General features: G+C 41.7%; 16 protein-coding genes across 20 annotated transcripts; 10 read left to right on the forward strand and 6 right to left on the reverse strand.

The window, feature by feature from the left end:
- Window positions 1-28,446: 28,446 nt before the first annotated feature.
- Window positions 28,447-72,455, reverse strand: tbc1d32 (TBC1 domain family, member 32). Of its 2 annotated transcripts, none has more exons than XM_079572014.1 (33): window positions 72,297-72,455; window positions 72,055-72,219; window positions 71,636-71,810; window positions 71,398-71,469; window positions 71,201-71,320; window positions 70,830-70,908; window positions 70,644-70,741; window positions 70,494-70,555; window positions 70,200-70,353; window positions 70,018-70,077; window positions 69,223-69,322; window positions 68,448-68,579; window positions 67,820-67,909; window positions 67,086-67,228; window positions 66,809-66,936; window positions 66,438-66,639; window positions 66,149-66,213; window positions 65,382-65,520; window positions 64,175-64,262; window positions 63,694-63,812; window positions 62,326-62,445; window positions 61,992-62,080; window positions 55,116-55,238; window positions 52,583-52,691; window positions 50,315-50,411; window positions 50,096-50,221; window positions 45,731-45,814; window positions 40,836-40,902; window positions 39,811-39,926; window positions 38,939-39,093; window positions 35,476-35,616; window positions 31,813-32,001; window positions 28,447-28,880 (listed from the first exon to the last, which is right to left on the reverse strand). In XM_079572014.1, the coding sequence occupies exons 1-33, from the start codon at window positions 72,449-72,451 to the stop codon at window positions 28,761-28,763; spliced, it is 3,882 nt and encodes a 1,293-aa protein (XP_079428140.1). In that variant the 5' UTR covers window positions 72,452-72,455; the 3' UTR covers window positions 28,447-28,760. The 2 variants fall into 2 exon arrangements, with proteins under 2 accessions (XP_079428140.1, XP_079428139.1); XM_079572013.1 differs by having other exon boundaries at window positions 40,836-40,905.
- Window positions 72,456-74,031: 1,576 nt separating this feature from the next.
- Window positions 74,032-75,596, forward strand: hsdl1 (hydroxysteroid dehydrogenase like 1). Its single transcript, XM_079572201.1, has 5 exons — window positions 74,032-74,440; window positions 74,565-75,010; window positions 75,092-75,175; window positions 75,251-75,379; window positions 75,467-75,596. The coding sequence occupies exons 1-5, from the start codon at window positions 74,221-74,223 to the stop codon at window positions 75,545-75,547; spliced, it is 960 nt and encodes a 319-aa protein (XP_079428327.1). The 5' UTR covers window positions 74,032-74,220; the 3' UTR covers window positions 75,548-75,596.
- A 228-nt stretch (window positions 75,597-75,824) lies between these two features.
- Window positions 75,825-86,948, forward strand: gja11 (gap junction protein, alpha 11). The gene is made up of 5 exons (XM_079571995.1): window positions 75,825-76,002; window positions 83,559-83,714; window positions 84,337-84,483; window positions 84,570-84,755; window positions 86,104-86,948. Exons 3-5 carry the CDS (start codon window positions 84,355-84,357, stop codon window positions 86,659-86,661), a joined length of 873 nt encoding a protein of 290 aa, XP_079428121.1. The 5' UTR covers window positions 75,825-76,002; window positions 83,559-83,714; window positions 84,337-84,354; the 3' UTR covers window positions 86,662-86,948.
- A 339-nt stretch (window positions 86,949-87,287) lies between these two features.
- gja13.1 (gap junction protein alpha 13.1) lies at window positions 87,288-89,183 on the forward strand. Its single transcript, XM_079571997.1, has 2 exons — window positions 87,288-87,320; window positions 88,216-89,183. The coding sequence occupies exon 2, from the start codon at window positions 88,243-88,245 to the stop codon at window positions 89,107-89,109; it is 867 nt and encodes a 288-aa protein (XP_079428123.1). The 5' UTR covers window positions 87,288-87,320; window positions 88,216-88,242; the 3' UTR covers window positions 89,110-89,183.
- A 1,962-nt stretch (window positions 89,184-91,145) lies between these two features.
- LOC306974642 (gap junction Cx32.2 protein-like) lies at window positions 91,146-92,312 on the forward strand (the record flags this gene model as incomplete). Its single annotated transcript, XM_079571998.1, has 2 exons — window positions 91,146-91,274; window positions 91,627-92,312. 2 exons carry the CDS (start codon window positions 91,146-91,148, stop codon window positions 92,281-92,283), a joined length of 786 nt encoding a protein of 261 aa, XP_079428124.1. The 3' UTR covers window positions 92,284-92,312.
- A 2,621-nt stretch (window positions 92,313-94,933) lies between these two features.
- On the forward strand, window positions 94,934-98,059 carry cUnh1orf198 (chromosome Un C1orf198 homolog). The gene is made up of 6 exons (XM_079572024.1): window positions 94,934-95,280; window positions 95,550-95,600; window positions 95,691-95,801; window positions 95,920-96,087; window positions 96,339-96,701; window positions 96,788-98,059. Exons 1-6 carry the CDS (start codon window positions 94,975-94,977, stop codon window positions 96,842-96,844), a joined length of 1,056 nt encoding a protein of 351 aa, XP_079428150.1. The 5' UTR covers window positions 94,934-94,974; the 3' UTR covers window positions 96,845-98,059.
- A 1,616-nt stretch (window positions 98,060-99,675) lies between these two features.
- clec11a (C-type lectin domain containing 11A) lies at window positions 99,676-102,438 on the forward strand. The gene is made up of 5 exons (XM_079571896.1): window positions 99,676-99,998; window positions 100,392-100,500; window positions 100,599-100,706; window positions 100,779-100,862; window positions 101,829-102,438. The coding sequence occupies exons 1-5, from the start codon at window positions 99,897-99,899 to the stop codon at window positions 102,239-102,241; spliced, it is 816 nt and encodes a 271-aa protein (XP_079428022.1). The 5' UTR covers window positions 99,676-99,896; the 3' UTR covers window positions 102,242-102,438.
- Window positions 102,439-103,212: 774 nt separating this feature from the next.
- Window positions 103,213-120,816, reverse strand: selenol (selenoprotein L; the record flags this gene model as incomplete). Its single annotated transcript, XM_079572566.1, has 10 exons — window positions 103,213-103,634; window positions 104,209-104,346; window positions 104,423-104,545; window positions 104,618-104,732; window positions 105,217-105,335; window positions 106,865-106,910; window positions 107,209-107,262; window positions 107,348-107,420; window positions 107,981-108,048; window positions 120,743-120,816. The coding sequence occupies 10 exons, from the start codon at window positions 120,814-120,816 to the stop codon at window positions 103,509-103,511; spliced, it is 936 nt and encodes a 311-aa protein (XP_079428692.1). The 3' UTR covers window positions 103,213-103,508.
- Window positions 120,817-121,885: 1,069 nt separating this feature from the next.
- ttc13 (tetratricopeptide repeat domain 13) lies at window positions 121,886-132,173 on the reverse strand. The gene is made up of 23 exons (XM_079572610.1): window positions 131,968-132,173; window positions 131,087-131,181; window positions 130,782-130,857; window positions 130,634-130,704; window positions 130,489-130,554; window positions 130,263-130,355; window positions 128,992-129,108; window positions 128,758-128,868; window positions 128,119-128,201; window positions 127,898-128,039; window positions 127,575-127,749; window positions 127,160-127,316; window positions 126,919-127,049; window positions 126,716-126,848; window positions 126,369-126,461; window positions 125,976-126,059; window positions 125,816-125,900; window positions 125,620-125,726; window positions 125,380-125,515; window positions 124,019-124,098; window positions 123,653-123,731; window positions 123,167-123,246; window positions 121,886-123,080 (listed from the first exon to the last, which is right to left on the reverse strand). Exons 1-23 carry the CDS (start codon window positions 132,146-132,148, stop codon window positions 122,966-122,968), a joined length of 2,490 nt encoding a protein of 829 aa, XP_079428736.1. The 5' UTR covers window positions 132,149-132,173; the 3' UTR covers window positions 121,886-122,965.
- A 4,434-nt stretch (window positions 132,174-136,607) lies between these two features.
- arv1 (ARV1 homolog, fatty acid homeostasis modulator) lies at window positions 136,608-138,943 on the forward strand. The gene is made up of 5 exons (XM_079572611.1): window positions 136,608-136,759; window positions 137,201-137,320; window positions 137,466-137,619; window positions 137,784-138,008; window positions 138,569-138,943. Exons 1-5 carry the CDS (start codon window positions 136,661-136,663, stop codon window positions 138,691-138,693), a joined length of 723 nt encoding a protein of 240 aa, XP_079428737.1. The 5' UTR covers window positions 136,608-136,660; the 3' UTR covers window positions 138,694-138,943.
- Window positions 138,944-146,487: 7,544 nt separating this feature from the next.
- Window positions 146,488-149,642, reverse strand: fam89a (family with sequence similarity 89 member A). The gene is made up of 2 exons (XM_079572343.1): window positions 149,219-149,642; window positions 146,488-146,810 (listed from the first exon to the last, which is right to left on the reverse strand). The coding sequence occupies exons 1-2, from the start codon at window positions 149,462-149,464 to the stop codon at window positions 146,529-146,531; spliced, it is 528 nt and encodes a 175-aa protein (XP_079428469.1). The 5' UTR covers window positions 149,465-149,642; the 3' UTR covers window positions 146,488-146,528.
- Window positions 149,643-154,736: 5,094 nt separating this feature from the next.
- sprtn (SprT-like N-terminal domain) lies at window positions 154,737-157,290 on the reverse strand. The gene is made up of 5 exons (XM_079572305.1): window positions 156,721-157,290; window positions 156,536-156,635; window positions 156,306-156,434; window positions 155,868-156,165; window positions 154,737-155,602 (listed from the first exon to the last, which is right to left on the reverse strand). The coding sequence occupies exons 1-5, from the start codon at window positions 157,050-157,052 to the stop codon at window positions 154,743-154,745; spliced, it is 1,719 nt and encodes a 572-aa protein (XP_079428431.1). The 5' UTR covers window positions 157,053-157,290; the 3' UTR covers window positions 154,737-154,742.
- Window positions 157,291-157,724: 434 nt separating this feature from the next.
- On the forward strand, window positions 157,725-161,703 carry exoc8 (exocyst complex component 8). The gene is made up of 4 exons (XM_079571669.1): window positions 157,725-158,984; window positions 159,329-159,582; window positions 159,730-159,978; window positions 161,046-161,703. Exons 1-4 carry the CDS (start codon window positions 157,835-157,837, stop codon window positions 161,451-161,453), a joined length of 2,061 nt encoding a protein of 686 aa, XP_079427795.1. The 5' UTR covers window positions 157,725-157,834; the 3' UTR covers window positions 161,454-161,703.
- A 2,715-nt stretch (window positions 161,704-164,418) lies between these two features.
- Window positions 164,419-196,705, forward strand: trim67 (tripartite motif containing 67). Its single transcript, XM_079572020.1, has 11 exons — window positions 164,419-165,392; window positions 180,247-180,342; window positions 183,091-183,213; window positions 186,357-186,467; window positions 188,027-188,180; window positions 191,203-191,366; window positions 192,101-192,239; window positions 192,987-193,111; window positions 193,280-193,458; window positions 195,041-195,203; window positions 196,262-196,705. Exons 1-11 carry the CDS (start codon window positions 164,520-164,522, stop codon window positions 196,307-196,309), a joined length of 2,175 nt encoding a protein of 724 aa, XP_079428146.1. The 5' UTR covers window positions 164,419-164,519; the 3' UTR covers window positions 196,310-196,705.
- A 575-nt stretch (window positions 196,706-197,280) lies between these two features.
- On the reverse strand, window positions 197,281-202,843 carry fsaf1 (40S small subunit processome assembly factor 1). The gene is made up of 9 exons (XM_079571720.1): window positions 202,679-202,843; window positions 202,435-202,554; window positions 202,142-202,239; window positions 202,004-202,063; window positions 201,837-201,932; window positions 201,659-201,745; window positions 201,539-201,576; window positions 201,317-201,458; window positions 197,281-200,186 (listed from the first exon to the last, which is right to left on the reverse strand). The coding sequence occupies exons 1-8, from the start codon at window positions 202,743-202,745 to the stop codon at window positions 201,317-201,319; spliced, it is 708 nt and encodes a 235-aa protein (XP_079427846.1). The 5' UTR covers window positions 202,746-202,843; the 3' UTR covers window positions 197,281-200,186.
- Window positions 202,844-202,890: 47 nt separating this feature from the next.
- gnpat (glyceronephosphate O-acyltransferase) lies at window positions 202,891-208,085 on the forward strand. 4 transcript variants are annotated; one of them, XM_079572267.1, is made up of 18 exons: window positions 202,891-202,946; window positions 203,028-203,062; window positions 203,560-203,751; window positions 203,861-204,037; window positions 204,121-204,250; window positions 204,326-204,453; window positions 204,532-204,607; window positions 204,690-204,841; window positions 204,903-205,033; window positions 205,177-205,409; window positions 205,487-205,585; window positions 205,659-205,817; window positions 205,936-206,015; window positions 206,096-206,236; window positions 206,507-206,606; window positions 206,683-206,776; window positions 206,880-206,941; window positions 207,020-208,085. In XM_079572267.1, the coding sequence occupies exons 2-18, from the start codon at window positions 203,039-203,041 to the stop codon at window positions 207,061-207,063; spliced, it is 2,022 nt and encodes a 673-aa protein (XP_079428393.1). In that variant the 5' UTR covers window positions 202,891-202,946; window positions 203,028-203,038; the 3' UTR covers window positions 207,064-208,085. The 4 variants fall into 4 exon arrangements, with proteins under 4 accessions (XP_079428393.1, XP_079428394.1, XP_079428395.1 ...); XM_079572266.1 differs by having other exon boundaries at window positions 202,923-202,946; window positions 203,028-203,070; window positions 203,565-203,751; XM_079572268.1 differs by having other exon boundaries at window positions 202,897-203,070; window positions 203,565-203,751; window positions 205,662-205,817.
- The last annotated feature ends 20,335 nt before the right edge of the window (window positions 208,086-228,420 follow it).

Raw genomic sequence — 228,420 nt, forward strand, 5'->3', positions numbered from 1 at the left:
TCGATCACCTGAAGTTGCCAAGCGCCTACAAGCTAGCCCAAGCCTACATGCACGATCCTAGACCCTACACTTCAGCCCTTCAGGCTCTCCAAGATAAATATGGGCAACCGCGTCAGCTTGTGCAGAGCGAGCTGGGTACCATCTTGAATTCACCTCCCGTAAGATCTGGAGATCCTGAGGCATTCGACAACTTTGCCCTATCAGTACAGGGTCTAGTGGGCATGCTCCGCTCCCTTGAAGGTGAGAATGGCTACGAACTGCGATGCGGCTCCCACGTCGACAGGCTACTCAGCAAACTGCCCACCAACTATCGAGACGGGTTTGTGGAGTACAGCATAAACCGAGGCATCCTGAGGACCGGCACTGATCAGACCTACACACTTGAAGACTTCTCTGTTTGGCTTCAGTTAAAGTCACAAGCAAAGCGCATTTCATCCCGAGCATCTCTGATGTTCCAAGACCAGCCTAAGCCAGTTAAGGGCCAGAGGAAACCCCAGGGTCCTTCATCCAACGTGTTCTACAACACAGAAAGCCAAGCTAAAGTAACCTCTCCAGATCCTACTCACAGCCCAAAGTCACCCAAAGCTAAACCCAGTGTGAAGCCTTACTGCCCGTACTGTGACACCCGAGAGCATTACCTCAGCTTGTGCCCCAAATTGAAAGTGCTCACTCCATCAGAGATTTCCACTTGGATTAAAGACAGAGGTTGTTGGAGATGTGGCAGGAACCATAAACCTGAGGCATGTACTCTCAAAAAGCCTTGCCAAGTGTGCAAGCAGCAACACCTGACTGTGCTCCACGAAGTGTGTCCGCAAGAGGCCAAGAAGGTGCTAATGGTCAGTGCTGCTCCCAACACCATCTATGTTGACCGCCCGAGTCGTCCGCAGAGAGTAATGCTGAAGCTAGTAAAGGTGCGCCTGTACAATGCCGAGCACTCCCTGGAAGGTTTTGCCATCCTGGATGACGGATCAGAGCGAACCCTCATCCTTCCCTCAGCAGTCCGGCATCTCCATTTAACCAAAGAGCCTGAAAGCTTGCCTTTGCGCACTGTCCGCCATGAGGTGATTCATCTACAAGGAGCTGCTGTCTCGTTCGACATCTCCCCAGCTCATGCTCCCAAACAAAGGTACAACATCTTACATGCTTTCACCGCTGATGAGCTGAGCCTGTCTGAGCATAGCTATCCTGTCAAGTCACTCATGCGCAGATACTCCCATCTGCAAGATCTTCCTCTGCCGAAGGTTGACAAGGTCCAACCGCTTCTGCTCATAGGTTCTGACTTTCCACATCTGCTGCTTCCCAAACAACCGGTTCGAGCAGGTCCTCCTGGGAGTCCAGTAGCTGTACGTACTGCTCTTGGTTGGACATTGCAAGGCCCAGCCAACCTCAACCTCACTGGTGAACACTCTCACTGTTACTTCACCATGTCTCCCAACACAGAGCTGCAGCGGCATGTTGAACGACTGTGGCAAGTCGACATAACTCCGTATGCCAACGTGAAGACTGCGACCCGCTCTAAGGAAGATCAGCAGGCCCTAGAGCTGCTGGAACAGCGCACAGTCAAAGAAGAAGTGGATGGAGTGACAAGGTATGCCACTCCACTACTTAGACGCAAAGCGAGCCCCACACTCTGGGGTCCAAAGCACACATTGCTCCCACAGCTACGGAGCACAGAACGCCGTCTAGCCAAAGACAGTGCTCTAGCTAACACCTACTGTCAAGAAATACAGAAGCTTGAACAGTTGGGCTACGCCAAACCTCTACCATCCGACACAGTAGACAGCTCCCCAGAATCCTGGTATCTGCCGCACCATGTTGTCCACCACAATGGAAAGGCTAGGATTGTCTACAACTGTTCCTACCAACACAACGGTCAAAGCCTCAACAGCCAACTGTTGCCCGGTCCGACCTTAGGCCCTACCCTCCTCGGTGTACTTCTTCGGTTCCGAGAACACAGTGTGGCTGTCAGTGGTGACATCAAAGCGATGTTTCATCAAGTTCGCCTGCTGCCAGATGACAAGCCCCTTCTCCGTTTTCTCTGGAGAGGTATGAAGAGGGAGGAGGAACCAACGGTGTACGAGTGGCAGGTTTTGCCGTTCGGAACAACATGCAGTCCCTGCTGCGCCACCTACGCCCTCCAGCGGCATGTGAAGGACAACAGCAGCGGCCATGAGGACATCCTACACCTTGTGGAGACTGCCTTCTATGTCGACAACTGCTTGACCAGTGTCACGAACGCTGATGAAGCCAAAACCATCATCAACCGGATGCGCAAACTGCTATCAGCTGGAGGCTTCGACATCAGGCAGTGGGCCAGCAACACCCCCACAGTTGTTGAGCATCTTCCAGTGGAAGCGAAAGCAGCGAGCACCGAGTTGTGGCTCTCTCAGCCCCGCCAAGATCCAGAAGAGCCAGCCTTAGGCCTTCGCTGGAACTGCCTTACCGATCGCCTTGGGTACCGCCACAGACCCGTAGAGTATTCACAGCCAACTCTGAGGAATGTCTACAAGGTGATGGCAACACAATACGATCCCCTCGGATGCCTCATTCCATTCACCACCCGAGCGAAGATCCTGATTCAAGACCTGTGGGGAGTGGGAGTTGGCTGGGATGAACCGATCCGACCAGAACCTCTGCTGGATGTCTGGACCCAGTGGGAGAGTGAATTGGTCCATCTTCCACGAGTGGAAATCCCCCGATGCTATGTCCCATCTGTAGCAGACACTGGGGAACCCAGACGAGAGGCACACATCTTCTGCGATGCCTCTGAAAGAGCCTACGGGGCAGTCGCTTATCTTCGCACCCAAGACAACCAAGGTGAAGTTCACGTAGCATTTGTGATGGCCCGATCACGAGTGAGCCCCCGCAAACAACTTTCCATGCCACGCCTCGAACTGTGTGCGGCTTTAGCCGGAGCCCAGCTAGCTAAGGTCATTATGACAGAAATGTCACTCTCTCCCCAGCAAGTCACTCTCTGGACTGATTCGACGACAGTTTTGACGTGGCTCACGTCCGACTCGTGTCGCTACAAGGTCTTTGTGGGAACAAGAGTTTCAGAAATTCAAGACCTCACTGAAAGCTCGACCTGGCGGTACGTCAGCACCACTGATAATCCCGCCGATGACCTTACTCGCGGCAAATCCTTGCTCGAGCTCAGCCAACCGAACCGATGGATCCAAGGTCCACCATTCCTCCGACAACATCCAGACTCTTGGCCAGTGCTTCAGTTTACAGAAGCCCAAGAAGCAGACGAGGATGAACTTCGAAAGACAGTGTTCTGTGGAGCCACCACCTGCTCTCCAACCACGACACCCATGTCTGATATAGACAATTGGGACAGTCTTCTCAAGGCTACCCATGAGAGCCTTCACGGGGCGGCCAATGACCAGAGCAGGCCCACCATGACAGCAGCTGACGTCCAAGCAGCAGAGCTACATGTCCTCAGACAGGCCCAGAGTGAGTCCTTCCCTGAAGAGGTGGAAACTCTTGCTGCTGGTAAGCCCATCTTGAAACAGAGCCACCTGATCATGCTTGCTCCAGAGTATGATGAAGCTGTTGGTCTGGTGAGAGTGGGAGGCAGACTACGCAGAGCAGAAGATCTTGACCCAGATGCGATACATCCCATCATCCTCGATCCCAAACATCATGTCACGAAGCTGCTCATTAAGAAATATGACAGTGAACTGCTACATCCTGGTCCCGAGCGAGTTTTCGCAGAGATGAGGAGAAGATATTGGATCCTCCGAGGAAGAGAGTCCATCAAACGACATCAGCACGGCTGTGTTGAATGTCAGAAATGGCGCGCTTCTCCAGTGGTCCCTCAGATGGCAGATCTACCCCCCGCCAGACTCCGTTTATACAAACCACCTTTCTGGTCGACCGGAGTCGACTGCTTCGGCCCATACAACGTCAAGGTGGGACGGCGCACAGAGAAGCGGTGGGGTCTGATTTTCAAGTGCATGACGACAAGCTGTGTGCACCTCGACCTACTGGAGAGCATAGACACTGATGCTTTCCTGATGGCTCTCCGCCGCTTCATCGCCCGCCGCGGCAAGCCATTTGAGATCCTGTCCGACAGAGGAACCAACTTCCGAGGTGGAGCTGCAGAGCTGCAGGCCAGTTTTGCCGCTTTAGAACTTCCTCTTCAAGAACAGCTGGCCGGACAGAAGATTGAGTTCCGTTTCAATCCCCCTGGTTCTCCACACTTTGGGGGAACATGGGAACGAGAGATCAAGTCGATTAAGTCAGCTCTCCAAGTCATCCTCCAGGACCACACCGTCGCCGAACCTGTGCTGCAGACTGTGCTGATTGAAGTGGAGGGAATTCTCAACGCTAAACCACTTGGATACATCTCCGCCGACGCAGCTGATCCGGATCCCGTCACACCGAATCTACTGTTGATGGGACGCCGCGACGCATCACTCCCGCAGGCAGTCTACGCGGCCAGTGATCTTCTCAGCAGAAGAAGATGGCGCCACAGCCAGATCCTGGCAGACCATTTCTGGTCCAACTTCGTCCGTCGCCACCTCCCAGACCTGCAGAAGCGGTCGAAGTGGCACAAGGACACAGACAATCTGACTGCTGGCCAGGTGGTGATGGTGGTTGATTCGCAGCTACCCAGAGCCCAGTGGCCCATTGGGAGAGTGGTGAAGACCTGTCCCGGCTCGGATGGACGAGTCAGGGCAGCTGAAGTCAAGATCAAGGGACAGACCTACCTACGGCCAGTCGTGCGCCTTGTGAGGCTGCCAGCCTGGGAGGATGAAGACGACTCCAACTAAGTAGACTTTCCCTTTGAGTTCAAATTTATTGCTAAATTTGGGGGCGGCTATGTCAGAAAGTCTTGTATATTTCCTGATGTTTATTCTGAAACTGCCCGTAGTTTACGTCATTTCCTTTCTGAGCCCATCCCATCCTCATTCCCGACTCTGCGCTCGATGGGATGGTGCCTCGTGTGCGTAACTAATCAAAAGTAAGTGTTGTCCTGCCCTAATCTGTAAATACGGCTATCAAACCTGTTAAGTATTGTTTGCATTCACCTGTGTACCTGTTCAGTGTCTTACGTGCATGTTTTTGCCCCTTCGTGGGTATTTCTGTAGTGCGTAGTTTAGCTCTCTTTGAGCCATGCGCCCCTCACGTGAAGGCCGCATGGGGTGCAGTTGCGCCCGCTTCCACTAGAGGGAGGCAGAGACCACCGTAGCTATTAAGAACCTACTTTGCCTCATTAGCCCCTGTACATTCGTTGTTATAGTGTTTTTGGGCTATTTGACTAGATTAGCATAATTTTAGTATTCTAATTAGATGTTTCACATTGGTTTGAATATTGTTTGATACCTTTGTACATTGTAATTAATATTATTTTATTCTTTGTTTCTTTTATAGACCACACACACATATGCACACCCATCTACATCCATAAATATTTGTACCCAACTTCATAATAAAGTTCGGCTGCTATAACTTCTCCGCGCCCATCTCTCTGACCGGAGCCCTGTCAAAAGGAAACTGTCGGACCACTACAATTCCCCTCAGAGTGTCCCACTCTATCACAGACAGTTTAGAGACAGTCTTCTAGATCTCAAGATGGTGCATTTGCCATTTGTTATTTCACTTTTATGATTGCTATTTTAACAACACACCTTCAAGGAGTAGCTTAAATGTAGACACTGGAAACAAAATCCTGCTTAATACTGTCATCTTTTAGTGCATTTTGCGAGCACTCTATCATTTTAAAAGCCTTTATGTAATGAAACCCCCTCCTTGTCTCGCTGCTTTGGTGTTCTCTTATACGTTTCCTTGGCGTCGTATCAACAAGATGGATCTGGCTGCGGCCGCAGTAAAATGTGTCTTAAAAGTGCGCGCGGCCCTGGCTCTGTACACAGCAGCTCCTCCATCAGCGTGAGGGAACGAGGCCTTATCTCCCCAAGTTCACACAGGCATCCCGCATCCCGGAGAGGAGCGGCAACACAGATAGCGCTGAAATATGTGACAACAGCTGCCGATAAATCGCGCTCGGTCGCCGCATCTATTCACTTAAAAGACGCGGCGCGGGAGGTTTTTACCTAGAGATTTCCAGGTGACATAATGCTCCTGGCAACAAGCTTTGGAGGTCATCGGCTTTTTGGCAACAACAAGCGATATCTGTGATGAAACTAGCATGCAGGCGAAATCACAAAGCGGAGCAATACCTCAGCCTGGTGTTTTATCAGCTTCAGACAGTGCAATTTATGCCACGTGTTTTCTGAGATTAAGTACGTGCAGATTCGAGGCAGCAAAGAAAAAAAACAAATGTTAACTATTCTGGTGATGCATTTTAAGTGGAGTTAAACATGAATAAGGAAATGTCCATATGTCTGGTTACATTATGCTCGAGTTAGGCTTTTAAAACTACTCCAGACACACTTGATTGTTTTGTAGCATAACTACATTACTGAAAATAATGTTTGTGTCTTGAATGTTACCTCTGTGATCTAAACTGCCAAGACTGATGTTGTGGTGAAACTATATTCTTTGGGGATGAGGGTTTGATCATGAATAGGATCAGATCAAGCTCGTGAGGTTCATGGATTGGTCTATTCCTGATCTACAATAGAGCCTGTTTAAGTTGTATAGTGCATATTTGCGGACACGCTGATGATGCAGGATGACTGCAAAACAAAACTTATATATATATGTAAGCCTTCTAACAGTGAAAAGACCAGTTGGGGTGTTGAGTTGGGTTAGGAGGAAGTTGTTAAAAGAGTGACAAAAATGGACAAATGGACAAATTCATATTGATCTAAAAAAATATGACATATAACTTAATGTGAAATTTGGCGCCCCCTCCTGCAGATGGCACATGCACAAAGCCAGATGAGGAATTGTGAAAGTATTAGTGACATGTTTAGATGAGTTAAAGGGACTATACAGAGTTTAGGGGTCACCAACGTGGTGCCCGTGTGCCCTTTGGGGCATGCCCAGTAGCCCTTGAGACTTTTTCTAAGGTGTAAAATACTTCATTTTCTTGAATCTGATTCTTTGAAAAAACAATTATTTCTGTTCTTGTGACCCTGTACGAGTTTAAAATAAAGCTATTGATATAATAAGGGGTCATATCCTATAAGTAAACAGTGTACGTTTAAGTCTTTAGGATTTGTTTTAACCTGGTAGCTCTCAAACAACTCAATGCTCTAGAAGTAGCTTTCGGCTCCAGCCATGACCTAAAGTGTAGAATGAGCCCAGACCTATTCACCACAACTGCCACTAAAATCCTGCACTGTCACTGAAAAATGTGCCTCTTCGGTCCGAAGTGCTGTCATGCACGAGCTTAATAAAGTGCAGTTACGCATAAGAACTGAGGTGGCAGTAGTGAGCATAAAATGCTTGCATCTAGTCTTTAAATATAAGAAAAGAAAAATGTGGCCTCTGCATTTGACACAAAATGTTGATCAACTTGTCAGGAGCAGAGTCAGGGCGACCACAGAGTTGTCAGAGAGGACCCCTCCTCCTCCAGCGTTTGAGCTTGTTCCGATTTACACAGAACTTTGAGGACCAAGTGATTGTTTTGTCTCTCAGGATAACTAAGGAACTTTCCATTGTTCTTTCACTCGGTGATGGTCGTTGAAAATGGTTTATGCGTCGTCAAACTGCCCCTGCATTGTGGTTGACTGACAGATGTCTAACAATCTGTGCTAATAACTGTCCGGCACTCACCACTTTGTTTCGTCAGTGTCAGGCGTCTTGCCCAAGGACACAACAATAATATGCAGTGGTTTGTGGATAAACCACAGAGCCACTTGTTTTGTGTGTGTTTTAGACAGATGGAGGCAAACTGAAGAATACATGTCAATACTGCCGGCATGGCCCCAGTCTCATTATACAAATAGATTAACTGATACAATGCAAGACATTAATAGGACAAATACATGTTTCAGGACAAACTCACATGGAATATTCATGATTAGGATCCCTGAAGATAACATCGCCTGCTAAACCAGAACATTCTTCCATGTTTTGTTGCCAGATTTGTATCATTAACTTTCGTTGCCAAAAGGCATGTGGAGAATTTTGCTCTTAAGATTTCTGAACTGGAATAAATAATTTGATGACCGTGACATAGCCGGGCTTTGACAACCATTGCAGGCTGTTGGGTTTGGCTGAGACCGTGTTTGCTTAGGGGCTTGTTCATTACGATCAGTTAAATGAGTGAGGGATGCCAGTATGTGAAGCAGAAATCCTTTTTTTCATTTGAGCAATGATGATGATACAGAAATGATTTTGAGAAATATTGTGGCCTGACGATGATTCTCTAATATACTTCTACATCCAAGAAAAACGGCTGGGTACTCTGATCCATTTTTACAACTGATTAACTTGTTTGTGTGACAACATTGCAAACAACACTTGTCGATTGCCTTTCCACAATCCACACATTGTAGCGTGGCTGCATTCCAGCTTTACACTGACACCACCGAGTGTGGAGTGAATGTAAAATTGTCCCGTGTAAAGCGCTTTGTGACTACTGTCTGTGAATGGTGCTATATAAATAAAGTTCTTCTTCTTCATCTAAAGTGAACTTGCAATATTTGTCAGTGTAAAGTTGAGTGAAAGGAAATTACTCCACTTGATCCTACGACTCTGATCACCATTCTGATTGGAACTAGTGGGTTTCATTTAAAGGGAGATGCAAGTTAGTCATTTTGTACTCACTACTGCCACCTCAGGTCTTACTCGTTACTGCAGATTCTATATATATTAAGCTTGTGCATGACGGTTGCCTAGCTCTGCCATCGTCTTCTCTGTCCATTCCACGCAGGGAATTAGTCTGGTCACGGAGCAATTGGAGCAGTGTGAACGCGCACAGATTGTCAGGGAAATAAACCAATTAGCAACTAGCCGACGTGACGACAGCTGTTGTCCAATTCACAAAATATGAAGTGAATATAAACTCACGCGGAGAACGCAAGGCAAAACCCTCGACTACTTCATCCGTGATTAGTTTTGGCCAATGGGCGCTCGCTGATCTGCTTTATGACCACAACACTGGGGGCCGCCATTGCTCCGCCATTGCTCCGCCATTGCTCCGCCATTGCTCCGCCATTGCTGTAGTACCTCCATATCGCCACTAGGCCCCCATTGAAAAGCATTGGAGTTTAGATACCTTAAAAACAACTTTAACGCCTGGTTTCAATTTTTTCAACACTAGACTAGGCTAGATATTCCTCCTGAGATAACGCTGGGTTAATCACAATATATGAAACCAGGCTGGTTTTCGTAAAAAGAATTTTTGAAATCTCGTACTTAATGAGGCTCGGACTGTTAGCATTGGAGCAGTGCAAGCTACACGTCACGCAAGGGCCGAGTCTATGGTGAAGATTCCGCCCTTATGCCTTTTTAGGAACATGCTTCGTCAGAGCTGGGGAGGGGAGTCTGTAAATCCGCCATGAATTCCCCCACGACCGTGGTCATTACGGTAAACGGGGAGGAGTGAGCATAAGACAGTCTATGGTTTGGGCTAATGTTAATGTTAATTGAACTAACAACATAGTGGTGCAGCGAGTGACGTCACCTTGTCATTTCTTTGTGACAGTCGTGATTTGTTCGGCCTTGGCCACCAATCAGAGACTTGTTTACCGTGTGTGGCCAGACCCACCTTCTTTCGCACAGAAAGAAGTGGGTGTGGTTAATCAGGCTAGCATGACGGCACTTCGGACCCAAATTAACAACTTTTTGAGTGACAGTGCCGGCTTTTAGCAGCAGTTGTGGTGAATAGGTCATTCTACACATTCGGACTTTGCTGAAGAAAGTAGGGGGAGGAAGACACATCATTTTAACATTTTTAAACTCCGTCTAGTCCCTTTTAAAGATGGGTTATTGCCATCTTACACTGGGTTGGTTAGAAAATGCGACATTGATCTAAAAACGACTTCTTCAAAGTTTCCGTCTGACTTGGTTTTGGTACGACATGAGCACCGCCTGCTCCGTGGATGTAGCTACTATCAGGCATCACTGCTAGATCAGAATGTATTGTCTTGTAGTAACTAAGCTTCGGAACATGTTTTGGAGCAGGAGGAGCTCAGGGAAACTTGTGTGAGCCGGCCCTTCAGGTGGCGACTGCAGAAGATTCAAAGAGTGCTCAAACATGCATGAACATAATCTTTGCTTATAGCTGACACTCAGACACTTTGGATCAATGAAAAACCCATGTTTGGATCCTCGTCTTTAAGCGTCCCTTCCCCTTGCTGTCATAACTCATTCACTGCAGGTGGCTGATGCCTGTTAGCCGCTCTGTAAACTGAGATAATAATGATTTCTCTGGCTGTTTATCATGCCGCGCGTTTTCTGGTCTCCGTCAACCTGCTCCCCGTCTCCTGTCGTAGTCTGTCATTATTAGCAGCTGAAGACTCCAAAGCATGTCAGAGGCAGGAGCTTGTTTGCATGTTGCCTTGGAGTGCGCACGTCTGGTCCTACGGTGATTAGACGCCGGCGGTTTAAAGCGCGGCGAATGGTGAACATGAAAGTGGTCTCTGTTGAGTAACCGACGTGAGTTCTTTTAGATCTGAGAGTTACAGCGCGATCGATAAAGAAGAGACTTGCAGCATAACAAAACACGGAATTGTTATAGCACAGATTGCCTAAACGCAAACAGAATGAATCATCCCTGGGGATTCTGGCAACACTTGTCTCAGATTTAACGGGCGACACTGTGCACAGACTTTGCTATAACATTGTTTTGAATGTGTGTGAAGAAGTGTTTATTGAAGTGTGTGACCGAGAGGAGCAGACAGGGGCTACGTGACAAAGCACACCACTCACTCACTCGCTAATAACGCCATATAATGATTCATCTTATTAGCAAATCCACAAACATTAAAATAGTCACTTTAATGGAACCAGCAGCAACAGGGGTGGCTAACAAAATGTAGGTACCATTTATTTATAGCAATACATTTATTGAATACTATGTTTTTAATGCCATCCATCCATCCATCCATTTTCTTGCCGAGTCGTGGGGGCAGCTGTTGGAGCTGCCCAAATCACATTGCATTGTGAGACCCACCTCCTGCAGGTGGTGGGTCTCACAATTCAAACCGGGCCTGTTGGTCTCTCATAAGGGGCATCTGAACCGCTCTTTGTCTGACCCGTCACCTTGGACCTGTTTGCCATGGGAGACCCTACCAGGGGCACAAAGTCCCCGACAACAGAGCTCCAGGATCATTCGGGTGCTCAAACCCCTCCACCATGTTAAGGTGGCGGTAACAGGAGGGGTGTTTTTTATGCCACATATGCAAAAACAACATTCAATTAAATGGGGGAAATTTTGATATTCAAAACCAAATTGGACAATGGGCAACTTTCGAACAAACACTTCTGCCAAAATAGCAGTCATTGTGGGAAAATTATATTTTTAGATATAAAGCAGCACTAAGTAACTTGTTTACCTTAATAAATCCTTTCTGTAGTCCCTCTGGGGGTCTTTCATCTCCCCGGGTGTCTCTGTCCAGAAAACCAAAATTGCAATTTCCCTGCCTCCGGGTCGGAGGCCCCAATACACACTAGTGGAATCACGAAGAAGAAGCTAACAGGCTAACGGGCAAAGCTAACTGCGGGCTAGCACCACTTAAACAGTATTTACAGCCAAGTTTGAGTGAAAATAAATCTCTCCATTGTGTAATTGGATGTACAACATACTTCTCTCCCTTCGCCTTTTGGGTCAGCGTAGTATTTACTCTCACAGACAATTAATAAGTAAAAAATCGCAACATGCTACGACACCTGCAGTGGCGCTTATGGCCTCTAGGGGCACGAGTTATTTAGTACTGCTTTGAAAGCGACTGGTAAAGCCCAGACTTATTCACCACAACTGCTTAAAGCCTGCACTGTCACTCAAAATGGTCTTACTTTGGGGCGAAATTCCAACTTTCACTTAGGTGTAAGACCTGACCATCTAGTCCCTTTTAAAGCCTGTTTGAATCCGATTTATCGCTTTTTCATTTGTTTTCTCGTAATCAGAGGTGGTTAGAGAATATGTTCAGTAAGTATCTGAGTGAAAAAGTCTGATTTATTTTCAGTGACGCCATGAATTATGTGAAGCAAAGCATAAAATCATGTGGAAATCTGATCCAACAAAATGGCAGAAAAATTAAATACTTTTACCGATCAAAATGAGTACCCAGGGCCCAGAGCAGGGTAGGGGCCTATGGAGGACCGTGGCTGCCAAAGCAAAAAATATATCTATAAATAAATATATAAATATATAAATAAATAAATAAAATAAATATCAAATGTGCAAAGACATGCATGCATTTATTATATTAAGTGCATTTATTTATTTATATATTTCTGTATTTATTTATCTAGTTATTTTTGTATCTATTTTTATATTTATTTTTTTCTGTATTTATTTATTTTGTATTCATTTATTTATTTCTGTATTTATTTCTGTATTTCTCTTAATGTATGCAAATCATTTCAGAGGCCTTATCCAGGATAGACACTGCCAAACATGACAGTGGCACAGATGGTAGAGCGGGTGTTGTGACCGGAGGATCGGCGGGTCGAATCCTGTCGTTATTACACACTGACGTTGTGTCCTTGGGCCAGACACTTCACCTGCCTCATGAACTCTGCTGGGGGCAAGGCAGGTGAAGTGTCTTGCCCAAGGACACAACGACAGTGTGCCCCTGCAGGATTCGAACCGCTGGTCACAAGATGACCCGCTCTACTATCTGTGCCACTGAAGCAGAGCTCATGTTTGGCAGTGTCTATGCTGGATAAGGCGTCTGAAATCAGTCTGTGTGCATGAAGAAAGATTGACCAATGAGCTTACAGCAGCGGCCTCAAGACCCACCCCATGATTTGCATAACTTAAGAGAAATATAGAAATAAATACAGAAATACAGAAATAAATAATTTAATACAGAAATAAATAAATACAAAAATAAATATATAAATACAGAAATACAGAAATAAATACATACAAAAAGAAATATATAAATACAGAAATAAATAAATGCACTTATTATAATAAATGCATGCATTTCTTTGCAAATTTGATCTTTATTTTATTTATTTATTTATATATTTATTTATAGATATATTTATTGTTTTGGCAGCCACGGTCCTCCATAAGGGCCCTCAAAAGTGCTGGAAAAAGCATTCTGTATTGTACTTTCTAAGTTTCCTCAATTAACTATGAGAACTGAACACAACTAGGCAAAAATACAATGGTTGCTACTAGGGATGCACCGATACCACTTTTTCTAAAACCGATACAAGTACGAGTACTTTGATTTAAGTACTTGCCGATACCGAATACCGATATGAGTACAAGGCATTTATAGCAGCTATATTAGAATTGTGCTGATGTAATTTATTCATATTATTTTACTTCATTATTTTATTTATTCATTTATTTCATTCAAATATAATTAATATATATATTTTTTTATTGCACTGTCCATCATAGACAGAAAAGCCCATGTCCAAGAGCTCCCCAATGCCTGTGCTTTATTCATTTATGTATTTTTATTTAAATGGTCTCTTTTCGTCTTTACTTCAGCTCCTGTAGATTTTCTCGTGTGTTTTGTAGCAACTTAGCGAGTAGCTACAGCGTTTTCATTGTTCTGCTGCAGCTCATTTTCGCTCAATATGGACATGCTGTATCTCTTTATTTGGGATTTTCTGAGGACTTTCTAGTCGCTGGGTTAGTTTTTCAGAAGAATAAACCCCTGGGCATAAAACGGCGTCAGAATGGCCCAAACTGCTAGCCGCGAGTTAGCAACGTTAGCCTGTATCTTGTAAACACTGCAGAAGCTGCAGCACTAACAACATTTAGCTCTGGTTAAATCCAGCACAGACTCTGATTAGAGAGTGCAGTCTGTAATAAAGTCAGCTCTATGTGGAATATTGTATTTCCACTAAAGAATTCTCCAGTTTGTTGCTGTCGTCTCTCCTCAGCTGAGAGGTGCGCCTCATAGGTGCCCTGGCCGCACGTCAAATGGTATCACTTTCTGATATCGGGACTTCATGAATGAGTACGAGTATGAGTACAAGCATGTGGTATCGGCCCGATACCCGATACTGGTATCGCTATCGGTGCATCCCTAGTTGCTACACAGAACTTTGCTCAACAAATAATGATTGATAATATCTCAGGGCCCTGACACCCCTTTATAATATTTTGTAAATGGACTGTAAGCCACAATCATCACAATTATAACAAATAAAGTAATGAGTCTATATCATGTATTAGTTTCACTTTTTAATTTGAATTACAGAAATAAATGAACTTTTGAATGATATTCTTACTTTCTGAGTTTCACCTGTATAGGCCAACTTTCTTTTAATGAACACACATTTGGTAATGTTGGGACATATTGTTTTTTACCATGTTTAAAATTGCAGATTTGTAGTTCAAATGTTTTGGATAATATTTTTTGATTTGATTTTCAGAGATCTGTCTTCATTGGATCAATAGTTGGTTCAATAAAGCACTGATCCTGGAATTGCATTTGAAGTCTTATTTTGAAAAGTCCAGTTACTTTTATCAGTATAATACCGTAGGTAATTAATATTGTAGTTTACCGTTGAATATGATTACAGTAGTTCACCATCAAATTATGCCAGAACATCTTACAGTAACCCCCCGTTAAAATAGAAGTATGTATGGCTGAATACTGTAATATTGATACGGTTCCAAGCTGTTATTTTAATTTACGGTAAAGAGCAGGCAAATTTTGTTGCCAGTTCTTTACCGTAAATTTACAGTTATTTTTCTTACAGTGTACCTAATACTCCACCATTTCCAACTCCAAGCCAACACAACTGGTTAAAACATTTTACTGTCTTAAGATAAGATAAGATAAGATAAGATGATACTTTATTGATCTCACAGATGGAGAAATTGCATTCGATGAGAGAGCATCCGGCAGCAGCACCCATTCAGTGCGCACCACTCAACACGTTGTCAGCCAAAACCGTCCCCTCCACCAGATAATTCATGGTTACCACAACTGACCATGAATTACCTAATACTCCACCATTTCCAACCCCAAGCCAACACAACTGGTTAAAACCTTTCATTGTCTTAACACGTTGCCAGCAAAAACCCTCCCCTCCACCAGATAATTCATGATCACCACAACTGACCATGAATTACCTAATACTCCACCATTTCCAACTCCAAGCCAACACAACTGGTTAAAACATTTTACTGTCTTAACACGTTGCCAGCAAAAACCCTCCACTCCACTAGATAATTCATGGTCACCACAACTGACCATGAATTACCTAATAACCATTTCCAACTCCAAGCCAACACAACTGGTTAAAACATTTTATTGTCTTAACACGTTGCCAGCAAAAACCCTCCACTCCACTAGATAATTCATGATCACCACAACTGACCATGACTTACCTAATAACCATTTCCAACTCCAAGCCAACACAACTGGTTAAAACATTTTATTGTCTTAACACGTTGCCAGCAAAAACCCTCCACTCCACTAGATAATTCATGGTCACCACAACTGACCATGAATTACCTTATAACCATTTCCAACTCCAAGCCAACACAACTGGTTAAAACATGTTACTGTCTTAACACGTTGTCAGCAAAAACCCTCCCCTCCACCAGATAATTCATGGTCACCACAACTGACCATGAATTACCTAATAACCATTTCCAACTCCAAGCCAACACAACTGGTTAAAACATTTTACTGTCTTAACACGCTGTCAGCAAAAACCCTCCCCTCCACCAGATAATTCATGGTCACCACAACTGACCATGAGTTACCTAATAACCATTTCCAACTCCAAGCCAACACAACCAACGCCAAGTCCAAGAACCACCAAACCCCTCTGCAGCCTTTTCAACAGACTAGCTTTACTTTCTGAACCATTTGCCCTTCTCCTTTTTAGCAGGCGTTGATGAAGTGGCTTTGTCATCCCTGTTTTCCATTTCTTCTCTGTTTACAAACTCTCCCTCCATTGTTTGAGTCTCAACTTCACACTTCTCTGCAACTGAGGCTCCAGCCTCTTCCACCACAGCTTTGGCCAAATCAGGCACTTCCAAATTGACCAAAGTTGTCTGAGTCCCAACCTCAGATCTTAGACCTCTCTGCAGTTTCAGGACTTCACCAAGGCACAGCTCTGAGTTGAAGGTGAGCTCCATGAAGCCCCCTTTCTGCAGAGAGCCTTGTATATTGTCCACCAGTTGCTGCAGCTCAGTATTTTTATTCATCACGATGTCCACACATGCTCTTTCCTGGAGGATCCCGAATTCTACTTTCTGTTGTTTCATTTTTTTGCGTAACAACTCTTCCTGTACCGTCTTTAGATCCTTGTTGCATTCCTTGTAAGCCTTTTGCTCTAGTTGTAGCAGTTTCTTCTCAATGTCACCCTTCTTGTCATACACATTCCTCTGGATCTTATTTGAGTTCTTTAGATCATTGATGACAGCCACAGTCTTCTCCTTCAGCTCGGCGACATGGCCGGAGATGGCGTTCATCACTTGTAGATCTTCCGTTTTTCTTCGGACGTTCTTGATCTTTTCTAAAAGACTCTCATTTTTTGTAATTTCTTCCTGTGCCCCGGTCTCCCTCCACTTATTTCCGAAAGCTATTAAGAGCTCCTTGTCATACTCTTTGCACACTTTTAGCTTCTCCTTGTTAAGCGCTTTGCTTTTAGCGGCCAACAACTGCACTGATTTGCTCAAAGTGCTCTGCAATTTCTTTTGAGTCTTTTTTTCACTGATGCTCTTATTCATTTTGAGAATTTCCTTCTCCATTGCCTCGTTTTTGCTAACAAGGTCTTGCACTTCCTGTTGTAGTTTTTCGCAGGCATCCTGAACTTTCAACACTTTTTCATGATCTGGTTGGAGATTTTCCCACTCTTCTCTGAGCTGAATCTGGATTTTGTTTTGCTTATCCAGTTCATCTCGCAGAGCCTGCAGTGAATCACTGCTTTTGAAAAGTCGTATATTTGCATCGACTTGACCTGAGCTCTGGTTCTGTGCCAGTTGTTTCAATAACTGGATAAACTTGCAGTCCTCACTTCCATCAAACGTAATTGTTATCGGGTCTTTCATTTTTCCAACTTTGAATGGTACTTTATCGCAAGGAAACAAAACAGCTAACCTCAACACACAAATACACACACTTCAGGGACCCCGAAGTGAATAACACCAAACTCCGTTGCTTTACAAAGCCGCGTTTCACAACAGATTATCTCTCACACTAGTTTCCGAATTAACAGACCCTCCTTCCCAGCAACAACTCCAGACAGGCAGACCGGCTTCACGGCGGCCTCTCACAACAGGTTCTGCGTCCCACTCGCCTCCGAATAAACTGACCCTCACAACAGGTTGTGCCTCCAATGAGCCTCCGAGTGAACTGACCTCCAAAGCTACAGCTCATCGAGAGCTGAGAGCGACGTCGATGACATCACCACATACTGACACGAAAACATTCTGTTGTCACGGCAACAGTTCTATTCTTGAATTCCATATAAGTATAAAACAGGGGCTTGCTCAAGGGCCCTTATGTACGTCTGGTTGCACGGCAACAGGTATGGAATCTTCGAATGTGACGCCCTGAATCAGGAAGTAAAATGATAAATGACTGAAAATGATCAATCAATCAATCAATCAATCAATCAATCAATCAATCAATCAATCAATCAATCAATCAATCAATATTTATAGAGCGCTTTTCATTGACATTTAAAAAGACATTAAAAGCTTTATCGCCCGTCAAACCCTCCCACCCTCCCTATATATACAGTTATCACAATACACACACACCTACACACCCAACCCTTTACTCTACACTCACACACAGAATCAAAATCATGTACATAAGGCTGGCTACAGATGACCAAGGTGAGGAAACACCATCAGAGGAGCCGTCCTCCAGGGAGCAGCAGACCGGCTGCAGCTGCCCGGGCGTCGACACAAGGTTCCCCATAGGAGGTGCGGCAGAGACACCACACCTCCACCTGGGCACCCACAGGACAGCACCCACACAGCCACAGCCAGTCACCGCTCCTGAGGCAGAGGGCTCCTTCAGAGGAAACACTGGAGATTCTAAAAATGTAAAAAACAGTATAAAAACATTGATAAAAAGTTTAAAAACAAAGTGAAAACCAGTAAGAAACTAAAAATAACTATCGACATTTTTAAAACATTTAAACAACATTAAAAGAACTTTAAAATCGATCCTGAAACACACGGGGGGCTCTTCTAAAAACGGTGTTATGTGGTCTCGCCTCCTGGTCTTGGTCAGGACACAAGCTGCTGAATTTTGTAAAAGTTTCTGGTCTTCTTTTTGGGAAGACCAGAAAGCAGGGCATTACAGTAGTCCCTACGACTGGTGATAAAAGCATGCATTAGCGTCTCCGTGTTGGCCCGAGAGAGAATGGGGCGGACTCTGGCTATGTTCTTTAGATGGTAAAAACCTATCTTTGTGATGTTCTTAATGTTTTATTTGTATTTTTTTTATTTATTATAGGGACAGTGCATATTAATATACATTATACATGTAAAGATGCCAGAATTAGCCTAAGGGCTATTTTTCATCTGTAGTCCCTGGACAGTTGTTGTGTGTCCTCCTGAAGGGAGTAACAGTACAATTATACACATTAAAATGCAATACAATAAAATATTTAATAATACAACAGAAAGCAACACTCTCAATATCGCAAACCAATCATGACAGACATTACAACAAGACTACTACAAACTCAACAATTACAGAGACAACAGACGAGGACAAGAGGCCAGCAGGGGGCAGCGAGAGATGATCCTGTCAGTGCTGACAGCTCTGATTGTCAATGAGCCATTTTTTAAATTGTGTTTTAAAAGAGTTATATGTATTGATATTTCTAATTGTTGTGGGGTGAGGTTCCATTCATGGGCAGCTTGGACAGAAAAGGTGGTTTGACCAAAGAGGCTTTTTCTCAGAGGGATGAGGCAGTCGCCCCTTGCTGCTGCTCTGGTTCCCCTGAGTTCCCCCCCGGTGTGAATGAACTGTCTGAGTGGAGGTGATGACAAACCATGTATTATTTTAAAGATGAGGCAATCCATCAGTTCACTGATGTGTGGAATAAAAGTCAGCTCAGAGTCAAAAATCCCACCCAGGTTCTTCACCTGTGAGGAAGGATTAAAAGACATTGACTGTAGTTTGGGTAAAGCATATATAGGCTAAAAAGCACTGGGCCTGAAATTTAACCCTGGGGCACTCCACATGTAATTTTATGGACCATAGAGGAGCAGGTATCCACATGAATGTCCTGTCTGTGAGGTAGGAAGTAAACCATTTGTGTACAGCACCGGTCAAACCAGAGAAAAATAGATACATTTTAAAGTTGCATTTTGAGTATGTGTCACAGGTTTGAATTCACTGGAGGATGTTGTGGTGTAGCCAATGATAAAACCAGGTTAAAGAGGATCAAATACAATTTAATGTACAGTAGTTAAGTTAAAAGCACAGTAAAACATACTTTAAAAAGGCATAAATAAGGGGATAAAAGGGCTAGAAGTAGTGGGTAGTGATGGCAAGATGAAGCCCCATGAAGCATTGAAGCCTCACAGCCAATTGCATCACACACGGTTCGAAGCATCAAGGTGCTTTGCTCCACTACGCCATCACGTGGACAAGAAATGTATCAATCAATCAATAAAAGTTTATTTGTAGCACTTTACAACAACACCAGGAGGACCAAAGTGCTTCACAGAAAGATAAAAACAATAAAAAGAAAAAAACACCAAATGATTGCAACCTGGACATAATTCAGTGTGCTCTAAGTATTAAAAGCAAGTTTGAAAATATGAGTCTTTAATCTGAATTTAAAAAGGGACATGTCCGTGAGAATGTATAACAAAATAAATAAATGGTGGGGGCTGAAAGAGTTGTGATGTAAAATGTGCTTGTGTTACTTTGTTTATGTCTAACCCAAATACACAAAATGTGAGGGGGAATCCATTTCATTTCATTTCACTGTCTCTTTTGTTTTGAATCGCGCTCCAAACCCGCGAATCATTTCCTGAATCAGTCATGTGGTACGGCCACTTCCCGAGGCTTCGAACGTCACCACACCATGCACCACACACGTGATCAACACACGCATCGATACGCGCTTCAATAAACACCCCTCTAGATTACTCGGCACACGCTTCGAAGCCTCGACACGATCGGCACATCACTAGTAGTGGGTACGTTAAGGTGCTTCGTCAGTCTCCGGGAAGGGGGGTCTGGTCGGGTACGGGAGACTCCCAAGGAGGCGCTGAAGGGGTCCACCTCGGGGAGCGCACACTCGACCCCGCCGCTCCTGTCCGGGGGACATCGCTTGCCTCGACGCGCTGCTCACTCGCCGCCTTCTTGCAGCCCCTGCCGGTGCGTCGGGTCCGTCCGTACAGTTCTCTAAAGGCAGGCACCAACATCGATCCATGCGCCCTGGCCGTCTCGTGCTGCGCCCTCCTCCCGCGCCTCCATCACGCTGGGCCTCCACCTGACGTCCACCTCCAGCTTGTCGTCCTGTGCGTCCTCCACGTACACGTGCGTGGATGCCTCGTCTAGTCTTCACGTTAGAGGTCATTTACTAAACATTTGCTCATGTGCAGAAGGAAAAGCACGTGCAAAGGTGGATCAGTAGCACATTTTTTGGTTACATAGCATTTTCTTATTTATATATAGATTGTTGGCCCTGTCGCTTTAACACACATCAAATCAAATGTCAAATCAGGTGCGGCACACCCACAAAACTTTATATGTATCTGTCTGCATTCACTATTTTGCACCTCTCTTGATAAATGACAATACCCTAGTGACCCTATAAATGACCCTAAACAACACTTCTTTGGAAACAGTAATACATTACACTTCCCTTCGTTCGCACTGCGGCCCACCTGTTGAGAACCCGTTCCCTCTCCCTTGAACACTTATATCAACATTAGCTGGTCTTTTAAACTAATCATCGCTGCCGCGCTATAATCTCCAGTCTGTGGCAATACTTTACATGAGAAATAAATGTCTAAATCGGTGCTTGGATCATAACCGTCATTTCAAAGCCCACTGGAGCCTGATACATCGATAAATAGACATGGCATGGATTGTCATTTAAAGTGATGATTTTATTCAATTCCCGGGATAAATGACCAAATCTTATCATCATCTCTAAATAAAATCCATATTGGCGCATTAATGAGCCCTGGCATGTGAGGCGCGTGGTGTTATTAAGATGACTGGGTTTTGATTGGAAAAGCCAACAAGACGGCAAATCACACGGACCACACGCTTGAATCTGCGGCGTAGTCGATCTGTGAGCTGCGATACACTACGCTGATCAGATCCATTCTCTCCCCCCAACAAGTCCTCTAAATCCATACGACACAAGTGGTCGTTTGTCTTATCCCTGAATAACGACCACATAAGACGTTTACTAAAACAGCGCCCCCAAGCTCCCATTGAGGGTATGTACATTACATTTAACCCAATTCAGAAACGAAAACAAATCACAAACTTGCAAAATTCGCCCCAGTTGCAATAAGTGAGGGCAAATAGCAGTCCCAGGTCTTCAGCCCTGCCACACCTGTGGAGGAACTGAACGTCCAGCTGTGCCAAAGGCTCTCCAAGCGCGCTTTGCGCTATTACGCATCACACCTCCCCAACCGCAGCAGCGTCACAGTTCACCACTCTCATATTATGTTATATTATATTATATTATATTATATTATATTATATTATATTATATTATATTATATTATATTATATTATATTATATTATATTATATTATATTATATTATATGGGTAAGCTATAGGTTATCACCATTTTACTCACAACAACAGCGACACCAAAGCATTACTTACCATTGATGTCTTCGTGAGTCCTTCTTCTCCTCCATATGCGCAGTTTATTTATGATATAATGATGATAAGACATACTACTGGATATGACATTATGACGTAGCTGACCCTTCAGCCAATCAGAGTGCAGGCTCACCTGCCCAAACGCCCTCAAGAGGAACTCTGAAAAAGACGCAGGACTTAGTGGAGAACAGCAGCGGAGCCGAGGCCCGGCGCAGGATCCGAGGTTCGCCGCGGTCACTGGCAACCGGACGTACGGGTGACACGGAGTCTGACAACACTAGGACGTTTGAGGACAGAGATGGAAGTGACAGGAGAGCTTATGTTGAGTTGGCAGTGGCGCATATGGAGGAGAAGGACTCACGAAGACATCAATGGTAAGTAGTGCTTTGGTGTCGCTGTTGTTGTGAGTAAAATGGCGATAACCTATAGCTTACCCATATAATAATATGAGAGTGATGAACTGTGACGCTGCTGCGGTTGGGGAGGTGTGATGCGTAATAGCGCAGAGCGCGCTTGGAGAGCCTTTGGCACAGCTGGACGTTCAGTTCCTCCACAGGTGTGGCAGGGCTGAAGATCTGGGACTGCTATTTGCCCTCACTTATTGCATGTGGGGCTAATTTTGCAAGTTTGTGATTCATTTCTTTGCGTTTAACTATTGGAATCGTTGTCAAAGTTGTTCAGATACACTACGTAAAATAAAGTCGTTTCTGAATTGGGTTAAATGTAATGTACATACCCTCAATGGGAGCTTGGGGGCGCTGTTTTAGCAGACGCCTTATATGGTCGTAATTCAGGGCTAAGACAAACGACCACGTGTCGTTTTCTATTGTTCTGCCCGGAGTGGGTATTGGCTTCACCTTCGGTTATAATGATCTGGTACCTGCCCACCACTTCTCTCGCGTTGCTATACTGCAGTCAAGAGAAAATCTGTTACTACATGAACACAAAGCAGAGAAACAGCGCCGTGCTGACTTGTTGGTGCAAATGAACATTGGACATTTTACACAGATCAATCTACTGTGCATCATATTTTAGCAGCAAACATTTTCCCTCGTTCTCCACTTTGTGATCGGACTTCGTGCTCTACCGCAAGTGTCAGGAAGACAAAGGAAGTGCCGATCTGTGGCAAAAATAAGGTGAATATACGGGAGCTATGAGCTACCTTTCCTGGTAGCTCACCAAAGGTTTTCTACATTTCTAAACACGCACGATGAGTCACATTTTTGATGCGTTTTCGTTTTGTTCTGAACATGCTGAACATATTTGTATTGTTAAAAAAAAAGTCTTGTCCGAGCCAAATTCAAACCGTCGATTTTGAGGCCGAAACAGTGTTGTGTTTACACGGCAGCAGCTAAAACTATTATTATTTAAGGATCTGTTGGTGCTACTCCAGTGCTACTAATGAAGGAATCTCCTCATCTACATTTGAGACAATAGGTAAATGTAGTTCATCCTCAAATGGAACCTCCAGAGTGTCATCTCCATCGCCAGAAACCGATTCCTGCTTAATTTCATTGTATTACAAAAGTAGCGGCTCGCCCTCCCAAGGCATATTGGGGCTTATAATGACACCCTCGCATTTTCTTTTCCGATTTGGCTTTTTTGACAAAATGACTATCCTTATAGAGACAATCAATCAAAGTCTTGGCCTGTCCTTTCACAATAGAGCTCTGCTAATGTCACACCTGGGTTATTATGTCCTCATCTGCCTCCATCCATTACACCGGCCCTATTCAAACGTCACTCGGTCTGCTCTCTCGCTCACTCTGAAGCGGGGGCAAAGTCGATGTTCGGATAATGATGCTTTTCCTCGCTCTGACCTTACCATTCAACGGCCAACATATGAGGCGCGCTGAAATGACACACCAAGACAGCGGGGAATCTGCCATGTAAGGGTAGCAAGAACAACGCTACCGACTGGACACTCATGCTACTGCTATCTTTACGACTGTTATCAAGTAGAGACAGGAAGTAGCAATATTTAGCTGGAAAACCTCCGCCTCTACAGAGATCACAGCAGTCAGAGTCGTTTATTCTCTCATTGAGCGTCTTCATGAGATTATCATCACATTTTAAAAGAGACAGCGATAATGTTAATCTGGTTAATAAGAGAGACAACACTGGGCTCTGACAGAGGCTCTTTAGTATGTGTATGTAAACTGCAGCAAATCCATAAAGAGGATTAACACAGATTAGTCATAATTCTGTGACAGCAGAGCATGGCCAATGAAAGGTGAAAAAAGCTATAGACTGTAATTGTTTTTGATGCTTTTACTGCTGCGAGGAAAGCAAACATGAGAAGAAGAAGGTAGAAGAAGAAGCAATAAGGAAGAAGAAGAAAAAGTAGAAGAAGAAAGAAGGAAGGAAGGCAGAAGAAGAAAGAAGTAACTAAGTATTTAACCAATAAATGTTGAGTTTCAGTGATGCAGTTCTTCAGTAAAGTGCCAGTGAAACAGCTCCTCTTCTTGTCCCATGAAGACAGTTTTTTCTGAAAGGGAATTGTCATTCTCCTTGTGATGTTGACAAAAGGCTGGAGTAATAGGAGAGGGTTTGTGAGAGGACACTCTGTGCATTCAAAATCAGATGTGGACCTTTTGTTTATAACAAAGCCACTTGCAGAAAGAGGACACAATCCAAGTTTCGCAATAAAGTTATCAGATCAATATTTTTGCACAAAAATAAACAGCTTTGTGCATAGTTGCCAATAAACCGACATTGTGTTTTGTTGATAGCCAAAGTCCCCAATGTGGCTGAATAACAATGAACAATGCTGTCTGTTCACGTCAATATTGACCTTCGCAAATGGAAATGCAAATACATGAAGTCCCCAAAGTACTAAAACACGACACAGGGAACATATGAGGAGAATATGACCTGCCAGTGCCTACCTTCTAAATTAGCTTGCTGAGAAGGTGGTTCACAAAGGCAGTTTTTCAGTCATATTTTCACACTAAGTATTGCCTAGGCCTGTAAAGTTTGATATAGGAAACTATCGCGATAAACAATATTATGAAGACTGTATAATGCCAGAGAAACTTTAAAGCTTCATCTTAAAAAAACATTTATACAAAATGTGTGTGCGTGCGTGTTCTTGTACATTGTGAGGACCAGTGTTAGGATTAAGGTTAGGGTTAGGGGGTAGGGTTCAGGGTTAGGGTCTGGGTTATACATTATGTCTATGAGTGTCCTCACTAACACAGCTGTACAAGAGTGTGTACTGCTATGTTAGTGACGATGTTTATGTGTGTTCTTGTGTGTGTTTGTGACGACAGACATTGAACCCAAAAATGCATTGTTTATATGTCATTTATTGGACGTCGATGTAGTGATATAGTAATTATTGTGACAGCCTAGATCAATATTAGGACAGTAGATCAATATTAGGACAGTAGATCAATATTAGGACTACCCCCGGGTCTTGAAAGGGCCTTTAAAAATATATATTAGTTAATTTAGTTTAAAATCTCTAAGTTAATAAGTTATAGGTACATATACATACATATATTTGTACAATGGAAAATAAAGGCAAAAACGTTCCAAAATGTATTTGCAATGTCAAAATTAAAGCTGCATAAGAATTAGAGCCAGACAGAATCTATGCCTGACAATGTCACATCCACCAACCCATGATGCACGCATAGCCATCCTATTTTTCTAAAATGACGTGATGTGATGAAGCCAATGCATTTAAAACAGGACAACACTCAAGACCACGACTGGAACCAAGCCAGGGCAATACTATCATGTAAGATTTGAGGTGATGTAAGGCAGCTTTTACAACAAGAGGCACAACAGGCCAGAACACAACAGTCGCCTCATCTGACCAGCCTGGTACAACTCTCATCAACGCACCGCAGGAGACTTACATTTCCAATCAGAGCTAAACCGCTGCATTAAAGAGGGGGTATTATGCTTTTTTCAATCACATAGCACCAGTCTATAGCACACTACAATGATGATGAAACCTTCTGTTGGTCTGTAAATGCAGTAAATTAAAATCTGCCATGTATAAAATTGCTCTCTCAAAATGGCTGTAGCGAATGTCTTGAAATAGGCCTCTGTCTCTTTAAGAACCTCTGACCCTTTCCGACACGCCCGCTCCACACCCTGTCTGTGGCATCAGTGGGGAGGGGGCTCTGCTGAGGGGCAGTGGTTGGTTACTCGGCTGGTGACGAAAGCTCGGAGGCGTCTCCAGGAGGTGGGGGCGTTCCTAGGAGGACTCAGGCAAACCTATCCCTAAAATGGCCGCCATCAGAGTTTTTACAGATTACTCCAAAATCAAGAATGTGCCATGGCAACACTTCAGGCATGTTTTTAATGAGGGAATGACATAATAATATGATGTAGAGCTTGAAAAAGTCGAGTTTGCATAATACCCCCCCTTTAAGCAAACATTAAACCAACACTTTCTACATTTAGTCACTCTTCTTTCATCTGCCAAAGATTTGGGATCAGACGATCGGTTACATTTGAAAATATAATCCATCCACAAGGCGGGGCCAACTTCATCATCTCTAGCAGCGTTCATTTTTTTGGCTTTTCATTATTGAGAAGTTTCACGAGCCAAAGCCCCCCCCCCCCCCCCCCCCCCCACAGCAGAAATGAGGTCAGCAATTTGGGGATATATTTATTTATTCTGTATTATTGATTGGTGGTCAAAATGATCGTACAAATACAGTAGCTATCAAGAGGATTGACCTTTCCAGATTTATTCCTGTTCTAACCTATCCGGTTAATAGACAAACAAGCGCACAGTCTTGTTAAATGTCTATATAAAACAACGCAAATCAATTTTACACTTGGGTAATTGCATTGGACAATAGAAAACAGTTGACCTTTAGTTTCTTTATAAACAAAAGACCCCCTAAAAAGGTCACCTGTCTCTCGACACAAGCACAGTGCACCTGCCTGGTCCCGCTCAGGCCTGTTGAAGCCCTATAAACTTCCACTCGATAAGTTTTAGTTGAGTTCACGACCTGCACAAGGAGGCTCTCTCCGCCTCCGACTGCCATCCATCCAACTGATTAGAACATTCATTTCTCTTCATCGCATTGTCCTCCAGGAAAGAAAAAAAAACCTCAGGGATCCTTCTCCAGCTCTGACAGATGAGGGCCCACCTCTGTCCGTCTCCACTAAATCAATGAGCGCTGCGGTCTGATGAGAGTGGTCCGTGGAGCAGACAGACACGTCCCGCCACGGAGGATTTATCTCCATCCCCGAGTCCAATACTGCAATATTCACCAACCAAGAGGGGCAGCGATTGTATTTTGTCTGACCTCAATAACATTTTGTCTTTGGAGCCACCCCATTATTAAAGCTTTTGCACCCGATTTCACCCGATTTGGTCATCGTGTTCACCGTCTTACCCAAAACAGCTTAAAGGTTTAGGTTTCTTGTACTTTTGAGAGCCTCTTCCCCTGGCTCCCCATCAAAACACGCCTCCACTGCCTCTACGGCTCCATGGATGTAGCTACTGTCGGACATCGGCGCTCAGAAATGTCTTTCCAGTAGACAGAGCTGCGATCAAACTGTTATATCATTTCTGCTTTAGACAAGTCTTAATTATCGTAATACAAAGATGATCTTCAGGGATCGCTGCGACTTCGCCCATTATTATAAGCGATTAGACCGCCGTTCAACGATTTCCATTTATGATTTTTTTTTTTAAAGTTCCACGTTCGCCTAATTGCCTCGTGAAGTTTACCCGCCCTCATTACCCCGGACACCTAATCTGTGGACGTGTCGTATCCGTAAACCTGGAGATGGATGAAGGCGTTTGTTATTCAGCGCAGGTTTTGCTTGTGAAGGAGCGCATGCAGGACGACAGGCGAGGGGCAGCCGGGGCCGGGGCGCGGTTACTAATGAGCCTTTATAGCCATCGCGCGGCCCGCTCTCTCTCATGCATGTTTCATGGTGGAACCCGCCCAGGTACAGCAGCACAAACAAGGCGGTATGATGCATGATCGCCGCGTGTCCCCCCCGTCCTTAATGTGGGTCGCTGCCCTGAGAAAACGCACACAAAAGCATGACAAAGTGGTGAAGGTTGTTTGTCAGAGAATGGAGGGGGAGAGGAATACGAACGCATGACTGGGAAGGAAATGTTTAATATAAATTTACATATTTACACAGTGAGGGATAACTGTGTGTGTAGGCAACATATGTTTGGATACAGTCGCATAATAAGGGGCTTGTTGGTGCATTCACATGGAAAATGCTGGTTGTCCCTTCAGAGGATGAAGTATAGCAAAAAGACGGAGGCAACGGGCTGCAAAGTGTATACTCTGTGTCATCTTTTAGCTGTTTTTGAGATACATGAAAACCACAGAATTCAAGACTTGATGCTGATGAGACTGGGCGCATTGAGTACAACCACTTTTATGTTGATGTTTGAAGAATAGATCATGTATTATAAATAGGTTTTGAAACGCCACATAATAACTGTTAAGGAATACTTTAGACTCCTTAACCAGCAGAGGGCACACTTTAGTACACCAGTGTTTACGGCAGAAGGACAAAACTTACAAAAAGATATGTGCTAATCAGCTTAAGGAAGAGAGTTTGGCCATGCAGATGTCTAGACAGTAAAATATTTGTTGTTGTTTTGGATTCTCAGTCCTTTATTATTCTGTTAGCATGTAGCAGACGCGTTTCGTATGTTTCCCATTTTGTATCATTTTGCATTTTTCAATCACCGTAACGCTGGATGGAGCCGTCTTTACGGTGACGACAGGCTTTCTCTCATCTGTAAGTCTTCCCATCTGCCGTTTCATCACCATAAAACACCCGGCGCATACATATTCAGCACACAGCGGTCGGCAGCCGCGGCTCGTGGAAGTCCTGACGTTGACGAGCAGAGAGCAGCAGGAGCAGGTAAAACTTGGCGCCAATAGAAGTGGTGCATGTAGTTCTCACTTCTACTCGACGGGATTACGGACAGACTTCATGTCAGTGAGGACCATGTTTCTGTATCTGCGCTCCAGGCCTTCCATGAAGTCCAAGTAGTCGCAAACCCTGAAGCCCCGAATTGGTTCCTCCTGTGGGAGCAAGAGAAGAAGTCAGTCATCTTTGAACCCTCGCTGCCGTCAAATACCTACCGCACCGTTTGTTATAATAGAGAACACAAATGGGCTAAGGAAAAATACGCTACAGGGGTTCTCAAGTGGCACTGATTGATGCACCTATTTGTCCAACACTCAAACAATATGCACAATCACAATAAATCAAGCCACTGTCTTCAAACAATGACAACTCCATCAGCAAAACAAGAAAATAACAACGACAATATCACTGTCAGAAAGGAAACATTGGCTGGAGAAGTGGTTCTCTGCTTTTGGGTTGGCAACCTTTATCAGTGGTTCAGGTACTATTTTCTGGTCTTAAGGCTTTTTTTTTTTTAATGAACTCAATGCAGCACTAGTGGTTAGGGCTGCTGCACATATGGCGGTGGGTTTGAGTCTCTGCTCCGACAATTCCCTGGATGAGTCACTTTTCCACACATGGAGTGGTTTGCATATTGCAGATGAAACAAAAGAATGTGCAGACAAAGATATTTTTTTCCATCTGAAATCTGAGATTGTCATCCCCACATTGAGACCGGTGTGAATAATTTGAAGCAAACCTTTTCATTAAAATGCTTTACATTCAATCTATTTCCAAGTCACAAGAAATCAAATTAAATCCGGGAATCGAATGCAGCGCGGCGTCGGTAAACAACATCCCGGCTTAGCGCCGAGGTAATGAGGTTCTGACGTGGCGTGGTTATCGACGAGCATCTCCAACACACAGGAGCGACAAGTAGGACACTTGAATTAGTCATGTGCACACTTTTAATTTTACAAGGTGAGATTGGACAAAACAAATGATCCGACACAGCAAATGTAACCGCTATGGCGTACGAGGTGGGAGTAAGCAGGGAAGTCGATGCTTAACCTGAAATGACAGAAAATAAGGTCCGCTTTCATAATTTCATTTTGTCCATTTTAACATGTATTAAGCTCATGTACATGTTAATCTCCTCTGAATTTGGTTCTGATTCATATCAAGTTCTTGTTGTTTGCCTTCACTTCGATTCACATTTTACTCATATAGGGGGTTGAAAACACTACTGTAAAAGCTGTAAGGAGACAACTCAACCCCAAAACCTGGTAAATGTATTGTAAACAATGTGTTTTATTATTTAACAAGGGCCGTAGGAGGCAGTAAAAACTGTTGAAATTGTGATTATATGAGGGAAATAAAGCCATTTGACAAACCATGGTATTACTATCCCCAATACAAGATGTGCTTTGTTCATAAACTGGCCTTGCCCTTAGCAGGATTATTAAAGTCATATTGTGCTAATGGAAACTACCCCATGAACTGGAGTTTCAGTGCTTTTATGAGACCAACAAATCAGAGACAAAAGTGCCCTTAACAATCGGACCAACTTCTCAAAGTTGCAGGATGACTTACTTTGGCTGTTTTTTTCTGAAATAGCCCCATAATGCCCTCTGTATTTCTCACACCATATCAGCTCTGAGAAGATCATTAACTTCAGTAATGAATGCACTAATTACAAAGATTTCTCCTTTTCGCAGGCCTGTCTTCACTTGACAAATGAGTGGCATTACTAAGTGCTGTGACTGAGAAGAACATACTCGAGACTTCTGCGCCAATAGCAACAACTGTGTTTACCGACGACCTTGTTGGTGGTGAGATTCATAGTTGAAAGAATTGAAATGTGCGATAAGCAACCGGGATGAAAAAAAACAACAAAAAACAATACAATTACAATGTGATTTCAGTTTGTCAAGCGATGACTTTGTTTCTGCGACGCTCCAACCCACACGCTGTCGGTTTATCAGCAAGTCATTCTCCTTTTCAAAATTTAATTGATATGAAACATAGATACCCCATGCTGTGATGGCGGGGGGGGGGGGGGGGGGGGGGGATTGAGCCTGGGAGCGAGCTTGAAATGTTTTGAAAATCCAAGAACCAACATCTGTGAACATCTGCGAGCGCAACACTGCCGCCTCGCTCTTTTCCACGCAAACTTCTGCTCGGTTCAAACGGGGACGAGGGAGGAGTGAGAGCTTGTATCGGCGGTGCGACTCATTAGAAGAGCTTCCATGGATAAAACCTTCATAACTGATCTTTTATTCAGAAAACTGTCCGAGCCATCAGAGACAAGACAAGCCGCTTGATGAGTAATGAAGAGAGAGGGGGGGGGGTCACTACAATATCGCTTTGATGTCGCTGTAAGTCGCTAAAAGACCTGGGAACTCTTAGCTTGTGACTCAAAGGTGATTCATTGACGAGAAAGCAGATTCCAATACAATAAACCTGGAACATGGAGTATCTTTAATCATTTACGTCGCAGCCCATAATCCACGGCATCATTGTAGTACAGCAAACCAAAGCCACAGTTTGGTGTTAACATGGAGTGACAATGTGTTAGAGTGACACTGAAGCTGGCATACATCGGGAATTGTAACACGAAACGGAGTAACGGTTGATGCAAAATCCAAAGAGTATTGGAACGACTCCAGTATTTACATTTTATCCTGTGAAATATCCGATTTGACCATGTTCTCGGCGAAAAATAAGCTCTTAGATACTGTTTGGACAATCAATAATACAATCATATTTACATAATTGTATTCCATTGTGTATTGTTTAACACATTTCCCAAACACAAGCTAAACACAAGGCGGTAACAAACTGTAACTCCGCTGTAATTTTTCCGAGTGTTCATTTACTTTTACTATTGACCTGAGCTGCACCAACGCTGAATATCCCCACTGTGGGAGAAATAAAGGATTAGGTAGTTTTATATTGCTTTGTAAATCAAGCCCTAAGAGCCGAACTGTTCTGCTTCTTATCCTCTGTTGCTCCATTAAAGAGTCAATGTAAATACTTTATACAATATTACCAGTTTTCGCCCGGTCGATCCATCTTAGTTTTTTTTATGGCTAGGTCTTCTCGTACCTTAAGAAAGACCTGCAGCTGCTGGGACTGGGCCTGCTGCAGGATGTCCGGTTGGAGGTGCTTGAAGAGGGCCACGCACGTGTAGACCTGGTAGTCGGCTCCCAGCAGCACGCAGGCGCAGAGGTAGTGGCAGATCTCCGGCCAGTCCAGGTAGTTCCAGAAACACTGAGTCAGCCAGTGGACGCACATCTGACGAGAGACGCGGGGGCAGGAAAAGCCATCAGCAAAGAAACCAATGTGCAAATGTAGGTGTAATTTCAAACATTGAGCCATGTGTCGTGGAGATGAATCGTTTCGCTTTTCACACCAATCCGCGTAGATACTAATTTCATATTTAATTACAGAGATACCACACAAGCCCGGATTTTTTTTACTTCTGGCATCACATTCCTCTTACACAGTGCAAGCTCCTAAAGGAATATAATTACTCTACGGCTGAGCAATTGCTACAGAAACCCATTTAAACCCCGACAGAAATGCAGAGAACGAGAGTGTTGTTAGGGACATATTCAATACTGAGAGCCTGAGTCCCAGCAGGAAATGTTTTCAGAGACTGTATATTACTGCACAAAGGTCTCTATTTGTTAGCCATAATGAGGTCCTGATTGGTTCTTTACTTTGGAGTCTATCGTATATTTACTTCAATTGCCTCATCGGCCCTTCGCAAATGACAGTGTTTTTTGGAAACAAGATAAAAAGTGATAAAGCTCTCTGGTGTTTGATATTGAGGTGGGACTTTGGGACGCGGGCTGGAGCAGATGCATACTAATGTTTATTTGTGCAGCGGATGATGTGTTGATGTGCGATATTAATGAGGCAGCTGCTTCCCAATAGTTTCCAGCAAAAAAGAAAAAGAAAAATGAGGCTATAAAAAAGATTTCACAGTCAAAGGCTCAGATACGAATTACATTTTAGTGAAGGGATTCTTGTAAAATGGCCCCACATCTTTGGATCCAGTTGTAAGGAGCACAGTTATTCATGTCTCTATTCAGCGTGTAGCTTTTCATAATATGATTAAAAATCGACTAAACCTGGTAAACAATGTTCATGATCATTTTGACACCAGGACTTCCTTTGAAATAAAAAAAAAAATCTATAAAGGGAGATAAGAAAATAGATTAACACTGGCCTTGTCGCTGGCAGAATGCTGTAAGAATGACACCAAAACTGAATTGACCACACACTGGGCCTGATCTTCCACCTGGCGCAAGGACAGCTTTGCTCCAAACAAGATGGTCATCTTGCATGTGCGCAGCAGTTGCACTATGTGACTGCGCCACTAGCTAGAGGACGAGGTCGACTATTGCATGGATTATTGCAAGCATCGCTGAGAGGGCTGCTCTCCTTTTACAGCCTCACATCTTTTCCTCGTGTACATCGTGCTGCCTCATGTTCTTCCATTAGCATTATAGGCTTTTATAAGTTCTCACAAGTCAAACTAAAAACATATTCATCTCACTGTGACTTAAACACTGTCTGTGTCCAGTGTCCCGAGAGAAAGAGAATATTCTACCATACCACCTTCGCACTTATGCCCGATCCCGTCAGATCTCGGAAGCTAAGTAGGGAAGGGCCTGGTTGGTGCTTGGAGACCATTTGGGAAACACCAGGAAGCCTGGGTGAGTGTAGTGGGTGAGTGAGTGGTTGGTAGTGGTCGGAGGGGCTGACTGGTAGCCTTGCTTCCGTCAGTCTACCCCAGGACAGCTGTGGCTACATACATAGCTTAACATCACCGAGCATGGTGTGAATGAATAATACTTAAAATTGTAAAGCGACTTTAAGCGTCTGGAAAAGCGCTAAGACTAATGCATTATTATTATTATTATTATACTGCCGGTCCTGCTTTGGCACAGGAGTGATGAAACATGATCTAAACAGTAGCACATATTCCCCCCCTCTCCCCCAAAACCCCTCTCCTTTGCCCTCGCCCCTTCCTAGCTGCGGAGAGAGTCTGGTTGTTCTACATAACATTGCCATTGGCCATGGGTGTCTGTCCAGCCCAAGTTGTTCTCACTAAATGGGCCAGGTCTGAAGCTGGAAGTCTCACAATGTGCCCCTAGTAAGCAAAATCCAGCCCACTATGCCTCACTACCTATTCATGGTTTCGGTTACAGGACTTTATCAAGTTATGGATGCCATTTTGAGGATGTATGAATACATCAACATTATATGAAATACTTTATTGTTATTTCTTCCTCACATTGTCAGATATGGATAATGCATCATTCTACATCATAGTTTTGTCATTCTTTCATCAAGTTCAATCGACCATTTACAACCACACATTTAAAAACAGAAAATTCACCAGAGAGATTTTAGCTTCACAGCGTCTGATGCAAAAGCAATCTTTTACAGAGCTCTCCTGTCACTGTGCATTATGGGAGATCCCAAATGTCAACATCAAAAAGGCAGGATCAAATAATGGAAGTTTCAAGTTTTTTTTCTTGTTTCTTTCTTGACGTTTTATTTTTACTGTTGATAATGGAATGACAGAAGTGAAGTCAAAGTTCAAATGTTCAAGAGTAAACTTTTTACAGGAGAATGAATTGATAACTTTGAAAAGACAAACGATATCCTTGAAAGACCATGTTACAAATAGAGCAGATAGAGTTCACGCGGCTGCACATCAGCCAGAAATAGCAAGTTGAATGGTTAAGCACATCACAAAGACTGCAATTAAATATCCTGTTCCGAAGGGGTAGTGCTTTGGAGATCTGCTAACCTTGTACTTAAACTTCTACAAACAGAAATTAAATGGATTTCATTCATGTAGTAGTTTGGCAGTTCGTACGCCAGTCTTTTCTCAAATGAAAATGATCCTGAATGCGTTTAAAATGTGCACACTTAAAGGGGCTGGATGCAAGTTGGACATTTTATACTCAATACTGCCACCTCAGGCCATATGTGTAGCTGCACCTTCTATATTAAGCTCGTGCATGACGGCACTTCGGACCCGAAGTGACACCTTTTTAAGTGACAGTGCAGGATTTTAGAGGCAGTTGTGGTGAACAGGTCTGGGCTCATTCTACACATTAGGACATGGCTGGAACATGTAGGGGGAGGAAAATACTTAATTTTAAATTTTTTAGACTCCCTATAGTCCCTTTAACTAAGCACACTATTGTTAAGGAGTAAGCAGTAAGTACCACTGGCAATAGATATACTCAATAATTCAAAATGACCAAAAACATGTAACAATGAATACATCAGTAATAACAAAACTAGTTAAATATTTAAAATGCAAAAAACACTGTTATTAAAGCAGATTTTTAAAACTATAAACTTACCTAATATCCGCTTCTTTCTCTTGAATCTATCGGAAGGAGCTAATTTTGTCTGTCTGACATTTAGCCATCTGACAAATCGACTAAACACTTGATTAAGATTCTTGCTACGATGCCAGCAAAATGTTATAGACTGAGAAATGTCACAGCCAAACCCAAACACAGCCCTGTGGCCGTCCCTGTCTGCCATTCTAATTCCTCCAAGTAACAGCTACTTTTAGGTGATGGTTCTTGCATTTTCTATTAAATCTAGTATCTTAAATTGACTATTCCTGTTGTGAATTCCCTTCTGTCTAACTACTTGTGTAAAAAAGCACATTCTCCAATTCAAGCAGTGAGTACAAGTTCTGAGAGTTGTGGGCTGTTTTTCCCACTGTACCTGAGACGGAGTGAATCCCGATATCCTGAAGGCTGAGTGAACCAGAGGGACCTCCGGTTTCAGCAGCATCTCGACGTAGTGAGCGGTGCACCAGTAAACCGGACCAATCCCTGACTCAGCCACAGCCAAAGGAACATGGACCTGCCGAAAAAACAGTGTGTGTGAATGGCACTGCCGCTGGGAAAGGTAAAGCTACCGTCGGGTCCGAAAATTTGGGCAAAAATTCTCTTCATGGAAACTTTTTGTCTCCAAAATGCTTGTAAAATTGTCCTGCCTAAACCTTTTCATGCCACTGTAGAACTTTATGGGCATGAAAAGCACATTCTGTCCAACTGCTTAGCCTGAGGATCCATCATCCTTAGGGGCTGTATTGCAGCCAGTGGCACAGGGAACATTTCATGGGTAGAATGAAGAATGGATTCAATTAAATTCTAACAAGTTCTGGAGGAAAATGCAACAACACCATCTGTGAAAAAGCAGAAGTTAAAAAATGTGTAACGGGTAGTGATCCTAAACACTTCTGGGAGACTTTTGTAAGGAAGAAAGGGCACTAATCCCTCAAACTAGAATTCAAAGTGTTTAAACTTGCCGTATTGAGGGCCACAAGGTATTAACTCTGCAGGGACCAAACTCTTGCTTTGGCTTTTTTTACTTGATGAAAAAAAAGATGAAAATAACAGCTCATTTCTTTATGTTAAGGGAATGTCTCATCATGTCTTACGAAGATCATTTTTCATTTATGCAAATCTTGTTCATCCCTTTCCCTCGCAGATGCTGAAAAGTTGGTCCACGGCTTTCTCTCCTCCAGGTTAGACTACTGCAACGCACTCCTCATCGGGATCCCTGGCAGTACATCCAGAACAGCACTGCCAGGGTCCTGATGAGGGTGCAGTAGTATGAGCACATCACCTCCATCCTCCGCTCACCGCACTGGCTCCCCATCCAGCAGAGAGTACAGTTCAAAAGCTGTCTCTTTACCCACCAGTGCCTCCACGGAACTGCACCATCATATCTCACCGAACTTCTGACCCCCCACACCCCCACCAGAAGACTCCGCAGCACAGGCAGTCACCGCCTCCGCCCACCTAAAACCAACCTCCGCACCATGGGAGACAGGGCCTTTCAGGCTACAGCCCTGCAGCTGTGGAAGGCCCTTCCAGAACATCTCAGGGCACCACAGTCTATAGACTCTTTTAAAAAACGACTTAAAAAGTTTTTATTTAGTCAATGTTATTGCTGACTTTTTAACTATAGGCTGCTTTTATTCCTTTTAATACGCACTGCCATTTTACTGTAGCACTTTGAGATTTGTTTACCAAATGTAAAGTGCATTATAAATAAAACCATCATCATTTCATCTTTCATGTTTCGTTTGATACAATATAAAGTAAAGGTTTTTCCTCTGGCCAATTCCAGAGCTGTTTATTTTCAAAGCAATCTTTGTTTTTGATTTGGCTTTGCACTTGAATATTTCATATCTTTGCACAGAAACTTTATAATAGCAGTGCTTGCAGATATCCCCATAAGCTTTAGCAGTGGTGTGCACAGACATTTTGAGGGGCAGGTGCTCAACCAAGACAAATGAAGGAATGAAGCGCGATTTGTTGTTGCTGAACATTAAAACTGTGTTTTCCTCACATGTTGGCTTAGTAGGGCAAAAATCTAGGAACAAGAAAAGAAATAATACTTAATATTATGGAGAAAAAAAACAGGTCTTGAGAAGGGCACTTAAAGGGCACAGGGCAAAGGGGCAGGTGCTTGAGCACCACCTGTGCACGGCCCTGAGCTTTAGTGATTTTTCACAAACATTAGTGATCCTAGACAAAAGGTAAGCATGTTTAATAACACCGATAAGGTAAAGGTTACGTTTTACTTCATTGTCCCCGTAGGAAATGTGTCCTTTGCATTTGACCCATCCTTTGATGCTGCTGGAGCGACCCGTAAGGAGCAGTGGGTGACTGCTCCAGATGTGGAGCCAGACTGATGGTCAGTATCACCTGGCTGGAGGATTCACGTATTGTACAGGTTTTTAGAGGTAGGGGAAACTGGAGAACCCACCGCCGCACCACCCCATATTGTGTGCTTTGTGTGTGATTTTGCAAATGAAAACAGTCTAAGCTTCCTAATGAGGCATAACATGTCTGGTTGAATATCAGTCACATCAGGAAACTTTTGGCCAATAGTAGATGTTTCTCTAAGAGCCCATATTAGCCCATGATATTAACCCGCATACTGATTGGGCCCTAGTTTGTATGAATTACATGTGGCTTCTTTTGTGCCTCACCTCCGCTCTAAATTTGTGTTTTAATCTCTAATGTCCTATTTTCTGTGATATTGACAAAGTTGTCTTTGTTGCTGAAAATTGACAGGAAACCCATTCATCTGGATCAAACACACAGCAGGCTCCGAACACACAAGTCCAATTGAGTTGTAATTGGCTGTGATGAAAGACTGCGAGATGATGGGGGGCTGGCGCGGTGAAAGCAAAAGTTAATCTGGGCGCCTTACAACGTGCCTGCAATTTAGATCAATTGAAACTAGACTTCATTTTGCACTCCTTCCCCTCGGATGAACTGCTTTTATATTGTGTTGTCTCGCCTGTTAATCTCTAACTTCCTCAAAACAACCGGATATCTCAAGGTTTTACCAGCTCCGCTGAACAGCTTTGTAATGACTAAGTGAGGATGAAATAAATACAATTATGCAAATGTCCACTGCATTTGGTGCAGATTTGACTGTTGCGATTTCAAAGAAAAAAAAGAATAACAGACATCAAAGAGCAACAAATACTCGGTCAAAATAAGATAAGCCCACAGCCTCACCAGAGGACAGGAGGCTATTGACAAAGGATTAAGAAGGATTTAGATTGTTACTAAGAAGTAATACAAAGTAGAAAAGTGGTGAGTTAAAGTTGAGCCTAAAAATTGGAGGCTTTTACCTAAAGGATATTTTTTAAAGTGAGGAATATTAAAATACAGTAAACACTACATCAGTGGTTCCCAATCTTTTTTCCTTGAAGCCCTGCCTGCACATGCTGTAGCTGGGCCACGCCCCTCCAGTCCAAAACTGTGGCCCCCACAAAAGTATCAAAACATTAAAATAATTGCTAATATCACTCATGATCTGACCCTCTGACCAGGCAAAGTTTTGCAATCCCAGGTTTACCCCCTGGGAGGCCCGCCCCCAAAATTTGGAACCACTACAACTATATGACAGTTTTATTGTACAAAAATGGTGCAAATGAGTCAATTAGTTGCTCCAAGGGCCCAGGTTGAATTTTCTCACTGTGTGGGATCTTTCAGTGTGGAGTAATTAGAAACATTAGCCTACTTAAACCTATCATCCACTGATTGAACCCCTTTACAAAAGCTCAAACCCACAATGATATGACGCAGTTGGAGACTTTTGAAGTTTAGAAATAAAACCCAGAATGGTTTTCCTCATAATTGAGTGTTGCACTCACTGAAGCGTGTATCCTGGCAGGCCAAACAAACGCAGAGACCAGCAGAGATGAGAGACCCAGTAAGAGGCGCAGTGCACGGTCCACGTCGCCCTTCATCACGAGGAAGACTGTGGAGGTCAACCAGTCGTGTCCTGGGTAACCTTCTTGTAAACAGACTGCGAGAGGTGCTAAGGAGACAAGCTATCAAACAAGGCAACAGACAAAGTGATGAACGTTTATTTACTTTCTGGGGGCACCGTGTGAAATACTGCATATCTTAAATACAGCTTTTTCTTACTCCCTTCTTCTACATATACTCATCCTGCCAAAGCCTGCAGCAGCGCTTTCATTTTAATTTATACAGTTTTATAATTCAAGATCTGCTGTCAGCACATAACAGCACTAATATGCAGGTGTCAGGAGGACTGAAGAGCAATTAACTCAAAGTGAAAGACAATTTGGCCCGATTTCAGAAAACAACCTCAGGCTATCGACACTTTACAGATCCGTCAGAGAGGACGTCTTTATAATTATATTTCCTTTTGTTTAAATAAATATAAGGAGATTATTTTACCCTAAACTGACACTTCGGGGGGAGTTTGATGCCAAGTAGCAAAGCACAACATGAACTCAACCAACTCAGAATCAGATAGAAATGATGAACTCAGTGTTGCCCCCATCAACATGTCAAAGTAATACGAACAATATAATGTGAGTGTAGACCTTAGGATAGTCATAGTGTGAGGACATAAAACAGTTAATGCCTTTTCTTCCAGTTTTATAACAGGCTTCTCGTCTCTCACTTGACTCAGGAGGCCTTGTCAGAAGTGATGCAGGAGTGATTACATTCTACCTGTGTTTCCCGAGAGCGCCAGAGTGCTCTGAAAGGATACCGAGGCGTGAAGTGGTTTCAACTCTCTGAGACCACAAAAAGACCTTTAAGTGCTTCATCAGCAGCGTCAGATTGCTCGCCGCGCCGTCTCGGAGCAGCTTCAGGTAACAGCCGTATCTGTGACGCCAAGAGAGGTGTTAGGGAAATGGAGACAATCGGCAAACTCATCGCGAGGACCTGTGCGCATACAGTCATGGCACATTAATGCAAGTTTGGATCTGAATGGCCAGCAAAAAGGTGAGTACAAAGTTGAAAAGTTTGAACTGTTGGTACTACGGCACTCATATCAGGCCAAAAAGCAACTTACAAAACCTTAAATACACAAAGCAATTCCCACGAACACTACCTCCCAATGACTCCCTAGTCGGTGCAAGCTTTTTGAAAATCCCTGGATTATTAATGTCTACTCCACAAGAAAACACACTACATAAACATTTCTACAAACATGAGTCCATTACCGACTAAAAGCTGTGATATAACTCATTTGAAGTTAGAACGCAACATGCCTGACAGACATAGATTAATTATGAATTCATATCCAACAACTTTTAATCCTATAAGGCACACACGGTTTGTGTACATAGCACTTTTTCCACTTCTGATGACTTCAGAAATGCAAACCTGACACTCTGCAGAAGCTTGGTCAGCAGAAAAAACGGTTTTAGGAGGACACTTACATTTACTTACTGTGATGTAGAGGACAGCTCTGAATTGCGCAATAATCAAATTGTGCATTTCTGTGATCAATTTCTACGCGTTGACAGACGTGGCTTTGTTGGGACCACGCAACTATTTGATCAGGTGCTGTCTGAATAAGCCATGGGTGTCCCAGGTTGATAGCCTTGGCAAACACTGTGCATTTAGGTTCATAAATGTTTTTTCGAACCAACTCTGAATGATTAGCTGCATCACTCGAAGGTCGGCGGAAGGTAGATTAGGTCCCCAACTGTTTGGTAAATGTCTCTAAAGGCCAGAGCTGTAATCGAGTGAAGTTTATGATCCATCGTCAAACATGGCGTTGATTACCTGAGACAGATGTCGATGCCCAGCTCCTCCACTGACGACAGAGCGGCACTCTTCGCCGTCTTCTCCTCTGCTGTAAAACAAAGCATTACCGCGTTTTTAACACGTAATGGGCCAATAACCTGGCACATGCTACGGCTTTCAGGTGTTGGAAAAATGTTTTATAGTCTTTAAAGGTCCATTGCAGAGGCCTCAATCGAATACGTGACATGCTGGCACGATCGTTGAGCGTTTGGGTTTAATTGTGACTTTGGCGAGAGAGCGGGATGTGAAGGTGACGGGAAACTTCATTAACACATTCATGTGCGTTTATTATACATGAGCAAATGGGGCGTTACGTTACAGAACAAATATTTAGACCTATAGAGTCAAGGGAACTGAGAATACACTACATGCTGCAATACTGATTCACCATTATAACCAACACAAAGATTGTTTTCCATCTCGCAAGTCGTTCCTTTAGGCCCATTTTAGATTTGCATCCCTGACTGAACAAACTCATTTAGCCAATCTTAGTATAACAGTGTGAAAGTCAGAACAAATCAGGAAAATGTAATGGTATTAAAAAAGGAGAGAGAAAATATCATAGTTCCAAATATGAGAGGTATTATTGTGGTAGCATCAGCTGAAAGAAAAAAAAAATCCAATCTAATTTGCAAACCGCTGAAATATTTGATGGCGCATTAAAGTCACCCATTATCTACACACGACAGTGATTAGTCAGCATTGTTAACGTGGACAACCGTTTTCTGTGCAGTGTGTATTAATCGCCGGTCATTAAACTTTCTGCCTTTTTGGGTAAAATAGCCTTAGACGAGGTCACAAAGCCACTTCCAGGCAACACCGCATTTTCCCCTGCCCTTATTTCCAACATATTAACATCCATAAAAACCTCTCGCCGATAGTAATTACTGTCTAATGGAGATAAATGTTCCCTCGTTATTTCCTTTCCCTCCCAATACCTTTCATTTTTGTCCCCGCTGCACTGTTTTTGCATCACAGCTATGAACAAGTTTATTAAAGATGACACGTGCAATGCATCTCGGAGGTTATTTGTGACAATGTGCGCTCATTTGCTTTGAAAAACAACCTTAGAAGTTTTAATGAACAATGATGCTGCAATCCACCACATTGCTTTAGTCTGGATATTATGAGGAGTCAATTAAAACTTTTGATAGAGTAAACTAGCTTTGGACCTCTTTTCAATGTTGTAATGTTGAAGCCTGGCCAGCCAGAATATACCCCATCTCCTATTCTTTACAAAGACTTTTGAGCAGATACAAAAAGCAGAAGTGGATGGCTGGCCAGGCAGGTAATGATGAAGAATTGAATGGAAAAATTCAGAAGGAACAATACAATAATAATGGATCAAGAGAAGATAGGTGGAAAGAGAGAGTGACTTATTCATAGTTTTCCTCCACCTGTATTCATTGTATAATGCATTGTATATGCTTGTCATTATTTTACAACTTAAAGGTGCACTATGCAACTTTTTATGTATACTTTATAAAAACAATCATATTAATGCATATTTGACCTCAGTGATACGTACTAACTCTCTCGAACTCTTTTATTTTGCATAAAAAGTTGTAGCGCATCTTTAAAATAACACATACATTACAATTAACAATGACTGTAGTCTATAGGCTACACACAGTCATAAATTTAGGATATTTAAAGCAGTACTAAGTAACTCATGCCCTATAGAGACCATAAGCGCCACTGCAGGTGTTGCAGCATGTTGCGTTTTTTGTTTTAACTCATTGATTGTCCGTGAGAAAGAAAAGACAGAGGGAGAGAGGGATATTGTACATCCAATTACACCAGGAGATAGTTTTTTTTACTCAAACTTGGTTGTAAATACTGTTTAAGTGGCGCTAGCCCGCGGGTAGCTTTGGCCGTTAGCATGTTAGCTTCTTCTTTGTGATTCTATTAGTGTGTATTGCGCCTCTGACCCGGAGACAGGGAAGTTGCAAGTTTGTGTATTACCCCCAGAGGGACAACGAAAAGGATTTATTAAGGTAAACAAGTTACTTATTTTGCTACCAAGCTTTAGGGTCTCTGAAGGCCTCTGAAGCCCCCCAGGGGCCCCGCCCAGACCCCACTTTGGGAATCACTGATCTATAGTATTTAAACTAATAGTGTTTCCACAATATTCAAGCCTTATTATAATATTCAGCCCTATTAACATACTGCTCCAGATCTCAGGTCAGGATATTATCAGGATTACCAACTGGAGGTTTTAGCCTTCTGCGTAATGTGCATGTTTTGTTTTGATGGAAACCCATCCAGAAACAGAGAGAAATACAGACTCCACATAGAAAAATGTAACCCGGAACCTCCTTGCTGTGAGACAAGACTGTGCTGCGCCACCATTCCAGAAACATATCTGTGCCACTTGAGTTTAGAATTGGAAAGTGATATAGTATATGTACTGAACTATTTGCCAAACCAACTTTAAAAAGTCTCCGTGATGCGAGTGAGAGCGACGCAGTGAGAGAGAGAGCAAATCTTGACGTGACCTATTAAGATGTAAAAGTGTCTCTCCCTTTCTCTGGCCACCCAATTTCACAGAGCAGGAGAGGAATAAATGAAACGGTTGGATGTGTGCCTCGGGGACTGGGGGCCCAAGGACCGCAGAGATACAAGTCTGAACAGCGGACTGACAGAGGTTAATACTTGGCAAATGAGTCTCGCTCTTTGCTTACAATAGGAGCACTCAAGTAGGGCAGAGTGGCTGAGACTGTAGCCCCTGTCAATCACGGGCTCCCACGGCCCTCCTCTGCCTCCCCCCGTCTCCCCCGCGTGCTCCCCGGACGGCACATCGTGGGATCCGACAAGAGTCCTGACAGCTGCCTCGTCGCCTCTCCAACTCTTCAGTGGGAGGAATATTGAAAAGAAGGGGGACAGACGGCGAGCAGCGAAAGTGAATAGGAAGAAGAAAAAGTCTACAGTTGCAAGATATAGCTTTACAAGTGAGATCTTATTCCAAACTATACAGATGGTGCCGAGAATTTCGTATAAGGTGGTTTTAGACAACAGCTGCTGTGTTGAACTAAAATATTGAAGGAAGAAATAGTCAAGGGTATCTGGGGGACTAAGTGAAATCTTCAAGGAGGGAAATAAAAGAGCATTAGCCTGGTTAAGATCTTGGATCACGAGCTCTATCAACGTCTTCCCATAATAATCCCTGTTCAACAGTAGCTCTTACGCTGCTGCAGCAATCAGTAGACTAGAACAGAATAAAATATATAGCAATAATTACATTTAATCAAACAATGTAAATAGTCCACTAAGACCTACAACACTGATCTAATATATTCTTTGCGTCATATCTTTTTCGTCATATTTTTGGTACATTTTGCTGTTTAATCGCTTTTTCATCACTTTCTTGACGCCGGTTTTGCTGCGTTTTTGTCGCTTGTTGTGTTTCTGTTGCTTTTTCATAATTTACTTGTTGCCTGTTTTGTTTTGTCTTTTAATGTTTTGTCTTTTTTTCACTGCCTTTTCATCCTCACTCACGTCTCGTTTTTGTCGCTCTTTTGTCGCTTTTTTTCAAGAAACCTTTAGATTTGGGTAAAGTCGAGCTGGTTAAGGCGGGGTTAAGAGGTTAAGTTGTCTCCCATGATATAAAACAAGCAATGAATTGGTATAGATAATATAATATATAAGACAGTTTTCTTTCAAGCTTTTAATTTCTATGCTCGACGTCCTCATTTTACATCACTATGAATTATTTTAACGCCTTGTGTATAATTCTAAAATATACTCATCCAAAAGAAATGTCTATAAATTCAAAGAGCCAATAAGTCACATTTCCAATCCCAAAAGCATATTAGACAAAATGAAACAAATGATTATAGCCTAATGCAACTTTATAGTCTCAGAAGAAATCTGTGGAGAACACTGTAGTCTATTAAAAACAATATTCAATTGATTGCTTCTGCATATTTTAAATTTAATTTAACAAAGCTACAAAATTAACAAAAAATTAACAAAAGCTATGAATCAGACTCAACGATGCGAGGACTGAATACAGTAACATTCAAAAGCCATAACTACGCTCGGTAAATAGATAGAATTACACTTGACTTTATCATCCGGGCACACATGCTGTTACAAACCTTAATTAGGAAAATACTCATCACAATCAAACGCCTGCGGCAGGAGATGTAAAGAAATGTCAGCTCATTTAAGATGCTCTTCTCACTCAGCCCATTGTGATTGTGACACACATTTTTTAGGTTGAATATTAACGCGGGGATTTCTATTAGCATTAAGAGAGGAAATGTTTACTTGGCGTTTACTAATTAGCAGATTTTCTTTTCTGTCGCCCATCGGTCTGACTCAGATGTTTATCCCACAGGCAAATAAACAAACAGCCAGAAATCATGGAGTCATACGGGACGGGAAGCAGGATAAACACTCATCTGGAAGACAGAACTTTTGAGGCACTTCTGAATTTGACTTAAATAAGCCTAAAGCTACTTCGCATTTACTTTGGTATACATATCTTAAATAACAACTGATTTCTTTGGATGTTGGAAGTATTGGTTGAGTAAAAGGAAGGCATTGGAACTGCAATATATAAGGACTTGTTAAATCGCACAACTTTTGCAGAGTCAGAACTAATTAGCCCCCAATTAGAAAGACACAGCAAATTAATGTCAACTTCTCTCCAGTGGCCCATATGTGGATAAAACTATTTATCATTACGGTTTTATTTTGAGAACTTTCTAATGAGACCTGGGAATGGTGTTGACTCAAATCTGAATGTAACGTTGATGTTGTGTTAGCATGTATAAGCATGTATAAGCATGTATAAGCATGTATAAGCATGTATAAGCATGTATAAGCATGTATAAGCATGTATAAGCATGCTTCGTTTCTCTACCCACCTTTGTGCAAAGCCTGAGGGAAGAAGCGCTCGCAGTCTGCCTTGCACATACGGGTTACGGCCTTTTCCAGAAGCTCTGCCAACACTGAGTAGACAAAACACGCAAGGAGAATGAAACCATCCACAGTGAATTCAAATGTTGTACGCTTCGAAAACCAATTACTTTTAGCTGCTTTTCTAACATTCCTCTTTGTAACGGAAGAGTAACACATACACCTGTTCAGATGAGTCAGACACATGTACGTCTTTTGGCTGTAACTTGCTGAATACAAGTATTTACAAATTGAGCATGATGGATGGAGGCAGTAGAGCGTCGCTTGTGTCTCAGCTGTAAAGTTGAAAAGCTGAGCCACAACATAAGCAGAACTGTCTCCATCTGTGAAGAATGCCCTCATGCATTTATGACTTGACTGACCCCAAGTAGACCTCGATGGTGCCGTATCACACTGGATCCCAACCTTTTTAGTCTTATGGACTCCTTCGACCTTTCAGCTCATGAACCTCCTACTACACAGTTTATTTAGAAGGCAATCATTATCATCTCTTTTTTTGTCAACCTTTATCTATATTATCTATTATGTATATTAATGGATTTTTTTTTTGTCTTGATGGATTTATTATTATTTTTATTTTTTATTTTTTCTGTCATTGTTAGTTCTGATTGTTTACTACTTTTGGAATTATTTTATGTTGGTATGGCTATGGATGCGCGCCTGTGAATGCGTGTGGGTGTGTATGTGTGTGTGTATGTGTGTATGGCATTTGTGTTACTCTTTTCTCCCCCCCCCCCTCCTTTTGTTTTTTGGAAACCCTTTCTGAAAAGAAAAATAATGTAAAAGAAAGAAAGTTAAATAAAATTTAAGTCGCAAAGAAGGCAATCATTAAAGGCGCTTTTTGTAAGAAAAAAGACAATGTTGTATTCAAAATAAACCTAAAATTCTCCCAAAACTACACAGTCTTTTCCTTTCAAAATAATGTTCAGTTACCCAACCTCTTTTTTTCAATAGATATAGTTCCAAGTCCCCCCTGCTAGGTCCTCGAGTACCCGTGATTGGAAAAGCAAACCCTCCAAGTCTAGCCACTGGAAGCATCATATGGATAAATAAAAGCCAAATGAAGTCAATAGAAAAGCAGTCCCTGTGCGTCTCATAATTATTCAACAGCACAATCTGCAATCTTTGATTGTAATTAATGTAAAACACAGATGCAACGTTCAAAGTGAAAGTAGTTAATAGCAGAAGTGAGCATATTGTTTATTTTCTTTGTTCAATCACAGTTATGAGAGCTTTTCTCATTTCAAACATACAGTACATGACACATGAGGAGCCAGAACAGTTTAACATTCAATATCTTGCCTAAATTTGATGTGATATGGCTGTCTGTGAGCCATGAGGGAAAGCAAGCACTACTTCCAATCACTGGAAGCAAGGCAATCACCTTTGTAAATTACCTTTTCACAGAATGTTTCAATTCTATGTAGCACCAGTCAATGGCCATCACACCCCTCTCTTTTACACGTGTTTACATCAAGGGGGCACTCAGGTAAATCACCTAGCATACACATAGGGCATGCGAATAATAACACATAACACTATGCGAATGTGAATAGTTCTGAGCTCATTCTACACATTAGAACATGGCTGGAACATGTAGGGGGAGGAGAATACATAATTTAAACATTTTTATACTCCGTATTAACCTGGCTAACACCAGGCTGCTGTGTGCGCTCGAATTATTTCGAACTGCACAACAGCCTGGGGACCATGGCCAAATCTCCGGTGGATTTGGGAACCAATCACAGAGCGAGGAGGGACGGCAAGACGATGACGCACTATTCGATATATGGAAGCTTGTAGTTTATTTACGGATAATTAAAAAAAAAGTTTATTTATGGATCCAACATGACAGCAGCAGACACAATGGTATTTTTTGATCAAGCTTTAGACCTTGTTCTAAATAATTTAGCTCAAAAGTTTACAGCGGGTACGTCATACGTCATCTCATACGATGATATGATTGGCTGGGGCTACGTGCAGACGCATGAGACTTTTTTCTTTTTTTTTTTCGTATCGCCCAATAAACGACTATGGACGCTCGTAAACCACACCTCTCCTACGAGAAAATGAATTGGTGGTCCCCAGACTAAATATCACTTGTGATTTTAGTCTGGCGTTAGCCAGGCTAACTCCGTGTAGTCCCTTTAAAGCATAACTAAGTAACTCATGCCCCTAGAGGCCATAAGCGTCACTACAGGTGTCATAGCATGTTATGGTTTTTTACTCATTTTTTTTTCACTCAAACTTGGCTGTTAATACTGTTTAAGTGGTGCTAGCCCGCAGTTAGCTTTGCACGTTAGCCTGTTCTTCCATTAGTGTGTATTGGTGACTCCTACCAGAGAGGAGAGAGGCACCAGGAGGAGATGAAAGACCCCCCAATCATTCCATTAACACTTGTATTACCCCAGAGGGACTATGAAAAGGATTTATTAAGGTAAACGAGTTACCTAGTACTGCTTTAACACTATAGCGAGCTAGATGTATTCACTAGTGACTTATTTGTATTATTTTGGGATGTAAATGGCACTCTATAGGACTCTCATTAAATATTTGATCTCCCAAGTATCACCTTGCCTAGGTCAAGCGACTTAACGGGGTCTAAAAAGTCAATTCTGTCCAACTGAGTGTAGATCAGAAAAACAGCAAACGTAAACACCCAAGTAAGACCAGTGGCACGCACACCGCATTTTGAGAACCACAGCAATAGGGATAAACTAGCAGCGGTGGCTCATTTGACTTGATAACATTTTCCGATATTGCGAGCTCTTCTTGTGACTATTCATTCTTAATGGGATTTGATCTGGCCGCTGACAAGACTCGCACAGAACGAATCTCATTGGTATTCTGTTAAGGCGAACCAATTAAGCCATCATTACTGACAAGACGGTATTGAACACGCGAGCACTCCTAATCACGAGTGTTTTTGAACGCGAGATGCTATAGTTAATCATTTTCATTTTGCTGCCGAATGGAGGCCTGCCAGAGATACAAGTGGAAATCACAGCTAAAGCAATAAAGCCCTTAGGAAATGGCTTGCTTGGGGCACAAAAAACATTTCCTATGCTCGGTCTTAACAAATGACTCCACAGCAGTTATTTTTATTGGGACAAATTAAAAACAAAACTTTGTGTAATGCCTAAAAAAATGATCCTTTACTGAAAGCCTTTAAACGAGCATAGGGCTTGCTTTTGAGTCCATAGAAGAGGCAATCACCGTACAGAATGCGTTAATGGTGTTATTGCCCACGCGCGCTAATCGAGATGCATTCTGAATAGGAATCATTAGAAAAGTAGGAGGACGTATAATACCACTGATGATGAGCTCTTCAAAAATTCATGAATATAGAATACATGTCATCTGTGCAGCTGTTATACAATGTAAACGCGGCAGGTGCCTTTATTTAGAGCGATAGAATAAAATACGTGTTGCTCTTTGCTCTCTGATGTTCAGGCCGCTATCTGATACCGAGCGAGCATCAATCCCTCAATAGGAAAGTAATTACATAGAAATCTTCACATGGCTTCAACGGATTCTTGAATGGATTTGATTGGATTCTTTTTGGGAGCTACAGTATAAGCGGAGGTTAAATTATGTTGACAGACGAACAAGCTAATGTTAAATGTTTTGGAAAATAAAGTTATAAGATCAGACCGAGAGAGGGTTTGGATGTGTGGAGAGGAGGGAGAATAGATTTACTGGCTAAAATTCGATTGAATTTGATTTGAAACATTTTTTGCAAGTGCAAAATTTGGCATAATTGTTGCCTAGGGCCTTGTGTTTCAGAAAGTCCATTAGCTGTCTAAAAAAGAAGGAGAACAACGACAATATTTTCCAAAAGGGTTTCCAACTATGCCTATAATATAACTAGATAACTTTGTTGGGAGCAGGGCTAATCTCCCTGAAGATGCTTCTGCTTTGCTTTAACAACAGGTAGCTCTTGCTTGGTAAAAAGTTGTTGTATTTCTCTTCTCCTTTTATAATAATTTGTACGATTATAACCGATAAAATAGACGGTATTATGGACCCATCAAAGGACCGAGAAAATACTCCCTAAATGTTTTGCAGTTCTTTCACTTTGCTAGGCATCTATTGCTATGCTATATGCATCACTGAGCTAATAACTAAAACCTTCACAAAAACATTTAGTAGACAAAAGAAAGTGTCCAATTTACAATTTTTTAGGATTGATTTTTGACACTATGTTTTCTTAGTCTTACCTAAAGAAACTACAACATTGTTGTGATTTATTTTGATATCTACCAAAAGTGAACCCATGCATGAAGTGTAAACATGAAGCAGTAGTTTCTTACCATCTCCTGATAGCAGAGTGGGTGTGTTCGCCATGATTCTACGATAGTGACATCTGCACGTCTCTATCCAACCCTCAGCACTGCAGTCATCCTCAGACGATGCCAGGAACTTATTTAGTTCGGGATCTATTACAAGACAAATAGCCGATAGCCAAAACATGATTGGAAAAAAAAAGAAGCAGGAGAAAGTACTGACCCGATCTCAGGCATGCATTGTACCTGGAGACATTTGCTTGGTTTCTTGCAACTCCAAAGTGTAGCACCGGGGAACAGGGAAGCAGCTGAACATGGGCCATGGATAAGGATCCTCTTGGTGCTAGAAAGATTAGATTTAAGAGTTTATTTTTTAGAACTCTTGCTGTGTGCTTCTAAAGAGCTGGGATGTTTACTGAGAAATGTTAATATTGGATTGTAGCTTTTCTTTGAAGTAAAACCATCCAAAACTGCAAAACACATTTTTCATAAATCTTGTCAATAAACAGTGAGTTAGCAGTGTTTGTGGATACAATGTATTAGAAATACAAGTGTTTGCCAAAATCTATTTTTGTGTGTAACCTCATCAGACCTCATCTTCTGTTTTCCCAGCAGTGCAATTTATCAACAATCATTGCGCAAAACTCAAAACTTGTCAGCAGAGCGTAAGCATAACGATAACATAACACTTTGAGAGCAAAGATGTTTTGTTTTGTCTTTGAATCACAAAGTTCAAGGCACACCTGACACCTTCTCATGCTACTGTTTGAAAACTTAATCAAAAGCAATTTTCACACTGCAGATTTCAATCCTTTTCCAATCCTTTACTTGACCTCGTCTTAAATTAGTTTCAGAGGAGAGTCTGTAAACAACACCTACATAATTGATAACTTTGCCCAAAACAAGCTGCTTCAAACAACATCCTAACAGCTGCTGGAAATCATCAGGACAACATCGAACTCGCCAGAAGGCAAAAAATAACACATTCAGAGTTTGGTCCACAAGACACAAGAAGAAGAAAAAAAAAAAAAAAAAAACAGAATCTGTATTGTTATTAGATGTACAGATGTAGTATCTTAAAAGAGTTCTTAACTACAGGGTGAGCAGCTTTTATACATAACAAAATCATTTTGTGGACGCTCTTTTTTGAGGATGATAATGTAGCAGTGATGAGCAAAAAATAGCCCTTTGGTGACTAATACATGATGAGGCGTTTATGAGTTTTCGTTGGTGAGATGAAAATGTTAGAAAGTGGTTCCTCAGCCGTTTCAAATGAGTGCTTGAGCGCGGAGCCGGAGAACACACTCGCTACACGTGACAGAGGCGCTGTCTGAATGTCACATGGACTCGCAGGCAACGCAATTTAATACAGTAGCAGTATGAGCGCAGAAAGCATGTTGATGAACGAATGTGCAGACAACTCTGTTAATAAGCAACCTCAAAGAGATGATCAAAGGAAGAGCCGCTATAAGGAACAGCCCTTTTCACAATATTAATACTGCCTGTTGTGGTGTAAACTTCATCCCAATTTCCAATACTAATCAACCTAAATTCATTTGTTGAAATACTAATAGCTGCATTTTTAACTGAACTAAAGACTGTGGCTAAGACTAAAAAGTATTTTCATCCAAAACACTAAGACTAAAACTCTGAGGGCTGCAAACAACAACACTGTTTTCAATATAAAATAACGTTGGAAACTTCATGATAATATCCAATTTTCCCATCACATGACGTTTTAGGTGATCATTTTTATATGACGGGCGGAAATAGAAACCATATTGACACTGTTCGGAAAATCAAAACAAACATCACAAACCGGGCACAGGCAGAAACTAAGATTTATTAACTTATTAAAGTTAAAGAAAAATTACAAATCTTCACTTGCAGATGGAAGACACAAATGTCAATAAGCTATCTACTCTCCAAGGCTGTCTCCCATCAGAGCCATCTACAGAGTTTTTAAATCCCCTTCCGACATACCCTGAGGCCACTTCTGCTCCCTGACCCCCACCTCACCTGTCAAATGACAAGTGGCTTGTAGGTAATGGATTGTAATCTATTAAGTGCTCATGTACTCTCATGTATGCGACTTCCTCCCTTGTGCCCTCTCATGCACGTAAAATGCATGTGTTGACTCCAATGTTTATATAACATAGTTGGAGGAGCCTCCACTTGCTATTCTTCCTCCGTGGCTGCGCATGGCCCCCCAGCATACCTTCTTACCATACTCACTTTCCTTCACAACCAACATCGATTGACCATGGTAAGTATTACAACTACTATGGTAAGTATTCTATCAACACTACACTTTTACCACACCTGAGGTTTAATGTTTATATTCCTATGGTTCATCGTTATGCATTTTCCTTTTAATAAGCTAAATATGTATTTCAGACCCCACCTTAAAGAAATAGAATATTTTCACAACAATAAATACACCTTTCCCATCTGAATACTATGTCTCATTTTAATTTCTCTCACAATTCCTCTATTTCGTCCAAGAGAACTGACCTCCTGCAGGGACCGAGGGGGAAGGATCCGTTCTGAGGGACCTCCAACGACACTCGCACACACCAGCACGTAGTTCCTCTCCACTGATAAGCTGTCCAGGATGATCGCCCTGTGAATAAATCATAAAACAAAGATTGACGTTACTTCCTCAAAGAAAAGACTGAGGAATTCATATGCAACACGAACAACTGTATTATCCTTTCATTATGGTTGAAAGGCATTCCCGGATGAAAGTTAAAGGTAGTGGCTTTTATGTGGGATGCGTCATTACAACTGAATTTGGGTTGCCTTAAGCTGTAGATGAAGACACAAGCACCAGTTTAACTATATGTGAACATACCTTTCCACATTTGAAAGCTAAGAACCTTCAGAATTCAGTCACTTAAACGACGGGAGGCCTGTCTGACACGAACTGGGACTTGATTGGGGGACAAGTGCTGGGATTGTTGACATAAGCGAGAGTCCAAATATATTTTTCCGAGCTGATTTCAGACATTGGATCTGGCTCATTCTGCTTTCTGGTTGCTTATAGAGTCAAATGTTTTAAAGAGGAGCGGTGACACAATACTGGTGAGCAGACTATGACAACCCCAAACAGCAAAGAGAAGTTTAGAGGACTTTGAACGTCAGAATGATGAGGTGAGGGTAAAGGGATGCCGATGCCAGTGGCCATTACGGGGACGAGAGCGGGAGAGGGGGCCAGCTGAAAGAAATAGAGGCATAAATCATCGCCATCTCGCCCCGACTCTCCACAGTCCAGCCAACACTCAGACATGTGACGTGGGCTGGCATTTCGCAGCCTCTTTTCTATTCTGCACCAATCTCCAAACTTCTGCCAGACATTTACCAGGAGACAGGCCTCTTTAGCACCCTCGCTCGCAAACAGCCTTTTCAATTTGTTTCTGCTTTATTTTATTACAGCCAAACAAACAGTATTCTTTCAACCGAGCAGTAAATGCATCTAGAAAGTGTTGTGTCAAGGCTATGCAGCGGGTATTGAGTGAATGGGTAAGGAGAAAAATAGAGATGCGAGGCTGCAATGTGCCAAAAAACACTGATTATCTTTTTAAAAGGCCGGATACGACGCAGGGAAAGCTTTCAGTGTGTGTACATGCGGCAGTGGCCTTTTCAAACAATTGAATGGATATGTAAGTGCAAAATGTAATGTAGCTTTGAATAAGAGAGAAAAAATATATATTATGTTGTAATGGCTGCAGGTACTGAGTGTGATATGGTACCATTTTTAGTGCTTTTAGGTAGACTACTGTGATACTTTGACACATCTAAATGGACAAAACCAATTTCGTTCCACTACTAGAAGAAAATAAGGTGTTTAAACTTAACACATTGAGTGCCAAAAACTGAAAAACGTGTTTGTTTAGACACTCTATTACACCTTACGTGTGCTTTTGGTAGCTCTGTGATGAACAGCAGTGAAATAAATCACGAAAAGTAACAATCTGGACATTTGCATATCTATTATTGCGTATCTTTTCTTTTCTTTGGCGGACAGAACTAACAGGTGTAAAGTCGACACTTCTCTGAAGCTCTCTGGAGCGAGCTTGACAAAGCAGAGAGGCCTAACATGGAAAGATCGAAACTGTTGAGATTTAACATTTCTCTGAGTTTTTAAATGGTTAAAATCGGTTCAAGGACGGCTGAGAAGCATCCTGTCTAAGTTTTTAATCCGAGAACCAGGCTGTATAAGTGCACACGAGATTAGCGGCAACATGCAGTGCTTCAAAACGTGTCAACAACGTTGTCCTTGAAAACTGACTTGAAATGGAGATATTTAGGCATTTGCCTCTTCCCATAATGTTAGTGCCTGTCCAGAGAGGATAGAGGAGAGATTAGGAGAGAGGAGGAGAGAGGAGTTAATCAGAAAGGAGAGTGTTTCATAAAACATGCAATATATCCATTTCTAAAAAAAATATCTGTGATTTAAACGGTTTTCACCTGTTGAGAGCTTAGAGTCTCACCTTTCAAAGGAGCCATAGCATGTGTCCATAGCTATAACATAGAATATGCTGTGGTGCAACAAATATCATGAAGAATGGTCTGGATTGTTGGCACTAAATCCCCAAAACAGTGCAGTACAATGTGTTAATGTGTTAACTTAAAATGCTACGCTGAAATAATGCCTATTGTAACTTGTCCTTTTCCGATTTTAGATGTACTCATATTAATTAAGTCTTGCATATTCTTTCTAAGTTTCTCACTAGCTTGTACATTTTTGTATAATGATTAGCCTATTTGAAGAGGTAATGTCTGCAGTAGTTAAAGTAGCTGTATATATCCAGGACCAGGAAGGCCATTAAAACTATGTTATGCTTGTGAGTTTTTTCTGTCCACTTATAATTTGGACTTGGTAGAAAGTAGTGGTGTAGTCTCATGCGAATAAAAAAAGAGGATGCAGCAGTAGTTGATCATTAGGAGTTGTATCTACCGTTTTTGAATAGAGAACATAAATAGCTCATGTACTTTTGATATGAATTTTTACGGTTTGTCAAGTGCGTTGTTGGTGAACCTGTACCCTTCGCCGTTGCCCAGCTCGGCCACGTTTTCCTTTTGATTCTGCAGCAGCATGGAGCAGATGCTGAAGCGACTCTCCAGCAGCAGGAAAGTGTCCAGATTACAGCAAAGCACACTGAGCAGCCTGCACAAAAACCACACAAACAAACACATAAAAATACAAAGCAATGCAAATACGGCGGCGGCGTCTGGCTGATGGTGATACTGTAGCCGAGCTTTAAAACTGGAAAATGTCTCCTAAGAACAAAGACAACATAACTTCATTTGCTTTCGCGATTTCCCCGGGCCTTTTGTTTGTGTCTGGACTCAAGCGCTGGATCAGTCAACACGTTTTTTTTTTTTTCTCCAAATGCCAGCCGTGGCCAATTGGAGGCTTTGTTAAGGAGGAGCCCTTGGGAGAAGCTTCATGGTTCATTTTCTGGTGCTGGTAATGACACTGAACTTAAGCAGCCTGTTAATCTGCCACAGCCTTTTGAGACACAAGAGAACATGGTGGAAAAACATACTCTCTTTTATTTTTTCCTACAAAGATTTTTTTTTTTCACTTTCAGTACTAAAATGCTCAACGGACACATCTGATTAAAAGACAATGCATGTAAATGGACACATTGGAATTTTGCATTTGCGCCTCTCCCTGGATAACAAGTCATGACAGAGCCTGGTTTAAACTTGTGATGAGAAAGCTAACTTTGAATATACAAGCCGACTATTGACTCTCAAAGGCCTGACCAATCAGAGTGGTGACATGTCCCCCTCCCCTTTCCCCTCCAAACCGCTCCAGACCCCATGGCTGAAGTGGTCTGGGGCTGGAGCAGTTAGGACACCCCTTTGGGCTGTGGAAACACCCTCACTGCTCCTCTGGAAATGCCCCTAAAGCAAATACATTTAAATACAGTCACAAAGGTAGTAAATAAATCTGCTCAACTTTATTCGGCTAATCTATTGTTGTTTACTGCTTGTGGGAACTTGAGGAGGGTGTGTCAGTTTCTTAGCATGTTGCACAATGGTCAAATGCCTGTGGGTTGAAGGGTTAAGAATCCAATCTCTGAAATTCCTTCATCGCAAGTCACGTCACCTACAGTATTTACTTCGCGTGTGTAGGTGTGCTTACTCTATATGTTTCTTGTCAGATAAAACGCACAATCTCCTTTCTACCAGACAAAGCAAACAACTGCGGTCCAATTCCAATTTTCTTTTTTTGATATAGCCTATGGTTTGCATTCTCAAACAAAACTGCTATCCTGATGCCATTTTGTGATGTTTTGTGATGATGTCATTGACCCCAAAAAACAAAGATATAAACACCGATAAAAGAAAAAAGGGCCACACTATTTTGGAAAAGCATTTACATTTTTGTGAAAAGTGTTCGCGATCGTTAACATTTAAGAAAAGACAGATAAACCGCTAAACCACTGAAGTCACATGCATTTCAGAACATCTTTGTAGCAGTTTAAACTACACAGATATCAAGTTTTAAACATTAGGATTCCATGAAGACGAGACACATTGACAACGAAGGATGTTGTACTGCCAAAATGCTAATTGCGACCATTGGAATTGGTTTTGAGCAGTCGTGCATCCCTGTGATACAACTTCGTATTCAACTTCAAAATAATGGGATTTATACGTCTTGTTCAGCTGACAAAAGCCCCTCTCTTTGGTCATCTTAATTTGAACACTGATTCTACAAAAGAGCTTTACAACCAACTTAAATGTCAGAGTGATTATGTTGTTAGCTTCACAAAATGTCAGTTCCATTTCCAATCCGTCGCATGTCGACTGAATGCCGGCTGAATATCGTCGGCCTCCCTGACACAGTAGTTGTTATGGGTGGCGCGTACGGGGCCCATTGTGGTAAACAGCTGTTGGATTTGCCGGTGTACAGGGCAGAGATGGGAGCGTTTGACTGACGTGTTCGCTCTGTGCATCTGACAGCGGCGCAGCGAGAGGCTGAGAGGCTGACAGGCCCCGTGACCTCCACCACTTTAAACATATAGACTACTAGGATGACTGCAGTGTTCCAGTCAGATAGGGCCTTTATGATGAAGTGGACCACGCCTGGCCGTCTCAGCGGCTTTGTTAAGTACATTTTATACAATTCTAAATGTGAAGTGCATGACATTTTAAGTAGACGGACAACTGCTAAACAACCGCTCTGATGTAGCAGACACCCTTGACAACTACTTCATTGCCTGAGTAGCTGCCATTGTCCAGTCTTTCACTCCTGACGACATCAGAGTGAGCACAACAAGCCTACAAAGGACATGTTTGGATGAACACACTTCCTGATCCACGCACACCTCCTCCAGCTGTTCTGGGGGGACCCTGAGGCGACACCAGGCGAGCTCGGAGACATAGTCCCACCAGCGTGTCCTGGGCTTTCCACGAGGCCTTGTCCCACTGTACTATGTCACAATTACAATTTTCACAATTCAAGCTTTCTATGAACAATCACAAAACCAATCAGCAATATGAAGTGACAAGCATCTAGCTTTACACTCAAGTCATGTGCCATATGTTGGGAAGGTGGAATAAGACCCGCAATTTCGACTAGAAAAAGAGAAATAGATGGAGCTTGTGTTACCATGACAACAAAGAGGCTTTTTAAGAACCAGGGGAAAAGACCGGGGGATTTTAGCTCTCATTAGGGTCTGAAGATCAGCAGGGAAGAAAACAGAGATTTATATTTTAAAAGGTTTGTGTTGAAGGAATCAAGAGTTTTTGTTTATGTTCTCAGAGTCGACATTTTTTAGTTTTTTCTCCTGGGAGATCATTACATTATGGTAAGTAAGACACAGAATTAAATTAGAATCAAACAACAGCGAGCGGCCTCGAGGAGAAAACAAATAACCCACCTGCAGCAATATGTTTTATTCAACATGTGCTGTATGTGACACATCAACAGCAGAACAAATTAACCTGGAGCCCTGGTTCTCTCCGGTCACAGCGCAGGTAGACTGCCTTTCTAGAATGGATACAGGCGTGATGTAAAGCTATTTTTTCCAACAAGCAAAACCAATGAAATCTATTAAGTTGTTGACATTATATATAGAAAGGGATTTTGATCTGGCTGACTAGATCTGGACATTTCTGTATGATAAACACAAGAAGAAGCTGCATGTTTTCAAGCGCAGTGGTTCATTCTGGGAAATAATGTCCACCTGTATCAAAGTTCTATTGCCATGAGGAAAGATCTTAAGTGGAATACCGAGTGTGAAATTTCCATATGCGAGAAATACAGCAGTTTTTGTATCATACAGACATGAAAACATGGTGGAAAAGGTGAAGGTTCACAGGGCCGTGGCAGGGCGAAGCGGTTTGCAGAAATGAAATAAAAGCCCCAGTCATAGTGTCACCCTTAATTTAAATGTCTCTCCTCGATTCACTCGGCCAAGTTACCGCCGTTTCAGTATCAGCCCGTCGGTATTGTCGGAATGAGTCAGTAGTTATACTTACTGCAAATTTCATCGAAGGCGACACACTTGCATGTATTATCATAGAGTTTGCTTTCACTCCCTGAACTGTGGAACCCACTAATACATTGCTCGCTGTGACTAATCTTTTCTGCATCTTATTGACATACGTATGATGACATTTACATTGCCCGTGTTCGTTGATGCACAACTGATGAATCTGTGGCCAGCACTGTGACAACTGTTGTATCACCTTTAAAGGGTATGCGTGGCACAGAATAAATAAGTTGGTTAAACTGCTCTGTCAACAAGTACTATAGTAAATACAGGGACACAGATAGAGCAGGTGAAAGTCTGCTACTGTGTGTGTTGTGGCGATCTCTGCTCACTGACAGTGTCCATAGCTGTCAAGTGTCCTGCTTTGGCTGGGAAACTACTGTATTTTACCCCTCTTTCCCGCTGCCCGCCCGTATTAGTATAAATAAAAACTTTAATAAAAGATTCCTCAGCCTTTGCAAGCTGAATTCTAATTCTGTAAACTAGACTCACAACAACTCGGTACAGTAGCGCAGCTAGAAGGTCACGGGTTCGATTCCCACCTGGGCCTTTCTGTGTGGAGTTTGCATGTTCTCCCCGTGTCTGCGTAGGTTTCCTCTACCACTAAGAACATGTGCAATAGGTGAATCCTCCAGTCAGGTGATTCTGACCACCAGCCTGGCTCCACATCATGGAGATGGGTCCCCGCACACGGCATTGCCGTCGACCACTGCTCCTTACGGGTTGCCCCAGCAGCATCGAAGGATGGGTTAAATGCAGAGGACACATTTCCCTAAGGGGACAATAAAGTATACAAACAAAAAGAAATGCTGCCTGCAGTGGCCTGGGTGGCAGTTGTCAAGAGGTTGCATAGCTGTCAATTGTTTTGGCCAAGAAACACAGAGATGAAAGACATGAGGAGGATGTGACATGCTATAAAAGAGATATAGGGCCTGATCTTGTGTTTCTAATGCAGACTATAGCGTAACTTAGTAAGAGCACTCTTAGTAAGAGCACTCTGTGAGAACTTTCAGCTCCAGACCACATATTAAGTAGGCAGTATGTGTGCTGGAAAACACCCAGGGCCAATGGCGATGTCATGTAGAACAACCTCTTTTCTCGAATCAGACTCCGCGACTGGGAATAGCGTGGGCAAGGGAGAAGGGCTGTGGGGGAGTGGAGGGGAACATGTGCTTTTGTTTGGGTCACGTTAATGCAACTATGCGTTTAACTTATGGTGGGATAAATAAAGTTTTTAGCGCCAATGGCCGCTTGTAGCAGAGATTAACGACAGTGACGCTAGGGGCTGCCATTGGCCGCCATTGGCCGCCATTGCTGCAGTACCTCCATATAGTGGTGGCTGAACAAGCTAGTTTTACATTGCATATATTGGACTTTAGAGACGTTCTAAACAACTGTAAAGCCTGGTGCCTGTTTTATAAAAAACTTTATACAGCTAGATATTCCTCCTGTAATAATAAGGCTGGACCAGGCTGGTTTTCGTAAGAATTTTTTTAGAAATGTTGTAAACTATTTACAACCTGGAGTACCGGTCAGTCATCATAGACTTTGTGGACTGGTGTGAGCGCAACCACCTGTGCTTGAACACCAGTAAGACGAAGGAGATGGTGATCGACTTCACGAGGAAGCCACTACCGCACACACCGCTGAACATCCAGGGGGAGGACATTGAGGAGGTGGACAGTTTCAAGTACCTGGGTGTTCACCTCAACAATAAACTGGACTGGTCCCACAACATCAACGCCCTGTACAAGAAGGGCCAAAGTCGCCTCCACCTTCTGAGGAGACTGAGGTCCTTCGGAGTGAGCAGGCCTCTGCTCAGGACTTTTTATGACTCTGTGGTAGCCTCTGCTCCCCACTACGCTGCCGAGTGCTGGGCCCCGGGCAGCACAGAGCGGGACAAGAACAGACTGAACAAGCTGGTCAGGAGGGCCAGCTCCGTCCTGGGCTGCCCCCTGGTCTCTGTGGAGGAGGTGAGGGACAGGAGGGTGTTAGCCAAGCTCACCTCCATCATGGACAACACCTCCCACCCACTGCACGGGACTGTAGAAGAGCTGTGCAGCTCTCTCAGTGGCAGACTGAGACACCCTCAGTGCAGGACGGAGCGCTACCGCAAAGCCTTCATCCCCACTGCTGTCAGACTGTACAATAAGACTGTGAAGTAACGCCGACTGTAACAAGTGAATTTCTCCTTTGTGAGATTAATAAAGGTTTATCTTATCTTATCTTATCTTATTGAGAGCTGGACTGTTAACATTGGAGCTGCTATGACCGAACTACATGTCACGCAAGGGCCGAGTCTACAGTGAAGATCCCGCCCATATGCCCTTTTCAGGAACATGCTTGGTCACAGCTGGGGAGGAGGTGTCTGTAAATCCGCCATGATTGAACGTAGTTATTTTGTCAAACGAGGAGGAGTGAGTAATGACGGTCTTTTAATATTATGTCTATGGTGAGAGCTTATAAAAGCATATGATGCTAAAGGCAAAATACGAGATGATGTGCATGATATGCACGAGGAAGTCAGTCGACTTCTTGTTTTTAAAAACAACGCCCTCTCGCCAGTGGCTCCGTCCATTAGCGAAACAGCTGTGTACATGCAAGATGGCCATCTTGTTTGGAGCAGTGCTGGCCTTGCGCCAGGTGGAAGATCAGGTCCATAGAGTCAATCAAAGTGTATGTTGTTTGTGTTGTCGAAATCATTGAAGTAGCTTACTATACTGGTCAAAAAAGTGACAATTTTTCACACCATTTTCCATTATGCCCCAAGTCAAAGGTCTTCAACAGATTTCAGGCCAATCTCCTAATAATGATGATGAGATGGACTGGGAACCCCACCATTTCATTCATTCTAGATCTGAAGTACAATATTTGAGTGGAAGGTATGTACATTTAATAACACATAGTATTATTTGATTTGCTTCTAAACCTATCATCACTATCATCTATTATTATCACTCCTCACTTTGAACACCCCTGTGGTTTTAGTGTCGTCTGAGCAGAACCATGGTATAGATTTAAACACACTGGGAATCTCTTGTCTTGACATAATATCTGTCTAAAATCAATACACCTCGGCCTAAACTCTGAGTGGGTCTACTGTAGCTGTAGAATTCAGAAGGCTTGCCCACAACTATAACCTTAACCTCTTTTCTTCCCTCTCCTCCGAAATGCTAAATATCCAGAGTCCAAAAAACACGCACACACAACCAGACTTATCCGCAGAAATCATTCCATCAGCTTTGTGACGCCAGGTAATCTAAGCATAAAGAACAATGTCAATCAGAAAAGGTATAAAAGTGCCAATGTTTATGTGTGGCTTCCGTGCGGTGCCCAGGTGCTAATCGGATATTGTGTGCCCCCCTGCTGGCGCTAAGCAAGATGGAAGAAATATAGTTCAGCCTCACCTCAGGCCAAACGTGTGAGATTGCTCAAAGTGAAAGAGCGAGCGGATCTTGGCATCTGAATTCATAGCAATCAGCCTGTCGATCAAATCCTGAGGAGCAAAAAAAAGAGAGAGAGAGAGGTTGTGGAGAGGATGGCTCAGGTGCAAAAGCGCAGATATTATTATAGTGGGTATAAACATCACCTACAGAGTCTTTTGTGTGAGGAGTTTTGAGAGAGACATAGAACAGGTGGGTGTGTGGGGAGTGGAGGTGAAGTGCAACCATGCCCTCTAGTGGTTAGAAAAGGCACTGTAATGGAAGGGTAAGCACTGAGCAGCGTAAGGAGTAGACTCACTGAGATGGATGCGGGTATTTCTCTCAAAGTGTATTCACTCTTGTTGGCTAGAGTCTGACGGCCAAGCAGTTCCCAAGCAGACTGGGAAGAGGAGAGCAGGTTCACCAGGGAGAGAAAGGACTAGGGAGAGAAAACACAGACAAAACAAATATTTAGCGATGTTTAAAAACTCACATTGATTTAACCTCATGTAACAAAACATAGTTGTTACATATTAAGAATTGTGTATAAGCTTTTATGAATTTAAAAGTATCAAAAGGATTGTATTAACCACTTATATTAACCAAAAAAACGTTGTGAATAAAGCATCAAAATAGTGACGTAAATTAACCAACAATAACATGGCAACAAAAGCGATGAAAAAGCGCCAAATGTGATGAAAACGCAACAAAAAAGTGATGAAAACAAGGAAGATAATGCAACTAAAAAAGCAACAGAAAAGGGACATAAACAAGGCAAAACTGAAACAAAAATGAGGCGAAAAAAGAGATGAAAATAAGACAAAAATGAGAATGAAAACGCAAAACCAAAAAAAAAAGAAGAAAACAAGGATAAACTCACAACAAAAAAGCCACAAACAACGCAAGAAAAAAGATCAGTTTAGATCAGTTTAGGTCAGTTTTGCAGGTCTTAGCTTTCAAATGAGGCGCTACGCTGGCCTATAGGCTGTAAGCTCCAGTCCAGAAGCTTTTAGACTTGGGTAAAGCCGAACTGGAGAAAATGTGCTTGGTTAAGGTGGGGGTTAAGAGGTTAAAGAAAAAGAACGTGTTACATTACATTAACTGCTATGAACAGTTGAAAGGTATGTACAACAAAGCCTTCACGCTTAATACAACTCTTTTGTCATGAATCGTTTCAGAGCGATTATTCTTTGATCTTTTCCTGGCAGTGTGATGTATTGGAGAAATATCTTCATTCTCTTTCATGTCTTCAATATTAAAAATTAAGCAACACATAAAAGTAGGTTTCTAACTACTAAGTGACTTGGGATTCGGTCCACCGTCGGCCTAAAGAGATTACAGTTAGTCCGCCTTACGAACACATCCGAAGCAGGTTTCTCTGTGGATTTGAAGGTCGGTGTGTGCCCCAAGTCTGACCTGCAGATAAGACAAACTTTGTAGGCACCAGCGGCAGCCGGGGCAGGGTTCACACTTGGCCGGTTGTTCATTTTCAGTTGGCCCCCGTCACTGAGAGAGAAATGACTTGGCTGCAGTCGGATGCCAATAACACACACTGTCTCTCTGAAGCTTTGAATAAACAGAAAACTGGCAATGTGTTCCAGTCTAAAACAAAACAATCCTTCACAACTCCATTTTAGACGACATAAAGGCATTGTTTGGTGTTTGAAAGTGTAATGGGGTCTTTTACCTTCAGGCAGCTCCGGTCAATTGGATCCATAGGCGTCGGTTTTGGACGAGCGACCCTCAAATCTTCACTGCCACATTCCAGCACTGACCATAACTCGAGCACCAAAGCCCGGACAAAACCTGAGAAAAATGTAAAAAAAAAAAAAACTGTCATAAATGCAATTAAAGAAACCTCTCAATTAACGCCTTAGTCGAGCACATTTTCTCCAGTTTGGCTTTATCCAAATCTAAAAGCTTCTTGGGAAAAAAAAAGCGTTGACATGGTGATGAAATGGAGGGGAAAAAACGCAAACCAAAATGTGACAAAAAAGCGACTAAAACATGGCTAAAAAGTGATGAAAAAGCAACAAAAAAAGGTCTTAGCTTTCAAATGAGGTGTTAGTCTGGCCTATAGGCTGTGACCTTATGGGTTTGGGTAAAGCTGAACTGGAGAAATGCACTCGGTTAAGGCAGAGGTTAAGAATATTAAACTATTTCTGCACCTGAGCTGTTTAGAGCCACCACTCCCGGGGCAGTCGCCGCAATCTGTGTCACCATCACTCCATACCCAAACTTTTCACATCGGCTCACCTAAAGGAAATAACATTAAGATAATTGAAAATGACTGCCTAAAATAGCTGAAAGAGACAAAAAAAAAGAATAATGGGCCGTTGCCACTTCTGAGCCCTCTATTAATTACTGGCGCCATGCTGCCACCGAAAAATACAAAATATAATTACATTCAATAATAATTTAGGAGAAATACTAAAACGAGAGCAGCAATTATGGCGGTGCATAAACAATGGAAGCAAATTAAGCCCAGAGGGAATTAGCTAAAGTCTGCTGAGGTTGTTTGTGTGTGCATGTCTGCAATGTAAATCAGGGAGAAATACCTACAGTGCATGTCAATAGCACAGTGCCCACGCTAACAAAACAAAATGTCCTCAGAATATACCTAGTTTGTCAATGCAGAGTCGGGCGTCTTTGTATAAATGCTAAGTAATATGATAGAATAGGTAACAGATTAATAAAGAGACAAATATACTTTCTACGGTCTTGAGATTGTTCTCAAGATCGTAGCCTCCAGCAATATTACACTTTGGCACAGTGACGCTATCACTGATGATTATAACCAACCATGTGCCAATGTGACTGGTTCCAGGACGTGTTTAGTAGCACTAAGCAGTATCGATGTAACGCTGTAAAAGTTAAATAGAGTAGAGTTCTAGTGAATCTTATCTGAGCTTACATTTTAACTTACTGACAACACAGTTCAAATTTATGATCTAGGTTTTTGCAATTTCCTTCTTCAGTAGTCACAAGGCACAGCTTAATCTGGTTTCTAGGAGAAGAAAACATTGATCTAGTGTATTCAGTAACAGATGAACAGAATGATACTCAAGTGGATAAAACAAGAAACTATGAACAGTTTGATTTGACATGTGGTATCTCTACTGTAACGATAAATAAAGAAAGCAACTTCTATCACCTTCTTGTTGCCATGTTGTTCTGATTTCTCACAAACAAAGAAGTGAACGACATGTTGCTAAAATAAACCACTATTTTTCAAGATTCAAATATGTCTTGCAAAATGATCATGTTATATGTTGCTCCAACTATGTTCATTTGTGTACAATAACAATAACATGAAAGTTCAATTAAATCATGTTAAATAATGCTCGTAGCCTGAGGTAAACTCTTGATGAGTACCTGTAGCTTTTTGGTAAAGCGAGAGAACATGTATCCAACACACTCATTGATAGCTCCGGTCTGCTCAAGAAGTAATAAACCTTTAGGAGTCACAGCAAAGTTCAACAGGCTGTCCAGGATCGTCTCCTCCCACATGTGCCTGGATCAGAATGGGGGGAAAACATTTGATTTCATTATTCTTTACTTATACATGACATATAGCGGTAATGGTGATTTAAGTTAAAGTTAAACTTTATTCATCCTTTATTAAACCAGGCTAACAGTCATAAACACCTGGCTGGAAGATCAACCTATCATATTGTATGGTTTTGTTTTGTTTTTTTATACACCATAATACATACATAATACTGAGCTACATGAGTTAAAAACAAGGCGACTTTTACTAAGATTCATTTCTTTGCTGTTGATTTTAACTTCCATTGAAACTGCCTCAGTGCTTCTCTAATCTACATTAGGCAAATAATAAGTTACACTCATTCCCTTGAAAGTTACAGAGAAAGATATTATCTTGTACAAGGCACTTGTAATCCTAAACTGCGGTATTTAAAAACAATGTATAGTTGTAACTGTCAGAGCAACTCAAGAATAATGTCTGAGTCAACAAAGTACAAAGGCATATTGATAGCATCTGATAATCACTGGCCACACCCACTGAACTTCAAGTAATTAAATGTATAGTGGCTTTAGAACAAAGAACACTATATATAACTCAATAGAAAACAAATGGTGGTGACTAAGTCTGAATGATGTCCAAACCAAATCCTTACGTGTTCTCACGTTCACCGGTCGATGCTTTGGTTCCAGGCGCTGATGTAACAAGTTTTTCTCTGATCTAAAGAAAAACACAAGATATCAATGTTTATTTTATTTATGTACCCTTGAGTGTGCCATCTCATTTCTGAGGATGTCCATAAAACAACCACATATTTTTATTATATTTCTTACAGTGATTGGACTCACATTTCTAACAATTTGAGTCCGATCTAGGCTGGGCTCTACAATAACGCCCCAGTTTACCACTACATGAGTCATTATGCTTGTCCTATTGTCAGTCACCTGTTTCCACGCTGAAGCAAGTGCGTTGTGCAGGCCGTAGGGTCGAAGCACCTGGAGACCTTCACAGGTGTTGTACATCTGTCGACACACAAATATGAAGGCTCCGCATAGAGAATAGAAAACCTCTGGGTCACTCAGCCCCGGGAGCTCTTTATTCAACAACTTCAGAGTGAACTGAACAATGACATGTGCGGCAAAGGTCCTGGAAGAAAAGAGGAGCAGGCTTTTGAATTATCTCTTATCTGTCTGTGTCATATAATATGTAGTAATAGAGAAAAATCACGCTTTGCTTGGACATAAATTCTTATTTTTATTTTTGGTAATAATAATACAAATCTGTAATTATGCTTAAAAATTAAAATAAGTTTCACCTCTCACTGTGGGGCATCACCACATTTTTCTTGTGTAAGAAGAGTTCGAATCCTTTGTTGCTGTTGGCAATTTGCGCTAACACATCAGCAATGAGTGTCAAAGTCGCTGGAGGAGACTTTAATTTGACCTGTGAACCATGAAGAACACATTCTTATTACATAAAATAATAAGAAATTGAAATGGTTTTGGTCTGTTTGTAATATCTTTTTTTATACCATAATATCACACTGTAAATGTATTCCCTAATGTAAGGGTGAACTTGTGAATGTATTTGACCTTGTGCCCACTGAGCAGTGCTATGACTGGTGCTAGCAGAGTCTCCATGACGGGGCTCTGGCATAGACAGTCTGCAGCACACTCTGTCCTTTCACACAGCATCCACAGCACCTCCATCACCAAGCCGCTGGGAGACAGCGAGTCTGAGGACAAACAAACACATGATTTATTCAGTATGGATTACACTTGTGATACGTGCCATGCAGCAATATAGTGTAGAAAAAAGGGATTTTGGAAGAATAGAAGATGTAATGCCCCCACTGGGAATACAACAAAGAGAACTGGCAACAGTCAGTGTGAATTTACAATTTAATTTGGTCTAGATTTTTTTTTAAATAGTGTGTTTAAGGAGACTGTCTTGTTGCAGGCACTTACAGTCAAACAGACTGGGCTAATTGCTCTTAACATAGTTGACTGTGAAAATCTAAATGGTTTGACTTCCTATTGGCTTTACTTACAACTACCATTAAATGCCGCCTTACATCTGTAATGAGATGAGACAAGGTTGAACTGAACTGTGTAGTTTCACATGATGAAGAACACAGGCAGCAGCACAAGGCCTTTTAGAAGACAAAGCATGACTCAGTACAAGGCTACGGATAAAGGATATGCTCTCAGTCAGGAAGGACAGTATCTACTACTCATAGGGAGGGTCTCAGGGCTCTCCCAGCCAGATTAATTCCCAGTCTGTGCACAAGCCAAAGGAGGAGGAAGAGCACAGGTGTTGACCTCACCTGCGTGTGAGACATCACTGAGAGGCACCTTTGGGTGTTGGTACATAATGTTTATCAGGATGACAAGCAGCTCCGTCAGACTGACCGGATCTGAAAAGTAATCATCAAAATGTAATGATAAGACAACTTACTCTGTATTCAGCTTACTCAGTGCTGCAGCAAGCAAAGCATTTAGAAAGACTTTTAGTTATTTGATTGGCAATCTTAGAGCGATGTGCAGACATACTTATCTACAATTTGATGAGAGAAAATGGCAATTAAAACGTAGAAAAATACCAACAGACGGTGTGCTTGTTATGCACGTTTATTTCCATGTGCTTAAGATGTTACGTATCTCGAGGCACTGCACTAAAGAGTGAGGAGTGGTGTCTGAGATAATGAGACATTCCTTTGTGAGATTATGAACAATAAAAACACAGATTATGTTGTTGTCAGTGAAGGAGAGACTACCTTAGAAACCATAAACTATTATGGCCTTGGCTATTTGTCTTTAGTACAACCACTATTTGAAAGTCTTCATCACATATTGATATAGTACTAGAGTTCATTGTGTATGTTTGCACATAAACTTAATGTCTAGGCAGACGACATGCATAAAACTGGAATGACACGAGTTGTGTAACAATACCTTTACACTTTTGAGCTTTAAGAGGAAAGAGCTTCCTCCCATTGGTGTAGATGAGCAGCTTCCCCAGTAAGGACAGTGAGTGCACAAAGAGGGCATACTCCAGCTCTTTTTCAGAGTAGACGCTTTTCTGACCTGAGTGTGGACATGTAGACAAAAAATACTTACTTAACATTGTCATTTCCATTCAATCCCATTATCAAACAGGACAGCATAATAAGTGAGAGGGCCTGAAGCGAGAGAAAATCAACAGTTTGTCCGAGCCGGGACTCAAACCCACAACTGTGTTCTGCAATATGTGCAGCAGCCTTAACCACGGCCACACATATTATTTATTTCTTGTTCACACATATTTCTTTGCTTGTTTTTGGACATTGAGCTCAGCTAGTTAGCATTAGCCAATCTGAATAAACTATGGTACTAATATATTCCAGTATTATGATGTGACTGAATTATTTTGTTTATTTCAGTGGGATTATGAAATAAGCCTTTCACACACATACCCTGCAGTATGTACTCTTATATACGAGAGTAGCGATTGCAGCAATGACTGGCATATTACTGTCTGACTCAACCGCACATTTATCTGCCTTTGAGAATGGTATTTAGCACCCCGAGTACTCTGGCCCATGGTTGCAATGAGCTGACTTCAGTTGATGTATGATAAGTAAAGATAGCATTATTCTTACATAAATGCACCTGCACAAGAAATAAAGGTTCTCACTGTAGAATGAATTCTGTCATTTTTTGGTTGTTTTTTTAAGTGTCTTTTACTCACCAATTTTCAGATGATCGTCAGATTCTTTTGCATTTGTTCCTTCTTTATAACTTTCACAGGATTCTTTATAATGTATACACTCCTGCAGCGATACCACAATCTGAAAAGTTGAAAAAGGTGAGATTTGTTGAGTTAAAAGGTTCCAATTCAGGGATTAGCTACAGATCATTCTAGAAAAATGTTTGTGAGCTATATTGGATGAAAACTTTGGCAATGATTTTTCGCTAATTCACTCCACAAAGTTCAGAGAGAGATTCGGGATTAAACAAATCCATTTTTAAATGGCATTCAACTTACACATCTATCTTCAAAATCTCCTTATTGATTTGATTTATAGCCAGCTGTTATGTGACTTTGATGCCGTAATAAATGGAATATTCTGTACTACAGTGCCACCAAAGAGAGTAGGGATGGGATGATATAAAGCTATACTGGGCATTAACAATGATGAGTTGAATCTGGTCTGATTTTCTATTTGAAAATACAGTATTGTTATAGTACATTCACTACATCCTTAAAAAAGAAAACTGCCAAAAAGAAGAAGACTAGAAGTACTGGCAATAAGCACAGGTAATATTGTAGCTACACCAAGATAAACACAGTTGAATAGCGGCTTCCTGCTTGCCCAAGGTATCAACACTATTAAAAATGCTCTAAACCTTGGTCCTGAATGATGTATTGAGAGGCCTTTTTGATGTTAACTCGTTGGAATGGGTGATTTACTTTGAGGAAAACTTTGCAAAGAGGAACAAAGCTGGGAAGTTTGAGCTATTGATTATTGAATGAGTCACTCACCAAAGACTTGTATTTTTTCTCCAGGAGCCGGAGAACCACAGTCCTGCTGTAGTGCCCGTGCTGAGAGACAGCCAGAGTGAATGCAAAACAGAAAATAGTTTAGTTGTATGCCCATTATTGACAAATATATAAAAATATGTGGTTTATAGTAGTTATGATTCTGGCTTTCAAAAAGTACGTACCATCCACTTTTTAAACCAAGTAGCTTTAATGTCTAATAAAGCCAAAAGATGAATAGGCTCCAAAAGCTTTTCAAATCTTGGCGAAGAAGATGAAGCGCTTTCAGAACTAAATGTCAGCAGGGAGAAGGTGCTCTCAATGACTTCTTCCATATATCTGCATTAAAATAAAAACAAAGTAAAATGAGCACAGAGGACGTAAATTCACCGTCGAATAATCTCATTAATGTGTTATAATGAAAAAACAATTAACAATCATTGAATGCATGGATAAATGGATGACGCATAGCAACTCACTTTTCAGGATGACGAATCCAGAATGTAGTCACTTCTTTTTGAAAATCATTCATCAACCGAACCTGAAATGATTCAAAATAGACAAATGAAAGAAATTTGAAAAATTATGATAAAAAAATATATATATATTATATATATATTTAATTTGACCTGCTTCAGAAGTCGAGTGATCTCAGGTCTGGTGACGTCTATGCCACCCGGGCGGAGGGGGATCTTTAGAGAACGAAAACTGGATTCCACAGTTTTAGCTGCAACAAGAAATTATGAACACAAGCTCAAACATCTATAGATTATTTTGAAATAAATTAATAGTAGTATCTAAGTCTAAGACAATACCCAAGCAGGTGTATATCTCTCTGGTCACATTCAGTGGAGATGAAGACAAGCCCTTGGCGAAAAACTGCAGCACATGATCCTAAAAGATGTAACGTCATACATGAAAAGTTTGGCAAGGTGAGATGTACTTTATACTTCCAATAGATAAATGTGTCGTCCGCCCTTGTCCCCATGACAATCACAGTGTATCCTGATTGCCAGCTAGAGTTGGTCGGGACTACTTAGCTAGAGATCAGTTGATGGAGGAAATCCACAACACAGGGAGAACAAACTCCACACAGTCCAAGATTTCAACTGTGTTTCCATTAATGTGAAGAAGTTCATAGCATTGTCTGAGCAACACGCAGTTGTAGAAAGAGAACAATGCTCACACTGAGGTCGGGCTCAGTTAGGGCAGCACACAGATTCCTGCGCAAACTGCTCCAACTCTCACAGCTCAAGATGTCTGATGGGGGAGCAGAGCAGAGGGCCTGCAAGGCCTGCCATCGCACCTGAGAGGAGGAACGCACCTCATGAGCTCCATGTACTTTTTTAAAACATTCAACCTGTTTTTAATAAAAATCTCAACCTCTTTTGGTTTGCTTGAATCAAGACTTTCTGTCAAAGCTTGCAGCTGCTCTTGTCTGATAAATGCATAACTCTGAAAACAGAAAGAAAAGCAGTTACACAAATAAAAGCACCAAATCCCATAGTGTTCAAGGTCATAGTGCCTCTTATACCCATAAATGAATGTGGAATGATACCAGAAAAGATAGATAAAGATTATAAATGCATAAATGCAAATGAATCAGTCTACGGGACTGGACCTGGTTGAAGGAAGAGTCGCTGTCTGAGCAGTCGTTGTACTGAGTGTTGGACTGACTGCGCTGATTCTCTCTATACATCTCCTCCTTCCTCAGCTGGTCTTCTTCAAATTTGCTAATTAAAGACTCCACCACAAGAACCATGGTGTTTTTCAAGGCTTGTATCATTTGCTGGTACCTGTGAAAAACACATTTGGACATTCAGTCATACTTTAAAACAGGGGTTCTTTGGACATTCCTTGCTTGGAACATGTGCGTAAGAGAAAGCACGACACAGGCCAAATGTAAAAACAGACAACAATCTCTCTACAATACTAGTGTTCCACATGCCGAACAACGTTTCAGCATGCAGTCCTAGTCAGGCTAATATGAGATATGATATACAATAATAAGATTTTATAAAAACTTAGGTCAAGACTTACTCTGCCGCCTCCCTCGTTTTCCGAGTGACCGACTGTACCACTGTATCATGACCAGATCCAATGGCATGTTGTCCATCTCCTTTGGTTAAGCTCTTGATCTCCTCCTCCACTAAGGTCCCCAGCGATGTCTCCATATACTGACGGACGTACTTCACAAATTCATAGCTAGCGGGGAAAAAACATACAGGAATGAATGAAATGCAATATATGAGGCTTTGTCGAAAACAGGTGGTCACTCATACTTGTGGAAGTTTTTATCAGTCTCTTCCAGATGGAGAAGGATTTCCTCGGCACATTCAGTTGAAGGCGCGCTGGAAATCCTGTCATTGATGCATTGGAGAAGTTGCCTGAGAAGGGACTGGAGCTCCAGTTCATCTTCAGGGGTAAACTGAGACATCTCTACAAGCCTGTAAACACATAAGAAATAAGGCATTCTTAAAATACACTTCTGAAATGACACTTCTGATTCTAAGCAGCATTATTATTATGATGGATTACAGATGAATGCTTTTTTTTTGCCTCCAGCTTTGTTTTCTAATGCCTCTGGGAATAGAGTTTAGGAAAATTCACTACTACCATGGAGATCTGCCATGTTTGAGGGTGCTAGCAAACATTTTCCATAGGCCAACATTAGACATTAAAAAGTGAAAAGAGAAATAAGCCGTGAAACAACTCTGATAGCTGCTGAGTGACTACTGGTAAATACATCTAACACACAGTAGTGTCCAAGTGTTTTGATGTGAACAATGACTCCAGTATTTTACCAAAACTACAAAATCAAATCAAAATCTCCATTAGTTTATTATTGCTGCCAATCTCATGATGCTTAGTGATATGACATCACAATCCTCAACACCTATTCAGTAAGTCAAAACTTTAATAGTCTGTGTTACATACATTCTTCAAATTCCCCAAAGCATTGTTGACAGTAATATAAATAACAATTTAAAAGACAGTAAATGACATGCAAATATATCAGTTTTATATATGAAGACCCTTTAAACTGCGTTCACGCTACACTCTGTGCTGGTAAACTACTGTAGCCACAACTGCTCTAAGGCAGACTAGACTGAAGTAAGCAAAGCTGTTAATTTGCGCCATTGGCTGCTCCGAATATCACCAACCATTCACTCGCACACACACCACATTCACACATAAGAAAGGTGAAGTGTCTTGCTCAAGGACACAGCGTCAGTATGCACCGATAGGAGGCAGGCATCACACCGCAAAATCATCCGTTACACAAGATAACCTTCCACGTGTTACATTGTTTATGATGATTCATCGACATGAGCACCTGTTGTTCCCACAACATTACAGCCAGTCGTAGCCACACAGGAGCCTCGCGACGCTAAACGCTAACTTGCTGCAGATACGCAGGAAACCTCGAGCAACAAACGTAGCTGCACAAAAACACTGCACTGTTCTTTTATTCTTCACTTGGTTGTGGTCTTTGAAGAGCCTGCACGCAATAGTTTAAAGTAAATATCATTTTGACAGACCTCCACATCCACTCATACACTCGACAGCAGCATCACTATGGAAACGTGAACCGCGGGGGATTCTGGGTCCTAGCGCAGCCTTCACTGACAGTCGGAAATGACTCACTTATCGTCAAAATAGACAAATAGCACTCTCAACTTCAGCTAGAAATGAGAACTACAGTTCGAAATCCAAAGTAATGAAGTTATTTTACCATTTCATTCCCTGAATGCGTTTTAGACATCATTCAACGCGCACATTTACAATTTAAAATTTCCCGTATTTTTGTCAATGTGTGCATCAATATGTTCAGCAAAAATACAAAACGTGCACAAAAAAAAGGAAATGAGAAAAATGAATCAAAATATACAATAAATTCAACCTCAAAACCAATTAATAAAGTTTCATTTCGTAAGAGTCGTTGGAATCGTATTTTTTCCTGTCGCTTGTGAATCCATCGGCTTGACAGTCGTGGTCACGTGACCCTCAATGTTTTGGTTCCTGTTCCTTGTTGCTCTCATGAATCCAAAGACCACCTTTTCTGCCTAAAATATACTGCGTACATGTTCAGTAATTAGTATACTGTTACATCAGTGGATTTACTTTAAACATTGCGGTTAATTTTTGCCCATTTTAAAGTCTGATATTTGAAAGCAGAGTTAAAGGAACTTGATTGCATTTAGCATGGCTGCAGTGGACAGCTTTCAGTTGTTGTACAGAGAAATCGCCCGAACTTGTAGTGTTTATTATGAAACCCTGGCTTTGGTGGGAGCCCTGTACACAGTCAGCAAGGCGGTCATTTTGCTTAAAGACTGCTGCTCGCTTGTCAGAGTCCACTTTCTGCCAAGGATCTTTCCCAGAAAGAAGCTTACCAGTAGATTTGGAGACTGGGCTGTTATTTATGGTAAGGATCTGTTTGCTTTATCTCAAATTAGACTTATTTATGCATTGTTGAATATTTACTATTAGTATAAAATAATTCTTAAGTAAGAATTGTATTTATTCATGATCTATCTTGTTCATTTTAGATGGAGCAGCACCTGTGGCCTTAGCTTATGCGAAGGCGCTGGCCAGTCAGGGGGTTAGCATAATCTTCATCACAGCAGAGCCCAACGCTGTTAGAGACATGGCTGCTTTCCTGCCTCAAGCCTATGCAGTTGAAACCGAGGTCGTCCTTGCTGACTTTTCCCTGGACCAGTCTGCTATTAAACCCATCCAAGAGGCCATTAGGGGCAAAGATATCGGTCTCCTGGTAAACTGTGTGGAGGAGGCACTGACTTTCCCTCAGAATCTGATCGGAGTGAATGAGGAGACCCTTTTGAACACGGTGAATAAGAATACAGCAGTTGTCACCTTAATGACACGTTTGGTGCTGCCAGAGATGCTGCAGCGGAGCAGGGGAGCTGTGGTCAATATATCATCTGGAGCTTGCTGTAGACCTCCTCCTGGAAGAGTGACGCTAACTGCATCGACGGTGAGAGTGGTTGTGATGTATTATTTAAATACAAATAATCAAGCACAATTAGAGTAATGTGGCTATTGTCTGTTCTGCTAGGGTTACATGGATCATTTCTCCAGAGCTCTGCATCATGAATACAGCAGCAGAGGAATATTTGTCCAGAGTCTTATACCTTTCCAGGTCTGTTCATTTATAAAGATTTTAAATAGCTGTAGACACAATTACAATGTAATAGTTGCATATTTTTGTTTTCAGATTGCCTCAGCCAGAAGAAACATCAGAGAGAGCTGGTTTGTTCCAGAGCCAGAGCTTTATGCTAAGCACGCCATCTCCACTCTAGGAGTCTCCAACCGGACGACTGGCTACTGGCCCCATACTCTGCAGGTTAAAACAAAATACATTCATATAGAGTTTAAATAAAAAGTGTGTAACTGGTTAACTAATTTGGTTCTCTTTGTTGTTCTGTTTCAGTACGGTCTCATCAGATGTATCCCTGAGTGGTTGTGGATTCATTCATCGCGACTGTTGATGCTAAAATCCAGAAAAATGTAGAAGTATGTAGAAGTATTCCAGTTAAATAAGACAGCCTGCTTAACTTCCTTTTTTTTTTCTTCTCAGGATTAAAGTATTCATTGATGGTAAATTACATAGTGGAAAAAAATGTCACTTTTGATTTGCTATATGTGATAAAGCACTCTATTGTAAATAATGTTTTTAAATAAATTATAGTTGTGTGTACTTTTTACCCAAGTGGTACATTGATCAATACTTTTCTTTCGTCAGCCTTTTAACAGACCTTTTTTCTTTTCCAACAATACTACACATACTGGCAGTCCTGTTTATCTGTTTATCTTTGTTGTGCAGCCCGTGATATCAAAGGTTGACTCGGAGTCGTGTTGAAGGCCACTCTGTCTCTGTTGCTCCCTTTAAAACGTAGAGCAGTGTAAATGATTGACGTCAATGACCAGACTCAGGGGTTATCCAGTGTGTGCCCCTCAGCTTTCCAGGTCAGAGGATGTTAGTAAACGCAGCAGAACGTGAGGGGCGGCGCCCTCTATAAGAACATATTGTTTTTATAGAGGGCATATAGCGGCTCTTTTAAATCCCTTGTCTGAATATGTTTGAGAAATGCCACCTAACAATACAAGTACACATAGACAAAATGCAACTGGAAAGGCATACAAAAGGTATGTTTTGACATTGTGTAGGTAGTTAGGCATGTATTTTTTGGCTAATAAATTAATATACAAATATATAATCCAAAGATGCATATTTTTACTATTGTGAGATGGTTACTGTAGTTCACAAGTTTTTTCTTTGAGAGAGGCAGATGTGGGTAGAGTAGCCAAAATATTAAGTAACGATAAAAATATTAATATCAATATTAAATTATTTATTTTACTCAACTAGAAGTGAAAAGTAGTGGCCCAAATATTTACTCAAGTAAGAGTCAAAAAGACCATTTTACTTGAGTACTGTGAGTACAGAGTAACTGTGTGAGCGTTAAAGTTTGATTCAAAATACATCTACACTGCGTTCCAAATTATTATGCAAATTGGATTTTTGTGTCAAAAAGGTAAAAAAAATAACAATAATAATGAAACTCATGGATGGTATCGTGTCTTGGGGCTCTATGAATCACTGACATTAATCTCAGAGACCTGGGATAATTAGTTGTCAGGTTAAGCCCAGTTAAGGGAAAAACTACTGAAAAAGGGTGTTCCACTTTATTATGCAGATCATCATTTTCAAGCAATATGGGAAAGAAAAAGGGTCTGTCTGCTGATGAAAAGCGTGAAATAGTTGAATGCCTTGGTCTAGGTATGAAAACCTTCGATGGATGATTCAGAGCACACTCCGGTTTGTGCAGATAAAGGCACAATATGGACGGTTTCTGCCAGACAAACACATCAGATTAGGAGAACAGATGCTACAAAGCAGCATACAGGTATTTGAAGCTGCTGGTGCCTCTGGAGTCCCCCGAACATCAAGGTGTAGGACCCTCCAGAAGCTGCAGTTGTGCAAAAACCTTCTATCCGGGCCTCCCCTAAACTGTTCATTGAATGCTGATGAACAGAAACGGCTGCAATGGCTCAGAAATACATGAGGACTCATTTTCAAACAGTCTTGTTCACTGATGAGCACCGTGTAACCCTGGATGGTCAAATCAGTGTGGAGTAGTGGATAGTTGGTGAATGGCCACAATGTCCCAACAAGGCTGTGACGTCAGTAAAGAGGTGGCGGAGTCATGTTTTGGGCCAGAATCATGGGGAGAGAGCTGGTCGGTCCCTTTAGGCCCTTTTAGGCTCCCTGAAGGTGTGAAAATGACCTCTGAAAAATATGTGGAGTTTCTGACTGACCACTGTCTTCTATGCTACAAAATGAAGAGCCGTGCTTTCCCGAACAAAATCCTCTTCATCATGACAACGCACCATGTCCTGCTTTAAAGAAAACCTCTGCATCACTGGCTGCTATGGGCATAAAAGGAGAGAAACTCATGATGTGGACCCCCTCCTCCCCTGACTTCAACCCTATTGAGAACCTTTGGTGCCTCAACAAAAAACACTTCTATGAGGGTGGGAGGCAGTTTTCATCCAAACAGCAGCTCTGGGAGGTTATTCTAACATCCTGCAAAGCAATCCAAGCAGAAACTGTCCAAAAACTCACAATTTTAATGGATTTAAGAATTTTGAAGCTGCTATCACACAAGGGCTCCTTTGGTAAAATATAACTTGACCTGTTAATATTTTTTTGATTGAAATAGCTTTTGATTTCAGTAAATATGACCTCCTAATGCTACAAATACAACAAATGACCATTTTCGGTTAATTACGAGCTTTAAAATGTATTGAAAGGATGAGTTGCATAATAATTTGGAACAGTGGATTTTGAGGTTTTTACTATATTTATTTTTGAAAAAAATACTGTTATCACTGTTATTCCACCACATTTAAATGATCCTCTACCAGGTAAAGACTTGAAAATTATGCTGACTCTCATTTGAGTTGACAATTTAGAAAATCAGAGAAAAATGTCATTTGCATAATAATTTGGAACGCAGTGTATTTTACACGTCACTTAAAGACAAAGGCATAACATACTATTTGTTTTACTCAAAAGTACAGATACCTCCTTTTTATATTACTGAAGTAGGAGTAAAAAGTACCGTATGAAAAAACTACTTGCAGTTACTTTGTTGCTTAAAGGGACACTGCGTAACATTTTGGACTATGGTGTTGACATCAATACAAAACATGTTCCTAATGACCAGCTCTACACAGAAAAGTCTATTACTGCAGTGGGTAGTCACAGGATGGATTTGTGTTAATATTTATTATATGCTCTCAATTATGTGCATCTTTTACTTTGAAAGGTTCTACTTCCTGTTTGTTCGCACTTGATGTTGTTGTATCACTGCGCCTGTTAATAAAAGGAGTTCTAGTCATGCCACAAGACTGACGTCCCACGTAGTTCTTTTCTCCGTGATAAGAGACACATATTCCGGTTTGCTCATGGGGATTCATGCAAGGCTACTGCGTATTACTCTGACAACAGGTTATGGGCCCAGGAATACCCGGAGACAGAACTGAAGAAAATTTGAAGCCGCTGAGAAGAGCTACGAACTGCGAGCTCGGCGAAGAGTTAGCTTAGCAGTTAGCAGCTAGCAGCTAGCTAGAGTGCTACTACACGTGGGCTGCAGAAATGGAGCGGTCAAGTGGTGCAAGCAGATGGTCTCGCCTGGTTTTCAACGGAGATGAGAAAGGGTACGAACTGTGGGAGACTAAATTTTTGGCGCACTTACGTTTGCAAGGGCTCAAGGACACTATATTATACGAGCCAGAAGAAGGTGATTTAACCGACGATGAGAAAAATGAAGAGGCATACGCCGAATTGATACAGTTTTTGGACGACAAAAGTTTAAGTTTGGTTATGAGAGAAGCACCCGACAATGGAAGAAAAGCTTTGGAGATACTGCGGAAATATTATGCAGGTACAGGAAAGCCACGCATAATTAACCTTTACACTGAACTTACCAATCTACAAAAGGGAAGCAAAGAAAGTGTTACGGACTATGTGATACGAATAGAGGCTATAATAACAGCGCTAAGAAACGCGGAGGAAAGGATGAGTGACGATTTGCTCATTGCCATGGTCTTGAAAGGACTACCGGAGTCGTTCAAACCATTTGCAGTCCATGTGACCCAAAGTGATGACAAAATCACGTTTGCAGACTTTAAAACAAAGTTACGCTCATTTGAAGACACGGAGAAACTGTGCACTCAGACCACAGAGGACAATGTGATGAAGATTAAAGGTAAAGCCTATCAAGCTTCCACAAGAGTGCAAGAACGAGAGAGAAGCATGGCGGACATAGTGTGCTTTAAGTGCGGCGTTAAAGGGCACAAGGCCAGGACATGTCAGAAAAAGCAGTGGTGTAATTTTTGCAAAAGTGCCACACACAGAGATGCAAACTGCCGACGCAGATCACGACAGGACAACGTAAGACAAGTTGCAGAAGAGGAAAGCAACAACAAGTCCTATGCTTTCCTGACCCAGGACAAAGACGGAGACATCCAGCCTGGACGCGGAGTGAAGAAGAAAGGCCTGATGGTGGACGCCGGGGCTACTTCTCACATCGTCACGGATGAATCCATGTTCAGGAGCTTCGATGAGACCTTCAGAGCGGAGACACACTGCGTGGAGCTAGCTGATGGTACCAAGTGCCAAGGTGTGGCCAAGCGACGGGGAGATGCAGAGGTGACCCTGATCGACAGCAAGGGCCATCATCATGCAGCAACACTGAGGAGTGCATTGTTAGTCCCATCCTACCCACAGGACATCTTTTCTGTGAAGGCAGCCACAGCCAGTGGAGCAACTGTAATCTTCAAGGAAGGGCAGGACATCCTCAAAATGACTGATGGTACTGTGTTCCCTATTGATGTGCATAACAAACTTTACTACCTCTCTACAGCAAATGATGAAGGTAATGACAAATGTAATGGGTGTTTTGACTTACAAACATGGCACGAAATACTCGGCCATTGTAATCACGAAGATGTGCAAAAGTTGCCAAAGGTGGTTGAAGGTATGACAATCAAGGGTAAAATCGAGAAACCTGTGCCACCATGTGATGTGTGTATTCAGGGAAAGTTTGTGCAGTCTAGAAACAGAGAGCCTGATGCACGTGCCAAAGAGGTGTTAAGTTTGGTACATACAGATCTCGCAGGGCCAATAGATCCCATTTCCAAAGATGGTCATAGATTTGCAGTGTCATTCACTGATGATTTTTCCAGTGCAGTTTTTGTATATTTTCTTAAAAGCAAGAGTGATACAGTGTGTGCCACAGAGAAATTTCTTGCAGACACTGCCCCCTATGGGAAGATCAAGTGTATCAGATCTGACAACGGTACTGAGTTTATGTCAAAAGAATATCAGTCACTTCTGAACAAAAACAACATTAGACACGAGACATCAGCACCGTACTCACCGCATCAGAACGGTACTGCGGAGAGAAACTGGAGAACGTTGTTTGACATGGCCAGATGCATGTTAATCGAAAGCAACCAACCCAAAACATTGTGGACTTACGCTGTACAGACAGCAGCAGTAGTCAGAAACAGGTGCTTTAATAATCGCACAAAGCAAACGCCTTACTTTATGTTGACGGGAAAGAAACCAGATGTTTCAAAAATGAGAAAATTTGGGTCTGTATGCTATGCTTACAAGCATGACAAAAAGAAGCTAGATTCAAGAAGCGAGAAGGGAGTGTTCATCGGATATGACAAAAACAGCCCCGCTTACTTAGTCTATTATCCAGAGAGTGAAAAAGTACAAAAACACAGATTACTGAAGTTTACATCCAAGAAAACTACTGAGCAGCAAACCCAGACTGTGCCACGCTCAGACGATGATGATTATGACACAAACAGAACTAATACTAGACCTACTCTAGAAGTAGATGTGACCTCAGAGAGTATACAGATTGAGCCAGAAGTCAATAGCCCTGTATCAAACAGTGAGGCACAGACAAGTGAAACTAATAATGAGAGATATCCAACCAGAGTCAGAAAGAAGCCAAATTATCTGAGTGAGTATGTAATTGATGAAACTGATGAAAATGATGACCAAGCGCTCACTAACGTTGACTATTGTTATAGACTGGCGTGTGGAATACCACAGACTTTTAAAGAAGCTGTGACTTCACCTGACTCAAACAGCTGGACAAAAGCTATGGACGATGAAATACAATCCTTAAAAGAGAACAACACATATACCTTGACAAACTTACCCCAAGGCAAGAGTATAGTGGGGGGTAGATGGGTGTACGCCATTAAAAAGAATGAAGATGGTACAGACAAGTACAAAGCACGTTATGTTGCGAAGGGCTATAGTCAAAAGTATGGAGTAGATTATGAAGAAACTTTCTCTCCAACAGCAAATATGACTAGTGTGAGAGTGTTAATGCAGAAAGCAGCTCAAGAGAACTTGCTCTTGCACCAAATGGACGTTAAAACAGCCTATCTTCATGCACCCATAGATTGTGAGCTCTATGTAGAACAGCCAGAAGGGTATGAGATAATGTCACATTCAAAGGAGAAGTTGGTGTTTAGACTTGAAAAGTCACTTTATGGTCTCAAACAGGCAGGTCGTAATTGGAATCAGATGTTACATTCATGTTTGATTGATAACCATTTCATTCAAAATGGAGCAGACCATTGTGTTTATGCAAGAGAAACCCCAAATGACAAAGTCATAATAATAATATGGGTTGATGACTTAATCCTAGCTGCAAGTGATGAGAAAGCACTGAAGACAGTAAAAGAGATGCTTACAGCCAAGTTTAAAATGAAAGATTTGGGAAAACTCAAGTATTTTCTGGGTATTGATTTTGAACAGACAAATGAATGTGTAAAAATGTCTCAAAGAAAATATGTGGAAAAGTTGTTGGTGAGGTTTAATATGCAGGATTGCAAACCCCGAACAACACCATGTGAACAAAAACTAAACTATTCTGTTGATGCAAATGTACTTAGTGATGTTAAAAAGTACAGAGAAGCAGTAGGAAGCCTGATTTACCTTTCTACATGTACACGGCCCGATTTGAGCTTTGTTGTGAGCAGGCTATCCCAATATTTTACAAATCCTACAGAGGAGCATTGGGCTACTGCCAAACAAGTACTGAGATACTTGAAAGGGACTATGGACAAAGAACTATGTTACCGAAAGTCTGATACTGACAAAATGGCGATACAAGCCTACAGCGATGCCGATTGGGCGGCAGATGCCACTGATAGACGAAGCACAACTGGTTATTGTGTATGTCTAAATGAAAATGGGCCTGTCGTATCATGGAAGACTAAAAAGCAGCCAACTGTAGCATTGTCAACTTGCGAGGCAGAATACATGGCATTAGCTGCAACAATCCAGGAATGTTTATATTTGACACAGCTACTACGAGGTATTGACTCAGGTGACTATGCACTACCTAAAGTTTGGGAGGACAATCAGGGTGCCATAGCATTGGCAAAGAACCCAGTAAGCAGGCAAAGGTGCAAGCATGTTGATATAAAGTACCATTTTATAAGGTCAACTGTAAATGATGGAAAAGTGGTGTTGCAATATTGTCCAACCGAGAAAATGTTGGCAGATGTTATGACAAAGCCAACATCACAGGGTAAATTGTTCAAATTTTCAAGATTAATGTTTGGATGTTAGAAGCAGTGTATACCCTAAAATTGAAAGTGTTTATTTGTTTAATTTGTGCATTGAAGCCATAAATGTGAGAGCAAGTGGGAGTGTTAATATTTATTATATGCTCTCAATTATGTGCATCTTTTACTTTGAAAGGTTCTACTTCCTGTTTGTTCGCACTTGATGTTGTTGTATCACTGCGCCTGTTAATAAAAGGAGTTCTAGTCATGCCACAAGACTGACGTCCCACGTAGTTCTTTTCTCCGTGATAAGAGACACATATTCCGGTTTGCTCATGGGGATTCATGCAAGGCTACTGCGTATTACTCTGACAACAATTTGGATGAGGACCTAACCTGCTCAAATCTTATATTCTGCTGACTTTAGTTGACATCACCATGGAGACAAGCTGGAGACGTACCCACTCCCAGTAAAGTTACAGTCATGTCTGAGCCGCTCACAGCAAAAGCTCATGTTTGTTTGTACATTTATGAGGTATTTTTCAATGATGAAAATATCTGTCATGAAATAAATGCTTGTATTTCTATTTTATTTATTGGGTAAAATTCTACGCAGTGTGGCTTTAAGTACATGTAAATGTAACTGAGAACTACCCACCTCTGGAGAGAGGGTTGTGTCAGGAAAGGTCAAATCAGTATCTGGATTACCCTACATTTGAGACAGGGGGATTAATGTTAATTAAAACTTGCTTCTTGGGCAAATTTTGTGAAGATTCATTCAAATTACATTATGTTAAAAAGCAAAAGTTATATGGAAATAAAATCACTCCAATATTTTTTTGAAATATCACAAATTTGTGTTCAAATGTGTTCACAAGCGCACAAATCACTATCTTTAGTTTTTCTCCCAGAGCCAGTCAGAAGTAGAGACTTGTGTTTCTATTGGAACCGTGTCCTTCATCAGATGTGACGTAAAGAAACAATGAACGCTTGGGAGTTGCTTCTTCAGTTTGTGTGTGCATCCTCCAAAAACACCCATATCGTCTCACAACCAGGTGCACTCACTGGTAAGTCGCTTTGCCAAATGCATTTCATTTCCTTTTTTACCATTAGTCTTTCTATAGCAATGTGCAAGTTTAGAAAAATGTTTTATGACTTTATGTAGTTTTAAATGTTGCTGTTATTCATGTAATATCCAAGTTTTTAAACCTATGTGCATTTTTTTTTAACTTACACTTTTATAGAGTTTTTAATGAAAAGTCGATCACAAAATAGGTTGGTTTAAATCAAGGTTAAGGTCTGGTTTTGCAGCAGATAACTACATGTTTTGGAGACTGGAAATCAGCAGCTGTACCTCTATCAGCAAAGACACGATTCAGCAAAAGTGACCCATGTTGGCCTTGTCTGCCCTGTAGGAGTGAATATCTGCAAGTACTTCTCCACAGAAGACATATTGACTGGATATACTGTATCTAACTAATATACTGTACAAAGATATAAGATTGTATTATGAATATAAGGACAGTGTCTTGTGAATGAGATGTTAGAAGAAATTGTATTTGTGAATGTTTATCGTTTTAGTATTTATTTTGACGCAACACAAAAAATAATACAATAATAAAGTAAATTTGTAATAGCAGTGAAGCGAGCGGATCATAAAATAACACTTTCGAATGCTTTTGTTTACAGCACAACCACTGGCACAGAATGGGTGACTGGCATCTGTTGGGTCGTCTATTAGACAAAGTGCAGACTCACTCCACGGTCATTGGCAAAGTCTGGCTCACTGTGCTGTTTGTGTTTCGCATCCTCGTTCTCAACACTGCCGCAGACAGGGTAAAGTAGGATCAGTGTCTTCATATCAAACTTCATTTCACTTTATCAAACCATCCCTCTGTCATTTATATCACGTTCTGGTCCAGGTTTGGGGGGATGAGCAGTCAGACTTCGTATGCAACACGCAGCAGCCCGGTTGTGAGAATGTGTGCTACGACATGGCCTTCCCCATATCTCACGTCCGATTCTGGGTGCTACAAATCATTGCAGTGGCCACTCCTAAACTGCTTTACCTCGGCTATGTTCTTCACGTGATTCACGCCGAGAAAAAGGTACCTTTCATTAGAGCTATCTTATCTTTCGGTGATGCGACAAGAATCAATACTTTCAGTTCTGTAATCGTGTATTCCAACCAGATGCTTACAATCTGAAAAAACATCTTTCTTTGCTCTTAATTTTATAGTTTTAAGACTCAGGGATTAAGACTCATAGGCTTCAGGCCCATCAACACATAAGACTTAGAGAACACTGTCTTAAATAAGTGGTCACATTTATATAGCACCTTTGTACCTGCTTTAGGCACACAAAGTGCTTTACATCAAGGAACCAGTCACCCATTCACACACCAGTGTACGCAGACACTGGAGGCAAGGTGGGTGAAGTGTTGATTCGAACGGCAGATCCTCCGATCACAAGACGACCCGCTCTACTCTCTGCACCACAATCGCAATAAACTTCTCAACTTATGGTGTTCACTTGGGGAGAAAAAATACACGACTAATTCATATATTTATGTGAACCTACTTGAACAACTCAGTTGAAACTGAAATCAAAAGTGGGCAAACTAAGGCCCGAGGGACAAATGCAGCCCGGCCAGCCCTTCATTTCGGCTCGCAAAACCTGACCTATTCTCAGATTCAGATTTATTTTATTCAGACATTTAAACATTTAACAGATAAAGACATTAAATAAAGATAAAGTCTGAAATGGAGTAGGCAGAAGCTAAAGCTTCTTACGCCTATCCCAGTGTGACCGATTCTCAAATGGATATGTTGAAAACAGTGAACAGCACTAATGTTTTTACTGACATAAAGAAGGATGATGCATTGCTGCTGCTATTTTCTTGCTTTTTTGTGTTTAGACTATTATCGTCCACAGGGGCAACAGTGGCACAAGTAGTAGAGCAGGTCGTCTTGTGATCGAAGGGTCGGCTGTTCGAATTCCACAGGCGCAGACTGTCATTGTGTCCTTGGGCAAGACACTTCCCCCGTCTTGCCTCCAGTGTCTGCGCACACTGGTGTATGAGTGACTGGGTGACTGGTTCCTTGCAGGTAGCAGGTAGAAAGGTGCTATATAAATGTGATCATTTACCATTTACAGGCTAAACTGCAACTGATAGAGCCCTCCTGGGAAGTTCAAAACCCCAATGTGGCCCTTGTGTTAAAATGTTTGCCCATACCTGGTGTAAATTGACTTTAACCTGTGAGGTTAAGTAATAGATAATGTTCAGACTTCTATAGGTTTTCACTCATACAAAAAATTATCAGCAAATAGTTGACTTGAGACAACTGGTGGTGGTTGTTCATTGTGGGTAACTTGGGATAGATGACTTTTTGACCCAGACAACTACATTTTTTTGTATTTTTGTCCTAATTGGTGCCATTTCCCTGCATACTTAAGGAGATGATGAAAAAGCAGACAGAGTTTGACGACCAGGACTACAAAAAACCCAAATACACCAAAAGCAGCGGGAAAATCAGCATCCGCGGGCGACTCCTGCGCAGCTACGTCTTCCATCTCGTGGCCAAGATCCTGCTCGAGGCCTTTTTCATCTGGGGCCAGTACTACCTCTACGGCCTCACCCTGGCCCCCCGCTACGTCTGCTCCCGATTCCCATGCCCGCACCAAGTGGACTGCTTCCTGTCCAGGCCCACCGAGAAATCGGTCATCATTTGGTTCATGCTGGTGGCGGCGCTGATATCCCTCGCACTGTGTCTGATCGAGCTGTTGTACATGTTCGTGAAAGCGGTTAAAGAGTGCCTGACCCGGAAGCAGGACTACACCGTGACCCCCGTGACCCCGCCGCTGAAGGCCTACAAGAGCCACGACGAGATGATCCAAAACTGTGTCAACCTGGAGCTAGAGATGCAGCAGGGCAGGAAGGCGACCTCAGGGGGAGCTGTGAATGAAGCGGCGAAAAATGCAGAGAAAAACAAAATAGGGCAAGTTTTTATCTGAAGAAGTTGGTGGTGTTGTTACATGGAATTCAATTTTTAAACATATTTTTTGCATTTAATTTCTACCTTTAGCCCTACTGTAGATAAGTTCTCATTTAGACCTGGTTTAGTGCTTTAGTAATAGTCCTGTTGATAGAATTCTCCTTTGCGTGGAGGGGAGGTGGGTTGTAGCCAGCTTCAGCAAACAGACTTTAGTCCCATGAAATAATATGTTACAAGGAATGCCAAAGCTTTGCCAGTAGTGATGTTTTGTTTTTGTTTTTCAATAAAGACAATTTTTACAGTATTCCCAATGCTTTATCAGTTTGTGTTTAACAGTGAAATAACCACATTATCCGTGTATTGTACTGTAGCTGTTATGTGGCCCCTTCCTCGTTTGTATTGATTCGTTATTGCTCATTTTAGACCACCCCAGACGAAACGTCAGGCAAATATTTTCTGAGGAGGTAAACGGAAAATTCAGGGTTTAAATATCCGCTATATCTGTCAATCATTACTCCCGCCGCTTTTGGCCGTGTCTTCTGCCAACGTGACATTGGGCCAGATGTGCATGCGTTGTGCAATGGTAGCAATTCTCACCAGTGCTGCTCAAAGGTCCACTGCAGTTAGCGATCCGTCCAGTCCAGGCGCGGAGGCAGTCCCTTTTCTCCAGGTCATCAGGTAAGAGACCAGCTTTTCTGCTCACCGCTATTAATGCAAGCACAGATTAATGTAAAAGTAGATATAAATATCTGAAGGTGTGTATAATGCAGTTTTTCTATAGTATACTGAAAGTCCTTAGATTACATTAGTAGCCATGTTTTTTATTCATTTGCTGAATGGGAGAAACTGTGGTGAAAATGTGAAGAAGTCATATTATTGCTTGAAATAACAATAAGAGAGAAAGTGAACTGTTTGATTGTTGACTGACTGCAATTATGTGAAAAAAAATGTACTTTTACACTTGTTCTGCATCTAGTTTCAGCTTTTGGGGCATGCATTTTATTTTTACATTTTATTGCAGCTGTGGCTACAAACATATCTTACCACACTGGGGGGAATTGATAAAAAACAAAATCTCTTGTGAAGCACTAGAGGTGAATTTTGCTGTACAAATGAGATTCTCTTCACATACAAAATAACAAATAACTCAAATGTGCGGTAGAGGAGCTCTGACCAAATCATGGTTAAAAGTTACTTTCTGACAAAAATGCTGATCATATCTTAAAGAACTTGACTTCCCATTCCATCGAGATATTGATTAAGGTGCAGTCAGTAAGGTGTGGTGCCTTATGTAAGTTCCTACTTCCCTAATGATAGGACAATACAAGTCACAAGAGGTCATAGATTTAAGATACGTAGTTGCTTGTAATATTTTGTAGTTAATACTGGTTTTAATTCTGCTATCATCTTTAGGCATCCCTGGCTCTGTCCTCAACCAATTAAAAGTGTGGTATATTTTGCTGAATGCCCTAAAAGATGACAGAACATGCTATGAAGCTAACAAAGCAATTACATGACTTTTAAAACTTAATAGCATGTTGTGTGTTTGTATTTCTTTTTTTTGTTACACCAGTGAAGTGACTGAACAGCAGCAGCAGAGATGGGAGACTGGGGCTTTTTGTCGACTTTGCTGGATAAGGTCCAGGCTCACTCCACGGTCATCGGGAAGATCTGGATGAGCGTCCTGTTCCTGTTTCGCATCATGGTCCTGGGAGCCGGGGCGGAGAGCGTCTGGGGCGACGAACAATCGGGTTTCATCTGCAACACCAAACAGCCCGGTTGCGAGAACGTCTGCTACGACTGGACCTTCCCCATCTCGCACATCCGCTTCTGGGTCCTCCAAATCATCTTCGTGTCCACGCCGACGCTGGTCTACCTGGGCCACGCCATGCACGTGATCCACAAGGAGAACAAGCTCAGGGAGATGATCTCGAGCCCCGGCGGCTCCCGTTTGCTCAAAGTCCCCAAGTACACAAATGAGAAAGGGAAGGTTACGATCAAGGGCAATCTGCTGGGAAGCTACATCACTCAGCTTGTGGTTAAGATCATAATTGAGGCCGGTTTTATTGTGGGACAGTACTACCTGTATGGGTTCGTCATGGTGCCGATGTTCCCCTGCTCCAGAAAGCCTTGCCCATTCACCGTGGAGTGCTACATGTCCCGCCCGACCGAGAAAACCATCTTCATCATCTTCATGCTGGCAGTGGCCTGTGTCTCACTGCTGCTGAATTTCATTGAGATGTTCTACCTGCTCTGCACCAGGATCAGGTGTGGGTCCAGGGCTCGGGTCCACAAGATCACCTCCCCAGAGAACCCAGCCAGCCTGGGCCCCACCGGTCCAAGATGGCCGACCACGGAAGAAGCGCTCAAGCAGAACAAGCTCAACCTGGATATGGAGAGCAACCAGAGCATCGGGGGAAGCCTGGATGGGGCGAAGGAAGAGAAACGCCTCTTAAGCGGACACTGATTTGTCATTATTTCATGTCTTTTTTAGTAGGACTGCAAAGAATTATATGAATAACAATTTACACTGACGCTACAATGCAATAAGAAGCAACCACAGTGTATGCTTCAATAGCCTATTCACTGAATTGATGCGATAATGTAGTGTTTTTAAATTATTGTCGGTCTTCCTGGTGTCCCTGTAAAGTGCTTTACAAATAAGCTTTGATTGGCTTTGAATTGCTGATTTCACTAATGAGAAACTTTTCTGTTAAGACTTTTTTTCTTTTTCTATTGCTGTTTTTCACGAATGATCTTTCTTGATATACTGTGCGGTCTTTTTTATGACATGGTGTGATGATACGCTCGAGCTGGTGGTTGGATTATTTGGAAGAAACTAATTTTGGAAAAGTGTGCAATATGTTTTTTGTATAAATGCACGAGTAAAGGCATATTTGTCCACTTCAATGTATCTTTTAAATTATTGCCATGTTGTTGAAAATATGCTGCAGCAAATTCATAATGCATTCCGAACATGTATATTTTTTGTATGTTTGTTGTATTGTTTTTAATAAATAAAATGGGTCGTTGACAGACATGTTTGCTGTGATGTTTTGAACTACTAGCCTGAAGGACTGCCCTCATTTACAACAGGCAAAAGTTAGTGAGGTTTTATATCATGGCTGTAAATGTTCCAACTCAGGTATCTTATTGTGCCTTATAACACTGCCGATAAACAAGAGAAAGTTTTTATTGTAGCATACAGTAGCAGTGGTTTATATAGTTCTTTTGTTTTTACTTTTAGTCAAGCAATAATGAGTACACAATCTTCCTGAGTGAAGTTTAGGTCAGTAGAGTGCATTATTAAAAAAAAGAAAATCATTGTAGTATTAGCTGTACTGGTAACCGTCTAGAGGCTCAATATTTAAAAAGCAGCTGTGTAGCACAATAGTATTACTAAGTTTTACAGATACTCATGATGGTAAAGTTTTAAATAATGCTAGTCTCACAGTATCAATTGTGTCTGGGCAGACAGAAGTTGAAGCAAAGGCGATATAATCAATAAACATATCAGACATGGGTAAAATATTAACACTGACGATCACTATTGTAAGAAAACATATTGCAAGAGTTTATTACACAGCCAATCATTAACCTGTACACTCCTGCTGCTTGTCAGTGCTTTGCCCAAAAAATGTCCTGAGATTTATCATTCCCAGATGTCATGACAACGTGACAGGGCGCACTCTGCTGAAGTTGCACAATAACATTAATTCTAAAGTTCAAGGTTTGATAGAGGCGACTGCTTTGGCAGAGTGGTCCCTCTGTGAGAAACAGCTGCCGCAAGTCTCTCTCTCCTGGCTGGCATTTAACTGAAGGGTAAGAAACATTTTTCTGCAGCTTAAATTAATGACAAAATATATAAGCAAATTTTATTCGCCTGTTTGTGGCTGTGATATAAAGAGAATTTGCCAATTGAATGATGTCTTATGATTCTAGTTTAATATGCTTTTCTGGTCATTTATTTTATAACTGTATAACCAGCCAAGTAACTGACATTTTTGTAAAAAATAAATTAAAATAAAACAAAAAAGAAATACAATTAGAAAATTTGCCATGATCAATTTAAAACAACATTTAGTCTCCTTCAACACACTGTAAATCAATTGTATATTACAATTGTGTGAATCTAGACCATGGATCTATTATATAGATCTAGACTGATTATGTCCCACATCTGTCACAAAGTTTGAAGTTAAGGTCTGTGCTGTGACCAGAGTAATGTAGCTACACCTCAGATGAGTTTCGACGATTCTCGACAACTTGTCTAAATACAATAAATGCAAAAAAATAAATAAAAATAAATAAATAAAAAGGAAATAAAATTAAAAAATACTTTTTTGTTTTTTAAAATTTGCTTGCTTTTTTTTTAAGTCGACAATTCCTGCTTTTACCATGAGGGCCTATCTATCCGAAACGTTTACAGCTCTTTGCAGCTCGTCCTTCAAAGCCATAGAGCGGGTGTCGTGATTGTCAAACCATGTTGTGTCCGCAGGCGCCATGGGAGAGTGGGGTTTCCTGTCGTCGCTGCTGGACAAGGTGCAGTCACACTCCACTGTAGTGGGCAAAGTGTGGCTCAGTGTGCTCTTCATCTTCAGGATCATGATCCTCGGAGCTGGGGCAGAGAAGGTCCGAATTTTATGCAATAAAAGTGCACTCATTTTATGAAAGTTAAAACTTGTGGCGATAACTTCAGTAACATAATGGCGCCCTCTGCTGGTCAAACATTCAATGCATACTACACTGAAAAAGTGAAAAGGATATGAACTGTCCCAAACTGGTATACTATTTGCAAAGAAAAGGCTACAGAATGAGCGTTAAATATATTTTTGGATTTTCACTAGCGTATCAAAAGAACACGGTCACTCATTCACAGTGCAGTGGACAACAATCAAGATAATTCTTAATAATTCATCTTGTTCTGTTGAATTACTTGTAGACCGTTGATTGAAGTTAATAGCATTTGTGTTTGATTCCACAGGTGTGGGGTGATGAACAGTCCAGCATGGTTTGCAACACGGCGCAGCCCGGTTGTAAGAATGTTTGCTATGACCAGGCCTTCCCCATCTCCCACATCCGCTTCTGGGTTATGCAAATCATCTGTGTGTCTACTCCTACTCTCATTTACCTGGGCCATGTCATGCATGTCATCCACAAAGAGAATAAACTGCGTGAATACATGCAGACCCACTCACGGGGGGAAATTGTCAAAGTGCCAAAGTACTCAGATGAAAAAGGTCATGTTGAAATCAAGGGAAACTTACTGGGCAACTACATGACCTCCATTCTTTTCCGAATTCTTTTTGAGGTGGGGTTTATAGTTGGGCAGTACTATCTCTATGGGTTTGTGATGCAGCCACAGGTGGTTTGCAAACGTGATCCGTGTCCGTTCACTGTCGAGTGCTTCATGTCACGACCAACAGAGAAGACCATATTTATCATCTTCATGTTAGTTGTGGCCTGCGTATCTCTGCTGCTCAATGTGATGGAGATCTTCTACCTGGCCTGTGCACGCTCCAAAAGACGCTCCAGAACTGTGGCTGCATCCGCAATTGCCCTTCACCCACGCTTCAACGGCAACAGTCTGATGCAGAACGAGAAACTGAGCCTCACCGATGTCAGCCACAGCAAGTCCTAAACTGGAGAGTCGTCAGGGGGACCCTATTTCTCCATATGTATTTTTCAAATATGTACACCCCAACTTTTCCCAGGTCATGTCAGTGTTTTTATGATAATTACGTCTGGACTGAAACGCATATGAACATTTTACTGTAATGACTGTATAAGAAAAATAGCTTACCATTGAGAATTTTTATTGTTAAATCAAGTGAAATAATGAGTGCTCTCAGAGAGGCAGCACATTACGGCTAAGGCACTTTTGAGTTAACTTTGATGTTTTGTTTTCTTGTGTTTACAAATTTTAATTGTATTAATGGTTATTATATCAACTTTTTTCTACTTTGTGTACTTTGCATTTTATAAGATATGAAATTGTACTCTTTGTACAACTTGTAATTTATCTTCAAATTTATTTCAGATTTCATTTTTGAATAGGAGAAAGAAGAATAGAATATATTCATTTGTTCATGTGTGAAAGTGTAAAAATGTCTTGCTGGAAACATCTGTTGAACTGACAATGCAACTCGCAAATGGTTTATAAATAAAGAAGTGAAAATCCAGTGGGAAACAGATTATGCACAAAATTACTTTTGTGGCCTCCAGTTTCACTTATGCACTTAATTCTTCTCTCTCTCGACATTCAGTTTCAGTTATGAGCAGGGGTGCAGTGGACTTTTTGAGGTGGTGGAACTCTAGAAGAGTATTCTACATTAGGTGATAGCCTTAGCTTAGGCGCAACAATATTCAAATTAAAATGTTCCTCTTAAAGGAACTACACCTGACTTTATTTCTAGAAATGGAACATGTTTTGTTTTTTTCTTTAGTGTATGCAAATTTAAACATTTGTGGGGAAAACAATGTGCATCTAAAAATAAAACATTTTTATCAATTGCATGAGCTTTCAGGCTATTTTTCTAGCATTTTTGCGAAAGTGACCCTAAAAAGTGACCCTGCAAGTTGTGCAATGTGTAAAAGTGTCCCTGTGGCATATTTGGATTCTACAAATATAATGGGAAAGCTAGGAATGAGTTTGGACCACAATTAACCATTTAAAAAAGCAGGTATAGTGCCTTTAAAGGAATAGTTCACCATTTGTCCATACTGAGATATGTTCTTACCTGATCTCAGACGAGTTGGTGCGTACCTGTCTGGTCATTGTGCGTGCCCTCAGTCACGCAAAAAGAGCAAAGATGTTGTTAGCATTTGGCCTCTCCCAATGTTTTCCTTTAGCTCCAAAAGGGGTGAAGTTGGAAGCTACCAAGCTCTTCCACAGGCACGCACAAGGATCAGGCAGGTACGTATCCACTCGTCTAAGCTCAGGTACGAACATATCTCAGAATGGAAAAACTGTGAACTATTCCTTCAAGAAAGAAGCCAAAGAGCTGCAGGAGGCTGTTCAGGATACAATCAGTATAATGTTTTTTATCATGTTTTCAGATCTGAGAAAGACGCAAACTATAAAACTTGTTTATTATCTCCAGCCTCTGAGCTGTGGGGGTTGACATGTGTAAACCTTGTGGCTCCTCCAGTGGCACATGTGGATGGACAAGGAGCTGCTGATGTGGAAAGTCTGCTCTGGTTGTTGGACAGTGCTGCTGCTCCACACCTGACTGCTCACCGGAGTCCCATCAGCCAACCAGGTGACCTCAGCAAAGGGCACAGACTGACGGGATACACACAGCAGAGTGACCCTGCCGGACTGCAGCTGTGTGTAGGACGGGGGGAACACGGTCGGGACAGGAGCAGGGAGGACAGAGCCTGGACACAACAGGGGGCACACAAGGGGTCACAGATGCACTGCTTCTGAGATTATTATTATTATTATTATTATTATTATTATTATTATTATTATTATTATTATTATTATTATTATTATTATTATTATTATTATTATTATTATTATTATTATTATTATTATTATTATTATTGTTTCTACACTGCTGAAAACACTACTGCAAATGATTATGGAATAATGTTAATGAATAATAATTTGATGATGAGATGCTGTACCAGTGATTGTTTTACATATACAGGTGAAACTCGGAAAATTACAATATCGTTCAGAAGTTCATTTATTGAGACCCGGCTGTCCTCCTCAGCTTACTGACCGAACAAGGACAGCACTGACCAGAGCTGTTACCAAGAAGCCTCTGATGACCCTGGATGAACTGCAGAGAGCAACAGCTCAGGTTTGGGAAACTGTACACAGAACAACTATTAGTTGGACACTGCACAAATAAGGCCTTTATGAAAAAATGGAAATAAGTTGGAACAATAATATTGTAAGTGAAGCACGCGCCCTTTGCTTGTCACCATCAACCATTGGCAAATGTTCTGTCCTGAGATGATGTCATGATATAAAGAAGCGTATGTATTTTACATGTATTTAACATCATTCACAATTAAAAACAACATTGGGTAAATTTATCGCCTGACTACTAAACCAGACTTTGTTGTTTGCTTTTTTTATTGACATTAACTATCTTATTATGAATTAGTTTCTACTGTGGGGGGCCTGAATTGTTCATGGATCTATTAAATTAAACGGGTCGCAGCCTGAAAAGTTTGAGGGCCCCTGCTCCATGCCGTCTGTGTTACCAACCAACAGAGGTCGCTGTAGACCAACAAACTTGTTTGGACACCGGATGTCCCGCCCACTGCCTTTCTTTTTCCTCATCGTGAAAACAAAAAACAGCTGTAGCAGATAAAGATGGCCGTGGCGACGGTGGCGGGGCTCGACCCGCACACGATGGAGCAAAAGAAGTTTGACTACTTCTCCTCCATCAACCCCATGGCCAAGAAAATCATGCAGGAGAGAGAGAAGATCAAAGCCAAACACGGCCCGTCGTGGGAGGAAATGTCGACGGAAGAGCAGGATAACGCTATTGATAACTGGATGATTGACCCGCACATCCGAGCCAGATACGCCATGCACCGGGTGGAGCGCGACGAGGTGCTTTGTTACCCCAAACTGCTCCTTCAGACGGGCCAGAAGATTGTACACTTTGGAGAAGAGGTATGTAAAACTCATGAGATCGTGTTGAGATCGTGGATTTAGGATTGACGCCACGTAGATGCCCAAAGAACGTCACCGCTGACGCAGCCCATAAACTGTACAAGCTACAGCTAACATCAAAATAACACTGGAGTTCTATTACCACCGAATTATAGGAATCCAAATGATTATGTACAGGTTTAACATTCATCTGTAGATAAATCGACCCCATTATATTGTTGACCACGTCAGTTTAATCCCTCAATAAAACCTTATTGTTTTGATTCAAGGATATAACATGGCAAGATGAGCATTCGGCACCCTTCTCATGGGAAACAAAGGTATTAAACATAAACCTGTTGCTCAAAATGTAAATACTGATTCTGCCTGCTCGCTGCTTTAATTCATAAACATTTAATTTGTATTTTCAGAGCCAGCTGGAGTTTAGCTTGGGTCCCAGTTCTGGAGAACAGGGAGTGACTGTCTCACAAGCAGATTTAAAAGCTGTAAAGGGACCAACCAAAGCATCTACTGGAAATAAGGTAGGAGGACAATGTGTGTAAATAAAAAAATTCTGTGCGGGCTAATGCGGTCTGAACGTCTGAATCTTTGTATGAATTTTAATTTGTGTGTGTAAAGCTTGTTTCATGTGTTTGTCAGGTGAGTACCACTGAAAGCCGACGGCCAGAGGAGGAGTCTTCGTTCTGGAAGATCAGCGCGGAGAGGTCCAGGCTGGAGGGAGAAAAGGCAGATTTCCAGTCGCTGACACCAAGTCAGATTAAATCACTGGAGAAAGGAGAGAAGCCGCTTCCTTCCTATCTCCGACAGGTAAATGTTTATGCGAGGACACGATCCACGACAAGTTTAGGTTTATATTAGGTATAGAACATTACAATGCTTTCACTTATTGTTTAGTCCCAGTCACTTTTTAAAAATAGCTTATAGGAAAAAGATTGAAGATCCCTGCAGTAAAGCGTGTGGATCTTTGCTCTATATTCACACATCTGCTTTCTGATGTTTGCGCTTGAGTTTGTTCCTTGTTGCGATATAAAAATACTCCCTATACCGTTAACCCACAGGAGACGTCTGTCACAAAGGAGCCCGAGCCGGCAGAGCTTCACCTCCCGCCCCCGCCTCCTCCCCCGGCCAAATCCATCAAACAGCGCGCCCCGAAACCCCCGGCCCCGCAGCCTCCCCTCGCCGTCAGTGCCACGCCCGCGTCCCTGTCCATCTCCTCGAACCCCGTGCCCCCGGTCAGCGTCTCCTCCACCGTGGCGGGGTGGGAGCGGTCCCAGAGCACGCTGCCCTCGGTCAGCAACACCGTGGACGAGATGTTCTCCTCCAGCCTCCTGTCCAAGTCGCCTTCGGTGTCCGCCAGCACGGAGAAGGAGAGGCCAGAGGAGCCCGCGCAAAACGCAGGCGGCAGTCCAACGTTCGGCCAGGTAAGTGTGTGTGTGAGTGTGTGAGTGTGTGTGTGTGGGGGGTAATACAGCTCGTAATTGACATATCCTGTTTTCTTTCTCCTCAGTACAACACAAACAACTCCATTCTGAAGACCGGGTTCGACTTCCTTGACAACTGGTAAACACGGGCGTAAACCAGTCCCCCCACCACCCCCCATCATCATCCCTGGCATCGCTTTATCAAAGAAGGACCACACTGCCGCGACACTACATGACGCAAACCTGTCCCCACCTGTATCCAAGCAATACCGACCCTCGATGAAACGACCACAACTTGTATTTGTGTAAAAGCAAAACTCCAGTGGCTTGTTCAACCTTTTTCCTTTCTGTTATCAACCATGGATATGATATATATATATTACGTTGCCTTGATTCAGGTGTGATTCTTTGGGGCGTTCACTACATTCGCATCAACAAAGACTTCTAATTTGATGTTGCAAGTCATGGTACGTTTCTTAGCATCACAAACTAGCTGCAAAGACAATGCCGAAATAAAAAAAAAAGTATGTAGCCGCAGCTGTACTCGCTGTATTTGAAGCTTTATTAGGGAGTGTGCGACACCTGCATATACAGTACACCAATTTATGAGCGATGTTACTGTTTTCTGAAAATGTATCTTGTTTTTACATGATCAAATTAGAGAGTTTAGGTGAATGAGTGTGGCATTGGATAGGTCTGAGTATTTCAGAAACTACCTTGTATTTAGAAGCATAAAAATAGATGTAACAATGTGGAACAGTATTAAATCAGTTATGCAGTCTATCCCTCTATTCGCCGAAATGATTACATTCTTTTTTTATTTTATTTTTTTTATACTTATGAGACGTGCCGATTGCAGTGGAACTTGAAGGACGTTAAAACGTGCATAACACTAACAGGCGGGCTTGTTTTTACAACTTAACCGCTTTGCTTTTTGTTACAGTTTATTTAACCATGTATGCATATATTTTCTACAAATTTTCTGCTACATTCTTGACTTCGAGAGGTGAAGGGAAATTCTATCATATCGACAAGTGATTTAAGTGGGAGACCGTTTGAATTCTGCTCAAGAATGGACACTTTTTGATGCACCCTGTCGTCCTCGGAGAGCGCTGGGCGAGTCGTCTTGACATTTCCAGCATGGCGTGTCCTCACCTTCCCTTCTTTAAGCCTCACCTTTGACCTCACCGGAGAATGATGTACATTATTGTTGTTTTAGGACAGGCATGTAGTGACTTGTACCACTCGTGTCATAGAGTACTATTTTACTGAATTTTATATTTATCCTCTGATTATATCTTGAGCTTTACATGTAGTACATGTATTTGGCACTCGTGGTGTTTTGAGATGAATAAAAAAAAGTCAAAATACTGTTTAAATGTTGATATTGTTACAAAGGTACAAAGGTTGGGACAGGGTGCACGCATGCAGTTAGCCAGTGCTTATCCTCTGGCCCTGCAGATTTTGACTTTTGAGATACATGACTGCCCATAATAGATCTAAATCACCTGTTTATGTACTCGAACATATGGCCAATTTCCCAGGGGAATCCAGCATTCGTACAAAGTGACGCTGGAGTCATCAGTGAGCCGTCATGTTGGAATTTGACCTTGTATCTTTTGACCTTTGTAAGGTCCAAAAGTCTGTTTGGAAAAAGCGGAGGTACTTATGGGCTACACCAAGAGGACAAGCTCTTGGCCTAGATCTAGATCTATCCTCCAGTAGTGTTTCTATTTTAGGAGCCTTATGCAACTTCATACATAATTAATAAGTGGGAGAAAACAGAGATTATAGCTGAGCGAGTTTTCCAACAGATCATAATGTTATGAAAAGGATGCAGTTATGGCCAATTGTTCATGTTTATGTTTTAATGTTATGTCATATGTACAGCTCCAGGCCATGTACAGAATAAAATGTACAAGTTTAGAATGTGAACAGTTCATAGTTCAGGTACTCACGACAGCAGTAGTGCTTACAGTAGAAGGACTAATATACTGCTTAAATGATTTCTGTTGGTGCTGAGTGCAGAGTGCGTAGAACTGAGAAGTCCTTGTGCTGTGCTCTACCTCACACTTCTATGAAAGAAAGCTTTATGCCCAAAACGACACTATTTTCACCACAAATGTTTAGGTTAATCAACATCATTGCAAGGTATTTGCCATATAAGTTCTAATGGTGCTGCTTCTTTTGGTGTCATTGGAGCACATTGACAGAAAGGATTCAAGCCAAATGATCTTCAGTCACTGTCTGTATGGGCACAATACGCCCCTGCCAACATGCTGCCAGAAGATATACTCCTGTTGGTTAGTTTACAGCTCATACTGTAGCCTATAAAGTTAAGATGACAAATTAAGGTTAGAGCTTAGGAGTGCAACGAGTTTTAAGAATGACAAATATTTTCCAAAGTGGATTTAAACAGTGGTCTGGAAATGTTTGGCATGATGTGCTGCAGCAGCTGGAGCCCAGACCTCTGCAGCAGCATCACGTCTGGTCCTCTGAAGTCACCCATTCTCAGGAAACTCACTGGATTCTTGTGGCATTTTTACAGGCGCATACCTCTGCTACCAAAACACACAGAAACACAGACTGAGGACTCACCTGCAGGGCTGAAGCAATGCATTAGGCCTAGTTGTTCTGGATGGAAGAGGCTCATACTCAGAAGGGAAAGTGTGTCCTGGCAGCTTTGCACAATGGCAAAACTGGGGTTAATTAGATGAGGGGAAATTCTTCATGGGACGAGTTCAAGAATCTGTCTGATGCTTTGTTGTTCCCATTCAACTTTTAGGTTTGAATATTTACAAATTGATTTTCCTATGCCTATATAAGTAAGTAATATGTACCAAATGAGCAAATTTAGCCTTCCCAATTTCAATTAGGGTTCACGTGAGCCACACATTACAGGACAGTTCATTGGCCCCTTAAAGAAAAAAGAAAAAAAAAGAGGAAACATTCCGCGCGTGGCGTAGTGGGAGGTGGAATCAACAACCCAAACACATGCGCAAATAACGGGGTTTCCGGCCATCTGAAGGAGGAAAGGGAAGATGTAGTGAAAATTTGGCGAGTGGATCCTGGATAGTGTGAGGAGACAGTGGCAGACGAAGGGGAGTGGACGAGTGGCACAGGAGAGAGGCTCAATTCTGGACCGAGCAGGGCGCAGAGGAACAGCCGCCCAAAGACTCACCGAGGCAGCCCAAAATGGGACCATCTGCGCGCTCACTGGCTCTGCTCGCGCTGGGAGCCCTGTGCTCACTGGGACTGTGTTTGCCACACGGGTCGTCTGAAGCTGCTCCTTCACAGGTCAGTCTATGTTTTCTATGAAATGATAAACTGCAAGGTGAGATCACTCGTCTAGAAGTGCTTGTCAAACGGACTCACAACTTATTACGACTTCTTATTTTTGATGTATACAAGATTTTGTGGGCTACTTTGGCTACAGTTCACTACACTACTAGTTTATTATGACTGCCCTCAGAGCAGCACTGGGGACTACTGCTGCTGGTTACCTTTCAGGATTCACTCATTCACACATTTACTATTTACACATAGAAAATGTCACTTTTATTGATGGTGTTCTAGACATGAGGATTAAGTTATGATTAGTTGTACTGTAAGCAGTGTTGAAACCTAGATTATTTTGACACAATTAGACAAAATGCATGTGCAGATGATGCTTTGAAACTTTTGTTCCAGATTGCTGCGATCAAAGTGAAAAGGGCAAGAGGAGACAACCCAGATGTCCTCCCAGAGCCAGATCCAACCACCCCCACATCTGACTTTGAAAATTCATACAACTACGTCTGTGAGAATGAGCTTTACATTCATCATTTTCATATCCGCTCTAAATTGACGGTTGAACAGCGGTTTCTCAGCACTCACCTGATGTCTCTGCCCTAGCAGTATCCAGACTGGCCGGCTTAGATCAATCCATCCACAAACTCAATGTGGGACAATACACACTGGACGTCAAAGTCACCCAACTGATTGACCGCCTCACCAGGGTGGATGGTACATGCTTTTGTTCATTTGACAAACCTCGATGTGAAATGTGAATGAGTGACGACTTGCTTTTCTTCTCAGCTAAAGTAGCCGAGTTGGAAGACAATATTCGAGAAGTCCATCAACACAGCAAAGACAACCGCAAGGAGCTCGGGAGACTGGAAGGTAAACTCCAAACATGTTACTCAGAATTAAACTTGTTTTTTATAATTGGCATATCCTAAGAAATCAGGGGAAGGAGGATGATATGAGTGACAAATAAGCAGTATGTACTGATTGTTACACATGTAGGAGTCACAAGTCAGTGTACAAATGAAGCCGTCAGCGTTGTCTGAAGTGTCGAACAGTAGCAATCTGATGACAAAAAAAAAAAACTATGTTTCAGCTGTTTACCTCATGTTGACTGTAACTTATGGCAACTGCATGATGCAACGTGTCATGCAGACGCCAAACTATCACCGATATGCAAATAGAACATCTAAAGCTAGGCTATAATTGTTGATGAAACAGACCTGTCATCACCAAAAGAGTTATGAGAGTCATACTATGAATTATATAATGCTCATTAGTTGGCCTGCGGTCATGTGACCAACAGCTTTTAACCTGTCCCCGCTCTAAGAAAAAAACCCGAGGTGACAGAGCGTTTGCAGTCGCTGGACCCAAACTTTGGAACAAGCTCCCTTTGAGCATTCGATCAGCCTCATCCATTGAGAGTTTTAAGTCACTCTTAAAAACATGCCTCTATACATTGGCTTTTAACACGAGCTGAGTTGATCATTCCATGTTGTTATTTGTACTGTGTGTATGTATATATATATATTTGTCTCTCACTGAAACATGTACAGCACTTTGGGCAGTGTCAACTGTATTTTAAATGTGCTTTATAAATAAACTTTGACCTTGACCTTGACCTTGGCCTGTTGGCAAAAAAAAATATATTACAACATGGTAATGAAGCATGCCTTAAAAGGATCCTTTCTACTGAATTGAACTGGAAATGCTACATACAGCTTTTTAGGTAGAAAATATCCTGATCTGCAAAGGTTGAAAGTGAAATAGGGCACAGGTTATTTCAAACATGGATCAACTTGTCCATGTTTTCCCTGCTTGAGTGGTATCTGTGTGTGTCAGGTTGTCAGAAGGGCCGTCGATTGGGATACAAGTGCTACCTGGTCTACAACAGCTTTGAGGACTACGCTGGGGCCTCCAGAAAGTGCCTCGAGCGGGGCGGACGGATGGCCATGCCCCGCGACCGCAAGGAGCAAGAGGCTCTGGCCGACTACGTCAAGACTTTCTTTCACCCCGGAAACTGGCCCGTGTGGCTGGGCATCAACGACCTGCGCTCAGAGGGGACGTACCAGTTCGACGACGGGACTGGAGTGTCCTACTTCCAGTGGCGCAAGCACTTCCTGTCCAGCCAGCCCGACGGAGGCAAGAGGGAGAACTGCGTGTCCATGTCCTCCGATGACGGGGACTGGTGGGACCACTACTGCGACCGCACCATGAACTACCTGTGCGAGTTTGACGACAGGGTGGGACTTTGAGATGGAGACGCCGTGAGGATTGTTGATTTGTTGATAATGTATATTAATCATGGAAGTCTGGACTGTTTTATACAAGACTGCATAATATCTGTGCTCATGCTATTGGGGAGAAAGCACACAGAAGAACATACTAAACACTAAGGCCATTGTGTTTTGCATCAAATGTATGATATTCTAGCAGTTACATATTGAAGAGTTGAGTTTATAGTTCTACCATAAAAAAAAAATGCTGTTAAAGTTCAAAGTTACTCTCTCAAAATAGCCACCGATATATTATAGACAAATAGAAAAAAAATACATGTACACAATAGGGCCTTCGGAGGGAGTAAGGGGAGAGTTCAGCTTCCTGACAGCTTGGTAGATGAAGCTGAATTTTACTTTTTTTTTTTTTTACTTTTCTCAAATATACCCTTTATTTTACCTATTTTCATTTCAGTGGTGCTACAATGTAGTAGGTCATATGAATGTAGGTTTATTTTGATTTTACTCATGAGTTACCATTACTAGACCCATTTCAAAACACTAACAAACAAGCAGTTCAGTAATATCGTCTATACAGGGCCACTGCATTACAGTCTTGGAATTGAAAACTTGCCACAGAAAATAATAAAATTAGGTCTTTTTTAGATCATTTTGTTTCCTTGATCCCAGATGAAAGTGTGTATTTATTTGTTACATCAGCAGCTTTGCCCCACAGCTGTAGCAACATCTCTTTACTGCTTCACATCTGCTTCATGTTTCATGAGACAAAACAAGCATCACATACAGTGGGGATAAAAAGTATTTGGTCAGTTTCACATAGACTTTGTATTGGATTTTGGCCAAATGCTTTTTTTCCCCACTGTAACTATAGGAGGAAAAGATTATTCCTCTCTTAGTATTCTGTTTTAAACACAAAGACACAAGACTTGTCATTGTACATTTTATATAAATAAATGTTACAATATGAAATCACGTCTGATCAAACCAGGTGAATATAAAAGTAGACATCTTAATATTCATTATTCAAGTATTTTTTGTTCTATTCTTCAGGTAAAATGTGAAACATCAAATTAACGAAAACAGCATTAATTACTTCATGTTTATGCTTTCTAGTATCAAGTATCAAACCAGTGACGCATCAGAAACAGCAGCCATCTTTGCAGCACGGCTTTACATCAGCCAAACCTCTTCATAACAATGAGTGGGAGGAGCGGCTTCATCAGAGTGAGTCAAAGAGCTGCTCCTTCCGACACGACACCGGTTTTGTCTTCAGTCTTCAGCTTTTCTAACCGGAATAGTTTGGACCTGCGGCCTTCAAAATGTCCTCCACAGACGGCCGGTCCAAAGGGGTTTTACACGGGTGACACAGACCCACCTTCCCAGTTTCATCGATTAGAAAGTCACCTCCCATCTACAACGAGATAAGCAAAATAATATTACACTGGAAGTGCTGATCAAGCATTGTGCAACATTGTGACCACTTAAAGGCATCTTCTTAGGGATCATTTTCTTTTGTCCCTGATATGCAGACATTAAAAACATTACTATATTTTAGCAGTCTTAATAGTAACAGTGAAATACAGGCTAGTGCTGGTGAAGACTTTGACTGGGGCTGCTCCTGCTGGCAGCTTTAGGAATAACTTTTACATTTCTGTTTCAGCTTCAGCACGGTGTGACAAAGACACTTTAAGCAGAACAGCTCAGAACAGATACAATGTTGGATTATGGGCTTTAAAAATGTGGAGGACAGTTTTGGGTTTAACAATTGTATTCAGGAAATAGAGAACGAGGCGCTGACACCGTAGAAGCAGAAATAGCCAAATTAAACAGGGTTAACAGAGGATTACTCAAAACTGCGTGAATGTAGTGAAATGTTTCTCCGGGTTATGTGTTTGACAAGGGAACAACATTATAACACAGTTTAAAGCTCAAAAAAGTCAATTATGGCACTGAATATTCTCAAAGGCAGTTAAACGTTAAGTGACCTGATACAGATCCTCCAGCAGACGAGGGGGTATGTCGGGGAGGTCTCTGTCCACAGCCCCATACTCCGAGTACGTCAGCAGGCACCCGAACCTCATCACCTTCGAGAAGGACGAGGTCAGGCCAAAACTCCTGTAGATCTACAAAACAGAAGACACTTTTAGATAACGGGCAATAAGGCAATAACACTTTTGAAACAGTCGGCCTGTAACTTGCCTTTCTCTGTTGGTCCAGCAGCATGGGAAGCTTGCACCCGGTCTGCTCCAACCAAATCTGGGCCCCCTCCAACACACTGAAAGAAATGATGAGGACCCGCACTGACCGAGCTTCAAGGAGAGCCTGTGGAAAAAAGAACAAAATATAAATAAAAATCACCCAAAAACAGTTACTATTGGTGTTACCGAGACGTACCTGCTTGGCCTCCAGCTCAGCCACGTGGTCCCGTCACGGTAGTCATCCAACGTGTCGGATCAAGACGAGCAGCTGCTTCTGCCCCGGACTCAAATACTCTCCCAAAGTCACACTTCTGAAGGGAACAAAACGGCAACAGTGGCACCGGTCACATGGTCGGAAAATCAGACAAATGAGAGTAATGTGTAGGTTTATTCATTGATTTTTGGGCAACACCAGTAAAAAACAAAGAAAACTAAATACAGAACAATGAAACATGTTTGGTTCTCAGAGTCTCAATAGTAAGACTGAGGAAGACGGGCCACTGCAGCTTAAATGGGCGGCGTCATTTGATACAATTGTTTGTCTCTTGTGTTCTTGATCTCTAAGCCTATGCAGTAAGATTTGACAAAAACAGGCTCATGGTGAATAAATACGCAATTGAGAGTTATTGTAGAGAAACCTCGGTGTGAGTGATTTCTCACAAGATAACGCCAATCATAAGGTAAAGCAGATTTTGCTCATAATTGTCTCTTCAGTTCACTCAAAAGATGCCAGTGAGAATACAACAAAGGAGTGGACACGGACACACTTGAATGGAGCTTTTACATGTGTCTTACTTTGCAGTCCGTGCGTCAAGAAGAGCCAGGTCTGTGCTCAGGCTCTTGGTGGGGGACAGTGGGATGTCTGCAGTCTGAAGGCCACCGTCTACACTCTCCAGGAACGAGTCCCACTCAGTCTGAAAAAGGAAGAAAAAACAAACTATAGAACTCCCTTTGTAAAGCTCTTAGTTTGATATGGAAATAAAACTGTATGATTGTCTCATGTAAAGCGCTTTGTGACGAGGTCTGTGAAAGGCGCTATATAAATAAAGTTCTTCTTCTTCAATGATTGTTGTGTTTTATGCAGTGTTGGGGGTAATGGTTGAGTTACAAAAATATCACTTTAATCAGTAACTAAGGAATAACATATTATTTAATCAAAACTTCCCCAAATAAAATGCAGCATCAAATAAAGTACGACACTGGTGTATAAGATCTGCGGCTGCGTGTTGTCAATGCAAAACACAGGTTTTCGGATTGATTTTAAAATGTTGATGCTTGTTTTTAAAGCCCTCCATGGTCTCGCTCCGTTATATCTATCTGAGTTGTTGACCGTACATCGCCCCAGCAGAACTCTCCGGTCTGCCGATCAAATGGTTCTGGACGTGCCCAGGTCCCGGTACAAACAGTGGGGCGATCGTTCCTTTGTTGTTGCCGCACCTAAACTGTGGAACAGCCTGCCCCTCAGTCTGCGTGTTCTCACGGACCTGTCCCTTTTTAAATCAAGATTAAAGACTCATCTTTTCAAACTTGCTTTTAATACTTAGAGCACACTGAGTTGTGTCTAGGTTGTAATTATTGGGTGTTTTTAAAATGTGTTTTATCTTTCTGTGAAGCACTTTGGTCTTCCTGGTGTTGCTGTAAAGTGCTATACAAATAAACTTTGATTGATTGATTGAACACAGAGAATGGGGGAAACGAAGGAAAAGGAAATCTTTGACCCCACTTTGGCTCAGTGGCATTATCACTATTTTCAGTTTTGATTTTGCCAAAAGTAACTCAAAGTAGTAGCCTGGCTAACACCAGACTAAAATCACAAGTGATATTTAGTCTGGGGACCACCAATTCATTTTCTCGTAGGAGAGGTGTGGTTTACGATCGTCCATAGTCGTTTATTGGGCGATACGAAAAAAAAAAAAAAAAAGTCTCATGCGTCTGCACGTAGCCATAGCCAATCGTATCATCGTATGAGATGACGTATGACGTACCCGCGGTAAACTTTTGAGCTAAATTATTTAGAACAAGGTCTAAAGCTTGATCAAAAAATACCATCGTGTCTGCTGCTGTCATGTTGGATCCGTAAATAAACTTTTTTTTAAATTATCCGTAAATAAACTACAAGCTTCCATATATCGAATAGCGCGTCATCGTCTTGCTGTCCCTCCTCGCTCTGTGATTGGTTCCCAAATCCACCGGAGATTTGGCCATGGTCCCCAGGCTGTTGTGCAGTTCGAAATAATTCGAGCGCACACAGCAGCCTGGTGTTAGCCAGGTTATCAAAGTAGTGCAACTCAGCTACATTTTTGAAACAGTAACACGTAATACAAACATACAACATTTTTAAAGCTGAAACTACTAATATATAACATACTACAATTATAAAGTAACTTGCCCAACCCTTGTTTTAGGGGTCAGTGATAATCAAGTGTCAAATAAATGTTTTTACTTCCAGCTGTAGAAGTGCGTCCACTTGCTCCCTCACTGCTTCTCGACTGTGAAAAAGCAATACAATCATTACACACACCTGCCTATGGAGTAGAAACAAAACATGCCAAATGTTGTTTTATTTTAGTGGATCACACTGTCTAGTGCTTCATGGACCTACCACCGGTTACGCAAATTGTGGGAATAACCTTTGCCAGAGAGTTAAATGCCTGACTACATTTCTCATTCAATATATTTATGATACTTCTAGACAGCAAAATGACTTGGCTAAACAACCCAACATGAACCCACAGCTCCTCTGCAGTTGGAGATCGCGATAATACTCTTACGACACTTGTTACTTACTGGTATGATTTTTTCCAGATTTCCTCAGCTTCACTTTTCTTTGTCACTCCAAGGCTAATAAACAAGATAATGCAACATTACATCACAATTTGACATCCTATCTTATAATGCAGTATTGTTTCCATCTATGGTAAAATACTTCTTGAAAAGTGTAGCTCCTCCGGTGATCAGGCCGAACATTGTGGTGATTTTGTAAGGCAAAAAGCCGTCCTCTGCAGGAGAACAAAGAGGCCACAGTTAAAGCTTTAGTCGGATCTGTGCAGCATCATTGTGTTTGCCACTAGTGTGACAGGGATTATGTTACTACACCTGCATGCCACACTGGGCAGTAAGCCACTCACTTTAACAATGTCCAAAGTGTGTCAGTGATATAATAATTATTGTGAAAGAATTTCTTAAAATGGTGGTTTAATTATTATTATCTCAATGTTGCGTTATAACTAATGAATAGGCATGAAAGAGGCTTCAAATAGGTTTCTCTTAATCTGGTGTATTCTGCATAATCCTACTCAAGTGGAAGCAAAATAACCAAATTACATGAAACATTTGAGATTAAAAATACATGTCTACCTTTTCTGCAAAGTAACAAAATAATGAATGTTTGTGAATGTCAGATTATGGGTCATTTGTTGCAGAAAAAAGCAATAATTTTAAGGAAATATGGAGTAAACCATGTATTATGTTGCATACTGTATTCTTCCAACATATTTCAGAACATTTCTTTATCCAGCTCCCACCACAGTCATCATCAACATCATTAATGAACAGTTACCTGCTGCTTCGTCCTTGGCTTTGTGGAGCAGAACTCTGCCCAGACTACTGCGGTAAAGTGGCCCGCCACTTCCAAACCCACGGTAAAGTGGCCCACACTTGAAAAGATGTTGCGCCTTTTGCCGGTTACTTACGGTAATAGCAGATTTCCTCGTCGTACAGCTTGCCTTTTCCGTGCAATTTCGCTATGAATAAAGTTGTGATAATCACTCTTTTGTAGCTAATGATGTGTGTTCATTAATTTAGGGAAATAGAGTTGCGCGCACGCGCGCGTTTGTTTGTTTGTGTGCGCGCGCGCGGTGGCTATAACTTCATATTTCTACCACAGTAGTGGTCACGTGACGGCACGGACAGATGACCAGCGTGTATTGAGAATATAGGGAACTATAAAATAATATAAGCTTTGATATTCATCTTCATTGTCTTTTATTCCCTACTTCATGCAGTTTTATTATTATTATTATTATTATTAATAAAAGATTATAAATATTATAATCATTTTGACAGGGCACCAAGGACGCTCCAAATGGAACAAAATTCAGGTTTTCAAAAATTCTTTAAAAAAAATCCTTAAGAGGTTTGCAACTAATTTCACTGCAGCCATGGCCTCAGTGCTGCCCTCTATCGCCCTGTTGAAACAAAGTCCACTTTTACTGTGGAAATATGAAGAAAACTGAGGTTGAAAAAGGCCAAAATGGAACAAATTTCAGGTTTTCAAAAATTCTTTAAAAAAAATCCTTGAGAGGTTTGCAACTAATTTCACTGCAGACATGGCCTCAGTGCTGCCCTCTATCGCCCTGCCAAAACCAAGTCCACTTTTACTGTGGAAATCTGAAGAAAACCTAGGTTGAAAAAGGCCAAAATGGAATAAAATTCAGTTTTTCAAAAAATGTTTAAAAAAAATCCTTGAGAGGTTTGCAACTAATTTCACTGCAGACGTGGCCTCAGTGCTGCCCTCTATCGCCCTGCCAAAACAAAATCCACTTTTACTGTGGAAATATGAAGAAAACTGAGGTTGAAAAAGGCCAAAATGGAATAAAATTCAGTTTTTCAAAAAATGTTTAAAAAAAATCCTTAAGAGGTTTGCAACTAGTTTCACTGCAGCCATGGCCTCAGTGCTGCCCTCTATCACCCTGTTGAAACAAAGTCCACTTTTACTGTGGAAATATGAAGAAAACTTAGGTTGAAAAAGGCCAAAATGGAACAAAGAACAGTTTTTCAAAAATTCTTTAAAAAAAAACCTTAAGAGGTTTGCAACTAGTTTCACTGCAGCCATGGCCTCAGTGCTGCCCTCTATCGCCCTGCCAAAACCAAGTCCACTTTTACTGTGGAAATATGAAGAAAACTGAGGTTGAAAAAGGCCAAAATGGAAAAAAATCAGTTTTTCAAAAAATGTTTAAAAAAAATTCTTGAGAGGTTTGCAACTAGTTTCACTGCAGACATGGCCTCAGTGCTGCCCCCTATCGCCCTGCCAAAACAAAATCCACTTTTACTGTGGAAATCTGAAGAAAACTTAGGTTGAAAAAGGCCAAAATGGAACAAATTTCAGGTTTTCAAAAATTCTTTAAAAAAAATCCTTAAGAGGTTTGCAACTAATTTCACTGCAGCCATGGCCTCAGTGCTGCCCTCTATCACCCTGTTGAAACAAAGTCCACTTTTACTGTGGAAATATGACGAAAACTGAGGTTGAAAAAGGCCAAAATGGAACAAATTTCAGGTTTTCAAAAATTCTTTAAAAAAAATCCTTGAGAGGTTTGCAACTAATTTCACTGCAGACATGGCCTCAGTGCTGCCCTCTATCGCCCTGCCAAAACCAAGTCCACTTTTACTGTGGAAATCTGAAGAAAACCTAGGTTGAAAAAGGCCAAAATGGAATAAAATTCAGTTTTTCAAAAAATGTTTAAAAAAAATCCTTGAGAGGTTTGCAACTAATTTCACTGCAGACGTGGCCTCAGTGCTGCCCTCTATCACCCTGTTGAAACAAAGTCCACTTTTACTGTGGAAATATGAAGAAAACTGAGGTTGAAAAAGGCCAAAATGGAATAAAATTCAGTTTTTCAAAAAATGTTTTAAAAAAATCCTTAAGAGGTTTGCAACTAGTTTCACTGCAGCCATGGCCCCAGTGCTGCCCTCTATCACCCTGTTGAAACAAAGTCCACTTTTACTGTGGAAATATGAAGAAAACTTAGGTTGAAAAAGGCCAAAATGGAATAAAATTCAGTTTTTCAAAAAATGTTTAAAAAAAATCCATGAGAGGTTTGCAACTAATTTCACTGCAGCCATGGCCTCAGTGCTGCCCTCTATCACCCTGTTGAAACAAAGTCCACTTTTACTGTGGAAATATGAAGAAAACTGAGGTTGAAAAAGGCCAAAATGGAACAAATTTCAGGTTTTCAAAAATTCTTTAAAAAAAATCCTTGAGAGGTTTGCAACTAATTTCACTGCAGACATGGCCTCAGTGCTGCCCTCTATCGCCCTGCCAAAACCAAGTCCACTTTTACTGTGGAAATCTGAAGAAAACCTAGGTTGAAAAAGGCCAAAATGGAATAAAATTCAGTTTTTCAAAAAATGTTTAAAAAAAATCCTTGAGAGGTTTGCAACTAATTTCACTGCAGACGTGGCCTCAGTGCTGCCCTCTATCGCCCTGCCAAAACAAAATCCACTTTTACTGTGGAAATATGAAGAAAACTGAGGTTGAAAAAGGCCAAAATGGAATAAAATTCAGTTTTTCAAAAAATGTTTAAAAAAAATCCTTAAGAGGTTTGCAACTAGTTTCACTGCAGCCATGGCCTCAGTGCTGCCCTCTATCACCCTGTTGAAACAAAGTCCACTTTTACTGTGGAAATATGAAGAAAACTTAGGTTGAAAAAGGCCAAAATGGAACAAAGAACAGTTTTTCAAAAATTCTTTAAAAAAAAACCTTAAGAGGTTTGCAACTAGTTTCACTGCAGCCATGGCCTCAGTGCTGCCCTCTATCGCCCTGCCAAAACCAAGTCCACTTTTACTGTGGAAATATGAAGAAAACTGAGGTTGAAAAAGGCCAAAATGGAAAAAAATCAGTTTTTCAAAAAATGTTTAAAAAAAATTCTTGAGAGGTTTGCAACTAGTTTCACTGCAGACATGGCCTCAGTGCTGCCCCCTATCGCCCTGCCAAAACAAAATCCACTTTTACTGTGGAAATCTGAAGAAAACTTAGGTTGAAAAAGGCCAAAATGGAACAAATTTCAGGTTTTCAAAAATTCTTTAAAAAAAATCCTTAAGAGGTTTGCAACTAATTTCACTGCAGCCATGGCCTCAGTGCTGCCCTCTATCACCCTGTTGAAACAAAGTCCACTTTTACTGTGGAAATATGACGAAAACTGAGGTTGAAAAAGGCCAAAATGGAACAAATTTCAGGTTTTCAAAAATTCTTTAAAAAAAATCCTTGAGAGGTTTGCAACTAATTTCACTGCAGACATGGCCTCAGTGCTGCCCTCTATCGCCCTGCCAAAACCAAGTCCACTTTTACTGTGGAAATCTGAAGAAAACCTAGGTTGAAAAAGGCCAAAATGGAATAAAATTCAGTTTTTCAAAAAATGTTTAAAAAAAATCCTTGAGAGGTTTGCAACTAATTTCACTGCAGACGTGGCCTCAGTGCTGCCCTCTATCACCCTGTTGAAACAAAGTCCACTTTTACTGTGGAAATATGAAGAAAACTGAGGTTGAAAAAGGCCAAAATGGAATAAAATTCAGTTTTTCAAAAAATGTTTTAAAAAAATCCTTAAGAGGTTTGCAACTAGTTTCACTGCAGCCATGGCCTCAGTGCTGCCCTCTATCACCCTGTTGAAACAAAGTCCACTTTTACTGTGGAAATATGAAGAAAACTTAGGTTGAAAAAGGCCAAAATGGAATAAAATTCAGTTTTTCAAAAAATGTTTAAAAAAAATCCATGAGAGGTTTGCAACTAATTTCACTGCAGCCATGGCCTCAGTGCTGCCCTCTATCACCCTGTTGAAACAAAATCCACTTTTACTGTGGAAATATGAAGAAAACTGAGGTTGAAAAAGGCCAAAATGGAAAAAAATCAGTTTTTCAAAAAATGTTTAAAAAAAATTCTTGAGAGGTTTGCAACTAGTTTCACTGCAGACATGGCCTCAGTGCTGCCCCCTATCGCCCTGCCAAAACAAAATCCACTTTTACTGTGGAAATCTGAAGAAAACTTAGGTTGAAAAAGGCCAAAATGGAACAAATTTCAGGTTTTCAAAAATTCTTTAAAAAAAATCCTTAAGAGGTTTGCAACTAATTTCACTGCAGCCATGGCCTCAGTGCTGCCCTCTATCACCCTGTTGAAACAAAGTCCACTTTTACTGTGGAAATATGACGAAAACTGAGGTTGAAAAAGGCCAAAATGGAACAAATTTCAGGTTTTCAAAAATTCTTTAAAAAAAATCCTTGAGAGGTTTGCAACTAATTTCACTGCAGACATGGCCTCAGTGCTGCCCTCTATCGCCCTGCCAAAACCAAGTCCACTTTTACTGTGGAAATCTGAAGAAAACCTAGGTTGAAAAAGGCCAAAATGGAATAAAATTCAGTTTTTCAAAAAATGTTTAAAAAAAATCCTTGAGAGGTTTGCAACTAATTTCACTGCAGACGTGGCCTCAGTGCTGCCCTCTATCACCCTGTTGAAACAAAGTCCACTTTTACTGTGGAAATATGAAGAAAACTGAGGTTGAAAAAGGCCAAAATGGAATAAAATTCAGTTTTTCAAAAAATGTTTAAAAAAAATCCTTAAGAGGTTTGCAACTAGTTTCACTGCAGCCATGGCCTCAGTGCTGCCCTCTATCACCCTGTTGAAACAAAGTCCACTTTTACTGTGGAAATATGACGAAAACTGAGGTTGAAAAAGGCCAAAATGGAACAAATTTCAGGTTTTCAAAAATTCTTTAAAAAAAATCCTTAAGAGGTTTGCAACAAATTTCACTGCAGCCATGGCCTCAGTGCTGCCCCCTATCGCCCTGCCAAAACCAAGTCCACTTTTACTGTGGAAATATGAAGAAAACTGAGGTTGAAAAAGGCCAAAATGGAACAAATTTCAGGTTTTCAAAAATTCTTTAAAAAAAATCCTTAAGAGGTTTGCAACTAATTTCACTGCAGCCATGGCCTCAGTGCTGCCCTCTATCGCCCTGTAAAAACAAAATCCACTTTTACTGTGGAATTTTAAGAAAACAGGTTGATAAAGGCCAAAATGGAAAAAAAATCAGTTTTTCAAAAATTATTTTAAAAAATCCATAAGAGGTTTGCAACTAATTTCACTGCAGACATGACCTCAGTGCTGCCCTCTATCGCCCTGTTGAAACCAAGTCCACTTTTACTGTGGAAATCTAAAGAAAACCGAGGTTGAAAATGGCCAAAATGGAACAAAATTCAGTTTTTCAAAAAATGTTTAAAAAAAATCCTTGAGAGGTTTGCAACTAGTTTCACTGCAGCCATGGCCTCAGTGCTGCCCCCTACCCACCTGCAACAGACCAGCCACTTTTACTGCAGAAATTGGGAGTAAATTAAGTTCAAACATGGTCATAATGGACATAAAATGACAAATTTGGCATCATATTAAAAAATATTAAAAGAAGCTGTGCAAGATCTTTCACTGCAGTCATGGCCTCAGTGCTGCCCCCTATCAAGTTCAAAACATGGAGTTCAAACATGGTCATAATTGACACAAAAGGCCTTTAGTCTACACTTAAACAACAGCAAGTCAGTGATGACTTACAGTTTGACTGGGAGTGAGGTTCACAGTTTTGGTACTGCCACACTTAAAGCACAATCCCCCTACTGCTTATATACTTGGGGACATCGAATACCATATGAGGAGCTCTGCTTGGATGGTAGACGTCCAGAAACTAAGACAGATGGTGAGGAGCATGTCCATGAAGAGACTTAAAAACCAAATGCCATCCATCCATTTTCTTCCGCTTTGTCCGGGGGGGGCGGGTCGCGGGGGCAGCAGTCTCAGCAGAGATGCCCAGACGTCGCGATCCACACACACCTCCTCCAGCTGTTCTGACCCCGAGGCGACACCAGGCCAGCTTGGAGACATAGTCCCGCCAGCGTGCCCTAGGCCTACCACGAGGCCTTGTCCTAATAAGACATTCCTGGAACACCTCCCGCGGGAGGCGGCCAGGAGGCATCCGGAACAGATGCCCTAGCCACCTCAGCTGGCTTCTTTCGACGTGAAGGAGCAGCGACTCTACTCCGAGCTCCTCCGCTTTTTCTGGTGGAGAACCATGGCCTCAGATTTGGAGGTGCTGATCCTCATCCCGGCCGCTACACACTCGGCTGCAAACCGCCCCAGGGCAGCTGAAGGTCCTGATTTGTTGAAGCCATCAGAACATCGTCTGCAAACAGCAGAGATGAGATCCTGAGGCTCCCAAACCGGACACCCTCCGGCCCCTGGCTGCGCCTTGAAATTCTGTCAATAAAGGTAGTGAACATAACCGGTGACAAAGGGCAGCCCTGGCGGAGACCAACACGCACCGGGAACAGGTCTGACTTACTGCCGGCAATGCGAACCAAGCTCCTGCTGCGGTCATACAGGGAACGGACAGCCCTTAGCAGAGGGCCCCGGACCCCATACTCCCGGAGCACCCCCCACAGGGCACCACGAGGGACACGGTCGAACGCTTTCTTCAGATCCACAAAACACATATGGATTGGTTGGTCGTACTCCCACGAACCCTCGAGCACTTGATGAAGGGTATAGAGCTGGTCCAGTGTGCCACGACCAGGACGAAAACCGCATTGTTCCTCCCGGATCCTCCCCTCCAGCACCCCGGAGTAGACCTTACCGGGGAGGCTGAGGAGTGTGATCCCTCTGTATTTGGAGCACACCCTCCGATCCCCCTTTTTAAAGAGAGGGACCACCACCCCGGTCTGCCAATCCAGGGGCACTGTCCCCGACCGCCACGCGATGCTGCAGAGACGTGTCAGCCAAGACAGTCCTACAACATCCAGAGACTTAAGGTCATCTCTCCATCTCATCCACCCCCGGAGCCACCAAGGAGCTTTCTCACCACCCCGGTGACTTCAGCTTGGGTGATGGGCGACCCCACCTCCGAGTCCCCAGCCTCTGCTTCCTCATCGGAAGACGTGACGGTGGGATTGAGGAGATCCTCAAAGTACTCCTACCCCCGCCCCACGACATCCCCAGTCGAGGGCAGCAGCCCCCCACCCGTACTGTAAACAGTGTTGGTGAAGCACAGCTTCCCCCTCCTGAGGCACCGGATGGTTTGCCAGAATCTCCTCGAGGCCGACCGATAGTCCTCCTCCATGGCCTCCCCGAACTCCTCCCAGACCAGAGTTTTAGCCTCCGCAACCGCCCGAGCTGCAGCACGCTTGGCCTGCCGGTACCTCTCAGCTGCCTCCGGAGTCCCACAAGCCAACAAGGCCAGGTAGGACTCCTTCTTCAGCTTGACGGCATCCCTTACTTCCGGGCGCCACCACCGGGTTCGGGGATTGCCGCCACGACAGGCACCAGAGACATTACGGCCACATCTACGAGCAGCCGCATCGACAAAGGAGGAGGAGAACATGGTCCACTCGGACTCCATGTCCCCAGCCTCCTTCGGAATCTGGGTGAGAGTTGAAGACCCCACTGACAGAGGGATCCGCCAGGCGTTCCCAGCAGACCCTCACAACACGTTTGGGCCTGCCAGGTCTGACTGGCTTCCTCCCCCGCCAGCGGAACAGAACACCACTCGGGTTCAGATCGGGGAGGCCGTTCCTCCCAATCACTCCCATCCAGGTCTCACTGTCGTTACCCACGTGGACGTTGAAGTCCCCCAGTAGAACAATGGAGTCCCCAGTCGGAGCACCATCTCGTACTCCTCCCAGGGACTCCAAGAAGGCCGGGTACTCTGCACCGATGTTGGGCCCGTAGGCCGAGACACCGGTGAGAGACCTGTCCCCAACCCGAAGACCTAGGGATGCGACCCTCTCGTTCACCGGGGTGAACTCCAACACGTGACGGCTGAGCTGGGGGGCTATGAGCAAATCCACCCCAGCCCGCTGCCTCTCCCTGCGGGCAACCAGAAAAATGGAGAGTCCAGCCTCTCTCCAGGAGTGAAGTGACGTTCCATGTCCCGAACGCCAGAAGCTGCGCAGGCGGACCAGGTCGTCGAGGCACCTGCCTCTGACTGCCACGCAGTCCTCTCTGCACCCGAAACCTACGGATCCCTCTGTGGGTGGTGGGTCCACAGGAGGGCGGGCCCATGTCGTCCCTTGGGGCTGTGCCCGGGCTGGGCCCCGTGGGCAGAGGCCCGGCCACCAGACGCTCGCGTTCGGGCCCCAACCCCAAGTCTGGCTCCAGGGTGGGGCCCCGGCTGCGCCATGCTGGGCGACGTCTCAAAAACAAATGTCCAAATTTTAAAAAAAAACACAAAAGCGGACTGGGAGCCCCTTATGAGAGACCAACAGGCCGGTTTGAATCATGAGGCCGTCCTTCCGTGGACCCATTCCTGCAGGAGGCCATAGGGGGCTGGTGCAATGTGATCACGACCTGGAAACGGAAAAGTGGAAGAAAATGGATGGATGGACTGGGAGCCAGTGGAGGGAGGGTAGGAGTGGGATAATTAATTTGGTTTTCTTCAGATTTCCACAGTAAAAGTGGATTTTTTTTGGCAGGGCAATAGAGGGCAGCACTGAGGTCATGGCTGCAGTGAAATTAGTTGCAAACCTCTTAAGGATTTGTTTTAAAGAATTTTTGAAAAACTGTTCTTTGTTCCATTTTGGCCTTTTTCAACCTCAGTTTTCTTCGGATTTCCACAGTAAAAGTGGACTTGGTTTTTACAGGGCGATAGAGGGCAGCACTGAGGCCATGTCTGCAGTGAAATTAGTTGCAAACCTCTCAAGGATTTTTTTTAAACATTTTTTGAAAAACTTAATTTTATTCCATTTTGGCCTTTTTCAATCTAAGTTTTCTTCAAATTTCCACAGTAAAAGTGGACTTGGTTTTGGCAGGGCGATAGAGGGCAGCACTGAGGCCACGTTTGCAGTGAAATTAGTTGCAAACCTCTCAAGGATTTTTTTTTAAACATTTTTTTAAAAACTGAATTTTATTCCATTTTGGCCTTTTTCAACCTCAGTTTTCTTCATATTTCCACAGTAAAAGTGGACTTTGTTTCAACAGGGTGATAGAGGGCAGCACTGAGGCCACGTTTGCAGTGAAATTAGTTGCAAACCTCTCAAGGATTTTTTTTTAAACATTTTTTTAAAAACTGAATTTTATTCCATTTTGGCCTTTTTCAACCTCAGTTTTCTTCATATTTCCACAGTAAAAGTGGACTTTGTTTCAACAGGGTGATAGAGGGCAGCACTGAGGCCACGTTTGCAGTGAAATTAGTTGCAAACCTCTCAAGGATTTTTTTTTAAACATTTTTTTAAAAACTGAATTTTATTCCATTTTGGCCTTTTTCAACCTAAGTTTTCTTCGGATTTCCACAGTAAAAGTGGACTTTGTTTCAACAGGGTGATAGAGGGCAGCACTGAGGCCATGTCTGCAGTGAAACTAGTTGCAAACCTTTTAAGGATTTCTTTTAAAGAATTTTTGAAAACCTGAAATTTGTTCCATTTTGGCCTTTTTCAACCTCAGTTTTCTTCAGATTTCCACAGTAAAAGTGGACTTTGTTTCAACAGGGTGATAGGGGGCAGCACTGAGGCCATGGCTGCAGTGAAACTAGTTGCAAACCTCTTAAGGATTTTTTTTAAAGAATTTTTGAAAAATTGTTCTTTGTTCCATTTTGGCCTTTTTCAACCTCAGTTTTCTTCATATTTCCACAGTAAAAGTGGACTTTGTTTCAACAGGGTGATAGAGGGCAGCACTGAGGCCATGTCTGCAGTGAAATTAGTTGCAAACCTCTCAAGGATTTTTTTTAAACATTTTTTGAAAAACTGAATTTTATTCCATTTTGGCCTTTTTCAACCTCAGTTTTCTTCATATTTCCACAGTAAAAGTGGACTTTGTTTCAACAGGGTGATAGGGGGCAGCACTGAGGCCATGTCTGCAGTGAAACTAGTTGCAAACCTCTCAAGAATTTTTTTTAAACATTTTTTGAAAAACTGATTTTTTTCCATTTTGGCCTTTTTCAACCTAAGTTTTCTTCATATTTCCACAGTAAAAGTGGATTTTGTTTTTGCAGGGCGATAGGGGCAGCACTGAGGCCATGGCTGCAGTGAAACTAGTTGCAAACCTCTTAAGGTTTTTTTTTTAAGAATTTTTGAAAAACTGTTCTTTGTTCCATTTTGGCCTTTTTCAACCTAAGTTTTATTCAGATTTCCACAGTAAAAGTGGACTTGGTTTCAACAGGGTGATAGAGGGCAGCACTGAGGCCATGGCTGCAGTGAAATTAGTTGCAAACCTCTCAAGGATTTTTTTTTAAACATTTTTTTAAAAACTGAATTTTATTCCATTTTGGCCTTTTTCAACCTCAGTTTTCTTCAGATTTCCACAGTAAAAGTGGACTTTGTTTCAACAGGGCGATAGGGGGCAGCACTGAGGCCATGGCTGCAGTGAAACTAGTTGCAAACCTCTTAAGGATTTTTTTTAAAGAATTTTTGAAAAATTGTTCTTTGTTCCATTTTGGCCTTTTTCAACCTCAGTTTTCTTCATATTTCCACAGTAAAAGTGGACTTTGTTTCAACAGGGTGATAGAGGGCAGCACTGAGGCCATGTCTGCAGTGAAACTAGTTGCAAACCTTTTAAGGATTTCTTTTAAAGAATTTTTGAAAACCTGAAATTTGTTCCATTTTGGCCTTTTTCAACCTCAGTTTTCTTCAGATTTCCACAGTAAAAGTGGACTTTGTTTCAACAGGGCGATAGGGGGCAGCACTGAGGCCATGGCTGCAGTGAAACTAGTTGCAAACCTCTTAAGGTTTTTTTTTAAAGAATTTTTGAAAAATTGTTCTTTGTTCCATTTTGGCCTTTTTCAACCTCAGTTTTCTTCATATTTCCACAGTAAAAGTGGACTTTGTTTCAACAGGGTGATAGAGGGCAGCACTGAGGCCATGTCTGCAGTGAAATTAGTTGCAAACCTCTCAAGGATTTTTTTTAAACATTTTTTGAAAACCTGAAATTTGTTCCATTTTTGCCTTTTTCAACCTCAGTTTTCTTCAGATTTCCACAGTAAAAGTGGATTTTGTTTTGGCAGGGCGATAGAGGGCAGCACTGAGGCCACGTCTGCAGTGAAATTAGTTGCAAACCTCTCAAGGATTTTTTTTAAACATTTTTTGAAAAACTGAATTTTATTCCATTTTGGCCTTTTTCAACCTAAGTTTTCTTCAAATTTCCACCGTAAAAGTGGACTTGGTTTTGGCAGGGCGATAGAGGGCAGCACTGAGGCCATGTCTGCAGTGAAATTAGTTGCAAACCTTTTAAGGATTTTTTTTAAAGAACTTTTGAAAACCTGAAATTTGTTCCATTTTGGCCTCTTTCAACCTCAGTTTTCTTCATATTTCCACAGTAAAAGTGGACTTTGTTTCAACAGGGCGATAGAGGGCAGCACTGAGGCCATGTCTGCAGTGAAATTAGTTGCAAACCTCTTAAGGATTTTTTTTAAAGAATTTTTGAAAACCTGAAATTTGTTCCATTTTGGCCTTTTTCAACCTAAGTTTTCTTCAGATTTCCACAGTAAAAGTGGATTTTGTTTTGGCAGGGCGATAGGGGGCAGCACTGAGGCCATGTCTGCATTGAAACTAGTTGCAAACCTCTCAAGAATTTTTTTTAAACATTTTTTGAAAAACTGATTTTTTTCCATTTTGGCCTTTTTCAACCTAAGTTTTCTTCATATTTCCACAGTAAAAGTGGATTTTGTTTTTGCAGGGCGATAGGGGGCAGCACTGAGGCCATGGCTGCAGTGAAACTAGTTGCAAACCTCTTAAGGTTTTTTTTTAAAGAATTTTTGAAAAACTGTTCTTTGTTCCATTTTGGCCTTTTTCAACCTAAGTTTTATTCAGATTTCCACAGTAAAAGTGGACTTGGTTTCAACAGGGTGATAGAGGGCAGCACTGAGGCCATGGCTGCAGTGAAATTAGTTGCAAACCTCTCAAGGATTTTTTTTAAAGAATTTTTGAAAACCTGAAATTTGTTCCATTTTGGCCTTTTTCAACCTCAGTTTTCTTCATATTTCCACAGTAAAAGTGGACTTTGTTTCAACAGGGCGATAGAGGGCAGCACTGAGGCCATGTCTGCAGTGAAATTAGTTGCAAACCTCTTAAGGATTTTTTTTAAAGAATTTTTGAAAACCTGAATTTTGTTCCATTTGGAGCGTCCTTGGTGCCCTGTCAAAATGATTATAATATTTATAATCTTTTATTAATAATAATAATAATAATAATAAAACTGCATGAAGTAGGGAATAAAAGACAATGAAGATGAATATCAAAGCTTATATTATTTTATAGTTCCCTATATTCTCAATACACGCTGGTCATCTGTCCGTGCCGTCACGTGACCACTACTGTGGTAGAAATATGAAGTTATAGCCACCGCGCGCGCGCACACAAACAAACAAACGCGCGCGTGCGCGCAACTCTATTTCCCTAAATTAATGAACACACATCATTAGCTACAAAAGAGTGATTATCACAACTTTATTCATAGCGAAATTGCACGGAAAAGGCAAGCTGTACGACGAGGAAATCTGCTATTACCGTAAGTAACCGGCAAAAGGCGCAACATCTTTTCAAGTGTGGGCCACTTTACCGTGGGTTTGGAAGTGGCGGGCCACTTTACCGCAGTCCCAGACTGACGAGCATCGTGAGTCCCCGCACCAGCGTGTCCTCTGCCTCGGTCAGCTCCTCCGCCATGGCTCAGGCTCAGGTTCAGCGCAGGAGCTCCACTTGGCCACACTGTGCGCACCGGGAGCCGCCATGTGTCTAAAAGCACTTCAGTCACGTGGCCTCGATCACATGACAACTATCACAGGACTACAGATAGGCGTTCACCAAACCAGCTAGTCCTGGAACCGTCCAGGCCGAGACGGTTACAGGACGACAGAGGGTTTGGTGAACGCCTGGACAAGTTTGCCTGTAGCCCGAAGTAAAGCACCGCTTTCATGCCCAACATGGGCATTGTTGAAAGAGTCCACCATACTGTATTATTAAATGGGTGTTCTTGTAGGATATTTTAATTAGACAGTATTTTTTTATCTTTGCTTTTAAACATTTTTTAGTACTTAAGTAAGCATTTGATTCCTGATTTGTGTAAAGTTATTTCTCAAAATCATCTTCAGGGCTAAAGGCTCTATGCTGGAGGGCCGGATTTGGCCCCCGGGCCTGGTGTTGCCTGTCACTGGCCTAAACCAGTGGTTCCCAACGTTTTTTGCCTTTCGTACCCCTTTCAGTGGTCAACCGTCAAGAGTGTTACAGCTTATTTAGAAAGTAATTACTTAAAAGAAAAAGGACAATGTTGAAGTAAAAATAAACCTAAAATTATCCCAAAGCAACACATTTTTCTGAAAAATGTTGCTTTTCCTATAAAAAATGAGGCTACATTTCATCCTTTTTTCAATCTGAAATAGTTCCAAGTACCCCCTGCTAGGTCCCCGTACCCCTGGTTGGGAAACACTGGCCTAAGCGGCCACTGGACTACAGACGGTTTGGTGAACGCCTCGGAGCCACACAAAGATGTGCCAGAATGAGTTTCTTTTCTATTGCTCATAGGGTGAGGCTATAGTTCACCTGAATAATAATAATGATAATAAAAGTAGTATGTGGGTGCAAGCTGACCTGAAATGGCACTAAAAACATGTACAATAGTCTGGACTCCCCTGAAAGAAAAAACATAATCTGAACTGCATGCAGTGGGTATTTGGAAACATTGTTTCCCTTCAAATATCATAAAACAAAACACATTTCAAGTGGACAATGTTTTCAATCATGGTATTTATTCATCCATCATAAAAACACTTATGACGGCCTTCATACACAACTTTAACTGCCCTTCTCATCCCAAAACTCAAGTCACAAAACCCAGCTGGTCACAGGATAAACATGATATGCCTGGACAATGTACGTAAACAGATGCCGTTTCTATTCCAGATTCAGAGAATGAGACAGACACATTACGCGTCATTGTTCTACAATACAACAAAAAATTAGAGGTGATGCAGAACTTCTCTGGAGTTCATTATGAACCGAGTGGTTATCAAACTACGCAGGAGGATCTGGAGTTCTTTAGGTGCATTGTTGTGAAACTTTTAGATGGTTTCAATAAAAATAAAAAAATCTGGGACCCCCAATGTAAATGACAATAATATTGTACCTTGAATGTATCTTAATTAACTCAAGTTGTTAAAATTCCTGAAATCCCTTTTCTGGCTCATGTTCTAAACCTTAACCAAACTTAAAATCCCACATGAGAAGTGGCAGAAGCCTTAAATAAAATAAACTGGTTCAAGTATCCAAAGTGGAGGAGATTAGCCCTGTAGTTCAGCTTCAGTAACTCCCCTCTGCGGATAGGCCAGAATCAGACAGCACCCATACAGCGAATAAAACATGTGAGGTCGAAAAAAACAAAAAATGAAATTAATTAAATTAAAATCTGCCAAAGTATCACCCAGTTTGACTGATTGGTGAAGAGTCTGACATTAACGTTTGGCTTTTACAGGTTGTGCTTTTGTTTTGAGGCAGAGGAGAGGTGACATGGCTGCTCTTGTTTCCCAAACTAGCCATTTTAAATGACAACTCAATATTTTATAGATGACTTTAAAATATAAAAACATATTTTTTTCACATCTTTAGATACTAGAGGAGAAGAAAACCACTTTTGGTTGTTACATAGTTAAAAATGTTTGCTTGGAGCTAGTTAAACATGTATTCTGATACATGTGTCACACTGTAGCTCATATACAGAATTATTAAGCCCCAGTGTTAGTTTGGGTTACAAGAGGAGCACGTCCCTTTGTTCAGCCCAGTGTGTCATCTCTGGCTGTTCTCCAAGATTTAGGTCGTTGTGTTAAGACTTCTTTGGACAGTGCGAGGAAGAGTCTGTGTTTAGGACTTCGATCATCGTTCTGGTCGACGGGAAAGTCTCTGCTACAGACGGAAGACTCTGGTACCAACTGGGTAAACTGTGGATAGATTACAATAAGATTACAATAAAACATGGAGTAGGCAAAGAGTAGTTCAAACTTCAAAGTTACAAAAATCACATTACCTTTTGAGGTTCATCCACATTTTTGCCATTTTACTGAAGCTGCCTGGATTGGATGTGGTCATGGCTTCGAAGTCCACAAGCTAAATTTGACAAAGTGAGGACAAGCCGAGACTTAATAGATTTCTAGATATTTTGACTTCAGCTTTATTTAGTTTGTGGAATTACACACACTCAGTGGATACCAAAGAGGTAAAAGATACCTCCCCGAAATGCAGACAGCATTGTGTAAAAAGAACAATGTTGTCTGTGTCATTCTGATACAACGCGGTTTGCTTCCTGATATGTAACCCTTGATTAATGAATAGAGAATTTTGGCGATAGCAAAACGCATTTAGTTACTGCTTTGTAAGAAAATAGCAAATGATTAAAGGGAGAAATGAGGGATAGAAAATTTGTTGACAACCTTATTACAACGGTCTGCGTCAAACATTCATACATCCATATAATGTGTTACCAAGAGGCTGGTTTTGTCCGGCTTGTTCTTACCTTTCCTTTGGGGATCCTTCCTGTGACCTCTTTGCCACTGGCCATGAGCGCTCCCATCACCACAGAGTAGGCCACAACACTAAAAAAAACAATAATGTAAAGATTGACATGGTTGGATGGTTGACGATAATGATGAACAACATCTGCTACAAAACGTTTGCCCATATCTGACCTAGATAATAAAACAGGAATTGTGTGGATTCCTTTGTGTGATGTATTACTGAGTGTGGACTGGGTTATAAATGTTGATTTTGCATCATTTAGGTCCTTTATATTTCTATTGATGTTTCTAAATCGGCCACTTTTGTTTGGGAGATGAAGACCATTTTATTTTTCCTAGAGCCTTGTCTAACCGTTGAACTTTACCTGGATCCTCTGGAGAGCGGCATGAGGTTGCAGAAGTAGTAAACCAAAGACAGGATGAGGTTACACACAGCGTCCGCATCCTACAAAAGCACAATATTAAAGCCATAAACTCTCACCGTCACACTGGAACAAAGCGGGATAGTGGAATTATTTAAAAGAAAAATTAATTGCATTTCCAGACTTATTGAGAGAAACGACAAAAGCAGATGCCTGAGTAATGAAATACCAAAGATTCTTTTTATAATGAAGCAAATCCTTCACATGAAAGACGCCTGCTACAGGTACCAAAACATACTAGATAGACAATACATTTAGTGTGTTGTTCTGTCAGGTATTGGGAGATTTCCAAACTTGATGTTCATTGTACAAAAGGCACTTTCCCTTTAACAGACTGCGCTTAGCATCTCATCCCTCTTACTACCCTCTCCTTAACTGAGCGCAGTCCCCAGTTCAGCTTTACCCAAATCTAAAAGCTTCTAGACTGGAGCTCACAGCCTCAAGGTCAGTGTGAAAGCTAAGACCTACAAAACTGATGGGAATTTTTTTTTGTCGCCCCTTTGTTGTCACATTTTTCAGTGTGTTTTTTTGTGTGTGTTTTTGTAGGATTCTTTCATGTTTTTGAGTTTTTTTATGTTGTGTTTTCGTCACTTTTTTGTTGCATTTGTCACTTTTTTGTTGTGTTTTTGTCACTTTTTTGTTGCTCTTTTGTTGCCCCTTTGTTGTCACATTTTTCAGTGTGTTTTTTTAGTGTGTTTTGTTGGGTTCTTTCATGTTTTTTATGTTGTGTTTTTGTGACTTTTTTGTTGCATTTTGTGACTTTTTTGTTGCGTTTTTGTCACTTTTTTGTTGCATTTTGTCACTTTTTTGTTGTGTTTTGGTCACTTTTTTGTTGTGTTTTTGTCATTTTTTTGTTGCTCTTCTTTTGTGATCTTTTTCATCAATTTTTAGTCGTGCTTGTGTCACTTTTTTAATTGCGTTATTGTTGCTTTTCCAGCACATTTTTTGTTGCTTTTTTGTCACTCTTTTGTTGGGCTTTCATCCTTGTTTTTGTATTATACGACTATTTTAGATTTGGGTAATGCCAAACTCGGTTCAGGTGGGGTTAAAAGGTTCATCAGCTCACATGAATTACAGTAGATTTTTGGAAAGTTAAAAAAGAACGGTGAAAAAGAACCTACTAAAAAAAAACAGATAAAAGCTTTGAGCTCAAACCAGGAGTGACTTGTGCTGCATTCTTCTGTTTATGAAAAAGGTAAATAATCACTCCCCGAGCAGCTGTTCTGGGTTCTCTCTTCGTCTCATCGAGAGTGACTTGTGGTTTCGATTAGGAGAGGAATGTCGTGCAGGGCGCAGTCGCTTACCCCCAGCTCCGTGGACAACATGAGGGCCTTCCCTTTAGCCGTCAGGTCTTTGTAAATGGACTCGATCTCATTCTGGTACTGCTGCGTGCGCTCCTCTGTGGTCTGTGTCTCCACGGAGAATAACATGTTCCCCACTCTAAAACAAACAAAATGAGACGAGAAAGAATTGTCAAATAAACACAGCACTCAAAGCTATTCAAACTTTGGGCTACACAAAATAACTTGACGTTGATTCTGTACCTGTCTCCTGTAATGGTGATTGTAAAGCCGTCATATTCCTTCCCAGCGTCCTTCAGGCTCTGCACTTTGGAGTTGACGGTGAAGCCATCTCTAGTTTTACTGTTAAACTGCTCCAGAAAAGGCAAAACAAGCCGCACATCCCATCAATAATGTCTTGTGTGAAAACTAGTTCTACTGTGCATCTCGCTCTTTATACCTTCATTATAGGAAGCAGATCTTCCACTTTATTGACATTTTCAAGAGCGTGACGGACGTCTTGTAGGCCTCTGGGATTGTATGCGCTGCACAGAGAAATAGTTCCATATGTTTAGTGTATTTTTAAGCACAATCAACGAAATAAACTTTTCTGTGCCTACCTGTGATAAACCAGTATTCTTTCTTTGATGAAGTCAAGGATAGTTTCAAAGTAAGCCAAGTATCGGATGTTGATTATCTGCCCCCTAAAATAAGAAAAAAAAGTAACACTGAGCTTATAGGGACAGATTGCACAAAGTCATTTGAATTTGAGACAAAAATATCCTCCGTTAAATGTGAAACAAGTCATTTTCCTGTCAATAAAGTAGCCGATCATAAAACATTTCTAATAAGATTCTGGCTGGCATCCCACACTTTATCTGTTGCCTGTTACCAAAACATTTTGACAGCTGCGGATCCCTCTATAGAAGGTACAACAGACTGTGAGGTGCTAAACTCTAAAAGGATTTGGCTAAACGACACCGAGGATATTGTGAGACTTTCGATGCCGTTACCTGATGAGGTTAATGTGATTGTTGAAGCCTCTGCTGAGACTTCTGGCTGGCATCTGGTCTAACCACAAAACCGGCTGGTCTGGGTCTGCGATCCTGGAGCACAAGAGAAGCCTGTTAGGTCTGTGGGAGTGTAATAATGTACAGACTAAAAGGACATTAAACGGCTTCAAAGGAAATTGAGCTGTGCTTACGACTAAGTTCAGTCTTTACATCATGAAGAAATCCACTTATATTACATCAATTTAATACAAATAATCCAAAACATCTGCTGAAAAAAATTGTCACATTTTCTTCTTTTTACTTTGATCACAACCCTATGACTTCTGGTGTCTTCTAGATGTTCTTACCTCCTCCACTTGACCGATATGTCAAACATATCTCTCCACTGCATTTGTCTGGTTTTGCCGTTGACCCGCACTTTGGAGTTGCTCCAGGTTTTGTGCATGGCCTGCATCACCTCTAGCGTTGCCAAGCCCATGGCTAAAGTCATCAAGAGTTTAGTCTTTGCATCTCAAAATCGTACTCCTTATTATTACCAGTCATCGTGTACCTCTGTGTATTCTCTTGTTTGGTAGAAATCCCGGTGTGTCGTACTGCATTAGTGCCCCCAGATGGTCAGCCGTGCAGATTAGCTTCTGCACTTCGCTGCTGTAGCTGTCAAAGTTTTGTGGCAATACATCCCTGGAAAACAGATGGAGAAAATGTGTTAAATAAAACGACAAAGGCCATGCATACTTTATCATCACTAACTCTCTTCTGCACTAATCTCCATTGCTTTCACCCAGTCTTACTTGATATGTGGTTGGAGCCCTGGCTGCTCTTCATAGTCTTCGATTAGAAAAGGCAGGTTCTTCGCCCAGTGGTTCTTAAAGTTCCCTGGTAAGTCCTGGTCCACATTGTACTCTGCCACCGGGATGTCCAGGTGAGAGTGCAGGTAGCGAGAGTATTCTGGCGCAAAGACAAACATAAACAGAAAGTAAGAACACGTGCAATGTCTTTTTACACCAGAGTAAATCATTGCCTTGAGCACCTCATCAGTGAAAGCTTTTTCTTTGAAAGCGCTGCTATAATAAACAAAGAGAACATGACTGAATTCTCTTATCAAACGCCATAAAGGAACAATCATTTCCCTTTTATTGCCCCTCGGTTCCGTAAGACATACTAAACGGTGATATAAAATGGCGATAGAGAAAAGACGCTTTTCACCTCTGAGGTATTTGACTTTGAGGTATTCGGAGCTGGCCTTCTGTCCCAGGAGAGGGTCGTTCAGCATCACTTTGGTCTGAGCTTTGATGCCTTCGTAAAACTGCCCCATGGCCACGTGGCTCAGTCCCTTCATGTACTGGCACACCTCGTTGTAGGGCTCCAGCTGAAGGCATCTCTAGAGAAAGCACATGAAAAAAACAGATCAGGTTTGTTGAAGGAGTAAAGGTTTTTGATGAGGAAACGACATTAAAACATGATTGAAAGCTTAAAAAACAAGTCTGCTCAGAATAGCACACTCCTAGTTAGTGACCATGTGTGCGTACTTTAAAGTTGCCTATCGCCTCCTTTAGGGACCCGTGGTGGTAAAGCATCATTCCCCGCAGCTGCAGAGACTGGATGTGGTTCTGGTTCAACATGAGAGCTTTCTGGAAGCTCTCCATTGCCGACTCGAAATCACCCAACTCTCTGAGGAAACAAAACAAGGCCTTAACAAAAAACTTACTTGCAGACAGACAATAAATACATCAATTTACGTAATAGCTACCGATAGGCCTGTCCAAGGCTCTTATAAGCATCGATGAAATCAGACTTTAACTTCAGGGCCTCTTTGAATGTCTCAATGGCTTCCTGATGGGGCAAAGAAAAAACTGTTACGAAAGAGCATAGAGTTGACAGGAAACTGCAAAAAAGCACATGGTGACAGAGACGGCCTCAGCTTTCGGCTCTGTTAACAGAGATAAAGCACTTACTGGTGAATCCAAGTAGGGATGGGTATTGATAAGATTATAGCAATTCAATGCCATGTATTATAGATGCAGTTCATTATAGATTTCCTGATTGATTCCAAAGGGTTAGGCTCATAAATTGGCCTTTATTTTAACAGAAGTGTAAGCTTCTCCGATATAAACCTCCTATCATACAAAGCATTTATAACAGGTAATACCAGATTTCATTTAGATATTTTGCATTTAAAAAACTGAGAATTGTTAATGAAGGAAACATGATATGATTCTGATGGATTGCTCAAAGAAAATGTTCAAGTCCAATCCCTAACTCCAAGTCAGACCAGGACTGAAGTGTCTAACCGAATAAACATTTATAAACTATAACAAGAGGTAGTTTTACTTTGTCTATTAAGCTCCAAAGCATAACTTTGCATAAGGAAATAATCCCAGATCTTTACCTTGAGCAGCCCCCTGTGGAAGTATGTAAGGCCTTTGTACAGCATGGCGATAGGCTGGTTCTTCTTCAGGTCCAGAGACTGCTGGAAGTCCTCCATGGCAGCCACATAGTCCTATTCAGAGTAAAAAAAACAGATCAAATCTCAGACTCAGTTTTTAGTGCACAATATACACATCTGTCAATCAGTGCTTCAGGTTTGGAAGTTTTCCTGCACAGTTCACAGCACATAATGTACCTCGGATATAAACAGCAGCGTCCCTCTGTGTCTGTAGAGACGAGCCGACGGCAGCAGAGATATGGCCTTGGTCAGGTCTGACAGGGCCTCGCTGATCCGGCCCAGAGGAGACAGGATCTGAAACACACCATGATATTATTGTCAAGAGCTGCTAATGTGAATGATTGACAGATTTCTTGAGCCTATAGAGTCAAGATATTTTGTTAATTAACATAAAAGATGATTTGCCAACTGTAACCATTAAAATTACAACTTTGATTCAGTTCCGATTAATAGACTAAGACTTAAGATGTAGGTTTCTGAACTACATCATTGTCCTTTCAATGGGTAAAAGAGTATATTTATAAGATGGATATTATGCATTTTATCTCCAAATATTCACCTTATTCCGCCCTGCCCACTTTTGCCACAGATCGGCACTGACATTGTATTGACAATTCCAGTAGAGGGCAAAGTCCGTTCATTAAGCAGAGAACAAGGGAAAAATGTTGCAGCTAAAATCTGATGTTAAGTCAATTGATTTGAGTAAAATGTCCAATCTGCGCCGCCTAAAAATTGCTTTGTGTCCGCGTAGTAACTGATTTTCTCTTGACTTCTCCAGTCCTATGGAAACTAATAGGAGTGAACTCCCAGAATAAGGTGAATAGTATTGTTTCCGTGATCAGATAACAACACCTAAGGCAAGTCAGAATTACACACAGCTGTCACAAAGCAAGCAGCAAGCCAACTTCATATCAAATTGCACTTATAATTCATGTTTTATTATGTTGATCTGACAGATATAATCTTCATGCAGTTTCATTCATTACTACTACTATTACTGTATATGATATAATAAGTACGACGCACAAGACGACACGGGAGGCAAAAGGAGTCTTGAATGTCAAAACCACAAGACAACAAAGACGATTGGAGGAGAATGGAGCATTTCCATAACTTTTGCATTTCCGTGATTCACTCCTCCGGGCATCTCATTTGAATCTGATTTGTTTTCCTCAAAAGATTATGTAATCTAAGACTGGGCGCGGCCATGGGATTATGTGGTGGCGCCGCGCGAGACCCTCAAACATCCTCAACGTTGTGGAAATCACCTCCAGGACAGGATGATTCATTTAAGATAAACAGACGGCGAAAGAGTCGCAATAACTTAATCAGGGAAGACCATTTGACCACAACCTTGATCAAAACAAGTCTGGTAAAGGTGTTGCATGGATTTGGACACTGTGACGTAGACCATAGACCATTATGTATCTCGATCAGCGCGGCTTTACCTCGGCTCTTTGTTCATAAACCTCAGGCCAGTTGGGCTCCAGGGTGATGACTCTGTTGAGCTCGTACAACGCCAGGTCTGCATTCTTTATATCCTGTTGAGCAAAGGACAAAAAACTCTTACTGCTGTAGGAAGTACCCACCATCTCATGTTTTGAGTTCCAACTTCAATACTTCCAAGAATGCATGTACTTTTAACACATAATAGGACCTTGTTGTGAATCTCACCTGTAGACTTTTCTTGCCGTAAGCTATCCCTCTCCCATAGATGGCACTGACCAGCTCTGGGTCACCCTAAAAGCAAAACCATTTTTGCGCTCAACATAAGCATTTGCATTCACTTAATTTTTTGGTGTGTTTTGTGTGAACCGACCTGTAACAAAAGGGAGAAGTGCTTAATGGCTTCATCGTACAGGCCGTTACCAATGAGAACGTAGCCAATCGCTGCAAAGACAGAAGAAGTAAGAGCAGCGTTAGATGAGAAAGAGGCAGAGCAGTGCTAAATGAAAACGCTGACTTACCAAGTTCTTCATTCGTGTTATGGTTTTCTACGGGGAAGGGGATTTTTTTCTGCTCTATAAACAGCTTGGCCTGATTCTGTGCGAGATGAAAAAAACATATACATGCAAAAGTGTTAGAAACCCATTTCCTGTGTGAGGTTGATCGTTGTCAACAGAAGAGAAACGCTACAACACTCCACTACTAACGGTACACGGTTTAAGTCACAGCTCTCATATTATGGATTTAAAAAAAAAGTTAATTCTTGTCGTGGAAGACCAGTTTTAGTCGGTTTAGTGTCACTAAAGTCCAGAGTCTGTCACTTTACCAGTATCTTTTCTGCATTGAGGGAGAAGATGGACTCGCAGGGTGGATTACTGCCCTCCTCGCAATCTGGGTCCTCCAGCTGCAAAATGGACGACTCTAAAAAGAGGGGGGGGGGAATTCAAACACGGTTACTATCGGCTCGACTGCCGCCCGTCCCCATCCACCACAGCTAATATTTCACACAGAAAATATTTAACATACCAAAACAGTCTCAAGCATTTAGGACATACTGTTCAAAGCAAGCATTCGAGAAAATCATTAAAATAGATTAAAATGAAAATGATACAGAGGAGAGCTATGAAATTAAGATTATGGGGATATGGTGCATTCTTTTGTTTAATGCAAAGGATAAGAATCAAATAATACTAAGCAACACCTTTAAAAAAAAAAAATTGACAGTGTAGCCTTTTGTTTGGACTGGGTTGCATGGTGGTCCAAAGTGGTTAAGATTACACAGTGCAGTACATGAGCTCCAAAGCGCCTTGAGGGGGTGATAAATGTGCCACTTGATACTAAGCAAGGACCACAGACTCTATAATGCTGAAAAATGGTTAGAAGTAAGTGACATACACAGTTATGAATCGGATTTAGTATCTGGCAAGACATGGAGACTCAAAATGTGCAGATTTGAGATGCTTCCCTTTTACAAGCAGGGTCAGTTAAGTTTATTCATCTGCTGTAGTGTTGCCTTCATTGTATTTCCGCTGCGCGTGGCTTTTAGGACACTTTCGCCGCTAAAACGACACGGACAAGGCTTATCCGAGTTGTCATCTCCGGGGCTGATTCAGATTAGCCCACCATCGGAGGGATAAGCTAGCCGGGGGAAAGTCACAGTTCACCCGAGGAGGACGTGGCAGAGCGAGCGAAAAAGGAGAGACTTACCGCAGTCCTGCGCGTATTCCTCCCAGTCGGAGAGCGAGCTGCAGCCCTGCTTGTGCAGCTCGCTGTTGAAGAGCGTGAGGGTGGAGAAATACTCCGTGGAGAGGATGGCCCCGCTCAGGTACAGCACCGACAGCCCGACCACAACAACAGCCCGGCTCACAGGGGCCATGTTGGGCTCCATGACATGTGTGACGGAGCGGAAGCAGCGGCGATAGAGAACAACCGAGCCAAGGACACGCCCCCTTCAACCTGACAGTGGACTACATCTACTGTCAGGGGACTACACTTCCTACAACCCCCGGGGAGCTGTCAAACTGCAAAGTGTCTTATTTTTTATTTAAATAATAATAATGACAATCGAGCATGTTATTAACAATTCACAACAAAAGTCCTATCATTATTATCATTATTTTTTTCTGTCTGCATTTATTTGTTCCTTTCATTTATTTATGCATTTATTTATTTACACTTTTATTTTTAGTCAACGCTTTATTTTTTACACCCTGCATTATTCTTTTCTTGATTTCTCTCACCTCATGCAAATGAAGGGGGCGGGCTTGTGGTGAGAGAAATAAAAAAATAAATAGCCTACATGCAGTTTGTTACTTACCGCGATAGAGCCAGTTGAAGAGGCCATGTAAACCTTTACATTTGCAAATGGTTAAAAGTAAAATCATATCACATTTTGTGTAAAATATTTTATGCATTCATTTCATTTTATTTATAAAAAAAATAATAACACATTTTTTATTTATTTTTATCACTGAAGTAGGCCTACGTGATCTCTGATGGACTGACGTGTAACCAATCAGAGCGCTCATGTGCGCCGTATAAAACTCCAATAGATACAGACGGCATCTCGTCATAGAAGGGGGCGTGGCCTCACCGAGGGGAAAATAGAATCTTTTGGGAAACACAATTGTTCACTCTTTTTAGCCATTTGTGATAAATATGAACTTATTTATCACATACAAATAAAGTCAAGTGTAAATTGGGTCCATATGGATATCTTCTCACAGCAGATTGTTCTGTAGAAGTGAAAAAACGGCAGGTGTAGCTAGCACTAGCTAACCGTTAGCATTAGCCCGATGCTAACGTGTAGCATCATGTTAGCATTCTCCGTTTTTTTATGTAGGATATTTATGGGCTGTTGAACCATTTTACTCCTCCCCATGTCTTTGTTTCTTTATTTAGTAGAAACTAGATTCATAATTCAACATTTCTTAAAGTTGTTTTTGAATAATTAGAGAAAGTTTAGATTTTTCTGATCATTGATTGATAATTGATCAGCCCCCCCATAGTGTCCGATTCACTCCAAATTAGTGTCATTGTTTAGCATTTCGTTTGTGCATGTTTGTGCACATAAAATTAGCGTTTGTGCGCACTTCGTTTTTGACCAGACCAAGACCCGAGCCAAGACCCGAGCCAAGACCCGATCCAAGACCTGAACCAAGACCAGACAAAGACCTGACCAAGACCAGGCCAAGACCCAAACCAAGACCAAACGAAGACCCAAACCAAGACCAAGACTAAGAACCAAACCAAGACCAGACCAGACCAAGACCTGAACAAAGATCAAACCAGGACTAAGACCTGAGCCAAGACCCAAACCAAGACCAGACCAAACCAAGAACCGAACCAAGACCAGACCAAGACCGGTACCAAGATCATACCAAGACCCAAACCAAAAACAAGACCCAAACAAAGACTGGAATTCAGAGCCAGACCAAGACCTGAACCAAGACCCATACCAAGACCAGACAAGTTGCCATAGTTTCCGGAACCAAAACCAGATCGAGGTAAACCACAGAAGCCGGACCAAGTCCAGACCAGGTTACCATAGTTACAAGAACCAAATTATTTCAGCAGTGTGGGGAATTTCAACTGTTTCAAGGACACTTTCAATGTCAGGAGTTTCAAGGATTTTATTTAGAACATTTTATTTAGAACATTTTATTCATAACGTTTCAAACATTTCAAACATTCAAACAAACAGAAAACCTAGTTAAACTACTTTGTGTAAAGGACGACATGCGGCTGTATTTTTGTTCTCTCTGAACAAGTGGCCACACGGCTGGACAGGTCATCGTACCGCTCCCAAGCATATGGCCTCTTGCAATATGCCACATAGTGTCCCATAGTGGTTTGGCGTGACCCTGGAACAAATGCCACTAGTCCTCGTAGCAAAAGGGTGTCAGTCTTCAACGTTATGTTGATTGGGAATTCTTGCAGTCGGTGAGTGCCAGTGCCATCTGTCTCAATCATAACTGCTGCTCCGGTGCTGAATGAGTGGGTCACAGTTTCTGCGCACCTCATTTTTTGGGATGTGGTATCCTTTGTTTTTAAATGGTCAGGACAATCTTCTGGTGATGTCAATGGACGGAGACAAACCGAGGGTGGAATATTCACTCCCCTTTCAAGTGACTCTTGAAGGGCTGCAGCTAACTAGCACCCCCGTGTTGAAAGGAGCTACTCATAGTAGCACGCCGATTAAATCCAGAAGCCAAGGTCCGCCACCTTCAAAAAAGCACCGGCTCTCTAGCGAAGAACTTCTGAACTCCCCAGATTTGACGGATATAGAGCACAATATGCTCCTGCTCATTGAAGAGAAGCTACAACCACTCGGTAAGCTAGAGAAGCTGGATTTGTTGGATCAAGTTATCTCCGATATGACTGAACTGAAAAACATTGTTTCGGCTTTTAAAGACGAAACTACAGCACTAAAAGAAACTGTATCGGAGTTAAAAGAAGAAATGTTAATTATTAATCAAGAGAACTTCACGTTGAGAGAATCACTGCTAGATCTACAATCCAGATCGATGAGGGATAACCTAATTATTAGTGGAATCCCGGAGACGAATAACGAAAACATAGAGGAAACGCTCAAAACTTTCTTGATAAAAGAACTGAACATTGAAGAAGAGGCTGTTAGGGGCATCTCGTTCGCCCGTGTGCATCGCATTGGGAAAAAGAGATCGTACGCCTCAGCGCTTCAGGCATCGGATGTCAACACCAACTCAGGACACCATCCACCACGACCGAGGACGACTCACAGGCCTATCGTTGCCCGATTTGAACAATTTAAACAACGTGAATTTGTCAGAAGTTTGGGCAGGAGACTCAAAGGGAAACCGTTTGGACTAAATGGACTAAATGACTCCTCTTCACTATCTTTATTGAACCGCTAGCTGCAGCAATCCGCAAAGATCCCAACATTACGGGCTTACAAACACAGACTAGGGATGGGCGGATCGATACCACAGTATCGATATATCGATACCAAATGGCTACTTTTTAAGTATCGATATTGGGCAAAAAGTATCGATACTAATTTGCATATGTAAAAAATAGGCGTGGCAGCAATTTTAAACATAAAAGGACAATTTACATCTTTGTTCTGAGCCAAAACAGTCCACAGGACCGGGGATTGAATTAAGCCAGCCATTACATTCTGGTTTAGATTCTGTTTTCTGTTTGTTAAAGTATACTTTTAAACTTTGCTTATGTATTTAATTTCACATTAACATTGTATAAATAACCAGTTAAAGTAATATCATTTAAATGTACCTATTAAATATATAAAATAACCAGTTTTAGAAATGTCTGTTGATTGAAATACATTCACCCGGATAAAAATGACCAGTATCGGTATCGGTTTCGGTATCGAGAAAATAGACCCCAAAAGTATCGGTATGTATCGATTACAAAAAATGTGGTATCGCCCATCCCTAGCGGCTATGTCCTCTCTGGCCTCAGAGAACTCTCCCTCCTCCATGCCCTTGTTCACGTACCAGTGTACGAAGGCGCACTTGACGTACATCAGATCAAACTTTTGGTTGAGTCGAGCCCAGGCGTCTGTGATGGCCGTGGTGTTGCTCATCATACTAGCAACGCAAAATGCGCCGTTGTTTCAGATCAGCCCCAACTGAGTTTTGTCGCCATGCTGACGAATCTATAGCTACTAAAGCGATGCTGTTAAAATAGACAAACCACTTGTCGTTACCATGGATAAAATGCTCAGTACAAGTTAGTTAAGAAAAGACATTTACCTGTCTATCTTTTTACATTTCGATGCCTTCAAAAGACACATGGACCTGGCGTTGCACTTCACTGTTGCAGCGTCGACTGACACCACGCGACAGCAAAGCAAAGGGAGGAGTTAAACTCAAAAAGTAAAAAAAATAAATTCGGAAAACGGAAAATATATCTCGTAATTAAGAGATACTATCTCGTAATTATGAGATAATACACTGTGGATTTTTTTTTCTTTTTTTTTTTCGGAAAATTAAAGAATAAATAAATAAATAAATACTGACAGACAGACAGACAGACAGACAGACAGACAGACAGACAGACAGACAGACAGACAGACAGACAGACAGACAGACAGACAGAAAATAATGATAGGACTTTATTAGTTAATGTTAACCCAAAATAGCATGTTGATTAAAAAATATAATATGTTTAGTTCAACGTTTGCAATGATATTTCAATAATCATCCGCCAATGTATTTATTAATTTATTGATTTATTGATAATTTTGGCAGTTTTGCTTGTTCTTAGTATGTCACCATCTATATCATACACAGGAGGGCAGTAGCGGAGTAGTAGCGCGTTCTATCAAACCCTCGAAGAAGAAATGCTCGCTACTGAGCTTCCGGGTTCGGTTTAGGGGATCTGTTTACAGTGAGGCATGGGGAAAGTGCAGGACTTTAGATGTGTTGAATGTAACGAAAAGGCTTCGGAGCTGCACAGAGACTACAGCCATGGAATCCTGAAGATAACCATATGCGTACGTGCTCTCTATGTACAGCTTTATTCGTTTTCCTTTGAGATATACTGCTTTCCTTGGATGTGAAGATCATGGCTCATGTCTTCTAAACTTTAGTATCTCAAGTGAAATGTGTCTAAAACAGTGGTTAGAGCAGGAACGGGAGCTGGAGGTAGCAAAAGCAGAGCTGAGGGAGAGATAAGCATGATGATTATGGATTATGAACACCAAAAGGAGCTCATGTCAGCCAGGAAAGCCAGCCTGAAATGGGTTGGCCATGTGCAGAAGACAAAGTAATGAATGGTATAAAGGTGCTTGCTTTGAGAGTTGTTATAATTTATAGATGAAAGAGGACTGGAGGTTAGTTGATGTAACTGAAGAGAAGAGCTAGTAACAATATTTCTGTACATAACAAATGTAATGTAAATAACAGCTTACATTTGATTCCTCTTTTTCTTTTAGGAGTCATGCCAGAAGCCAGTGGACAAGTACATCGAGTATGACCCAGTAATCATCCTCATTGATGCCATTTTGTGCAAAACACAAGCTTTTAGACACATTCTGTTTAATACAAGCCTGACTGTAAGTAGTTAATCTTTAGGAAATGTTGTGCCTAATTCATTTTTTTTTTAAATTTACTTATGTTTTTTGCATGTGGGTATGTGTATTTCTTTTTTCCATCCTCTTTCATGTAAGTGTTTGGCTCCTCCTTGTGGTTGTCCTGCAGATTCACTGGAAGCTGTGTGTTTTCTGTCTGCTGTGTGAGGCATACCTCCGCTGGTCTTTACTGGACTCCTCAGAACAGAGCAGTGACCCGGCAGACCTCATCAGATACACCAAGGAGTGGGAGTTTTATGGCATGTTCGCTCTGGCCTCCCTCGGTAAGGAAGGCTGAAAAGAGATAACGGTATACAGCAGTACAAGATAGAGCTGCACACAGTGTGTCACTGCAACGCCAGAGAGGAACTAATGAAATGAAGGGATTTATTTTAAAGAGTCACAAATATTGATTGATTTTTGCATTTGAATATTGATGTCATTTCAGAGCTGTCAGCGTTCTGTGGAGGGGTGCTTTTGTTTGTGTGGCTGGTGGTGGTTGGTTTACAGCGGAAGTCTGTGGAGCCAGCTTTTCTCCTGAAGGCGCTGCTGCTGTCCTGCTACGGGAAGGTCCTACTGATCCCGACTGTTATCTGGGAACATGACTACTCCCCGCTCTGCCTCGCACTCATCAAGTTGTTTGTGCTCACATCCAACTCTCAGGCCATTAGAGGTCAGGATTAATTCATGCTTTAAATGTTAATGGTGTGTTAATGATATTAACATTTAATGGTGAGCAAATAACATTAAATAATAGCAATGTCAAAAATATTACAGAAATGTTTTCATTCCATAATTCTATGACTTTTATGAAAAAAGTTACAAATTTTAATGTTAAAAGGGATTTGAGGTATTACACAGTCGTCCCAACAGGTGGCAGCTAACTCTCAAACAGACAACCAAGTTGGATTACCAGTGATTTCAATCCTTGATTGTATTTCTCAGTAGAAGCACCAAATCTTCTGCCCAATGGGACGTTTTTTTGATTGATTTAAAGTTGTCTTCTTAAAACAACATAAGAAAAACACCATCTCTTACCCAAATATTATTTTATTAATGATGGGTTTCCTGCTTTATGTGTTGCTGTGAAGTGCATACTCTTGACTAGACTAATAAACATGTGATGCAGTAGTTAAATATTAACCCCGATAAGTATTATTGACAAGTGTGGTTCTTTCATGTTTTTACTTTGCCTACAACTGTTATTTCTTCTTTTCTGTCTTTGTTTCACAGTGATCCTGAACAGCAGCAGACGCCTCTCTCTCTTGTCCATTGGCGTGGGTTTACTCTCAGAGACCTGTGTGGCACAGGCCTGTAGCAGTCTGCCCTGGGGTTTCAGAGACCTGCTGAGCCTTTAATGACTGTGACTGTTACTTGAAGATACAAAAGACCTTTGGAAACTGGTTTGATTTACTTCAGTTAATCCAGTCAGTTATTATTGCAGACACAACTTGGGGAAACCGCCATGGCTCTTCTTGGTCTGGACTGTTGATAGAAAGACTGTTTATATTTTTTTATTTTAACTATGTTGGTGTTGAATTAATTGTTTTAAAACTGTCAAAATATTGGTATTTTTTTTTACAATATATTTATTGCACTCAACTGGAGGATCAGGGTCCCAAATGTATCACAGAAATCCCAGATAAACATTTGTTGTGTTCATGACATTGTTGAATTTTTCAAACACGTTCGTACCATTTAGATCAGGTTTCACAGTCAGAGCAGCTGATGCATGAGCACATTTACTGGTTCATATTATTTTTTAACGATGCTGGAATACAGTTCATATAATTGTCACTTGTCTCTACTGGCAGCACAAACAAACCCTGAGGTTGTATTTGTCATTAATTACTTCTGTGTGCACTGCAAGCACTCCTTACCTTGTTCCTTCCTTCTTTCTAGTGTTTATATCTCAAAAGTGACTGACTGGCGCAACATTGACTCCATTTACAAATGTTACAAAGAGAACTCACACATAGTATAACTTAGATTTTATAAGTTCAAAATAGTAACAACAAAAAAGCCCATAATTAAAACCTTGTTGAAGTTCCTCCATTAACATGAGCTATAAAGACCCCTTTACTTTTGAGGAGAGTTGATTGACATCTCTCCGTTGTGGTTGCGTCTATAAGTGCATGGCTACAGCATGTCGGGACAGGCCTGCGAATAGTGTGCATTTCTGACAGACAGCACATGGAGCAGGAATGCCCTCGCCCTCCTGCATCTGGGCGGAGCGCTGGACACTGGCTCAGAGACAAAAGAAAACCAGCAAACTGCTGTAAAAACACTGCGCCTTAAGCCTTATGTAACGTAAAGCTGTAAAAGAGGCGAGATTAAACACTGTTTCAAAATGGACCTTTACACAATCAGTGGATTACAAGCATGTAAGGAATAAAACCATGAAGCATATTTGCCTCCAAAAACGTGCTATCAACCATAAAGATGTCCGATTCCTCACAGTGTTGCTTATTAAGTAGTCAATGTTTTTATTTTATCTTTTTTACACCTTTATTGCAACATACACCTGCCTCCCTCAGTCTGAATGTATGCTTTGTGATTCCACCATAATAAGAAAGAATATGCAGTACTTGTATTACTTATACATGGCCATTTCAATGAGCTTTTCTGAATGTGCTTTGTGTTGGGTAATGATTGAGGAATGCAAAGGTTTAATCTGGATTCGACTAATCAGATTACAGTAACAGTACAGTCTTTACGTGATGAAAGAGAGGGCAGGAGGAGTTTAAACCAACCAAGCAATTATTGACAATTACCACAAACAAGTTCAATGCAACATTCTCACAAGAAGTGCACTTTGGTTTTCTTGCTGTTCTCCAACCTGATAGTGGAATTTAATGAGTTATATTAAGGATTGGGGGTGAAGTTGTCTAAAAACATCCTGCCTAAAACTCAAATTTGCTGTGATTCTAGCCATGTATTGCTCCTATAAAAGTCAGAGGGAATAAATAAAATGCTAAATTTGTGGCAACAAGTCGTGATTGTGTATATATATATATATCTGCGCTGGGGGTGAGAGAAAGAGGGGGAGGAAGGCAAAGCAGTGAGGGGACAGTGTGAGAGCAGCAGAGAGGGAGAGTGATGCGTACTTTGGATTTGCTCTGAGTAAAGATTATGGAAATCCGCCCTAATCTCTGAACAGACTCTGCTGCACAGAGGACACAGCAGCCTCTGAGTCAACACTGCAGCAAAACCATCACAACAGCCCACTAGATGTATTTGGAATTTTTTATTTAGTCAACAAAAGTTTACTCATAATCAACCCTAAATTGTATCAGTATAGTCACCAAATTAAAACTTCAAATGAGTGGAAATGAAGTAGATGTTAAAAAAGGAATACAATTGAACGTTATTTGACAGTACAATTTCAAAACGGAGCTGAAATATGGTTTCCGTAGAGCATGAAAAAGCATTAAACGTCATTAAATGAATTGCACCAGAATCAAGGCCTTAAATTGGATTCAAACTGGCATTACATCTAAATTTCTTGACATTTTTTTACTAAGTTCATCCAAAATAAGTTAAAGTTAAAGGTGCATTCTATAACTTTTTATGTGAAAAGAGAAAGTCGATATTTATGTGTACTGGATTTTCAAAGTATAGGAAAGAGAATTGGACAAAACGGGCAACTTCTGAGCAAAAAAACATGGTCAATTCTGCACTGGAACACGTTTTAGACCTTAAAGCTGGATAATGCAACTTTTTGTATGAAAAAAAAGTAGATATTTGTGCGCATTTCACCTTGTAGTGACCAAGCGGCTGTATGAGTGGTCAGCACGGTGCCTTCACTTTCCGTCACAGTGGTCTCTAGAACGCTCCAGAATCAATTGTTTTGTAGATTTTCTGGCGAGACAGTCCATCAGCAGAAAAAAAACCTTCCAAACAATTGATCCTTGAGCGTCCTAGAGACCACTGCGACGGAAAGTAGAGGCGCCACGCTGACCACTCATGCAGCCGCTGGGTCACTACAAGGTGAAATGCGCACAAATATCAACTTCTTTTTCATACAAAAAGTTGCATAATGCAGCTTTAAGGTCTTGCTCAGACGTTGCCCGTTTTTGTCCAATTCTTCTTCCAATGTTTGATGAAGCGTTTGCAAATTTTATGACATAAAATGTGCATGATTTTTTTAAAATCTTCGATTGGGATATTAAAGTACAGTGTTTGGGCATTAAAAAGCATTAAATGGGACTACCTGTATAAACCTTGAATATGTACGTATGAATGTACTTCTTTTTGCCAGATTTTAAGGGTTAATCTACACAAAACGAGAATTTGCTTGTGATAAAATCTAAACAGTTCTAGCATCAAAGCCTCATCCCCCTCCTGCGACTGCAGCGATGATCAATTAAAGAGGAACTGCAACCGCGCCAAAATGCAGATGAAACATTGAGATGCAGCTCAGACACTACAGGGGACAAAAAGTAGGACAGCCAAGTGAGGAGGAGGAGGAGGAGGACGAAGTGTGCGCTGGTTGGTAAAAGCTTCAGAGTGCACTGTGCCACTTGTAAATAAAAACAAAATGCAGTACTATGCAATTTTCCCAACACACTGTTCATACGTTGCAGCTTGATACTGAAAATGTTGGGAGAGAAATATGAAGTCTTATTTAGCGGCTGTACCTTTCAGTATCGGGGCAAATTTACCACGGACTACGTTTTGTTAGGACAGCTCAAAACAGAAAATGAATACAAAAATAACGTGAAACAGGAAAAAAAAAACTGAATAGGCAAAGTACAGAATCAGTTTATTAAATGAAATCAATAATAGAGACTCCACTTAACATAGTCCTAGTAAACAGTAGTAGGTCAAAGTTGAACCACAGAGACATAACACACGGCCTTCTCTTTTTCACAGTCACTTGGATCAACGCAACACTAAGCACTTTCCACTGTGGACAGGAAATCACATTTCAGTGACAAAACAATCATATCGAAACTGTGGCCGTTCAGGATTTATTTAAGTAAGGCTCTTTTTTTTAATGCATACATTGATGGAAGAGTCGCAGCAGTCTTGTTGCCAACCATCGGTGTACAAAATCATTCTTTAAGTATATTCAACACTATAGTGATACAATCATCATTTATACATCCAGTTGTTATGGCGCGGGGGCAATGCGTTTGGTCTATACACAAAATGCGGTGCTACAAAGTTGTGCTCTTCGATTATCAAGGGCTTACACACTGCAACAACATTTTTCACTGGTGGATCATGTGACCACGATATTTGCTTATCTGTTAAAGAAAAAACATGCAAATGAATACAGCACCGGATATCAGGTTCATCAAGTTTCATACAATATCAACCACTACATCACTGCACAACACTGCCACGAGTTTGACCCTGAGAAGGCTTCACCAACAATCATAGGAAAAGGGCAAAAAAACAAAGCAGCACGTAATAATGAACAAAGTGTAAACAATGTTGCTGTGAACGAAGCTTTAGAATAATAGGGAGATGATTTTATACAACCAATGACAATTCTGATGTTGCGATTGTGTTATCTATACACTTACACATCTAAAGTCCATAGGATTTCAACAGAAAATGGTGCTTGGAAAAGTCATTACATAGTGCATTGTCACAGGATCTTTCTTTTACATCACATGGCAAAAGTATTACGAACACTTGCTGGTGTTAAAAAAGCTGATGTCTTGGTTCTTGTGCTGGAATTTACGTGGTGAATAACAGACTCGCTCAGGTAGTGTTAGTTCAAATAGTCGCACGACGGCCACAGACAAGCGAGGACAATGTTAAGGCTGTTTTCGTTTGCTACACAGTCGATGTAGACATTGATATTGTATTGAAGAGGTTAGAAAGATTTTTAGGCGCCTGCCTTTTTGGAAATGTAACAAGAGCTGCACAATACACCGCTTTGAGAAGGTCTGGTTAGAACCGGATCACTTTACAGACTTAAAGTGATAGTCTGTAATTTTGAATGTTGATTTGAGTATAGAGAATTTAGTATAATTGACCGCCTGGGCCTGAAGCGTAACTTTAATGAAGTAAAATTCAATAATCTTATTGCTTTTAAATTCTCTCCCTTTACTTATCTCAGCAACCAATCAGAATCCCCGGTGCCATCACTTTGACCAATGAGAAGAGCTTTCCTGTGAATCGCCCAATCAGGATGGAGCTTGATCATATACTTTTGAAATACTTTTTTTCCTCTCCTCATTTTGCAAACTAATGATGGCTTTCAGGTCCATTGTTTGATTGATTACTTACTTTTGGAAATTGACCCTCTCTCCATTTAGCAATCTTACAGACTATCACTTTAATAAAGCCTGAAGTGAGACTCAATCAGAGATAAACTAGGGCTAAACAAGGATTAGACTAGTCCGAAAACTACTCCAGTCCAGGATTACGTTGGACTCAGTCTAAACTGGTCTGTACCACGTCAAAAAGTGTCTCACATGTAAATATATATTGTGCAGCTCATGTCAGCGTTATTTGCTACCATTGCTAAATTAACAGAATGTGCAGAAACGTTTCAAAACCTAATGGTTAAATTGAGGTTCATTTCTGCTGTGAGCGGCTAGCAGCAGTTCTGTGACCACAGCTGAGCCAAGGCACTGATAGTACATCCACATTAACTGGCAATGATCGTCGTAATGTGCTCTTAGCTTCAAGATTTGCAACACAAAGCAGAGGAGCGACGGTTGACATTTTCGTGACTGTGTGTTGCATTCAGGTGCCAACGTACAAACAACAACACTACACTGATACAAAAGCGTGGTTCTTAAAAGAGCTAACATTCAGTCCACAATGGATACTATACATACACCAGTCAGGCAAAACTGTATGACCATCGGCGGTATATATATATTTGGTAGTATTTGAAGGATTAGCGCACAAAGCAATTGGCCAGTACAAGGACAAACTACTGGTGTAAAAAATTATTTATAGGATTATGGAATTTTGCCATTATTTTTGTTAAGGGGAGACACTACAGGCAAAACTAAATTTTTTCAGTTTTCAGGTTTTGGGCCAAATTTGTCTCTGAACATACAAGCTTTCACCCGGAAACAGAAAATATATATAATCTTCACAATAACATGTTTAAATATTGCGCTGATTCAATGTTCCCCCATAGACTTATATGGGAGAATGCAATTTCAAGGGCCTTTTTCCTCAAAACACATTTTTCTGTCATTGTGGCGACACTATGTCCACGTCAGTCGGACCTAAAGACTTCACAGTTTCCAGCCTTGGACTGAACAATATTTGGAAGATTTTTTCAGAGGGATTTTTTATTATTTAATCCCTAAGCCCCATTTATTGAGTTTTGAATGTCAAAAAATAAGGCGAAAATTACACTTTTACAAATTTTTCCACAAAAAACAGCTTATTTTAAAACTAAACAAGAAATCAAAAATCCCCTCTGAAAAAGTCTTGGTAACTCATTCATCAATAAAATGAAACCATAAATTTGAATGTAGCTCTATCCATTATTCAGATTTCGTCGCCGAAAAGATGGGAAATTTGGGGCATTTTTCGGCATAAAACACCTTGTTCTTATATGAAAAGATAAAATGACAGAAAACTTGCCATGTATTTTTTTCTCACATTTATGCCAGTGATCGACAGCAACAGTTTCAAATTGATATCTGTAAATATACATTTTTTCCCTATTCACCTGCAGTGTCTCGCCTTAAGTGTTAATGCAAACACATTCATTTTTACATTAGCTATGACAAAGCACAAAGATTTGACCCAATCACAAACCAGATATGTTTCATTTTAAACTGCTGGATACTTCTTTGGTTTGTGTAGTTAGATGACCCCATAACAAAAGAGTTCTCTGGCAAATGTGGAAAACAACGGAGCCAAAAGCGCATTTGTGTTTCATTTGGCTTTGCCCTGTTCTGTGTTCTCAAATAACTTCTTTTTACACTTACTGCTAAAACACATCGCTACAATAGAAGAGTCTGTGTACTGCTGTAGAAGTATATCGTTTTTTTTGTTTTTGTTTTTGTCGTTTTACATTTCTGGCTTTGTGTATAGTTCACATTTTGTGTCCAGTAAATCAGAGCTACAAGTACATTTCATGTTTCTCTTATGCAATGTTTTCTGCCGTCACTGAAGTGGCACGACAGCCGAAACCTGATTATACTATGCGCGCCCGTCTGTTGCCACACTTCTCAGACCCTAGTGATTACCCCGGAGCGAGCACAATGAAAATGTAAGACTGCCGGAGTCGCGTAATAGGCTGCCACTGCTACAAACTGTGATATGCAGACAGTCGCATAACAGTGCGTCTGTGGAAGATAATTATCTGAAGCTGCAAGGTGGTTTGAGACTAAAACCTTGCTCCAGCATTTTACACGTTTCACATTTGAGAGCAAACATTGGCTATTTCAGAAGGCAAAAGGCTCGTCTCGAAAGATCCAAAGAGAGAGTTTCACACATTAGTAGTACATTTGTTGTTTCATCAAGTAAGTCTAGACCAAGGCTGTGTAGTGACTTATACCTTATGCGTGTCCTGCTCACTTCTCTCCAGCTGCATCCTAAATATTTCTATAACAGTCATCTTTTCAGGCGTGGGAAGCTTTAATGAGTAAAGTAGATGCACGGCAGTGACTAAGAGCCTTTTATAGAAGCACATAACGTTGAACATTCAACAAAGATATAGATATATTTGACTGCCATGTGTCGGAAAACAATGGAAAAACAATCGTATGCCACTCTATAACTGGTGAGTGGTATTCTGTTGTTTATACTTTAAGACCCACACAGCCTTGGTCCAGACAGAGCTTATGAATTCATAGTTTGGAGTGATCCCAACAGGTCTCCTTTTCTTCTGGGAAGACCCCAAATCCTCGTACACGGGTCACGGTTCAAACTCTAAAGGCCGTAAAAGTAAATATCTGATATTAATTATATGCAATAAATAATAAAACTTTGTTCATAGATTAATATGTATAAAGTTCCTTCTCCGTCGCTGTGGCTTTGCTGGATAGGGAGCAGCAACTAATATATCAAAAAGGTTTGGGATGTCGTATATTGCCAAATGCTTCAGTTCATCTTGCTCCGTTATGGTTGATGCACTGTTGCAAGTTCGACCTGAGAACTCAAGCCTTAACCTTTGCCCCTCCAACAATACGAAACTGTGGAGAAGCAAAATTGTCCAATTTTCTGAAAGATACATCCATTCAGACAGTGCACGCAGGCCTCAGATGGCCACGCGAAAGGAGTCCCAGCTGTCGTCTTTGCTGACGCTCCCGTTTTTAGCCGTCGTCCCATCTCCAAGCCCCCCCTCGCCGGGCTGCTCCCCCGTGGGCGTGGCTCCGGGGTCGGGGTAGAAGTCGTCGTCCTCGTCGAAGTATCCGTTCTCGATCATGCTGAGGCTGGAGGCGGCGCTCAGGTCCTGGCAGCTGCCCTTGTACTCCTGGATGGACTCGTGAAGGGACCAGAGCTGGCACAAGAGGGACATGTCCTGCTGACGCAAGCCCACCTACAACGCAGGAATATACTGATATTACTTATCACTCTAGTACAATAATAAAATAAGGCTGTGTGGTGTGTGGTGTGGGCTGATGTGTTATTTGGTTTGTTTTTTGTAGATAGAAATGTTTGAAATGAGACAATGCTTGGGTAAAAAAACACACTAAAACTTTCAATATCTTGTGATTAAGGAACAGCACAAATGAGTAAGTGTGCAGTAAAAGGTTTTTCCTTTCTAAAATAATATATTTTAGCTAATCCTGGCCAGGAGCAGGGCACACACTGGACAAATGCCGAGAAACTGACGGCATTTGGACGGTTGAAGATAACCCACAATAGCACTGGGATACACACACAATGGAGGATCTAACCCACAAGGCCCTTGGTGACAGGCAAACACATTAAACACACATCTGTGAACAATAATCAGCATGCACTGAATTTTACAATGTGGAAAACGTTCATGAACTGAAACGCACTTTGAACTTGCTCAAACCAAATGTAAACAAATCCACATTCCCTTCAGTGTAATCTGTGATTGAAAGTTGACGCAAAGCCAGCCGTCATTACTCGGCAGAACAAAAGAAGTGCAAAAGTCAAATTAAAAGGGTCATTGTTCTGAAACAACTGCTGGGCTGACAGGGCGCTATCTGCAGCAGATCACTGCATTGTCTCCCAAACAAGTCACAGAGGACACGTGGTGAAGTCAGTGCCACTGTGGCCAAGCCATAGACAGTGAAAACACACTCTAAAGACAATATAAAACTGTAGATAAGAAGGCGACAATAGTGGCTCTCACTTTCTCACCAAGAACCATGCCAGAAAATACCTCTAGATTTCCACATAAAAAATGTAGTGGGGTAAATGTGCTGGGAAAAGAAACCAAGACATAAAATAGACTTTTACTTCAGCCAGAGTTAACTAGCATCAATGTATCCGGACCACTGTTTGAGAATCTTAACTCACATCAGGATCAGTATAATAAAACTTTATTAATCCTGTGAAGGGCGACCCAGCCATACATACAGAGAACAAACATTCACAGTATGTGCCACAACAGTTCACAGGTTCACAAAGGTCCAGCGAGACTGAATAAAAACACAAACTCCTAGTTTGAATTGAAGATTATCGCAGAAGGAATAAATAAGATCGAATAGCGATTTGTTTGAATCACAAGCAGGTAAAAACGCTGACCTGAAGGCATTAATGTAAAACACAGGACGTCCCTCTGATCTAAGTCTATGATCCTTTTTGGTGACACTGCGACACAGTTTTTCTACTACTTGCCGTTTATTTTCTCCCATCAACAACAATAATATATTTATATAGCGCTTTTCTGGACACCCAAAGACGCTTTACATTGCATTATTCATTCACTCCATACTCTGTGGTGGTAAGCTACTACTATAGCCACAGCTGCCCTGGGGTAGACTGACGGAAGCGAGGCAACCAGTCTGTGCCATCACAAAGAACAAAGAATGAATCTTCTTCTTCTTCTCCAGCGGTTTGCCACCAAATGTTAGGGCATTACCGCCACCTACTAACAAAGAATGAATTCCTATGCATGGCTGTTTTAGTGATAATGACGAGCTTTTGAAAAGAGAAACCGTCACCTCAGTGGTCCGCACTAGGGCTGCGCGATATTGAAACGTGCGATATGCGATACGGACGTGCAATATTGCCATAATGATATTATTGAGATATTTTACCAAATCATTTCAACACGACATGGTTGGTTCTAATGAAACACAAATCACAGGTTTTTCAGGTAGCAGAAATCACCCAAGAACAAAAAATAAGTCTGAAGTTCAATGCATTTGCGTTTGTTTTTGGCTGAGTTTGCAAAAAACTATGCGATCTCAGTCCTATGAAGACTTTAGTGATGTTGCGATATATTGTGGCTTCTTGCGATGCGGATATTGCATCACCTATTATTGCGATACGATACTTTTTGCGATATACTGCGCAGCCTGACTACTTGAACCCAATCATATCAGTATCTTCATCTTACTCTTAGTATTCCATAACATTATTACCAATACATAAACAAGGTCATCATAAGTACCACTGGTTTAATATAAAAAGCAGTGGCCAAGTATCAAACTGGGGACCAATAAGTAATTAATAAGGTTTAAGAGTCTAGCATGAGAACACCAGGTAGTTCACACCGTTATAAATTAATAGCCCAGTTACTCTTCAGGAATAAGTAGCCAGCATAAAATGACAGTGTGACAAATTTAGAAAAAGGAGTCTTAATATTTGATGTTGGATTTCAGGAACAAAGAGAAAGTGTCCTGGGGCCAGTGAAGGTGAAACTGGATAGGCACCTACAGGGAGTCTAGGAGGGATTAGATTGCTCCAGGCGCACAGCACTTTCTTGTGCACAATAAAAAAAAAAAGGCAAAAAGAAAGAATTACCATCTCTTTCCGCAGCAGAGCCAGCGCTGCGTCCAGGTTCCCCGGCTTGTGCGCGAGCAGGCTGTCGCTGTTCCTCCCTCGGCTCAGATCGTCCTGGATCATGGTTTTCTTCACGTACATCCTCTCCATTTCTCTCCAGGAGCCGCCGCTGGAGTTGAGGAGTCCGCTCAGGCTTTTGGGCAGCGGCGGTAGACCCTCGATGCAGGCCATTCCCCCCAGCGTCCCGTTCGTGGACTTACCATTCATTGTCCCGTGTGTTGAGACCGCACCGGTGAAACAAGGGCGATATCCCTCCGGTGCGTGGGGGTTTATAAGGCTTACGGAACCGCGGAGGAGGACCACAGACTCCCACACTGAAGAGCAGGGCACCAATCGTGGTTTTGTCCGGGGTTGAGCCCGAGGCAGCGGAGCCACGTCTACGGGAGCAACACGTCAACCGAGACCGGTGGATCCGCTTGGACCGCCACAATAAAAGCACCACTTCACAATGAGTAACGCACTCACTCATCTATGTGGAGGCTCATAGATGAGTGCATTATTCATTTATTCCATACTCAGTCAGTGGTGATGAGCTACTTTTGCAGCCACTGGTGCCCTGGGGCAGACTGACAGAAGTGAGACAGCCAATTTGCGCCATTGGCCTCTCCGAGCACCATCACACACCATTCACCTCATAGTGGTGTAGGGGAAACCAGAGCAGCCTATGCAGACACGGGGAGAACATGCAAGCTCCATAGAGAAAGGCTTCATCTGGCCTGAGTTGTGTTTTTGCAAGATGAATGAAGGTTATAATGTCTACAAATTTGTCAGTGAGATGTGAGATAGACTTTATTTTCCAGTGGAAACATGTCTCAGTGCAGGCCCAGCTGCGTAATAAAAGAGAATAGAATAGAAGATAATACTTCATAACACAACTTGGTGCAAATTGAGGTTGAGAAGTGTATAAATTGATTGATTGTTTTCCAAGAGGGATTCTGGTTCAAATTGTGCCAAAGAATCTTATCCCTGGTTAAGAAAATCAAGACACCACATTCATGGATGTGCTCCAGACCCAGGAATGTGGATGTGATCGATAAAATATAAAACACCATATAAAAATATGATCACCCAAGTGATCACTGGCCATCATGTTTCCCCAAATAAGCAATCTGCTGTCACTTTTACAGATCTGAAAGTTGCATGGCCTGTATAAAAGCAGAGCATAAAACGCGCTCAACTCAGTGAAATGCTCTCTGACTGTATAAAAGCCCAAAATAAACGTTTGATTAACCTCTTAACCCCTGCTTGAAGCGAGCACATTCTCTCCAGTTTCCCAAATCTAAAAACGTCTTGAACAAAGTGTCAAAACAAGGATGAAAATACAACAAAACACGACAAAAAAGAGCCACAAAAGAGCAACGAAAACGTGTCAGAAAAGCAACAATAACGCAATAAAAAAGCAGCAAAACATGGCAAAAACACGACCAAAAAAACTACAAAAAACAGACAAAAAAAGAGACAAGAACCCAACACACAGGCCTATAGGCTGGAAGCTCCAAGGCTGGAAGCTTGTAGATTTGGGTAAAGCCAAAGTGGAGAAAATGCACTGGTGTTTGACAACATTGATGTATAAATCATACTATGACTTTTATTTTGAAGAGGAGCACATGATCTCGCTGTGTGTTGCTGTGTGTTTAACACCTCTGCACCCTGCCTGAATAGTAAAATCCTCTCCTTGTCCATTCACCAAAGCCTGCTGGGCACCTCCCTGTCAACAACTTTTTGGAGTTTAAGTGACAATAATGACATCATTTTGACTTGTATGCTATTCCAGTGTAGTCTCAGAAAAGGGAAATTCTAAACATGTAGTGTACTGATAGTCACTCACATATTTGTATGACTAAAAACACGTATGTAGTTCTCTATACTTTAGGCAGTGTCTCACATCTGGAGACTATTTGCAGCTGATGTCAAAAGTCCCTCAAAGGAAAAAAGAAATGCAAGCCATAATCAAACATAAACGGTGAGGTGGGACTTGGGAGGCAGTTTGCTGGAGAAAAACACAGACCGAATACTCACCGAGAGATAAAAGTAATAGAGATTCCGCTGTGATTTATGTTGGAGCGAATGTGGGACGACTGCGAACCCAACACATATTTTCTGGGACTGAACTGGAGGCTTTTTTGGCACGACATGAAAGAGGACAGTGGGGGAAAAAAAGCTCCAAGCGGGCCCCACCAGTGTTGATTATAGTACATGAGCAACAAATATTAACTATACTAACAGGGAGTCGAGCTACTACAACAGTACAGTGAAATACCAGTTGTGTATTGCTGGAAAAGAAATGGAATGGCAAAAAAAAAAAAAAAGACTATAGCCATTGTGTCCGGCGTCAGCCCATATTACTTTGACCGGTCTCGCAGACAGCGTGCGTTGGAGGTCAGGACAGTATTTGTGCTGCGGAGGACAATAGGTTTCGGGGACATAAAGGACAGATGGCGGCTCCACTTCCAGCCCCCAGTCTGCCCGAGCCGTCACAACAATACCACAACAATAACCTTGAAATGAGCTCACAAAAGACGCACACACGCTCCACAACGAGAGAGGAGTTATACCACACACACACAAACACACACACGCACACACAGGGGGCAGATGGACTGAGGTATTGTTAAAATATTCTAATTAATATCATTACTATTCTTAAATGATAGAAAAAATGTACTCCCAAATGCAGAGGCTGCACTTTATAAGCAATGAAAGGGAGTAAAATAAGACAGAAAAACGAGGGTATTGCTGCTACATAATTATTCAAAATGGTCTGAAAACTTTCTTCTTGTGTACCAAACAAACTTGTTACGGCACTGGAATACAACAGAACCAGCATGTCATGTCATTGATAAGCATCTGCAGCTCATCCACTCAGGCTTAAGACTTGTACCTATAAAAAGGTTGTCAAAGAGGATCCACAGCTTTTTATTGTGTGCTTGTGTAGAGATCAAAAGATTAGGTAGATGGTGTGTCCCCCCTAGGGAGAACAGCAGGAGGCCAGCTCTAAATCTGCCTTGTTACAAAAGTACAATGGTCATTTTGGGGAAGTCCGGCTAATAATGTGACAAACAGATCCGCTGATGTCCCAGGCTGGGAGCTCGACCTTTTGCCTGTTCAAAATGCAGGCCCGAATCTTCGTCAATATTCCAAGACTATCAAATGTATGATAACTATAAGTTGCATAAGAGACATAAGGCTGCTACACAACAGGAACATGAGATTTTTGTCAACAGGAACTACCAGACCAAAGGAAGAAGGCCGGATTTGTGATGGATGTGGTGAGTTTCCTCTGGTGCGTCAGTGTTTGAGGTCAGGAAGGAGAGCAGACCCTGAGAACAGCTGCTGCGCTCACACTTTTCCTGCTCAGTTCAGAGTTAAAAAAAAGAAGAAAAAAACGCCCCGTAGGTGAATGTCAGAGTTAGGCCTGGGCTTTGCAATGATTAATGTACTACATTCCCCACAAAGAGGCAGGTGAAACGGCAAACATCTGCACAGTTTAAATGAGAAATGTCAAGTGAGTGACGTACATACTGTAACTAAATGTGCCGTTTTTGACAGCCAGCCTTGATAATCGGTGCTTGAGAAAATGCAGTGCTTTTTGATGTTTTATTATGTGGGAATGTACAGTTTTATTTGGGTCATGAAAGGCTGAACACAGATACTGAGGGACCACTGAATGCATTCATTTTAATAATCCTAGTCATATTAAAAAATGCATATTCTTTGTGTTATTACCCAGCTCCATAGGGCGGTGACAATTTACTACGGACATCCAAGAACAAAAAGGAAAAAAATAAAAAAAAACATATACTCAAATTTTATATACACATAGTCAACTAAATTAGGTCTTGAGACAAACAGCCAGATTCAGTGAAACTGTTTAACTTCCACTGGTCTCACTGCAAATATTATACCACTTTGCCACTTGTGTCTTGAAAATCACAGTATGGGTTGTACATGGTGCATGTTTGAGTGAATGTATAGCATCTGTCTGTGAAATTGTCTGTGAGAATATCATTTCAAGGCACACAAAGTGCTTTACTGTTATCTACATAAGCACATTGTTATAGCTTCGAAACACCTTGCAGCATAGTACACAATTATGGGTTTACTGTCATTCATTTGCCTATTTATTGCATGCCTTTCGTTATGATACATCATCAGGAAATGCCTATAGCTGCTGTGGTATTTACAAGGCCCTCCTTCAGCTGGTGATGCGATACTCTGGTATTTAGGGTGTAATGCTTTGTCAGTACCTCTGGCTCGTGTCCAACTACACGTCCGGCAGCGACCGGAGGGGTGTATCCCAAACAGCAGCTGCTCTCGTGCTGCAGTGCTCCCTGACCTCCACTCGCTGGTTTGACCTCATCCACTTCTGCCAGACTCCTATCTGCCACCCCCATGTGTGCAGCACAAAGGAAGAGGCTGGCTTTGCAGATGGAAGTGTGCGGCCTGTACCAAAACACCAAAGACCAGAAACAAGTGTGGTTTAGATTAGGTTACAACAAAATAGATGGAAAATAGATAGGCTTTCTTAATTACAAGTCAGAATAGTATGTTTAGCTGTTCATATGAAATGGATAATTGTGCAGGAACAGACTGTATGTTTTCTCGCCCGAAGTGCAAATGTTCTCACTTGAGATGTCATGTGACTGCTATAAATGGCGCTGTTGTTACACACATGCAGAATGTGGGTAGCTTGCTGTATTCATTTATAAAGCAATGGGGGAAAAGTAGAAAACCATTAGTTATTAAATACCATTAGAGCCTGTCATTGAGTCATAATCTATATTCTTCCAGTCATCATCATCCCAAGCCTAGATAAATGGAAGGGTGGCACAGGAAGGAAAAGGAGAAATTATTGTAATCTTCAGATAATTGACACATTTGACACATTTTAAATTTTCCACAAACTAAAATGCCACAACTGACTTGACCTGTGTGGGCTGCAGCAGAAATATGAAGCAGTGCAGAAGTGCTTGGTGCCGAGAGTGAAACTGGACTCCAGTGATCAGCGGAGGTCAGCGGGTCCTCTGCCTCTGAAGGGCACCCTCTGAGCAGGATCACAGACAGCACTCACACAGACCAACGATTCCTCTGCAGGAGGGAGAAACACAACACTCCACGAAACTACAACAAGGAACAAACTGTTCAAATTCATAAACTATATATATATATTAGAATCAAAATGGTAGCTTTCATTTTGCTTTTATTAAAACTATGAACACTCAAAAATGCAATACAAATGAAGTACAAACATTAAAATTCAAGTATTTTTCCTCAATTCTTGTAAACGAGGTCCAAGGCACAAGAGAGCTACAGAGTCTGGAAATGTGTTGTAGAGGATATTACATTTCAGTATCATTAAAAGTAGATCTCAAATAAAATCAAATGTATCCCCTTCGCAGGTAAAACGTCTTTTAAAATTGTGCAAAACATTGCTAGAACGAACAAAATATGAATAAATCTTTTTTCTATATTTTTGTTGCAACACTCAGCCGAGACAAGAATCTAAATGTTCATTGATCTTCGCTTCCTGCACTTTCATCTGACACACGGGGCAGCTGACCACCATCCCTGCAGACGAAGAGGAGGATGAGGAGGATGAGGAGGCAGTGTTTGTTTGTCCCACAGAGACATGAGGTGCGGGGGAGGCTGAAGTCGTGGCACTAGCACTTTTTGGTTTGACCGCAGATGAACTTGCACTTTCAGAGTCCTTTGAATTGCCTCCTAATGTCTTTTGGAAGTAATCGAAAATGCTGGCGGAGCTTCTGCTGTCCTCCCAAGACCTCTTCCTGGACCCCTGGCCTCCATTTGGAACCCTATTGGCGTTAGATTCATTAAAATACTTGGACTGTGTTGCTTTATCGGGACTATTATTAATCGGAATGACAGGGGGGTACTTTGAGTGAATAGATTTAGTTGGTGTTGATTTTGATGGGGTCAATTTAGGGATCGATGATGAAGGTGGAGACTTGTTGAAAAGATCTCCGATTGATCTTTGCCGAGCCTTTTCCCCCCCGTCACTGCCACCGCTGACGCTTTTTGTTGTAGATATTTTCACAGGCGAACCATTGATGTTGACAAAAACTTTAGTGTTACTCACAGAGCGTTTAATAGGTTTGTTAAGTGGTCTGGCAGGAGGAAAGGCACTTGAGGCTGCTTTGGTTTCTAGTCCTGAGCGAATAGGGGAAAAGGTCGGGAACTTCGCAGGAGAGGCGGGAGGTTTCTGAGGTGACGAGAAAGATGCTGGTGATCGGACCGACGGAGAGGAACATGTGGATGTTTGCGACTTTCCTCCAAGAGTAAAGCCTTTTCCACTGAATGGGATCAAGTTTCTTATGTCCTGAGAACCTAAAGGAGATCAGATAAAACATTTGGTGAAAACAGCAAGCAAGAAAATACACAAAAACACAATAAACTGGTACGGTTATGTTTATTTTTATACTATTAATTGACTTATATTGCAGTATAACAGTTTCACGAAAAGGTTGTGTATATTGTTATGCCATATGTGACCAGCAGAGGGCATGATTGTTAAGCTTGTCTGGCCAGAGTATTATCATAGTTGTTTAACAAAGCCACATAGAGCAATACAATACAGAGACAAACAAATCACCTGATGTTGAGGGCTTGCTGCTCTCGGTCTTTTCTTTCCCTGATGTAGACGTTGACGGTGCCGCCTTGTCCTTTTTACTGCTCTTCTTTTTGCCATATCCTTCAGGCTCCTTTACTTTGGTGTAGGTCCCACCGCACGTCCTTCTGTGGTCCTCCCACCAAGGGTCCAAGCGAGAGGGAGCTCTGTTCATGGCCCTCTTTACGTAACCGAAGTAAGGCTTGCGGCTTTGACAAGGACCGCTGCAACGCCACCAGTGCTGTCGGTAAACATCAACCTCATCATGGAAACTGTGGTAGACCTGAAAGAAAGCATATTGAAATGTTATTGTCTTTTTTAACAGGTTTGTTTTTGACATTTGGACACTATTACAGTTCACATCATTGTTTTTAAATGGCACATATTCTACTAATAGTTTTGACAGTGTACTGTATTGCGCACCGAGATATTGGTCCCACTGGCCTTGTTGATTCGATCCATGTGTTTACAAAACTCCGGTCCGTGCCCATCTCTGTCCCTGTTGTTTTGTGTGACAAACAGCAAAGCGTGGATCATCTCATGGAGCAGGGTCTGTGGAGATTGAAGAGACATAACACACAGAAGAAAATATAACAATGTGTGTAGAAAATGCTCCAATTACATGAGTACTGGGAGATAAGTAGTCAACTCACCTCTACCAAATCTTTCCTGGGTCTCAACTTTAACAAAGGTTCACTCAGTCTGATTGAACACAGCCCACCTCGTCCCTCATAAGAACACACCCCTGCACATCTGAAAAGTAGGAAAGAGCATTATTACTGCTGAAAGGTTTTAAAGATGAATGGTAACTTTATACAATTTTAATACAGGTTCTTACAATGTCATCCTTGGGCTCCACTTCACCTCTACCACACTGAGCTTCCCCCAAAAGAACATGTCATTAAACTCCAGGAACATCGATCTGACATCAGGATTTGGGTCCAGCGTCTCCCACGACTCGTCCACAATAGACAGCGGTCTCTCTGGCTGTGGATTGGGTTTCCAGGAGGGAACAACATCCCAACTACCTCCAGTTGTCTCCACTTTACGTTTCTTGTTGCTCTGCTCATACGGATCGTCCTCAAACCCATCAGATGGAAATAAAGATGTCTGGAATTCACTGTCAAATTGTTCTTGTAGCTCTATGGCAAGAAGTAAGTCCGCATCCATGGTAAAAGGAGCAAAGAGGCTGATGTAAGCAGCAGCTCTGGCTAACGTTTAGGCTAAAATGGTAACAACCAGCTGAAATGTCTCATAAAAACTGTCGCTAAACAAGACAATGGCTCCACATCACAGTCGCTGTTTCACATGGTTATTAAAAAGAAAGCTTATATGTAACACATTTTTCAAAGACAGATAAAAAGCTTCCGTTATGACAAAAGCATAATTATTGCTACCTATCACTACGCTAGCGCCGACAACACAGGGAACAAGTGGACGAAACCATATATTGAACATTTAGAGGTAATGCCATAAAACTATTAATTCTAAATCATTCGAGCTATTTGCTGTATTTGCGTTATTTAATTACAAATTGTAATTCTAGCATGGTACAAGCCATCAAACATTGCATACTAATGAATGCATGTTAATGTGGGGAATATTCTGTCATTGTGTAACCCCCTTCTAAATTTGAAAAATGGTTGAGTCCATAATTCACTCGTTCTGGGCGGATAATAACATTTATTTACAGTGAACAAAATGCGTAAAATATAACTATTTAATATTAAACATCCCCATTTCACTTAAACGCATAAATCAATAACTAAAAATATTAAGAAACCCGCGTCTTGCCATTGTCATGTGACGTTTTAGGAGCTTCCTGTCCAGCTTCCTGTTTTGGCTCAAGGCGGAAGTGAACAGGGGAGCGTTTTATGCAATCCCTTTATGCTCTTTTACATTACCTTTAGCTACATTCCTTGCACTTCTGCATTACATAAGCCCGTTAGAAAATGTCGGAGACTGGAAATAGACTCCGGAAACAGCTGGAGTCGGCTAATTTCGACCCGCAGGGCTACGTGAAGCAGCTCTCCCAGCAGTCCGATGGCGACCGAGATTTGCAGGAGCACCGCCAGAAGATCCAGAATTTGGCGGACGAAACGGCGCAAAACCTGAAGAAAAACGTGTACAAGAACTACAGACAGTTCATAGAGACGGCGAAGGAGATCTCGTACCTGGAGAGTGAGATGTATCAACTGAGTCACATCCTAACCGAGCAAAAGAGCATCATGGAGAGCATCACCCAGGCCTTGCTGTCTACTGATAAGGATGAGACGTCTAAAGAGATGCAGGCAGCTTTCCCCAAAGAAACGGAGGAGATCAAGCAGAGGACGCTGACTTCGTTACTGGAGAAAGTAGAGGGAGCTAAAAACATCATGGACACACCAGGGAGGCATCTGATCTACAATGGAGATTTGGCTGAGTTTGATGTAGATAATATGTCCCCTATACAGCGAGTGCATGCTTTCCTAATGAATGACTGCTTACTTATCGCCACATGGCTGCCAAATCGCAGAGGCGCAGTAAAGTATAAATACAATGCACTGTACGACTTGGAAAGCTTTGCTGTGGTCAATGTGAAAGACAACCCTCCAATGAAAGACATGTTCAAGATACTCATGTTCCCAGACAGCCGTATCTTCCAAGCAGAGAACAGCAAGATCAAGAAGGAATGGCTTGAGATTCTGGATGAGACTAAGAAGAACAAAGTGTCTAAAGAGAAGCACAAAAAGGAGGAGGAGATTCCAACATCCCCGGTGAGAGCGGAGGTGTCCACCAACCCCTTTGACATGGACGACGAAGAGCCGGCAGACACTGAGGAAGACGTGAATTTGCATTTGGAGTGGATACTGGAGCTGCCAGAGGACCTGGACGTGTGCATCGCTCAGAGAGATTTCGAGGGCGCCGTGGATCTTCTGGACAAGCTTAATGAGTATCTGAAAGACCAACCAGTTACCCCGAAAGTCAAAGAACTCCGGTCCAAAGTGGATGAGCGCGTGCGGCAGCTGACGGAGGTGCTGGTGTTTGAGCTGTCTCCCGACCGCTCACTGAGAGGAGGTCCCAAAGCCACCAGACGGGCTGTGTCCCAACTCATCAGGCTCGGTGCGCTTTATACTCTTTTGTGCTTGTTGTTTTCTGATTTTGGGATAGAGGCTTTGAAAATCCTACCTATGAAAAGGCTGCAAATGTGTGCAGTTCTAGAACAGTTTTGCAACATTCTAAATTGTCTTTGTATATTTTTTGACATAACAAATGACATTAATATGACAAACCCCGTCTGAAGTCTTACTGTCAAATTAGTTTGTTCACCAAGCTGTAAAAGTCATGCAGTGTAAATAATTGAGCTTCCAGCTAAAATTTCACTAGTGACTCGTGAAACTTTCCCAGAAGGTATTTTAATGTCCTGCATGTTTGAATTAAGAGTGTTTTTTTTTTTTCTGTTTTAGGCCAGTCCACCAAAGCCTGTGACCTGTTTCTAAAGAACCGTGCAGCTGCGGTCCAGACGGCCATTCGGCAGCTCCGAATCGAAGGAGCCACTCTGCTGTACATCCACAAACTCTGCAACATCTTCTTCACCAGTTTATTAGAGACGGCCAAAGAGTTCGAGATGGATTTTGCCGGGAACACGGGCTGCTACTCAGCCTTCGTCGTGTGGTCCAGATCTGCCATTAAAACGTTTGTGAATGCCTTCAGTAAGCAGGTTGGTGCAGAAGAGAGTAAATATTTAAAAAATATTTGAATTGTAGTACAAAACTGAGACTCAAGATCTACCCTTTGTCTAAAATTTAGACATGTTTAGACATCCTGTTTTCTAAGAATGAATACGATTTGTAAACTAATTTTCCAGGTATTTGACAGTAAGGAGAGCCTGTCCACTGCGGCGGAGTGTGTGAAAGTGGCCAAGGAGCACTGCCAGCAGCTGACGGAGATCGGGCTGGACCTGACCTTCACGCTGCAGTCGCTCCTGGTCAAAGACATTAAAGCGGCGCTGCAGAGCTACAAGGACATCATCATCGAAGCCACCAAGCACAGGAACTCGGAGGAGATGTGGAGGAGGATGAACCTCATGACTCCAGAGGCTCTGGCCAAACTAAAAGTAACTTAATCTTTAATTACATGTTCATGCGAATGCCCATGCTCCAAAACTAACACTCTTATCCATAAACCAGTGTGCATATACACTGAAGGCAAGGTGAGTGAAGTGTCGTGCCCAAGGACACAAAGGCAGTGTGCTAGATCGGAGCTGGAATTATACTGCCAACCTTTGATTACATTACATTAATGAAGCACTTTATTATTGCAATCTACCAACTATCTCCAGTTGTAGTGACTTAGGACAATGGCTTGTGAAACCTTGTCATAGAATTGCAAAAGTTAAAAGGTTAAAATGAATAAAGTTAAAAATTGCAGATGACCCCTGCCAGAGCACCCCCTGAAGAATACCTACTAGGGCTGAACGATATTGAACTAACTTGCAATATGCGATACAGCTGTGCTATATTGTGATAAGGATATTATTGGGATATTTCACTAAACCGTTTCAACATAATATGTTCCATTCTAATTCACCCCCGCCTTAACCTAGAGCATTTGTTTTTCTCACCAATTTGTTTTAAGTGGTTTTGTCGTGTTTTCATCTGGGTTTTTTGTCATGTTTTGACACTGTTTTGTGACTTTCTTGTTGATTTTTTGTTGCTTTTTTATTACTCTTTTGTTTTTGTAAGTTTTCATCTAATTTTTGTCACTTTTTTCATCTCTTGGTCATGTTTTTGTTGCTCTTTTGCCACTTTTTTGCCTTTAGATTTGGGTCATGCCAAACTGGAGAAAATGTGCTCGATTCATGTGCCGTTTAACCAGTAATAAGTAACTTGTTTACCTTAATAAATCCGTTTTGTAGTCCCTCTGGGTGTTAATGGGTGATTGGGGGGTCTTTCATCTCCCCTGGTGTGTCCGGACAGAAAACCACAATTGCAACTTCTCAGTCAGATCAGTCAGATTTAGTGATGTTGCGATGTGGATATTGCATCACCTAATATCGCGATACGATATTTGTTTGCGATGTCATTTGACCATCCACTGCTTTACTCCATATATTATCTGTTCTGTCACATTTAGTAGATTTTAAAGTCCACTCCTAACAATGACCACCTGTGATGTCTTCAGGACGAGATGCGCAGCTGTGGCATCAGCAGCTTCGACCAGTACACGGGGGAGGACTGCTGGGTGAACCTGAGCTACACCGTGGTCGCCTTCACCAAACAGATGATGAGCTTCCTGGAGGAGGGCCTCAAACTGTACTTCCCTGAGCTGCACATGGTGTTACTGGAGAGCCTCAGAGAGATCATCCTGGTGGCAGTGCAGCACGTGGACTACTGTCTCCGCTGTGAGCAGGACCCCGAGAAGAAGAGCTTCATCATCCAGAATGCCACGTTCCTCCACGACACGGTGCTGCCGGTGGTGGAGTTCCGGTTCGAGGAGAGCGTGGGCAAACCGGCCAAACAGCTGCACGACCTGAGGAAGAGCACCAGGCCCGTCCGGATCAACCCCGATAGCACCACGTCTCTGGTCTGAGGGACACTGACTGAGCCTGAACAGAACTGCAGATCTCAGTTTTTCCTGGTCATAAAATAAGTCCTTTGTTCAACACTACACCGGCATCAAAAAGGGTTAGAATAAAATCATCACAGTACGTTCAATTAAATAAATACACTAAGCAGTATACGATCTACTTATGAATCTAGTGCTTTCTAGAAAGAACTACTCAACTTTAAATCATTTTAAACACTGCCATTCTTTGTACAAGCATTAACTGTAATACACAGAATAACCCTTTTTATTTTATTTTATAAATGTTCGTCGGGGCAGGACTTTTTTTTTGTAAATTATGGTGCACACAGGAATGGATGCCCCTGCGACACTTGATTTGTGCAATATGTTTTATTCTGAAGTTCTTTTGATGAACAGAACCTTATTTTTTTCCCATGAAAGTACTGTGCATGAGACATTTTTATTGCTGGATCACGTCGTGTGGAGGTTACATAGTTGACTCTCCAAAAGCAAACCAGACTGAAAAGGGATGACTGAAACAAGCACTGTTTTAAATAATGTACAAATAAATGAGTGATTGAATAAAGATAATTAAATGGAAAAGTGGGAATTGAGCTGGGGGGGAAAAAAAGCGACAAAAACAAGAAGAAAACGCAACACAAAAGCGTAACCTCCCCCCGAAAGAGCAAGTGTCAAAAGTAGTAGGTCTTAGCTTTCAAATGAGGCGTTACACTGTATAAGCTCTCCAAGAAACTTTAAGATTTGGGCAATGCTGAACAGGAGTTTCTTATCCTCAAAACAATGCAATTATGTTATCAACAGTGCCATCTTGTGGTGGTAAATATATACCTTTACATGTTTCTAGTTTACTCTATACTGTACAATATGCATAATGTATATTTAGATGAATTGGGCTTAAAAAAAATCAAGCATGAGTGAATGAATAGTAAATAAACTACAAATAGTAATTATGATGCACAAACCCAAAGCTCTCAGTACAAGAAGCAGCATTATCATTGAGAATGCTCGTTCTGAAATACATTACGTAAAAGTTTCACCAATCTTTTATTGTCAGTGTCAGTGCGACGTGCCTGAGATGTCAGCTGCAGATATTTTTACCCTCCTCGTGATTCAACAAATGACTGTTCGCTCGGCTTCACAGCTCATCGCCACAGTCAGTGATGTGATGCGGCTGCGAGGCTGGAGCCGAGGCGCTGGGAGCCTGAACCTCAGATTATCCCTGGAGTCGACACATGCTCACACATGAGGAATTAGACCAGAGCGACTCACCACGACATGACTCCGCTTCATTTACAGTAGAAGTGTCCTGCAAACGCGACCAGAGAAACTTTGAATATTGTGCCTGTACGTGAAATCAGTAGAGACTTGCTCACTTCCTAGATGGGCACAAATAAAAATGCTTGTCTCTAATGTAAGTAATGTAAGTTGCTTTTCAGTACTGTCCATTCAAGCTTAGAACAATATAGAAAATGGCTCTTTTCATCAAGGTGAGCATTTCCATGTCCTATACGTCCTCCTTTTTTATGCCTGTCTCCATGGTAACTGAGGTCTGGCAGGTGGGCACTGACTCCCTTTTCAGTTCCTGTTATTTCTACAGCACTTAGGTGAAACAAAAGTGTTGAAATTTCCGTATTTTGTATCCTTGCCTGTCCATTGATGAACGTTTGACCATCTGTTGTTAAATCTCTTCATCACAAGTGTCACTTCAAATGTCTTCACTCTCTGCAGTTATCAACATCATCAACATCATGGACTTAATAAACCTGACTTTCCTGAATTTGGTCAGACACCTACGCTTCTACTTCTGTGTTTTCTACGAAAAACAGAAAGCCGATTTCATAATGGTTTATGGAGGTTACAAGCATTCATCCCACACATGTAACTGATGATGCAATAGGACACTCAATTTTGTAATTAATGGAAAGCTTTTGTTTTGAGGCGGATTAGTGGAGCTCCCTTGAGATCACAGACTGCAGGGAAATGTTTGGGTAACACACACAGGGCACAGGGCTCATGTCTGACAATGCAAAGGTGAATGGATCAATGGCACTGGATCAGACACCTTTTACCTATAGTTTAACAAGAAAGTGTCAACAGTTGTTTGGTAATAGGAATGACTAATAAGTGACACAATGTCTTATTATGTTGATTCCACAAATGAGGCATTTAACCCTCTATCGCGTGTGTTGGCAACAATGAGGCCTTAATTAAACTAGGCTATGAAAACAATTTAAAAAAGAAACCAAAAAGACAGCCATGCCGCATGTTTTGAAATGTTGTAAAAACTATAGCCTATTTCCTTCTTTTGACAGGCCTTTAAAGTGCACATTAGACAACATTTTTGCTAAACCAGAGTTAAAACAATTATATTTAAAATGTTGCTAAAGATTGTACCCAGCTTTCTTTAGTTTGGCTATTTTTGTGATGATTTTGTGAGTTTCACTTCCTTATTGGACACTGACAGGAAGTGACGTAGATGGAGGCAAACTGTTTTACACTGTTGCCGTGCCGACCATGTTACGTCAATGGGAAATGAGTCAAACTGCTCTGGAACTTTACCTTTATCTATGTCACTTCCTGTCAGCAGTTTAAAATATTCTTAAAATAAAAATAACTTTTCTGCCCAACGTTTCTAAATTGCTGGTTAAGTTAAGTTATGAAATAAAATGATGCCTTATGCAACTGATGTTATGCAATTCATCTAAATAGGCAACATTTTCTAAAGCATTAAAACCTGTCATATGCACTTTAAGTTTGGGACAACTTAACTGTTTTATTTTATTATTATTTCTGTCTATGCGTAAGTCTGTAGCCTACTTTGCTTGCCATAGGCCTAAACCATTTTACAATTCTGGTCTTCCCCTCTATTGTTTACAGCACAAGGAGGTGTTTTGCTGAGGACAGTAGATCAATCAATTCAATTAATTTAAGCCCAATCACCATTCTCCACCTCTAATCTGCGCGCATGCGCCGCTCCTCACAGGGAGCTGTCCCCGGTTGGTGCTGAGTGTTTTTGGTGAAGCTGCAGCTGCCTCCGGTGCTGTCCTCCTCACACACACGACCGGAGCCATGGAGGAAGAGTTAAAATGTCCTGTGTGCGGCTCTTTCTACAAGGAGCCCATCCTTCTACCGTGCTCCCACAACGTGTGCGTGGCGTGCGCGTGGAGCATCACTGTGCAGACCCCTGAGGGCGAGACCCCGGTGCAGAGAGCCTCGGGCAGCTCGGACTATGACTACCTGGACATGGACAAGATGAGCCTGTACAGCGAGACGGACAGCGGCTACGGCTCATACACGCCGTGCCAGCTCAAGTCCCCGAACGGGATCAGGGTCTTTCCGCCAAACGTCCCCCGCCACTGCTCGCTGACCTGTCCGCTGTGCCACCGGAGCGTGAGTCTGGACGAGCGGGGGCTGAGGGGCTTCGCGCGGAACCGGCTGCTGGAGTCGATCGTGTCGCGGTACCAGCAGACCCGAGGCGGCGGCGCCGGGTCCGCCTCCTCCAACGCCGTCAAGTGCCAGCTCTGCGACCGCAACCCCCTGGACGCCACGGTGATGTGCGAGCAGTGCGACGTGTGTTACTGTAGCGCGTGCCAGCAGCGGTGCCACCCCTCGCGCGGTCCCCTGGCGAAACACCGCCTCGTCCCGCCGCCGAAAAGAGCCGAGAGCGCACGAGCGGGACCGGCGGCGGCGGCGGAGAGCGCGGCGAGCGGCGGCGGCGGCGGCGGCGGCAGCAGCGGAGGAGCGGGAGCAGGAGGGAGCAGTTGCGCACCGATGCCGCCCCCGACGGCCAGGAAACCGGCCACCTGCGCGGACCACGAAGCGCAAAACTTCAGCGCTTACTGCTGCACCTGCAAGACCACGACGTGCACCAAGTGTTTGGAGGAGGGGAAGCACAATCAGCACGACGTGAAGCCGCTGGCCGTCATGTGGAAGCAGCATAAGGTGAGTGGGCTGCGTCTCCATCACGCTGAGCCGCAGACTGGTTTAATTGATCGTAATTAGGATAATCCAAAAGGCGACCGACTGTGTTACCAGTTAGACAGTTTCCTACTGTTCTAAACCCCTATGAGGCTAATGGCCCTTGGTTCCAGGAGCCATAAATCATATTGACTTGCTGCCTTCTCTGTGCTGCAGCAGTGGAGACACCAGATCATCTCTTAAAATGAAGCATAAACTCTCCAAACCATGCATCAGGAAGGCATGTGATTTTCAATGGAGTTGGTATCACCTGAAGGAACAGAATTTATTATCGTATAAGTATAACATGTTTACAGATCAGTAGTAATGATGGTGATGAATTTATAGAAAAGCCTTGCTGCGTTTGGACCTCTGGAGTGGTTTTGCGTTAGCCTTTTATCCATCCTTATTGTTATTCTCAAAGCACACAGCTGGATGCCACTAAACCCCCCCCCCCTGAAGGATTTATCTTCACCATATGAGTCTATTGGCTTGCCTGCATGTTTTCCCCCGAGGACTCAAGTGTGCAGAAGCGGTTCAACACAACACGAGCTCCGATGCAGTTTCAGGGATGTGTAAACAGAGGTGGGTAGAGTAGCCAAAATATTTACTCAGGTAAAGCATCAGGTTCGGCTGTCTGGTACTTCCTTCAATATGATACAAAGCAATGCTCCAAGAAGTTACCTCAAAACGTAACTAAAGTGTACCTCCTGCCTCGATGCGCTACGAATGTTTTCTATTGGATTCACGCTGCAGTTCATTGGCTTAAATTGTGAGAGGCAGAATGTTAGCTACTGCTTTTGTTAAACTGTAATTACCATATTCGGGGGGAAACCACAATTAGTTTGAGTCTGATTCATTTGTGAGGTAATTATTGTTGGCATAAGGCGCTAATATTCAGTACTGTCCGAGGTTGCTCTCGTTTACAGCTGTGTGGATGCAGGGAGATAAGAAGACCTGGCATTTGTCCTTATAAAACACTCAGTGACCATCTGATATGTTATTTTAGGCGCAGAGAGAGCTTGCAGGCACCGGGGACTCCTAACTGAGTAAAATGAAGTGAATTAATTAGTCATATGTTTGTATTTCCCATTTGTTGTCTCTCACAGAACGCAGCAAACAAGTATCATGTCTGCACACGCTGTATTGAAGCAGATGAGACTGTACGACAAGGGGCAAAGCACTCACCAAAAATGGGAAGTCCAGAATGATGTTACATTCTCAATATCTTTCTAATTAATTCAACACTTCCCCAAAACCAAACCGCTCTCCTAAACTGCAAGAGAAAGATGTTCAAGTAATTCATTATCTCACAAATTATTCATAGCCACTTCAGCATCTTGAACTGTAGATTTGCTTTGAGGCAAAGGGTGAGTTTAAGTTCATTGTGTCACATGACTGTTAAAGATTAAACATATATGCCAGTTGTATTAAGGATTCATGTTCTACCGATCTTTTTGTTTTTGAAAAAAACAATCTGCCACCATCCATGGACAAAACAAGGTCTGAATTATCCCAAAACCAGGACAGGTTTTTTGGTTTTAACCATATTGATATCTATATTTTGCTCCATGTCCACCTCAGTCGCCCCCGTCCCGTAAGTGGTCAGTGAAAATCCCATTTGCAGACAACAGGAGTGTGAGGGTGCTGATAAGTGATGAGCGAAACCAAGATGGCTGCTTGTGCTCCTGTAGTTAATGCAGCGTCTTTTATGTTTGAGTGAGATCGATGGAGCCTCTCTATGGGTAAACAGCTCATATCTCCAAAGCGTTTGAAGCGTCAGTCAGTAAATTAGTCCAGCTCTTATATATATATATATATTAAAAAAAAAGGAAACAAGGCTGAAATGATTGAAGATATAAGATGTGATAGTAACAAGCCAATAATGGTCTAATAATAAGAACAAGAGCGGCTGGGGAATATGATATGGAACAAAGGGCGTTGTTTTCTCCATCACTGATCAATCTAGATTATATTTTTTCATATTAAAAACAATTCATTGCATATCCCTTCATTATAGGCATCCATCTACATTTGTACTGTTGTGGGACTGACACGTACAATATTGCCCAGTGTTATGTACGATGCACAGTACAGCTCTGCTCTCTGGCAGCCGTGTTTGTCGTGTTAGTCATTTAGCAGGTTGAAGGTGTCCGGTTGATGGAACAGTTCTTGACTAGAGGCAGTGTGTTGTCGCGGTGAGCAGATGCCATACTGTTGCTTCACATCAGACTCACCGGGGCATACAGGCATTCAGCACTAGCTGTTTGTTTCTCTTTTTGTACTCACATTAGTTCATTTTATTATGTTTAACAAAACTGCTCAAAAATGCAATAAATAAACAAATGCAAGTCATTACTACATTATTATCACTTTTTTTTTTATTGAGTTTGAGTTGAGTGAGCTCGCCTCTCATCAGACCTGACTTTGCTGGGACCGAGACATCACCAGATTGTCTCCATTAGATGATGCTGCTTGGCTTTGACCACAGGTAGTGAATCATTAGGATTAATACATGCTTAAAGGGGCTAGATGCAAGTTAGCCATTTTATACCCACTACTGCCACCTCAGGTCATACATGTAACAGCACCTTCAATATTAAGCTCGTGCATGACGGCAATTCGGACCTGAAGTAACACCTTTTTCATTTTAGAGGCAGTTGTGGTGAATAAGTCTGGGCTCATGCTACACATAGGACATTGTTGGAACATGTAGGGGGAGGAAAATACATATTTTTAAACTCTGTATAGTCCCTTTAATAAGTAAGTTATTGCGTTATTTGTCATTGTATAACTGTACAACAAAGTTATGTTCAGGTGTTCGTCCTGAGCCGCTGCAACTGAGCCGCCACGGTGGGTCAACCAGACCAGCATGTTTTTGGAGTATCCGGAGGAAACCTGGCTGCCTTCAGTCTCCTCTGATCCTCTGAAACAGTGCAGCGCCTCCTGGGTTTGTCCCTGTTTCAGAGCGTGGTGTCCTGCACTGGTCAGCTCCTCCATCTTCTGGGAAGAGTTTAGCAGTTAATCTGTATTATTCTTAAGTGAACGTCCATTAGCCAGAACAATAGTAGTGATGGAAGACTTGTGTGGCCTAGCTACGAGTCTTGCCCGGATACCTCCTCGTTGGTCCCTTTTTTGTTTCCTGTAGCTCCTCTTGTGACGCATCCCCTGTGCTGCAGGTGTGGGGGCTCTTGGTGCCTTTTCAGTGTTTCAAAAGAAGAAATTTGTAGGTCTCAAATGGCTATAGCTTATATGCTAGCTGTTTGTTTATTTTTTAAAATACATAAGATCTTTCTAATGCTTTATTTTGATTGCCCACGGCGTAAATATTTAGTTGTTGGTGATCATGGTCGTTTGGTAACTCTCGTGCTTGTTGATGATTTGAGTTTTGTTTGTTGGTCTTGTGACAGAGCAACATACAACCTGGATTGTTTTGCACGTATTACGATGCTCTTAGGCTGCAAGTATTGATCTAGAAGCTAACAGTCGTGCCTCGGCTCTTTTCCTTATTTTTTTAAGTTACTTTTCATATGTAACAAATTTATAATATTTGTGCATTCTCAATCTTTTATAAGCAACTTTATTCACATTACTTCAATCTCTTTGTGCAAGTATGCCTTACTTTATTGTGAAAGGGTGGTCATATTACAAAAAAAAATAGATCCAGCAACCATTTGTAGTTGGATTCTCTAAAGTGACATGACACTTTGTTTTGCCCTTGTGATATCAAACCAGGCTGAAGAAACCATACTGTACATTTTGTTTTCTTGCATGTTGTGACTCAAAGGAGCGTTCCACATCAGTAGCAGCTGTAGTGTCTGCGCTCAGGGACACTGCAGTATCTGTCATGTCCGCCCCAGTGTGAGATGAAGACATGTTTTCGTCCTGTCACCGACCTGCTCGGGTGGAACCATGAAGCAGGACCAGTCTGGAAAGGAGGGGGAACAAAGGCTTTGTATCAGGTTTAGTTGCTATATTTTTCAGTTTACGTAATATTGAAGTAAAACAAAATTCGAACCATTCACGACAGCCTACAAATCCTCATTGTCATAGCTGTAATTCAACTTTAGTGTACGTACATCACAAAGAAAGGCCTGGGGCTCACTTGTTTTCCCACATCACACACACGCAACATCCCTCGCATGTGCACAAGCCGACACACCGAAGCCTCCGAGATGCTGAACTGAAGCGGATGAACTTTATCTGAAGGCGGGCGGCCCACTGATCCAGTTTCCCCGATCAGCCGAGCGGAAAACAGACGGGCTATTTAAAGAACTCCTACGTTACTGCGTGAGCGAGAGAGCCGGAGACTTGGCTGAAGATCGGCAAAAACGTACTGGGCCGTGCTGTGAAGCCCACGGTGAAATATTTACGGCTGCAAATGCAAAGTTACTGCTCCCAGAGGTGGTGTCTTTGCGCTGTCATCATCCGGAAGGGGAAGGTTTTAGAGATTTATTTCTGAGCGTATACCTCTCTGCGCTTCAAAATTCATAGCTTTGTGACATTTTGGGTCTTGGAAGAACTGAATTGTTTATTTTGTCTTCTTTGTTGCTTCACGGGCTGGAAAAAAAAGCTTTGAGTTGTCAGTGCAGGATATGAAAGAAAGTAGAAAATGTCCCACTTTTCATACACAGTGTACTTGCTCTGACAGGCTGTGGGCTTCCTAAATGTCTATTTTACACAGTCCTTTTGCAGAGTTGTAGTCCTCATTGTAAGTCTGGCTTTAAAAGTCTTTCTCTACAGCAGGGGCCGGCATGGTCAGGCTTGAGGGGGCAAATCCGCACCCTGGTCCCCCAGCTCTAAACATCTCAGAAATACTGTATTATCAATGAGTGCGTTTACATGCGCCGGAGTAAACTGGTTATTAGGCATATCCTGGTTATGACAATATTCTGGATATGATGTTTGCATGTGTCCGAGAAGCCAAGACACTCATCTCCCTGTTTACATGAGCAACTGCAGTGTCCTGGATATTTAGGCTCCAGAGAAGGGCGGAGCTAATGACGAATATGGTAAGGAACTGAATACTTTAGCAATGTTGCTAACGCATGGCTTTTTCTGACATTTCTATAGCACAGTGACAAGAGTTATCCAAAGAAGCACTTTAAACAGTAGAGCTCTTTCCCAGCTTCAGCGACGGACGTGGAAATTGAAAAAAAAAAATGAAATTGGTTTGATCCGAGAGCAGCGCTGACTTCCACTGGAGGTACCGGGGCAAAATAATCTTCAATAATTTGTTGAAGATACAAAGCTTTAAAAGCCCAGGTACCAGATAAAATGGCTTTAGGAAAGTTTTTGCTCCCGCCATATCTGTTTCAAATATGTGTGCATGCTCAGTACGTGAACAATGGTGAAAAACCAGGATGCTGTGTCTACATGGTGCAGTATCCAGGAAACTTCGTGAATATCCAAGTGAGAATATGCTGGTTTCTAATAACTGGATATTGGCTTATCCAAGAAACTGGATTCTGTGTTTACATGAACCAAAAACTAGGCAACTTAAAATCCCCATTAATAACCTGGATACTCGAGTGCATGTAAACACACTCAATATCAACTTGTTTTCATGATGTATTTGTTGTGGTCAGGTTAGTGTCATGCGTCACAAAGCATTCTAAATAGTGTCCGGCTACCATATCACCCTACATTTGCCGACAGGGATGAGAAAGTGAGCATAAGGATGGGAATGCTTATATCCATTGCGTTGTATGGTTTAGGGCGTGGAATTTTGTGACCAGTCCTAAAAGTTCATGAGGCCATTTGCAGGACCATATGGTGAGAGAGATACTGGGAGAATCATTGCCCCGTTAACTAAGCATTGTGGGAAGACTCCACTGTATCATCGGCGGGTCACAAATACGCCACACATCGCCCCATCAGCAATAAATTATCTCGTATCTCATTTTGCAGCGCCGCTTGTCCACGACCGCTGGAAATCACAAGTCAACACGTATCAGCGATTTATGTGGAGTGGAGTGTAAACCCCCCCGATGGCCTGTATTTACTATTTACTGTAGATGAACATGACTGCTGCTGGAGTGATGGGATGTCACCCTTTTCAATTTGTGACATAATTCTGCCATCATTCATAAGAAACAACGATGGAGATTATGATTGTATTAGCATGTGTGGATGAGCCGCTTATGAATCACCAACTCACTGTCCCCAATACTGTACGGTTTAGTCCGGAAATAGCCTCTCTTTCTATGCAGATGATGCGCTTTGTTAATATTCATAATGAACACTAGGGCTTCATGATTCAGACAAATGCCTCAATGGGATTTTTTCCCCCCAGATAATTGCAATTTGCGATTCATGCATTTAAAATCTAGATTCAGTTCACACAGTGCACATTTTAAACAACCATTATAATTGCCAGAAGTAGATTTTAGTTTATTTTCCTCAAGTCTGAGTTGAGAGAAATGTGTTATCTTCAATCCTCCAAAAAAATACCAACTAGAAATACAGTAAAATGGCGCAGTAATTATACCTGAAATTCGTTTTTTTGCGCTGGTGGGGTCCGCCGTTTGAAACCTTCCCCGTGTGCACCAAAAGAGCTTGAACCGGCTCCGTAATTAATCGAGTTTTTGTTTGTGCTCCCCTGCGCCGGTGCTGAGAGCCCAGAAACTCTTCTCCAGATGTGACAGCGTCCGCTTTAGTCCGTGTTACCCTCCAGTAAAACAGCCCACGCTATAAATAATACAACTGCCTCTACATGTGCCATGCTGACCACTATAATTCACCACCAGCTGTGACTGACCTCAACCTCGTGAACTCTTAAAATACCGCTACTAATCCACGTGAAGCTTTTATTGGCTAAACACTGTAGATCGCTTGAAATTAACCTTGACTTGCAACTGCATGAAAAGCTCCAGCCTCCTCTTCACTTAGAAATGAGAAAACTATTTGTTTTTGGACCGATACTATAAGATACAATCACCTTACCACTTTCTTGTACTTTCATTTAACTCTAGGGCTACAAAATAAGGAGTACCATTGTCCAAAAATACTGCAGTAGATGGTTTTTGGAGCCATTGTCCCCAAAGTGTCATCCCTGGGAGCAGCAGATCTAAAGCCCACTCCAGTAGCCTCTCCTCTCTGGGCAGCGCTGGCGGACTTGTTCATGAATGTAGGTTAACTCACATTCAGCCGGCCTCTCCTCTGGCCTTCATTTTACTGTAGCCGCGGCTGAGCGCGCGCCGCGGCCGTCGCCTTTACTCTATTCCATCTCTATGAGGCTTACGAGAGAGTGGGCCTCGGAGACAGTGGAGAATTTGTGATCTATTTTTAGCACCAAAGTGTGAGCCAGACTTTGAGATGAAAGCGTAAACCGTCCCCAAGTAAAACAACAAAAAAACAATAGAGGTTGTTACCTTGGTTACAAAAAGTGGCTGGAGATGATGTTGTAGCGACTAATGAATGCGTATGGGATGTGATGAATATTGTGCTGTTTATCCACTGAAGGTCAAAGCGGTCCTGGTGCCCAGATAGGAAATCGAAGACTGTCTGTTTCGAAGGTAAATGATAAGCTCTTGCATCATTTCCAGAAGGCATTCCACTATCCTCCATTAACCTAAACAATGTACAAAAGCTTAAAGGAACAGGCCACAGTTTTTCCATACTGAGATATGTTCTTACCTGAGCTTAGACGAGTTGATGCGCACCTGTCTGGTCTTTGTGCGTGCGCTCACATTTGGCCTCTCCCAGCATATTCCTATAGCTCCAAAAGGGGGTTGAAGTTGGAAGCGACCAAGCTCTTCCATGGTCATGCACAAAGACCAGACAGGTACGCATCAACTCGTCCAAGCTCAGGCAAGAAGTTGTATCATAGTATGGAAAAACGGTGGCCTTATATCCACACGAAGAAAAAATGCTTATGTTTTCAGAAACTTTCTTTGTAAGCACAAAGCCAGCTTAGACCACATGGGTCGACTCAGGTCTGTGAAAACGGCGCAATTCATCTTCCAGGCCTGTGTGAGGCGCTGTGGCACTAACACAGATAATAGAACAAGATGTACATAGAGGGCGCATTTTGTGGAATGTAAACAGTGAAAAAGAAACTGATTCAAGGATTTACGATCTACAGAAGAGAGGAGGAGGCGAGTTTATTCTTCAGACATAGCTAACGGGACTAAAGCAGAAAAAACGGTCAGTGACCGGACAGACTAACTCGGCCGTGTTTTTCTTCTTGTCACCTGTGGCTTGTGGACTGCAGTGGAGCAAAGATGGGCAATCTTGGCTTGTCTGCTGAGGGATCCTTCGGCCCTGGGACTCTATAGCCTGTCCGTCCATGGGAGTGGATCTCTCCTTCTGTGGTTCTCCCCAAGGTTTCTCTTTTCTCCTGCTGGGTTTTTGAGTTTTTCCTTGCCGTGCTAAGGATGAGTAAAACTCAATATAAGGTCAATAGATCATGGATAACAGACACCACTCTGGTGTTGTGATGTCATCATTTTAGTAAAAGAGACGTTGTAACAACGGCGCCACGTAAACGGCGTTTTGAGATCTTTCCACTCTGGGAGCTAGTTTGGAAAATGTTCGTTTACAGGCCCCCAAAACACCGGGCTCGTATGGACGATACACTGGATTGATAAAACATCTTTGCGTTTGGTCCTCAGCTTGACTTCGTATGAACAGGGTTGCAGCCACAATACACTACTTGTGTCTCTCCTTTGTAGTCACTGATTGGTTTTCTAACAAGCATAGTAAGTCTTTCACACAGATATGTCTCTATATGTGTCACTGGAAAAAGTGCCGTTTCTGCTTCTTGGTAATGGCCCACTTCTAGAAACGAAGCACAGAATCCTAATTGAGTTGCACAGTCGAGTTGTGTCTTTATACTGTAGTGTCTCCAACATAAAGACAAATTCACACAGAAAACATCCCCTGGTATTTCACATTCATCATCTTGAACAAACCTAATTTGCACTTGTTTTATGGCAATTACGCTGCGAGCCATCTACCTTCCCTCCGCATCTATTAATGCTGAAGATGCCATGATCAATTATTAAGTGCGAGGGATGTTTCTTTGCATTTCCCGAGCTCCCACCGCATCGGGAGCTAAACCCCTCATGGCACTTGAGCTGCGTGCTTTATCTAAATGGACTGAGTGGGAATAAGATTGCTCCCTGCAGTTTCTCACACGTGCACATTTTTACAACACGGGATCACAAAAGCACAAACATATTCCTGTTACAAGTCATGACAGAACAAAAATATCACCTTAATAAAAAATAGAGATGAATGTTGTTTATTTACTTACTATGCTTCATAAAGAATACGCCACACTTAAATGGTCCTGAATACGTGATAGATGCTGAGTCATGCTGGAGAGGCCCTTTTAGCTGATGTGTAATGAACAGCCCTCGCAGCTACATCGAATTTGGGCAGCGAAGCTTGTGCTATGAATATTGATGAAGGTTTATATTATAGGCCACTGCTAAACCTCCATTATGCCTGCTCCTTTATATGCATAACGTCAGTGTCAGGCGGGTGGGCTCTGCGGAGTATGACAAATTAAAAAAAATGGGGAAAGTAAATAATCTCCAAAGTGGGTGTTCAGTTTTGCATTAGGATTAAATTTAGGTCGTTAATCTTAATGTCTGGTTCTGGTGCTTTAAGTCCAACCATCAACGCCGGGGCTCATTTGGAGAGACCTTTGTGTGTGTGACTCTTTTGCAACGGTGTTTGGATTCGCAGTTTTGCCGATTGAAAATGAATAGTTTGCAAACCCGCCGCATGAAATGTAACCTTCTAAGTACCAACAGGCCGAGATCAAGTGGTCATGTAAGTGGCGAACTCAAACCCAGGCCGCGGCAGATGAAGAGGAGAGGAGCGGAGGAGATTGGTTGTGAGACTCGTGACCTGCTCCAGATGTGCTCCTCTTAGTACTGTACACATATGGGTCACATGAGAGGGGACGGGCCCGCGACTCTTGACACATCTGTCAGACAAATACAGACGGACATTGCGCCATCACTTTGGGCTTTTACTTTAGCCACAATTTAAGTCCCACTGTGGAAGATTCCTGGTTATGTATAGCTGTATAGTGTTTTATGGGCAATATCTTAGTTCTCACCTCACATATTAACATTTTTAGCGAACTTTTTAAATTGTTGTCGGGCCAACCATGTTACACCTATGAGAAATCAATGAGTCAGAGTCCCTCTATTTATGTCATGAACAAAAAACTTACCACAGATATTATCCATTAAACTAACATAACTCATAACTACAAAAGGATGTTATTTTTCTAATACATTTGTTGCACACTGGCTACGTTTACATGGTCAGAATAATCAGATAACTGGAGAAATCAGATAACCCAATAATCAGGTCTGATGTGTTTACATTCTCTTCGGAAATCAGAGCATCCATAAGTCCTGGTTCTACATGTACCCGGGGTGATATGCAGCGCCTTAACCACACTTTACCTTAAAAAAATGTTTGTTGTTGTCAAAAAACACTTTCAGCCTTTTCATAATGTCTTTTGATCTTTATCTTTATGACATTAGTTTGGCGTCTTGGCTGTATATTCATGGTTAGTTTATGCACGTGTGAAAGATCTGAAAGGAATCAGATTCTATTAATCAGGTCACGTCAATAATTACTTCAATAATCTGAGAACTCCAGAGATCAGACTATGATCAGATTTTTGGTCTGCGTGCGAAGTCAGTGAGGCAGAACCTCTAAAGCATGAGATCTTAAGGACTAAAAAGTGTTTCTCGCCAACATTGCAGAATGTCAACTTATTGTTGCCTTGTTGCTGTAATGAATCATTATCAATAACTGGCGCTCTCGGACTGTTCCTCATTGCTGTAACAACCCAATTGTGATAAATATCTCTCCCACCATATCAGAAATCCTAATGACCTTCAGCAGCACTTCCAATGCTGAATAAATCTCCTGTCTGGACCATAATGACTAAAGGGAGCCAGCGCCAAAGTGAACTGCCACATTTTTGGGCGAGCCTTTAGATTTAAAGCATACTTTTCCAACTGTAAGTTAAACTATCCTGCGGTGCTGTAGCAATATATTCCCAAAACGACAATGACAGTTTGATGGGAAAGGTTTGTGTTTGGATTCACCATTTCAAATAATCCAATAAAAAAAGGATCAAAAACAACATGGCTGCTTATGAATGCAAATTTGCAGGACATAAAGCAGTATGAGGTTGAAGGGGTGAGTCCAGCTCCTCCTCCTTGCCCCCGGACGTCCCGTGGGTTGCGTTGAGGCAAGGTCAACCCTCCACAGCAGAGGGGCTTATAGATCCTATGTGCGACATTTTAACCTCCCCATGCCCTGCTATACATCAACGGGTACACAATAAACATCATGTCATTACTACCACTTATAGTCAAAGTAAATATAATGTAGCTGTCAATCTACTGCACATGTATTGGAATAGGACCATCAGACAGATTGTGTGTGAATTTTTGGCCTCTGTGCACTTGAGGGTCGTTTTGTTGCCTGTAACATCTCTAAACGTATCTCTCTGCCTCCTTTGAGCCTCTGTGAATGTCACCGGTTCGTCTGAATGTCAAAGACTGAATAAATTCACCCCTTTAATAACATAATGAGATAATAGCTCTTGACAGTGAGAGCCGGGCTGAAGGCTGCTGACAGAAGCCTATTGTGAAGTGCTCCAAATGGAGAAGGTCAAGACTTATAGGGGCACAATAGGAGAAATTAAATGGAACAAGGCAGGCACAGGGAAGCACATTAAAATATCAGGCATAAAAATCTGGAGGGAATTATACCACAAACCAGGGTTGCCAGGTATCGAAACGCATCTGAAAACACGCTCAGAACCCATCGGCAGTGAGACACTAGTGGTAAAAAATAGCTTTCAAATTGAAGAATGTGTAATATTTGAATGAGTCTGAGATTATTCTTTTAACAAAGCTGAGTTTGTTTTCAGGCCTGATCATTTCAATGCTCCTCAGGCTGGTCATGTGAGGTTTTTTACCTGGTCTTCAAGCCTCTGCTTTTGAATCATAAATAAATAATGAATTCTGACTGTTGAAAAAATCTCTTCTGTTGGTCCTTGTGTGAACTAGCTACTTCAGGCAGCATTTTGCCTCTGGTTGATGTGATGTGTGTGTTTTTTTTGCAAGCCTCCCGTTTCTTAAGTTACAGTTTGTGAACCTTTTAGGCAGTGAATTTGATGACAAGCAATCTTTCTCGCAGTTTGAATTAGATTTCCAGCATTGTGCATTGAACGAATGAAAGGTGCTTACTAAGGCCAATGCCACCACTATTTTACTACAACTTTTACTACTGTTAGAAATGTCAGCCTAACCCTAACCTATTGTGTTCAGCATTGTCATTTCACACCCCATCGCTCCCCTATGAGCCGTGCGTTAGAAAATCAATGGTTGTTAAAAAGTGCCAAATTAAGTGTCAGACAGGTGGGCGGAGCTTGTAAATCTACCGGTTTGACCGTATCAGCAGCCCCGCGCTTAAACAAATGTGCAAATGGGAGAGGAGGAGACGCCACATCCGTCATGCCCTTGTTAGCGCGTCTTAGCATGTGCGCTCACGAGGGCAGGACAGCTTGGTGGGACAGATGGCCTTGCGGTGCACAGAACCACTGAGGGGTTGGCTTCATCTGTGAACCATAACCTCCCCTGTGCCCCCCCCCCCCCCCCCCCCCCCACCCCTCCCGGTTCCTACAGCACGTGTAGACGGACTGGATGAAGGAGATGGGATGATAAGGGATGGTGGATGGTCGGGTGGGGGTGGGGTGGGCATTGTGCTTGGGGGATTATTAAAACAGAAGTGAAAGTCAGTGCAAAGCTCAGGGATAACTGTTGCACAGAATGGTTCTAATCGACTGCACTGCAATGTCAGTTTATTAATGGGATGGAAAAACAACTATCGGGACATTATTCTTCATTTTTGTGTGATTAAATATACTGTTATGTGTGCAAATATTAAAATAACAGAATAACAATTGTAACCAAAACCATTGTGCCGTCCACTGAATTGACACAGGCCACAGTTAATGATTCAATTAGTATTCTACTCTGCAAACACCTTATCGCCACCAAAAAGAAGCTATAAGTGGAGATAGTAGTAGCAGTTGTAATATTGGGGGTGGCGTGAGCGTGTCCACAGCAGATCCATCCCACTGGCTCATGTTTAACTGTAATGGTGCTTTGTTCTGTCGGGTTTTGGTGAGTGATGAGCGCACACCATCTGTCCCATTTCCTCAGGTTTGGCTGCTCACTCGCCATTGTCCAAATGTCATATAAGCGAAATATTGGCTTTTTGCATTCTTCAAGGAAGGACTGAACCAACATTCACCTAAATTTTGAATCGTTCAAAACAAACATAGTCAGTGGTTGACTCAATATTTTTCATACGTTTTTCAAGCATTTGTTGTGTTTGCATGGAGCGGTAATAGGCTCTGTGTGCATGGAAGGTTGCATAGAAACCTGATGCTAACTTCAATTGATTCCTGTCTATATTTTTTCTAATTGAGAGTTAGCCGTGTCTCATTGAACTGAATAAATATTTAGATACTATGTGGAAGAAAACAAGCAGTACATGTTAAAAACTTTTGTTTAGAACAGTAGCTTAACATTGGAGCTAAAGGCTAACATAAATTTAACGCTAACACATGTAAAAATAGCAACACCGTCTGAACTAATCCAATGAAACACATTGCGTTTGACGTTTATTTATGTTAGCTTGTGTTTTGTAAATCTTGTTTTATTGTTAATTTACATTAAAATGTTGACAGGAAGTAGTCATTACCCTACACTGGCAAACAGGAAGTTAGCCAAAACATTCACAGAGCCTGTAAGGAGACACATATAAATGAGGATAAACCAGACTATGACGCTAATATAATGGCTAGTTTGTATTCCAATGAATCCAACATGAAAAGAATGCTATTGGGACCTTTCTCGAATGTTAGCTACAATGTGCTGCTTTCGTCGCACACCTACACACATTTTTACCTTAGCTTAATCCCCCAAGTTCATTATCATCCCGTGGTTAATGACTTTCTCTAATGGGTTTTGCACGTCCTGAAGCAAATGTAAAATGGACCATATACTCTTCTTAATGGGAGAGCAACTGTTGTATGTTACTTTGCAATTCCTCTGGACATGCTACGTTCATTTGTGCATTTCACGCTCCAAGGCTGTTGTATGCAAATTAGGATGACTTTGGGGGGGAGGGGTTTCAATTTAGTAAACAGACTATTTGGTTGGTGTCAAACGCATTATGCTCGGCACTCAGATATCAATCTATGTTTGTCCTTGAGATTCTACAGTGGATATGCAAGTGACTTTTCAGGTTCAATTTTCCATTTGCAAAAGAATTTCGGATTCTGGACTTTAGCCCAATCATCCATGAGGTGGCTCAAACATGTTCCATTGTTTCCAAACTTGCAGGTTTACACTTTAATCTTGATATACGTATATTGCTATTGTAATCTAATCTAAACTTGATGAAGAGGTTAATCTCATTGTTAAAACACAAGGTTAAAACCTGACTGGTATTGACATAATCTGAGGATACAGTGGTTACGTAATAAGTGTGATGCTGAGGTCGTACTGGTCAAACGGGTGCAAAGATCGATGCATCTTCCATCAGAAATGGCGTGTCCAAATACATGTTGATTTGACTGCCATTCCTGTTACATGTATATGAAATATGACTCAGTTTCACCTGTTTTCCAACATGAAAGTTGCAGCTAGTCGGAGAACACTGCTCTAGGATCCTCAAAAAGCACACAATCTAGTCTCTGTCATACAGTGGTCGACGCTTCTTTGCAAAAATCACTGTTTTGTCAATATTCGTATAATGTTCTTCTATTTTATCTTTGCAGTGCCAGCTCTCCCAGGCTCTGAATGGTGTTTCTGACAAAGCCAAGGATGCCAAAGAATTCCTGGTCCAACTCAAGAACCTGCTCCAGCAAATACAGGTAAGACATTTCTCTAATCCTAGAAAACTAACCACAAACTAACTATTTATCTCATTACTCACTATGGGGATGCAAGCTCTATGCTGTGGCCTTGTTACATAATAAATATATGCTAAATATGCAATTACATTCTCAGCAATTAGAGGTCGAGAAGAATAATGATTTTAATGAGTTAACAGTCTATTTTCATCCCCAAGCTGCGCATTCTTATTATGGGCTGCAAGTAGCCTATCCCAGCAGCTTTGGATCGACATACAGGCATACATTAGTGGACTCACTATTTCTGTATTTACTGGATTGATGATTGAATTAAAATCATAATTAAAGGTGGGGTATGTAGGATTTCTTTTTCACAATGAGCCTAAATGGACTCTCTCTCTCACTTCCAAAATCCCTCCACCTGTCCCCAGTCAAGTCCAAATAAGGGATGGTGCAGGTGTCTTGAGATTCTGAGCTTTCAAAAGGCACTTTCTCCACATCATTATGCAAGCTTCAAAATCGTTTATTTTCTATTTGGCCTCATCTAAAGGCAAGATGGATGTTATCGTTTTACTCAGCGGCAGGAATTGAATTGGAAATGTGGTATCGAAGTCTGGATCTCCTCTGGTTTTATCAAACGCCCCGTTGCAGCTCGTGTCTAAATGCATAGATATCTATATTGGGTCTGCAGTGCTGCTCTTTTGCATTCATGTTTGCATCCTGGTTGTTTGTGCAGACGTGTTTTGATTATGACAAAGACAAATAGCAAATACTACGACTTTCCTACTAATGCTAACCCTGCTAATGCTTCTCGCACTTCTATAGGTATATGGAGAGTTAGCTGTGTCTCATTGAAATGAATAAATATTTAGATACTAGGCTATGTAGCAGAAAACAAGCAGCCGTTGAATAAGTACCAAACCAAAGTGTTTATAGGATGATTGGAGGGTCTTTCATCTCCCCCTGGTGTCTCTGGCCAGAAAATGATGTTTGCAACTTGACTGCCACCGGACCGGAGCCACCAATACACACTAATGGAATCACGAAGAAGCTAACATGCTAACGGGCAAAGCTAACTGCGGGCTAACGTCACTTTAAACAGTATTTACAGCCAAGTTTGAGTGAAAAAAATTATTTCCATTGTATAATTGGATGCACAATATCTCTCTCTCCCTTCGCCTTTCCTGTCAGCGTAGTATTTACTCTCCAAGACAATTAATAAGTTAAAAAATCGTAACTTGCTACGACACCTGCAGTTGCGCTTATGGCCTCCAGGGGCAAGAGTTACTTAGTACTGCTTTAATTTAATGCTAACAAATATAAAAATAGCAACACCGCTCATAAATAAACACACTGCGTTTGACGTTTATTCAAGTTTTATTTTTAATTTACGTTCAAACGTTGACAGGAAGTGTCCTTACCCTACACGGGCAAACAGGAAGTTAGCCAAAAACATTCACAGAGCCTGTAAGGAGACACATTAATGAGAATAAACCAGAATACGACGCTAATATAATGGCTAGTTTGTATTCCAATGAATTAAACATGAAAAAAAGAATACTATTGGGAACTTCCTGGAATGTTGGCTACAATGTGCTGCTTTAATTGCACAACTACACACACATTTTTTCAGAGCACCTTATACAAGCTTAATTCCCCAAGTCCATTATCATCCCGTGGTTAATGACTTTCTCTAATAGGTTTTGCACCTCATGAAGTAACAAAGACAAATAGCAAATACTACAACTTTCCTACTAATGCTAACCCTGCTCATGCTTCTCGCACCTAAAAGTGAGTATGATGATACGACAATACAAAACAATACCCCTTGTCTTTTACTGGTATTTATTACTTACGTCACTGAGGGCTTCGGAGCTTAGTTCTTTTTTGTCATGTTCATGCTGTTCACCAATGATTCGGGGATTTTGTGATTAAACAATAATATCTGGCAGCAGGAGACATTGGGATGAGGTTACGGGCTGCATGTGACTGACAGACGCTGGGGGAAGGATCAGCTGTGTTCCAGTTTGGGAGCTCAAACTCTCACTCATTTGGATCTATGTGCACTGTTCCCCAGTGTCTGTGCTCCACCATCTCCAAAACATATTGTAGGTACTTCAGTCGCAATGTGATATTTTAGATTCAAGCCCTTCAAGCTACTTTTTAAAAATATTTGATGAGAGGAAAATGAACACCCCTCATCTTCATTCTATGCAGACAAAATATCAGCAGAACAATCTTCTTTTCGTGCATTGTCATTTCCCAATTGAGACAGACAATAGAGCAACGTGCAGCCTCTGTGTACGGCCCAGCATTTTAAAAAGTAATCTTGCAGAAAAAAAACTCAGAAATCTCATCTCAGGCACAGGGGAGTGTGTCATCATGCAGCCATTAGTTCATTGCAAATCTCAGTAACTGTATTGTGGGCTGATAATGGAGTCGTCTTATTTGCATTTTGAGAGGAAAAACAGCAGCCCAATTGCAGTCTGTTGAAATAATTAACATCGTGCGAAAATATTTATGCTGCGAAAAACAAAAATAGCACATGATCTGTGTGGGAAATTTGCATATTCACACAAATAAAACCAAAAGAGAGTGTGGGCACTTGTGCAATTGCTAAGAAGTAGGACTATTTTTGTCATGCAATGAATCAAGAAGAAGTTAGAAGCAGCGAATAGTAATTGGCCGGAACAATGAAAAGTCCTACACTCAACAAACTGCATATCCCCAGCATTTAGCATTTTCAGTAAGATTTGTGTCTGTTTTCAGGAGAGCGGGGTGGAGTTCGAAGCCTGTGTGGTGGCCCAGTGCGACTCCCTGATCGAGGCGTTGACGAGACAAAAAGCAAAACTGCTCACCAAAGTCACCAAGGAGAAGGAGTACAAGCAAAAGGTGAGGACATGTACTATGTGCGCTATTTTATTACTATTTAATATGGTTCTGAATTCTTCTGGATGTGGCATAGTCATTGTGAAAGCTAGAAACAAGTTGGGAAGCAGCTATGCTCAATGACATTCAATTTTTGTACATTGAAAATGAGAGAAAAGGGACTATCAGGCGTCATTTCCTTCTCCATTGTAAAGGAAAAAGGTTGTTCAGTAAACACTTTTTCAGTGGGATTTCTTGGAAAACTCTTGGAAAGGCATTGGAAGACTGGTGCTGAGATGCTCAGCCAAGCAAACCTCACATTGTCGTTTTTTAACCATTCCCCAAACTGACAGCTATTAGTCATCTCCCTTTGTGGGTCCGTTCGTAGTCTTGGGTAGGTCCTCTCAGTGATGTAGATGCCAGGCGACGTTAGGTGCAAGAGCTACATATAAAAACAATTATTTTTAGACCATGACAGACAAAAGAGAGGACAAGAGTGAGCCTTGGAGGGCCCGCTGAGGCTCGCAAACTCTAAAATCCTTTGAACAGACAAAGGCTTTTTCATTCATAATTTAATCTTGCTCATGAAAAAAACTAATGCTGGAGGTGTTCTAAATTGACCTTACATTTACAGAATTTCCTCACCTTTGTAGAATAAAGAGGAACATTTGAGATGGTGGAGGTGCACAGAGAGATCCCTTATCCCTGAATGATTGTCTGATGCTGGGAACATCACATGGCGCCGTGCCCAGACACAACGTGCATGTCCCACTGACCGTCTGTCTGCGAGCTGGTGTGCGCAGGGGGGGGACGTCCCAGGACAGCTGTTGGCATTAGGTGTCATTGAGCTACAAGTACTGACAACAAACAAATAAGCATGTGTGCATCCAGCTTCCTGAATGAATTATTTTGACTAGTAATGTAGTGATTCTCTTGTATCTATCTGTGTACTGTATTTGAAACACTATCTCATTGGAATGCAGTATACATTACAGATGAATCGTATATTATTAATTGCATCAGCAGGACTCACCGCAAAAGAACCCACTCCCCTCAACCCCAAAATTACACACTGCCTCCACAGTGCATCATGGGATTGAACACAGCTGGTGTTTATTTTGGCTCAGGGCTTATGTAACTGCAGTTCAAAGAAAGCTCTCGGTTTCACACCAAGAAGAGGGGAGAGAACTGTGTATTTTAGGGAGACCACAGTAAACTCAGCGAAGAACATGTTTTATGAAATGGACGGACGATACAGGGGAACTAAGTGGAATTTTTTTAGCAACTCCCTAAATAAATTTAACATGTACAGGAGGTGGGATGATGAATGGATTCCTGCTGAGTGAAAATGCAAAAACACCAAATATACACAGTTTTCATGTTTATAAGCTACTTTAGTTTTTAAAATTTGAAAATAGATAATTGACCAAAATAAATAGCTTCACATTATCTCTTTTTCCTCCCAGCTTCAAAGTCATGTTATAAGGCTAAAATATAGCAGGAGATGGATGATTAGTTGATATATTAACGCTGTTCTGTGCCTCTGGTGAGTGTTGGCTTGTGTCTGGCTCCCGGCTGAGGCGTCTCGCTCCTCCCACGGTTCAGATGCTCCCAGTCTACTCACCCATTAATACAGAGCTGTCACTCTCCTTATGCTTGCCTTCCTCCACTGTATAGATTAATGGCACACGGCTTGACCCAGTGGTTTATAGTAACACGATGCTTTTCAAGAGAAATATTAAAGGAAACATTTACAAAATCCACTTTTTTTTAGCTTTAAACCACATTTAAACATTGTTGCCTCATCACAAACCTGTTAGTGTTCTGTTTTATTAAAATTACTACTTGCTATTTGATTGTGGTCATTAGAAACTGTGCATTATTAGTGGAGAAAACCTGATTTACCCTTTAGCATTTGTCAAAGTAGCTAGTAATTAGTAAAACAGGCCCAAAGTGTGTTCATCACGGCATCCTGGATTTGCCAGCATGTCTCTGGGTGAAAGTGGAAGCTTGCATTCGCTGTTTTGTAGCCTGCCATTTAGGGCTGGGTACCACTCTTTTTTTAATACCAGTACTTCAATGATTGATAATTTGATACCAATACCCTGGACAATACTTTTTCCAATACTTATACTAAAATGTTTGTTATTGAGAACCAGAAAACAGAACAATTATGTGTGGAAGATCTGCTAATCTACAATATTGGGTTCATCAATGTCAAGAAATGTGTGAAAAATTTAGAATAATTTGGAGAAATTGTGGCAAAAATAAGGAAAAACTGGGAAAAGGGGTGGGGAGAAAATTAGTATTAGTAATAAAAATTGGGGGGGGGGGCATTTATTTGCGGTGTATCGTTTAACTGTGCCCAGCCCGAGTGTCATTCTCAGTATTACACATGACAAACCTCAATTGTGCATGATATATGTCTACCTCTTTAGTCTACCTCTTATACTACTCATTTACTTACAAGTGTGCAATATAAATCCTATAGTTTATTGGAAAACCACATTTACCTCGTCTTCTTTATTGACTAATATCACAGATTTTTCCTTACTAAGTAACAGACAGGAGCTGTCAGCAGAATAACGAGGCGTGTTATCTCATTAACCATTGAGTATAAACAAAAGACTCCATCTAATTATCTCCCTGAATCGTTTGGGCAGCCATGGGTTAACGCTGTAATTAATTTACACAGTACCAACTGCTTTATATCCACATGCATAACTACACACATGCACATTTTTCACTGCCATTCTCTCGATTCTGTAAAAAAATACTGATCGCTGTCTGGCTACTGTGACATTGGCCAGGTAATGGAACAGGGCTATGGACTGATAAGGCGGCTCACTGGATTTCAATTAGCTTTGAATGACTGGCTTTGACACGGGTCCAAATGCAATTTACTAGCGGTATCTGAGAAAAAAAAGAAAAGGAAAAAGTAGCAACAGAGACATCCAGCGTGATTTATTCAACATGTCTGCCTACGCCTGATAAGGTTTTTGCATAAACTTGACAGATGTTTTCCTTTGTTTTCAAATTACCTTTTTTTTGTTCCGTTTACAGCATAGGTGAAAGCTCTTAAATCATTTTCTATTTCAATGTGTTGTATTTATGCATTCCCATGTGCAGTAGCTTTGTTAATGTGTGTTTTTGGATGCGTGTTTTAGGTGGTGCGAGACCAGATCACCCACTGCACCATGAAGCTGCGACAAACCACTGGGATGATGGAGTACTGCCTGGAGGTCCTGAAGGAGAACGACCCCAGCGGCTTCCTCCAGGTACCCTACTGTACTTGTATTCACTTATAATGTTGTTCCCTTGCATTATTCTTATACAACAGTGAAGCTGAATCCGCACATGGCCGTCGCTTTTTTCCACATTGACGGCCGAGAACGTAAATGAGAGTGAACAGAAATCCAATTGCCTGTCTGGAGTCTGCCTGACTGATATATTGAAGTGTTGTCGTGTTGTAAAGGCCCTGACAAGTTTAGTTATAAATCAGCAGCCTCTAAAGATCAATAGCTCATCAATACGTATAGATCGGCGGAGGGTGAGGGCAGAATCCCCCGGTCAGACGTGTGACAAGCACCTGGTCACATGACTCAGGGTAGCAGCATGTGCACCAAAACAAGCCTCTCCATCTGTCCAGGTTTGGGAACGGGGGATGGCACATTTTGGCTTTTAATTTCTGTATTTTACATTTTGTTATAACGTGTGACCAGTTAAATATTGATTGATTGAAAGTTCATGATTTGTCTTCAGCGCCTTCCTTACTCTCTTAACCTCCACTTGAACCGAGCACATTTTCTCCAGTTCGACCCCAAATCTGAAAGCCTCTGGAAAAAAGTGGCATAATAGTGACCCAAAAAAAAAAACAGCCACAAAGCAGCAACAAAACAGCGACAAAAACGTGACAAAAACAAGGCCAAAAGGTGACATTAGAGCGACGTAAGAGTGACAAAAACATGTCGAAAACACGGCAAATAAGTCACAAAAACAAAGACTAAAACACAACAAAAAAGTGACAAAAAAGCGACAAAAACGTGGTGAAAACAAGACCAAAAAGTGACATAAGAGCGTCAAAAACACAACAAAAACACGCCAAATAAGTGGCAAAAACATGACAAAAGAACGACTAAAACACAACAAAAAAGTGACAAGAAAGAGCGACAAAAACGTGGTGAAAACAAGACCAAAAAGTGACAAAAACACAACCAAAAAAGCGATACATAAGCAACATACAGAGCGTAAAAAAACACGGCAAAAACGCTTCTCAATTGTGACAAAACCTTGACAAAAAAAGGTAGAATCAGTTTTCATTCAAATGCGGCGCTCTCCTGTCGAGAAGCTTTTTACATTTGGGTAAATCTGAACTGGAGACAAAGCCCTCGGTTAAGCCGGGGGTTAAGGAGTTAATAGTGATTATATAGTAAGACTAGAATTACACTGAGTATAATCTTCATTCTACAACCTTTTGACATGGTTTTCAAATTGAGCTCAGAGCAGTTTCCCTGGCACGAGGACGCCTGTGATGTTTGTGGAAACGGGAGACGCCACTTCCTGGACACAGTTGCGCGGAGAAGAGAGAGAGAACGTCACAGATTCTCCTGTGGGACACGCTTCTGCTCCATCTCATCTGAATATTTCATGAGCTATTGATTATATGCTTCTCTTTGGCTCGTGATACTCACATCCTGAGCTACAGCTGCACATGTGTAGTTACTGTATATCAGCGCTGTATTCTCAGTGAGGGCGAGAGACATCAGACAAGACACAAACAAACAAAAAAGGGAAACAGAAGTGAACTGTGGTAATTTGGGTGTTGTGCTGTTTGCAGATTTCCGACGCCTTGGTCAAGCGCGTGTCGTCGTCCCAGGACCAGTGGGTCAAAGGCGCCCTGGAGCCCAAAGTGGCCCCGGAGTTTGACCTCTCTCTCAACACGGACTCCCTGCTCCAGACCATCCTGCAGCTGGACTTCTGCCAGGGCAAAGGTACTGTTTATTATTGATGTATACACACATGGATTACATTATTACTTTGCATGTTTAGCTTAAGGCATTCTTTCATAATGTACTCTGCAGATAAGATCGGCTTCTATCTCAGCAGCTGGAGTAGATAATGTGCATTTAACATTTAAGTATTGGATGCGTATTGTATTTTTACACTGTTTCTACTGAGGCGAGAAATTACAAGACATGATGATGCACACGTGTATTTGGACTATTCGGGGCATAGTAATCATAATACATCAAGATGCAGTCCAGGCGTAGTCTTTGTGTACGTAAGAAATCCAGAGGAGAATATGAAACGTTCAGTAAGAGACATAAGGATGAAGACTGGCCCCGCTGTGAAAGTGTCTTTATAATTTCCCCACAAGAGCCACTGCAGCTTTGATCCATTGTTCTTTAGGGACACAGTCTTTCTCTCGTGTCTTTGGATTCAACTCACAGTGAACAATGGAGCAAGACCTTTCCTGCAGTTACGTTACAGTTGCGCAGTTCTCAAATTATATCCAACTAGGGCTGCACTGTATGAGAAACAAAGCAAAGAAAAGTGATATTTGATAACTGTCTTGAAAGCTCAGGAATGGAATGAGTGTTGTGACTAAAATGTGCACAACCTTTTTAAGTTACCAAAAAAATGAATACATCTCAGTCAGATGGAAGACCTAGGTCAGGGGTAGGCAAGTTTGCGTTGTGGAGGGCCGACTTTCTGTATTGCCAAAACACCAAGGACTGAACCCCACTACTGTAGACTCAATTAAAGCACCGATGCCAGTGTTGTACATTATATAAGCTTATATAACCTAATGGGGTGTTTTGCCAGGAAATGAAAAAAATATATACTGTATTGAAAATCTTTTTTAGAGCACTGTATTTTCATAGGTATTTGATCTCTGATTTGTTTAATAATATTCCTCAAAATCGTCTTGGGGACCAGAGGTTTGATGCTGGAGGACCGGATTTGGCCCACGGGCCTGATGTTTCCTACCCCTGACCTACTTGATATTGTGATTTGTTTTGAATTCTTGCAATATGGATGGACATGGCATTAGCAAGCGCAAATATCTGGCGATATATTGTGCAGCCCTCCAGCTAATAAATGCTCACTTTGTGTTGTGGGGCAGCTGTGAGCGGTAAATCAAATCCCTACATTCGTGAGAAACCAAAAACAAATAGAAGACATCATAGAGAGAAATGTTTAAATTTGAACAATGGATGTCGTGTCCACTATTAAAGTAATGGTAAGCATTTTTTTGTGAGGATAACTTACAAATAATACTATTAATAAGAATACTGTATATCTAGTCATGCGTCTTTAGACATGATATAAAAATGTATAAGCTACAATCCCATAAGCCCATAGGTTTCATTTTGAATTCTATTGAACAGTGTGGGTCGCTTTAATGAAATCTCTGCAACATCACGTTAAGTTTACATGCCGCCACGGGGGCTCGCACAAAAGAGACTGAGGTTTATCAGATCAACGTTGACTTTGAGTGACGACCGCAAAAAAAATCTCCTTTCCCCTTTTTGTGAATACAAATGCAAAGCCAATTTTATTCTATAGCAATCTGCCAATCACCCGGCTATTTCCCAGGCTCAACTGGAATAAACTACGAGACGGCTGCCCTAAGCGTCGCGCCAGATTAAGTTTTCCCCCTATACAGTATGACGACGACTTCTTGCCATTTTCTTCTGCTGCAAATCCCATTATCCTTGAGTGGCACTACAGCTGTTAACCCTGTCTTGTGGCCATGTAATCTTGTGCTGAAATGCTCAAACCGCCGTGGCGTTTGCAGATGTGCAGGAGGGCCCGTTATTGAGACAGTTGCAGGAGGCAGACAGTGGTGAGGCAGAGGAGATGGAGGCAGAGAGCCCTGAAGGTATTACAGACGCTTTTCTTCCACAATAAAGCCCTGTATTTTCACTCCTCCGGTCGACCCCATTACCCAGTCCCTCTGTCAGTCCTGGTCCAGCCTCCGAAACACACACCACCCCTTTGCATGGCCACTGTATCCAGTCCTCTGTGTACTTCTGAAGTTCAAATTTAAAGTCGTTTGTAGCCTTCAGTTCTTCTTATGCTCAGTATATGTTATTTGTATGCTTAATAGAGAATGACTATGGGCTACAAATATAAAAACCTCTACAATGCCTCACAATGTGTTCCCCTTGATTGCTTGATCACCTTGTGCTATGTCACTGACGTTGTTTTCTTGTAAGTTATGTGGTAAATGCACCTTTTGATAAGGCAATTATTGAACAGCTTGAGAAATGTTATTTATTTTGTTGTTTTCACTCTATGTTTGATGGTGTTTCTGCAACTGATTACACACAAAACATATATTAAGTGATTCCATTCATTATTTTCTTTATCAAACATGTATGTACTGTGTTTTTTTGACAACCTCGTCCCAGTAGTGCATTCTGTGACCTCAATCCTCGCAGAAACTAAAAACACACACTTTGGTTTTACGCATCCCAGTTGCAGAAATGTCGCCAAATGATCCGTGCCTTTAGGAAATGCTACTTTCGGTGCGCCTTTGAGCCCAGCAGTGGCCTTTGTCAGCTAAAAATATTTGTATAATCCCTCCTCGCCGTAAGCTTACTTGTGTCTCTTAAAAAGGGTGTAAGCTGTCTACGTCAAATCCTAAAAGACACTAAACACTTTTTGAGGGAGGTTACGGGAGATTAACCAAATAGTCGTAGCAGAGGAAGTATCTTTTAAGCACCCGACTCCCCTGTGAGCTTTTCATTGGGATTTTAATGGGCGGACCAACACCGCTCGTAGTCTCTGTTGCCCTGTCAGTGACCCCAAAGCTCGTTCACCTTTAGGGCTTTTCTTACCCCGTATAGACCTACATTAAAGCCCTTCTTCAGCTACCTCTGTTGTTAAGAGACCTGTATATCCTCCCTTTGGTGCATCCTTAATATGCTCCCTTCATGTGCCTTCCTTCCTTAACCCCTCTCTCCTTGATCACTCCGCTGAACGTCTTTTCCCCCTTGTCCGCAGTGGAGACGGGGCCCTCGGTGCCAGCGGCCCCTCTGCTGCAGCTGGAGAAGTGCTGCACCAGAAACAACAGTGCCACTCTGGCCTGGAGAGTCACCGCCCCCACTGGGAACCCCATCGAGGGGTACATCCTGGAGCTGGATGACGGAAGTGGAGGACAATATAGGGTCGGTTTCCCATCTCTCTACTTACTATACTCAAGATTATTGCTGTAGTTTGCTTAGATTTTTTAATTATCCGCTACTTCCCTCTCATTCTCATGCCCCAAATCCTTAAACCATAGGAACAGTTCTTCTCAAGTAATCAGTGAAGCTACACTGCCTGACCAAAACTAACCCACTACCTGGATGTAACTGTTCTGATCTGTGGTTACTGCAGTCGGTCCATCAATGGGTTTATTTTTCCCTGGTGACACAGGCATATTCCAAGATGACACTGTAAAAAGAGTGTTTCAGGGAGTGCAAGGTATCCCATGGATTGACCACCACCGAGTCCAGATCTTAACCCAAGATCTTAGTGAAAGACTAATGCAACACTGGATCTTTTGACATTGTAGAAGCATTTTTTGGTTAGGGAGTGTATTTCTCTAAACAGTACACAAATGTATGATTTTGTGAGTGTCAAAACAATCTCAATGATGACACAAATTTAGGTTCTTCTACACCTGCTGTAGCATGCTTGGCATACGCTGATAAAAACACGCTAAACCCAAACGCAACCGTTTGAAATTCTAATGTAAAGTCTAAAGGCATCTGTTTAATTCATTTGTGTGTTTGCTTTAATTCCAGCATCTTCAATATAACTTAATAATTTAAAGTGAATGTATAAATCCAGTTTTACCCATGCTGATATGCTATGAAGGTGATGTCTTTGTCTAAAAGTGTGCACCTTGTGTGTTCAGGAGGTGTATGTGGGGAAGGAGACAGTGTGCACCGTGGATGGGCTCCATTTTAACAGCTCATATAACGCCAGAGTGAAAGCCTACAACGCTATCGGGGTGGGGCCGTACAGCAAGACCGTGGTGCTCAAGACCTCGGATGGTATGTGCTGACTTAATGTGCCATTCAATGTTTGAAAATAGTGGATTGAAACAGTATTTTTGAGCAAAACGTATGCGTGTATAAAGTAGGGCTGCAGGATCTTTAACTATCTTCAATAACGTAATGATGAGATTAAACCATATCAACACAGTGCAGTATGAGGGAAGTGGTCAAAGCACAAAACATTATTACAACTCACGTTCTGTGCTACGAAATAGTTCCAAATGAATACATATTTTGCTAATTGCATCATTGGGGTGTGTTTACTGCTTGATATATGGGCTTGTGAAGATACGGTGTAGAATGAAAGGACTTACTTAAATAAGAATGGGAAGATGAGAGGTCTAAAAGATGAGTGAAACGGCACAGTGACTAAATCAGCTGCATTCAGAGTGGGACAAGGCGAGGAGGAGCGTCTTGTTTCTAAATACTCACCAAAGGCGTGGGAACAATGGGTATTACAGTCTGTCGTATGGCTGAAAACCACTCTGCCCTCCGTCCCCGCTGTCCTGTTACTGTTGCTGCTTCGACATTCTCCTAGTAACTGTGAATAAGCAATGAAAAAAAAGCTGTGAATCCGAGCAACAGCCAGAGAAGAATAGGCTACAATATGCAGTTCTTACTAAAGCCTCTACTGTAGTCTGCCTTTATTTGTGTAATTATTATCCAAGCATTGGTCTCGAAGATAGTATTTTATATAGAGCTTTGTTGATTTTTTACAGAATACTTTTTTCCTCTTCTATACAGTGGCATGGTTTACCTTTGATCCTTCTTCTGCGCACCGCGACATCGTTCTGACCAATGAAAACCAGACGGTGTCGTGCAGCAGCTACGACGACCGCGTGGTGCTGGGGACCGCAGCTTTCTCCAAGGTACTTTTAAGCCCAAAGCTCGTACTTTCACACTGACTTCAACATGGAGGTATCGACCTTTTAGGAGGCGCGCTATTGTCCCTGTACTCTTTTCTGTTATTGAACGACTGACCCTCCCGTTTTTCCCCCTCACCGGGAGGAGTTAAAATGCTGTTACTGTGACCTCAGGGGGTACACTACTGGGAGGTGACCATTGATCGCTATGACAACCACCCCGACCCCGCGTTCGGGGTTGCCAGGATCAACACGGTGAAAGACATGATGTTGGGCAAAGACGACAAGGCCTGGGCCATGTATGTGGACAACAACCGCTCCTGGTTCATGCACAACAACTCCCACACCAACAGGTACGAGCCAATATGTCACGTATCCTCCTGTGTTATGCATTACATAGACCTGAGATTGTTGTAGTGGAGGCAGTTGGAGTGTCGAAATGATCAGAGTCCAGTGAAGGTGTCTGGACTGGACAGTGGAGCACCGCCTCCTGACATAACTGGGGAGCAAGTGCCATGCGGAGGTTTTTGTGCCAGTCCCAAACTCAAATGAAGGGAGTTGCTCTATGCCCAAGCAATCTATGTAAATGACTGCTATAGATCTGGATAATCTGGGCTAGGGCTGGGTACCGTTAAATGATACCAGTATGGTATCGGAAAATAAGTTTAGGTACTACCAGTATCAAAAACATGAAAGTATTGAAAGCAGGTACCGGAAAAAAATCTTCTATCTTTTGATCCAAGTTTTGATGCTGTTGGTTCAGGGACAGAATTAAAGAAAGTGACTTAATTGTTTCAGCTGAAGTAAATGATTTTCCTCCCCATCTTTTCCCCATTTTGCCCAATTTTCATCTATTTTCCCTCCTATTTTTTTCAGCCAAATGTTTGCCCCAAATCTCCAAATTTTTCCCCCCTAATTTTTCCCCCCTAATTTTTCCCCCCATTTCTTCTTTTTATCCCCTTAATTTTGCCACATTTTCTCCCAAATTCCCCCCAAACTTTTTCCAAATTTTTCACATATTTCTTCACATTTGAGATGAACTCGATATTGTGAAATTGCAAATCTTCCAAACATCATTGTTCTGTTTTCTGGTTCTCGACAACAAATATTTTAGTATAGGTATAGGTAAAAGGCAGGACACATTTGTTTACATAACGTTTAAAAACACTCTAATGAAAAAAAGTAAATAAATGTAATAAATGTACATATAGGCACTAACTCAAAACCAATGCCTCTAAATTACAGACTACAATTTGAGTACTAACAAATTTGAGAGGTGGAAAAACAAAATCCGTACTTCTGAACTCATAAATAAGCCATCGTGAAACTGCCGAGCGCGTCATTGCTGAAAAGTGTGCGCCGTTTTTTGATCCATTGCTAAAAAACAACACAGTGTGACATCCAGAGCAGCGGGAGACAAGACACTTTGTGGTGGCACCGTTTTTATCTGTACATCTTTGTGTGTGTGTGTGTATCGCGCTTCAGATCTTTGGGTGAAAAAAAAAAGCCACTCTCACACGTGCCATGATATAAGATGAAACAGGAATTAGCGGAAGGACTCCCAGAGCTTGTAACAAATTCACCAGGGAAAAGGCACAGAAATACTTTAAAAAAAACACATATATTCACAAAAATGTCTTCTCTTCACTATCCATGACAGATTATGCAAAATGTACAATGCTCAGTTCAACTTGACAGTGAAGGCTGGAGATGTATTTAAGTTCCACCTGTCAATCAATCACACTGACTCCAATATTTCATGTGTTTTGAATTGTCTGTGGCCGGTTTCTCCCTTTTGACAAAGACAAAACTGATGCATAGTGAGATTAGGTGAGCAGCTTGGGCAAAAGACAAAAGTATAGACTACCAGAGCTTGAATTTATATGGAGGAGCATTGGGAGTAATGATCCACCACCGTTCTTGTGTGTGTTTTAGGGCAGAGGGGGGGATCGCGAAGGGCGCTACCATCGGCGTGCTCCTGGATCTGGTGAAACGCACGCTGACCTTCTACATCAACAAAGAACAGCACGGACCCACTGCCTTCGAAAACCTGGACGGGGTTTTTGTGCCTGCCGTCAGCCTCAACAGAAATGTACAGGTCAGTGGGAAGTCAAGACACTTCAGCAACTGCAGTTAAAGCAGTACTAAGTAACTCGTGCCCCTAGAGGCCATAAGCGCCACTGCAGGTGTCGTAGCATGTGTGTGATTTTTTACTTATTAATAGTCCGTGAGAGTAAATACTACACTGACAGAAAAGATGAAGGGAGAGAGGGATATTGTACATCCAATTACACAATGGAGATCGTTTTTTCACTCAAACTTGGCTGTAAATATTGTTTAAGCGACGCTAGCCTGCAGTTAGCTTTCCCCTTTAGCCTGTTAGCTTCTTCTTTGCGATACCATTAGTGTGTATTGCGCCTCCAACCCATAGGCAGCGAAGTTGCAATTGTGGTTTTCTGGTCAGAGACACCAGGAGGATGATGAAAGACCCCCTCAATCATCCCATTAACACTTTTACCCTCAGAGGAACTACGAAAAGTATTTTTTCAGGTAAACAAGTTACTTAGTACTGCTTTAATGTTTCAAAATAAAAATGTCATTTTGATTCAGGAAATCTAAATTAAACCATATTTACTCTTATAACATTGAAATGACACCACAGTAGCTATCACAGTATAAGTATAATAAGTAGATAGAAGAAGGTTTGATGAAGGTTTGATGCTGTCAAATGGCCGTGGGAAGCCAGGGTGCTGAGGGCGCTGCGGCACCCCCTGGTGGATAGTTTGCGAACTGCAGGCAATATTAATAAATAGGAAACATGCATTTTGGGGGTAAATTTTGTCCCTCAGCACCCCCTAACTAAAATATCTTCCCACGACTGACCAAATCTATATTAACTTGTAAAAATCAAGATCAAGATGTTTAAATTTGCTCCTGTGGATAGTTTTATTCAATCCCATAAAAGGACGTAAGAATTTATACGACGTCTTATGGATTATTTACACCACGTCCATAAAATCCAAAGTCAAACTCCGTCCCTCACCTTCATGTCGCCTTTTTTTCCAGCACTCTTCCAGTCCGCCCTCTGTCTGTCTGTCTGTCTGTCTGTCTGTGGGATGAGCTCATTCTGCATTCACTCTTGTTTGTCTGCTTCAGGTGACCTTACTGACGGGACTGGAGCTGCCAAAGAATTTCAAACCGTAAAACTCTCCCGTGAATACAAACTATACACAGCCATGTCACTTATGTCACTGTCCGCCGCTGCACGGAGCAGGTCCCGTCCTGGGGATTCAGCCCCTGCCCCCCCCCTCCCTCACGTCAGTCAAGGTGCCCTCCACTACCGAGCAAGTGCAAACTCACCACCAATTCAGAGACAGCCGGGTAACGCCAGTGCCAGTAATGGGACAAAGCTGGTTTGTTACTCGGAGATAACCATTGCGTTACATGGTTTTAGGCGGTTTCATGTTGAAGAAAAAATGTGCATGTTTACATAGAGGAGCAATGGTAAAGACACAGTGCCCCCATTTGATCTTTACCCCGATCCTTGTCCCGGGTTGAAAGTTTACAATATATCTGACAGTGGTGCGTCCCGTTTCAGCTGCAGTAGTCCTGTCTTTGAAAGGCACAGCTATTTTTTTTCCCCCCTGAACAGATGTAAGTGAAAAAGAACTAGCAAATACACCACTGAGCCTCGACTTCCCAGTGCGATGTGCAATCTTTGTGTGCACGAGTATGTCTTTTGGCAAGAACTCCCATGATTTCCAATATCAGGGGACCTCCTGACCACAATAACATCCATACATTTACATGCAAAGATGTATGGATATTAAATAACAGGCTCCCAATCTCACAATATAATATGCACTGGCAGGCTCGCACACATCAAACCATGCTTTAAAATGACATTTGATTAATGTTTATCACTCTATATCGAGCCTCTGAAAAAAAAATGTGTATCATCATGGTAAAGGTGCTTCTTTGAGAGACTACAAATCAAACACTGTTTCACTTGTTTACGACCCGCGAAGTGAAAACCAATAGAACTCCGTGTAGAAGTTGTAGCAGCATTGCAAGTCAATTTGCTCATCAAATATTTAAGACCCAACTCAGAGAGGCACTGCTTGGTTTGCTTTATTCCTTTTTCAGTGTGCATCTGACCGCTTTTTACAATGTTTACATCAATCTTTCAAACAGTACAAGCTTGAAATGCGTGTAATATTTCGGTGGCGTGGACTTTTGTGAAATGTGATGCTCTAAAAACAGAACCACTCGTAAACTAACCCCACAGGTCGCAAACTTTTATCAGCCCAATGATGAATGAGTTGTTTTTTGGGGGAGCCAAATGAGGAGCCTGGGTTGCTTTTATGTATAATGTAGAGAAGCCAGTTGTCTCTCTCACAGTGACTATTTAATGGGCCTCATTTGTCAGTCTCTCTGAAGACGTCTGGCACCTTTTTTCATCTGCTGTACTGAACAAGGTCACTTCAGGTAAAGCGGCGGCGGCGGCCTGAAACGGACATAAGCTGCGAACACCTACCAAGCCACTGTGACTAAGACGTTGCTTTTAATGTACATACAGAAAACGAAAAACGGACAAAATGAGACACTCCAAGGTCGTGTGAAATTGACAACTGTAAATAATGATTGTGTGGCTTTGAGCATGGGTTAAAGCATCGAATACAGAATATCAAAGGCTGTACTGTAAATAATGTACTGTAATTTTGTTGTGGCAGCGCGCCCCCTACAGCTTAACATGACAACTACAGAATCCACGAGCGCGTTCCTCTGTACATCTGTATACATCAATATCTCAAGGCCGTTTTTATCAGGGAAAGAATCTTTAGCTCAAAGTCATACTTATTAATTACCACTTTTTTATGAAAACTCAAAGATTCAGTTACCGTAGATGCTTCTAGAAGTTTTATGTGGATTATTAACGTCATAATTATCTATTAAATATATCATTTTATACGTCTGTAGCACTAGATAGTAGGCTATTAAATGTATTAACTTATTTTGTATCATAATTCAGATACATTTTAATGGAAATATTTATTATATTCTGGGATTATTTTTTAAAGTGTGAAGCCATTACCAAGAATGTCATATTCATCTATGCTGACACATGACCTATAAAACAGGGACCTAGCTGGAATCATGAAGAATTACATTTTGTTAGCTCAAAATAGCCTCTAAAAACATTCTGATGAGACACATTTTAACAGGTCAACAACTGAATATTCTGCTAGTTTTAGAGATTACAGTTTCACACAGAGCACCTCCAAAACTGTATCTTTTCTGTAGAGTTAAATTAAACAGTTTCCTCATGCTCAAAGATACACTGTAAGTACGCAGCTGTAATTTCTTTATTCCTGAATGCAGCCTTACAGTAAAATGTCCAACCAGGCTTTGAGTCCCCCCCTGACCTCTCACTATTGGCCCAAAGGGACTTTTAACAATCCCTGGGCTGATAGATACCACCAAAGGGCTAATTCTCTCCACACTGCACTTACTCTGGCTCTCCCCTCCCCATATCAGCGGACAATCCTGCCCCGGGGGTCAACTCTGGAAAAAAATGTGGCAAATGGATAAGAGGCTGGAGGCGAAGTGAAACGACTATCATATAATATAACCACAGGCGGTTTCTGTCCCTTCAAAGAGGGGGTTGATCTGGGCTCGACTTCAGCTTCTGTCAAAATGGAAATGTTACCTAAAGGGGGTCAGCTTTGAATCACAGTGTTGGAGGAATTCAAGACGTCAGGGTTTATGATGGGGAATTTTACCTTGATACTAAGTCCAAACAATCAACAGATAACGGAGATGAGATGACCATAGCCTGTTTTTCATTGTGGTCGTGTATGAATGCTTGTATGGCATGTCCCTATACACTGCCCCCTGGTTTCTCCATGTTGTTGACATCTTTCCTGCGGACTAAAACAAAACAAAACCAGTTACTGTATTACAATGGCATGAGATGAAGTTCAAAATGATGTGTGTCGCTTTTAGGTTATACATTTTGCTGTAAACCATCTACCTCTGTGCAGTTATTTGGACATTTATTTAATTTTTTTCTCTCCATTTACCCGGGCTTATCGTGCTTATGATCAGCCTAACAGTTTAGCATTTACCTCTTTCAAAGTGTGCTAGATCTCATGCCTAAAATGTTTAGGATTCGACGCTCATGTCATAATAATTACAGCTGGCTTATTATTGCAGGAAACTAACATGGAGAGAACAGTTTTGTCTGTCCGCCTGCCCACCCATGAATGTGAAATACAACAACAAAAAAATACAGTGCTGGGGTAAAAAAGCATAGCACTACTCTTACATATTTTAAAAGTGTATGCGTAAGAAAATACTGTATTATTTATTTATGTTCAGAGAATATGTAAATACATATAAGAACATGTTATCTTTTTATATTTCCCTTTGATCTGTTGTCAAAGTTTGCCACAATCTTCATTTCTTTACGTCATATGTTTTGAGAACAGCTTGCATATCTATCGTTCAAAGCTGCTTGGATTATACTTGGTGTGAGATATCAAGACCTCACGCCGCTGCACACTGCCACAAGTTATTTTATGTTTTTATTCTAGCTAAAATAGTTGCAACAAAGTTTTTATTTTATTATTTAAAAAAGAAAGAAAAGAAAATGACTGAAGATTCACGATGCTGTAAATACCGTTTTGTGTGTGACGTCTCCTTCCTTCTCAATGTAAAAGTTTTGTATGACAATGTTTTGTATACGAGAAACGCATTGTAATCGCATTATTTATGAGAAAATGCAAATGTCTTTCTTGTTAATTTATAAAACAGAATAAATAAAACTGTGATGAACAAAAAAAACGTGAAGGGAGTCCTTTGCGTTTTACTCCGGAATCCATTTGGGATCAATAAGGTGGAGGCCTGAATCAGCAGCTCCTCAATCATATAACGGTCTCTGCACTGTGTCGCTGCAACACCGGCAGATCCATCCCTCGTAGAACTATCGTTTAGTGGCTCCGATATGTTTCCACAAGCAAAATGTTCAGTCTGGGGAAAAAGTCTGGCATGAAGTCCATTCTGCTTATTCCAGAGAACTCTGTAGAGAAAAAAAGAACATAATTTGAGCTGAGTACTGCGCATCAGAGTAGAAAATATTAGAAAATATTACAGCATTTTAAATATATATATTATATCGCGATACAAAATGTGGCAATTAATCGATCACCACATGTTTTGATTATCGTGATTATCGTGATTATCGTGCAGGAAGATAATCGCTAAATCCATCAGACAACCAGTGCCGGTAACTTCACCGCGAGTGGGTACGTCTCCATGGAGATGTGACTAAAGTCAGTCGTATTTCAGGAGATTTCAGGAGGTTAGTTCCTCATTCAAATCCATTCTTTGATTACCCACTGCAGAAATAGCATTTTCTGTGTCGAGCTGCTCATTAACTGCATGGTTTGTATTGATGACAACAGTCTTGTCCAAAATGTTGCACAGTGTGCCTTTAAATACTTACTTTATGTCTCACTCAATACGACATTTACAGCAAACAAAGAGGAGGAATATTTAATAATTGCCCAATCCCCATCATTTCTGCAGTGTCAGTGATTTTTTTTAAACCATAGGCAAATATCGCGATAATATGATTAATCGCAATTATTTCAGCCAAGATAATCGATTCGTGACCCCAAATTTAATTATCGTCCCATCCCCATCTCATACCAGCCAACTTCTCCCCTTCACTGACTTCTACTTGCTCCCCTTCATTAACCTCTTTCCACCTGCCTTAACCAAGTGCATTTTCTCCAGTTCAGCTTTACCCAAATGTAAAAGGTTACAGCCTATAAGCCAGTGTAACGCCTCATTTGAAAGCTAAAACTGATCGGAACTGATCTTTTTCCTTGCGTCACTTTTTTTCACATTCTTTTTCATCTCATTTTTGTTGAATTTTTTTCACATTTTGTTTCTTCCCATTTTTGTTGCCATTTTTCGTTGCTTTTTTGGGGGTTTTGGGTAAAGCCAAACCGGTTCAGAGTAGGTTAAAATGTTTACCTATTGTCGGCCAACTCTAGCCTCAGCATCCTACTCTGGTCAGGTTTACACCTTCTACAACTGGTATTTCAGACTTTTATCCAAAGCTTCCAAAGTGAGCTTAAACTTAAACTACTGTCTTTAAACTACAACATAGCCACATGAAAAGAACCCAAAGGTAATACAGACCTATCTGCCTCTTTTTTTGGAGCCTTTAATTTTCTGGATTTCTTTGGAGCTGAGGATCAACATGCCATTTTTGAAACGCCCCACTTGTCCGGAGGGTCCCGAACCAGACCCAGCTCCGGACGTCGACGGCTTATTTTTATCCCTAAATGATCAAATAAACATGCAGATTATTACAACATATTATCTGGTGGACCGAGCAAAGCCAAGGACATAATCACTTACTTGGTGTTATTCTTTTTTTTCTTCTTTTTCTTCAGATCCTTAAGAACAGAGGAGCAGACAGAATGAATGTATTAAAGTGTAATAAAATCGGAATAACTGCAAAGAGCTCCGACCACTTACTGGGTCAACCTCCTCCTTATCTTTCTGCTTCTTCTCTTTGATTTGCTGCTGCAGAACTTTGTAGTTCACATATTGTTTTTTTGGTGGCTTCATGATAGAGATACAGATAACAAAAACATGATTTCCACATTAAACTAAAGCTTTGTACAAAAATAATAATAAACATCAACAAACTTACCCGCGCACCCAGCATGACGGCTCTGTCCTGTTCAAACACTCGTTGCTGCTCTTTCTTGTAGCCTGTGATGCCAAAGCGGTGAACTTCTAATCGCGCCTAGAAGAGCATTTTAGGTGAGGTTACTTTTCCCACACAGTTCATGCAAGTTTTGTGGAAAATCTTCCCACCTTTTCCAAACTGAGCTCTTCAGTCTGCTCACTTTGCGTTTGGTCTTTTGTTTGCGGAGGCTGTCAATGAAAAAGAACAGAATTTTTTTTTTAAAAAGGGGTAGGGCTAAGAAATAATAACACTAGTCACACACATACATTTACTATTCTAGAAGTTGATGTGGTTTGGGTTTTTATTCTCTTCCTGGGGTCCTGGAAAGTCACGACCTCCACCTGATTGTCTTTCTTGGTCACATCTAAAGAAAAAAAATCTATTTAATTAAACATTACAACAGACCGTACTGCACACTGAATATTACAAACACAATAATCTGATTAGGCTGAATTGAATTGCAACACATGCATTATTTTTAGCTATAATGTTTTTGAGTTGATTGAAGCCCCCATAACACTAAAACCAACTATTTATAATACATTCAAGAGCATCTAACCATTCTGTTTGGATTGATGCAGTTCAGTGGAAATGACAGACTCTTCTTCACTGCAAATGGGTTTGGACTCTGGATCCTCCTCCTTTTCACATCTCTTACGTTTTCTCTTCTTTTTCGTTCCTGGTAGACCAACACAACATGTCAAGTTAATGCAAATTATAGTCACCAATATGTAACAATTGTGTCAATTGTGTTGATGCTGTGCTAGCCCGGCTGGTTTAGCATTCAGGCTAACGCTACTCACCAAAATCATAAAGTTTGTCCAGCACGTGCTCAAGAAACAGACAATCCTCATCCGATTTTCCGTTCATTTTCCTGTAATGTAACGAGTATTTGATAAAAAGCAAAAGAGCAGAAATGAATGACAACAGCGCCAACACGTGTGAAAATCAATGTAATCTCCTATCCTTGCGAGCCACCGTAGTCTCCGTAAAAACACGGAAGTAATCTCTTCGCCTAACTCTGATAAAACACGCCCATGTGAAGTTTTTGGCAAATGCAGCTGTCAACCAGTATGTTTAGCTAACGAAGAGAACATTTCATTGTTTCTGCTTGAACAATTTCACCAATGTTCAACTTGTGTCTGTGTGAAGCTTGAAGAACCATGGAGAACAAGGCTGCTTATTCGGTATGCATGTTTATGGTTTATCCTCTGCTAACGTACCATAGCTTTATGACTTTTGACATTTCATTCGAACAGAAACTTGTTGACTATTTTACAATGACACTAGTAACACTAAGTAATAATATCATTAAATGTATTCCTTTGTTCCTGCTGTTACTGCTGCTCTCAGTTTTGAAAGCTTGGTGAATGAATGGGCGCACCCAGACTTTGCTTCAAGATAATGGCTTTAATAGTAGCTTATGCTTTACTCCAGATGTTTTGTTCTGCCATATCTGCCTCAACCCACTTTATTTGCCCTTGCTAGAAACTGATAAAGGATACTCAGTGGCTTGCATTCTTTTAGACTGCAGAGATTATATATTATTAAAGCCTTTCTTTTACACTTTGTTGCAATGCATATATAGCTGCTTAAACACTGTAAAACGTACATGGTTGATCTCAATCAAGTTATTGGCTTATGATATCATCAGTGTGTCAAGTCCTTTTGTTTACTATCCCAGCACAGAGACCCAATGCTGAAAAAGAGGGATGATTTTGAGGACATTCTGGAGGAGAGGAGGAACTCCAGTGATCTCCGCTATGCACTCCGATGTTACACTCCCGTTCTCTATAAAAACCTCATACCATGTGACGCCAACGCACTGAAGACCATGGTCCTTCAGTCAGACCAAGTGCATTATGTTATCAGCCAGGTCCGTTTAACTTTATTGTTGTTTTTAGTAGAAGATAAGTCATTTTGTTTAATACTAGATGTTATTATCGTTTGGTTACTTCACCTGGAACTTTACTTTTGTAACTTAGGTTTCCAAAGAGACTGGTAGAACTGCTGAGGACCTCCAAGAGGAAGCATCCGGCATCGTAGAGGAGATGGCCCATCGCTTGCAGCTCAGTACCGTCCGCTTCTTTGCCTTTGCGCTGAGTAAAGTCTTCAAAACCCTGTTCAAGAGCATTTGTGTTAACGAGGACGGGATCCAGAGAGTAAGTAAAGTTAAGATAAACCACAGAAACACTGATGCAACCTTGTCAAAACCATGACGGCTGCTCATTGCCCTGTGTTTCAGCTGCAACAGGCCATTCATGAACATCCCGTCGTCCTACTGCCCAGTCATAGAAGTTACATGGATTTCCTGCTCATGTCTTTGATTCTTTACACCTATGACCTGGCTCTACCTGTCATTGCTGCCGGGATGGGTGAGTAGAGAAGCTTCATATTCAATAAATTACCCGTTGTTAATCTTTTAATTGTTTTATTATTATAATTGCCAGATTTCATGGGGATGAAGGTAGTCGGGGAAATGCTGCGGATGTCTGGAGCGTTTTTCATCAGAAGGTCATTTGGTGGAGATAAACTTTACTGGGCCGTCTTCTCAGAATATGTCAAAACTATACTTAAGGTTAGCAGTGACCCTCAAGACTGGAACTTTAAACTGTGTTTTATAAGTATTTATCACTTTACTTGTCTAATATTACAGAATGGGCTTGCACCAGTAGAATTTTTCTTAGAAGGGACCAGAAGTCGAACAAGCAAATCTTTGACCCCAAAATTAGGTATGTTGTTTTTCTTTTTTTTTTGTGTGTGAAATATTCTACATACATACATGTTCTTACCAAAGACTTTTTTGTCTTTCAGGTTTGTTAAATATTGCCATGGATCCCTTCCTCAAAGGAGAGGTGTTTGATATTAGCTTGGTTCCTGTTAGCATCAGCTATGAGCGAATACTTGAGGAAACACTTTATGCAAGAGAAATGCTTGGTGTCCCCAAACCCAAAGAGTCCACTTCAGTAAGTACCACATTTTTTATCATATTTGAGTTGTTATTAATACTGCCCTTATTTGTTTCAGGGTTTATTTAAAGCAAGAAAAATCCTCAGTGAAGACTATGGCAGCATCCATGTTTACTTTGGCCAGCCTGTGTCAGTCAGAAGTTTAGCAGAGGGTAGAGTGAACCGCTGCCAGTTCAGCCTCACACCAAGGTATAGTTTTTCCAGCATTAAGAACATCTGCTAGTCAAGCTGTGTGAGAAAACGTGTATCCTCAGGAATGAATCGATTCAACTCAAAAGCAAACACTCAGAAATTGCATACTTTAATTCATTTTATATATTTTCTCTGTTTAGGCATATTCCGAAGCGTGCCGGTGAAGATGTGCAGACCTTTGTGAATGAAGCAGCGTACAGACTGGTGCGGGCTCAAGAGGAGAACATGGTCCTAAAGCCATGGGTCCTGTTGGCCTCCATCCTGCTGCAGTCTGAGGACCTGGAGAGCGGCATCCCTCTGGCAGAACTCACTGAACAGGCGCTTTGGCTCAGAGACCTGTGTCGGCAGTACGGGGGCTTCCTACACTGGCCTGGTACGCTTTAAGTCCCCACTTTCTGAACCGTGTGTTTAGATTTAAAACATTTATCACTTTATCCTGTTTTTCTTCAGACCACATGACTCCGTCAGAAGTGGTTTCTTCCAGTCTCACTTTACATCATGGTCTGGTGAGAATCTCAGAGGGAAAAGTTCACTTGGCACTCAATGAAGGTACTATAGATACTTTTGATTCCATGATTTCCTTGAAATTACTCCAAAAATATTTAATGTTGTTTTGAAAAAGCAGAGGCCCAAGCAGGTCCCGTTACACCAGAGGAGCAGGTCTTGAATCGTGCAGTCCCAGTGATGATCTGTACATCCTACAGAAACCAGGCCCTTCATGTGTTTGTGCGGCCTGCCCTTTTGGCTACTGCTGTTCACACTGCTGCCACCAATAACAAACGTAAGTGTCAATGCTACTACCTGAATGCTAACTCGGATGGAAACCTTCAGAGCAAATACTTTAAAACGTCCTGTTTTTGTATCCATACCTTTCGCATTTTTTCTTATTGTCTTTTTAGAGGAAGTTTTCAACACTTTCAGCTTCTTGAGAAACCTGTTTGCCAATGAGTTCATCTTGTGTCCCAATGCCACTGTGCAGGTAGGAGACACAGCATTCACATCCATATTGCCTTGTCTGTCACATTTGTTGATGGGTATTCTGATATAAATATTCGTTAGGACTTTGAAGAGGCCTGTTTCCTGCTGGAAAAGACTGGGGTCGTGCAGCTGAACCAGCAGGAGATTATTGTGACTCATAGAGGGCACAGAACAATGGGCTTCCTGAGCCGCATGCTGCTTCCGTTCATACAAGGATACCAGGTGGGTACTACCTGTAACCAGAATCAGCCCATAGTCATTGCAACTATAATTGCAAAATATAATTTGCATGTCTGGTGAAAATTTCATGCAGTAATGATCGGTAATGAAAATACACCATTAACATTTAAAAAGATTCACTGACAATAATTTATGTAGCTATGCCACAAAAAGAAATATTTCTTTACCATGTTCTGTTAATCAATGCTTTATGTGATAGTGATTATTGTCCACCAGAGGGCACTACCTTCACATGCTGATGTTTTCATTTAGATGGTGTGTGCCTTTTTGTGTGAAGAGGCCACTGATGCGCTGACAGAAAAGGAGTTTGTTCTAGCAGTTCGAACATTTTTTATCAAAAAACTACGAGCAGGTAGCGAGCAATGTTTCAGTCTTTGCAGTTCTGTAGCATTAGTTGAATACAGATATTGATTAATATGTGTTTATAGGGACATTGAGATACCCTGAGGTGCTGTCCTCAGACCTCCAAAAGAATGCGCTGGCTGCTTTGCTCAGACTTGGAGCTGTACGCAAAGTAAAAAGGTAAAAAACTATAAAAAATATATTAACTGTTAGTAGTTAAAGTTTCAAGAAGACTAAAGACTGTGCAGGATGTTGTACTGAATTACACTTATCTGTCCCTCAGAGCGGAGCAGACCAGCCTAAAGGTCAACAAGGTGACGATTAACTCTTTGGAGGACACTCTCGGTACGGCACCATCCTTTTGTCCAGTATAGAAAATCAATTTTAACCTTTCATCGTCTAATTGTGAGTGTGTGTTTTTAGGAGGAAAGCTGCCCACTCCAAAAGCAGCCACAGCCCGCCTCTGAGGCCCCCGTCTCATTATCCCGATAGATGAGGTAGAGCCGGTTTTGGGCAGCTTACGTCTAACCAGAACAAACGAAGCTGACGCACAGACAGCTTTTTCTTCTATAATTTCTCTTTCCACTCATTTCTAAAAAGCCTTTTAAAGACTACTCTATAAAACCTTTTGTGTGAGGATATAAAGCCTAATGATGCCTTTTTATCTAACACGGCCCATTCAAAGTAACTGACCTTTTGTTACAAGTGGCAGTCGGATCCTGCCTCTATTTTTGCTGTAATACGTGTGATATTTATCTCCTCGCACTGTGTGGCGTACCTATGATCTTCTTCTTTGTTCTCTACTGTTTCGTTTTGGGGCACTTTAACACTTTTCATACTAAATTGTGTGGTATATCTAATAGTTTCTGTCCTATTTCCTTTATTTGTCCAAAATCACATGGATCATTGTGGGGGTTTATCACATTCACCAACTATTGCCAAGTCAGGCCAACATCTTTTGCCATACAAAAAAACATGATGATGATGAACTTCATCTTCTTATAAAAGTGGGTTAAATTGCCAGAAGGAATGGACAGGAAGATTTCTGTTTACTTGGAAAATAACACTAATGTGTCAAAGCTTCCAAACCTTTTATGATATGCCATATACTGTACTGTATGAAGCACTACCAAAGGAATACTTTTTGTATTCAACACTGTTTCTGTATTCTTATGTTGCTGTAAGTTTAAAGCAGATTTTGTGACAATAGAAAAAGTGTCTTTAAAGAACAAGTGATTCAATTTGAACCTAGATTAGAGAGAAATATTTGAAACCTGTCTGTTACCTTTGATAATACACTTACATTGATAGTACTGTTCCCAATTCAAAAGTACATTCACATTTACTGTATCTGTTAGCAGTCAAACCTGGGTATTTTTGCCAGAACAAGGATCTGTTGGTCTAATGTGTGTGTGAAAAATGTCTTTTATACATTAAAATAAGTGTGTGCCAGCTACTATAATTGACTATGCTACTCCTGAATGTAAAGTTTGGCGAAATAGTGTTAATATAATAAAAAAATAAAAAGAATTGTTCAGAAACATTGTCAAGCTCTTAATGCCATTTATTTCAGTGCAGTGCTGACAGGTGTTCTTGCACTTAGTTCCAGTCCAGGCCTGAGGGTGTCGCCATTGCCGTGTGGCCCGTGCGTCGGCAGAGCTGTCACGCTGGGGGAGCACGCACGCACGGAGCCACCGGCCACAGTACCATTTTTCATCATGTTTTGTGGCTGTGCTGAGTAAGAGACTGCTGCCAGCCAATCCACCCTGGCCTTTCTCTCACTCACTCCGTCTCTGACAAATTATGGCTTCATCTAAAGTTGCCATAGCAAATTGCTTATACACACTCCGTCCCTCCATCTATCCATCCATCTGTGAAGGCCCAGCTCACCACCTTTCACTCCCTGCAGGGGTGGAGTAATAGGGCCACTGCCATATCAGCACTTAAACCCGTGCATCAGGACGGGCACTACTGGCACAGAGGGAGGAACTGCCAGCTGACCTGATCGGACATGTTGTTATGGCCGGAGAAATTTGTATTGTGTATATCTCAACAGTGTGTGTGTGGGTGAATATGTTTTACTTTTTTATCATTATTAACTAGGCCTATTAATTAAATATGGTTTTCTTTGCATTAAAAGGAGACGCCATATTTGTATCCGAACACCTCAGTCACTTCTCCATCCTCTCTGCCCTGCTCTTTGCAATCAGGAAGATGGACATGCTATAGAAATGTCCTTTAAATGTAGGTCTAATAGTCGACCAACAGCTCCATGAGGAGTTCATCTACACTTTGCTGCTTTCCAAAATCCAGAATGGCTTTTATGGGCTGCTGAGATCTGGACTCTTCCATGACTGTCGTGCACTGTATCATGACTGTATCACATGGTGTTGGTAGGCTACGTTGTATAGGCGCCATCTGGTGGTGAGAAATATATTATAGCAGTCTACATTAAAAAAAAAAAGTGAACTCAATGTTGGCTGATCATATTTATTCTGTTAGAAATGTGAACCAAATAGTCTTGAATGAGCTTGTTTAACCAACTGAGAATAAAGTGATAGGCTACTGCATTGAGAATTATGAGAATAGAATGAAATGAACAAAGTATCAGTGACTCAAAGATCTCATGAATTGAAAATGAAATGAAGCCACCGATGAAGATGAAATATCAAGATATAAATTGTTTTGCATTTGGCGGTAAAGGAGCATATTGAAAATGAGTCTGAAGTTGCCCCCGTTGAACTGGTGCCCACCGCAGATGTGATACAACATGATACAAAATGATACTGTGAAAGTGTGCATGTTCTGAACTGCTTGCCCGGCCCTATACTCTCTGAAACTTGTCCATTAAGCCTTTATGTGACTTGTATTTGCTTTACACAGCGGTCCGGCGTGTCATTTGTCTGCCTTGTTACTGCAGCAGCACATTGAGTTTGTTTGTGTGTTGAGGTGTGACAGAGTGCCCGGGCCCGGTGCAGTGGCCCCAGGCGCGGAGCAGGTCTATAAACAGGGATTGATTTGAGCCAAAGACAGATCTGGTGTATAATGTTTCATGGGCTAACCTTAGGTAATGCTAGCTGCTGATGGATTCAGCTCATTTGCTTCAGTAGAGCCTGTTTATCGCTGACATGCTGCAGGCGCGCACATTTCCATACAGCAGTCATCGACGGGGAGGCAGTGTCAAGCTCGCATGGCTTTGAAGAGAGGCCAAGGCACTTTTTGTTGAGTGTTTAGGACTGTTTTCCAAGTGGTATTTTCTGCATTTGCCCCTTTTTTCCCAGCATGTCAAATGTCAAAGCCTATATGTCTTCTTAGGCCTTTGCCTATTAAATAAAATGTCTAGGTCTTTTACCATCAGTCTGAGCCAGGTCCCGCTGACTGAAGAACAGCTTCATCCACCACCAGACTGCCAGGAAGCTGAGGGCTCTCCATCTACAGCTCCGAGGGTTTGAGAGTGAAGCAAATCAGGTAGAATTGACAATAACACTGACTTTGAAATTCTAAAATATGAAATTAGCAAGTGCATTTCTAATATAAGGTTGATACTGTAGCATTTCCACAGTTTATGTCATTATTTCCATACATTCGTGTTGCTTTACCAGCTGCAGACACAATGCTGCTTTCTTTATAACAGTTGACGTGCACGTACCCGGACGCCTAACAAACACATAATTTTATATTACAAATGCTTTATCACACGAGTGGTACATATGCTATCAATTTGTGTGTAAATCAAACACACAATACAATGCAATTACCATAATGACTAATCATCATAATTCCTCTATTGTGTCGTATTAAGACGCTCTCCAGTGATCAGTGATAAATATACAATGGGAACATTTGCATTTCCAAGATTTGCATAATGAATATCCTCTCATGCGCCGCTCCTCTCCACAGGATTCAACACGCCGCCACCTCCCAACAGCAGATAAATAATAATCCTCACACGGACACTGCCGTCAAGATAGAGCTGAAGGAAGATTTCATCAAATCCAATATATCTAATTGAAGTGGTGCTGGGCTGAGCTCCGGGAGTGAGGTGGGGGAGCACCGTGTCAGTAAGTTTTTAGGATTTATTGTGATCATTTGCAGAAAAGCACTAGTTATTTGTATAGGTCCCATCATAGGCATGGTTCTAGTTTGGCTGGGAGGGCTGAAAATGCAGGTGAATAAATAGTATAAAGATATATATAGATTGAGTATTAGGTTGTGGACTGATTGGACAGGCAAGAATCAATTTCAATAGAGCCGGTCCTGCGCATTACGCCTAAAGCAGCTGAAGAGACTAAATGAGATTGCGCGATAAAGATATTCAAATTTGTGGGTGGAAAAAAACAGCAAAATGGGACGTTTGTTCATGTTGGCTAATCCTTTTATAATTCCAGATCAGTATTTTCAGCGGAGAATTACAGAAAGGAAATAGCTTCTGCAAATCAGGAAATTGTAAAAGTGACATTATCATTGATCAAAGTTTCTTGTGACTTTCCTCCGTAACTTTGTACTTGTTCTCAAACATCCAAATGAGAAAAAAGTTTTAGAATTTATCTTAATCAATCATCAACACTTGGAATAGAATGTGTTTTTAGTTATAAAAGTTATACTTATTTTAAATCAAAGCCTGTGGACGGGCCACTGGAGCAGTTTGAGATGAGAAGTTTTCAAATGAGTTTGAAGGTACATTCTTGTACATCTGCCTCCATATTTCCTAACTGCAAATAGCAGTTTCAGTTGCAAAATATATACAGTGTATGTTCTGTATGGTCCACACTCCATAACAAGTGTCTTAAGTGGCTGCTGTAAGGTAAAAAGAAGACACATTTTACCCATGCTTTACATTTGTGTCGACGTCCTTTTGCGCTGAGGGGATCGGCGACGGAGCAGTGTTGAGTGCAGTGTGGATGTGCGCCTCTGCCTGGCTCCAGTGATTAAAAGTGCTGCTGGTGACAGAGTGAGAATGTCCTGCTGTGGAACAAGCTGCTAACAGAGAAACGAGATGAGTTTGTGAAGAGAACGTGCGGCGTTCTGACAGAGCACATGACAGGTCCAGAGCATCAGCAGGACCAGTGTTCTGTCTCCATTACGTCCTTTGTAAAGTCTGCAGGACACGGCGGCGTGAGTGGAAACATGGTACTAATTGCATAGATGGTTTCGACTCAGGCTTACCTGGGCCACCTCAAAGGGAGTGTCATTACACGTTTTTACTGGTGACAAATACTCCTAAAAACATGGCTCTCCGGAACATCACGACACGTCTTTACGGAGATGTTGCTTTGGTCAAACAGGAGGTTTAAATAGGTTGTCTTAAAAATGCTTGATTTTGATCACCCACTGCTTTGTCACAGTCCATGATTGACTGTAAAATTAAGAATGGACATACTGTGGCTGACCTCTTCCTGAAACTGTAAGGAAATGGCTGCTGGCTCCAAATGTTCCTGGCTAACATCTTTCCATTGAAACGTTTTTGCCCCTCTTTAAGTCATTATTGAAGCCATGCTTGACATTCTTACCTCCATGTGTTTGTCTTTACATGCGCAACATTGTCCTAATTTCATTATTATTATTTACTCTTTTTATTTTCGCTCTATTCTAAATAATGGAGCTGACTCCAAAAGCGCTGAAGGCTATGGGGGATGCCTCACTCCCTCGCTAAGTCCATTCTTAATTTTACCGTCCATGGTGTCCATTAAGAGCATGTTCTGTATCGTGGAGATCTCCAATTTTAGCTCATCAACATACAACTGATATCGCGTGGTAACAATTGTGTGCTAATATCTGCGACGTGTTTTCTTTTTGATCCATTCAGCAGTCCCGCCGATCATGTGACATGTCAACAAATAACTAGAATGTTCCGCGCTGTGAATTTAAGCTAAACAATGTATTCAAAAGACATTTCATTTTCAGCACCTAATTATGTGTAAGTTAAGTGTGCGTTGTCCATGTTGACATAGATCAGTTGCAGCACAAATATTAACAACATGAGGATAGCTGACAGTATATACGTATATAGCCTATAGCTACATATTTATATAGGGAACTGAAGAGCACGTGCTGTATCTTTAGCTATTTAAATATAAGTGACAGTTAAATTTTACCTCGCATGCCAACCAAAAGGAACCCTTATGTGCACAGACGCCTGAGTAGACACTTTTCTGAGACAAAAAGAAAAGTCAGCCTCTTTCGTCTTTGTGGGACCTTTCTTATTAGTCCCTATGTTCTTTCATATTTGCATGAACGTCTTGTCTCTGGTAGATAAAGTCTGAAACAGTCTCTGATGTTATCTCTGGCATATTCCCTTCCTTTTACTCCGCTTGTGTGTACCTCTTAGCTGCGATCGACCTGGTTCAGAATGTGTGTTTTGGCTTCACTGCTCGGACATGATACAGATAAAGGACAAAGCCTCTAAAGAAGTGCGTCAACACAGTTTGACAGTGTCTTACTCTACACTGCGTTCCAAATTATTAGCCTATGCAAATGATATTTCAGTGTCATAAAGGTAAAAAAAGAATGTTCTTCATTGAAGCTCATGGATGGGATTATGTCTCAAGACATCAATCTCAAACGCCTTAGTTTGTCAGGTAACACCATTTAAATATTATTTCAAGCTTTACATCATGTTATGATGTCATTCCCTCATTAAAAACATGCCTGAAGTGTTGCCTTGGCACATTCACGTATATTTGAGTAATCTGTAAAAACTCTGATGGCGGCCCTTTTAGGGATAGGTTTGCCTGAGTCCTCCTAGGAACGCCCCCACCTCCTGGAGACGCCTCCGAGCTTTCGTCACCAGCCGAGTAACCAACCACTGCTCCTCAGCAGAACCCCCTCCCTCTGATGCCACAGACAGCGTGTGGAGGGGGCATGTCGGAAAGGGTCAGAGGTTCTTAAAGAGACAGAGGCCTATTTCAAGACATTCACTACAGCCATTTTGAGAGAGCAATTTTATACAAGGCAGTTCTAATTTACTGCATTTACAGACTAACAGAAGGTTTCGTCATCATTGTAGTGTGATATAGACTGGTGCTATGTGAAAAAAGCATAATACCCCCTCTTTAAGAGAAAAACTGAAAAAGGAGGTTCCACATCATTAAGCAGACCAACATTTTCAAGCAATATGGGAAAGAAAAAGGATCTCTCTGCAGATCAAAAGCGTGAAATAGTTGAATGCCTTGGACTAGGTACGAAAGCCTTCAATATTTCACAAAAGATGAAGCGTAATCATCGCACTGTTAAGAGATTTGTGGCTGATTCAAAGCATACACGGGTTTGTGCAGATATAGGCCCAATGAGGACGGTTTCTGCCAGACAAATACATCAGGTTAAGAGAACAGCTGCTACAAAGCAGCAAACAGGTATTTGAAGCTGCTGGTGCCTCTAGAGTCTCCCGAACATCAAGGTGTAGAGGTTTGCAGTTGTGCATAGGTGGGCTCAGAAATACATGAAGACTCATTTTCAAACAGTCTTGTTCACTGATGAGTGCTGTGTAACCCTGGATGGTCAGATGGATGGAGTAGTGGATGGCCACCATGGGCCAACAAAGCATCGACGCCAGTAAGAAGGTGGCAGAGTCATGTTTTGAAGAGCCGTGCTTTCCCTAACAAGATCATCTTCATGCATGTCAACGCGCCATGTCATGCTGTAAAGAATACCTCATTGGCTGCTATGGGCATCAAAAGAGAGAAACCCATGATGTGGACCCCATTCTACCCTGACCTCAACAGCAGCTCTGGAAGGCTATTCTGACATCCTGCAAAGAAATCCAAGCAGAAACTCTCCAAAAACGAACCTGTTTAATGGATATAAGTATTTTGAAACTGCTCTCAAATAAGGGTTTTATGTTAAAATGTAACTTGACCTGTTAAGATGTTTTTGATTGAAATAGCTTTTGATTTCAGTAAATATGACCACCTAATGCCGCATATTCAGTTCTTTACAACCTTTAAATGTATAGAAACTACATAATAATTTGGAACAGTAGATTTTGAGTTGTTTATTATATTTATTTTTTAATAAAATGCTGTTATCACTGGGAGGTATTTTCAATCACATTCATATTATCCTCTACCAGTTAAAGGCTTGAAATTATGCTGACTCTCATTTCAGTCAATCATTTAGAAAATCTTCGTTCATCGTTTGCATAATCATTTGGAACGCGGTGTATATTTTCAGACCTGGCTATGATGGTGAACTCTCTGTGTAAGAGCATATGCAAATTTGTGGCAGACTAAAATCTGAGCATGAACATTTCCAATCATTCCAAACACACCTTTTATTAGTTATTAAACTTCTGGGATATTCCAAAACTGGCATTGGTCGAAAGAGATTATCCCGAGTGCAGGTGTCAGTCCCAACACAGACTCCTGGGAGTGGGAGTTGTCTGGGGAGAGGCCGACACGCTGTCTGTCCACGCAGTTGTCAGAAAGGCTAATGCAGCAGCGCTTCAGCTCCTCTTAGAGACGTCAGATCACACACGCTGATTGTCCACCGAGGATCTGAAGCCAGGGTCCGCCGCGGCATGCTGGGAAATTGCATTTGCCGTCTGCAACAAGATCCTGATAAGAGCAGATTTGTTCTAAGAAAGCAATGACAGGGCAAGGTTATCTCAAAGCCGGTGAAGGGGAGAGAGGTACAGAGAGGAACACGTTATATCTTCATGAGTCAACGTTTTTCATAGATAACCTACAGCTGCCAGATGTGCACTGCCATTGATAAAGTGCTATTGGAATGAGAAGTTGCACAGTGGTAAAGAAGTAAAGAAGGTTCGATCCCCACACAAATGCTGCATGTACTATATATAAATGTGTATTTTCTACTGCGTCCAGGTCTATGAGCTGCGTGGTGTCGGTCTGGCAAAGAGGATGCTGCCTTGTACTCACCTGTCCTCCTCCCCCAAAGTCCAAAACAGCTAGTTCAAACAACAACACAAAAAAGTTTGCGATAAAGAAAATGTCAGAACTCGAGCTTTTTGAAGGCTTAGCGCTGTCCACGTCTTAATCTGTCTGTGGCAAGGTGAGAGGACGGGGGGGGGGGGGATTTGAGAAGGCGGCCATGTTGGAGTGATGTAGGTTCGACTGCTGCTGTCCATCACGTCTCTCAAAGTGACATTCTATTACCATCCTCTGCACTGTCTGCGGGGAGGCACGTCATGAGGGGGGGGCGGGGAAATAGATAATATAAGACGCTGTTGTAGATCCCCATTGTGTTGAATTGCAATACAGCATTTTAATTGTTTTTTTATTTGGACTTTCCGAAGAGCCACAGCAGGCGAGATGTACCGCCCTTTGGCATGAAGGATTTTCTTGAATAAACCTTCACCACAGGCTTTTACTGTATTAGGGATGCGTGTGGGACTGGAAGTGTAAGTGGATTGATAAACGTCATGAGAGAGCAGACGGGTGAGATGTTTATGTATATGGATGGATGTGTGGGGCCCTCCTGCTGTCTGTGATTTAGAGCCGGTGGGGCCAAATTAAATCATTCCTCAAGGCCTCTGCACTCAGGGCTGTCACATAGAGAGATAAGGCTGTCCGTGCACACTGTTGTCATATGAGGAGGGAGTGGAGCAGAGCAGTGAGGCGGGGCCGGCACTTTAACACACAGATTTATAGAACTGTAGCAGTAGAGGACAACTGGGTTAAGGAGATTTTCAGAATACTTTTTTGATGACGAAAAATACCATATAGGAATGTGTTTAAGTGCCCTATACCCGATTTGATGAGGGGACAGGGAGCGGCAACATTTTAGATATCTAAATCTGCTCCAAACACATTCCTAAAGTATTTCTAACATCCAGTCTTCACAGGGATAATGTTTCACAACTTACATTTTCACTGCAAAAAAAAATGAGCAAAATATTTTAAATTTGAGTTGGGAATTTGACCTACATTATTTCACATGTTCTGAGATGTTTCTGACTGGATTCAATACATGTTGCCTTTATTTCAGGTTGATTTATCTGCCGATGGGATAAGAAAATTGCACTTGTCCCATTGGCAGCTTTACGTTCTTATTCCAAGCAATATTACCTCAGAACAAAATGAGTGAAAGCCTCTCAAAACAAGATTAATATTCTTATTTAAACCCATGCTTGATATTTGGTTTTATTAAAGGGACTATACAGAATTTAAAAATGTTAAAATGATGTATTTTTCTCCCTCTACATGTTCCAGCCATGTCCTAATGTGTAGAATGAGCTCAGACCTGTTCACCACAACTGCTTCTAAAATCCTGTTGTTACTTCGGGTCCGCAGTGCCGTCATGCACGAGCTTAATATAGAAGGTGCAGTTACATGTATGACCTGAGGTGGCAGTAGTGAGTATAAAATGGCCAACTTGCATCGAGCTGCTTAAGTTGCGGGTTCATATAAAGACATTTTTATCACAAATGTTTTACAATGCACTGAAGGACAAAACAAATTGTATTCAGCTACTAGAGAAAATCAGATATAGGCCCAAAACATATTAGCCTACTTTTCAAGTTTACAACAAGCGCTTATACTCTGACATCTTAAAGCCACTGAACGTTTCACCAAAGAGATTGAACAAGGCTGGAGAAAACTTTTCATAAACGTTGTGTCTTTACCGTGAACAGGCTCATTTCAGGCACAGAAACAAAAAACCTGCAATGGTCCGCAGTGTGGCTTTAAACAGTCTATAATCATTTGTTGGGGGGAAAAACACAACAGGTGCAGCTCCTGAAGATTGACGGGAGCTTCCACACTCCTCGCATGGGACGGTCCCTTGATACTTTACATTTGGGCTAATACAGTATGAGTGTGAATGATAGTCGGGATGAGCCGGGTCTGTGTCACCGCTCCGCTCCTCTAAACTTTTTATTTCAGCAGCTTTCTAATCTGAATTGGGACGGCTATTATTATAGCACATTATCCAGAAATTTAAGAGCATAATTTCAAAGCATATTATTCTGAAATTATGAAGAGTAATATATGTATAAACAAAAGTGGCTAATCTTCCTTCTTATTGTTCAGGAGACACCATAGTCTAATATATTGTAAATGCAGGCAGTGCAGCTTTCATTTATTGACATTAAGAGTATGTGAACATGTTGTGGCTTATTAATCTCATTGCTTATTTAAAGAAGAGAGCCTATACTTTGAAACATTGCCAAAGGCAGGTGTTCTTACAACATACTGTATCAAACTCACTGCCACAAACACACTTTACTTTAGCTTTTGCACAGAAGAAACACCTTTAACTTACCATTGTGATTCCTCCACACACACACACACACATAGCAGCACACAGCCCTTTCTCACCTGCCAATATATCACAGCCTCTAGGAGCAAAGATTGATGGCATTAAATTGCTTCTATCCAGGTTTTTTATCAGGATTTACAGGCGTCGCTGTACCCAGAGCTTTCCAGCCGCACTCTCGCCCATAAATCATGTTTTTTCCCCCGATTTTTTGCGTTAACGCACGCGCGCACGCACACACACATACACACACACACGCACACACACACGCACACACACACACACACACACACACACACACACACACACACACACTCTCGTACAAGCAGGTGCCACCCTCAGCCTACTACACATGCCGCGACTTTGGGATATGGCTGTAACAAGATGGATGACCTCCTTGGCGTCTGCTGCCTAAAACGCCACACATGCACTCGCGCCGCCACCGGATTGGAGCAACACATGTACATTTTGAGGCCTTAATGGAAAATGTCAATCTCTGTCGATGGCGGACCCCGCTCCATCCATTGCTCTCATTATAGCAAAATGTCACCTCATTTCCCGGGAACACGTCGCCCGATTAATTTCTTGAAAACGGGAGGATGACAGTCAGACATGGCAACGTGAAAAGAGGAAGTGTCCAAGTGTTGGTAGAGGTTTGTGAACTGGACCTGTTCTGCTCAGAGAGGGTGTGACCTGTAAGCACCGGGTGTCAGGGATTGTTGTAGTCGGCAGCAGAGGGTGCTCCCGGAGTGGTCGTGTCTTGTTATAGCGGCTTTTCCCTTAGTTTCTGGAAGAACGAAGGACATGGGTAAAAAATACTGAATATAATTAAGCAGGAGTAGGCGTGCTAGTCCTTCATCATATCCTTCAGCCCCTGCAGATGATTTAGAGAAATATGACTGCACACAACAGCCTTACAAATACAAAGAGCTGAAAAATATCTGAAAATATTGCTTCTGGTATGACGCCTGCGCAACGTTTCGAGATGGCAGAGTAGTCTCTTTACGATGTACGGTTTATATTGTTATAAAAGTCAGTATCATCTGGATATATGAGTATGAGCTACAGTGTTGAATGAGTCTGAAGTCATTTTTCTATTGACAACAAATGACATCATGGGTTAGTGTTGATGTACTTTAACATTAGATAAAAGATAATCTTACCAGTGACTTGGCCCCCCTTAATGTTTATGCGCAAATGGCACTTCAGAATATTATAAATCAGCTTTTGTTTTATGTAGCAATGTAAAATGCTCAGGCCTTTAAGCATATAACATTTTTTGATGACTCAGCATTTAGTCATTATGTTATTCATTGTGTGAGTCTAATTTGCACATGCTTTAATGACCATTTCAGAGCACAACAGCTTGTAATAGTCTTTACGGACGTGCATGATCACTCACATCTAAAACGCTCTTGTGATTTACATAGACCACTCCAGCAGTATTTCTGCTGTGTGTCCGTCCAGAGGCCCTGGATTTATGACTGGGTTCATAAATAAGACTCTTATGGCTCCTGAAGGTGGTGCACTGACGCAGCAAGTTGACGTCTGTCCTCAAGAGACAGAAAATATAAAGCTATAGAGGGCGCCAAAAACACACTCTGTTTTGCTTGGAAGTTTCTTGTAATAGACAGAAGTAACTGTTGTTGTTGTTGTTGTTGTTACTGGCCTAAGTACTTCTTCAGTTCATATGCCCTCTGCTGGTCACAGCATTTTTGATGCTTAGTGTAAGGCTGAATTACCATTACTCATATTGTTAACAGATCCTAACACTGGGTATCGCACAAGCCGGAAGCCTATTTAAACTCTAAGAGTTTGCACACACATATTTTGACTAATTTTGATGCAACTTAAAGGGACTATATGTGTTTAAAAATGTTAAAACTAAGTATTTTCGTCCCCCTACATGTTCCAGCCATGTCCTAATGTGTAGAATGAGTCCAGACCTTTTCACCATAACTGCCTCTAAAATCCTGCACTGTCACTCAAAAAGTTGTTAATTCGGGTCCGAAGTGCCGTCAAGCACTTAATATAGAAGGTGCAGTTACGCGTAAGAACTGAGGTGGCAGTAGTGAGCATAAAATGACCAACTTGCATTTAGTCTCTTTAAATGTATTTAAATAAAAACATTTTTTTTTACCATAATAACTCCTTTTCATAGTCCCTCTGAGGGTAATACAAGTGTTAATGGCATTAATAGCATTTCTCAGGTTTATGACATGGTACAGGTAAGTCCTGACTGTATTCTGTCTACAGCTTTCAGTTTGCTGATGAACATTTTGCAAAACGTTTTTATTTGGTTTATCATGATCAGAAGAAGCTAACAGGCTAACGGGCAAAGCTAACTGTAGGCAAGCTCCACTTTAGCCGTATTTACAGCCAAGTTTGAGCAGGAAAAAAGATCTCCATTGTATAATTGGGTTGTGGCACATAGTCCAATATCCCTCTCTCCCGTTGTCTTTTCTCAGACAATTAATAAAATGAAAAAAAAAAACAGCAAAATGCAACGACAGCTGCAGTGGCGCTTGCTGTCTCTAGAGGCAAAAGCTACTTAGTTCTGCTTTAAGTTGTCAAACAAATGATCATATCAGTATTGAAGCGCTTTGGGCGACTTGTATCCATTGCCATTCCCTTCAAGTATATTTAATGATTGAACTTTGTGATAATGATGAACTTTTCCAGCAGCTGTAGTTTATTTTCCCCTTATTTGATTGAGCTGTGAAAGCCCCATCTTGACAGGCCTTATAATTTATGTTTTAGTAAGTCCCCTAAAATAATAATAATAATAATGATAATATGGTTCTGAGCCCGAGGATATCATAAATCCCTGATATAATACAAGTGTAACTGGCCCCAGTGGCCCATAACTCTGGGAGAGCTCCACAGCTCTTCAGACTGAAAGGACAAAACAGCCCTCCAGCGCTCAGTGGAGGTCAGCCAATAACTTACACAGTACAATGTAAATGCCAACAAACTTTAGATATTATAACAATGGAATGAAGAGAATGAATCATGAAGTAGGCCCCAGTGTGGAGTGCACTTTCAGACGCATTGCTGTTAGGCTTTGGATTTGCACAAAGCGGACTCTGGCTTGTGACTGGCTGAGCTTCTGCCTGGATCACCATTTTGACAATTATGTAAACGGTCTGTTATGTGATTTACGAGTGTATTGACCCAAGTTTTACAGAGTCAAGATTTAAAAAAAATCGTTGCTTGTTAACCTGTAGAAAGAGGCTGTAGCGAAACAGGTGTTTGGATGCGACAAGTGTTAAATAATTACCATTGGATTTAGCAGATTTAACACCCTCCCTCCTCGCCGGGCTGTCATACACGCATAATGCAGACAAATGACCCTTGAATTGAAGCGTGTGGGGGACAACAATGAAGCACGCCCAGTCCCGCTGCAGCAGCCCCACACGAGCGTGGACGCACACCTTTTAAAAAAACGACAAACAAAAAAAAACAGTTTACCATCCAAATTATACCTCTATGACAGAACAATTCTTTTCAATTTAAATACTGATTAAAATCCCCCGCTGCTTTTGTTTGTCTCCAACCACTTACAGGGCAGAAGCGCTGATATGAATTCTCAATGGCTTTCCATTGCAAATAAAGCTACTAATGTTAGCGCTGTGCAATGGGCTGTAAGAAGGAAAAGGTAATGCATATTTAATGTCTTTAATGAGGGCTAAAAATTAGATTTTTCAACATTTCAATACGATATCGAGATTGTCATAATTGTTCGCCACAATCATTTGGCCATTTTATCAGCAGTAAACAAAGCTAGGAATACATGCATGACAGAAGACAAGGCATTTCATTGAAGAAATGTAATGGGTGTAAGGTGAACAGGATTTATATCAGAGGTTATCTGACCAAATACCTTCCCTGCCTAAATACAACTGAGTAAGTATTTGTAGTAGTGTATAGCATAAAAGTACGTACTTTCAGCTAAATTTATGACCTTGACAATGTGTGTAAATTTAAAAGATTTTCTCCAGAGGGTTTCTTTTTTCTCCCACTGGGGTTTTGGAGTTTTTCCTCGCTGTGTTGGAGAGTCTAAGGCCAGGGGACACCCACACGGCTCATCATCACCTTCTGCCGATGCATATTTGGACATTATGTTTGCCTAGATACTTCATTTGCCTCAACTTTACATTGTCTTGTTTACTGTTTTGTTTCATTGTTTTAATGTTTCTGCAGTCCTGTCAGGGAACTCCTGTTGTGATATTGGGCTGTGCAAATGGATTGATTGAAGAGAACTGAGAGCGCTGCTGTCCTGGCAGCCTCACATTCTATTCCTCGTTTCTTCCTTTAGCAGTATATGTCATGAGCTCTAACAGGTCAAACAAAAAACTTATTCATCCCACCGTGAGTTAAACACTGTCCATGTCTGGTGTCCAGCGCGGGTCAATGTCTATGGTCTGTTCTCGGCCGAAACAAAAAAACAAACAAACACAGAAGCACTTGCTGACCCACCACAGCGGAAAGATTCTTGTTGGAGAAAAAAGGTTGTTCTACTTGACATCATCATTGGCCTTGGATGTTTGTCCAGCCCACTCAATGCGCCAGGTCTGGAGCTGGAAGAACTCACATTGCATCTCCTATAGGCCATAAAGGTTACACCATCTGGGTTTAGAAACAGAAGATCGGGCCCTTTGCCTGCTACAAAATATCTTTCGGCTATATCTGCTGTATATGAGCTGTATATTTCCATTTGTACTCTTTTAAACTGTATTTTGCAAATTTAATATTCCTTTCCTTTATAACTGCCTTTATTTAATAGGAAGATCCCACTAAGATTTCTTTTAGGTCAACCCTGGCCTCCATCTTTTTCAGTGGAATGGGAAACAAGAGCACCCACAAACATACAAAGCAACTAAACAAACTCCACAGCTGCCTAATCATGTCCAGATATGGAACCCAGGACCTTCTTGCTGAACTTCTTTGCACTTTGTTGCCGCATCTGATGTATTCTCCTCACAGACGTTAAACTCGCCTATTCACTCTTCAAACCAAACCATAAAAGCTTCCTCTGCGCCAGCCGCATACTCTCCAACACAAACAGGGATCTATATTGCTCAGTGCAGCCCCGTCAGGACCCATCCGCCTCTGTCTGCCTGCGCGCCCAGGATCACGGCTCAGGTGAAGCCTCCATTTGAAGTAAAATTACATTTGGGATCTCTTTCTTCATTTGCAGTCAGGTGACGGCAGCAGGTCCCCTTTGTTCTGTCATTTCCGCAGACCACCCCTCGTCTCTCCTCTCTTTCTATCTATCTCCCTGCTCACTGGTGCACACGCTGTACACTCAAAATGGATATCACAAAGGACAGGAGTAGGACCACTAAGGTGAAGTCAGGCTGTTTTTTTTTTTTTCCACCAATCTTGCTTTTTCTCATCCTAAGCAAAAGGTGAGCCCAGCAGTGGCACACAGACACCCGCGGGATTGTGTTTTTTTTTTCTTTCTATTTTCTTACTGGTGACAAGCTGCGGCGCGTGCAAAGAGCCCCCATAAAGCATTGCAGGGAAGAGCTGAGATGTGCACTTTTACCACTGTGTCTATTTTGACTCCTGCCTTCTATCACATGCAAATAAGTTGACATTTACAGCAGCAGAGTGAGCGGTAAATATAGTCACTCGTATAAGGCCAGGTCCAATGAGGCCATAACGTTTGAGGAAAGAAAGGGGAAATGGGGACGGCGAGCCAGCAGGTGGCAATGTGAGATACAGCAATTCACACTTGGGTTTTGTGTTAGTGAGGCTCATTGATTAAAGAGTATATATATATTTAACACAAACTCGCATCCGATGAACTAACAACTTATTTCAATTATAAGCTCATCATCGATCAAACTGATCCACTAATACAATTATAAAATATATTTGCAGGGCACAAAACACTGCCAAGGCAAAGTCCCTATATAAGTGTTTTTAAGTGTTTGGAGTGCGGATACTATGTGACCAAAGTAGGGCTGGGAACATTCACATTACTGAAGTGAGCACTTTCTCCAGTTTGGCTTTACCCGACTCTAAAAGCGCCTTGAAAAAAGTGTCAAAATCGCAACAAAAATGAGCCGAAAACGAGGATGAAAATGCAACAAAAGAGCGACAAAATGTGACAAAAGAACGATTGAAAAAGTGACAAAAATGTGCGATGAAAACGACAACAAAAAAGCCACAAAAACATGACAAAAAAAAGTGATAAAAATGTGATGAAAAAGTGACAAATGAAACCACAAGAATGCAACAAAAAAGCCACAAAAATCTTTAGCAACCAAAAAAAATTAGCAACCAGAGAAAATACACTTGGTTAAGGCGCGGGTTACGGCACCAATGCTACAGCATATTCATCCTTATTTAATTAAAACAATGAATGGATTGTTTTTAATTTTTATGTAATATTATTTCCTTGTGCAAAACTAGTTGTTTCTTTAAATAGCATTAAAGCACCAAAACGTGGCATCTGTTACCTTTAATGGTACCCAGCCGGCCCTAGCTCAAGAGTTGAAAGTGAGCAGTTCTCAAAATGCTCCCTAAGAAAACTCATGTGTCTGAAACAGTCATAAACTCATAACTTTGTAGCAGAGCCTCCAGCCTTTTCCAACTCCGCTAGCCCGCTAAAACACCACGTTGTGCCATCTTTTATCACATTTAGTCAAGCCTTCTAGATTTTTCCAAAATAAAGTCATCTCGTGGAGCTTTATCCCTGCTGCACCAACCGCCTGGTGCCATTTGCGTTGTCCTCCGTCGGTGAGATCTGAGCGGGGATGTTGCGCGGGAATCCACCGGAGAGTCTCAGATCAGTAACACTGACAGAGGAGCTGCTGAAGCACAATCAATTACACTTCAAATGCGGCCTTATCACATCAAGACACAGAGTACACAGCCCTCCCTCAAGGTGGACCGCCCCGGATCATATTGCACTGTAATTGCATCTTTTATTGAAGCTAATTATTTTCAGCCGCTATCATCAAGAAAGTATGAGGAAATTATCCTAAAAGTGTGTCTAAAGTAGTTGAAGGACTGCCTAAACAAGGGATATGTGAGTTTGTCACCTTCAGCAAACTACGGATAAGTGGAGCAATTTGAAGAGCTGGACCAACATATTAGCACTTTAGCACATTACAAACAACGAGACATCATTATTTTGAAAGTGCAGGTGCAGTTTGATGTGATTTTTTTTTTTTTTGATGAGTCAGAAAAAAGAAAAAAAGATTGATAAATTAATGGTTAAGTGCAAAAGTTTTACATCAACAACTTTTACATCTCAGTTCATTACAGTGACCACGAACTACAACTACACTACCAAGGTTAAAGCCGCAAAGGACAACAAACTACATTCATGGCAGTGGCGGCTGCTCACTGACTACTTCCCCCAAGTTTTCACCCAAAAAAATACATGTTATTTCTCAAATTTAGGTACTAAATGTCAGAACAAATTCACTAGAGTTTTAATCAGGAGTTTCAGTGTGGTCTTCCCTGTCGCCGCCCTGTCCCGCAGAGCTGCCAGAAGCCTGATGTGAATTTCCATTGATGCTCGCTTATTAGAATGCAGCGTCTGATTGGCCGACTATTAATTGCTCGGAGGCTCAGCATCAAAGCAGAGGGCGGGTTGTAACACCCACCAGCTGAATGCTGATTGGCTGCCTCCGCACAAAGGGGAAAAACTGCCCCTGATGCTCCTTAGCATCAGCATTAGCAACTGTTATTGTGAGGCCACAAGACAAAACTGAAAAGACCAACAAGACAGAGATGGACTTTATTTCAGTCATGAACAACATGTTTTATGGACCCTTTCAAAAAATATATTTTTGAGGGAAAAGAAGACATTTATGGAGAGTAAAAAGTATTTCCTGGCATTAGCTCCTCCTGCTTTAGCTGCTATTAGCCACATTCAGCTACATCATGAGCCTGGTTTTTCATTTAGTCATCATTTAGTCCTTGTTTGGACCTGTTTTTTTTTCTGGTTTAGTCCCAGATTGTCTTTGTTTAGTCCAAGTCTTGCATCGTTCCAGTTTAAACCTGATGTTGGACTTGGTTTAGTTGCTGATCTACTACATTTTCCCCTAAATACTAGGCCTACTTCAATTGTTGAGTTTTAACAACATTTGATCAATGAGTCAAATATTTAAATAAATGTTGTATGCACTCAAAAGGCTGTGTGTAAAAATGTAGGCTACAATGTTGGTGCAGGTCCATGATAACATGAACTTCTCCAGTTTGAAAGACGACCAGCCGCCACTGACTCATGGCCATTATAAATGTTAATGTGAATTATTTCAATAAAACATGCTAATACCTTCTGGACAACTTGGCACAGGACTTGGCAAATATGTTTTTTAGATTCACTTTTTGGATCATGGATGCCGTCAAATTCAGAAATGTGCTCACCGGACTGTCGACCGGGACGACGGGGCATATCAACTTCCTCACACCAGGGATTCAGCTCTAAAGAAAACAGTGGAGTTGAAACAGGTCAAGGTAAAATGCTGGCCTGGGTTAAGAGAAATTCTATTACTAAGAATGTGTCTGTGTGTAGTTGTTTCACTCTCAGGCCAAACAATAAGTACCAGAAGATTCAACCTGAACTCAAACTTACTCAAACCGTCATTCCTTTGTGTATCTTAGTCGAGGTTGGATAAACATCTCATCTGACCACCGCGCGTCTGTCTGAAATGAAAACTCCTGACTTATAAATTGCGACACACGCACACACAGACACACAAACTCGACTGTAATGCTGGGGAGGAGAGACAGTGGACTTGTGTACCCAGAGCTCCCACGGGGGCTAAGTGTCAGGAAATGAGATCTGGATCAGGAGGGAGGAGGAAGTTGAAATCTAAAAAAAGAAAAAACAAAACAAATCAACACCACCGAAACAATCTGGTCTGTGCGTGGATGCCTTCCTGTGTGTGTATATGTGTAAATAAAAGTGTAAATGAAATGATCAGCACGCCAATAATGACTTTGAGCCGAGGAAGATTTCTGCTCTCATGACAGAGGAGAAAGAGAAGTAAAGTGACAAAAAAACGGTAAAAATGCAAACCACAAACAACTTGAAATGGTCTTGTTTTGAGCGGGAATAAAATAAAAGGTAATTTGAATAGGACTGTGCTTGGACTGTTGACCTGCAGCGAAACGAAATGTCAAAAGGTGCACTAGCAGCTCAAGGCAATCACTATGTCGCTATTCACACAACTCTCTTTGCAGTGACACGGGCCCTATGGAAGCCCTATAGGGACTGGAGACTTAAAGCTCTTTTCATGAAAAATGTAGACAGAGTGCAGAATGTGTAGGTATCCACAGTTGACCCTACAACCTTTTCGCTGAAAGCCAGTACCGATTACCCATCTATAGAAGGTCATCCTTTAACTTTTACTCAAATTCTGTTCTTGCATCAGGAGAAAGATTAATACATTTTAGCCGTAAATGTTTGTGTAAGCTCTCGCTCTTACAGGAGTTTTCCATCGTAGACACAAAATTCTGAATGCATTTTCTCCAGTTCAGCTTTATCCAACTCTAAAAGCTTCCCAACTGGAGCTGACAGCTGATAGGCCTGTGTAGCGCCTCATTTTGAAAGCTAAGACCTACAAAACTAATCTAAATGGTTCTTTTCCCTCACGTTGTTGCCACATTGTCGTCATTTTTATGTCATTTTTTCCCATCGCTTTTTTTGTTGGGTTTTCGTCACTTTTTTTGATGCTCTTTTGTTGCCTCTTCATCCTCGTTTTCATCTCATATTTTGTTGCTATGTTGACGCTTTTTTCAAGAAGCTTTTAGATTAGATTTGGGTAAAAGTCAAACTGGAGAAAAGGTGCTTGGTTCAGCTGAGGGTTAAGAGGTTGAAGTGTGTTAAAGCGTTTCATATCTCATCCAAGATGCTTTGTCAGCACACATGATCTTTGTTTGGCAAAAGGCTGAAAATACAGTATATCTACTGGGGGGGGGTTCACTTAATCTTTAAAGAACAGGCCAGCGTTTTTACATACTGAGATATGTTCTTACCTGAGCTTAGACGAGTTGATGCGTACCTGCCCTCAGTCATGAAAAACGACCAAAGATGTTGTTAGCATTTGGCCTCTTCCAGCATTTTCCGATAGCTCCAAACGTTAGAAGCGACCAAGCTCTTCCCTGGGCACGCACAAAGACCAGACAGGTACGCATCTAAGCTCAGGTAAGAACATATCTCAGTATGGAAAACGCTGGCCTGTTCATTTAAGTCTAACACAAATGCGCTCAACATACCTCTATCATTCCTGCTGTTAATGAATACCTATACTTAATGGTTTTGAACTTCCCTTCCACACCCTCGTGCCTTATACTTTAGATGTCATTGCGGATAACGGTGAACATTCCTCTCGCTCCGCTCTTCTATTCAAAAATCCATCTTTGCCTTTTCACTTCCCTCATAATGGCATTCGTATAGATCCAGAGACATGTCCCATTCAATCAGACAATCAGGAGTCCCCAACACCCACAGGGAGGAGATGGAACAAGTCCCCGTCTCTGTGTGCAGCCCTGGGCCCCATGATATCTGCACGGGTGACTGACCGATCCGACAAATGTGAGGGGACATGCCATTATGAGGCACCGTTGGAGAAGTGAAGAAA

This window comes from Gobius niger (assembly GCF_951799975.1).
Source record: "Gobius niger genome assembly, chromosome: 15".
NCBI lineage: Eukaryota > Metazoa > Chordata > Actinopteri > Gobiiformes > Gobiidae > Gobius > Gobius niger.

Bases quoted from the DNA above. Each gene is read 5' to 3' on its own strand.
- tbc1d32 (XM_079572013.1), bottom strand. From the start codon at position 72,451: ATGTCTCAGTTTACCCCTGAAGATGAACTGGAGCTCCAGTCCCTTCTC. The intron at 70,556-70,643 runs GTCAAATTAAAT...GAATCATTTCAG, and splicing joins TCACTCGACTTCTGAAGCAG to GTTCGGTTGATGAATGATTT. The intron at 64,263-65,381 runs GTACTCATCAAG...TATTTCCTTTAG, and splicing joins GCTTTACCAAAAAGCTACAG to GTGAGCCGATGTGAAAAGTT.
- hsdl1 (XM_079572201.1), top strand. From the start codon at position 74,221: ATGGCTGCAGTGGACAGCTTTCAGTTGTTGTACAGAGAAATCGCCCGA. The intron at 75,011-75,091 runs GTGAGAGTGGTT...CTGTTCTGCTAG, and splicing joins TGACGCTAACTGCATCGACG to GGTTACATGGATCATTTCTC. The intron at 75,380-75,466 runs GTTAAAACAAAA...GTTCTGTTTCAG, and splicing joins ACTGGCCCCATACTCTGCAG to TACGGTCTCATCAGATGTAT.
- gja11 (XM_079571995.1), top strand. From the start codon at position 84,355: ATGGGTGACTGGCATCTGTTGGGTCGTCTATTAGACAAAGTGCAGACT. The intron at 84,484-84,569 runs GTAAAGTAGGAT...GTTCTGGTCCAG, and splicing joins TCAACACTGCCGCAGACAGG to GTTTGGGGGGATGAGCAGTC. The intron at 84,756-86,103 runs GTACCTTTCATT...TGCATACTTAAG, and splicing joins TGATTCACGCCGAGAAAAAG to GAGATGATGAAAAAGCAGAC.
- gja13.1 (XM_079571997.1), top strand. From the start codon at position 88,243: ATGGGAGACTGGGGCTTTTTGTCGACTTTGCTGGATAAGGTCCAGGCT.
- cUnh1orf198 (XM_079572024.1), top strand. From the start codon at position 94,975: ATGGCCGTGGCGACGGTGGCGGGGCTCGACCCGCACACGATGGAGCAA. The intron at 95,802-95,919 runs GTAGGAGGACAA...TGTGTTTGTCAG, and splicing joins AAGCATCTACTGGAAATAAG to GTGAGTACCACTGAAAGCCG. The intron at 96,088-96,338 runs GTAAATGTTTAT...GTTAACCCACAG, and splicing joins TTCCTTCCTATCTCCGACAG to GAGACGTCTGTCACAAAGGA.
- clec11a (XM_079571896.1), top strand. From the start codon at position 99,897: ATGGGACCATCTGCGCGCTCACTGGCTCTGCTCGCGCTGGGAGCCCTG. The intron at 99,999-100,391 runs GTCAGTCTATGT...CTTTTGTTCCAG, and splicing joins CTGAAGCTGCTCCTTCACAG to ATTGCTGCGATCAAAGTGAA. The intron at 100,707-100,778 runs GTACATGCTTTT...TTTTCTTCTCAG, and splicing joins CCGCCTCACCAGGGTGGATG to CTAAAGTAGCCGAGTTGGAA.
- ttc13 (XM_079572610.1), bottom strand. From the start codon at position 132,148: ATGGAGCCCAACATGGCCCCTGTGAGCCGGGCTGTTGTTGTGGTCGGG. The intron at 130,555-130,633 runs GTCGGTTCACAC...TTTTGCTTTTAG, and splicing joins ACTTCTCCCTTTTGTTACAG to GGTGACCCAGAGCTGGTCAG. The intron at 128,869-128,991 runs GTACATTATGTG...TACTCTGAATAG, and splicing joins CGCTGCTGTTTATATCCGAG to GACTATGTGGCTGCCATGGA.
- arv1 (XM_079572611.1), top strand. From the start codon at position 136,661: ATGGGGAAAGTGCAGGACTTTAGATGTGTTGAATGTAACGAAAAGGCT. The intron at 137,321-137,465 runs GTAAGTAGTTAA...GTTGTCCTGCAG, and splicing joins TGTTTAATACAAGCCTGACT to ATTCACTGGAAGCTGTGTGT. The intron at 138,009-138,568 runs GTCAGGATTAAT...TTTGTTTCACAG, and splicing joins CAACTCTCAGGCCATTAGAG to TGATCCTGAACAGCAGCAGA.
- fam89a (XM_079572343.1), bottom strand. From the start codon at position 149,464: ATGAATGGTAAGTCCACGAACGGGACGCTGGGGGGAATGGCCTGCATC. The intron at 146,811-149,218 runs GTAATTCTTTCT...CCTGCGTTGTAG, and splicing joins CTCTGCTGCGGAAAGAGATG to GTGGGCTTGCGTCAGCAGGA.
- sprtn (XM_079572305.1), bottom strand. From the start codon at position 157,052: ATGGATGCGGACTTACTTCTTGCCATAGAGCTACAAGAACAATTTGAC. The intron at 156,636-156,720 runs GTAAGAACCTGT...CCTACTTTTCAG, and splicing joins TGGAGCCCAAGGATGACATT to ATGTGCAGGGGTGTGTTCTT. The intron at 155,603-155,867 runs GTGATTTGTTTG...GATCTCCTTTAG, and splicing joins CAGCAAGCCCTCAACATCAG to GTTCTCAGGACATAAGAAAC.
- exoc8 (XM_079571669.1), top strand. From the start codon at position 157,835: ATGTCGGAGACTGGAAATAGACTCCGGAAACAGCTGGAGTCGGCTAAT. The intron at 158,985-159,328 runs GTGCGCTTTATA...TTTCTGTTTTAG, and splicing joins GTCCCAACTCATCAGGCTCG to GCCAGTCCACCAAAGCCTGT. The intron at 159,583-159,729 runs GTTGGTGCAGAA...CTAATTTTCCAG, and splicing joins TGAATGCCTTCAGTAAGCAG to GTATTTGACAGTAAGGAGAG.
- trim67 (XM_079572020.1), top strand. From the start codon at position 164,520: ATGGAGGAAGAGTTAAAATGTCCTGTGTGCGGCTCTTTCTACAAGGAG. The intron at 191,367-192,100 runs GTCGGTTTCCCA...TTGTGTGTTCAG, and splicing joins GAAGTGGAGGACAATATAGG to GAGGTGTATGTGGGGAAGGA. The intron at 193,459-195,040 runs GTACGAGCCAAT...TGTGTGTTTTAG, and splicing joins AACAACTCCCACACCAACAG to GGCAGAGGGGGGGATCGCGA.
- fsaf1 (XM_079571720.1), bottom strand. From the start codon at position 202,745: ATGAACGGAAAATCGGATGAGGATTGTCTGTTTCTTGAGCACGTGCTG. The intron at 202,555-202,678 runs GTGAGTAGCGTT...TTGGTCTACCAG, and splicing joins GGACAAACTTTATGATTTTG to GAACGAAAAAGAAGAGAAAA. The intron at 201,459-201,538 runs GTAAGTGATTAT...TTGATCATTTAG, and splicing joins AAAAAAAAGAATAACACCAA to GGATAAAAATAAGCCGTCGA.
- gnpat (XM_079572266.1), top strand. From the start codon at position 203,039: ATGGAGAACAAGGCTGCTTATTCGGTATGCAT. The intron at 206,016-206,095 runs GTAGGAGACACA...AATATTCGTTAG, and splicing joins GTCCCAATGCCACTGTGCAG to GACTTTGAAGAGGCCTGTTT. The intron at 206,237-206,506 runs GTGGGTACTACC...GTTTTCATTTAG, and splicing joins CGTTCATACAAGGATACCAG to ATGGTGTGTGCCTTTTTGTG.